This window comes from Oryza brachyantha, chromosome 1, assembly GCF_000231095.2.
Source record: "Oryza brachyantha chromosome 1, ObraRS2, whole genome shotgun sequence".
In the NCBI taxonomy this organism is placed as follows: Eukaryota; Viridiplantae; Streptophyta; class Magnoliopsida; order Poales; family Poaceae; genus Oryza; species Oryza brachyantha.
The window spans coordinates 23,801,011-24,080,690 of NC_023163.2; the positions used below are offsets into that span (position 1 = coordinate 23,801,011).

General features: G+C 41.9%; 33 protein-coding genes, 3 non-coding genes and 1 pseudogene across 57 annotated transcripts; 15 read left to right on the forward strand and 22 right to left on the reverse strand.

Annotated features, from left to right (window-relative positions):
• Positions 1–5,421: 5,421 nt before the first annotated feature.
• Positions 5,422–6,387, forward strand: LOC107303753 (transcription repressor OFP1-like). Its single transcript, XM_040521165.1, has one exon. It carries the CDS (start codon positions 5,422–5,424, stop codon positions 6,385–6,387), a length of 966 nt encoding a protein of 321 aa, XP_040377099.1.
• Positions 6,388–7,855: 1,468 nt separating this feature from the next.
• On the forward strand, positions 7,856–12,997 carry LOC102716172 (probable sugar phosphate/phosphate translocator At1g06470). Its single transcript, XM_006644645.3, has 12 exons — positions 7,856–8,567; positions 8,681–8,853; positions 9,621–9,706; positions 9,800–9,849; positions 10,283–10,350; positions 10,593–10,693; positions 10,869–10,881; positions 11,244–11,428; positions 11,639–11,725; positions 11,830–11,924; positions 12,222–12,361; positions 12,448–12,997. Exons 1-11 carry the CDS (start codon positions 8,140–8,142, stop codon positions 12,346–12,348), a joined length of 1,413 nt encoding a protein of 470 aa, XP_006644708.2. The 5' UTR covers positions 7,856–8,139; the 3' UTR covers positions 12,349–12,361; positions 12,448–12,997.
• Positions 12,998–17,357: 4,360 nt separating this feature from the next.
• Positions 17,358–20,747, forward strand: LOC102716456 (ras-related protein RIC2-like). The gene is made up of 2 exons (XM_006644646.2): positions 17,358–17,722; positions 20,110–20,747. Exons 1-2 carry the CDS (start codon positions 17,487–17,489, stop codon positions 20,537–20,539), a joined length of 666 nt encoding a protein of 221 aa, XP_006644709.1. The 5' UTR covers positions 17,358–17,486; the 3' UTR covers positions 20,540–20,747.
• Positions 20,748–23,288: 2,541 nt separating this feature from the next.
• On the reverse strand, positions 23,289–25,236 carry LOC102716734 (probable WRKY transcription factor 65). Its single transcript, XM_015832621.2, has 3 exons — positions 24,407–25,236; positions 24,155–24,304; positions 23,289–24,029 (listed from the first exon to the last, which is right to left on the reverse strand). Exons 1-3 carry the CDS (start codon positions 24,604–24,606, stop codon positions 23,459–23,461), a joined length of 921 nt encoding a protein of 306 aa, XP_015688107.2. The 5' UTR covers positions 24,607–25,236; the 3' UTR covers positions 23,289–23,458.
• An 8,897-nt stretch (positions 25,237–34,133) lies between these two features.
• On the forward strand, positions 34,134–39,982 carry LOC102712494 (cellulose synthase A catalytic subunit 4 [UDP-forming]). Of its 2 annotated transcripts, none has more exons than XM_006646261.3 (13): positions 34,134–34,435; positions 34,532–34,644; positions 34,730–34,808; positions 34,896–35,043; positions 35,705–35,971; positions 36,072–36,414; positions 36,503–36,640; positions 37,473–37,598; positions 37,706–37,918; positions 37,998–38,244; positions 38,327–38,526; positions 38,622–38,975; positions 39,068–39,982. In XM_006646261.3, the coding sequence occupies exons 1-13, from the start codon at positions 34,270–34,272 to the stop codon at positions 39,650–39,652; spliced, it is 2,979 nt and encodes a 992-aa protein (XP_006646324.2). In that variant the 5' UTR covers positions 34,134–34,269; the 3' UTR covers positions 39,653–39,982. The 2 variants fall into 2 exon arrangements, with proteins under 2 accessions (XP_006646324.2, XP_015697864.1); XM_015842378.2 differs by having other exon boundaries at positions 34,736–34,808.
• Positions 39,983–45,535: 5,553 nt separating this feature from the next.
• Positions 45,536–45,674, reverse strand: LOC121053340. Its single transcript, XR_005811023.1, has one exon. It is a non-coding gene; the product is annotated as a small nucleolar RNA Z247 (small nucleolar RNA).
• Positions 45,675–49,441: 3,767 nt separating this feature from the next.
• Positions 49,442–50,707, reverse strand: LOC102713041 (receptor-like protein 51). The gene has a single exon (XM_015841807.2). The coding sequence runs from the start codon at positions 50,705–50,707 to the stop codon at positions 49,442–49,444; it is 1,266 nt and encodes a 421-aa protein (XP_015697293.2).
• A 4,268-nt stretch (positions 50,708–54,975) lies between these two features.
• LOC102717016 (coiled-coil domain-containing protein 25-like) lies at positions 54,976–59,896 on the reverse strand. Its single transcript, XM_006644647.2, has 5 exons — positions 59,553–59,896; positions 58,682–58,809; positions 57,381–57,484; positions 55,515–55,602; positions 54,976–55,405 (listed from the first exon to the last, which is right to left on the reverse strand). Exons 1-5 carry the CDS (start codon positions 59,663–59,665, stop codon positions 55,191–55,193), a joined length of 648 nt encoding a protein of 215 aa, XP_006644710.1. The 5' UTR covers positions 59,666–59,896; the 3' UTR covers positions 54,976–55,190.
• Positions 59,897–65,796: 5,900 nt separating this feature from the next.
• On the reverse strand, positions 65,797–81,726 carry LOC102713322 (proline-rich receptor-like protein kinase PERK15). Its single transcript, XM_040527857.1, has 11 exons — positions 81,571–81,726; positions 81,424–81,467; positions 80,107–80,294; positions 72,333–72,647; positions 67,643–68,104; positions 67,452–67,538; positions 67,266–67,336; positions 67,092–67,168; positions 66,834–66,981; positions 66,577–66,738; positions 65,797–66,444 (listed from the first exon to the last, which is right to left on the reverse strand). Exons 1-11 carry the CDS (start codon positions 81,724–81,726, stop codon positions 66,067–66,069), a joined length of 2,088 nt encoding a protein of 695 aa, XP_040383791.1. The 3' UTR covers positions 65,797–66,066.
• A 6,565-nt stretch (positions 81,727–88,291) lies between these two features.
• Positions 88,292–95,924, forward strand: LOC102713593 (tobamovirus multiplication protein 1). Its single transcript, XM_006646264.3, has 13 exons — positions 88,292–88,692; positions 89,146–89,196; positions 90,001–90,034; positions 90,716–90,802; positions 90,932–90,983; positions 91,504–91,672; positions 92,099–92,194; positions 92,878–92,938; positions 93,218–93,282; positions 94,214–94,288; positions 94,375–94,450; positions 95,238–95,401; positions 95,482–95,924. The coding sequence occupies exons 1-13, from the start codon at positions 88,561–88,563 to the stop codon at positions 95,503–95,505; spliced, it is 1,086 nt and encodes a 361-aa protein (XP_006646327.2). The 5' UTR covers positions 88,292–88,560; the 3' UTR covers positions 95,506–95,924.
• A 1,315-nt stretch (positions 95,925–97,239) lies between these two features.
• LOC121053268 lies at positions 97,240–98,232 on the forward strand. Its single transcript, XM_040519940.1, has one exon. It carries the CDS (start codon positions 97,389–97,391, stop codon positions 97,785–97,787), a length of 399 nt encoding a protein of 132 aa, XP_040375874.1. The 5' UTR covers positions 97,240–97,388; the 3' UTR covers positions 97,788–98,232.
• Positions 98,233–100,284: 2,052 nt separating this feature from the next.
• On the forward strand, positions 100,285–100,357 carry TRNAR-ACG. Its single transcript has one exon. It is a non-coding gene; the product is annotated as a tRNA-Arg (tRNA).
• Positions 100,358–101,654: 1,297 nt separating this feature from the next.
• On the reverse strand, positions 101,655–104,651 carry LOC102717294 (GDSL esterase/lipase At4g10955-like). The gene is made up of 2 exons (XM_006644648.2): positions 104,289–104,651; positions 101,655–102,802 (listed from the first exon to the last, which is right to left on the reverse strand). Exons 1-2 carry the CDS (start codon positions 104,522–104,524, stop codon positions 101,803–101,805), a joined length of 1,236 nt encoding a protein of 411 aa, XP_006644711.1. The 5' UTR covers positions 104,525–104,651; the 3' UTR covers positions 101,655–101,802.
• Positions 104,652–107,640: 2,989 nt separating this feature from the next.
• Positions 107,641–110,024, forward strand: LOC102717566 (FBD-associated F-box protein At4g10400-like). Its single transcript, XM_006644649.3, has 3 exons — positions 107,641–108,601; positions 109,226–109,384; positions 109,496–110,024. Exons 1-3 carry the CDS (start codon positions 107,735–107,737, stop codon positions 109,814–109,816), a joined length of 1,347 nt encoding a protein of 448 aa, XP_006644712.1. The 5' UTR covers positions 107,641–107,734; the 3' UTR covers positions 109,817–110,024.
• A 30-nt stretch (positions 110,025–110,054) lies between these two features.
• Positions 110,055–114,306, reverse strand: LOC102713870 (3-hydroxyisobutyryl-CoA hydrolase-like protein 5). Its single transcript, XM_006646265.3, has 15 exons — positions 114,163–114,306; positions 113,979–114,062; positions 113,813–113,881; positions 113,329–113,389; positions 113,139–113,212; positions 112,963–113,046; positions 112,384–112,468; positions 112,073–112,158; positions 111,792–111,913; positions 111,629–111,689; positions 111,054–111,152; positions 110,693–110,794; positions 110,555–110,596; positions 110,362–110,468; positions 110,055–110,256 (listed from the first exon to the last, which is right to left on the reverse strand). The coding sequence occupies exons 1-15, from the start codon at positions 114,190–114,192 to the stop codon at positions 110,208–110,210; spliced, it is 1,155 nt and encodes a 384-aa protein (XP_006646328.1). The 5' UTR covers positions 114,193–114,306; the 3' UTR covers positions 110,055–110,207.
• A 3,240-nt stretch (positions 114,307–117,546) lies between these two features.
• Positions 117,547–119,099, reverse strand: LOC102717845 (60S ribosomal protein L18a). Its single transcript, XM_006644650.2, has 4 exons — positions 118,959–119,099; positions 118,738–118,853; positions 118,575–118,638; positions 117,547–118,093 (listed from the first exon to the last, which is right to left on the reverse strand). The coding sequence occupies exons 1-4, from the start codon at positions 118,971–118,973 to the stop codon at positions 117,752–117,754; spliced, it is 537 nt and encodes a 178-aa protein (XP_006644713.1). The 5' UTR covers positions 118,974–119,099; the 3' UTR covers positions 117,547–117,751.
• Positions 119,100–121,184: 2,085 nt separating this feature from the next.
• Positions 121,185–126,056, reverse strand: LOC102718123 (glucosidase 2 subunit beta). 2 transcript variants are annotated; one of them, XM_040520214.1, is made up of 8 exons: positions 125,855–126,056; positions 124,455–124,522; positions 124,034–124,178; positions 123,843–123,956; positions 122,973–123,068; positions 122,583–122,801; positions 122,382–122,489; positions 121,185–121,631 (listed from the first exon to the last, which is right to left on the reverse strand). In XM_040520214.1, the coding sequence occupies exons 3-8, from the start codon at positions 124,155–124,157 to the stop codon at positions 121,627–121,629; spliced, it is 666 nt and encodes a 221-aa protein (XP_040376148.1). In that variant the 5' UTR covers positions 124,158–124,178; positions 124,455–124,522; positions 125,855–126,056; the 3' UTR covers positions 121,185–121,626. The 2 variants fall into 2 exon arrangements, with proteins under 2 accessions (XP_040376148.1, XP_040376149.1); XM_040520215.1 differs by lacking the exon at positions 124,455–124,522.
• A 3,904-nt stretch (positions 126,057–129,960) lies between these two features.
• LOC121055766 (pathogenesis-related genes transcriptional activator PTI5-like) lies at positions 129,961–130,942 on the forward strand. Its single transcript, XM_040528915.1, has one exon. The coding sequence runs from the start codon at positions 130,259–130,261 to the stop codon at positions 130,868–130,870; it is 612 nt and encodes a 203-aa protein (XP_040384849.1). The 5' UTR covers positions 129,961–130,258; the 3' UTR covers positions 130,871–130,942.
• A 1,041-nt stretch (positions 130,943–131,983) lies between these two features.
• Positions 131,984–137,788, reverse strand: LOC102714147 (probable lipid-A-disaccharide synthase, mitochondrial). The gene is made up of 8 exons (XM_040519810.1): positions 137,496–137,788; positions 135,487–135,586; positions 135,276–135,381; positions 134,964–135,181; positions 134,215–134,293; positions 133,858–134,096; positions 132,891–133,117; positions 131,984–132,672 (listed from the first exon to the last, which is right to left on the reverse strand). The coding sequence occupies exons 1-8, from the start codon at positions 137,735–137,737 to the stop codon at positions 132,456–132,458; spliced, it is 1,428 nt and encodes a 475-aa protein (XP_040375744.1). The 5' UTR covers positions 137,738–137,788; the 3' UTR covers positions 131,984–132,455.
• A 141-nt stretch (positions 137,789–137,929) lies between these two features.
• Positions 137,930–147,295, forward strand: LOC102714428 (50S ribosomal subunit assembly factor BipA). The gene is made up of 19 exons (XM_006646267.3): positions 137,930–138,375; positions 139,129–139,203; positions 139,309–139,459; positions 140,022–140,090; positions 140,174–140,346; positions 140,784–140,921; positions 141,023–141,148; positions 141,231–141,329; positions 142,701–142,824; positions 142,993–143,056; positions 143,295–143,349; positions 143,446–143,570; positions 143,725–143,798; positions 144,390–144,439; positions 144,631–144,717; positions 144,806–144,856; positions 144,933–145,016; positions 145,956–146,006; positions 146,766–147,295. Exons 1-19 carry the CDS (start codon positions 138,031–138,033, stop codon positions 146,847–146,849), a joined length of 2,025 nt encoding a protein of 674 aa, XP_006646330.2. The 5' UTR covers positions 137,930–138,030; the 3' UTR covers positions 146,850–147,295.
• Positions 147,296–149,518: 2,223 nt separating this feature from the next.
• LOC102718405 (28 kDa heat- and acid-stable phosphoprotein) lies at positions 149,519–152,851 on the reverse strand. The gene is made up of 8 exons (XM_006644652.2): positions 152,616–152,851; positions 151,839–151,876; positions 151,356–151,442; positions 151,189–151,272; positions 150,999–151,033; positions 150,840–150,925; positions 150,020–150,085; positions 149,519–149,812 (listed from the first exon to the last, which is right to left on the reverse strand). Exons 1-8 carry the CDS (start codon positions 152,680–152,682, stop codon positions 149,778–149,780), a joined length of 498 nt encoding a protein of 165 aa, XP_006644715.1. The 5' UTR covers positions 152,683–152,851; the 3' UTR covers positions 149,519–149,777.
• Positions 152,852–155,615: 2,764 nt separating this feature from the next.
• LOC102718690 (transcription factor VOZ1) lies at positions 155,616–160,395 on the reverse strand. The gene is made up of 4 exons (XM_040523886.1): positions 159,945–160,395; positions 159,550–159,846; positions 156,711–157,236; positions 155,616–156,629 (listed from the first exon to the last, which is right to left on the reverse strand). Exons 1-4 carry the CDS (start codon positions 160,176–160,178, stop codon positions 156,010–156,012), a joined length of 1,677 nt encoding a protein of 558 aa, XP_040379820.1. The 5' UTR covers positions 160,179–160,395; the 3' UTR covers positions 155,616–156,009.
• Positions 160,396–163,262: 2,867 nt separating this feature from the next.
• LOC102718967 (reticulon-4-interacting protein 1, mitochondrial) lies at positions 163,263–167,860 on the forward strand. Of its 2 annotated transcripts, none has more exons than XR_001549430.2 (7): positions 163,263–163,622; positions 164,129–164,356; positions 164,828–164,879; positions 165,436–165,595; positions 166,412–166,531; positions 166,616–166,724; positions 167,472–167,860. XR_001549430.2 is itself a non-coding variant. In XM_006644654.2 (7 exons), the coding sequence occupies exons 1-7, from the start codon at positions 163,401–163,403 to the stop codon at positions 167,651–167,653; spliced, it is 1,095 nt and encodes a 364-aa protein (XP_006644717.1). In that variant the 5' UTR covers positions 163,265–163,400; the 3' UTR covers positions 167,654–167,860. The 2 variants fall into 2 exon arrangements, 1 of the variants encoding a protein (XP_006644717.1); XM_006644654.2 differs by having other exon boundaries at positions 163,265–163,622; positions 164,828–164,901.
• Positions 167,861–177,182: 9,322 nt separating this feature from the next.
• On the reverse strand, positions 177,183–180,458 carry LOC102719248 (OPA3-like protein). The gene is made up of 4 exons (XM_015840946.1): positions 180,330–180,458; positions 178,397–178,531; positions 178,090–178,176; positions 177,183–177,981 (listed from the first exon to the last, which is right to left on the reverse strand). The coding sequence occupies exons 1-4, from the start codon at positions 180,456–180,458 to the stop codon at positions 177,814–177,816; spliced, it is 519 nt and encodes a 172-aa protein (XP_015696432.1). The 3' UTR covers positions 177,183–177,813.
• A 2,460-nt stretch (positions 180,459–182,918) lies between these two features.
• LOC102719532 (F-box protein SKIP8-like) lies at positions 182,919–184,620 on the reverse strand. Of its 2 annotated transcripts, none has more exons than XM_006644655.3 (2): positions 184,421–184,620; positions 182,919–183,959 (listed from the first exon to the last, which is right to left on the reverse strand). In XM_006644655.3, exons 1-2 carry the CDS (start codon positions 184,558–184,560, stop codon positions 183,380–183,382), a joined length of 720 nt encoding a protein of 239 aa, XP_006644718.2. In that variant the 5' UTR covers positions 184,561–184,620; the 3' UTR covers positions 182,919–183,379. The 2 variants fall into 2 exon arrangements, with proteins under 2 accessions (XP_006644718.2, XP_015694355.1); XM_015838869.2 differs by having other exon boundaries at positions 182,920–183,954; positions 184,437–184,620.
• A 1,806-nt stretch (positions 184,621–186,426) lies between these two features.
• LOC102719813 lies at positions 186,427–187,618 on the forward strand (annotated as a pseudogene).
• Positions 187,619–187,723: 105 nt separating this feature from the next.
• LOC102714978 (auxin response factor 3) lies at positions 187,724–194,632 on the reverse strand. Of its 2 annotated transcripts, XM_040530013.1 has the most exons (12): positions 194,042–194,632; positions 193,875–193,931; positions 193,275–193,457; positions 193,089–193,173; positions 192,382–192,472; positions 192,133–192,297; positions 191,881–191,994; positions 191,735–191,810; positions 189,381–189,543; positions 189,175–189,300; positions 188,443–189,036; positions 187,724–188,073 (listed from the first exon to the last, which is right to left on the reverse strand). In XM_040530013.1, the coding sequence occupies exons 1-11, from the start codon at positions 194,447–194,449 to the stop codon at positions 188,459–188,461; spliced, it is 2,046 nt and encodes a 681-aa protein (XP_040385947.1). In that variant the 5' UTR covers positions 194,450–194,632; the 3' UTR covers positions 187,724–188,073; positions 188,443–188,458. The 2 variants fall into 2 exon arrangements, with proteins under 2 accessions (XP_040385947.1, XP_006646331.3); XM_006646268.3 differs by having other exon boundaries at positions 188,443–189,300; positions 194,042–194,631.
• A 7,845-nt stretch (positions 194,633–202,477) lies between these two features.
• Positions 202,478–204,072, forward strand: LOC102720092 (RNA-binding motif protein, X-linked-like-3). Its single transcript, XM_006644657.3, has one exon. The coding sequence runs from the start codon at positions 202,618–202,620 to the stop codon at positions 203,731–203,733; it is 1,116 nt and encodes a 371-aa protein (XP_006644720.3). The 5' UTR covers positions 202,478–202,617; the 3' UTR covers positions 203,734–204,072.
• Positions 204,073–207,529: 3,457 nt separating this feature from the next.
• On the forward strand, positions 207,530–210,018 carry LOC102720374 (protein NUCLEAR FUSION DEFECTIVE 6, mitochondrial-like). Of its 9 annotated transcripts, none has more exons than XM_015837240.2 (4): positions 207,530–207,784; positions 207,891–208,018; positions 209,751–209,773; positions 209,936–210,018. In XM_015837240.2, the coding sequence occupies exons 1-3, from the start codon at positions 207,639–207,641 to the stop codon at positions 209,756–209,758; spliced, it is 282 nt and encodes a 93-aa protein (XP_015692726.1). In that variant the 5' UTR covers positions 207,530–207,638; the 3' UTR covers positions 209,759–209,773; positions 209,936–210,018. The 9 variants fall into 9 exon arrangements, 8 of the variants coding, with proteins under 8 accessions (XP_015692726.1, XP_015692720.1, XP_015692717.1 ...); XR_001550209.2 differs by lacking the exon at positions 209,751–209,773 and adding an exon at positions 209,354–209,426 and having other exon boundaries at positions 207,532–207,784; XM_015837231.2 differs by lacking the exon at positions 209,936–210,018 and adding an exon at positions 208,858–208,890 and having other exon boundaries at positions 207,532–207,784; positions 209,751–209,929.
• Positions 210,019–210,859: 841 nt separating this feature from the next.
• LOC102720648 (uncharacterized protein At4g28440-like) lies at positions 210,860–212,855 on the reverse strand. The gene is made up of 2 exons (XM_006644659.3): positions 212,427–212,855; positions 210,860–211,339 (listed from the first exon to the last, which is right to left on the reverse strand). The coding sequence occupies exons 1-2, from the start codon at positions 212,659–212,661 to the stop codon at positions 211,152–211,154; spliced, it is 423 nt and encodes a 140-aa protein (XP_006644722.1). The 5' UTR covers positions 212,662–212,855; the 3' UTR covers positions 210,860–211,151.
• Positions 212,856–214,954: 2,099 nt separating this feature from the next.
• On the reverse strand, positions 214,955–225,542 carry LOC102720924 (callose synthase 11-like). Of its 4 annotated transcripts, XM_040522884.1 has the most exons (4): positions 225,351–225,542; positions 225,143–225,246; positions 217,158–222,579; positions 214,955–215,235 (listed from the first exon to the last, which is right to left on the reverse strand). In XM_040522884.1, exon 3 carries the CDS (start codon positions 222,535–222,537, stop codon positions 217,159–217,161), a length of 5,379 nt encoding a protein of 1,792 aa, XP_040378818.1. In that variant the 5' UTR covers positions 222,538–222,579; positions 225,143–225,246; positions 225,351–225,542; the 3' UTR covers positions 214,955–215,235; position 217,158. The 4 variants fall into 4 exon arrangements, with proteins under 4 accessions (XP_040378818.1, XP_040379264.1, XP_040379013.1 ...); XM_040523330.1 differs by having other exon boundaries at positions 225,143–225,542; XM_040523079.1 differs by lacking the exons at positions 225,143–225,246; positions 225,351–225,542 and adding an exon at positions 222,704–222,798.
• LOC121053333 lies at positions 219,453–219,533 on the reverse strand. Its single transcript, XR_005811016.1, has one exon. It is a non-coding gene; the product is annotated as a small nucleolar RNA J33 (small nucleolar RNA).
• Positions 225,543–226,435: 893 nt separating the features above from the next.
• On the reverse strand, positions 226,436–232,032 carry LOC102721211 (basic salivary proline-rich protein 1). 2 transcript variants are annotated; one of them, XM_006644661.2, is made up of 3 exons: positions 231,729–232,032; positions 230,039–230,311; positions 226,436–228,051 (listed from the first exon to the last, which is right to left on the reverse strand). In XM_006644661.2, the coding sequence occupies exons 1-3, from the start codon at positions 231,855–231,857 to the stop codon at positions 226,690–226,692; spliced, it is 1,764 nt and encodes a 587-aa protein (XP_006644724.1). In that variant the 5' UTR covers positions 231,858–232,032; the 3' UTR covers positions 226,436–226,689. The 2 variants fall into 2 exon arrangements, with proteins under 2 accessions (XP_006644724.1, XP_006644725.1); XM_006644662.3 differs by having other exon boundaries at positions 230,039–230,308; positions 231,729–231,988.
• Positions 232,033–240,781: 8,749 nt separating this feature from the next.
• LOC121053209 (pentatricopeptide repeat-containing protein At3g58590-like) lies at positions 240,782–244,179 on the reverse strand. 2 transcript variants are annotated; one of them, XR_005812445.1, is made up of 3 exons: positions 243,275–244,179; positions 241,771–243,099; positions 240,782–241,331 (listed from the first exon to the last, which is right to left on the reverse strand). XR_005812445.1 is itself a non-coding variant. In XM_015839705.2 (2 exons), the coding sequence occupies exon 2, from the start codon at positions 242,979–242,981 to the stop codon at positions 241,986–241,988; it is 996 nt and encodes a 331-aa protein (XP_015695191.2). In that variant the 5' UTR covers positions 242,982–243,099; positions 243,275–244,179; the 3' UTR covers positions 241,350–241,985. The 2 variants fall into 2 exon arrangements, 1 of the variants encoding a protein (XP_015695191.2); XM_015839705.2 differs by lacking the exon at positions 240,782–241,331 and having other exon boundaries at positions 241,350–243,099.
• Positions 243,035–243,866, reverse strand: LOC102715263 (pentatricopeptide repeat-containing protein At3g24000, mitochondrial-like). Its single transcript, XM_040527894.1, has 2 exons — positions 243,275–243,866; positions 243,035–243,099 (listed from the first exon to the last, which is right to left on the reverse strand). Exons 1-2 carry the CDS (start codon positions 243,864–243,866, stop codon positions 243,035–243,037), a joined length of 657 nt encoding a protein of 218 aa, XP_040383828.1.
• A 9,504-nt stretch (positions 244,180–253,683) lies between the features above and the next one.
• On the reverse strand, positions 253,684–265,161 carry LOC102721687 (uncharacterized protein At4g18490). 4 transcript variants are annotated; one of them, XM_040524643.1, is made up of 16 exons: positions 264,996–265,161; positions 264,005–264,080; positions 263,624–263,744; positions 263,342–263,527; positions 263,027–263,239; positions 262,422–262,943; positions 261,777–261,959; positions 261,556–261,687; positions 260,226–260,405; positions 259,964–260,135; positions 259,635–259,699; positions 259,503–259,542; positions 259,032–259,190; positions 258,143–258,253; positions 257,980–258,057; positions 253,684–254,032 (listed from the first exon to the last, which is right to left on the reverse strand). In XM_040524643.1, the coding sequence occupies exons 2-16, from the start codon at positions 264,060–264,062 to the stop codon at positions 254,027–254,029; spliced, it is 2,226 nt and encodes a 741-aa protein (XP_040380577.1). In that variant the 5' UTR covers positions 264,063–264,080; positions 264,996–265,161; the 3' UTR covers positions 253,684–254,026. The 4 variants fall into 4 exon arrangements, with proteins under 4 accessions (XP_040380577.1, XP_040380571.1, XP_040380573.1 ...); XM_040524637.1 differs by lacking the exon at positions 253,684–254,032 and adding an exon at positions 254,041–254,489; XM_040524639.1 differs by lacking the exon at positions 253,684–254,032 and adding an exon at positions 256,936–257,737 and having other exon boundaries at positions 261,777–261,896.
• A 12,514-nt stretch (positions 265,162–277,675) lies between these two features.
• Positions 277,676–279,272, forward strand: LOC102715537 (transcription factor PCF7-like). Its single transcript, XM_040528219.1, has one exon. It carries the CDS (start codon positions 278,157–278,159, stop codon positions 278,967–278,969), a length of 813 nt encoding a protein of 270 aa, XP_040384153.1. The 5' UTR covers positions 277,676–278,156; the 3' UTR covers positions 278,970–279,272.
• The last annotated feature ends 408 nt before the right edge of the window (positions 279,273–279,680 follow it).

Genomic DNA, 279,680 nt, shown 5'->3' on the forward strand with positions numbered 1-279,680 from the left:
CCAAGCGAGCCTCGTGCGAGACAGGAGAAGCCGACGCCACACACACCAAACCGGTAAAAATCACGTGAGATCCGAACACGATCCCGGGCAGATCGGAGTTGGACGCGGACGCGTCCTCCGCGCCGTGCACCCCGTGTCCCCGAACTCCTGCCTGATCCGCCGGTATTCGCTCGCTCCAAAACAAACACTGACACCCTGCGGCGCGCGCGGCCGCACACCATCGAAACGATCTGTGGCGCCTGGCTGCGTGTGTATGGCGGATACGGCTAAGAGATTGCGATTCCGGCAGGCCGGCGTACGCTAGTCCAAGCCTGCGGTCGCCGCCGTCGGCGTCAGCGGAAAGCAGCGGATGTCGCGGCGCGAGCGAGTAGCCGAGTAGGGGGAGGCTCCGCCCCCCGCACGACGGCTTTGGCGCCGGCCGGGGATGGGGATTCATTCGCTTGGGCCGGCCTCGCGGTAAGACAGCGACACGCACATCTGAGGTGCGGATTTGCTGATAGGAGCCGCTGCTCGACGGGTCGGATTCTTAATGAGTAGTGGTGCTGGAGTACACCTGATGATTTCGTTCATGCAACTTGCTATTGTTATGCTAGCTCTTGCTGGTATCTTTTTTCCTAGCGAAAAACAATATTATTGAGGAACAAATCGGTAGTGGGACCTTGTCGAGGATTTTCTCGTGTCGGGATATAAGTCAAAGATGCGCATAAGTCCTTCTCGTGGAGCTCATTTTTTATGAGGGTTCTTCAAAAATTCCAAAGCAAATCAGTCTGAATTCTGATGCAAGATAGTACTAGTGCAACCTTTGCCAATAAACGGGATACAATAGGCACGGCGTGTCGCGCTGGAGATAAGTGCGAAAAACGTGATGGCATGGTCGCACGCCATGTCTTCCCCGGGTGAGATCGCCTGCAGATCTTGACGACTGCATGCACGTTCATGGCTCCATCTCCATGCATATCCCGGCGGAAACTTCAAAGATACGCGTGCTTTGAAAAGTAAATCTCCGGTCAAGGGCTTCGGCAAGACCGGATTATTTTGTCGGTGAGGCTGTATTATTGGGGGGCAAACCCTGTTTTTTTAAAATATCTTGATTTGTCGGGTTGGCTTAAAGTTATCACTCCCTAGACATGTGGGCAACATGTGTACTAGGAGCACCAATTAACCGGGAAACGTATTCTACTAACCTTGGCTGTAGCAATGCAGATGGGCAGCACCAGTGAAGTAAAATCTAGCCCATTTGGCCAACTGGGCCTTGCAGCTCGTTTGTTCATCGACCCAATTTGTTTGCCTTTTTCTTAGACGTGAAATCCACGTGCCCTTGATCTCTTCCGGAATCTGCACCCTCAACTTCTGATAAGAACAAGGTAGCCACTCTAGAGGCGAGGCTGGTACACCCTAACTCTGTCAGAGACTCAGAGGTACCAACCTACTTGCCATTTCATGCATGTGAATTTTGAACTTCGCATGCTACTGTGCTCTCAACATGTACTGGTATTCCTACTAGCAACCAAACAGGAGTAGCCGGCCATTTTCTTCGTCAGACACGCTGCATGGATAAAAGTGAGCCTACAGCTTGCTACGCCAGAAAAAGGAGGGGAAAAAGCAACGATGTTTTTGAACTGAATGACTAAACAGGGTAGTTACATGTATTGATGCAGTCTCTCTCCTCAAATTATCACGCTAATCAGAGGGAAATAAAAAAATAAAAGACAAACGAACCAGGAAGGAACGTCAAACGGACAATGATTAAGTAGAGAGCGGATGAAATAGGCAGACAATAACGATAGATGTAGCATCCTCTTTTGTTTTTTTTTTCATATGCTTATCAGCTAAAAATAAAATTTTAAACATAAATTTAGAGTTGACTTTAGGACTTTTATCATGCATTATATTTTAGTCTTCACTTTTATATCGCTAAATACACATATATAAAAATTTTATTAATAAATTGTTTTTTACAATATATCGTTTAGATTTTTCCTAAAAGTGCATATATACGTGTCCAAAATGGGATCATGTTCTTCACCCGTACATGTCTGTCTATAACTAGTTAACTAGCTAATATATGTATACGGTAGGTCACATTGAAATTTAGGAGTATTTAACCAGATGATAGACATCGTCAGATGGTGATTGCAAGCACGGTAACTAATATCATGCACTGATGTATATTCGTCGGACTTCTAATTAGGTACGGAGAAATATAAATTATTTCCTCCCGTGCCATTGGTGCCACAAGTGCCTCACTATTTTCCATCTAGAACCACCTCGGTGTATGCTAACTCCCCCAAATGAAGCTTTGAGTTGAGATGTTCAAGGAGACACGACATCCATGTGAAGGAGGAACGTCAACAACGGAACAACCGATACTAATGAGGTGTTCTATAGTAGTGACTAGTGAGTGGTTGTGGCGGGTTGAAAGGCAGTCGATTTTATAGTGCTAGTAAGTGGTTTGTCATGTGGAGTAAAATATTGTGGTGTTAGCTACTACTAAGAGAACAATGAATAGCACGACTGGGCAAAACACGACAGTGATAGCAAGTTGTGTGGAGCGCATGGGTTCAATTATCGATTTCCTTTGAAATGGTGGGCCCGCGGAGAAACGATTATTACCGACAATCGTGATAATCGTGGAGAAACCATGCGAATTTGAATACAATTATTTTAAAAACATTATTATGGTTTATGTGGTCAAACTACACGATATTGAGCGATAATCACGTGATATTAGGTGATTATTGTGGCGGTTTTCACGGTAACAATAATCGTGACATCTATGATAATAATCACGGTAATTCTCGGAATATCGATAATAGCGGTTTTGGTGTATAAACTGCGAGATATGCCACGATATCATTCTGGATGTTACGATTATCATTACTACCAAAACCGCCACAATAATCGCCTAATATTAGCTCAATATAACACGGTTTCACCATATAAAATCCTTTTTTCAAAAAATTAAATTCAAATTTGTGTGATTTCTCTGCAATTAGGTGATAATTATTTTTCCATCGGCCCATGTTTCAGAGAGGAACAATAAGTGAAACCCTGGGGACGGCTACAACCTGCACATTCCTCGTGCAGATGCAGCACATCGGTTCGAACCTCGCTGTCCATGCACTGTACTATCTTTACTGGTCCGGGCAACGGTTTGTACAGAATTATTCATGTCTAGGATGTCTTCATGCGAGAAAGGAGCACAGCAAAATCGTAAAAAAAATATATACTGCACTTCCTCAGAATTACTGGAGCGAACTCGCCAAGGGTGCACCAAAAGATCAAACGTCGATACAAAAAGAAGACCATATAAGATGGCGGGAGCCCGTTCAAACAAGGAGGCACAGCGCTAGCTGCTGCTGCTCAATTGCTGATCAGCGAGGCAGCAAAGGAACAAGTTAACAGTAGGCGTGCAGCGAAGAAAAAGGCGAAAAGTTGGCCACGATTGTAGAAGGGCCCCCAACCAAACCAACCAACCAACCACAGCGCCATCGCGGCCTTCTCTTTCGCTCTCTCCCGTTCGCTCGTAGCTTTGCTTTTCGCCAACCGGCGACTTTTTCACCCTGCCGAAAGCCTCTGTTCTAAATTCGTCGCTGTGACGCTGTCCCAATTCCCCGACCAGCCCCCCACTACATCTGCACTGCACTGCACTGCGCGAGCCTGCCGTTCCCGCCTGCTGCTTCGTGAACGAGGAAACGCAGCGCGCCTGTTGCTGGGCACGGCTCACGCACGGAAAGACGGCACGTCGTGTGAGTTTGCGCGCGTCCTGGGCCGCATGGGAAAAATGCACCCTGCGGCCCTGCACACGTATAAGAGCAAAGGCTAATAATATAGTTAATAAGGTGGCTATAAGAAGTTTTATAGTTAGCTCTTAGTTTATTTATATACTAGTTAGTTCTTCATTATTAACGTAGGACCCACATATTACTTTCACAGAGTTTTTTGGTTCTTGTGTCTGAGCTGGCTATATAAGCTTGTAGTCCGCTTACACTCTCCCTCGTCCCCTTTCTTCTTCACATAAACATTTAATCAATTTATAACATGCTATTATACTTGCTCTAAAAGCCGGAGCACATTCACGCCTGCCTAGCTCCTCCCCTCTCGGATCATCCCGGCCGGAGTTTTACGAACTCCGTCGCGTTCTGGATATTGTATTTTCTGCTGGAAATCTACAGTGCACAACTGACAACTTGGGTGTGTGTGTGTTTAAAAAACTGACAGCTTGGTGTTGAAGGACATCCAGTGAGGCAGTGATCCAGTCTCGTAGTAGATCTGACGAGCTATAAAGACTAGCAGTACCAGGAGTCCAGGCTCTATAGAAACATAAAGGTCTCAGAACATTGCAACAAGGACACGTACTGGTATACTACTATTATACTCCTATTCCCAGTACGTACAAGTAGTACCATGAAAGTGAAGGTTGTATTTATACGTATATTCATAATTATTTTTATTATTTTTGCTATAATTTGTACAAGTTAAATTTAAACTTGTATGTTTGTGAAGTGACATAACTCATATTAATTTATCTTGTTAATTTTTTTATATTTTTATAACTATTTAGATATACACCCGTTACTTGCATGTTATCTAAATAGTCATAAAAATATAAAAAAATTAACAAGATAGATTAATATGAGTTATGTCACTCCACAAACATGCAAGTTTAAATTTAACTTCTACAAGTTGTAGCAAAAAAAATAAACAAAACTGAAACTAAATATACGTATATTCATAATTGTTTTTATTATTTTTGCTACAATTCGTAGAAGTTGAATTTAAACTTGCATGTTGGTGGAGTGATATAACTCATATTAAACTATCTTATCAATTTTTTTATATTTTTTTATGACTATTTAGATCACATGTAAGCAACGGGTGTATATACACCCGTGTGCTAAAAAATTGTTTCGCACTGCCGAACTGCTTTTTAATCTGTGATGACCAATTAAGAAAAGGGAGACATCAATTAAACGTTGCGAACAGGCAATACTGCACGGCGTGAGCTCAAAAATCAGCACCAATCACGGAAATCAATCAGCCCGAGCCCACACACAGGCAGAAAAACAGATAAACCAGAAAGAAGTGCCATGAAAAGTGCAACCACTGTCTTCAGTTTTTTTTTCAATCGGGAGTTTTCAATCAGCTAGCTGTGGTATGCCTCTATGGCCTCCAGCTGCAAAGTTCAAATTCCAAGTCCCAATAGCAGCACAAGGGAAAGAAAAAAAAAAGCTTGCATGCACATATACTGCACCACAGAACAACCTCACATACCATTCCACAGTCCATCGCTTAGCCGCCAAAAACCTCCACTTTAAAAGCGTTGCAACTCCCTCGTCTCCCCTCACAGAGTCACACACTCACACTGCAAGGACACACACACGTAAACACAGTGAGCAACTGGTCAGTAGTTAGCCAGCCATGAAGTGGGGGCTTAGAAGTAGACACCACCAAGGAGAAAAGCAGCAGCAAACACAAGAGGAAGAGCACGAGCAACAAGCCAGCAACGTCAAGAGCAAGAGCAAGGCGGCCTTCCTGTCCTTCTCACCGCTCGCGTGGCTCACGAAGCTCACGGCCAAGAACAATGCCGCTGCCGCTAAGTCGAAGCCTACCGCGTCCGCTAACAAGAGCAGCGTCGCCGCCGGCACCGGCGGTTTCCCTTCTTGCTTCCACAAGGGTGCGATCACGAGCACGAGCACAAGCGTGAGCTCGAGCGCGGCGTCGCAGAGCAGCCTGGCGGATTCCTCGCCCGCTGGCGCTGAGGCGCCGCGCCGCCTCTCAGTCGGCAACGACGACACCACCGAGGCTGCCACCGCGCGGCAGCTGTACCACCGTCGTCGCCATTACTCGGTCGGCGGCGATCGAGATCTCCAGACACTCCGCAACCTCATCCCGTTCTCCCGGACCGCTTCTCTGCTCCCGACGCCTGCGCCGTTCCCTTCGCTGAAGACAATGCCGCCGCCGCCGCCGCCGTCCGACACGGACGAGGAGAAGCGACCGCGGAGAAGCCGGCGCCGGCACCGGCACCGCAGCGGTGGGCGGCGGTCGTTCTCCGGGAGGACTCCGGGCGCGCGCGTGGCTGCCGCCGTAGTACGCGTGCGGTCCCCGCGGCGAGTGGCGTCGGCCGCGGCGGCGGTGTCGGAGCTGGAGAGGTTCGCGGTGGTGCGCCGGACGAGCGACCCTCAGCGGGAGTTCCGCGCGTCGATGGTGGAGATGATCGCGAGCAAGCGCATCGGGCGGCCGGAGGAGCTGGAGACACTCCTGGCGTGCTACCTGTCGCTCAACGCCGACGAGCACCACGACTGCATCGTCAAGGTGTTCCGGCAGGTCTGGTTCGAGCTCAACCCTGCCCGCGGCGCCGCCTCCGCCCCGGCGCCACGCAGCTGATCAGTTCTTCTTGTCGGCATCGTGGAGCACTGGAGCTTGCCAAATCGACGTGGATGCTGCTGATTCCAATCAGTTGCTCCGTTCTCAAAGAGTTCGTCCCTACGTGGATCTTTGCACGCGTGGCTGCTAAAAGCTGTGTCACGCAGACACGCAGTAGAGAGTGCGCACGCTTTGAGGTGTTTCTTTTATTTGCGCGCGTCGGCTGCTGGCGTGTAAAGCTCCTCGAGTTTCTTATACTCGGTACTATTTTGTAATGGTGATTTCTTAATTATAAGCTAAGCTACCGAGAGAGAGAAATGCATGGAGTAGTAAGGCTAAGCTCTCCACAAGGCTCCAGCAGAATAATTTGGCTGTTTATACGGCGAAAGATTCCAAATTTCCCAGTTTCCAGAATTCAAATGGCTGCAGGGTGCAGGACTGTATGGTTGTCTGACTATTTATTCAGAGAAATGTTTTTTTGTGAGGCGTTTTGTCGCGTGCTCTCTGACATGAAAGGTTTAGCTGCTTTTGATTTTGGCGTGTGGATTGCTTCTATGGAAGGGAACGGAAGGTTAAAGACGAGATAGTTTTTGGATCTGACTGTTTCTATATTCGGCTCCGAAATTCACCGTGTCGTTCTGTGTATATGGCCTATTTGATTTGGAGGAAAAAAAAGGGAAGGGTTGGATTTTGAATGATTAATTTTTATGAAAGCCATTCAGTAGTACGAATGAGTATGGATAAATCAAAGAAAATCTTTTTTATTACTACAAGTTGTATAGAAAAAATATAAACATTTTCATTTACTCAAACCGCTTAAAAATTTTCTATGTATTGATGTAGCTATGCGTTCCTATAACTTCAACTTTTCTATTTATATGGATTGAAATTCTTCGAACCGAAGATACCCTAAACATGCTGCAGCCAAATTTATCATTGCATTTCAAAATTCATAAGAGGACACTTTAGCTGTACTAAGCCACAGCTATGTTGGTTCATCAGTCTTAACTGATCAGCTGATAGTTAGGCGAGATTTGACCATCTACGTGTAAGCTTTTGTTTTGCCAAATACAAAATTACTGAATACATACATTGTGCATAAAGATCGTCCATCATGATAATAATAATAATAATAATAATAATAATAATAATAATAATAATAATAATAATAATAATAATAATAATAATAATAATAATAATAACAACAACAACAACAACAACAATAACACCAACAACAACTTTTTTTTTGAGAACAACAACAACTTTTCAGAGAGGATGATGATGAGTTTCTAAGATGATGATGATGAGTATCAAGTCTAAACTAGTCGCAAACGTGGACTCTGCGTAGAAGACCAGCAGGAAAGGTCGTACCAAATTGCCAGCCTATTTGGACCGACAACGACGAACGGGCCGGTGCAATCTCCTGGGCCGCGCAACTGCACAAATCTGCACAAATTTATCCTCAACTACGGTTGGGGAAAAAAAAACAGCGTCCTCCTCTCCCGCAGGGAAAACTACCAGTGCCAAGCTACCAGCCGGGAAGCTGCAAGCTAACCGCTCGGGAAGTCGTCGTGACGAGGTGCTCCGATTTTGACTTGCTACCGGAATCCAGCAGGCTCGCTGCAAGCAAACCACCCCCTCTTCCTCTTCTCGTCGGCCGCCGCCGCCGCCGCCCGCGTGGCCTGTTGCTGCTGTCGCCGATGAGATCCGTCCACGCATCTCTTAGATCCGAATTGCTGTAGAGGTGGGCTCCCCGTAGCGGCGTCAGCTTTTATGGGGGACTGCGTCGTCGAGAATGGCCACCCCGCCCCGAAGGAGGAGGACGCGCCGGCGGTAGCCGTGGAGCTCCCGGAGGGCGCCGGGAAGCCGCAGGAGGAGGGGGGTAGAGGGCAGAGGAAACAGGGTGGGATCCGCAGGGAGCCGTCGTTCTCGCGGTGGTGCAAGGACCCCTCCGCGATGCCCAATGCCCCCCTTGGGGGCGCCTCCCCTGCGCCAGCGGCCAGCGACGATGACTCTGAGGAGTTCGAGCTTCCGCTCCTGCCCTCCGATGGTGGTGATGGCGGCGGCAGCAGCCACTTGCCGATGGATATTGAGGCGGGAGAAGCAGCGAGATCTGACGATCTCCCGATTTCACCGTGGTTGATCGCGAAGGTTATTGCGCTGATAGCGAGTTGGTACACGCTGAGCACCTGCTTGACGCTGTGAGTAACACGTTTTTTTCCTTCTTTTCTTGGGGTGTTTATGCTTATGGGAGCTGTGCTTGGGCAAATATTTGATGCTAGCGTTCTATTTGTGCTTGTGAGCGTGTGTTTAGGTATAACAAGGAGATGCTGGGGAAGCACATGTGGAAGTTCCCAGCGCCATTCCTGATGAACACAGTGCATTTCACAATGCAGGCTGTGGCATCGAAGGCCATAGTTTGGTTCCAGCACCGGGGCCTGGAGGGAGGGACTAGTGCAATGACATGGAGAGATTACTTTCTGCGAGGTGACTGAAGTGTTGTTTGCAGGGTTATGTTGCTCGATGCTTCTATACTTTTAATCAGACAAATGAGACGGGAATTGTGTAGCCTCGCTTTAAATTAGTAAAATCAGATTTTGGGTCTTTCCCACAATTAGCAAAATCAGATTAGGGTATTCTGGGAAATAGATAAATAGAATGCTAGTTTTGGACTGCTATTTTTGCTAACTCTAGTATAATTGACATGCTAAATTTACTTGTCAAAGAAGTATAGAAGCATGCTCTCTGACATGCTAAATCAGATTAGGGTCTTTCCCACAAAGAAGAGTATCCTAAAGAGTTAGGCTGTCATGAGATCAGGTGTAAGATCGTTCTGCATGCACAATATTGGCTTTTGCAGCTGGAAACAGCTGATGGCTATTATGACAGAGCAAGTGAACAATTGACATGCTAAATTTACTTGTCATATTATACCGCCTATTCAAATGAAATTTGACCTAGTGTCTCAAATGAATAAAAAAGGCTAGTGCTCCATACAGGCTCACAATATGGAGTCTACCTGTAATGCTTAGTAATGTTGGGCAACATAACATTTGTTACCTGATATGTGCACTAATCAATGCTCGAATAGAACAGAACGAGTTAATTAACAAGGATTACGATAAACCAGAGTTTTATACTAATTACAAATATATCAGAATACTGTTATTTGGTTTTTATATTTTGAAGTCCATAATTGTTTGAATAACGTTGCTTAAATATGATATATTGTATAATTTATATATTTTTTGCAGTTGTTCCAACAGCTTTGGCTACTGCACTTGACATAAATTTGAGCAACATTTCACTTGTTTTCATCACTGTGACATTTGCTACAATGGTATACTTCACTCTACATGAATCATTGTGTCCTATGTTTGTTTCTTCGTATTGAGATGGAATTCTAATTCACTTTTTTCTAATTATTGTGCAGTGTAAATCTGCTGCTCCAATTTTCATTCTTCTGTTTGCTTTTCTGTTTAGGTAAGCTATGTTGTTGATTTCCTTTCAACAGTTTATTCCCATGTAACCTTAAATTGAACCTCTTTCTCTGATTTCTCTTCCTTGAGAATTCTCGAGTGTTTAAAATATTTGAAAGTTCTATATATATAATTAGATAATGCGTTTTTTTAGAAATATTCTCCTTTTTTTCTTCTTTTTGCTAACCTTGAGCAGTATCTTGCTTGAAGCTGCAAGTACTGGTTCTGTTGTGGCCCATAAGTTCTTATGGATGTATTCTTTATCATTTCATTCACTTCCACACAAGTAATTTTTTTCTTGTTACTTTGTCTTTTTGACAAGTGGCAGCATTGCACACATTTTTCTTGGATATATAGTGTTATGTGCTTGTCAGTTTCTGTTATGCGTTAAATCATTTTCATGTTATAGAACTAAACTTTTCATCTTCCTTTGGAAGGCTAGAGAAGCCCAGCTTTAACCTTCTTGGGATCATGTTGATCGTTTCCTTTGGAGTTCTACTAACAGGTACTGAGTTCATCAAGAAATTATTTCGTTTCATTTGAAGCAATTCAATTGTGTGGTTTCCTAGAGAGCAGTAACAAAATGACCTTTCAAATAGTACATTGCTTTATTAAATGGTTTGTGGTGTAAATTTTTCATTTTTGCACTTGATGTTGTATTGTGACTAGATACTGCTGTGTACTGACATGGCTATTACAACTTATCTTACGGTCCATGTGCTAACTATGGCAATTTTTTTTGGACAGTTGCTAAAGAGACCGAATTCAGTCTTTGGGGATTTATATTTATTATGCTTGCCGCTGTTATGTCTGGTTTCCGCTGGTGCATGACACAGATTCTCCTCCAGGTTTATTACTTTGTACTCCCATAGATTTCTTACTACTTTTATGATTCAAGGTTGACAGTTGGGCATGGTTCTCTGCCCTCGTGATTTCGTACAAGCATGTTTTATTTTAATTTGGATTGATGTACTGACTGAACTTTTTTGCTTTTCCCTTACGTGTCTATGAAATCTTCTGAAGAAAGAGGAATATGGTATGCATTTTATCATAGCCTTTTGCCCATTGAGAGGAGTTCTATTAATCCTATTTGTTTTGTGTTAGCATCTCATGCCTGAAAAAGCAACCACATGCTTCATAGATGGTCAGATACATATAAGTATACAATATATCTGAATCTAGATACATGGAAATTTTTTATTGCATCAAACTTCAACAGTTGCATGAATTACAATCCTTAAAAAGGTTATATGAACTATAAGGTGGCTATAGTATTATATATTTATATTCATAAAATATACACATGGATATACTTTTTTGGCAAAGAAAATATATGCATGGAGATACATGGTTTTTAGACTATGAGCCACTGTATAACAGCTTTTTTTGGTTTCACAGGATTAAGAAATCCCTTCACTTTAATGAGTTATGTTACCCCGGTTATGGCAATAACAACTGCAATTCTTTCTATTGTGATGGATCCATGGCACGACGTCAGGGCAAGTAACTTTTTTGACAATTCAACTCACATAATAAAGAGCAGCTTATTGATGCTTCTTGGTGGTGCTTTGGCCTTTTTCATGGTATGGATCATGTACCCACTTGTCAGTATTAGTTTGCTAACAATAGATTTTCCCATGCATCGATATCAACTGCGATGACTCTTTTCTTTCTTCAGTCAGGCAATACACTGACAATTTTTATTAGACATTCTTGCTGATTGTTATTTTTGTGAGTTGTCATATTTTGTGATATGTCAGTAAAAGTAGATGATGGGACCTTTTCACTTGCAGGTTTTGACTGAATATGTTCTGATTTCTGTAACAAGTGCTGTAACAGTGACCGTAGCTGGGATTGTGAAGGAAGCTGTTACTATTTTGGTATAACTAAAACCTGATTTCACCTTATGTATTTATTTATATAAATTCATTTATGTTCATGCATATGAGTGTGAGTTGTAACTTGTAACAAATAATTCTGACAGGTTGCTGTGCTTTTCTTCAACGATCCATTTACCTGGTTAAAGGGGCTTGGGCTGGCAATAATAATATTTGGTGTCAGTCTATTCAACTTATACAAGTAAGTTGAAGTTCTCTAATCATTAAATTAACTCCACCTTTACCACATTTTAATAACGTTTGGTGGTTTTCTTTTTCCACTTTATCTATTTGAACCTTTATTACAATCTATTGCATTATTTCACAATGTTTGTTTTGGCATAACAGCTCTTTGTCTTCGAGGCCAAGAGAATATAATGAACTCATTAGAAAGTATTAGGCATATTCATTTCTGCGTAACTAGAAAAATAATTTGATTTTCTTTTGTTCTCTGTTGAGTGGACAATATTTTCTTACTCTTCTCCCATGATATATGAAGGTACCATAGGTTCAAGAAAGGCCCTCGTAGTAAGAATTGTGATAACAATTCCCAAACTTATAGCGGTGCTTCAAAATATGTCATACTCGATGAAGATGATATGGAAAACCTAGGCAATTCAGGCTGATATTACCAGGCTGGTAACAAAATATGATGAACTGTCTGTCCATTCTCTCAATATTTCTTATCGTCGGCAATTGGCTTGACACCATACAATTTTCCCCAGAGAGCGGACCATTGACGAATTCTCATGTTCTGGAAAGTACTTATCTATACCTCTGCACAGGTGACTAGTTACTACCACTGCCTCGGTATCACATGACACTGTTTTTCTGACCATTTGTGTGCTTCCACGGCTCTGGGAGGTTATGTTATTCATGAGCATGACACGAAGCATATCATTGATTAAGAAGACACATTTACACAAGCAGCAGGCAATCTCCTAGCAAAAAAAAAAAAACAAGAAGAGGAGAAAAAAGTCCAAATAGCTGCATCTGCATCAAAACTGTGCAGAAATAGTTTTGTTATACTGGATAATACTTTACCTCCTATTACGAATTCTCTAATGCCTTCTTTTATTGAAGAGTAGAGAGCTCAATTTTGGTCAGCATTGGCTCGTGCGCGGAAGAATAGCACTGGGACCAACAGCCTTTTTTGGTAGAAAAATACATTGTTTATATGTACCATTGTTGTAATTTATCATTCCCCTTGCCTTTGTAGCTAATTAACTACATGGCAATGTGTAAATATTACATGATATAGTTACTCTCCCATTATCTTGACTTTTTTATATGCTGAGATGAGACCTTTTAACCTCTGCTATCTTCGTCATAAGATGTCGAAAATTGACCCATAAAACTAAATTTTAGGAATTATGTTAGAAAACATATCTTCAACAGATTCTTAAGTCTATTCCTAACATTCACATATACCTAAAATCTGCTCTATCATATCCTACATTTAGAGTAGAAATATATATTCTCAATACAATTTTGGGTTTTTTGTATTTGGGTTTCTCCACTTGGAGGATAGTGTAATTTGTATGTCTAATATTTTTTTTATGATGGAACTAGTATAAAGGTCTAAAAATTAAAGTATTAGTATTTTCTTAGAGATATCACGGGCAGGTCTACTACATGCACGCGCAGCGCTGGTGCGTGATCGGTTTACATATACGTGTGTGTATATATTCTTTAGGCATATAAACTCTCTATATTAAAATCTAAATAGATACAAATATTACATATACACAAAACAACATTATAGATATAAATTTGATAGTATATAGAAATCTTTATACATATATATTTATATATACAAAATTTATACACATAACATAAAAAATAGAAAAATACATGGCAAGAGTTATGAAAATCTAAATAGATACAAATATTATATATACACACAAAATTATAAATATAAATTTAATATATAGAAATCTGTATACATATAAATTTATATGTATAAACTTTATACACATAAAACAAAAAAATAAAAAATACCTGACAAGAGTACCGGGCGCACACGTATTATCCTTTTCAGCTTGGAACTGCTACAAATAAAAGAAGGGTTAATTTGATCCATGCCACTACAAATTTGTGATATTAAAAAAATACCATTACTATTCGTGATATCGGCTATATGCCACTGCAATTTTATAAAATTAAATCCATGCCATTGCCGTCAGTTTTTCCATCCTACTCTCCTTTTCCGTTCTTTTTTTTCTTCTCCTCTACTTCTTCTCCGGCGGCATCACTCGCCATGTATATTTGTTCGTCCGCAGCCGCATCCATGGCAAGCAGCCGATGGACGTCGATCATTTCCTTGCCGATCAATGCAACACTTGAACGCATTGAGCAGCTCAGTGAGGAGCATGTCTACCTCCTTGCGCTTGCCACAACGAAGGTGAAGAACCCCACCGAGTTGCAGCTGGTCGTCCTCGCCGTGCTAGAGCTCGAGCGAGACGGAGCGTCGATGGTGCCCTCCCAGCGGTGGAGCGCCTCGAGCCTGCGGGAGGTGCGCACGTCGAGAAAGCGACTCTTCGCGCGGAGCATCTCGGAGCGCGCCGCGAGTTGGCGCTCCAGCGAGCCGAAGTGCTCCGTGGGCTGCTGGTACAGCCGCGTGCACGTCACCGGCAGCAGCTGCTGCTACCGCTCCAGCTCCGTGAACCCATCCCTTACCGTCGGGGCGCTCGCCCGCCGACTCTACCTCCACTGCTGCCTCCGCCACGACCATCGCGCACCCCCAAAACCCTAGCCGGTTCCTTCGATTCGAGAAACCAGCAAAGAGGGGAGAGGGGACGGAGGAAGAAGATGGAACTGACATGTGAGTCCCACGTTTAGGGGTATTTTGGTCTATAGGAAGATGGATAAACTGATGGTGATGGCATAGATATAATTTTATGAAATTACATTGGCATATAACCGATATCCCGAATAGTAATGATATTTTTCTAATACAACAAATTTGTAGTGGTATAGATCAAATTAACCCATAAAAGAACCCGTCAGGCCAACAGAAGTTACAGAACCATACATGCCAACAGCCCAACACGTACCGCTGGGTACTGTAGTACTAGGGTGTTGATGACCAGCTCTATGTTTTAAAGGGCCTTTGGCAAACTTGATATTGTAGGCCCTACGACTATTCTTTTACTTATAATATATTATAGCTATATAAGCATCTAATAAGTGCAAATCAGTAATTGAACATCAAATAGTCAACAGGGAAAAAGTTCTTGTGTCGGTCATCTGACAAAGCACGACAGCACGACAACTCGTTATCGTCGTCCTTCACCGTGGGACACTTGCACAGTCGCAAGTTGCAGACTCTCATTCTCATGGTTGCACCTGAATCGATGTTGTGGTGCACCAAGCGACCGGTTACATATTCGCGATGATGGTCGTATGACACCTAAAACGATGCGATACAAAACGAATATAATGAGGCGTCTCCGTACCTCACCTGAATCGTGATTCACAAATACAATAGGGGTACTTATTGACTGATGGTGTTGAACTAATGTTTTTCAAGAGATGGGATATTGGCCCCCTTTTGGCATGGGCCCTAGGCTATCGCCCCCGTCGCCCATAGGGTAGAGACGGTCTTGCTGATGGCATTATGATAGCGGTAGGTGCGTCCAGCCACCCAACACATCTAACCGGCAATGGCGGATCACCCGTCTCCATGCTTCGTGTTGAAAATACAAGTATATGTAAATTAAGTTTATTATGTAAATAATAAATGATGGTGTATAAGTGAGCTAACAAAACTATCTTATATGATACGATGTAAATATACCTAAGAAAACATTGCCCATGAATACATCGAAACTACGAAATATGATTGAAATGTACCAACAGTATTGATCAGGGTGGTCGTAGCAACGGCCTCGCGAGCGTTACACAACGGCACATGTTGATGAGGCACACCATAGCCATAGAAGTAAAACACATCATGATGGACGGATAATAAATAGTCATGTGTAGCGCTTCCTAAAACCTTATGTGTCCTCTCCTAGTGCAAAGCGTAGATGTCATTGTTTTTTCATGTTTATTATGTGGAGATGACAACTTGTAACTATAGAGAAATCAGGATGAACATGAGAAATCTATTTTGGTAGAGCATTCACGCATATGTCCAAAGCCGTCGACCGAGCATGTATGTGTTTCTCTAGTTCTCTTGCATTTTTGCTCAAATGGTTAGAAAAATATTATTTTCTTAAAGAGTTAATTCTCTTTTAAAATAATTAAGATCGGACTAAAGTTTAAATGCATATATTTTATAAGTTAGACTCTTAATATTTTATTATTTCCAAATTCCAATACTTTGCGCTATGGGCTCAGACATGCTACATGAATGCACATTATGTGCTGCAACGCAAACGACCATCAAACCTGACGACTCTGAGCGGGATGTCGTTCACTACCCTTCGCTTCGCTTCTCAAGCTTTCAGTCGTCCGAATATCAACAAACGCTCTTCACGCCGCAAAACTCACAGGGTTTTGGCCTCAAGGCATGTCACGAAATGAACTGATGATGAAGTGAACATCCTCGCACGTGCCTCAGACGACACATGCTTTACCGTGCCAGCACCTTGGACCTCACGAGCTCACTAGCCCATCAGACTAGAGGGACAAGCGACTCAAATCTGCTAAAAACGAGCAAAAGGGCACTTTCCGATTTGCTTTTGTGTTGCCGTAACAAGTACCACAGTCCACAGCCACCACAAGGCAAAAGGAGAAGAGTTTCGCTATCTTCGTGCTTTTGGTTACGTTTATAAGATAAAATTTTAAATTTAAATTTAAAGTTGATTTTAAAGTTTTTTAGGTAGTTTATTTTCCATCTTTGGTTGTTAGATGACTGTGTACATGCATATAAAAGTTTTATTCGTAAATTATTTTTTATTTGTAAATATATTATTTGCCTTTTAAAAAAAGACGATTTATCGTAAATTATTTTTTGTTTATAAATATGTCATTTGCCTTTAAGAAAAAACAAAAGACGACCCGTTTGCTTACTGGGAGTAGTAGTAGTACGAAGAGCAACAAACCATGCTACTGCCAAGGCTATGTTGTTTAGAAAGACGGAAATCAAAGATGAATTTTTTTTATAGTTATTCAACATTCAATAGTATAAATGATAGAGCTGAGTGTTACCAAGTTAAAATTTTATTTTAAAAATATGAGATGATAGAATTATGTATATATATATTTTTAAAAAATTATATTATTTAACTATTTGAAAAACGTGTGCGTAAAAAAGTTAATGAAAATTTAACAAAAGAACGTACCCGAGGTAATTCATCCATTCTAAAATATAATTATTTTTAAGATTTGAATCTTCTACCAAAATATAAATATTTATAGTCTTATCCACAATAGAACTTATCCTATTAATACCTTCTCATTTAATTTTTATTTTATCCTTATCTATCTTTTCATCCATCTATTTCTCATTTTTCATCCATCTATTTCTCATTTATTAAGAGGTACTATAACATTTTTATAACTACTAAATAACTTTAAAATATTTATATTTTTGTACGATGTATTAATTCATGTGAGTTGAGACAATCAGACTGCAATAAAACCCCACCGCGCAATGAGCGAGCCCAGCTCGGCTGTCAGCCTGTCACATGTCCGTGCCCACAACTGCTCCGTCCTCCCAAGTTCCAGCCCCCCAAAGCCCGCGAGATCCAAAGCCGAACGCCACTAGTTAGCTTGGAAGAGAAGGGCGGCCAGCAGAGGGGCTAGGGGGGTGAGAATGGCGGCGGGCGGAGGCGGCGGCTACAGGGCGGAGGACGACTACGACTACCTGTTCAAGACGGTGCTCATTGGCGACTCCGGCGTGGGCAAGTCCAACCTGCTCTCGCGGTTCACCAAGAACGAGTTCTGCCTCGAGTCCAAGTCCACCATCGGGGTCGAGTTCGCCACCCGCAGCATCCAGGTCGACGGCAAGGTCGTCAAGGCCCAGATTTGGGACACCGCCGGCCAAGAGAGGTACGCCCACCCCCCTTTCCTCTTCTACTCTACTCTAACCGCTTCTGGCGGGTTAGTATGTCGAGTGTGTTCTGTAGATTTGCTCACCTGATTGTTCTCTTGGAAGTTAGAGTGCGAACTTTGGTTGTCGATTTTTCTTGATTAAACTAGTTCGATGAATGAGGATGATGATATTAGAGCATTACTGTTGCAAATTTTTGACCTTGTTAGTTGCTGGACGAATTTGGCATGGGGAACTGACAGTTTGTGAATGGCAATTCACATCTGGCTGGTTTACTTGGTTGTTCTCCTGGAGGATAGATTGCGAGCTCACATGCGGTTTGGCTGTTCAAACGTCCGTGTCTGTTTCATTCGAGATTAATTGTTCGAGAGTGAAACCACGCCAAAAATCATTTTTGCGTTCTAGCGAAAGCGGTTGTTGTGCCCTCTTTCATTTGAAGCTCATAGAGAAAGCAGAGGAAATACCATGTGTCAAAAAAGGAGTGGCGCTAGTTTAGCTGCAGTGATAATTGGGCGGCAGGTGTTTCACAGGTGTTAGGAGACATTAATTAGTGCGATCCAGTGGGCAAAATGGCTGTTGAGCAGTTGATGGCTTCTCTTTATATGGATCTCAAGAGTAAAGTGCCATTGTGGTCACTACATTTCATCGTCATGTAGAGTGCACGAATACTTTTTGACAGCTTATGTAGTGTATACTAATGTCCTGTAACAAGCTAGCTGCTTTGCAAATTGCAATGCCAGACAGTTTCATTGATATTGCTTTGGAGGGCAACTCTCAGGTATATTTTACCGGCAGTATTATACTACTAGTAGAACTAATCTTAGTTATTGATTAAAAGTGTATTTTTGTACTTTGTTAATTAATTGATTAGCAGTATTTTGTAATTTTGTTTATTGGCAATAAAGATCACAATAAAAAGAACGATATTACCCCTTTAAATTTCTACTACACCTAATATTGTTGGTACTATAATTTAATCATAGTCATCCGATAAAAGTAAATCAACGGTGTGGATTAAATTCTACTGTCAGTAAAATGCATTGGAGTCGGCCCCTGCTTTGAAGCTTTGGAGGGGTAGTATAAATGGAGATGAAATAATCCTAACCGAACAGTGTTTGCAGCTTTGCTGTTCGTACTATATATAAGTTTTTGATTCATTGTAGGTCTCACTGAATCATGGATAAGAGTTCTTTCAGAAATAAGCCCATATGATTTTATATTTAGAGAACACCTCGCCCGCTATTATAAATTGACATCTAAAAAACTAAATCTATGTATGGCCTATTGGAGACCATCATACCATTCAAAACTACGCAGACTTAGGTGAGGTGAACTAGAATTGCTCGGTAATTTTAAAAACAACGTTATAAAGCTTTCACCGAAAATGGGCCTACTTTCTATTTCTTATGTGTAACTTGTGCTTTACCAATGCCTTCTTTTTTTGATATAGTTTCTATTTGAACCATTAGTATAAATTGAATATTCTTATTATAATATACAAAAGCAACCTTGCTTACTAGGACCTTGATCTGAGACGTTGACTGTGAGCTCTGTTACCCACTCCTGTGATTGGTGTGTTGTACAGTTACACCATGTTGATGTGATTAAACTGGAGCTTAAAGGCATGATTGGATAGGAACTAACAATGTCATACATTCTTGACTAGGTGACTAACTTTTGTCTTGCCACACTTTTTTTGGCAAATAAAATAACAAACTAAGCTTAAGTAAAGTTAGACAAGAAAATGGAGTGAATGACGTGTAGACCAGGTGGCTAAGAGTTATGGAAGTCAGAGTTGTGGCAGGTTCCAAATACTATCCATCAAAGAGCATTTTTTAAGTCCTTGAGTATATACCGAGAAGTACTAAAATTTTAGTGTAAAATTTGGCACCTCTTGGTACCTTTAGTGTAAATTTTGGTACCTCTTGGTGCCTTAGATACTACGAGCTACCAAATTTTACACTAAAATTTCGGTATCTCTCGATATCTTCTTAAGGATTGTAAAATTACTCTCCATCAAAATTATGGCTTGCCTAAGGTTAGGTGTGGCAAAGTTAGTTGTCAACTAAACAGGCCCTAAATCCTAGATCTGGTCTTGGCAGAGAGAAACAGAAAAGATGGCCTGCCCTTTTTATGACCTTATAGCTTGACCTTTTCTTTGTTGTCAATCACAGCTCCCTGGCATACAATGTATTTTACCAGGGAATAACAAATAAGGCATCGTGATGTTCCTTTCTAATATCAAATATTCATGCCAATTCTTTAGTTCTGCTGTTTACATATCATGTTCAGCTTGTTTGCTATTGAAATCAAAAGCTGCACCTTCTTTATGATATTTTTTTGTGCATAAGTATATTATTGCCTAATATTTTCCTTCTGTTGCCAGATACCGTGCTATTACAAGTGCCTATTACAGAGGAGCAGTAGGTGCACTGCTTGTCTATGATGTAACTCGACGTGCTACATTCGATAATGTGGCACGCTGGCTAAAAGAGCTGAGAGATCACACTGACCATAGTATTGTTGTCATGCTAGTTGGCAACAAATCTGATCTCCGCCATCTGGTAGCTGTTTCAACTGAAGATGGAAAGGAATATGCGGAGGCTGAGTCATTGTACTTCATGGAGACATCTGCATTAGACGCCACAAATGTAGAGAATGCTTTTGCAGAAGTGTTGACTCAGATATACCAAACTGTCAGCAAGAAGACGGTCGAGGCATCAGATGATGGATCGAATGCTCCAATCAAAGGGGAGAAGATTAATGTGAAAGACGACGTATCTGCACTGAAGAGAATTGGCTGTTGCTCAAATTAGAGTATAGATGCATTTCTTGTTGATTTTTTCGACTAGGTGTGCGGCTGTATGTTGCTTCTATTGAAAGAGGTTCATTTGTTCCATTTTGTTGTGGTCATATTGAGAGTAAGATTGTTCCAACTTTCAGTTATATATCTCTTAAAAGTCTTAGCTCAAGACAGCTCCTTTCGTCAGATTGATTACAGCTTACTGTATTCGATATAATTCTACAATCCATTTGTTCACAATAGGAACTTAGCAATATTTTGGGGCATTCTTACACCTTTTCTGAACAATAGAGTTTGTGACATTATCGCTTGTTTTAAGTTGCTTTACTGCATCCATTAGACACATATATAATAGTAGAGGCCGACTCCGGTGCATATTACTTGTAGTATAATTTAATCCAGACCACTGATCTAATTTTATTGGACGGTTATGATTAAATTATACTACCAACAAATTTAGGTGTAGTAGAATTCTGAGAGGGCAATATCGTCTTTTTTACTGGGATAGTAAGTGGGTCTTGCTAGGCTTTTTTTATCCGTGTATAATGTGATAAAAAATAGTAAATATTAATCAAAGTATAAAAATACTCTTTTAAATCAATGGACGAGATTAGTTTTACTGACAGTATTATACTACAAGTAATATGCATCGAAGCGTTGTCCATAATAGTAATAGTAATGTAGGCCTCTTATTTTACAGATTGCATGTCCTTCCTGATTGGTTCTAAAATTTCCACGGGTGTCTTATGTTATGTAAACTCCATACAACTCCTCACCAAACAGGGCCTAGTCCAAGTAGCCATAACGAAGCCCAAAAAGCCAGGTTTGCCATGGATTCCACCCTTATGTCAGTGAGAACAACTCGTTTGTCTTTTCTTGCCGATTTGGTTGCTGCCATCTACTCTTATGTGGTCAGATTGTGAAATGTTCAAGTGTGGATAATGACTCCAACTAGGATAGTAAAGCCATATGTTCTATCTTTTGTTTGTAAAGTTGGCTGAGCATGCCTTTTTCTACGATTACTGGCTTTTAGTCCTAGCTTTTAAGTTTTTTAATTTTATTTTACGGGTAATTACATCGGAAAGCCCTGCAAGCTAGTTTTTCTTTTCTTCATTTGTCTTGCACTATAGCTTGTCTCTTAGCATCGAAGCTAACAAACTGATAAACAAGTGTTCTAATTGCTTAGACAAAATGTGATGAAACTTGTGTACCTACTACCAAGTCGATCATGACATGTGGTGGAATTCTTTTTTCTTTTCAGACTGGCAAAGTCGAAATATGAGTTTCAAGCACAACGTGAGAATCTCTCCTGACAAAAGTGTGTTCATGATCTAGAGCAGTTAAAGAGGTATCTAATATACATACGTAGTGCTTAACTGCCGCTGAGATAAGATGATTCTAAATTAATCACCAGTTGGAGAAGATGGCATCACGAATCTAGCATCGTCTCCTTGTACTTACCGCTGGAAACGTATTAAACAAATCTCCTCCCCGAACACCACTACACCACTCGAGGAATTCTGAGTTCGCTTCCCCTATCCGGCTACGTACTCACACATGCTTATATTTTTGCTTATTCTTATGTTTATGGGCTAAAATTTAAACTTTTAAACTTAAATTTAGGGTTAACTTTAGAGTTTTTATCATATTTTATTTTTTACTTTGTTTTAAATAATTAATAATACATATATAAAAGGTTATTCATAAATTATTTTTTATTTCTGAGTACTTTGTTTGATTTTTTTATCCCTCAAAAAGCTAAACGATATGACAACAGAACTCAATAGCTAGGTTGGATGAAGATCATATGCAGGTGTTATTATAACTACAACTTAAGTAATTATATATGCATCACGTAATCTAAGATGGAAGGCCAGAGTTGTAACAGAAACACCGTAGTGACAAGGTATCTTTTTGTCTTTACTGTAGCACTTATCTGGGGCCATTGGATCAGAAAAAGGACGGCAAGGATGCGACTACACTTGATCTCAGTTGCACTCAGATCGGCTCCACGCCTGGAATCCGGGTGGCGAGCCGGAACAAGCGAACGATCCGCTTGTCTCGTAGCAAAACTCCTCTATCTCTAGTAGGAAGGAGCACGTAACAGTGACGGCGTCGGGACAAGGCACGAACACGACGCAGCACGCCGCGATAGGGACCAATTCGGCGACGTTCCAAGCGGCAGCGCACGTACTACATACACGTCCCATGTAGCCGGCTAGTCGCGCGCGCGCGTCCGGTCCGGATAGCAGCAGAGCGGTTTTTGCTGCGCCGATGGTTTTTGCTCCGCCCGCCCAGCGAACAGGGCGGCAGCCAGCCGGCCGTGGCCGGCAAGCAAGGCGGGAAGGCGCCGCGCGCGGGGCACGCGTCCCCCCGGGGTGGATCCGTGGCAGTGGCACCTGCGCCTGCGGCATCCGCAGCCGAGCGCCATAGCAGCATGTGGCCTCGTGCGCGCGCGTCCTCTCCTCCCAACCACCACGCCGAAAACGCTTGCCCGGCTAATGCCATGCCGCATCGGACGAAGGCCCCCACTTGCAGTCGCAGGCACCCCCGGGACGTGCGTGCATGCGTGCGGAGCAACCAAACTCACTCACTCACTCGGCGGGATGGGGGCGCGATCGATGTGCGCGTCTATCCGTCACAGGAGGCGAGGAAAACGCCTGAAAATGCCCACCTTTTGCTGCTTTTTTTGTCGTTGGAATCACGTCGCCAACCACTTCGGAAACGGCACGACGGCCTTGGATGACGAACACGCGACGCGATTTGGAGGGTAGAATTATGAGGCTCTCTTGCACAGTTGAGCCACTCCCATTGATCATCCAAGCTATGTACTACCTCCAATCCAAATTACTCCATGGAGAGAACTAAAGGAAAGCAAAAAAAAAAAAAGAAACTGTAAAAAGGGGGAGAGAAAGAAATAGATAGGCGATCATCAGGAGCACGGCGCGGTGGCCGCCAGGCCGAGTTCGGGCCGTCGGCCGAACACGACGGCGCACTCCGGGAGCTCGCCGAGCCCCGCAAACAGCGCGTCGTCCCCTTGCAGCTCGCGCTCCCACTCCTCCGGCGGCATCAGCGGCGCGTACGACCGGTGCCACGTCGGATGGTACTGGTCGATCCATCCGAAGTCGAAGTTTTCCTCCTCCTCCTCGACTGGCGCCGGCGCCAACGTTGTGGCCGCCGCCGGCTCAAGCACAACCTTCTGCTCCTCCTCCTGCTTCACAACCGGCTCCGGCTCCTGCTCCGGCTCCGCCTCTGCTACCTCCAGCTCCGCCGAAGACTCGTGCTCCGCTGGCTCGGGCTGCTGACCTTCAGCCGCCGGCTCAGGCTTTGGCGCCGCCGGCCGAGGAGACGACTTGCTCGCGTGGCAGCTTGTCTTGGGCTGCGGCCAGGGGTGATTGTGTTCGAAGGAGTAGGTGACGAGCAGAACGGTGGGGTCGGCGCGGCTGCGCTCCACCTGCTTCCTCGCCGGGCAGCCCTTGGAGCTACTGCACCGGTAGTACCCCCTTGAGCAAAGCAAATTAATATCATGTCATTTCAACAATTTAAGTTATCTAATTACAGTGATTAATCGGCACATGAACTAATTAGTCTAAAGAATATTAACTAATCGCAAAATAGTAAAATTTACCTTGGGTAGGGAGAGCCCTTGATGGGCTTCTGGCCGTACTTGCGCCAGGCCCACGAGTCCGACGGCGGCGGCCCCTCCCCGGCGCCCTTCGGCCGGTCGCCGCACTCCGCGATCGGCACGGACACCACCCGCTTCTCCACTGACCTTCGGCTGTTCAAACAAACACCAATCAAAATCAATCCTCTAACTTTCTTTTCTAACTAGAGCTTCATCAATCGCAGACTGCGTCGCCATGGGCGTATATATCCGTACCTGCGCTTGGCGGGCGGCAGCGGGGACGACGGCGACGCCGACGGCGAGAGGAGCTCCCGCTTCTGCCCTCCCGGGGGCGACGACTCCTCGGTGCCCCCCTGCTCGTCGACGGACTCCGCCCGCGGCGAATCCGTCCCGGCGCTGCAGTACCCGTCCTCGGCCGACGTCGACCGATCCATCTCCTCCTCCTCTCCGGCCATCACCACTACCACCGCCACCACTCCCGCCGCACGCACCCAACTCCGGATAAAAAGCCCAAAGCGAGAAAAACTAACCCAACGCTTTCCCAAAGAATATATATATCTCTACGCCCCCCTTTGTGGCTTTGGTGATGATCACTCCCCCCACAAACTACCACCGAGCAGGCAACGCAGTATCGCGCACGGATGAGGAAAAGGAGGAGAGAAGAGAAGAGAAGGGGAGGAGGATCGATGTGCTAATTGGAGCTCATGATGGAGAGGATGGAAATGGTGGCGAACAAACGGATGGGTGCAGCTTTCAATGATCTCCCTTTCTTTCTCTCTCTCTCTCTCTTCCCTTGGCTACATGCGTGTTTGTATATGCGGCAGCTTATGCTGGCTCCTCCTAGTGGATGCCTTTCTTTAAGCTCATCGACGCTGTCACTGGGGGCAGCGTAGGAAGACTACTATATTATACTGCTACACGCACCGGCGCGGCACATGAATGTGTACGTATGGCGTTGTTTTGTTTGACGTTCTAGATCGGCATCCGGTAGCAACCAAGCGCTGCTCAAGTGCGCCATGCCATGCCATGCCACTCGTTGCGCAAACCGGATTGGATCTCTCTCTCTCTCTCTCTCTCCCTCTCTCCCACTCTCGTTGTTGCGTCTGCGAGGAGGAGATGGTGAGCCGGGGACGGAGAGTGACGTTCTGGGGGGCAGGCCAAGCGGGCGATTAATCTAGTGCAGGCGGCGATGGCGACCTCCTCCCTAACCCAATCTGGCCAATCATCGCCGCGCTCTGCTGCTTCCTCGTGGAAACACGACGCACACCAGATCGTACATGCGAGGATACTATACGGATACCTGTACTTTACCGGGGTTTAATTTACAGAGACGAACCAGAACCAGTACCGCTCGTGATCATACATACTGTGCGTCTTATCTCAACAATAAATAGAAGAAGATTGTATTGTTGGTTAGAAACAAATCTGGTGCGTTGGATCTTGATCTAACGTTGGACGGTACGAGACGAGCAATTTTATCGTTCTCTGATAGATACCAAATTTACGTAGAAAATAATATCCGGATATATTTTTAACAGAGACCGTAAAATTGCTCACGTGAGATAGCCGTGTCACTTGCTCGCTTTGATCGATGATACTACTCCTAACAAGTCACTCGTATCTCACATGGGATTCACGTACTAGTTCGATCTAACTACGGCAGTTAAATTTGTCCATGTGGAGCTCCTGGGATAGGGTACAGCCGGTGCAAGTTGGATCGAAGTGCTCCTTATTTTTCCCTCCTTGCAAGCTAGGCGTTCAGCCATGAATGGTCCATGTGCCTCACTTGAAAATAGAAAACATAGACGATGGCTTTGTTTGGGTACTTAGTTAATTAGTAGTTTCGATCTTATACTAGTATAAATGCTGTCAGTGGCTCATGCACGGTATCTCCCTTAATTTACACAGCTCTAATTTTTTGATATCTCTGCCTGACACAAATGGTGCTGCACATTACTTTCGCCATGGATATTATTGTAATGCTAGCTGCCAGTATGATTAACTGAGTACAGCAAGCACGAAAGATGCGGGCATCGATCGATCCATACTAGTACTAGATTTTTTTTGGCCCGGCTACTGAGAAGTGGTCCCCGTGTTTGTGTGAGAGCTGGAGCTTTTCTTCTTGTTTATTCTCGCGAATAGAAATACGTTCCCACGTGCAGAAATCTCCGCATCACTGATTTGAGATGTTGATTATGATGTGCTCCAAGACCTGTTTCCTTTTGTCCAAACGGGAGGAGGAAATTAAAAAGGTATCTAGAACGCTATTTTGGCCTCCTTTTCAGGGGGCTCACTAACTCCTGGACCAATAATACAATTTTGGCGCAGCAAGCTTCTTCGATATGAAACTGTGTTTTAGCTGGAAACACTATCCTCAAGATTATTTATTGGCTTTTATGCTCATACTTTATGAACAGTTGAAAATATATTTTTCAAAAATATATGTAGAAATTATGTTGTATATTTCATTAAATAACTATAAAAATAATATTTAATCTGATAAAGAAAACAAAGCTTTTTTTTAGAACAAAAGAAAACAAAGCTATAGTGAATTGTGTGTTCAGATTAAGTGACGCTTCGGCCTTTTTAGCAGTACTACTAACAGCAGTACACGTTCACTGCTAGATGACGATCTCACATTTTCATATTTGTTTATGCTTAGAAAGCTAAATTTGAATATTTAATCTTAAATTAAGAGTTAATTTTGAGATTTTTTATTATAGTTTATTTTTAACTTTGGGTTTTAGATAGGTAAGGTTTTAGATAGGTAAGAACACATATTTTTGTTTAAAAAATATCGTTTGACTTTTTCGTTCAAAAAGCCAAACAATAATCCTCGAGAATGGATATATGCTTTTCAGATGTTCAAGCTCATGAATCTGGATTCTGGTAGCAGCAGTAGTGCATCTAGCTAAAACTTGTTTTTTTTAAAAAAAAGAAGGATTAAGCAGCCTATCCGTGAGCGGGACACGATGTAACCAAACCTTTAATCACCAATCAAACGCCAAAGCATTTAATTAGTCGCTCGAGGTAGCCGGGACCTACTTCACCTTATCTTCTTCGATCCGTCACGCGGGGCCTACTGAAGTACTGGTCTGTCGTTTCACAAAACTATTACTAGTAGTAGTTTCCGTAGTATCAAAGTTTATACGGTACCCGTTCTAAAATTTAGAACGAAGAAAATATTTCTTTTAGAAAGCAAGGCTCCCCCTCGCCTTGATATCGGCCAGCACTAACGTGCCCAGGCTCGTGATTCGTGTTATTAACTGTTAACTTAATCATATTATACAGTGTTAAGACATTGCCAGTGCTGGCTAGATTAACGATGTCATGTGCGTGGCAGGAGCAATTCTACTATCAGAAAACGCAACGGCTAATGCAAGCAAGCTAGCAAGCCGGTGCGAATACACGAGATGTACTCGTACTACATATATGCACAGACCGTTTCTTGCTCCGGATTTCGCGATGGGATTGGAGAGAAAAAACGACGACAAATCGGAGAAGAGCAGCCGCGCGCGTCGGTATTCGATCGACCGGCCGATCCATCGATCTCAATCATTCGCGATAAAATAATTGTTTCGGGAGGCTGTCATGGATCGGGCCCGGGCGGTTTAATTCGCGTCACGGCCCTCGAATTATTAGCGCTAGTTTACGATTGATGACACGTTCTTCTCCTCCTCGTCGATCAGGAGGGAGACGTCTAAATAATAATATCTCCCGCGCGCTGAACTACGCATTCAGTTTTGACAAACGGCCTGTGGCGTTGAAACGATGCATCTGTAGATCTGAATAAGCTACAGCCTACTACACACATGTACGTGAAAGAGGTTGACGTGACAGTGATCAAGAGGGAAGAGCCACCGATCCATCCCATCCCCCTCGTAGTCAGCGGCCTAGCGTTGCCATTGCCAGGACAAATCCGGGGAACTCCAATGATTTGCCGTTCCCCGAAGGCTGCAAAGTCGCCGGTACGACGCAAGTTGATGACAAAACTCGCACCGCCCGCAAAGGTGACACGAGGCGCCGGCGCGAGCCCCGCCACTGTAGCTTTGCAGCGCGTGCGCGTGCAGGGACCGAAGCAGTGAAGCTTCGGCTGCAGTCGCAGACAAAATAGTCCCAGGATTTCACATCGCCGCGCTGCGTTCCAGGACGAGAGAGAGAGAGAGAGAGAGAGAGAGAGAGAGAGAGAGAGAGAGAGAGAGAGAGAGAGAGAGAGAGAGGGAGAGGGAGAGGGAGAGATCGATACCGAGACGGACGACGCGAGGCCGCACGCAACTTGCGAGAGAGGTGTGGTGGATCCGTCCGTGTATGAGGAGGAAGCTTCGCGCACGCGTGCGTGCGTGCATCGTTCCGTACGCGCGGGGGCGCGTCACCCGGCCGTCACCGTCGCGGCCGCCGGGCCGGGGCCGGTTTGTTTCGTAGCGGGCTGATTTTTTTGTTTGCCCAGCTTTTCTCCGGCTGCAACGAGGGAATTATGCGGCATGGGGTGCTTTTAGAAAGCGAGGAGCCGAGGAAATTTTATCAGGTGGTGTTGCTTGCTAGCTTCGGTTACCTGAGATTGTTTTGTGGACGAACTGTCGAAGGGAAGGAAGGCCGGAACGCCCGCTTGCCTGCCTGCCGAAACTGAGAGTGACGTGCATGATGCATGCACGATATTGCCCGCTCCTGTTTTTTTTCTCTTTGACGTTGCCTGGATGGCGTCGTATTATGAAATGATGAAGAACAGAAGAAGTCATCTTATCCGGCTCGTCGCTGTCCCTATTAGTGGCGCTATAATTGACTTCTTATTGGCGCCGCAAGAATAATATAGGCATGTTGAAGGCTTCAAGCTCGAAGAAATTCGTTCCTTAATTATTTGAGAGAAAAACATTGTGTCTGAATGTGTGCGTGCTTGATGTGGAGTAGTGCACAAAGCGGAGACCGAAACAGCCCACGGTTGTCTGCCTGAATGGCTGACTGCGTATGTGTATTGCACATGAAAATGAGATAGAGAAGAAATATATATTGTGCAGATCCCGACATGATTCCTTTAACCTTTCAGGGGGTCCAATTGGTTTCCCATTATATAAACTCTCGATGATGTGGATCAGCGGATCACGCATCTTTTGTGACGGTAACCATGCAGTACAACATACTTGATCAAACCATTCATTTCAATGATGGAAGCACTACAAGCGGAAGCAGCAACCAGCAGTTAGGGAAAAGTCTATCTTCCCCTTGCCAAGCAGGCCATGCATTAAAGCATTCCTCACGGTTGTTTTCTAGAAAGCAACACAGAATGATAACTTTTGGGCTCTTGGGCCGTTTTATAGAAAAGAAGCTTTTGGTTTTCTTTAAATAAGTTCACCAGTGGTCCCTTAACGTCGAATCTATATGAGATTTCTTTACTCTGGACCAGAAATGTGTGCCCTATCTTTAAACCAGAAATATGTACCCTAAACTCATATAACCGTTAAAAAAAGGTCCATCGATAGTATTGACTTAATTTTTACACGGTTTTACTATGTAGTATGCGGTGGGTCTCACATGTCACGTTTTTCTTTTTTTATCTCTTTCCTTCTTTTCTTCCTCGTCTCTTCTCTCCCGGGCTAGGACGTAGGCAGCATCAGACTAGAGAGTGAAGCGTGGGCAATGGTGGGTGCAGGCACAGGCAGAGCCGTGCGGGGATCGAGGTGGCGGTGGCCGAGGCAGCTAGACGGGGAGGGGGAGGCGACGGTAGGGCTGGTGGCTGAGGCAGCTGGACGACGGGCCGAGTGAGGGGCGACGACGGCCTGTCTCGCAGCCAGACACGCTGCATTAGCGTGCTCCACCTCTCAGCACGCGCTGCACCCTCTCCTTCCACCGCGTCTGGTGCCACCACGCCCGCGTCGATAGCAGCACCATGAAGGTGAGCAGGGACGGAGCTAGAACAAAACAGAAAAGGATGTCCACTCACGTATTTTTCCATGCTTTGAACCAAGTTTAGATTGTAACAGATGCCTAAGTTTCGATTAGAGAGACGTATATATATGGTTAAAATATATGAACTCTAGGAAAAAAAATTCGGAACCGAGTGCCTGGGAACTTCTCACCATCAACATGGCTCCGTCCCTGAACGTGAGCAACATGCTCATATCCTATGCGAATGATGTCATCTTGCAGGCCGCGTTCAGGACGGTAGCTACAGGTTCGACAATGATGAGGGGGTGGGAAGCCGAGGGAGCTATTCACTGATTTCAAGGGGCTTGTCGGGACGGCAACGGTGGGGAGTTCATGCCGTGGCTGGCGGTGTGTAGGTCGGTGGCAATGGACGGCTTGCTGGGGCGTGTCATCGCTGACCATTACGATTTGCCAGGCAGGAAGGAAAAGAAGAAAAAAGAAGAAACCCTTGACATGTGGGATCCATCGTATGCCACGTCACTAAAATCAGGTAAAACTTGAATCAATACTACCGAGTGATCTTTTTTAAATGGTTTATGTGAATTTAAGAGTACACATTTCTAATTCTATGGTTAAAGAAAACTAACTCAACAGGAAGTTGACTGACCTTCGTGAATCTATTCCTGCTTAAACTAGTAAGACTTTTGCACCCATGGGTGACGATGGCCGAAGCGAAAGACATGAGTTTTGGGCTTTGAGCTCTCCTAGAGCCACTGTGCGTACGGGGGCCATTTGGGCCCTGCGCTCTTCATGTGCCCCACCATATTATTGTAGTGTGGGCTATGACTCTTGTCGCGGGCGGGAGTGTTGTTGCGCCACTGCTGAAAGAAGAGGCCCGACGTGCCAGATAGGCCACATTGGATCCACCCACCCGTTTTAGCCTTTTAGGTGTGCTATATGAATTCCGTAGCCCAACAAAACAACACACTTAGGGCTTTTTTTTATCATCATTAAAAAATATCTCAAGGTATCAAGAATTGTAGCACAAATTTTTGGTATCTCAAGGTACAATGTATCTCAAGTATCATACATTTTACATTAAAAATGATGGTATCTCGAGATATTTTTTTTAAGAATGATAAAAAAGCTCACACACTTACGTAAAGAGAAAAATCCCTATCTGAAAGCTCTTGTTCTCTCTATACGGCATTTGATGGTACGTTTGTTTGATGCAAGAGGAGTGCACGGTGCACCTGCCCCGTAAGTACTCGGGGCTTCATTCTAGCGTAGGCCAGTACGGTTATACGCAATGTTCACCGTCATCGTAGGCTTTGCCAGTACTGTACGTTTATACGCAATGTCACCTAAACACGATTCGTAAAAAACCCGGAGCAAGAAATCAAGTACTACCCTCCACTCTAAACGGTCCACACTATGCAAATACGGGTGCTTAGGCCACGGTTAGTCAGTTAACACTTTGTAGGTAGTAAAGTTCAACCCTCACGGGAGATTACCAGGGGTAGTTTGACTTACTGAGAAAAAAAATCAAACACCATATTTATAAATTAAAAAAAAAATTTTAAAAAAACTTTTATATACGATGTTTTTAAAGTAATCTAAAAGACAAAACTATAAAATAAGCTATGAGATGATTGTTTGACATATTTACAAACGAAAAATAATTTTTGGATACAAATTTTATATTCGTATTCTTAGTGACCTAAAAGCCAAAACTGAAAAAATAATTTTTGGTGAAAAACTCAAAATCAACTCCAAATTTAAAGCTGAAAATTTAAATTTTGGTTTATAAGTAAAAGCACAAGTGAAAAAAGAGGGTGTACACTAAAAAATCCTAACATATATTCAAAATTTAATGATAAGAGTTTAAATTTTAATTTATAAGCATAAGCCAGAAGATATGGCTGCAAAAGCTGGAAAGCACAATGCCCTTCACTCTCGACGCACAGACTTCTCATAACGACTACGACTAAGGCCACGTTCCGCAGCCCTCTGTTAGTTAACTTATCCTCTCGTTTTTCACGCGCACACCTCCCGAACTGCTAAACGGTATATTTTGTGCAAGAAATTTCTATAGAAAAGTTGTTTTAAAAAAGAGAGGGACTAGAGCACGGTATCCCGTGCGCACAGGATACTTTAGTGAACCTCAGAACGCACACCCCCAGCCCTGCGCTGAATCTCCTGACGGCATGCCCCCACACGCCGCATGCCCCCTGCCGCCGTCAAGACCGCGGCGCACTCCCCCGCGCCGACGCACTCCACCGGGTCGCCGCACTCTCCCCGTGTCGCCGTTGATACCTCGCCGCACCGCCACCGATACCTCGCCGCGGCGCTGCTGGGTTGCCGCACTACCCGCGCCGGCGGCGATACCTCGCCATGGCGTCGGTTGTCTACCAGTTGGCGGCAGACGCGGCGATAGCGATGGGATACCAGTTGGTATCGTTTGGTATCATAGCGTCGCGTGACAATGGAAGCTCAAAAAGATGTAGGTATCACATGATACCATGTGGTACCAAGCGGTAACATATGGTTCTAAGTGGTATCATATGATGTCAGCATGATACCATTGGATGATACCATATGGAACAAGTGTTGATACCACTTGGTATCGTCAAGTATCATATGATACTAGATGATACCATCACAGTATAAAATTTGGTATCAGCAGTTACTTTGTGGTATCGCATCATACCACAAGGTATCACCTAATTCCAGCATGCATACACATGTTATAATTTTTACATGGATGATACCGTATTAATACTTATTGATACTTTATAAATTACTAACTCTGTTTCATAGTATAAGATGTTTTGACTTTTTTGGTTGCAATTTTTGATCATTCATCTTATTCAAAAATTTAGTATAAATATAAAAAATAACAAGTCATGCTTAAAACTCTTTTGATATAAAGTAAGTCACAAGCAAAATATCTCCATAATTTTTAGATAAGACAACTGGTCAAACATTACGAGCAAAAAAAAGTCAAACATCTTATACTATCAAACGAAGGGAGTAGATGAGTATGGAGAACACGGGTGGAGATCAGCACCAATAAACGGGTAGCACGGAGGAGAGACCGCGAGCAGCGTGACGCGGGTACGCTTGGAAAAAGTTGAATTAGTCATTAATCATCCCGTCAGTATGGGATTCCGTACCATAGCTTTTCCGTTTAAAAAATCATATTAATCTATTTTATTTTTTATAATTAATAATTAATCAATCAATCATGTATTAATCTATTACTATATTTGTCGTGACATAAATTAACTTATACCCCAGCATCGAACGCGGCCTAAAGTGTACTCCCTTTGTCCCAAAAAAACCAATTCTTTTGTTTTCGTGTCTAGTGTTTGACCATCCGTCTTATTTAAAAATTTTTCAAAAAATTTAAAAAAAGTTAGTCACACTTAAAATACTATTCATAATTTATCATTTAGTGAAAACATAAATATTAATCATAAATTTTTTTAAATAAGACGAATAATCAAATATTATAGATAAAAAGTGAAAAATTGATTTATTTTGGAACGGAGAGAGGACGGGCGAAGTAGCTTTTGCCGTGCCCGTATGTTGAACACGAATTGTGCGAGGGCCGAGGGGGGCGTCCGACCCGTTACCTCGCGTCGGCCCGTCGCCATCCGTGAGTTAAGCAGCAGACTGTCAAAAACGACGCCGCAGCGCGAGCGATCTGTAGCATAGTGTAGCTAGCCCTCCCCGATCCGGCGGACCCACCCGTACCCCGCGCCACCAACCGCCCGTTCGCTAGTCCGATCTCTCGCCTCTCCGCCTTGCAGGTTACGCGCCTCGCCGCGGCGGCACAGCCAAACCAAAACCCCCGTCACCTTCGCTTCGAAACCCCGCAAAACCTCATAGAAGAAACACCGAACACCTGCCGCGCGCACGCCTCCGCCTCGCCTCTCTTCTCCTCTCCTCTCCCCGCTCCCATGTCCGCCCAACCTTGCTTCCATTCTTTCCATCCACCCGCCGATGGACGCGATGCCGACGCCCCAACCCCACCCACCGCCTGCCAGTGCCACCTCACCTCACGTCGCCTGCGCGGCTATGGCTATATCACCATGCATCCAACCTCCGGCACGCTTAGCCTCTCCCTCTCTCTCCCCCTCTCCCACTCTGCGCGTTGCTCTCCTGCGCGGTCGCGTGCTGCTGCTCGCGACACCCCGGAGCAGTGCCTTTGGGGGAGGAGGAGGTGAGTAGAGCGCGTCAGGTGAGGGGGAGCCATGATGGAGTCGGCGGTCCAGCCCTGCGCCGCGTGCGGGGACGACGCGCATGCCGCCTGCCGCGCCTGCAGCTATGCGCTCTGCAAGGCATGCCTCGACGAGGACGCCGCCGAGGGTCGCACCACCTGCGCGCGCTGCGGCGGGGAGTACGGTGGGCCTGACCCAGGTGCGCCGCGCGTTACGAGTTACTGTTGTGCTGTATGTGGGATTTGATCGATGCGGGATGAAGTAGCAGTGCTGACGCGGTCTATCTCTGTTACAGCGCATGGCCAGGGGGCGGTTGCCGTGGAGGAGGAAGAGGAGGACAACCACGCGCCGGCGGCGAGCGGTCTGCGCGAGCGGGTCACCATCGCCAGCCAACTCAGTGATCACCAGGTGAATAGCCCTAGATTTGTGCAATTCTGGGTAGAACAGCGTGTGCGCTCCGCCATCGTTGACAATGTTGTATGGGATTTTGTAGGAACAGGATGAAGGAGGCCATGCCAGGACTATGAGCACCCATGCCAGGACAATTAGCAGTATGTCTGGAGTTGGGAGTGGTGAGCGACTCGTCCTGTTGTCTCTCATAAATTTTCCTTGGCATTATTCCACCTGAATACTGAAATTTCCTCACCTATAATGGTTAGAATTGAATGATGAATCTGGGAAGCCCATCTGGAAGAACAGGGTGGAGAGCTGGAAGGAGAAAAAGAAAGAGAAAAAAGCCTCAGCGAAAAAAGCTGCAGCAAAAGCACAAGCCCCGCCTGTGGAAGAACAGATTATGGATGAAAAAGAGTAAGGACCAAGGAACAATTTCATAGATCGATGTGATCCATCAAGATCTTCACTTTTCTAGATTCATTCGTTATTTGAAGTTACAAATGAAAATTCTTGTGCGTATTGATATATATCAGATTAGAACAGAAGGCTAAGAGTGCTCTTAGGTGATCAACAAACCTACATGGTTTGGCTAAATTTAGAATCTTGCCATATGTTACCTTTTTAGATGTTGCTAGATGCATATCATGTGCATTTAGAACTGAACGTGATGTCTTATGCAGACATTATTTGTTCAGAATTAAACTCAATCCCTTATGCAGATATTATCCCATGTTTAAAACATAAAACGTCCTATTGGATTAATACAGCAAAACCCTTTGGCTATTGGGAGAGCTGCATATGTAGTCAATCCACATTATATTTCATGCCTCATTAATCAGGTTTCGTACAGATGCAAGCACGCAACACATATTTTTCTGGTATAACACTAGGCCTTATTTAGATGTGAATCCTACATGTCGTCTTGTTCCTCCAATATACGTGACCTCTTAAGTTCTTTATCACTTTGTGATAACATGACAATTTTCTGAACCTCTTGTTACTTCATGTTTTAAACACTGGTTATTGACATAATGCTGTAGTGGTGAATTTATTGTAACACCAAGCAATTTTGCAGCTTGACAGATGCATATCAGCCGCTTTCGCATATCATTCCTATATCGAAGAACAAGCTCACACCTTACAGGGCTGTAATCATTATGCGTCTGGTAGTTCTGGGGCTCTTCTTTCACTACCGTATCACCAACCCTGTTTACAGTGCCTTTGGTCTCTGGATGACATCAGTCATATGTGAGATCTGGTTTGGTTTCTCCTGGATCTTGGATCAGTTCCCCAAGTGGTGTCCTATCAATCGCGAAACTTATGTTGATAGGCTAATTGCACGGTGTGTTCGCTAAAGCCTAATTTATATGTGAAAACTGTATACATAACTATATCAGTAAGAATTTGCATCTCATAAACTGCATTGCTCATGTTTGGTTCAGATATGGAGATGGAGAAGATTCTGGGTTGGCACCTGTAGATTTCTTTGTCAGTACAGTGGATCCATTGAAAGAGCCTCCTCTAATCACTGCAAATACTGTTTTATCCATTCTTGCTGTGGACTATCCAGTTGAAAAGGTTTCGTGTTATGTGTCGGACGATGGTTCGGCTATGCTTACATTCGAATCACTTGCGGAAACAGCAGAATTTGCAAGGAAATGGGTTCCATTTTGCAAGAAGTACTCCATTGAGCCACGTGCCCCTGAGTTCTACTTCTCACAGAAGATTGACTATTTGAAGGACAAGATACACCCATCTTTCGTCAAGGAGCGTCGGGCTATGAAGGTAGGTATTGATGTTTGTACAGTTTGGCGCTGCTCTTTTATATTACTGTACTTTTGGTTACATTAAATCGACTGTTGCTTTCGTGTAGAGGGACTATGAAGAATACAAGGTGAGGATAAATGCTTTGGTTGCTAAGGCTCAGAAGACACCTGAGGAAGGCTGGATTATGCAAGATGGGACACCATGGCCTGGGAACAACCCCCGCGACCACCCTGGAATGATCCAGGTAATTCAGTTTTCGTTATCGAAACATCAAACTTGGATGTTTCTACTCATGTTCAAAGAAGAAAACCACTTACAACTTTGCATCTGAAAATGGGTTGTTTCTAGTGTATGAAAGACTGAGTTAAGAATAAGTTTGTGTCACCGCTTGGAATAGAGGTTCAATACATTCCTGCTTTGAAACGAACTATGACAGGTGTTAACTAATTCCTGTATATGGAAAAACAGGAGAAAGAACAGTCTAATCCTGTGCAGTTCCACTTTAAGCTTTTCACAGATAACAGTGTGTTATGCCGTTAGTTCAATGGAGTATCCATATGTCATTCTTGTTGTGCAGGACATTGTGCCTAAATGTCATCCTAGGCCGCGTTCGTTGTAAGGCATAGGTAAGTTAACTTACCTGGCATGAAAAACGTAGTAATAGATTAGTACATGATTAATTAATTATTAATTATTAAAAAAATATAAAATAGATTAATATGATTTTTTAAAACAACTTTCCTATAGAGATTTTTTTTTGCAAAAAATACACCGTTTAGCAGTTCGGGAAGCGTGCGCGCGGAAAACGAGGGGGTAAGTTAACTTAACTTGGACAAACGAATGCGGCCCTACTCTACAGGATGCAGTGAATTCATATTATGTCATTAAGAGTAAACTCAAGGTTTTACAGATTCATTAGTAAAATGGTTCAAATGACTTGTGTTGTAGAAACTCTCTCTATATAATATGATGTTTTTTTTATTATTGCATTGCGTCAAAGGCAAGACATTGATACTGTGCAGACAACATTCTGTTCTTCAAACTTACACCGCCATACTACTGGCTTTTGGTAACAGGTTTTCCTTGGTGAGACTGGTGCTCGGGACTTCGATGGAAATGAGCTTCCTCGGCTAGTCTATGTTTCTAGAGAGAAAAGACCAGGGTACCAACACCACAAGAAAGCAGGGGCTATGAACGCTCTGGTAAAAACAACTCTTAGACAAAATTACCACATATATGTACTAGTTTAAAGTATGGCAAACTTGTTGGCATCACAATTGAAAGTTTGGACACCATTCTAATTTTGCAGGTTCGAGTATCAGCTGTTCTGACAAATGCTCCCTACATTCTTAATCTTGACTGTGATCACTATGTTAACAACAGCAAAGCTGTTCGTGAAGCTATGTGTTTCATGATGGACCCTTCTGTCGGTAGAGATGTCTGCTATGTCCAGTTCCCACAGAGGTTTGATGGCATTGACCGCAGTGATCGTTATGCCAATAGGAATGTTGTGTTCTTTGATGTAAGTACTAAGACAGTGACTATGTATTACATGTCAGTTATCTTTACCCAATTTATGTATTCATATTTGTCATGTGTAGGTTAACATGAAAGGGCTTGATGGCATCCAAGGGCCGGTTTATGTGGGTACTGGTTGCTGTTTCTATAGGCAAGCCCTCTATGGTTATGGACCACCATCACTTCCTGCCCTTCCAAAGTCGTCAGTCTGTTCATGGTGCTGCTGCTGCTGTCCTAAGAAAAAGGCTGAAAAAAGTGAGAAGGAAATGCATAGAGACTCTCGACGGGAAGACCTTGAGTCTGCCATTTTCAATCTTCGGGAAATTGACAGTAAGTGCATAAACATGGATGGATAAAAGTTGTTCGAAATCTGAAGAATCTTCTGTTCATACTAACGTGGCTTGTTTTGCAGACTATGATGAGTATGAGCGCTCCATGCTTATCTCCCAGATGAGCTTTGAGAAGTCGTTTGGGCTGTCGTCAGTGTTTATAGAATCAACTCTTATGGAGAATGGAGGTGTTCCTGAGTCCGCAAACCCATCTACATTAATCAAGGAGGCCATTCATGTTATTAGCTGTGGATATGAAGAGAAAACTGAATGGGGAAAGGAGGTGTGAATTCTCCTCTTATCTCTCTGCCTATGTTGAAGTTCATTTCCTCTTAAAATCTCAACGAAGCATGACTTCTTGATTCTGTCCTGTCTCAGATTGGGTGGATCTACGGTTCAGTCACAGAGGATATTCTGACTGGGTTTAAGATGCACTGCCGTGGCTGGCGATCCATCTACTGCATGCCGATAAGACCCGCATTCAAGGGATCAGCGCCAATTAATCTGTCTGATCGTCTCCACCAGGTTCTCCGGTGGGCTCTTGGTTCCGTCGAGATCTTCCTCAGTCGTCACTGCCCGCTCTGGTATGGCTACGGTGGCGGTCGTCTGAAATGGCTCCAGAGGCTGTCCTACATCAACACCATCGTCTACCCGTTCACCTCTCTTCCTCTCGTTGCATACTGTTGCCTGCCCGCCATTTGCCTGCTCACAGGCAAATTCATTATTCCCACGGTAAGATGCCTGCCCCAATACATGTTTTTGGTTCGAGTTCTAATGTTTAGCATTGCTTAGTTACATTATTCATTTGCAATTTTCAATTTCAGCTCTCGAACGCTGCAACCATATGGTTTCTTGGCCTCTTCATCTCCATCATCGTGACGAGCGTCTTGGAGCTGCGGTGGAGTGGCATCGGCATCGAGGACTGGTGGCGTAACGAGCAGTTCTGGGTCATCGGCGGCGTATCCGCGCACCTCTTCGCCGTGTTCCAGGGTATCCTCAAGATGATTGCCGGGCTGGACACCAACTTCACCGTCACGGCCAAGGCGACGGACGACACGGAGTTCGGCGAGCTCTACGTGTTCAAGTGGACGACCGTGCTGATCCCGCCGACCTCCATCCTGGTGCTCAACCTCGTCGGCGTGGTGGCCGGGTTCTCCGACGCGCTCAACAGCGGCTACGAGTCCTGGGGCCCACTCTTCGGCAAGGTGTTCTTCGCCATGTGGGTGATCATGCACCTGTACCCCTTCCTCAAGGGTCTCATGGGTCGCCAGAACCGGACGCCCACCATCGTCGTGCTCTGGTCCGTCCTGCTCGCCTCCGTCTTCTCCCTCCTCTGGGTCAAGATCGACCCGTTCATCGGCAGCTCCGAGACCGTCACCACCAACACCTGCGCCAACTTCGATTGCTGAGCACCACCTGTGCTCCAGGAGCATCCCGTTTGGCGGTGTTTTGCTGGGATTGCAAATGTGTGTATCTGATGTGAAGAAGACGAACGGTGGTTTTCTCGCTCAGGGCTTTGTCCACGACCTGAGAGGTGATGTAGGTTTAGTATTTCGCATCGAAGTGCTCGTTGTCATTGTCTGTGTTATAAAGAAGTTTTGATGTTGAAGACGCTGAAACTATGGGAGGGCACTATTGAATTCGTTTGAATCATACTGGTAGAAAAAGGAGGGGATAAGAAAACATGGGGATTTCTTCAGTTTAAACGTGAAATTGGACTGGCGACCAGTTTGTAATTTTATACCATGACCATGCTACCGAATCTTATGCACGGCCTTCTGCAGAAGAGAAGAATATGCACCATTTCCTTGCGAAAAATACTATAGTAAGGCCGTAAAATACTATAGTAAGGCCCTGTCTAGTTCCCAATTTTTTTAAAAAAACATCACATCGAATTTTTGGACATCTAAATGAAACATTAAATATAGATGAATCAAAAAACTAATTGTACAGTAATATGAGAATTTTTTTGAGACTAATTAGTCTATGATTAGCCATAAGTGCTACAGTAACCAATATGTGTTAATGACGACATAATTAGGCTCAAAAGATTCATCTCGCGGTTTATAGACGAGCTGCGAAATTAGTTTTTTTATTTGTGACCGAAAACTCCTTCCGATATCCGATCAAACGTTCGATGTGATATTTTTATAAAAAAAAATTCCCATCTAAACAGCAAGACTGCGGTGAGCCTATAAAATCCTCAGGATTTGCCGCAAGCAAGCTGCCATAATCTTAGCACCAACTTTTGACTAGTACTGCGTCCTTTCATGATAAACAGCACTAATGACCGCTAATTCGAGCACGCTTCCTTGCCTTTGCATCTTGACAACAATCAATACTAGTAGTAAATTAGTAATTTTCATGAACTACTATCTCTAGCCAACAAAAAAAAGGTTTTTTTAAGATGGTGTTTGGATCAGAGATTTTTGTAAGTACCTTGTCACATCGACACATCGAATGTTTGGACGTTAATTAGTAGTATTAAATATAGACTGATAATAAAACTAATTGCATAAATAAAGACTATTTCATTAGACAATTTTTTAAGCCTAATTAAGTCACGATTAGCAAATGTTATTGTAGCATCACATTCGCTAATCATGGACTAATTAGGCTCAATAGATTCGTCTCGCGAAATAGTCCAGAGTATGAAGTGGATTTTATTAATAGTCTATATTTAATACTTTTAATTAGTGTCTAAACATTCGATATAATAGAGACTTAAAAAAAAGTCATATATCATTCAAACAGGATCTAAGTCTACCTAAACAATATCAGAAACTCTAGATGACGGACTCCAGTCCGTACGGGAGTTGACTCTACACCACGTCATCTGCTCGCTCGCCGGTGCCACACGATGCTCGTCCGCATCGTTTCTTCTGCGTCCCTGCATCTCCACGCTTCATGTTGCTTCGTACTCCGGCGTCAATCTCCGCCACACTGATATTGCTATCATCTAGAAATATATAATATCAATTAATATTATCTAGTTTATAATTTATCTTATCCCACGACTCAATCCTTCCATCGAAATATTACATATATCAATATAAGACTAAAAAACTAGAGTATCATTTATATTTTTAAACTATGATGCAAGTGTTCTTTATTTTTTTTCAATCATCTAGATGTTTAGCCCCACATTATCTAATTTTAATTTAATAATTGTTTAATGAAATAAAGTTTTACGGTACAAACAAGGGTGGCTATGGGACTAAGGAAGTGGTACAGCTTATCGAAAACCATAGATAGATTATTCTACCTGTCAACAATATGGTGCATGCTGTGACTAGATGATGACCATGTCAAATATGCATCTGTTCGTTACGCGGGCAGGCTTTTCAATATTTTGCTGTCTCGACGTGGCTTACTTGAGTTGGAACCCATGGTGGCTCAGGTAGAAATACCAAAGCGTTCTCACCTCTCTCGAGGCCGCATAGCTCTGTTAATATAGCCGGCAAAGCACAGCAGATGATTACATGAGTTTGTTACAAGATCGGGAATGTTATCAAGATATTATCAGGATATAACTAACCACTTCTTATCTGTATGTTTCTATCTCTAAGTATCACTATCGTATCTATCCAACATCCTCCCTCAATCATGACTTACATAAGTTAAGATTGTATTTAAACATTTCTAATTTTTGGCTACACAGGGGCTTTGTAAAATCGGCAACTTGATCATTAGTAGAGATGAATCTGACCTCCAAAAGCTTTTGCGCAACTCGTTCACGTACAAAATGGGAGTCAACTTCAATATGTTTGGTTCTAGCATGAAACACCGGATTTACAGATAAATAAGTTGCTCCAAGGTTATCACACCAGATTTGAGCCGTAGGGGGCGAAGCAACCTTTAATTCTTGTAACAAGGTTTGGACCCAAATTATTTCTGCAGTGGCATTTGCTAGCGATTTGTACTCAGCTTCAGTACTTGATCTAGAAACGGTGGCTTGTTTGCGAGCACTCCAAGACACCAAATTGCTTCCGAGGAATACTGCAAATACACTGGTTGATCGTCGATCATCGACGTTACCTGCCCAATCAGCGTCTGAAAAGGCACTCACCAAGGTAGAAGATTCCTTCCTAATTTTCAGACTAGTACTGAGTGTTTATTGCAGATATCTAAGAATCCGTTTTACTGTTGTCCAATGTGCGGTGGTGGGCGCTTGCAGGAATTGGCAGACTTTGTTTACAGGAAAGGAGATGTCTGGTCTTGTGAGTGTTAGATACTGCAATGCGCCGACCACACTTATGTATCGTGTTGAGTCCTCTGGTCCAAGCTGCTCTCCTTGCTGCAAAGATAGTTTGTCTGACGTGCATAGTGGTGTAACAGATGGTTTACGATGCGACATGTTTACTTTCTTGAGCAAATCTGAAGTATACTTATTCTGGGACAGCAGAATACCATCTGTAGTTTTAGTTACCTCAATTCCAAGGAAGTAGTGTAGATCACCAAGATCTTTTAAAGCAAACTCAGTTGCTAAGTCCTTGAGTAAAGCTGTTACTGCTTTTTCAGATGAACTAGCCACTATTATATCATCTACATATACTAGTAGAAACATAGTGACTGAACCTTTATTATAGAAGAATAGAGATGTGTCTGCTTTTGAAGAAATGAATCCAAGTTGTTGTACCTTCTGGCTTAGCCTTTCAAACCAGGCTCTTGGTGCTTGTTTAAGCCCATAAAGTGCCTTGTCTAATTTTAGCACATGATGCGGTTTTGATTTGTCTTCATATCCTAGTGGCTGCTTCATATATACTTCCTCCTCAAGAATGCCATGAAGAAACCCATTCTGCACATCAAGCTATCTGAGGCACCATCCTCGGCTGACGGCAACTGACAGAACTACTCGAATGGTCGCTGCTTTGACTACAGGACTAAATGTGTCCTCATAATCAATTCCGTATCTTTTCTTAAACCCTTTAGCCACCAATCGAGCCTTGTACCTATCGAGTGACCCATCAGCTTTCCTTTTGATCTTGTACACCCACTTGCAATCGATTATGTTTCTTCCTTCTGCCGCAGGTACAGGATGCCAGGTTTTGTTTCTGATCAAAGCCTGATATTCATTGTCCATGGCTTCTCTCCATCTATCATCGGCCAAGGCTTCATTAATATTCTGTGGTTCCCCTGAAACAGTCAAAAAATTGTACCGAATATGGCCGTCAGTATATACTTTTGGTTTAATTACACCACACTGGGATCTGGTATGCGGGCGAGCTATTTCAGGAGCCGCGGGAGATCCTGATTGTCCTGCCTCAGTGAATGTGCGTCGCTCCTGATTGGTTGAGCTGAGTTCCTGGGTGGAGGCATCAGTGCATTCATTGTCCTGAACGAAGTGCTCGGTTGCATGGGGAGAGATGGGCGCTGACTCCGAGTGCTGTGGTGGTGATCCCGGAGGCGATGCACCTGTGTTGTCAGGAAGCTCATCCTCGTGTTCTGCGCCACTTTGCATGGTTATTTCATGTGTGTTTTGCTCCAAATCTGTCTCAAAATCTGCCAAATTTTCATGAGGAGTATTAGTAATAACAGGAGGGTTAGTATTCACACTAGTTTCCTGATCATTTGGCATATCACCCCCGTGATCAGAACTGGGAAGTAAGTGTGGAAACAACAGGATTTCGAAGCGAAGAAGGGCACCGGCATTGGGGTGGAGTTTGGCGAACGGGAATATGCTTTTGTCGAAAACAACATCCCTGGAGATGTAAACACGCCCTGTCGGAATATGTAAGCATTTATATCCTTTGTGCATGGGGCTATAGCCAAGAAACGCACATAGTTGAGACCGAAATTCTAGCTTTCGAGCATTATATGGGTGCAGGTTCGGCCAGCAGGCACAACCAAACGTGCGCAGGGTGGTGTAGTTGGGTTTCTGATGAAAAAGTTTCTCAAGAGGTGTGACAAACTTGAGAAGTTTAGAAGGGGTGCGATTGATTAGATGTTCGACGGTGATGAAAGCTTCATTCCAGAACTTGAGGGGCATACTAGCCCGAGCAAGGAGACATAGTCCGACTTCAACGATATGGCGGTGTTTTCGTTCGGCAGAGCCGTTTTGTTGATGGGAATGGGGACAAGAAACATGATGAGTAATGTCAATCTTAGAGAAATAAGAGTTTAATTTCTCATATTGGCCACCCCAATCACTTTGCAAAGTGATGATTTTCCTGTTAAAGAGACGTTCAACAAGAGCTTGGAACTCGAGGAACTTTTGCAACACATCAGATTTATGCTTTATCAAATAAACCTAAGTAAACTTACTATAATCATCAATAAAGCTTACATAAAACTTCTTTCTGTCCACAGAATCTGGAGCAGGACCCCAAACATCAGAAAAAATAAGTTCTAAAGGAGCACCAGATAAGCATGTTGACACAGGAAAGGGGAGTTGATGGCTTTTAGCCTGTTGATAGGCATCACGCACCGACTCTTTATTGGAATCACTAGAATATAAAAGATTGTTTTTAGAAAGGACTTGCCGAACAATATTATGAGATGGGTGACCTAGTCTATCATGCCACCTAGCCCAAGAAGGTTTTGTAGCACTGAAGGCTTGTTTCGTTGAGGTATTTGAGACTGAAGGTGGAAGGATGTAGAGGCCGTCCTCACGTTTGCCTTGAAGCAGAGTTTTCCGAGTAGTTAGATCCTTGATCAAAAAGAATTTAGAGTGAATTTCAAAGTAAGCATTGTTGTCGGCAGCAAAACGACAAACTGAAAGTAAGTTCTTTCTAGCATCAGGAGAATAGAGAATATTTCTGAGATTGAATTTTCGATGTGAGGTGTGAATTTGCGCATGACCAGTTAACTAATGCACATACCTGAGCCATTGGCGGTGTGGATTTGATCACCCCCGTGATACTTTTCTCGCACATTCAGCTTCTCTAATTCTCTAGTGACATGGTCTGTTGCTCCTGTGTCAACATACCAGTTCGTATTCTACCCGTAGGAATGATATGCAGTGTTAGCAAATTTTTCATGCGGGACGAAATCATGATCAAATCGGTGCCAACAGACACCAACAGTATGTCCCATCTTGCCACAGAGTTGGCAAATTGGTCTGTCAGCTCCACGTCCTCCACCTTGACCTTGGTAACCTTGACCTTGATGCTGTTGCCCATTGCCTTGTCCATTGCCACCTTGAGACTACTGTCCATTACCACGGCCACGACCGAAGTTATTTGCTGGAGGATAACCTCGACCACGACCACGGCCACGCTGATTTGCTCCTCATCCAGAAGAAGCAGAATTTGCTGAGACTTGGTACGATCCTTGGCGCAGATCGTTTCTTCCTTCGAAACCCAGTAATTGCCCGTAGTGCTCAGCTACGGTGACTGGTTCTTTTTGTGCCGCAAGTGCTAATACGACCGGCTCAAAATCAGAATCTAAGCCGGCGATCATGTAAGCGACAAGCTCTTCTTCATTTATTTGCTTTCCTCCTACTGCCATCTCATCACCCAAAGATTTCATCTTAGTAATATACTCATTAACTGACAAGTTACCTTTCTTCATTGTGGACAACACAATTCTGGTGTTGAGTGATTGAGCACGGGTCTTGGAGGAGAAGATTTCTTCAAGTTTCTTCCACAGTTGTTCAGCTGTTGTAGCCAATACAACTTGCGTCAAGACGTCACGCGTTAGGGTGGTCATCAGGTAGCCAAGAACTTGCTGATCTTCAGTTACCCATCGAGTGAATGCAGAATTCACCATCTTGATGATCTTTTCTCCTTCTTGTACGTCGATCTCCTTTTCAGGGACCGGAGTAGTGCCATCGAGATAGCCAAACATCTGGGCTCCTCTGATAGCCGGAAGGACCTAAGCCTTCCATAGAAGATAGTTACCTTTTCCCAGCTTCTCTGTCACCGGCACGCCGAAGGGCGACGCGCTGGCCGGAGTGGAAGAAGATGATGCCATTGCTAGATTAGATTTTTGAGGAGAAGGCTCTGATACCATGTAGAAATAGCAAAGCGTTCTCACCTCTCTCGAGGCCGCATAGCTCTGTTAATATAGCTAGCAAAGCGTAGCAGATGATTACATGAGTTTATTACAAGATCGGGGATGTTATCAAGATATTATCAGGATATAACTAACCACTTCTTATCTGCATGTTTCTATCTCTAAGTATCACTATCGTATCTATCCAACAGCTCATGTTGTCTTCCAAAGACGTAGGGACACGGGAATCAACAACTTCGATATGATGCTGTTGCAATCATGGATGCTCATTAGGGCGGCGATCATCCCATCGGCAAAGTTGTCATCGCAAAGCTTGGTGAACTGTACATGTGTATGCATCAACACAGTGAACTTCATTTTTCCGAGGTATATCAATACACTCAGTACGTTACAGTACTCGATTGCACGCACCTCTACTAGAATCAAAATGCAGCATCGTCGTCCACTGCTCCGTCACTGCGTTGTGACTTGCTCCAAGTCGTAACATTTGAGTATACTACAAGCGTAGCGTCGCAAAGCAGTGAAGTCTGACTTCAGGTCTTCATGATATCACACCACTGGTTTCGAGTGGCAGGCAAGTGTTCAACAACCTACTCCTCCGTCCCAAAACAAACCTTTTATTTTTATCTATAATATTTAACTATTCGTTTTATTTAAAAAAGAATTACGACTAAAATTTTTGTTTTTTATTAGATGATAAATTATAAATAATATTTAACGTGTGACTAATTTTTTTTAATTTTTTAAAATTTCAAATAAAACGATGGTCAAACGTTATATATGAAAATCGAAGAGTTAGTTTATCGGGAGTACGTGCGAGATCACTGCCCATGCCCAAACTGGCAGTGCAACTCAACAGCTGCCAATGCCGTAGGCCGTAGCTGTTCGGTCTTTTTGGATGGTTGTGCTGAGGCGGGACCGACGGACCCGCCGTGCGTCCTCACAAATCCGAATTGCGCGCCGTTGGCAACGTGACCTTGAAGGCTTGGAAAATTGCAGTGCGGCTGGAAAGGTCCAGGGAAAATGGACTTTCCTCTTCACATGACAGCATTTCCACCTCACGCAATGAACGCGGCCGGTACCCAACAATGCACGCTCCTCTCATCTGTGTGCCACAATCGATCGAATGCCATGAAGGAAATACTCTCGATCCACAAAAAAAAACAAAGAAACTAGTATTGATATATTTAGATTAGTTGGATTACTTCGGTTCAAATTCGTTGAACTGAAATATATTATATCTAGTACTAGATTAATTTTCGATGAGATGGAAAGAATAAGAGCATCATCCCTATACATAAGAAGTCAGCAATTGGTGCTTTATAGGCCCCGCTTAGTTTTCAAAAATTTTCATCAAAAAACATCACATTAAATCTTTGGACACCTAAATAGAGTATTAAACATAGATAAATTAAAAAACTAATTGCACAGTTATGTGAAAAATCGTGAGACGAATCTTTTGAGCCTAATTAGTATATGATTAGCCATAAGTGCTACAATAACCCACATACGCTAATAACGGGTTAATTAAAAAGATTCATCTCGCAGTTTCCATGCCAGCCATGAAATTCGTTTTTTCATTCTTGTCCAAGAACCCCTTCCGACATCCGATCAAACGTCTGATGTGACACGCAAAAATTTTCATTTCACAAACTAAGGTGTTGTTTAGATGGGGCTAAACTTTTTAGCCCCATGTCACATCGGATGTTTGGACACTAATTTAAAGTATTAAACATAGACTATTAATAAAACCCATCCATAATCTTGGACTAATTTGCGAAACGAATCTAATGAGCCTAATTAATCCATGATTAGCCTATGTGATGCTACAGTAAACATTTACTAATTATGGATTAATTAGGCTTAAAAAAATCGTCTCGTGGATTAGCTCTCATATGTGAAATTAGTTTTTTTATTAGTCTATGTTTAATACTTCAAATTAGTGTCCAAATATCCGATGTCACTAGGGACTAAAAATAAGTCCCTAGAAACAAACACCCCATAATTTCCTCTTGCCAAAAGGACTATCTGTTCTTTTGTACCAATTTTTTTCATAACTTTTGCGCATGTACTTTTCAGATAAATAGTGTGTGCTTTGTTATAGAACTTTATCATCTAATATTTTTAAAACATACTTTTTAACTTTATAATAGTTAATTCTATCGTTACATGTTACATCAGTAAATAGCTATCAAAGAATTATTTTTTATCTAAAAAAAGAACAACGCATAGTAACATCACTCCGTAGTTTCAGTAGCAAATCCTAGATTCCCGTACATTGGTTAGAACAGCACACTCGATTTTCCCAACTCAAGATGAGTTTACGTTCACATGAATGTCAACACAGCCCATACATTTTTAAGATGAACAGTAGTACACGGGCCATTACTGTTTTCTTAGTGATCAATAGTGCGATTAATAGTGTAACAGTAGGTATTTACATAACATGTGAACATAAGTTGGCAGTTTTTAGCACCTAAATAGTCATCACTATATCCGAAAGAAAATAACAAAATAGATTAATATAAAATATTATATATATAAGATAAAATTCAACTGTATAAATTATTAAAAAAATCATACTAGACTGAAACTATTATACATAAATTCACGATCGTATTTATTATTTTTATAATTTATAAAAGCTGAATTTAAACTTATACGTGTGTCAAACCATGTCCTATGTTAATTTTTCTCGATTTTTTTAAAAAATTTTATGACTAAAACGGCTGGAATCGACCAATATGGTATAATACTTTCCCATTAACATATTTGCCAAAACATCACCGGCTGTTGCTCAAACAGGGGTGATTAAGCTTAAAAACAAAACAATATATTGACAAATTAAAAATAACTTTAAATAATTAATATATATACGTTCTTAGCGATATGAGAACCAAGATCAATATCTACTCTAAATTTAACGTTAAAAATGTAAATGTAAATTTATAAGCATCAGATTGATTGGGAAGCTGTAGTTCGTATATGGCTGTGCTTCGCTCGAAAACCAAGGTCTTGAACCCGATCAAGAGCAAAGACGCAACAAGAATTACACGGAAAGAATATCAATCGATCGTGAGCTACCTAAGAATATTGCCATTTCACCCGGTGCCACACGAGGCACCAGGTCTCTAGGCATGGCGCGAGTCCGATCACAATTAGCCAACTCAACGACAGAACCAAAAAAAAATCCACGAGACGGGACTGTAAAATTTCGCGGAGCTCGCAGCGCGCGCCCCTCCTCACCGGCACACCTTGCAGAGGCAGGCGAGCAGGATGACCGCGAACGCCAGGCAGGACAGCCCGATGGCCACTGCGAGCACCGCTGCGCTGGGCCCGCCCCGCGCGTCGGCCCCGTCGTCCGCGTCCCCGTCCTTGGCGCCGTCGTCGTAGTCCGCGCTACGCTCCGACCGCGCCGTTGCCGGCGGCGCCGTCACCGGGAACCCATACTTGTCGCACGGCGTCACCCCGATGGCGACCTCGGAGGACAGCACCGACCGGTTGTAGCACAGCTTGGGGTTTCCGGCCGCCCTGAACACCCGGAGCCTCGTGACGAATTTGGTGGTGAATGGCACCATGCCATCGAAGTCGTTGCCCTCGAGGTTGAGCTCCTTCAGCCCCCTCATCTCGGCCAGGAACTGAGGAATGCTGCCGTTGAGCCGGTTCGAGCCCAGGTTGAGCACCTCGAGCTCGGGGAGCGTGGAGATGGTTTCCGGGATGCCGCCGGAGATGGAGTTGTTGGACAGGTCAATGGTGGTGAGGGAAATGAGGTCGCCAATGGAGGTGGGAATGTTCCCGTTGAGGTCGTTGGAGCTGAGGTTGAGGTGGGTGATGGCGCTGAGAAGGGTCAGGGTGTCGGGGATGGCGCCGGTGATGCGGTTTCCGGAGAGGTCGAGATGGGTGAGGTTGGGGCAATGCCAGTGGTGCGGGAGGAAGCCGGAAAGGTTGGCATTGGAGAGGGTGAGGCTGGTGAGGTGGTCCATGTGGGAGACAACAACGGCGAGCTCTGAAGGGGAGCCGGTGGCGAGGGGAGTGTCCGCAATGGTGAGCTCGGTCAGGTTCTCCAGGTGCGAGAGCCACACGGCGGAGAGGCGGTGTAGCGAGGCGACGCAGGAGAAGGCCCTTAAGCCTGCGGCGAGCTGCTCCGGCGGTAGAAGCCGCGGCGGCGCGGCGGGACAGTCGGAGAAGGCGAGCGCCCGGAGGGACGGCGCCAGCGCCTCGAGCGCCCCGGCCGAGACGGAGGTGGTACCAGAGCAGTTGGCCAGCACGAGGGACGTGACGCGCCGGAACGGCACCCCCGCGTCGCAGGACGCGGTGACGACCGCGCCCACGGCGCCGGCCGCGTCGCAGGGGTCGGCACGGTGCGGGCGAAGGCCGAGCGCCCGCAGCGCCAGGAGCTGCTGCGGGTCGAGCGGCGCTGCTCCGGCAAAGGAAATGGCGACGGCCAAGCCGACGAGTAGTAGTAGCAGGGCGCCGCGAGTGGCGACGACGACGGTGGTGGCGGCCATGCCCTTGGACGCAGAGGCGCAGAGCAGGCACGGGCTCACGCTGCCTGGGAGCACGAGACAAAGAGCGAGAGCGCGCGAGTGCGCGCGGTTTCCGAGGTTTTGTCCTGCGAACGCGCGTTCCGTGCTGCGAAGCCTGCGATCCTGCCCGTTGGATGGGGCGCAGACGGGACGGATGGAAGCGCAAACCGGGGCGGAATGGCGTGGTCGCTTTCGGGAGAACTGTGCGCGACGGGAGAGCCTGTGGCTGTGACCGCTGCGGCCTGCTGCGGCAGCTCGTGCCTGCCTGGGTATCCGTGCAAGTGAGCTCTCCCTCCCTCTCCATGGACCTCTGCGAAGCAATGTCTTGTCAGAGTTGTGTCGCCACCGGTAGAGCAGGTATAAGTCGGCTGTAAGCCTATTTTAATAAGATACAGAGAAGAGAGAAATATAGCGGGCTACTAATTTATAGCCAGCTGTAACACGGACTCTAAGACTTATATATGTATGATAGATAGGATCGGATATTAGTTGTATAATCTATGCTATTGTATGAATTAGTTATTAAGTTAGCTATAGATAAGTTAGAGTAATTTCGTGTTGGTCCAGTGAACGGACTGCGTGCCTCCTGCCACTCCATGTGATCGAGCGGCCGCTAAAAACTTTGTGTGATACGGCCGTCGTCGTGCTCGAGCTTTTCAGCAAGCGAGCGGCGTATACGCGTACCCGTGAGGGGCGAAGAACAGGTCTCCTGCCATACTACGGTTTGTTGCGCCTCTCGCCCTCTCGGTTTGGCCGCTCTCGACCTCGAACAATCATGGTTATAGATTGTTTCGGGGTGATTGTTTCCGGATAGGCATCGATTGCAAGATACAGCATCTATTACCAAGTGAAGCCCTACATCTCTACTACTACTGCTAAACATAGCAGTCTGTCCGTTCTCTCTACAACCTCAATATTTTTTTTCTTAAAAAAATCATCACAGGGTCCGCCCTTTATAGAACTAAATAAATCCAACATTTTCTCTCCTCGATCTTTCGCTTATACTTATAATTATAAACAAAAATCTAAAATTTTTTAACTTTAAATTATAGTTGATTTTGGAATTTTTCATTGAATTTTATTTTTCTGTTTTGGCTTTTTAAATCATTAAAAATAAGTATATAAAAATTGTATTAACATATTATTTTTGTTTGTAAATATGTCATTTGACTTTTTACGTGAAAACCCAAATAATCACCTCCATGTTTTCTAATCAATCTATATTAGGTATACTTTTATGGGCAATAAAATAGTTAATAACATATTATTACTTAATATTTTATTGCTAAGCAAATATCATGCCAGTTCGGCAGTAACATGGGTGTCCTAATTTTATGCCCAATTCTCCATTGGAAATTATGTTCTGTGGACACTACAGCTAAGGTAGCACCGGCTACTTGTAGTAGTATTCATCTGTCATCACAGGCCCCAGGGCCCATGGTGGTTCGCTTGTTCTTATCGCAGCACTCCTGTCCCTACCTTTTGGCCCATGCAGATAAAGCGGCCTGCTATCCTCCAGGATAATAAAGTGGTTATTTAGTCTTATGACAAGAGGCCTAAAGGCCTAAATCAATTACGGGACTACGACGGTATGACCTACATTTTCCTATCACCCCAAATATTCAACTTGGTTTTGGTTCTACGGTTTTCACCATAATTTATTTTCTGGCTTTGACTTTTATATCGATAAGAATACGTATACAATTGTTTTATTTATAATTATTTTTATTTACAATTACATCATTTTCTCCATGAAAAAGTCAATAATCACCCACTGTCTTAAGACATCCGTTTTCCCTGTCAGAAAAAGACATAATCAACTCTATGTCACCAGATTTATCTCAATTAATAATTTAATATTGATATTGATAATTTTATAACATTGAGTTTACCAGTTGTTATACGATATAACATTGGACATAGAACATTATAAAATATACTCGAAATGCCCTTATGTATTAAAGATTGATTTGTACCGCTAGAAGTTTCATGTGTACCCTTTTTATATGACGATGCAAGCTTGTGATTTTTGTATTTTTTAAACATGGTTTATTCATTATGTGCAACATAGCACGTACTCTTTTGAAAAAATACCGAAGTATATAAAGAAACTTCCATATCGTGTAAGAAACCTATGTAAATAATAATAATTCATAATTTTAAGTTCTAAGGTATACATCAATCGTTAGCCTTGTATACAAGGGTAATTTAGGCATTTTTCAAAAAAAAATCATCAGATAATTGAAATATTGTGTAACAATTGACAAATTCATTGGTATACTAAAGAAAGTGATAATGTCAATTGTAAGTTATTAAACTATGACAAACTCAATGACATGGAGTTGATTCTCTCAAGAATTATGTGCCGCATGTTTTCTCCGGATCAAATTACCCGTTCTTCCTTCATGATAACTAGCATGTTAGGTTGCGCATTCGCATGACTTAATAAAAAGAAGAAATCAGTACAAATGACTTCTCGTCTGTATTTTTTGGATGTAAGATAAGCGCTTATTTGTATCAAGTCTTATTGTATAACCGACAAAAATAGCAACATGCACAAACCCAACACAAAGTTTCGATGCGAGACAAGTCCTTAGTTGTGCTGGGTCTTATATATAACCGGCACAAATAGATACTTACAATACAACTGTCACAGTTAACGTCCCACCTATTTTTCGGATGCGAGACAAACCATTATTTGTGTTAGGTCTTGTTTAGAACTGATATGCAGAAAAAAAACATGTGCTGGGTTCTCGAGGTAGGAGCTTTCGGTGCTATATATTTTCGGGGAACCAACACAGATAGCCCGGTCTTTCGTGCTATCTTGGTAATTTGAGTTCCTAAGGAAAAGGTGGTCATTGGGTAGGATTACATCGCAGAAAGTTTGTGTTACAAGAGTTAGTGACCTATTGGTCTTGTTTCTTAAAGGCTCCTTCGAAACACACGAACCCAAAAATACAAGGGAAACTCTTCTAAGCCCTCGAGAGGATATCCCCATTCCTTTCATGTAATTAAATGTTTAAAAATAGAAAAACAAAGATAGATTAATGTGTGATATAACACTGCACAAACATGCGAGATCAAATTTAATTTATACCAGTTATAAAAAACAAATATTGCTTTGAATACGCATATAGTAATTAGAGTCCAATTTGTTCATTTTGTTACTATTATAGATAATGATTTTAGATGTGCACGTATGTGGAGTGATATATTATATGTTAATTTTTCTTGTTGTTTTTTTAATTTTTTTATAACTATTTAGACGATATAAAAACAAGGGGACACATTGAGTTATTAGAATTTATTTCCAAACATAATGTCCCTTTTTCTCTTATCCTTTTCCAAAATTTGATTAAAACATAAATTTAGAGTTGATTTTGTGACTTTTTATTAGTCCTCTGTAGCCTTTGCATTTTAATCACTAACAAGATATGTATAAAAATTTTATTTATAAGTTATTTTTTTACTGTTAATAAGTTGTTTCTCCTATGCTTACATAAATCTAAAATATGAAGATGAGAATGACGTATCAACCAGGGTGGCATGTCTAATAAGTGTTAATGCTATCTCATACACAATTCAATTCAGCTTTTATCCCAATGAGCCCTACAATTACTGAATACATCAAGTGTTGAATGGTTGATCATCTAAATTGTTAGGGGTATTTACAGTGCGAGGACGTGGTGAGTGGTGTCACCACGCCCTGTCCACTGTCGTCCGTCGTGAAGGAGTGAGAGGGTGGAGACGAGTGCACCTTTATCAGATGCGGTGCAGGGACATGGCGGAGGTCCACATTAGGGAGGTTACACCTCCATGGCGCCATCAAGCTCAATTCTATGTCGCCGCTGAGCACATCTCTCTGCCATCGCCTGGATCTAGAAGGGTGCCAAACTCATCTCCCTGCCAGCGCTGAGCCCATCTCTCTGCCATCGCGTGGATATGGAAGACCACCGAGCTCATATCTCTGCCGTCCACCTGGATTCATAATCATTGGAGATTCAATTCACGTCGTCCGAACAAGGAAAGTAGAGGACGATCTAGGAGGAGAGGATGATCTAGGCAGGGGCGGATAGCCCCGCTGCTACACCCGTTAAAGTTATTGGAGCTCCCACGAAGACCTCTCTAAAATTTTATGATAAAGGCCAATAGAAGGGAGGCTAAAACTCTATTCAGATCTGCAGGAGTATGCATTGACGCCGTCATGCGGCCCATCCAACTGCTAAATACGACACGTCGAAAGATCGAAATACTGAAATTCGCGTTGCCAGCTTCTTTCTCATCTGTGCCCATGCCAGGGACCATGTATATGTACAGAGATGTGCTACTACTATACCGGAATCGTTCCAGTGATCACGCACTCATATATGTATGATGTACATAGAATACGTGGCACCAGCCACACACGCACGCACGCAATACACGGGAAGCTAACATCTCCTGCTAGCATCCCGATGGATGAGGATCACACGAACTCGTCCTCCATCTCCTGCATCGACTTGCCGGCGGAGGCGATCTGGCGGTTGGACGTCATCTTCTCGGCGACCATCAGGCCCTTGTAGCTCCGTATCTCCGCCCGCCTCTCCTTCTCCAGCCTCTCCATCTCCTCCCGCCGCTTCTTGTCCTTCAGCTGCATCTTCCTCTCCGCCTTCTCCACCGCGTTCGACGCGTCCTTCTCGGCTGCGTGCGTTTGTGCACATGAATACATGTCCAAAGCACGAGTCAGGCGATGCAACAAGTTCAGAAGGCTGTGCCGCGCGTACGTAAATGCGGTCGATGCGTACCGTACCTTTCAGGTCAGGGCGGCGTTCTACCCTGGTCTTGTTCAGCCTGTTGATGATCTCGTTGACGCGCTTCTCTACTATCACCACACGAACCTGACATGTCATGCACAAGCGATCATCAGTTTAGTGGCGTGATATCCTAATCATCCTATTAGTGCAGAAATGCAGGCCCGGTGGATCGATCAGTTGCCACATGAAAGGATCAGCTGGCATATGTGTGATGACCCGCGGTAGCTACAACTTGCGGTGGCTGGGCTAACGAGCGATGCAAGCGGCACCCGCAAGATATATCGCAAGTTGCAAGGAATGGATACTCTGTTTGTCCGTGTTCCCGTGCAGATTATGCAACGCTACCAAAATGCATGTGTGGAAATGACACCCCAACCCCCGACGAATCCGCTGGCGGCCATTTCCATTGATTCCTGGAAACAAGAGGCGCTAGCTTCTTTTTTTTTTCCTTTTCCCCAAAAAATAAAGCCTAGGATAATGTAAGATATCTAACAACTGTTCGTTCCAGAATGTATTTCCATCAAAATATAATGCAAAAGCAAATTGAACGTAATAACGCAGATTTAAGCTATTTGGCCCTAATAGTATTCTGCTGTTTCCTTGTCGTTCCCTTTCGAGAAAAATAATATTTTCGGTACCCTGAGTACTTTGTGCATATATACATAATACAGATGCACATTGTAGGCGATATTTTGTCATTTTTTTTTTCTGAAACAGTGGGCTATGTTGGCCCAATACAATTTATGCCATAATATGTACACTGTAACATGCCAGGGACATTATGTGAAAAAATATTAAATAAATTCTAAAAACTACAGAGAAAAATATCACTAAACTATGCATTTAGCGATGCATTTGTCGTATAACTAGATATTTTAGATGATAGTAGATCCCTGTCATCGATGTCATCATGACAATTATTAGTTGACCCTCTCCATTGCTATATAAATAAATATAATAACATGGAAGAAATGTTAGTTTTGCCACCCCTAGAAAATGAGGCTAAATTTAGTAGATTTTCATATAGATAGTATAATTTACTTTTATAAGGAAACCATGTAATTTTGTGACAGACGCTGTCTTAAGAATGTGAGTTTGTTATAATTTTGTTACGTCAAAATATATATAATTCCCTGAAATTGTCTCCCTGACTAGCTATTAACGACCAGCTTGATTGACATGTATTCTTGGACGAACCTCAATTGGTTGAACTAATGTTATATTATCCTTGCTTTCCATCATATAAAAAGAATAAAAATGCATTTGATAGAAAATTATTAGTTTTGTTCCACACCGTAAGATGTTTTGACACTAAATGCTAACAAATTTAAATACATATATAAAACAATGAATATGTTCTATGGATGTATCTAGGTGAGGTCAAAAAAAAATCTTACGTATATATATAATGCATACCTGTATACGGAGGACTAGTAGTTAATCGAGAGTGTACCGAAAAAGATGTGTCCCAATCTTATTTTAACTAAATGTGTCGAACATATATAATGCATACATGTATATGAAATTATGAATAGGTAGGTGGAAATAGTTATCTTAACACTAAAAATATTGATCTAACTTGCTGAGACACCACTTCCTCCAGTTATATTTATTTGACGTACTGGTGACCTCAACATCAAACAAACTTGACCGGAGGGAGTTTTGCGCGCACGCGTGTCCTTATGCAACGTGGGATACTAACGTTTTCATTACCTATACCGCCATCTTAGAAATCATGTATCCGCCATTGGTATATACTGCTGTAAATTCTTGATGACAGATTGACAGAGAACAGTGGATCTTAACCCCCTAAATATAATGAATAGAGGAAGCAAACGAGTGCTCGTTAATTAGCAGCTTACCATCCTGGGATTATGGAAACCAACTTGGCCGACATCCATGGATGGAGACTTCTTGAGATTGGACCAGGGCGTGTAGACCACCTCAACATTGTTCATCTTGTTTCCTGCACGACAAGCACATGCAAGCTGCATATTAATTATCATCCAGTGATCCAAGACATACTTGTCACGTTCCAATTATCACAATCACTCGCATAGGCCAAATCAATTCAAGCGGATAATTGATCCAAGGGTCCCATGGAGCTAGTGCCAATAATACAAGAAGCAAAAAAGTTGCCGAAAAGAAAAAGGGTGAAAAAAGCAAAACAAAATTAAGATTCCTGTCTGTAACCAGCAACATAATGTGATGCTGCAGCTTTGTAGAATTGTAGGCCACGCGAATATCCGACAGGTCACACCACACCCTATTTCTTCTATCCGTGGATAACATGATTGGAGGCGCAAATGCTTATTATTTGCAAGTAAACCTTTCAGCCTCATATGAAAGAAAGGATTTGCGGATGGGTTTTATTATATTCCAATCCTATGCAAAACTTTCATATTTGACCTTTTGAAATAAATTATTTGAGTTTTTCAAATCCTATGAAATACACTAGATTTTAGAGGAAAGATATAAAAAACTCGTTCTCTTGAGTTTTTGTTTTTTTTTCAGTCTATCTCTTGCAAAAAAAATTCATGTTTTTCTAGGACAATTTTATCATCATTAATAAAATATATTGTGATAACATATTTTCTAGTGTAAAACTTGTTATCTTAGTAGTTAGTACCGGTCGATAACTAAATTTTACACTAAAAATTTAGTATATCGAGGTATCTTTTTAAGGACCGTAAAATTTTCCATTTTCTATTGCCTATCCAAATGATCATTTTTGTGTTTCTTTAATTTTGTGTATGGATGCTTACAAAAATTCAATATTTTCCTATGGATAATTTTAGTATCCTTGATAAGATACCTCAAGATACAATATTGTAAACTTTGATACCTCTAGTTTCTACGGGCCTTAGAGTTAATAGAATTTTACACTAAAAAATTGATAACTTGAGATACTTTTTCAAGAATAATAAAATCTCTTTTTCTATTAATGTGTTTTACCATTACTGTGTTTGGAAGAAGGACGCTCATTTTAACTGTAGAGACTTATGAAGTTATGATGTACATGGCTGTGTAATCTACTAGTACTAGGTTAACGTTAGAAACAAAAATAAACCGTAGCTACAAGCTAGCCCACAAAGTAGATGATGGAAAAGAAAGCTTATGCTCTACTCAATAATGTCTGCAATGAAACAATGAATGTGTGTACCTTGTATGGAATGAGCTTTTACGAGCTGCGCACAGTCCTCCAACAGAGCCTCGCAGATGCTATCTATCGACTCGCCTTTCTTGAGCCTCAAATAGACGTGCGCCGAGGATACCTTGTCCACATGGAACCTGACGGGACAAAAGCAATTTTCCTTGTTTAAATTAGAAGAGAAGAATCCACTTTAAACCGACTTTAATTTTTTCCATTAAAACAGGCACTCCAAATTACATCTCTGTCACCACTTCTAAGTAATTCCTACATCCCTATATAGTTCATCTGAACAAGATTTTGTAGAAAAAGAATATAGTTTAGTAGTACCACAGGATAGGAATAAATATCTACCACATGACGCAATTTGACAAATTAAGAAGACAAGTACTTTTAGCATTGGAAACCCAAGGCGATCGAGGTGAGGTCCCCGGATGGAGGAAGCAAACAAAAGGCTGTGGCAGTGTGGCCACAGTAGCAGCAGTACTAGCGCGGATGGCACGCGATGGCTTGGCTACAGACAGAGATGCAACTTGTTGCTGAGCAGTTATGGTTGTGTGCGTACTAGTTCGATCTGGTAGGCATCTTTTTAGAGTTTGGTCGTTGGGGGCGTTGGAATGTCCCCACCATGCCTCGTCAAGGCCTCAATCCTTCCGGCTAGCTCCTCCTGCCGCCGGCGAGCTCTCCTCTCTCCTGTCTCCGCCGCGAGCCTACGCGCGCGCGCGTGCGACTACTAGCCGACCGATCGTACGTATGCGCCGCCGCGCAAGCGCAGATTAAAATGAGCAATGCCGCTTTGAGAGATCGACGACGGTCGAGCTCCTAAATGCTACGGTGCGTGTGCGGAGAAGGCGAATGCACAAGCACGTACGCGCGTACATACCAGACGTCCTCGGGGAGGCCGTACTTGATGAGCTCCTCGTTCTCGTTCTTGTCGGCGCCCATGTAGATGGTGTAGTCGCCGGCGTCCGGCCTCGCCTTGTAGTAGAACACCATTAGCGACGGCCTTAGCTATCTCCCTCCTCCTCCTCCTTTCGTTCTTTCTTTCTTTTTCTAACGAGGGCGGGATATGATGGCCAACTAACTTCTCTCTCTCAAACAGGTTCAGCTCAGGTGATGATGAGCTATTCAGGTGTGGTTTTGTCGGCAGGAGAGGGCGCGGATGAAGCAGATGGAGAGCGGGGGAATGGAACGGAGGCGCGCGGCAGCAGCGACGAAGCCACGAGCGGGTGGGGGTATATAAGAAGGCGGAGGAGGCGAGCTGCGACGACCTGTGAACTGCAGCCCGTTCGTCCGTTCGCGATCGCGTGGTTAAAAACGGGGGTCTGCTCTCCAGAGGGGTTGGGTCGCCACGTGGAAACACGATGGATTCGACTAAACAAATGCGGTTGGGAGGCCTGTGGAGGGGGCCTTATCCTCACCGGCTCGATTTTGCTTCCCCACTCGCTCTTTACTTTAGCCTAATCTATGATTGTTTATTAGCCTATCGACAACAACGACGATGAAAGGGACGGGAATCCCCTGTTGCTTAGCGCGGATCATAGAGCCCCTGGTAATTCGACCACTCCCCACTTGCCGATCTGTATTGCTGGTGCCGTAAAAGCCCCGTGCTTTTGCCAAAACGACGTCCGGTTCGACTCGCACTCCGGCGCGTGTCGCTCGGTGAATTTTTTGTCGCGGTTAGTGAATCGACGGTTCGCGCAGGACGGAGGAGGACATGGGCCACGGGAATTTTTGGGCTGTGCGCTCGCGCGGCCGAAAGACGCGGGCGGAAAGGCGGGGGCCCGGCCCGCGCAACGAAGCGGAAAAAAACGACCGGACAGGAAGAGACGATGACGGTGAGGAGGGGGCGATCTATCTGAATCTGACTCACCACGCTGCGAGCGGCACGCAAGGACACCGGCCGGCCGTGCGTCCAAAGCGGCGCCCCATGCGGTGCCGGCACCGGCCGTCTTTATACGATACGAGCGGCTGATATTCCCTAGGTCCGTGTGTCAACTGCTTTATCCACTGCTTGACGGCTAGGCTTAGCCTCGTCGACAGAAAAAAGTTCTTTCTCATGGCGTGGGGAAATCAGGGTAGCGGGAAAGAGAATAGAATCGTGCCTCGTGTGCATGGACAGCATGGTTTATGATAGCAAGTTCAACAGTATAGTCAATTAGTAGCTCTAATTTATCTATAGTCAATCTAATAATTAATCATACAATAGTTGTCTACAAAACATTAATATATGGTCCCGCGTATCATACACACATGACGTCTTGGAGCCAGTGTTGTACCTAGCTACAAATTAGTAGCACACTCTCTTCTCTCTTTATTTTTTAAAATATATGTATAACTGGTTTATAGCAGCACACTCTCTTCTCTCTTTATTTTTTAAAATATATTTATAACTGGTTTATAGCGTGTACCTACTCTGAGCCAGTACCTCAGAGGATGGACTGCCAATTGCGTGATCCACGTTCAACGGGAGAAAATCAGAAAAAAAAGAGGGGAAGCAATCGGACAAAGGGAGTCAAAAGCTAATCCATTATGGATTCAATCATCCATTGGTGCAGCGGATCCTGTGCAATCAGCTACAACTAGGGCTGAAAACAGAGTGGATAGCTTCCGTTCGCTCCGAAAAAAAAACGGATACGGAGGTAGCTCAGAGCAGATATTTTTCGAATAATTCGAATACAGATACGAATATGGATAATTTTCTTCAGATAAAAATACAAATACATTATGTTAGTTTCTGACGGATACGGATATTCCGATGAATATCTGAAGATTCTAATGAGCGAATATCCGCGAACACCTGAAATCAGTTCAGCCCGCTTGATTCCAAGTCTGGCCCATCAACCAATTTACTACAAATTATTTTTGTGTTATTAGACTATCAGTATTTGTTAAACTCATTATGTGCTATGTGGTGGACTTATGTCACTTCTCTGTTACCCGTGAAATTAAATATAACGTGTTTAATCTATGATGAGGCCTAAAATAACAAGTATCTTGATTAAGTTAGCTATATATATATATGGTGCTATTTGTTTTGACGAAAGGTTTTAGTGGTTTATATGTTTAGAGAAATATTTATTTTCGTATTCGTGTTCGGCTACATCCAATCCGTGTTCGACTACATCCGATTCTTATTCGTATTCGAGATAATCCGTATTTGTTTCCGTATCCGAGATACTCGTATCCGTTTCCGTATCCGCCTAAAAACATCGAAACAAATATGGTACGTGTGTTATTTGTCCATATTCGCTCCCTTTTCAGCCCTAGCTGCAACGACCGTGGCATAGAGTGGAGGTGCCTTGGCGTCGCAGGATCGCATCTTAATCCATTTTAGGTGATTACACAGTATCTCTTGATAAAATACGTGCAATATTTATTTATTTTTTGCGTGTTCTCGGAAAAGCTCTGTAGAAATATTATCTTTTGCGTGCAATGGACAATAGGTCATGGACACTCGTGCTAGTTCAGGTAATTTTGTCAATATGATCCTAAATATGCGAGGAAAACTTTGGACAATTGGACACAAATGATACTCTTGAATATTGATAATTCGCGCAAACTGTGATTCCGTATCGACGACCTAGACCTAACACACATGTATGATCGATACATGATCTAGACGGGGCTTCGTGCTGGGTCAACCTATTCCGATCACCCTCGCTGTCATCAATAAGTTACGAGTCTTTATCATTTAAACTTATATGAAATTTTCAAACAGGAAGTTTAACTCAATTTAAAAAAATCCAAGTACATATATTTAGAAAATCAACTCAAAATTTGAAACTTATGATTCAAATATGGAAGATTTGAACTCAGATTTTGCAACATTTAACTTAATTATAAAAAGTTTCAACTTAAAATTAAAAATTCAACTCCAAATTTAAAATTTTCAGCTCCAAATTTCAAACTTTCAACTCAAATTTGACTTTTTTTCATCTCAACTATTTTTATTATTTTATTTGCTGATCATGGCCTCATATTTGTTTAATAAATTATTTCATGGACTTGCCTATAAATGAGTTGGACTTTTAACTCAATCAAATGAAAAACCAAAATATTGTTGAACAAACGACAACTCACAAATGATGCATCTGACAATACGTGGACATCTGGGACGACACACCTTGCTGGGCTGAATTCTCTCTACATGACATCCACTCATCCACTCTCAGCCCATTGTAGCATGAAAGTCTAATCCATGTGAGCCGTTGATTTGGTTCTTGACCAATGGTCGAGATGTATCACCTTTAGTGGTGAGAAAAGAACCTACCTACCCAGCTACCCTCCCTTTGGGAGAGGAGCAAGAGAGTCCAACGGCGTTGAGAAGAACACACAATCAATAAAACACAAGAGAGGAAGATGAGTAATTCGTCCAGCTTAGTGGACTCTTATCTAGATTGGAGGCTAAACGTGATCGGATTGGCACCAAACTTGAATGAATTCGCTCTACACCTGGAGCACTTCGATTTGATCAATTGGTTTGAGGATTGGTTGACAAGAGCGCTAGATCATATTGGAACTTTGAAATTTTATTTTTTATAGATACCATTGTATGTAAAAGTATATTTGGATTTCATATGCAGTTCTTAGCTTATGTATATATAAGGTTTGGGTTGTATATACAATTCTAAGATTATATTTCGATGGGTTTGGATTTGTATAGAATTCTTAACTTCTATTTTTATAGATATAGTTGTATTTTGTATATAGCTATATCGATTAATATATCTTGTTATAATCTGAACCTAGCGTGATCTAAGGGTTAAGATTGTATTTGGATTTTATATACAACACTTGGCTATGGTTTTGATTATATATATAAATCTTACTAGAAGAAAGCTCGTGTGTGAAAACGGGAAAAAAACTACCTGAGCCCTTCAAGATGATCATACGTCTTTATTATTATTTTTGTAAAATTGGATGCTCTCTATGTTGGATTCCTACTAAAGTACATTTTAGCTTACAGTTGATGTGTACAAAATATAGAAAGGAATGTATACAACTCTAAGATTCTATTTATATGGGTTTGGATTTTATATACAACACTTAGCTTACATTTCTATATGATTTTGATTTGATATACAACTCAGATTATATTTCTATATGATTTTGATTTCATATACAACTCTTGCCAGAAGAAAGCTCGTGCGTGTAAACCAGAAAAAAAAAAAACTACCTGAGCCCTTCAAGATGATCGTATGTCTTTATTATTATTTTTGTAAAATTGGATGCTCCCTATGTTGAATTCCAACTGCTAGTACCTTTTAGCTTACAGTTGATCTGCACAAAATATAGAAAGGAGCGCTTAGGATTAAAGAATAACATCATGACACTCCAATGTTAAAAGATACCATAGTTGATAATAATATGCAATACCATTGACTAAATTACCAAAGGAGTTCATGGATATCTATGTGACGAAGCTGTTCAACGAGCAAGTTGAGTTGCTTTCATGCAATCTCAAGCAAACTTCAAACATGACAATGGGCAGTCCATCTCCGACTGTGAGCATATGGAACGCTATGCTTCTTTCCTTTTTTTTTTTTTAATACATGGACACGTGCGCGCGCACACACATCACTACACACGCATACACCAGTGAATTTGCTCCTAACACATGCACAAAAGATAGACAAACCAACTACACCACTCGTGTTTCTTCTTCTCAATGTTAGTCATACAGCCTTCTCAATTTTAGTCGTACAATCTGTGAAATGATGTACACTTCTATAAGGTCTTGCAACAATAGTTCTCTCACGAGAGTTAGGATTATGCTATGATTTCTTTAAAAAAAAATGAAAATAGGGCATGATAAAAAGAAGCCAAAATTGTGTTTTCAAATAATAAAAGTAACTAATTTGCTTAACCTCATGTTAAACGCATGCCTCTCATCAAAACAACTGAAGATTTCAACATAACTAAAATTACTTGGTGCATGTCAATCTAATACACGGTGTATAGAAGAAATAGTTGTGGTTGCTTCTAATTTGCTACATGATGGTTTTCCATGATAGCATTTTTCACATTCTTAAGAAGATACCATGAGATAGCACTATTTTCTATATAAAATTTTTTACATAAAAAATAATGATATCTCATGATAGCTGAGAAAAATGATATTTCTATGGACAAAGGACCAGAACCAGCATTGGAGAGAACAAAAGCTCGCCATAACAGACAGCCACGAGCCACGAGCAAAGTTGTAGCTCAAACGGCCTTGCCAGCAGTCTCTGCAGTCATCAGAGCGCATCCACATCGATTGACAGACCGTGAGACAAACGACCTCGCCTGCAGTCATCAATGCATCCGCTTCTCCGTCGCTAAAGTTTCACTTATCATTTTCCCCTCCGAAACCACGGGCCGGCGGTACCACGATAACCGACGATAATCACAGAGAAACTACACCAATTTAAATTCATAATTTTGAAATTGATCGTCACAGTTTAAGTAGTCAAACCACACGATATTGGATATTTGATGATTATTATAACAATTTTAGCAGTAAATATAATCGTGGCTTGAGCAACGATTATTGTGCTATATCGAAGTCTTATCGTGAGCGATAATCGTTTCAATTTTCCAATATCAATAATAATAGTTTTGGCATAAAAATTATGCTATATGTTACGATTATCCCGACATATGTTATGATTATCGTGATATATCACCATGATTTTTTTTCAGATTTTGTCCAATTATTTTAAAAAAATTGTCCAATTACTTTGCCGCAGCTAATTTTGCTGAAAGGATCTACAGACAACCAACCTTCCGTACATAATACACGTACGTAATATTTTTTATCGACAAAAAATATCTAAATTATAAAATACTAATAATCAATTAATTAACAAATTACTAAATTATCCTTTTCAGTGAATGACTCAGATTAATTTTACAGTAGAATGCACACGATGAAGAGTTGAAAACGATCGGTTTCTTGTACTCACCACCTCGGTCCATCGAATGCGTCATACAACTTATTCCGGCATTCAACCATGTAGCTTCATGTTACGCATCGTTTTGTGTAAACTGAAACTTCTGTATAGCATGTCAGAATCCTCAGTACGGATTCAAAAGAAAAAAAAAAGAATTGTATGTACCAATGATATGAATATCATTCCGGCTTTTAAACAAATCTCATCCTGATGTTTATTCACCTTGGTGGTTAGTGAATGTAGATACAATTTACAAACTTCCACCCCAACAAAAATTGCATGAATTCGAAAAATCAAAGAAACAACCGCAAGGATTTGAAACGTAATCTAATTCACAGTGACAGTATATCGCTTGTATATACACGAACAAAATGATTCAATTTCAATCGATCGATCGCAACCTTGACGATCAGGTACGTCATCACCGGGCTCGCCGGCCGGGGCACCGAAATTCCGATATCACACCCGGCCGCCGCGTCCTGCCTGCCTGCTCGCGGTGGTACGCCTGCTCAGCCTCTCCGTGCCGGTCACCTCGCCGCTGGCGCCGCCGGCGGTCCTCTGCACATCCACCGTCACCTCGCCCGTGTCGCCGCCGGCTGCGCTGCTGGTATACTCGGTGGACGGGTTCAGCCCGTACTCGCTCGTCGGCTCGCTGAACTCGCTGCTCGTGTACTCGCTGACGGTGCCCGTCCCGGTGACCGAGCCGAACGCCATCTTCTTCAGCCGCCTCATCTGGTCCGTGGTGCCTCCCCCGGTCCGCTGCATCGCGCTTTGCCCCGGCGTCACGCCGGCGTTCAGGTCCTCCGCCGCCAGCTCGCCCTCAAGGTAACGCACGATCTGATCATTTCGAGTAGAGCATCACCATTTAGGATTCAAGGTACGTTATTGTTGAAACCACAGGTCGTGCGGTGCGTTGCGTGTTTGATTCATGTCGGTAAAGGTGTGAGGAGTTTGAGTTTTGGCGGGAACCTGGCTCATCCGCGGGCGAGACCGCGCGGTATGGCGCACGGCGGCGGCCGCGCAGGCGATCAGCCGCTCCATGTCGTACGAGTCGAAGTTGTTCTCCAGCCTCGGATCGACCAGCTCATCAAAGATCCCCTCGTCCACAGCTCTCCCTAGTAGGGGCTTCGCCTGTTGGACACAGAAGAGATGGCATCTTTCATCATTCGTCACAAAATGGAAATCTACGTGTTCGGTTCAAGGCTTCGGAGGAGAAGCCCACTCACCCAAGCAACCAGTGTGTCAGGTTGGTCACCATGAGACATCATGATAGGCTTCTTCCCGGTGATCAGCTCCAGGAGCATCACGCCGAATGAGAAGACGTCGGAGCGGTCATTCACTTTGCCAGTGGCAGCATATTCTGGAGCCAAATATCTGGAGAGAGAGGTTTTTGACAGCGCAAAATTTAGTCGGCGTGGTGCGTGCACTGAGGCACTTATGATGTACGAGCACAATTGATTGTTGGGTTGTCGTGATGTGTTTACCCAAAAGTTCCCATTACGCGCGTAGAAACAGCCGTCTGTTCAGCTGCTTGGTATTTGGCCAACCCAAAATCTGCAACCTGTACAGACAAGAGTCCACCTTTGCGATCAATACGCGCGTTTAACGTCAATGGTTTTTGCAGGTGTCATTTTCATTTTTTTTTTTTGGCGATTTACCTTTGGCTCGAAGGTGTAGTCCAGCAGGATGTTGGCCGCCTTGATGTCACGATGGATAATCTTAGGATGACCTGACAACAGCAAAGCAGAACATCTCGTCAGAAAACTTCACGAATTTCGCACATATTCGGGGTGACGAAATCTCGAAACAAAAAAACATCATATCAAGAACACATGTGGACTCACAATCCTCGTGCAGATACGCGAGGCCCTTTGCCGACCCGACCGCGATCTTCCACCGCCTCGGCCAGTCCAGCGCCGGCCGGCCGCTCCCTGCAGAAGCCGACCAATTTACCAATGCGACCACTCGTGTCAACCTCAGCTCCGCATTTTTGATGCAGTAATGGTGTAGTCAAACGGGCAGCGCGAGTACTTACCGTGCAAGTGGAACTCGAGCGTCTTGTTGGGGACGTACTCGTAGACGAGAAGGCGCTGCTCGCCATAGATGCAGTAGCCGACGAGGGAGACGAGGTTCTTGTGGTGCACGCGGCTGATGATCTCCACCTCGGCGCGGAACTCGCGCTCCCCCTGCCCGCTGCCGGAGCGCAGCTTCTTGATAGCCACCTCCTGCCCTCGCACCGTGCCCTTGTACACTTGCCCGAACCCGCCCTGCCCAAGCAGGTTCGACTCCGAAAACCCGTCCGCTGCCGCGGACAGCTCGTCGTACCCGAACGCGCCGCCGGTCACCACGATGCCCGGCAGCGCCGACGCCGACTCGGACGCCCCGCTGCTGCTCACAAACGAGTGCGGCTGCAGCAGCGGCGGCGTCGACGATGGGCTCGGCGACAGCGCGTGGGACTGCAGATGCGACGGCGGCCGGTGCGGGTCGTAGGGTTCGACTGGTGGCACAGCAACAAACAAACATAGAAACAGTCAGTTCAGCTCAACGCCGCGCACACGCACGGATGCAACAGAGAAACTATTCCTCGACGCCTCGACCCAATTTCACGAGCATTCCCTAGTATTCCCAACTCCCAATTAGACAAAAACAGTTAAAACTAACAGGTGTTCAGAATGGCGGGAACGTGCCATTGTAACCGCGCGGTGCACGCCGCGAGACACGGGACACCAATCGGACGCGATGGTATACGACGTCGCACGTTACGCGATGCCGCCGTGTCGCTATCCACCACCATCGGTCACTCGCGACGACTAATGGAGGGCGTGGATGGGGCCCGCATCAGGTGGGGTCCGCGACACGCACTGTCGCGTCGACGTGGTCGCCACGTAGCATGATCTCGCGCGCGCGCGCGCGCGCCAACTGCCGATTTCGTGGGGCATACGCGTTAACGTACCTGGGAAGGGTGGGAACCCCGGGTGGTGCGGCGGCGGCGGCTGGTGGCGGCGACGGCGCCTCTTGCCAACGAAGAAGTAGATCAGCCCGGCCGCGAGGCCGAGCACGACCACCGCCGCGACGGCCACGCCGACGCCCAACAGGGTCCCGCTGTTGGACTTGGAGCCGGAGGAGGCCGACTGCGGCGACGACGGCGGTGGCGGTGGAGACAAAGATATTCGCGCGGGCGGCGGAGGCGCCGCTGGTGAAGCTGGGACGTTACTGGGCGGCGGTGGCGGTGACGGATTAGTCGGTGGCGGAGCGGTTGGGACGTTGGGCGGCGGCGGGCTTGGGACTGGTGGAGGGGGCGATGGCACGCTTACCGGCGGAGGTGGCGACGGCGTCACCGGTGTTGGGGTCGGCGTCGGCGGAGGAGGTGAACGCGTCACTGGTGGAGGAGCCACCGGTGGAGGAGGAGTCACCGGAGGGGGACTCACGGGGGGAGGTGTAACCGGTGGGGGACTCACCGGAGGAGGTGTAACCGGTGGGGGACTCACCGGAGGAGGTGTCACAGGTGGGGGGGTCCCCGGCGGCGGCGGCGTAACCGGAGGGGGTGACACCGGTGGGGGAGTAGTTACCGGAGGAGGAGGCGTCACGGGCGGCGTCTGCGGCGATGGAGCAACCGGTGTGACCGGCGCCGCCGGCGCTGGAGAGGACATGGTGGCACGCGGCGCAGTTGCAACGTTAGGCTCTCGATGTGACGATTCGTCGATCACGACCAAGACCAATGGGCAAGAGAAGAGGGAAGACTAGGTGCAGATATCTATGAGCTGGACGCACTTCACCACGAGGTGGTTTCCACTTTGGCCGTGTACAATTCTTGGTTTGCTTGCTTGCCTGGTTCAAGCGAAAGCAATATGAGCTGCACAAGCGAGACTTGGGAATTGGGATCTCTTTTAAAAAAAACTCAAATCTCTTCTGTCTTGTGTATGATGGTAGTTAGCTAGTAGGGTTGTTAGATAAGATTGACCGTGCTGAAGTCAGAGTTCGGTTAGATGGATGGACTGTGCATCGTTGTGTTAGGATTAGTAATGGCGCTAAACTGCTAATCATGAACTTAATCATGTGTCTTGATGCAAGTGTGCGCATGTGACAGGTATACCTGGTCAGATACAGGCAGACAGCGCGACACCAGCAGCTAATAGCCTCACCAACTTCGGTTACAAGGGAGCAGCGTGAGCCAATGACAAAGGCTAGACGGCTCATTGCGTGAAGTAGCAAACACAAATTAACCACTTGCCGACCTGTACGTTTGTACTACTTCTGAGCAGTGGCTGCGGTTTATGTTATCTCAGGAGACAACAGACAAGCACGGCCGCCGATCAGCCTTCGATACTGCTATGAAACGATCGATTTTACTCTGCCCATGATAAGAGTTTGCCAGTGTCTCGATCCATCGAGTGGAGATTATTCTTCTTCTTTGCAACTTGCTGAAAAGTGGTCTTGGTTAAGAAAAGCCGTCGCCTATAGGCTATAGCACACGCAAAACCAGCAATTTTCCTTGACTGTTTCTTGAGGTGGAAAGGGTTGCCAAAGAGATTGGTTACGTCACGGCGTCACGATCGGTTCTATACTATAATCTATGCATATTAGCAGGTTGAATGCATGTTATTGCTGTTCTAACCGGAGTGACCAGCACGTACGTTTTCGATGCCCAGCAGTATCCCAAAATCATCGCGCAAAAACTTTCAGCAATAAACAGCACAGAATCGATTTAGTATTTGCTATGATTTATAATTTACTAATTTTAACAAATTAGTACCTACTTGTACTCTGGTTGAAGACGCTGTTTTATCCCTTTCGTGATTAATTCTGAAATTCGTCTCCTCCCACCGAGCATCGCATGTGCTCACATTGTGTATAACCATAGTGGAATCGAATGTTTTATCCGTAATCTATCCTGCTAGCCCTATGACCTTAGCTGTTGTGACGTACGTGCACATTGCCTCTATAATTTAATAGAGCAATTTTAGTGTAAAATTTGGTATCCTCTACTATCTAAGATATCAAATATCAAGAGGTAACAAAATTTATATAGAAAAAAATAATATCTTCTTGTACATTCTCAACGACCGTAAAATCACTTAATTTAATATTTATAATATTACCGAGTATCAAACTATATTCAATTTGGTCTTGCAATTATATTCTTTTATGAGTTAACGGTTCCAAAATTCATAATCTAATCAAATATGAAATTGAGGTCGATTTGAAATATCAACTATATCATTTTTATGATTTAATAATTCTAAAACTCGTAATTAATAAATATTAAATTGTACTCAGCTTGGAGTCACGAGCATAGTTTTTCATGATTCAATAATTCTAAAACTTAGAATTAATAAGTAGTGAACTGTACTTGTTTTGGGGTCTCGTTTTCATATGGAAGTAACATTATTTCGATGGCATGTTTTTTTTATCACATAGATTAGACGGGCTTTAAAAGTGGCCCACGACATTCTGGTGTAACACATTGCATGGGCTTTACAAGTGGCCCACACAATGTTAAATACCAATTGGATTTCACGATTGATGGTTATGATAATACGATTGACATAATGGCCTAACATTTTCAGTCAACATTAACGTGAGAACTCATTCAGAATACCTAACCGATATGTTATTTTATAAATATGCTTCAAAATAAGCTACCGCATTAGTAAGAAAAGAATTTAAATTGTTAGATCATGGTATGTCAAGATTATAATAGTGTAATTTGATATATGGAAATAGAGTTTAAATAGAAGATAGTTATATATATAACCCAAATCTATAGAAATAGAAGCTAAGAACTGTATATGAAATCCAAGTTTATTTTTGTAGAGATTACATATAGATATAGAAATAGTATTTAAGAGTTTGCTTTCATAATCTAAGTCTACCTCTAAAGCTCCGTGCAAAACTGTGCGAGATAATCTTATAGTTAGTACGAGTATAGTTTTATTCCGTGGTAAAATGACTAATTGTAACCAATTGTAACGTGAGTTAGGTAAATTGGCTAAGTGATCGTCCCTAAGTTTTTGCCATGCTCACAATACACCTTTTGGTCCAATATGGCACATGCGTAAGGTATTAAAAAATGTAAACTTAACTATGGAGCCATTGCATTTTTCACAATTTGATTCTCTTTGTGTGGACGTCAAATAGTGTGCTGGTTAACCAACACCGTAATCTATGTTTTTATAGTATTGTAAGGTTTGCTTACAACTACTGTATTTGAAACGGATGCAAGAAAAGACGGCACATGCGTGACGATTTAAAAACTGTTCCATTGTGTTAGTCCTAACGTGCGCCCAGAATGGCGCGAAACATGCCCCGTTTGAACCGCGCGCCGCCAGACGAACACAAGACAAAGACAGTATCCACATCGAACGCTCGCGCTGGTGCACGCCGCACGCTACGCTACGCTGCCGTGTGCCCGTGTCGCTATCGATCACAGCCACCACGGCACCACCATCGATCGCCCGCGAGGCCGCGACGCCTCGTCAGGGCGACGCCGCGAAAACTGGAGCTCTCGCGCGCCGTCGCCCTGGCGACGCACGTACGTCGCAACATCGACATGCCCGCGGTGTAGCACTGTCTCGTGCAATGGCCGCGTCGCGTGCCAAATTGTCAGTACGCGAGTAAGGCGATATCTATGCGCGTAACTTACTTGGAAACGACGCCGGGTACGGCGACGGCTGATGGCGGCGGCGGGGGCGCCGCCGCCCCTTGGCGACGAAGCAGAAGATCACCCCAGCCACGAGGCCTAGCAGGACCACCGCGCCGACCACGCTCGCGGCTACCACGGTCCCGCTGTTGGACGGCGGGGATGAAGTTATAGTCGACGGCGCCGGAGGCGCTGGTGGTGAAGATGGGACGTCGACGGGAGGCGCCAGCGGAGACGGGATGCTGCTGCTGCTCGGCGGCGGAGAGGTTGGGGACGCCCCAGGCGCCGGCGGGCTTACGACAGGCGGAGGAGGAGATGGCACATTCACCGGCTGGGCTGGCGGCGGCGTCCTGGGTGTTGGTGTCGGGGTTGGTGGAGGTGGCGACGGCGGGGGAGGACTCTGAGGGACAGGAGGTTTCGGCAACGGGCTGGGACTAGGCGGTATAACAGGAGGAGGAGGTGGCGGCGGAGGAGGCGGCGGCGGCGGCGACGGCGACGGCACAGGAGTAACCGGCGACGGCACAGGAGCAATCGGCGACGGCACAGGATTCGGCTGGGGAGCGGACATGATTGCGGCCGGGGTGAGTGCAACGTGCTGCTCTCGGTACGAGCCGTAGACCATACAGAGTATCTATATATGTAGCCTGTAGGCGCGGGCTGCATTTGGTAGTATCTGTGGCCGTCTGAAAACACCTTGCCGTGGTGAGTCAATCTAGTAGTACTAATCATCATCATGAAACTTAATCATGGTCGCTTTCTAACCGATGCCAGTGTGGCAGGAATTGGTCAAGATACAATAGCACCAGGTCAGCATCGGCTGGGGTTACTTATATAGCATGCTTGCTTATGTTTTTAATTCGATACCTTTGATTTTTTAAATGATCATTAGTCTTATTTGATTCTTTTATAAATATACGTTGATAAAACAAATCATAGCAAAATTAATCGTTATGTATTTTTTAAATAAATCGAATAGATTCAAACGTCAGTAAATTAAAATAAAAAACGAAGGCATAACTACAGTGTCGTTACAGCTATCGACTTGTGAGCATAAGAATTCACCCGTTAGTCCCTATAAAGGCATAGTAGAGGATGTGCGAGTCCACTAGCAGTAGCAGGTACTATCCAGTAACCTTAACAGCTTCGGCTGCAAGGAGTGAAAATGTGCCGGTGATAAAGGCTTGAAGTTGAAGTATCATAGCTACTCTGGTGACTAGCGAAGGGGTTAATAGGAGAAGTCAAACGGTACATTTATAAATAAAAAATAATTTATGAATGAAACTTTTATATACATATTTTTAGTGATTTAAGATTAGAAAATAAACTTTGATGAAAGACCCAAAATTAACTTTAAATTTAAGATTAAAAATTTAAATTTTAGCTTAAAAACGAAAACGACAAGACAAGTATGACCACAAATGAACCTAGCTGTTGCATGCGGGACTTTCAGCTGTTTGTTGGCTCTCAGAACACAAATAATGCCACCAATCAGTATGTAGGATTCTTCAGCAACTTGCCAAACAGGGTTTGGGCTTAACTGAATCCACCTCCTATTGCAAACGCAAGCCAACAGTTTTTCCTTGGCTGTTTCATGAGGGGCGGGGGGGTTAGTTGCATGCTATTGCCGTGTAAGAGTACATATATATTCATCAACCACGTTCTCAGATGCGAAAACAACCTAGGAGGACAGATAAACAGGTTCTGGTTGGTGATGCACAATACATTTTGAGATAACGATGATGGGTGATGAACAATACTTATATAAAACAACCTAAATAATATTCTAGTAAATTGGACCGATGGAACTATAGATTGCAAAGTAGGTACAGGTCGCTCACTCGCTCATATTACAGATTACTCAAAGTCTCAAACTACTCACAGAGTTTGTGAATCAAAGTCCAAGCTCACATTAGGCGGATTAGGAAGGGGAAGTTTTATCGCCGGCACGGCGTAGGAACGCCGTCCGAAATTTATTAAGCGGATTAGGCCAGGTTGAGCGATATAGGTTAAGCAAGCAAGTTGTCTTGGCTATTATTTTTTATTTTTTTACTAAATTTGCAACCCCCTCCCACTACCACCACCCCCAACAAAAGATAATGAAGTTAAAAAATAACTAACAGATACGAGCGTTGAGTTAAAAAAATAACTTATATATGTGTGGGGTGTTTATTACGATAATTATGAAGTTAAAATTTAACTGATGACAACACAAAAGGAATATATGCGTTTACTGGTTAAGGAGTTAAAAATTAACTTTCATCACACATTCAACCCCACTACTAGTGTGTTAGTTAAAAATTAACTCATATGCCTAGCATGTGTTGTATTGTTCGATAAGTTAAATTTTAATTACATAGTATAATAGCATGCTTGGTGGTGGGTGTGTCAGTTAAAAAATAATCAATATGTGTACAACGTGTTCTTGAGCTAAAAATTAACTCGCGCTCACTGGCTTGTATTCGTGTTCAGTAAGTTAAAATTTGACCGAAAGAAGTCAAAACTTAACTCACTTTATTCGGGGGCACCCCGCAAGTAATTTAAAAAGTTAAAATTTAACTGCAGCGTGCAAAGGTGGAGTGGTTGCTCTGTTGGTGTGTGATGTGTCACGCGCTGTTTATTTCTTAGCGCTCAAAGAATATATATATATATATATATATATATATATATATATATATATATATATATATATATATATATTGTTTGAACAAGTATTGCGAGATGATTGGTAACTTATACTCGCTTTTTAAAGTTGTGGTATCATGCTACTCTACTTACCAAGAAAGAAGGCGGCTGTAAGTTTTAACTCATCAATGAGTACAAAAATTTAGTGTTTTGCAAGCTGGACAGACTTCTACTACCGGAGGTGCAGCTCAAAATGATCATCTTCATCAAATATTTGTATTTGGCTCTCTATCTTATGGATACTGGCAAGTTCTTAACATATTTAATTATATGTTTAATTAACATGAGAGTGCATGTGGCACCTATAGTGTTATAGTCAATTCGTCATATTCCATACGTCATATTGAATCAGTCCGAGGTCTAAATGCTTCAACCTGCATGAATGCTCGATGTGAATCATATCATACCCTTATGGTTGCAATTAAACTTTTTAAGGATTGTAATTCCTTATGGCGAGTCGTTGAAGTCTATTTGTTGAAAGGTAAAGAAGCATATATTTACTCATATAAACATTCTCAAAGATGGTGGCGGATGACAGTAAATCTGTCATCCACCCCCACCAACTCCTTGATTTTTAAAAGAAATAAAATAAGTATAGAACTACATGTCAACCATATCCACTAACTTTCTATTTTTTTTCGTGAAAAGAAAAAAATTGCCTTCACCTCCACCATGAGTCTTTTAACTTTGCAAAATCACATAGATTACGGTGAATGGTTAATCTGCCTTCACTACCACCATTTGAGTCTTTTAAATTTATATATATACTATTATTCTTTGGTGAATGTGAGAAACTTGGTATATAGAAAACACAATGTGAACTAACATTTTTTTTAATTCTCAATCCTATCAAGTCAAATGTAAATATGTGTTACATGCCTAGCAAGTTTATATTTAGGATAAGGTGTAGATGTGCATTTGATATGATAATGTCGTCTTCTTTTTCAAAAAAAAAAAGAAGCAAAGGACACATTAGCATAATGTTTTCAATACAATTAAAATATACTACAACTGTCTTTAAATATAACATTTAAAGGATTCTAGGGATGAACCTATATTCCAGACTCATCCCTAAAATCTCTTGCATTAACAGAGGGTATCATTCAATCAACCGCAGATGTTAAATTTCCAATTAACAAGATAATTTTATATTATCTACTTTCTATATTAACAAAAGCTCATGGTAAGATAAAGAAGAGATAAGAGTCACAGAAAAGGTTAAATTTCCCATCTGCCACAGAAAACCGATGCTAATCCCTCAGTAAAATATTGTGGAAAATAAGGGACTACAAAAACAAAATAAAAGACATTTTGAAACGAGGGATCACACAAAATTTTAAGCACAAGTAAGGAATTCCCCTTATATAGAAGTACCAACAGATATGCAACATAGCAAGCGGCCCTGCGCTCTCCCCATTACTCCATAATATGCGAATAATCCGTATAGACACCACTCATTGCATAATTATTTGTTTCTTAGTGTGTAGGACTAAGCTAGAGTTGGACTTTTGAATCCGTACGAGTGACGTGCATGACAATATTCGATGTATTATTCAAACTTTGGCAACCATTAGGTTGCTGTGAGAAACATTTGCCTTTTAAGTTGCAGAAAGGATTTGTTCCATTGTACAATAACACCGGTAACCCAATAATATTGTTAGCACTAGCAAGTCTTCAAAATGGCGTGAACGTACCCGTTTGAAGCCCACGACCATGACCAAATTAACCATTATCACTTGCCACGACTGCGGATATAAGGAAAATAGTACATGCAATCGCGCTAACACCACAAGTTTACGATATATGATATCGTTGATTTTTTATATGTTTAACAATGTCTTATTAATTAAATTTTTTTTATAAATATATAAAAAATTTAAGTTATAATTAACATAAAGTTGTAATGAATCCAATCATTAATTACATAGAATAAAACAAATACTAAAATATATATAAAAAGTCAATTGCATTACCTATTAAAATATGAGCGGAGTAGTACGCAACAGCCGCAAGAGCCTAATTAATTGTATCAGCTGCAATGACACTGATCTACAGTACACCATGCCGTTTCAGCAATCTTAACCGTTTGATGGAGGCGGTCAAGCAAAAGTAGCAAACAATGAGCTTCAGTGCTACACTCCCACACACACATTATGATATATTTAAGCCATCCATTTTAGCAAAACCGTTTAGACGAAGTTCAAATGGCTTGTTTGCGTTCATAATACAAAGGCAAAGGGATAGGAAGGTGATGCGCGCGTTGTGTACCTGGCAACGATGAGGGCGGCTGCTGTTGGCGACGTCGCCTCTTGCCAATGAAGAAGTAGATCAGTCCAGCTGCGAGACCGATCACGACCACTGCGGCGATGGCCACTCCCACGCCTACTGCAGTCCCGGGTTTGGATGATGGGGGCGAGGGTGATGTTGTTGGTGCTTCGGCAGATTGTGGCGATGGAGGTGGAGGCGACGACAAAGATGTGCTTAAGGGTGGAGGCGCCGGTGAAGATGGGACGTTTTCAGGGGGTGGCGGTGAAGGTGGAGGGCTTCGAGTCTCAGGCGGCGGAGGGTTTACGATAGGAGGAGGAGGAGGAGATGTCACCGGTACAACCGGCGGAGGCGGGGATGACGTCACAGGAGTTGGGCTCGGCGTTGGCCTTGGTGGAGGTGGTGGTGGAGGATTCACTGGAGGTGGTGGTGGAGGAGGAGGAGGAGGCAGTGGGGGAATCCTTGGAGGAGGGGCAGGACCGGGAGAAATCTCCGGAGGAGGTACAGGAGGAATGACCGGACGCATAGGGGGTTCGATCGGGGGAATCACGGGAGACACAGGGGGTTTAACCGGAGAAACCACCGGAGGAACAAGGGGTTTAACCGGGGGAACCACTGGAGGCATTACCGGAGGAATAGGGGGTTTAACCGGGGGAACCACTGGAGGCATCACCGGAGGAACAGGGGGAATGACAGGAGGAGGAACCGGGGGTACCTTTGGAGGAAGCGCTGGAGGTGGTGACAGGTTCTCCGGAGGAGGTGGTAAAGGTCTTGCTGGAGGAGATGGCGAAGGTGTTGCCGGTGCCGATTGAGGCGGGTTTGCTGGAGGAGGCTGTGGAGGCCGATCAGGGGGAGATGGAGGGGCCTGCGAAGGGCTGGCCATGATCGCGCACCGTGCAAGTGCAGAGTACGTGCAGCTCCCAGTGTGATCACTGAACGACCAATAGGTCCGACACTGATAGGCAAGAATAGAACATCACGAGCTTATATATATACCTACGAGTTGGGCGCAGTTCGCCACGAGGTGTTTTTCGGCTTTTCGCTTTGGCCGTGCAGGTCCTCGCGTTGCTTGTTGCTTCACCTTTCAAGCGACAGCAGCAACAGATGCACAGGCGAAACTTGCTATCCCTGAAAGGACTGGGTTAATCCTTTCATTTATTTTGCCTGGTAGCTATCAGTATTAGATAAGAACCGTATAAAGTCAGAACTTGATTGGATTGTGCTAGCATTAGAAATGGCACGAAACTGCTAACCATGAACTTAGTCATGGGTTTTTATACAAATGTAGCATTAACCAATTATCTAAAAAAAAGTGTAGCATTAACCAGGTAGACCTGGTCAGATACCGGCAGAGCACGTGAGAGCCAATGACATAGGTTGACAGCTTAATACGTGCAGCAGACCACACAAATGAGACTGTGCCCTTTTCCCCTAGAGGCCCTGAGTAGTGGCGTCAGACACTTGTAGCATTCATCAGTAGACAAGTGCGGCTAGCAATCAAGCTGTAAGATTCAGAAACAATGTGTTTGCCCTTGTTTTTGTGCTCGGAATTTCGTCACTATGATGACACGTCAACTTAGACTGATATGTCGAACACGAGGCTAGTCTTCTCGCTTATGTTTATATAAACTAAAATTCAAATTTTTTATTTGGAGTTGATTTTACATTTTTTCATCGCGGTTTATTTTTCAGTCTTTCCTTTTTAGATCATTAAAAACACGTATATAAAATTTTATTAACATTATAAAAAATATCTTATTTGGGAAAAAGCCAATAGATGAGGGCAAAAATCTATGCAATCTGTGATTGTTTGGTAGTTCCGCTGTATTATATTATGTCACTTCAAGTTTATCATAAATCAAACCTCTTCAAATTTGACTAAGTTTATATAAAAATATAGTAACATCTACAGCACCAAATTAGTTTAATCAAATCCATCGTTCAATATGTTTTTATAATACATTTATTTTGTGTTAAAAATATTGCTATAATTTTTTATGAACTTGGTAAAATTTGATGAAGTTTAACTTAGGACAAAGCCAAAGCGACTTATAATATAAAACAGAGGGAGTATTACTAAATATAAGAACACATGTAGAATCAGAAGGAAAGAACAAGCCCCGCTACATCAGTTTTCCTAATTCCACTTAGAAGCTCAGAAAGCTATCTTAAGAACTTCGAAGAGACAACTAAAGATCAAGCCAAAAACTGCCCTAGAATCGGTCACTGTGAGGTTATCCTCAACTGGTAAATTGAAATAGCAATTTGGTCACCCATAGACTTTTTGAGTTCACACTTCATGATACACACCAGCAGAAAGAAAACACATCTTGGAAGCAACTAACTAAAAAAGAACTAGCAAATTTCATGCAATGCCAGTAGCTATTAGAGTGGATGAGACTGTGACAGTTCAATTATATAAAAGAAATTAAGGATATCAAATGTTCAAGTTGAGATGGTTACATAAGTTTTTCTAATATCTGGTGCATGGGGTGACATCCATAAACACGATATGTTAAACAATACTATAACCTTATTAAGTCTAATCTAACATATATACCCAGTAGTTTGAAGGAGGCTGCAGGTACATATGATATGATAATGGTGCGTCAGTAAATCGACTTGTGCAGTCAAAGACAAAAAAAAATATTGTTGAAAAAGAAACAAAGATTTTTAAAGTTGTTAGCATGCCATATAGAAAAGTCCAGAATAGTTTATTGCTCCTAGTGCAACTAAAACATGCCCTTTCAACCAACCAGACTAAATTAACATTTCCAACAAAAGAATATCACAAAATATACCTTGCTTACTAACAGTAAAAGAAGCTCAGTGAAACACTGCAGTAGAAAACAGAACTCAGTAACAAAAGTGTATTGACAGGTTACAGGTATGCAACATAACACAATTAGTACCAGGCCTGTGGTCACAATTCCATTTATAACTTTCCTGAAAATGTTCAGTGGATAACTGAGACAAGAGCTCATAGTATGCAAGATGTTCCAAATAAGACAGTGGCTCATAGTATGCAAGATGAAAGTCAACTATGGTTCCATCAACATGGAGCAGGGCATGCTCTGCTGTAGCAGTGAACGAATGCTGACTGTACAAAACATACTATCAGAAAATAGTTAATACTCTTACCTATTGTTTCCATCAACATGAATCAGAAAAGTAACTTCAATACTGTTCTTTCTCCAGATCTATTCAAATACCCTTACCTATTGTTTCAGTAGTCCATGAGTTACTGCTAATTGGATCTAATACATAACATTGTGAATATTGAAGTTTTTATAAATGAAGAAAATACTTGAGTAATAAAAGGGCATAGAGGTATGGAAGAAAAAATTACATATATGGTAGTATGTCAAGTTAATGTGAATAACCTGTGAACCTAGAACAGAGTTGCCCAACAATTGCCAGGCAACTGAGACTACTCAAGCAGTTAGGCTGTCCACAGACAAGGTGAACGTATCGGTATATTCAACATATAAAGGAACTTAATGTTTTTATAGGCAACCCAAACTGAAAAGGTCCTGGTCACCTACCCATGTATATTGTATAGGAAATACACTGGGCATAGTGGCTAATGAACAAGTATAATAGAAGAGTATTGGAGTGAAAAATTTTGACTACAAATCAAATATCATCGAAGCCGCATAGGAACAATTATATCGCCTTATCAGTACTTCAATGCAACTTCCAATCCATACCATTTTATTTAGAGTTTATATTGGGAAGCTATGAAACGGCCCATATAACATCAACACACTCAAAGCCAGAATTAATCGTAAGAAAGTTCTTGGTCAATCATCTTGCCTCATGGGTATCACTGCTATCATTTTTTTCTGTATCTCGTTAGCTAATCCAATAGCCCGTACTAAGTGTTGGCCACAGACTAGAGAAATCACATGCTAAAATCATTCATTCTAATTCGTTTCAGAATATCAAAAGGCTAAAGTATGCTTGTAATTAGTACCTAAAGAATCAAATCACAAACAGCATCGCATAACACTGTTATTCAGCCGAATTTAATTCCCCAGATTTCAGCAATTGAAAAAGGACAACAAGTCATTACAGCTTATTCAACAGATCCAAAGCAACAGTCTGAGCATTCCAAAATACTCGATCCAATTAAAACAGTATGGAGAACAAACCGAAGGGGTAGTCCTTCACCCGATCACAGCCAACCAGACCAACGGCTCGAAGCATCCACCGGAGGGTGAACTCACAGGAACTTCCTGTACGGCCGGCCGGCGTCCTCGTCCTGCATATGCTGCAACCAACCAGACAAGCACACGCAGATTCTCCGTTAGGACCTGGATAAGCCAAGGAGACATGGGCAGGGAAGAGGAGGAGACTCGGAGAAGGGGGATTACAAAATCGCGGACGATGCCCTTGTAGACGAGGATGGGGACGGCGAGCCCGAAGAGGCCGACGACGGCGAGGCTGCGGCGGGTCCAGCGGAAGTTGAACTCGAGGTTCTCGCGGCCGGCGTTCCACTCCTCGATCCACTTGTTCTTGTGCACCTCCATGCCGCCACCCATCTTCTCTCCTCTCCTCGATCTGCCGCCGCTCCGGCTGCGAGGGTGCACTGTGGTGGCTCGAGAAAGGGGAAAAGGCTCGATGGCGATCTGGTTTGGGGTTGGGTTGGGGAGGGAGACGGCCGCAAGGTTGCTACTGCCCTCGCCCCTCTGGCGTTTGGGGATTACAAAAAGGCACAACCGGTGGACGGAAACGTACTCTGTCAATAACATAAACGAAGAACGGAAGCGCACTAACTTACTCCCGAATGTGTTATATTAGTTTGTTTTTCTTTTGCCGGTACTATAACCGAATTAAGCAAAATTAATTTGATTAATCCTAACTCAAAAGTGACAAAGAAGTTCGGTTTCGGTCTTTTCCTCGCGCAACCGCACTACCAAAAATATTGGTTCTGTGTACTGCAGCTGCAGTTGTGCTGCAGATCCAGCCGTTGCCAGCCCCCAGACACACCCTCAAACGCTATGTGTGATATAGCTTAATTGAGAAAACCTCAAAACCCTCTTTAGAAAAAAAAATGCGATAACTTCATATAACCAATAGATGTCACCTTGCCACTTAATGCAAAAGCATTGTTATTCTGAAATTCGTAATAGTTACGAATCATTTGTCACTGTGACAAATTTTGCTATAGTGCATCTAAATTTGCTAAGAGACATAAAACTATGTCATGGATTGTTTCATTATTTTATCCAAATTAAACAGAGAAATTTTATTATTCAAAAAGACAAGAATATCCCTTGGGCCATAAGCTTCTAACTTAGTGTTATAGTAAATATTTACTACGTCCATTCAGAATTATAAGTATTTCTAGGTTATTTAGCATAAGTTAAGAAGATGTTAAAGAATTCCCGTGCAGCTATTTTAGTGGTCAATTTTTAATTTTTATATTAATTAGATGTCTTTTTTAAATATCTGATTGGTTCTGGAATTATTGGAATAACTAAAATCATAAGAAAAAGTGCATAAATATTTATATTATGGTATAAAAAATGATTCATGCAAAAAACTTATATTTTAGGACGGATGGAGTATATAATAACGTACTCAGGCTGTATTTTTATTAGATAAAACAAAAGATATAATATTATCTAACTTTTTGATAACTATATCATGTATAGATGTTAAAATTAGTTACTAGAAAGCTAAAAAAAATATTTTATAAATGTGAGATGATCAACTTATATTAAAAAAAACATTTTGTAAAAGTACAACAATTAATCATTCAGAAAACATGCACATAAAAGTTGAATAATAATTTGCACCTAGACGGCCAAAAGAAAGCAGCTTTAGGATGATTATAGATTAAGAGTTACATAATACGTAATTCTAAAATCCATTTTATTGAAAATTTTAAAATTCTGAAAAGATTTTTTAAAATTAAATTATTTTCTGAAATTTTGGTTAAGTTGGAATAAGTACTCGTGGCCACCATTTAGTGTTCGACCAAACCAACTCAAATAACATGTCCAATTATGCTGGAATAAATGATGGCTTTAGTGTCACATAGATAATACCCCTTTTATATAGCATATTTTGGGTGCCCTATAAACAATATCCGTCAATAAATTACACTAATTTTGGGTGCCCTATAAACAAAGTTACCTGCTACCTCCGTCCTAAAGTTTATTTTTTAGTTTTTAAATACACGGTTTTAACTCTTTATCTTATTTAATTTTTTATGTTTAAAATTTTGATCATTGTTAGATGATAAAACATAAATAATATTTTATATGTGACTAATTTTTTAAAGTTTTAATAATTTTTTAAATAAAACAAATAGTCAAACGTCAGATACAGAAATCGAAAAATAAAGTTATTATGAGATAGAGATAGAGGTAGTACTATTTAAACATATCACAACAAACCCCAAAACTATATGTAATGCCCCAAACCTCAGATATCTTCTCCATTCGAAACACAAATTTATGTCTTCAGAAAACAAAACAAACAATCCAATAGGTTTCACCGCTCGAGAACCAATTTCCCTTTCCTTTACCGATCGCACAGATTGTTTTAAAACTTCGTCACGAAGCACTAAACACATAGGTCCGATGATAGCGGCTCGAGGATCACTATACTAACCTTACACTACTTGGAATCGTGAAAGCGGCTTCGGCAGTAGGAAAATAATCTAAACAAACGGAAAAACGTGGGCCTAAATGCCCTAATTATGCAATCAACTCTACAAAAACCCTTCACTCCCATCGCACCTCCTGCTGCCCATCTTCCACTTCCAAGATTTCAAACCCAAAAAAATCTCCATCCGGGGCCGGGGACCAGCTGGGCAATTGACGCATCCGCCATCTTCTTCCCGTCGAATCAAGACTCGGCAGCGCATCCACTGCAGAGAAGAGGGAGGGAGCCATCCCCGTCCACCTCCACCGCTCGCGGGATCCAGAATCCAGATTGGGGTTTCCGGTCGCGTCGGAGGCATGGTGAGTTTGCAGGGGGCGGCGCGAGGGGGCAGCTACGGGTGGAGGTGGGGGGAGAAGGCCGGCCTGGTCGTCTCCCTCCTCGACGACGCGCTCTTCCACGTCCTCTACGCCGCCGAGGCCGTCGTCCTCTCCGCGGCGCTCTGCAGCTTCTTCCTCTGCTGCGGCTGCAACATCTGACGGCCTGATGGATACCTGAATAACCTGATCTGTGGACCCCCTCTGCTCTGCTTCGATGCGGCGGGCGGCCGGCGACCGCCGACGTGAAGCCTGACGAAGGCTTCCCCATCTCCGCGCGCGGCGCCTGTATCGTCTCCTCGCCCGCTTCACATGTAAAGTTTTGGCCGTCGCGTTGCTTGTTCAGTTCCGTTTGGCTTGTTCTCTGTGAGCATGCACGCTGCACCATACCAGAGTGCTTGCTGCTGCTGCCGCCCTTTTTTTGCTCCTGGAGCAAAATTTTTGTATCGCGCTGTCCCCGTTCTGAATTTCCAATGTAGCAATTTCAGTTCTGAATAAATTCTAGATTTTCGGTCCTGCAATAAGCAATTTCTGCGCGATTCTGGTTTTAATTAATGAATGTTCTCCCTCGTTCGTATCGAAATTGAACATCCCTCACAAAGGAAAGAAACGGAGTTCAGAATTTCTGTGCAATTGTGTGCAAATTTCCATAGTTCCCCAGTCGGGTACAGTACTGAGGTCCATGACTCATTCTTGCACCATTCGCGGGGTGCACTCCCCGTCAGTTTTCATCCATGGCCGGCGGCGCAACCCGCGGAAATGGCAGTTGAGCACATGATGCTGCTGCCCAGAAGTAAATGGAAGCATGGAGCGGCAAGGTCCAGCACATATGCACATGGATGCCTTGCTCGGTCTGCATGAGGCGGAGGGGCAGCGGCAGCGGCGGCGGCGGTGAAGAAGCGTGAGGCCCGCGGGAGTGACGTGGTGTATCTTGGCCACGACTCCACCAGAGAGTTCAGAGAGAGAGAGGCGTAGGTGTTTGCTGGATGTGTTGCTGGATGAGTCGATTGCTGACTGCTGACCGTCTGTCTTGTTCTTGTTTACCACGCCGGACACACATGAATGTCATGTGAGGTCATGAATTTCGTGTGAGGGTCGGTCTGGTCGGGGAGAGAGCACGTAGCTTTAGCATTTAGGGGTCTTTTTAATTTTAACAAATATCAACTAATCTCAATTTGGAAATTGATTTGCATTTTTTTACTATGATGTGAATTTTGCAATAGTTAGAATTCTGCACAATATTGCGATAGGCAACATAATTTTGAGTCAAAAAGGCAAAAACTACCGAGAGCCCGTGGGAGTACATTTACTTAGGCTGCCGCGTTTGATTGGGTTGAATATAAGCAAGACCTCCCAGAGAAGGCTATCTCCTATAAGCAAATCAGGAATATAAGCAAGAGAGTAGAAGAAGCAATCTAAATATATTGCAAATATAGATGATTCTTACAAATTAGGGTTTTGTAAATTGAACTAGCGACAAAACTATGATGACAAAGTAATCTAAGCAAAATCTGACTCTAAACAATGATATCTACTGAATTTATATGACTAGAGACATCCTAGGGTTAGCCATGGGAGCTCACAACACTTGAGTTTATCCCATGACGCATTTACCATACTCATTTTGGCAATTCCAAAACAGCTTATGAAGAATTTTGACGTGGAACCAAAACAATCTGAGAATAAAATCTGAGACAATTTTAATAGTACTCATGGGTCCGATATTCCTTCTATATTTGTTGCTAGGTCTGTTTAAAACTGATATTGACAAGAGACTCAAATCCGAATTAAAAACATGAAAAAATTTATCTCTTGCCTTTTATGGCCCAATAGTGACGCAGTGTCATGGAAGATGACTTAGGGAATGCCATGGTTTGATCTCCAATCAACTTCATTGGTCATCCATGTATTCCATGGACACAATCCCCGCTCCTTCACTCATGCAAGCATTTTTACAAATAATAACAATACAAACAACTCATGGTGTTACATCATTTGGTCGAATATATAATAAGTAAAATTTACATATATAAAGAACGTACCTCTGGTTAATAGTTGTACGAGTCATATCAAGCTAACTATGTTCACATCACTCACATTCTACCACCGAACAACAAATAAGATTGAGGACATGTGTTGTTTATTGTCAAAATAAACCTTGCCATCTGTTGGCATAGCTAAAATTTGACGATTCAAAATGTTAGTAAGGTCAAGATGTTTGACACGATTTCAATATTTGGTATATTCTTGTGAGTAAAGTTGAATTATCAAATGTTGATAAGGATTGACAAGATTATGATAGCAGACTTCTGTTTACTTTGTCACCAACCAAGTTTTGGGATTGCTAAATTTGGTGTGGTTGATTTTGGCTATAGACTGAACAAGTCATGGATTTGGACAGTGTAGCCGTCGGGACATTTAACTTTTTGCCACTCTTAAAAATATTGATAACATATTTACCACCCATTATCTATGACACGTGGGCTCTCATGAATCAATGACATATGGGTCCAGTGATAAAATCTGTTATGACCAAATGTAAAAGTGACAAAAAATTAACTATTCCGTAGCCGTCAAGCTCCGAAAAGTATGCAACAAATATAGCTAACGAATGCATCTATTTTACTATGAATATTTAAGATAGGCAAATAAAATGAGAGAATCACCGTCTTAGTTCTGATGGGATGCACGCCGAAGCTCAAAGACGAGCTCTAATTTATCTTAACAATAATATAGTACTCCCTCCTAATCTTTTTTAAAACGTTGGCTAGTTCATTTTTAACTAACCAACGTCTTATGTTTGTGTATGAAGGGAGTACTATATAATACTAGCATGGATAACTGTAAGGGTTTGCTCGCTTTAGACAGATTTTAACCCATATTAAATAGAAAAAGTAGTAGAATATAAATGCATACATAAACTCATATAAGTTTTTTTAAAAATTTTGTGTGGATATAATTTTCTTATGTTCTCTATAACTCACTGGAAAGAAAAAGTTCATTTCGTTTTCATATACTTCATTTTTACACACCTAATAGATTCATAAGAATTAATTCTTAGAAATGCAAATCCTTATTTTTTATTTTAAAACAAACATGCCTTAAGAAAAATAGATTAATGGGAATTGACCATACTATATAGAATTTGAGGTACAAATAAGTATAACAAAATACGCCCTCCGTAGTAAAATGTAAGTATTTCTATAAATTTGAATATTGTATCAAAATATAAGCATTTGCATTACTTATCTCATTATTATGTTTTATTCAAAACTCTTTTCGTTTTATCTCTATTTACCCTTCCACTCAACTCCATTTCCCAATTACTAATAAGCACCATGATTTTTTTCTTAACCATAATCCTTGGTAAACAATATAGAAATACTTATATTTTAATATGAAGACGGTAGTTGAGAACATAACTCCATATCTGAATCAAAACTAGACAAGTTTTGGTTGCGTTCTTTACTCTAGATTTTTCTTAGATTTTTTCTAGGCTTTTGCGCGTATGCTTTCTGAACTACTGGACGATATATTTTTTGCAAAATGTTTTTATATGTAAATTCATTATATTATATTTTGAAAATAGATTATTTAAGTTTTTAATAGCTTCATCGTTCACACTATTAAATAATCATCGCAAAAATAAATAGTCTTTTATCTAAACGTTGAAAAAGAACACAAGGGATGATTGTTTGAACAACATGTTTACAAACAAAAAATAATTTGTGAATATAACTTTTATATGCATATTCTTACTGAAATGTCAACAATGCAAATAGATTTCGGTGAAAAAAATCCACAGATTAACTTTAAATTTAAATTTAAGATTAAAAATTTAATTTTGACTTGATATGCTACTGCTACATTGTACTCCACCCTTTGCAAACGTTAACCTGCTGATTGTACACTTGTACCGACGGTGAACGTGAACGCAGACGTCCTTATTATTACGGATTTACGGTCCTCGGTGGTCGCATATTCACGGTTCACGCCCCCATCCTCACGTGGGGATCCCCGGCGAATCCCATGGACCACAGTTGAGTACGCACGCGCTACGCCCGGCCTAAAAACCGAGGTCTCGCTCTCGCCGCCTCGTCCGCTTTCCAATCCAACAGGCGCTGCCTCCTCCAGTCAATTCCTCCTGACCTTCCTCCGCCTCCGGGCTCCCCCCGTCCTCCCTCCCTCCTCCGCTCGAGCCCGCCCGCCGCTCCGGCTCAGGGCCTCCGCGCCAAACCCTAGCCCTGGGCCCTCTCCTGCCCGCCGCGAGATGCGCCGCCCGCGAGCCCCCTGATCCTCCCCCCCCCCCCCCTCCTCCTCCTCCTCCTCCTCCCCGTCCTCCGCCGCGGTTGCTCGTCGTTCCCTTCCCCAGGCATGGGCCGCTACGGTTTGTTCAGCGCCATCGCCGCCGGAGATGGCGGTGGCTGCCTGCCGATGCCTGTCATCGCCGCGGAGGCTGCGCTCGCTGCCATCGACGCTTCCATCTCCGTCGCCGCCTTCGTGCAGGTGTGTGCCGTGTGGCAACTTCGATCTGGTATCCTCGTGGGGCTGCTCTGTTTGTGACTTGTGGCGGGGCAGGGAGTAGGGCGGTGGGCATGTCTTGTGCGTTGGGCGTCGTGTGGTAGCGGGAGGGGGAATGGGGGAGCATCAGATTTTAAAATGATAAGTTTGCTATTTACTAGAATTGGATATCAGTCAGCTACATAAATTGTTATGTGCTATTCACCTTGGGATTCTTGCAAGACTATTTCACTCTGTTGTAGCTGTAGTGTTACTATCTGGTGATGCTTGCTCATAGTGGAATGATGTGTAGCCTAGTTCTGTAATGCACACACTTTACTCGGTGAATTAAGTAGTGTGTCAGCACTAATCAGTTGCTACTGCAATTTCACTTATATCCTTTACTTAATCTGACTCTTAAATCCGTTTACTGAGGATTAAGTACTTGCAATTTTGCAGCTAGCTAGAATTCACAGGCATGATCAGCAACATGGATGGACTCGGCAAAAGGTATGCACAATTTTTATCTGTGCTGTTTTTCATGCTGTCCAATTATCTGATATGTTGTTTTCCAATGAATTTATATGCTCGCACTTAATAATATTTCTATGTTATCATGGAACTTAATTGGCTGATGCTCTGCCTAGATGGTTAGGGCTGTAAGTTTTTTTATCCCTAGTTCGAAGCATTTGCTTAGCTTTACATCTAGTGACTAGTCACTTACGTGGACAGTTGGAGGCTCGAAAATAACCAAGCGCGTAACCTCATTATCAGATATCTCAAGCTTCGTACTAGGCTTCCCCCATTTACTCCATGGCACTTTGTTATAGTTAATATGGGAGTAGCTTATCTTCAGTTATCTCTCTACACTTTTAGCTTTCTTTTAGTAATTTAATATTACTATCTATGGTACTATTTGTGGCATTTCACTTTATATCATGTTCACTATGCATTACTTAGTTTGTCTGATTCTAAAGTACGAATGAATTGCAATATTGTTTATGTTTACAAATGCTAGCCCCCAAAATGGTTCCATTTATGCGTACTTTTGGTGATGTGTAAGCATGTTCTTATGTATGAAACATAATTATAGACAGTCAAAACAACAATGTGTTTTGTAGTCTATCGATTTGACAGAAGCAGCAAGGTTCCTTGGTATGTGACATTTACTTCAATACATGGGCTATAGTCTTTTTGAGTGAGAGATCAAGGGTAGGATATTAAATAATGCTAATTAGTGCATCGCTTTTCTTTTTGTTTGAGCCATAAGATCAGCTGGCAGATTGTTAATGTCATATGCCTACGTTCTTGCAGATATTCCATTTTATGATTGGCCTATGCAACTTAGGTGAGATTTGTATTGCTACGATAATACCTTTTTTCCTTTATTTTTACTTGAGGCTTATTTATTGTTTTTCTGCACTTGAAATTTCTGCACAATGTAGTTCATAGTTAATGGCTTTGTCTTAAGTGTTTTGAATGGTTCCTGCTATCCATTTTTTAAACTGTTTACTAAAAACAATTTTGCTAGAGAGGAAAATGCTACTATTCAATTTTTTGAATGGACTTCCTCTTTTATGAGATGTAATGTGCTACTGTAACATTCAGGGAGCATTGCACAAGGAATAGTTAAACTATTTATATTCTAGTTTTGAAACTTTGATACAGAAATAGAAGCTAGATCTCAATTCTTTTTTTGCATTTTTTCTATTGCATGCTATTTCTCTCCTTAAACAGGTCTAATTTTCACCAAATGACATGACTGCTGATCGCTCATCTTAATTAGTGCACAATTAATGAATTAAACATAACTGATGTTTTAACATTTTAAGAAGAAACATGTTATTACATCACTAACTGCTTCTGAGTTTGACTAGTTTCTAAATAAAGTATATGAATTAGCTCTGCTAGTGAATCAGGGTAATCATGTGTACTTTCTTTCCCGGTTCTTTTGACAGTCTTCCTTGCATATTTTATGATTACTAAGATTACTACTAACTTAATTTTTATTTCTCCAATCCTTTGGCAGTATTCCTTGTGTATTTTGTGTCTACTGTCATCGCTACTTGTGAGAGATGGCTTTGTTGGGTCCATGGATGTGGATTTGTACTGATGGGTATATCTTACTGGATATAACTTTGCTATTGTCATTTCATTTTTCATTTCCTGCTTTTCTACAAGACCTTTTATCGCATGTTAATTTTCTGATCAGACGTAATAGTTGTGTATTCTCAATATTTTGCAGCTAGTCCACAGATATTGCTTCTTGCTTCTTTTCTACTTCTGTTGTCATTCTGGTGAGTTAGGTATTGTCTTTCAGTGCATTTCTCATGTAGTTTTGCTGATAGATTTAAGAGTACTAAAGATTTGTTTTGGCATTCCCGGCCTAAAGATTTGTTGTGGCATTCCCGGCCTTGTTTATCATGTCTTGGTTTCATATATCTAGTTGAAAGAATTGTCACTTGGTGAACATAGACATTTTTCTTCATTGGATTACACCAATCCTGCTTTCTTAGTTATGTAATCTAGACCTAGTAAATATTATCTACAACTGTATCTTAGGCCTATGTTATGCATAATGACCAGTCAAACCATTTGAGCAAGTTAGCATAAAGGAAAATGACATTCCTCATTGATGCTTGAGGAGAGAAGTGCTGGATCTTCTCAGTACTTTTAAATCATTTTATTAGGGTAACCCTGTTAAAATTGGCCTCTTATAATGAGAGAAGTTGCCCAATGGTCACTATTACTCATTAGCATATGATCTCTGATAGTTTCTTTTTTCACTTATGTTTCTCTAAAGTAATGGTCTTACAGGGTTGACCTGTGTCATCAGACAAACGATGAAGATGAAGAGGATACGAGGACTCACCATGAAGCTTTACTGGATAGAACAAAAATTAAACCCGGTATCCGTGCTGTTGATGTTCGCCGGAGGTGTTGCCCAGGAGTACAGCTTGGAAGTCGGCAAAAATTTGTGATTTTGGTATGTTTTTTAGTTCAATAACTAATACAACTTTTATAACTTGCCAGCCCCTCAACTTTTGGCTTATGCTTATAAGCCAAATTTTGAATTTTAAAACTTAAATTTGGAGTTGATTTTAGAGTTTTTTCATTGCAGTTTATTTTCCAACCTTTGCTTTTAGATTGTTAAGAACACGTAGATAAAAGTTTTATCCACATTATTTTTTAATCGTTAATAAGAAAAGGATGGGGCTGTGAATAATTCAATATGGCATATTCCTTGCTCATGCACATTTATACATTCCTTTATAGCACTTTATTTTATTCAGACTGTACTGCTTTGTGAATAATTTGTTTGATTAACTTTAATTATGTAGCGGACCTACCATCATATAGTATTTTTAAAAGTAGAACTAACAGCTCACCTAACAATTTTTTTTTCATGTAGGTGCTTCTACTGTCATTTGTTGTTACAATTGCCTTTGCCATCCTCATCTGGATTGGTCGAGGGGAAAATCCTATTGATTCATCACTATTGAAAAGGGTATGATGGATTATCATTCTTTATGTTTTTTCTGTGCTGCATTTCCTTGATATGTGAACCTAATTAATCTATATAATATCATTGATGTGTTGTAAGTGCTCGAAGACAGCCTAGGAAATGTATTATTATTAACCCAATTACCCAAACCAACAACTATGGCGAAGGAATAGAATGAAGAAATACTAGCATGTTTATCACACATGGAATCTGATACTTGTTTTCCAAGTTGTAACACTGCAGTGTGGTTTGGTTTGCACAAACATGCCATTATTGTGGATCAAGTTTCCTAGGTATCAGGAGGCATTTTGTTAAAATTAAAAAAGCACAAAGTACACAATCCTGTTCAGGCCAATGCGTTCTACACTTATGCACAACATGTTAGAGTTAGACACAACAATGCGAAATTCTTCAGATCAAACATGAAATTTTATTAAAGATGGGCCAGTAATAAAATCCTAAGTGTTTTACTTGTGATATGCCACATGCTATAAGTAAAAGTGTCCATTACAGGTTGTCTATCAGTTTTTATGACATATTGACTTATATCTTATGTTCATGCACTTTTTATCCATATCTCTCACTAGTTTACTTGATAAATTTACAAGTTGACATCTTTCATCGATAATTATTTAATCACATATTGTGTTGTAACTTGACTGATTAGCCAAATAATTGTTTTGTAGGTTTACTTGGATGTATTTTCAGTAGTTGTTCTTGTACTTGGTGTTGCGCTGGCGTGTTATGGTAAGAATGTAATGCTGCCTATATATATATACTCAATTTTACCATACCATAATTAATTCATGATATTAGGTGTATTATTTTCTAGTCAATTGTTTTGTTTATAAATCCTTTGCAGTAGATTGGTAGATATTGAACAAGTCTCATAGCCCTAGTTCACTTTATAGTTTCATATCTGGCTTGCTAAATAATTTAACCTCCATCTGCCGCCAGTAGTACATGCTCTCATTCGCTAAAGTCTTGGCCTGCCCTTTTCTTTTCTTTTTCTATGATCATTTAAAGGTGCAATACTATTCTCGAAGATGAGCAAAGTGCGTTCTGAAACTGGATCATCTGAGAAGCGGAAGGTATATATCATTATATTTGTGGATTGCATCTCTCTACTGCTTTATCATTTGCTGCACGTTTTGATTTGTGTAAAACAATGTGAAAACAAACTAATAACTATCATATAAAATTTTATATTCATTGAATAGATGGTCATATATTCAAAAGTTAGAACTTTTAGTTTTGAGTTCTGGTATAGAAACATCATTCTGTACTTTGAGATGTTATTTCAATATGTTCATAGTGGTCATAAAACCAGATGTCAAAAAGCAGGATTCCCTTTTATGCGTACTCGTTCCAAAATCTGCATGAGCCCAGCTCTTCCGATTACTGAGCCCATGTACATAGAGCACTCCACTTACACTTTCATCCCCTTTTGTGTAAAAGGGTCAATCCGGAAGTGTTATAGTTGGAGCGTTTGGGTTTATATGGCCCCATCTTATCTAAACTCTCCATGTTGGACTAGTCACACTAACACCACACTATGAGCCATACGGGGCCCAACTATTGGGCTGGAGTATTACATATGCATGCAGTAGCATAAATTATGAAAAGCAGTATGTGTTTTACAAGGATTATTCATTCTATCTGTATTTCTTCGATCTTTAAGGATCATATAATTTCAAATCTCTAATTCTCTATAACACTGCTAAAAATAGACTATTAAACTTACTCTTACAAAACATCTATACTGATCCTTGGTAATTTAATTATGGGTAATTTTACCATCCTTGTGAAAGTACTTCAGGTACCAAAATTTACATTCAAAATCTTGGTACCTCGAGGTAAAAAGTACCTGAAGCCTAAAGGTATCAAATTTTACACTTGAAAATTTTAGTACCTCTCGGTATCTCCTTAACGATGGTAAAATTGCTCTTTAATTATACATTGGATAACATCTTTGAGAAACATGCTCATCCATGTAAAATGTCAATGCTTGCTTCTCTGCAGGTTGCAAGTTTAGCTGCTGTGTCAATGATTTGTTTCTCATCTTCTGCTATACTAGCACTTGTTACTAATGTTCCGGTAAGTCTGATTATACAATAATAGCTCACATATCCACTAGTTGGTTCTTAAGTCAAATTATCAATTTGCTAGCCTTCTTGTTGCAGGTGCTTGTGTGTTGGTACTCAACAGATGAATACATCGTCAACAATGCTATCATATTGTTTATGTACTACTTCATAGGTATGGCTCTGCCATTGATGGCTAGAAATAACCCTTAAATTGAATGGTATCATTTTATTAAATGTATTTCGTGTTGCATTGGGAAAATGTGGTAGGACGTGGTGTTAAACTCATGCAATTTGCCATCAGGCTTATGTGCATAAGCTTTGAAGTCTGATGGTGAATAACATGCTCCAACATGGAACAATATGTGGGAGTTAGTACGATAAGTTACTGAAATGAGTAAGTTTGGTGGTAGGTGTAGATAAATTTCCAATCCAACATTTATTTCATACCCCCATGTTGAAGCTACTCTTGATCTAATGATTCTACATAAGTACCAGATTGAAATACTCAAACTCTGACAATAGATTTAGTGCAATCATGCCACGTTTCTTTTGTTCTTATATGTACGATATTTAGTCTGTGGGATGATTCTTATGTTCAGTTCTCCTTACATCAACGTAGTGAATGTTGTGGAACTCAACTGTAGGAGCAACGCTTTCAAACTTGTGCACTAATGTGTGATTTTTTAGGAAATTAATTAGTTGCATGGTGTATTTACAGCACATTAAACTGCAATGGTATTAAAATCACAAAAATGAACTGTTTACTAGGCAATGGTATTAAAATCAGAATGTATGGTGTATAATAGTTTTTTTGTTGATATTTTTCTTGTTCTTTGCTATGTTGACGTGCTTATTGCAAACAAGATATTCTGTTGGCACGAAAGCATTTTGCAGAGCCTTTTTTAGAGAGAGGGTTGGCCCAGCCGCTTGTTAATTTTACTTGTGTACACTCTTTACAGGATCGTCCATACCATCAGGATTTGTTCTATGGGTCATGAAAGATATTCCTCACCGGCAGACAGTAGAAAGACCCACACAATCAAGAGTAGTTACTTTGTTCAGGGATAGACCATCCACCACACAGGATCCGCAATGGAGGACTGCTGTTACATCCTCTAACAAGGTACTCGCAGTGTCACGTTATTCAGTTAAAATTATCATAGATTGTACCTCTACATGCTTCTAAAACACTGACGTTCCTAGGCCCTCAAGTCAAGCCCGATTTAACCAGAAGACTATGCTGTTGATGCGGAAACCTTCCAGTCTGCCTAATGTGCTAGAATGTTACCAATGCACTGGCATCTAGTAGCTTTCTGACGGTGGGTACATGGATGGCTATGTAATTCCTGTTGCAAGGAAACTTTAGTGATCAAAAAAGAAGGGAATTACCTGTGAATGTAGCATGCTTCTCAAACGAGTGCACAATATGCGTTTATACATTAGAATTAACTCTGGGTAAGGTTTTAAGGATTAACAAGTGTAAATAGCCATAGAAATGAGCGTTTTTCATGGTTTGGCTGTTCTTTCAGATTTTCCCCGCCCTCACATTAGCTTCGTAAACTCACTTTAGTTCATAAAAGTGGCAAAGTAATGTTTCAACTAGTCTATGAGAAAGGCCTTTTGCCTTATGAAGATCTCTTGTTAATTCTGTCTCGTTCTTATCATGGATAAAATGCTTCGAAGACGTTCTGATCCTAACAGCTGGCATGGCGGGCAAAGCAGACTTCTACTTGTCAGCTTTTGTTAAGATTTTCTAGTCTGAATGCTAACTAATCTAGACATATATATAAATTATAAATTTAGGCAAAGCTATAAACTTTTACAATATAAAACAGAGTTATTAACGAACAAAAGTCCATCAGTTTTTAGTTATTCGGTTACTCCTACTTGAGATCAAGCTGCCGCTAGTATCGGAAAGCCCTGCCCGACTAAATAATCCTTGGTTGCTCGTATTATCGCGGTTTTATACGAAGTTTAAAGCGCCATTTTAGAGGGGGCATCGCGATTCGCGCCTTTGTGGCGACGCACCCTGCAAATCGCGGTGGGTAAACGCAGCCAAAATGCCAAATCCATCGGGAGAAGCCTACGATCGAGGACTTCGAGGGCTTTTTGTAGCGGCGCGGATCGACATGAGCTTTGGACAGTGTGCTGATTGGTAGAGTCGGTGAACCCAACCCACATGAGTAGCGAGCAGAACCTGATCCCCGCACGGCACTTGCACTGTTTTGATCTTGGAGTTTGATCCAAAATGGATTAGAGAAGGGCATTCCAGGGTAGTCTAATCAAAGAACTAGAGTAGTCTAACTGTTATCCTATCATATTATCTTGCAGATCGCTCAAAAGATTAGTATGCACGCCTTCAGAACACAGAGTTTCCGGATGATATTTTGTGATGTGGATACAACCAACCACCATGCCGTTTAGGAATAGAGGACCACTACACGATCTTTGTAAACAAATCTAAATGAACAATTGTATTTTTATATGCAATGTGTGGGGTAAATTAGATGACAGTCCTAATGGAGACATACATATAAATTCTGTTGGAGAATTTTTCTTCTGATTAGCAAGAAGTTACTAATCTATATCCTTTAAAATCCAATATTACTTAGGTTCCTGTCTAGAAAATATTCATATATTACAGTGGCATAAAAGAGTGAATAAATTTATGATATGCACATTGAAAATCACGACCATCCATCAACTATATTTTCTTTCTAATATCTCTGCACACACATTACATATAAGAAAATGCTACAACAATAATACAATCCTAACCCACTAACTAGGTACTCATTCCAGGGCTTCACAAGAATCACCCCTTCGGTCCTTCCTCCTTTCCTCCCTGGCTCTCTTGTCTAAAGATAGCACAAGCTCTCATGCATGCCTATTCCCTCTCCCAAAGTAACCACCAGAAAACCCATGAACTCATCTCACTCTACCACTTGTCTACTCCACAACACAATAAACACCCATTGTTTTCTCATCTCGGCATGCTGCCACCTTCTCATATAAAACCGGTATAACAACCGCCAAGAAAGAGCCCTCTCCCACTTCCTGCCTCTCTCTCTCTCTCTCTCTCTCTCTCTCACTGCACACGAAGCGAAGCCATGGGGGCGGGCACTACGGAGCTGAGCGCGGCGCCGCGCCACCACCCCGCCAACGTCTCCGGCGGCGCGGGCTGCCTGCCCTCCTCGTGTCCAACCGGCAGGCGCCGCGGATCCGCCGTGGTCCGGAGCCTGCAGCTCGTGGTGCGCGACGTCAGCCCGGCCGCGGGCTGGTGCGGCCACCGCGCGTGGCGGAGGCTGCTCCGGCGTCTGGCGCAGGAGACCAGGTGCATCTGCAGCTCGTCCCCGCCGGGCGCCTCCTCCAGGCCCATCACGTTCGGCTACGACGCCGCCAGCTACGCCAAGAATTTCGACGACGGGCGCCGCCCCGCCGCACACTACGGCGCCGCCCGCCCGGCCTCCGCCGTCGCCAATGCCGCCGATGAGTCGGCCAGCCGCTGACTCGATCGCCTTCCTCTGCATGCTCCCCCTCTCGCCCTGATGCCCGTTTGATCTCGATCGGTCGTGTGGTTCTTGAATGCTTAGCAATGTGCATTCCTTTTTTCTTCACCTTCTTTCTTTTTCGCTTTTGTTTCTCTCTCTTATTTTGCACTCAGTTGTCGCTTACATGGGCTTTGCAGGTTCAACAACGCACGGTACGTAATTTTGTAATTTGTACATAGCCTGGAGATAATATAAGCAGAGTTTTGTCGAATTTACATGTGTTTTATTTGAATGGCTCCAATGCGATTCTTTCTCATCTCTTTTTTTTTGAAAGATTTTCTCATCTTTTATAGGATCCGATCTGATCGAGCTTAAACAAGCACTTGTACTCCCACCCCATTGTGATTAGAATTGAATTGTTAAATATGAAAACCATGACTTGGCCTGTTTTTAGTTCATGGCTGAAAAATGGAACGGTGGTTCGATCAGTATGCATATTATGATTGACAGCCACAGCTACAGATTTCATTTACAAGAATTATATGTCATGTTATTCTGATCTAAGGCGTTAAGTATCAGCATTTGCCATGCAAATAAAGGCACATAGAAAAAGGGAAAGAGGTCAGCTTTACTCAAGAAAAGGGATGATGCAATGATGTATTTGAGGAACAAAATGAGAGGCAAAAGAGGAAGGACACTGACCATTAGTGAGGAGCAGCTTGATCAGTAGTCATGATCCTGCCAGGCCATAATCTTTTACTCCTGTGAAGAGGGTGTTATTGTCCCTTATAAAAATCTATTGCCAAAGAATGCATTTTGGATCATTTAGTTCGTGTAGTTAATGACCAGCAGCCTGCATTAGCTTTGCCCCGTGAGACAGAAACATTGCTTCCTGCAAGAGCAAGGCCATTTGGTACACAGGTACCAAAGACTGGGCTCCATACCAAAAGCAAAGCAAAGTCTTCTATGCTATGCACAAGGCCCCGTTGCCAGAAAGGCAGGAGCTTCCCTTGGGTGCTAACTGCAGCACTGCAGGTTTCTGCTGCGCATGCGGAGCTCAGTGAATTTTGTCACCCCTTAATTACCATCTGCAGCTTCAGTTCAGAATCATCTTCGGAGTTTATGACAAAAAAAAGCCGCTACAAGGGGCATTTAACTTTTTGCCACTCTTATGAATGATGATAATAGGTTTATCACTGAACTCGTACATTATAAACTTATGATGACCCACATACAGCGAGTGATAAATCTGTTTTGATCACTCGTAAGAGTGGCAAAAAGTAAATTCCGGCGTTCGAGGATGAGATTTATTAGCACTGAGCATAGATGAAAATTGATCTCGCGATAGACCATTTCTATTATCCAGCTGTAGCCACCAGCCCACCACTGTAAAAGTTATTACTGGCATACTACTACGTACTGCATACTTGCTGACAGAGAGTGCATACGGGAGAGCATTCCGTCGCATTTGTCAGTCTGTCATGTGTTTTCTGCAGTCTGCGGGGACACATGGATCATTAATGGGAAGCAAACAACATGCTTCCATATAATTGAGCTCGCTCAAGGCAGGCTGCGTGCTCAGCATGCGTTGTCAAGGAGGAGGCTGTAAATTTTGTGGTCCAAAGTGGCACCCCTTCACTGTCACCTCAATAAAAGAGTTTGGTCGCAGTCAAGAGGATGCATCCCTCAGCCTGAATGGGATGATGACCGACGCCTGCACGGCTGGACCGTTACCAAAATGTGCATCAGTGCGTGTAGTGCTATACTGATTACACAATCTAGCGACTAACGCCAAGAGACGACGGTACAACAAATTGACCATGGACAGCTAGCTTACCAGAGCTCTTTAGAGTAATTTTATAGTCCTTAAGAAGGTACCACGAGTACTAAAATTTTAGTGTAAAATTTGGTATCTCACAGTACCTAGATACCAAAAGATACTAAAATTTTACATTAAAAATTTGGTACCTCATGGTACCTTCTCAAATACTGTAAAATTATCTGACTTTTATTAATGAAGGAAATTTTCATTACCCGGCTTCGAAAGAACAGAAAAAACGAAGCAAACACCAACTGACCAAACGGCTCAGCTGACGAAAAACAAAGCAAGAACACAATCCACCGCTGACAAAAGATAAGGCTGAAACATTTAGCACCAGCACATCATAATCTACACTTCCACAGGGAACCAGAAACTGAAAACAAAATTCACAGGCTATCAGGGACAAGGAGAACATTTCGCGGCTTGAGCTGTCCCAGTTTCTCCATAAGCAACTCATCTATGTTGTACATACACCCACGATCTTCTGCCTTTAGCAAACTTTTCCATCTCTGCATGGAAGATAGAGCCTAAACCACCTGCAACTATAGATCATGCGTTTATGTCACGGGAGAGTAATGGGCCATGTCGTCAAACGGGGTCCATTTGTTGCGATCTAGGAGGCAATCTTCTTCGGCGCCCCGCGGCTTCGATGGGGGTGTTTCTCTTTTTGTGTTTCTATTTGGACTCAACAAGGACTCCGTGGCCCAATGGATAAGGCGCTGGTCTACGGAACCAGAGATTCTGGGTTCGATCCCCAGCGGAGTCGTTTATTTTTTTATTGTGCATTTTTCATTCAACAAGTTGTGTGTTGCTTCTTCCGGGAGTCCCAAAAGGAAATTGCACATTTTTGTTATGTTTTACTGCCTGGAGCAAGTCCAGAAAAGTCTTCACACGGGTAGGTTTTTTTGTTAACTGAGGGTGTGTTTAGTTGGGTGATGAAAAATTTTGGCTGTCATGGATCTCGGAAGAGATTTTTGGACGAATAGAAAAATAAATTTTATAGCTCGTCTAGAAACCGCGAGATATATTTTGAGTCTAGCTAATCCGTCATTATCATATATGGGTTAGTGCAGTACTTATGGCTAATCATGAACTAATTAAGCTAAAAAATGCAATTAGTTTTTTCCATCTATGTTTAGTGATGTCCAAAATTCGATACGATGTTTTTTTGAAAAAAAAATTGAGAAATAAACGGGCTCTAAAGCTTCAAATTCAGTACTGCCAGAATCACACAAGTATAGGCTTGTGCATTCTAGTATTTGACATGAAAAAAATGGGTTCGATCCTCAACGGAGTCGTTTTTTCTTTTTGGTACATTTTTCATTCAACAAGTTGTTTGTTACTCCTTCCCCAGGAGTCCCAAAAAGAAATTGCACGTTTTTCCTTCGAGTTACGTTTTACTGCTTCGAGCAAGTCCAAAAAAGTCTTGCACACGGGTAGGTTTCTTTTGCTAACTAAAGCTTCAAATTCAGTACTAATACTGGGTGGTAACTAGGGGTGAAATCGGTCTTAAGCCATATTTTCTTTTGAATTCGAAATCAGGTACGGATAGTGCCAGATAATATATCACCCGTTCCGTATCCTAACCTATATTTTTCTCAGAATCGGATTCAAAAACGTGTATTTTTTATCTCTAATCTATATGTATATATAATAAATCTAGAAATGTAATTAGAATTTAAAAATAATACTTTAAGAAAAAATATACAATACTACTTGTGAGCTTATAAAATAATAATTAACTTAATTTTTATCATGTTTATATGTGAACTCATAATATATTTTATTATATATTTAATAATATGGGACATTTAGACGGATATAGTTCTTCCTATATCCTAACCCATATTTTTTGACGGATTCGGGTTCGAACTCGGATAATATCGGGTATCTTTTTTTTTTCCATATTATTCCCATAAGCCTTGGGTTGGGCGGCAGGTGGGAAATACCCGTCCCATTTCCATCCTTAGTGGGAACAGCTTGGAGTCGTGAGAGCCTCTGCCAGAATCACACAAGTATAAGCTTATACATTGTAGTATTTGACAAGAAAAAATGCTGAGATATTTATTAGCACATATCCTTTTATTATATTTTTACCATATAATAGGTCACAACCATAATGGAACATATCAAGTTAATAGACGCAGAAACCGATTAGAAAGAGTATTTCTAACGCCAGCTGAAACTTGAAACAACGACTTTCAGCAGCCTCTACGACTTTGCAGGGGTTGACGGTGCTGTTGCTGTGTATAGGGACTTCAACTGCCTGTGTATAAGCTTGCTGTCATACACAGCTAGCTGCAGCTCCATGCCATCCGACCACCATTGTTGCAGTCCATGCGCTTCGAGAAACTTTTGTGGTCCTTTTGATGTCACGAAAAGCTTCGCTACCACGTCGCCAGCGATCTCACTTGCTTTGCGTTGCTGCAGCTGCTCATCTGGAACACCCTCAGTGGCGGTGGTGGAGCAAGAAGGGGCATTGTAGTGACAGCAGATGTAGTCGCTGTTGTTAACATATAAATGTGGCACCCATTTCTTGTCAGCACGCAATTTCTTCTTTGCATTTCCCTCCTCTTTGGTATTGTCAGGCAATGCTTCTTCCGTCAGTGGCAGGCTGGCCTTAACTTTTTTCCACAGATAGCTGGCTTTCTCGCTCATGCTCCTTACACCCATGGCAAGTGAAACAGAAGGTGGATTGAACAGATGGCATTCCACGAAGACTCCTTGCTTAGCGAGTTCTTTGCAAACCTGAAGAGCAAATCCAGCTCCCAAGGAGTGCCCAGCAACACTGACATTAGCGCTACCAAACCTCTCAACTGCTGTCTTCAGTGCTTCTGAAGCTCCAATAAATCTTACTGAACCTTTTAAGCTCTCCCACACCAGGAAACGAAGATCGTCTTGCAGGTCTCTCTTGATGGTGGGCTTCTGAAGCAGTGTTCCTCGGAGAGCTAACACTGCCCTTGGTGCACCACTTGGTCTTATGAGGATAAGGTCAGACAAAGCAGAAGAGCGATCCCACTCGAGGACAGCGCCATAGATGGAACCATCCCTCTCATCTACCAATGTCTGTGTGACCTTGTACTTGAAGGGCTTCCACCATTTTGGAGCAAGGCCGTCATCTTCTCCTTTCTGATCTTGCCTGTCCAGTTCAAGCAGGTACACTGCTTGAATGAAGCAGGCCATGACCATCCTTTTGTAATTTGGATCTTTCCTGCAATAATTTGAACCGACAATGATGACATTAGAATTTTAGAATAAAGGTTGCAGATATAATTGTGGCACATTGAAATAAACTTGGTTAAGCACACAAAGCATATTCTACATTACCGGAAGTTCCTGTATGTATGAGGTCGAAACAAAATATAAATCAAGTTGTAAAGTCCATTCAATTTTTTTGATGCAATAACTAACTAAAAAAGTTTGATAAAAGAAAGCAGCCATTGCATATTCTTTTTGTATGTTAATGCACCTCTTGTTTCCTGAGAATCTTCAGGTTCGTTCTTTTCCTTTCTTTTTGCACCCAAGTCATGAAAAGCTTTCAGTGGCTTATGAAATGAGGCTATTGACACTAATAGTGGTGTATGCTTATTACAGTTTGGAATGACTAAGACCAGGCATCCTGACCCCTGATAATCTTCAGAATATAGGAACATGCAATTCTGCGACCATTCCTTGTTTGGAAGACCAATTCTGTGATCATTTCTAGGTATGATCTAGTGGACTACATCCAAGTACTATAGCACTGAGCAAGGTAACTGTGGTGAAAACTCTTGTTCAAGTGTTCAGCCAGTAGAGTTTGTACCGTCCAATTGAATCATAATATCCAACAAACATGAGTAATAGCGTGTAGATTTGATTATTATATTAAGTAAAGTTCAGAAAACCAAAAGGGGAGATGCACCAAATTCAACAAAAGTAAGTCCACACATACCCGATAGGAAAGCGCCACGAACTAGCCAAACCGTGTTAGTTTCAATAATCGATTAGTGCTTCTCTGTTATTTCACTTTCTTGTTTAAGAAGAATACCCAATCCCTAATTAAAGGTAGGTCCATTTCTATGCCCATGCCTCACGAAACAGTGCATGGAAGGAAGAGCAAAACTCCGGTGTATGGTAGTATGTGGTATGTAACCTGACTTGTAGGGTATTACTTGACTACTTGTAGCTTTGTAGGTGCACGGCAGTAACCAATATAAACACAAAGCAGACACGACAGCAACCAATAAGCACAAAGCAGACGCGCCGAATCACAGGAACATCACAAACACATTGAAAAAGATGATATTTTGTACAACCGCTTGTGAGGTGCGCGATTGAAGATTTTTGATCTCTCGAAATGTGTATATTGTACCACGCGGTAGTGCAAATTGCAACAAAATCCTGGAAATAGAAGAATTAATGAATTCGGTTCCATGCTTACAATCCAATAAACGCCATCTCCTTTCATCCAACATAATCCCCTCCCCTTCCAACTGGAGAGCCGGGTGCAAACCGGACGGCGTTCCTCTTCCTAAATAAAACCCAGCCCTTTCCTATCAGGATTAAGCGCGAGGCGGCTACGAACCAATGTGCCGCGGCGTCCACGATCCCCGCACAGAGAAACACTCCCCCCGATGACCACCACCATAACGCAACACGCATATCAAACTAGCTAAGATTTCGCAAGGAAAACAGAGGGAGAGAGAATCGTTACCAACCAGCTCGATCTGATGATCTCCCTCCAGTTGGGCGGCGGCAGGTTCCGCGGCCCGGACACGTGGAAGTCGTAGGGGTGCCCCTCCACCTCCGCGTCCGCCGCGGCCACCACCACGGCGTCCCCGCCGCACGCCCCGCCCTCCTCCGCCTCCGCCTCCGCCTCCTCTTTCTTCCCTTCAACCGTCGCCACCACGACCTCCTCACCCAGCGGCGGCGGCGGCGCCAAGTCGATCGCCATGGCCCGCTCGGGAAGGGGAGCGCGTGCGCGAAGCGGGCGAGTCAGCAACGGTCGAGAATGCTGTACGGGAGGAGGAGGGGGAGGAGTTGGCAGCACGCGAACGCCGCGACGATTCGTGGGGGCGGCGCGGGGGGGAGCGGTATATCTTCTGACGGTGGGATCCTGAAGGGGACAGCGCCCAACGGTCATGTTTGGCAAAAGGGGCAGGAACTGAGGGGAGGTTTATTATGATGGGGGGGATGTGTTGGCTGGCTTGGGCAAGTGGGCTAATGAGTATGCTTTCCTTCCTGGGTTTCTTCCTCCTCCCAACTCCAGCTGCCTTTTGGGCGTTTTTGATTTGGGGCTCCATCAGTTTCGGTTTGCCGGTAGCCCTTGGGTTTGTGTCATCCAAGGGTGGGTGTTTTGTTCTTGCCTTCTTGGTACAAGAGGGTATTTGCACGTGAGGTTTCCAGATGGTGACAGTGTTGGATGCATGACTAATAGCATTCTAAGCAGATATTATATATCTCTTCGTCCATTTTGAAAATATAGTATTTGTAAGAAAGAATGGTTGGAAACTTTATCTCATCGTTTAAAATAGAGCATCATCCACAATTCCACATTAAAAAGAGAAATTTCAGATATGAATGTTCTTTCTCCTTCCTCCATATCTCAATATCCTATCATAAGATAAGAGAGCACAACAATATTTGATGAGTTGATTAATATATATATATATATATATATATATATATATATATATATATATATATATATATATATATATATATATAATGACAATATGGATAATCAAATTTAGATGAGTTGTTGTCTAAGCCTCTAAGGTCATATTTCACGGTTAAAGGGAGCCGGCGTGAAAAATATAACAGCAAATTAAGTATTAGCTATAAAAAACTTAAAATGAATTGATATGATTTTTAAAATAACTTACTTAATATTTTTTTATAAGAGATATGTGTCAATTAGCAGTCTAGAAAGCGTGCTCGGAAAATGAGGTAAAGAACGTGACCTAAATATTTCTGTGTTTCAATGTTTGTGCTTCGCAAATGTTATAAGATTATAGGGGAAGAAATATGAGGTCTGTATCTTTTAAACTCCATAGTTCCAAAGTATATACAAGCTAATCATAAAAAATGTATGTTATTGTACATATGTTAATATAACTATGTGATTAACATAGCTTGGTAGATACTCTGTAGGGTTTGAATTTCATCTTCGGATATAGGGTATTTTGCCATGTTATTTAATTTGTCACGTCAATCATCTCCTTCCTATCCATTTTACTCCCACTTAACCTCTATATTAATAAGGAGTATTATAGTCTTATTACTTCATCTTTATTTTTTTCAAAACAACATAGAATGCATTATATTTAAGAAAAAATAAAATATTATAGAATACGAGAAAGGAACTGTGACAAGTTTTCTACCTCACTTCAATGCATATTACATGATGATGAGATATTGCGGGTGTGTTCTCCAAGAGGAGACAAACTCTAGAAGACTGAAAGTATTTGTGCATGCAGAACATGAGGCTTAGACCTGTCTGAACTAGCTTACAATTAAGAAAAAAAACGACCGGTGAGAAGGCAAATGGTGATAAACTGTTAAAGATATATTTCTTAGCTTCTAAAGTCTAGCTCATTTTCTAAACTTACAATAGCAGATTTTTAGAGTCTTGGTATTATTTAGGTACTTTTAGACACATGTAGATTCCGTAAAGAAATTACATCCTCAAACAGAACGTTAGATTAAGTTTGTTTGTGTCATCAATAAATTCCTTAACTTACTTAAGGCCTATATTTTGTATGGCCCTCCCTTGAAACAATGATCAAAGAAAGCCCAATGGGCCTTGTGCCCTTGTCCATCACGAGACAGCAGGCCTCGACTCACCAGTGGAGTGGACTCTGTGGTCGCCCGTGTGGCTGTGTCAAGTCAAATCTGACCTGTGCAGTGTGTCGTGTGCGGTGTGCGTGCCAGTATAGAGACCTACCAGGTATGTGACACTCTTTCTAAGTAAGAGAGAGCTCGTTCTAGCTTTGTCAATCGTGGAATGAGCAGCTCCATCCTTACTGTCCTGGTGAATTAATTGGCTAATTAATGAGCACACTGACTCACAAAGTCTATAGCTAGTCTCTACGAATATCTCGATGCAAGCATTACCAATAGTTGGAGGTAACTTCGTACTTGAATGTATTAGTGGGAGAGTGGAAGTGGCTGACAATGGCGCTTTGCCGCCCGCACCGTCTAGAATGGAACATCTCTAGGCGTTGACTGAATCTTCTATTGATAGTGAGGCATAACCTTAGAAGGAAGCAAAATGCCCTTTCTATGAAGCAATGGTACCAATATGCAAATCCACTTTTTTAAGGAACTAGAGCTGGAGGGTCGACCTCTTTTGGATAAGATAGTATAGGGCATGCCCCGCCCACTCTTAAGACTAGGTACCCGTAGACTAGTTTTTACTACTCAAAGAACTTCCATATGCAATGTTGCTTTCTAGTTCTTATCTGCACCTACATTTAGAATTAACCCTAGAGAGGAGAAACCGGAAACCATCGCACGTGTCGCAACTCGCACGGTACCATAGTAAACGGAGCGATTCGTTAGAATGCCAGGCTTTCGCCCAAATATCATCTAAATGATTATACGATTTGTTATTTTAACATTTTATCTGCCAACTCCATTTTAGTATTTTTTTTTCTAATTTACCTATCATAACTCATTTTCTCCATATGTGTCACACATATACTATTTTCTTCTAATTTTTTGTATCGTACAAGAGGCACGTAAAGCTGACGCTCTTCATTTTTTCTCATCGCACATGATGGTATATTTTTTTTATTTGTCAAAAATGAGTAAATAAAAAAATACTATGAGAATGGAGAATACGCATGCGACAAATAAAAAATAAAATATACCGTCATGTGCGATAAGAAAAAATAGAGAACATCAACTTTGCGTACCTGATACGAAACAAATAGCGCATATATAGAGAAAATGAGTTGGGAGGGGTAAATTAGGAAAAAAAATCACTAAAATAGAGTTAACAGCCAAAATGTTAAAATATCAAACCGCACAACCATTAGATGATATTGAGACGAAACCCATCAAATCCTTCGTTTGCCACGGTAGATATGCAATTTTCTCCTCCCGACCCGGATCCATCGACGACAAGCCCTCACCTCCGATTCCGCGCGGCACCGCTCCGATGGGACGAGCCCCACGCAAGCGCCGCAGCCGCCGCCGACCGGCCGGCGGGGGAGCAGGGGGCCCCGACTACCTCTCGGGCCTCCCCGACGACGTCCTCCTCGCCATCTTCTCCCGCCTCTCGACCCGCTACGCCGTCACGCTCTCCGTCCTCTCCCGCCGCTTCCGCATCCTCGTCCGGGCCAAGTTCGGCCGCGTGGACTCGGCGTCCGTCGTCGACCCGACCCTGCCGCTCCCGTCGCTCGCCGCGCGGCCGTCCCTCCTCCGCCGCCTCTCCTTCAAGCCGCCCCGCGGGGTCTCCGCCGCCGCCTTCCACCGCCTCCTCGACGCTGCCGCCGACCGCGGCGTCTCCGAGCTCACCGTCCGCCTGCGTCGCAGCGGGTTCCTCCCCAAGAATATCCTCTCCATCCGCACCCTCACCGTGATCTCCCTCGACACCTGCGCGCTGCCGCGTTGGTGCCCAGCCGCGTGCCCCCATCTCCGCACGCTCAAGCTCATCCGCGTTGCCATCCCCCAGCGGATGATCAACGTCGTCCTCGAAGCAGCGCCCGTGCTCCAGACGCTGGAGATGGTGTACTGCGTGGGATTCGCCGGGAGCTGCATTATGGAGTCGTCCGCTGTAAGGAACCTCCTGTTCAAGCCAGCTCTGGAGCAGCGCGGGGTTAGGATGAAGATGGTGGGGCTGAGGACGGTCGCGCTGTACACGCGACCCAAGGTGCAGGTGGTGCGGTTGGATCCTGCACCGGAGATCAGGAAGGCATACCTGCACATCGCCAGGCCGCGTAACAGACTGCAACTCAGGATCCGGCCGTTCTTAGATGCTGGCACAGGGTTGACATGCCTCACGCTCAGAGGCATTGCCATTAAGGTGAAGTCTCTTGCATAATTTGCATCCCATGATTCGTTAGCTGCTGCAATGTGTTTCACACAATGTCGGTATATTTGGCAAACAGGCACTGCTTATGATGCGTTAATTAAGTTGTGAATTGTGATTAATGGAATCATATAATGATATAAACAGGTTTTAGATGACATCAATACAATGATTTGATATAGGAATCATCTAGGCTACATGTTCCTTGTCAATTTCTCATGAATACTGAATCTAATCAGGAAATGTGTTGTTCGGACGTATATTATGAGAGGATAATTGGTATGTCAAACTTTGTTATGTGATATAGAGGTATGGACTTCTTAAGTAGAGCAATTTTCCATCCTTGAGGAGGTACCACTGTTTTCTATTTAAAATTTGGTACCTTAAGTTACCAGATTTTACATAGAAAACAGTGATATCTCTGATATCTCTTGGTACCTCCTTAAGGATAGGAAAAAAGCTCCTTTAAGTATCTTATGTAGTAGTATGGATAACTGGAGTGTACATCACACAGAACTAAAGAAAGGAATGCTAATGTGGTCTAATAAGAACATGTTTAACCCTTGATCTTCCGTATGTTGATCTATCTCAATCTGCTGAATTTGTCTTATTTTGTAGTTGTTGTCATCTGAATATAAAGAAACTCCAAAGTTGGCAGTTACATTTGAAGACTTGAGAATACTGTCGGTGAGCTTGGATTTCTCAAATGAATCAGAACTTATTTTCCTTCTGAAGCTGCTTGAGAGTTCTCCCAATCTGCAACAGTTGACTCTCTCGGTATAAAAGATCATCCATTCACTTTTGCATTCATATTCAACCCATAGCATCTTACTATATTGAGTTCCATCAATAGATTTACCACTAATTAATCCACCTACCTCATGCTAGGCTGCTGATGCAAAAGAGGACGCTGCATCGCCAAATTTTGCTGATCATGAGGAGAGGCTTGCAGAGATATCATGCCTAACCGAGAGCCTGGAACAACTCAGGTTTCTTGGATTCAAGCCTCAACGGTACCAGAAGGAACTCCTTATCTTTCTGCTAACCCAAGTAACGAACCTGAAGAAGATGGGGTTGGAGTTTCCAAAAGACCAAGAAGCTGCTGTGAGGAGAATTTTGAAAGTAAGGAGAGCCCCCGCAAAGAAGATAACTACCAAGTACAAGAACTACTTGGAGTTAGAGTATCCTTTGGAGCCCAACAACGCATAGGGCTTCCAGGACACTACGTGATTCGTACCTACATTCTCTCCCTAGACTTTACGCTCATAGGTTGCAATTCTTCTACAGAATTCACACGATGGAAAAGTTTCATTCATTGGCTTCAGCGTGTAGCAAAACATTAGAGATGCGTTATTGCTTTGTGCGTCATGTAGTATTCGATTGTCTGGTTGCAATGTAATACAGGGAACTATGAGAAATTGAGAATACATGGTGGCACGGGTATGCGTTATGTAATATTCGAATGTTTGGTTGCAATGTTATAAAGGGAACTACGAGAAATTGAGAATACATGGGGCACGGGTATCCAAACATGCTGTCACACTGAAACTGTGAAACCTCTTATGTCGGGTTGAGAATGAACATCGATTTTTGCTGCCAATTACTGTGAAGCTCTGGTATGGACTGTGTTCTCAAATTTGCCGCTCCATCTGCGCATTGTTCATGTCGAAATTGGAAATAACGCAGCTGATTAGGACACAGTGCTGTTTGTGTGAATGGTAGAGAAATATTTGGACTTCCGAGTTATCGTTCACCTGTTGGAATCGTCAGATGGGACTTGGAGCTCCTTTTCTGAACTGAATGGTTCGAAAAGACGGTCGATGTCCTCGTTCTTGACCTCCTCAAGTGTGGCAGGACTCCACTGTGTTGCAACAAGCATTAAGAAACAATATTGTGTAGAAAAATCTAAATTTCAATATAGATGTTTGAGAGAGCGTGTGTGAGAACCTTAGGGGCATTGTCTTTGTCGATGCTAAGAGCTCTAATGCCCTGCCATGTTTTAAGTGCAATTATTAGGATGACATCTTAGTCTTGCCCTTATCAAGGGCCATCGTCATTTATTCCCATGGTAGCAAATCACAATACCTCATAAACATCACCAGTAACTACAGATCGGAGAGTGTTCATTGTAAGTCGGAATTCCTTCTTCAGACATTCCGGCAGACTCTGCTTCCGACCTTCTCTGATCTGAAGAGTTAAGAACAATCATTAGTATTTTGCGCGAATATATTATTGCATTGTGCAAAGAGAAGAGCTGTCAATGCACCACGATACATCACAATTGTCAAAAACTAGTACACCGCACAAGATAAACTAAGCCGATACATAACAAATGCCAAAATTAGTACACCGCACAAGATAAAAATCACCGTTGACAAGAAGCACAGAAATATTATGAAGACAAGACAAAATATTCAACATTAGGAAACGATGTCAGAGTTTGTACCGATCGCAGAGTCATCTTCAGTGAAGTAGGAGATGATCTCCGCATACCCTTCAGTACCGGAGCTATCCATTGGTTCCCATCAATACTCCCTTCTGATTCCTTTAACAACGGAAAAAAAAGACGCCACTTAGAGCAGGGACAATAGCAGGCTATAATCCAGCTATAAGCATATTTTAAAGAGATGAGAGAGAAGAGAAGTGGGCTACTAATTTGTATGACATGTGGGACCATGTATTGATGTTTTGTATGTAACTATTGTATGAATTGACTATTAGATTGACTATAGATGAATTGGAGCTAGTAATTGGCTGTACTATTGAACTTGCTCTTATGATGTGCAGGAAATAGTGGATTGCCTTGTTATAGCCTTATAGGGCAGTGAAGACTGGTAGTGACTGGTGCACGTATCATGTGTTTTTATACAAGTTATTGGTTGACAGTATTTTTGGGCATAAGATGAATGATGTCTGCTTATTATTGTTGTTTAGCATCTTTTATAGCATGAAATCAAAATGAATATGCTATAGTCGGATGAACTCAGCACATATCAAACAAGTAATTGAAAGAATCCTTACTAAGGATTTTATGATGTCTTCGACAGTCTCAGCGGAGAAACATTTGTTGATAGTCGGGAGCCTATCGAAGTAAGATTGTCATTCCGGTGTCAAATTATTGCAATAAAAGAATAGGAATGCATGTGCAATGAGCTCCATTTGGAAATAGTCATCTGTTCTTAACTTGTTTAAAATACTGTCTTCATCAGGTTGAACATCTGTTGAGAAATCTTCAATGGCAGCTTGTATTGCAGACTCATCTCCTGTGTCTAGATTCAGCAAACATTTTTCAAGATCTTCCATTTTCTGCCATCACAATCATTTTGGTTAGTCCAACCACAGAAGCACGATATAACAACAAGAACAAACATTTTGATTTGGCGAGCCACATGTTGAACAATCAAGGAGAAAATAATGCACAGGGACTGTCCTAAGGATATGAACGATTAATGCTGAATGCCTTACCTCGGATGGAACAAAATGAGTAGCAAAACCAGCAGAAATCATCTCCTTTGCATTCAACCTAGCACCGGTCAAAGCCAGGTACTCCCCTAAGAAATATTCCAGAAGAGAATAAGTAGATCAGCACAAAGATCTATGTCAAGCAATACATTACGGAACCATATTGTCCTAATATATGTTATGTTTGTCACACATGTCACGGCCAGATTTCTCATTACATCTCAAGAGTACAATGCGCCTATAGTTAGGCCATGCGACTTACCATCTGGTTTGACGGTTTGACCTCTGAATGAAAAATGCAATCCAGTACTTACCTAAATATCCGGGAAGTCTAGAATGGATATAAGAAAAGCTGCAGTCTGTGTGTAATCCAACACTCGCCTCAGGGGTTGCAAAGACCTACACACAAAGAAAAGGATCATGACTGTGAAACTCCAAAACACAGTAATCAAGATAACAAATGGGCCCATTTCAAGAATAGGAGAGTGCTGTGTGATAGATTCAACATATACTGACATCTAGATGTGTGTGATATAAATATTGATACAGCACACCGATAAACAAGCATATAAGTCCTCGCTCCAATCAAAAATATTTATCGTTTAAGACAAGATTTCATCAAACTTCTAAAATTCTGATCATCGATAATTTCTTAAATGCTTAGTTTAAATACAAAACAAATAATGCATATAGATTCTCCTTGAAAAGTATTATCATTATATCATAAACTTATTAGATTTTATAAATTTATTTCAACACAAATTTTCTTGTCGGGATTTTAGAAATTTGACCAAAATCTTAACTTTAACGGAAAAATATTTTTGACCGGAGTGAGTATATAAAACAATAGGGCATGCAAAAAAGCCAAGAAGAGCTGGAGTAGTGTTGCTTACTGTTTTCTCGGTGACAACTGCAAACTTCAGAGGAGCAACCATGGCTGCACCTCCACCCATGACAAGTCCATTAACAAGAGCCACCTGCATGAATTGAAATATTCCGTAGAATTTGAGTACCGAATTCACCTCACAAGATAGAAATCGTCCTCCGACAAAAATGAAAAGGGCATCACCGCGGGTCTCTTATACGTGTGGATGTGGTAGCAAAGCCAATACATCCTGTACACAACCTCGAGGCAGGAGTCATCTGCAAAGGAGTTCTGTTAATAGGCTCCAATGCGTTCAAGTGTATGCAAACGTGAATCAGAGGATGGAAATCAAATTATACAGTAAGGTGTTACATTGAAAGTCTTATAATAATACCTGATTTTCCTTCGTAGAACATCTTTAGGTCCCCACCAGCGGAAAATGCACGTCCAGCCCCCTATTCATCATCAGGCTTTATATTCATATACTGAATAGTAGAATACCATAAAGAGCGGAAACAGAAATGTTCGTTTGTGACAAGATGGACACCTCATTTGAATTCTACCTTATCGCCAGACTTTCTGAACAAAAGGTTAGCACTGACTACTGAGTAAAGTTCAAATGTTGGTTAGGCACCATTTGTATTGCATTGATTCCTTTATAAGCAAAAAGTTTCATGGTTTGTACAGGCCAAGTGCTAATGCATTGCAAGGACTTTATCCCTCCTTCCTCTGGAGTAATAAATCAAATGATGTGCTTGAGAAGCTTCCCTGGAATCAAATCATGCATGACAGCACTAGGCTAAACCCTGTGTCTAAATTCTGATCAGTACTGCCGTAGAGCTTTATCAGTGCAGAGTGCTAGAGGGCAGTGCACGCACCTTGAAGATGACCAACTTGGCATTATCATCGTTCTCCCAGTTCTCCAAGAACTGGGCAAGGAGATACACCTGCAAGCAGAAAACCGAGAACAGCCGAGTTAATCACAAATTCCAGGTGCTTCCCCGGCTAAGAGATCGGAACGGACGAAACGAAAGAAAATCGTACCACTCTATCGGAGATGACGTTCAGCTGGCGCGGCCGGTTGAGCGTCGCCACCCTCGCGCCGCCGATCTCCTGCCCGAGCACCACCTGCACCGGGGGAAAGGAACACCGTGATTTTCTCCTCCTTGAACCCCGGCCGAGACAAAGAGAAGGAAAATGGCTTCGTTCGCGCGGCGTTGGTGGGCACCTCGTCGGAGTTCGCCTGCTGCTGCGCCATCAGGGGCCTGAACTAAATTCCGGGAGACGGGAGCTCGAGTTAGGTGAGCCTACTTCAGGTAGAATGGGTTGGGTGGAGGCATGAAAGTTGGTGAGGGGAGCCGGGGCAGAGGAAGGGGATGGTGTAAGTAGCGGAGCGGTAGGGTAGGAGTAGGATTGGGGGTTGGTGCGGTGCGGGAAGAGAACGAGTGCGAATGCAAGAACACGATGCACGGTGGGTGGATTGATGCAGGTTTGACTTCAGAGAGTAGTATTGCTTTGACAAGTCACACCTCTTGTCGGAATTCATCAGTTGACTGATGCGTATGTAGAAATGGAATATCACACACAACGAACCAGATGTCTATTCCAGTATTCCATTGTTTCGTCAAGTTAAACTATATTTCCTCTATATTTTTTTATATGACGCCGTTGATTTTATTTTTTTATATAACGCAGTTGATTTTTAGATCCACTTTTAACCATTCATCTTATTAAAAAATATATATAATTATTAATTATTTTATTATAATATGATTTATTATTATAGGAACTTTAAGTATGTATTATAATTTTACATATTTGGACTATAAATTTTAAATAAAACGAATGGTCAACCGTAATCCTAAAAGTACAAAACAGTTTTATTATAAAGGATGCTTACAATTTTCGATTGTTGCAAATATATTTTTAAGCTTCTAGTTTTATATAAAAATTTTCTAAAAGCTACTTATATGAAACTTTCATAGTGTAAAAAGGACACAATTATTTGAGGCGTTTGTATTTATACGCACTTCAGTTGAGATTTTTTTTTAATTAAGGACCATTCTCGGTATCCACCTACACTTTAAAATTTTCATGTGTGTGTGTGTGTATATATATAATAGAAGAAAAAACATTTATTAGCATATATAAAATGTATTTTTGATCAATTTTATATTTCTATTATATCACATGTTATATTTGTGATAATTAAGAAAGTTATATACGAGCATCTCAAGAGTTTCCAATTCCTGCTCCCAATCCCTGTTTCTTTTAGTAAATTGAAAAAAAATCACCCTCCAACAATTTGCTATATTACTTTTCTAAATTCAAAATTTAGCAATTTATCATCTCATTTGCGCCTATATCCAAGTTTTGATAGCGAGCCTGGACCACGTCGCATGCACCCACCGCGCGGGCCAGACACGGATCGGCATGGATGGGGTCTAAATTTCGTTTTGCTATTCAAGATTTAGTACAATTTTCTTTTTCTTTGACATATTATTTAGAGACTTGTCAAAACATCATATTTAGGAAACAAAAGTTACCTAGCTCTTAGATATGCTAAGTTTATAGCTAGATACAACGCTAACATCTATTCTCTAAATGTTGTTTTGCTTCAAATGCTCGCGAAGTCGAAACAAAACAACATTTCACAAGGAAAAGCCAACTTATTATTATAATACCGAATCACACATCTCGTACCATGCTTGCATTTTGCATATATTGAATCCACAATATCATAGTTGGACTGGCACTCAAACAGAGCAGGAAAGTATCCTCTACCTAGCCGACCTTGTAGATAAGACAGGATGATGTTTGGGACAAATTACTTATTGTTAGTCCCATTAAATGTTTAAACGTTTATTATAGACAGTAAACATAGACTATTAATAAAATATATCTATAATCTTCCATAATCTTGAACTAATTTGCGAGACGAATCTATTAAACCTAATTAATCTATAATTATCCTATATGATGCTACAGTAAACATGCTCTAATTATAGATTAATTAAGCTTAAAATATTCGTCTGGCGGATTACCGCTCATTTATGAAATGGGTTTTTTTATTAGTCCGGACATCCGATGTGATGTAGGGCTAAAAAACTTAACAAACCCCGAGTGTACGCATCCTTCATTTTATTCATGACCTCACTAGGCATTGCAAACCAACAAAAGAAAATACAAAAACTGTTGTGTATTAAAGAGATATTATGAGTTGTGTACACATCCACAGTCCGCTCAACAAACATGTATAATCGCCATGACGATAAGGTGATCAACTATTCTGTAACTGGAACATAAAACGAGCAGGTGATGGTTTGGACAACATATTTACAAACAAAAAATAATTTACAAATAAAATTTTATATACCACATTCTTAGCGTTCTAAAGCCAAGGATGGAAAATAAACTTCGGTGAAAAAACCCCAAAACCAATTTCAAAATTATGATTGAAAATTCAAATTTTAGCTTATAAGCATAAGCGAAAAAGATGGTGGAGGTGATACCCCTCTTGCTGATCTCAGTCCACAAACCAGACCACCCTGGGCTAAAATTAGTTAAAACCAATCACTTTGACAACGGTAAATTAAGCCTGATGAGTATAAAAGGTAATGTTAGCTTGGATGCATACCAAATAACCAAATAGGTTAGTGGAGTTCAAGCAACCAAGCAACTAATGATATAGGCAACAGGGAAAAAAAGGAAACCAAATTATGGCTTGGTGACCTCGGCAAAGTTGCCTAATGAAACTTCTCACAAATAGCTAATGCAAATAGTAAAGTGTGAACAAAAACAGCATGAGTAAATTTTAATAGCAGTAAGAACTGCCAAATAACATAAAGCTGTAATTAGTAATACATGCAAAAAGTGCTAAAACCAGCATACTATAGGAACAGAAATATTAAGTCCAAAATGAGAACAGTACAGATTTTTGGTGGCACAAAACAGTGAACTAGAATGCAAAAGAAACGAAAAGGCTACAATAAGAAAATTGAACTACAATGTTAGTATTGCAGATGATGTTAGCTAGGATGCTTATCCATAAAACCACAAGGTTTACAGAAAAGAAGTACCCAGCAGCTCTCTGATATTGGCAACAGGGAAAAAAAGGAAACCAAATTAACTGTTGGTAACCTTGGCAAAGTTGCCCGTCTTACTACTTAAAAGTATGTTTGTAATGCTACATGATCATGTTTATGGCCAATTGAAATCACTACCGAGTGCTGCACCAATATTCCAACCAACAGTATTAAAAGAATCACATACATATAACAGAAACAGGACAGTAATTCATACTTCCAAAATAGACTGTCCAAAAAAGAATTTAATTTTAGCCATGCACCTTGGACAAGTATTGTCTTTTGGCACAGGGGTGGTAATTCTTAGCTTTGCGCCAAACAAACAACCAATGTAATGCACAAACATGGAAAATACAACAATCATGAAGAATTAGCATATATGTGTTTAATTTTAGGGGAAGTAACAAGCACATAAAACAGAAACAATGCAAATAACTAAGATTTGCACATATAGCAGAAAATTTGAAAGACAAATCAATTAGAAATTGATCCTACATATCTTCAATTGGGCTACCATGAGCAGTGTGTGAGCAAACAACCTTTTAGATATTTCAGTAAATTAATATCAGCAGAACAGGCAATTATCAGTATAGGGCATCAGATGATCACAAAGCAACAGAAAAGGATAACTTTTAAAACAATACGCCTCATATGGATAAGATATTAAGATTCATCTGAACTAGTACTACACCATACTGGCAGATCTTACAGAACATGGCAGGGCAACTTTGATCACATAAACAAGTTTGGCCTTGATGCTTTGAAGGTTGTCTTCAGCTTCCTGGTTGGGGGCCTGACCTTCCTGTACACCAGTGGGAACTTGATATCTGACTTGTGGAACTGTTTAGTGTTGTCACGCTTGCAGAGTTTAAAGTGGACAGTGGCAGTCTTGATAATCTGAATGCAAGGGAATCTGACACGGTGGCGAGAAGCCATCTCAGTGTACATCTGCTCAACGGCACCATTGAGGGTGGTATCACGGTACTCCTTGTACATGTTGTGGTAACCAGTCCTGCTCTGGTAACGCAGCCAGATGCCATAGTTCTTGATAGTGGTTGGGTTCTTCTCAAAAATCTGCAGATAAAACCAAAAGATAGTATATCAGACAAGCTAATGAAAAAGAAAATGATTTCAGTAAAAACTAAAGTAAATAATAATTCAAACCACTATGCATCCACAATCATGATCTGAATAAAGTCACCAGGAGTGAAATGCACAAGAATCAGAACAATTCCTGACACAGCTACACAAGAATACATAGTTCTACTTCAGAAAAAAACAATACTAAGTACTAGTAGATACCACTAGACAAGCTTGGAAGAAAGACATAGTGAAATAGGATAGCATTGTATAACGACAATGTACGACACATCGAATGATTGCTACATTGCAGCAATTAAACTAGCAACAGCATAGCAACCATCAATTAGAAGTTAAGGTATCACCCTTCAGTCAGAAGTTACAAAGGTATGAGTCCTCTAAGCAATGATATACTCCAACTCCAGCACTGAGATGCACAAATGCGATTAAGGTGAAAGATGGAAAAAGAATTCACCTCATTGATGGCAAGGATCTGCCCGTTGCTCTTCTTCACCTTCTTCAGCTTGCGGAGAAAGTACCTGCACGCAGTCAAAGTAAATCCAACTTCACTGGACAACATCCAAGCACCTAAACAAGCGCGCAGCAATGGCGCATTCGCGAGGGGGTCAAATCCTTACCAGAACTTGGACTTGGCGCGGACCTCGTTCGTGGCCCAGAGCTTCATGCGGTAGATCTTGGGGTGCTCGTCGGTCGGCGTCGGCAGGCCCCTCCCCACTACCTGGTACTGGTGGAACTGCGCGGCGGCGCAAACCAGAATGAAGCAAACGTCAGGTCAGATCTCGCGAGATCGAACACATCCTCAAGGTAGAGGGAAGGAGGCGAGAGAGATGTCGCTCACCCTGAAGGCACCCATCTTCGCCGGAGCTGCCGAGGTCGCTGGTCGGGGGGGCCGACCGGGGGGCGGCGTGCTACTATGCTCCGAGATGGCGGCGGCGCGGAAGGTTTTGTGGCATCCAGATCTTTATAGGGGGGAGAGTGTGAAGTGGAGCACGGGGAGGTGGTGTAAAACCCTAATGGGCCGGAATGCTAGATTATGGGCTGGATTTACCATCATGCGGCCTAACGCCTAAGACAAGTATGTTAGACGGCTGAGGCATACAATATCCATTAGGAAAAGTTCACTTTAGGTCCGGGATGACAATTTTTCCCGTCAGACCGGATGGGGCAAAAATTTCCTGAACAGGGCTCCAAAATGTTATAGCTCACTACAAATTCAGACCAGTAGGCCTAATTACTATAGCACATATAAACTCTAGCTCTAGTTTCTCCAATTATCTCTCCTCCTCTTCTCTCACACCACCACAACTGTTGCCAATTCGCAACCTCCATCTCAACATCAGCGTCCTCTCGACCTCTCCACAAGTCCACATACCTCTCCTCTCTGCTGTTGACCATGCCTCCATCAATTTCGTGCCCGTCTCCGCGCCAACAACCAACTATGCACCCTGTCCCTGCACTTGTCGTCGTCGGCCACTACCTCCACGCCCGTCGTCGCATCGTGTTCTTGTCATCCACCATAGGACACCGATCAAGGTCGGGATCCCAATGGGGTCAGGATTGTTCATCTCCAATTTGGCTCCGATCCGCTCTATCGCCAACCCACAAGATTGGTTACAACGCATCTCTTATATCTCAAAACTAGTGCAATCAAGCTCCCAAGGCAATTTTATGAGGCATGTTTTGGCTAACGTGGCACCCATGTAGGTAGTTTGACTTAGCCCTCATCCCAAATGTTGTTGATGTGACACTGAAAAGCAAAATTTAAAAAATGAACAAGATATGTAGGGCTCCCATGTTAGTTAGATAAAAAGATTTTAAAAAATAGGATCCACGTGTCAATTAAACAAAAGGATTTTAAAAAGTATGATCCACATGCTAGCATGTCACTCTTCCTCCACCTCACCCTCTCTCCTCTCTATCTCTTCCACATATGTAGTTGGTGAGTGGCCTCCCTCTCTTCTCCCCTCTATCGCTACAGTCGACGCAAGCCACCATTCTCATGTTTGTCATTCCATCAGAGCACCATCGCTTTCTCTCGATCACCTCACTCTCAATAGGGAAAGAGTATTGGAAGACGAGGTACCCGAGGTGGTGATGAACTCCTTGTCAAGTTGTGTGTCCTCCACGACATGTTGAAGTCGCAACTGTCGTCACCGCGAGAAGGGCATCGAGCAAGGCCACCGTCACCAGCTCATGTCAAGGGGGAACACGTTCGCAATATCTTGTGGAGGGGTTCAAGACGGATGCGAATGGGTTCTCAATTTTGCTGTTGCCGACGTGGGAGATCGTGGCACTGGCCCCTTCTTGTTTCTTATGTGTTGACATTCTTGTGCGAGGCATATCAGGCCAACAACGGTGACAACGAGTGGGTAGATGAGCACGACTGGCCGACATTGATGAAGGCGGAGGTCAGTTGCATCAACGCTTGGTATGCTAGTTGGAGGAGCACAACAGATATAAAGAGGGCCACATGATGGCTGGGCTCCCACAATTGGAGATGGAAAGCCAACATGAAGCTACAAAGGTTTGCGACAATCACATCAATGGGTTGTGGTCACCGCCTCTAGAGGATGGAAGCACGAGGTCGTCCTAGTCAAGCAACTTGAAAGAGGAGCTCGAGGTAGCTTCTTCTTCGCGAAATTAGAATACAAGAGGAAATGTTAGCTTCTCCAGCTGCCAACACCATCTCACCGAGGTCCGCCATCACTAGCGAGGAATGATGGGGAGAGACGAACTCCATTTGCTCCTTACCTATCAATCTGACATATAACTTGGGTCTCTCTTTTTTTTTTTCTTATAACTGGCATGTGGATTCTATTTGGATTATTATGTCTCATTTTTATCGGTTTTGGGAAATGGAGGATGAGTTACATCCAGTTTTAGGGTTTAAGCATGTTCATGGAACTCGATGGTAAGATGAGGGTTCTAAAGTGGACTTCTCCTTTCCATCCCTTTTTTCTTTAAACGGCCCAAATGCAAACGAACTGATGCGATGTTAAAGAGTGCATTAAAAAAAACACTGTTAGCAATGTATTATCTCACGGCAAGAATGAGACTTTTGAGGTTCTATAAAAGCTCTTTTTGCAGCAAACAACAGTTTAGTATATGCATTTGCAGCCTTGCAGACACTCTCGCTTCATGCTCCGGAACTTCACAGTTTAAAAAGTTTCAGGCAAGCGTTGTAATGTATCGCCAGCTGAGGCCACATTCACGAAACTTCTGTACATCGCTACATGGACTTCGATAATCTCCTGGCCCTCACTAGCAACCCTGCTGTTAAAACTTAAGATATGAGCAATAACAATACATACTTATACTCATACAACGTGATGCCTTTTTCCGCTAAACCATTCTTCCTGGACCGACAATGCAGATGCTCCAGACGTCTCGATGAGCAACCGTATATCCCTTCCTCTATCCCTGTTCACCGGCATCCTTGGAATACTGGAGGCTTAGAGGATTGGAAATTAGTATCAATTCTTCCGACGTCCTGAGAGACAGATCACCTAACCTGAAAAAAGAGGCACATATTCTCTGGTGAGTTTATTCTGTTTCCGATAATACTCCATCAAAATGCACTGAAAAATAAACTGGGTCATGTGTTCACAACAGCTTCCAACAAGCTGATAAACAAAAAATGCAACTAACGATCATAGATGCTTAACTTGTAAAAGTGCAATTTTACTTTTGCGGCAAAAAAAAAAACTGGCCAAAGTAGGAATATTACACAAGGACAGTATCAATAAATTCCTCACTATTTATCTTTATTTTCGAGAAAAAGAGGTAAACCCTCTCCCATTACTGTTATTGGAAACGGACGGTAGTCTCACTGTGCTAAACGCCAAGGAAATACTCAAATACAGATGCCAATCAATTTTCAAAATCATACGATCGTTCATCGTTGGCAAGTAAAATAAGATCTGTAGCCGTATACATCCCTGGGATGTAGAGGGTGGGTTTATGATATCAATCCATTACAAAAAGAAGTAAAATAAGATCTTATGATTTATAGAGCAAGTAGTTAGGTTATAACTCATGATACTCACAAAATGGGGTTATCAAGCCAGTGTAATCATAGTTATGCCACTGGCCTAAGTGGTCTGGTCCTGTTCTAACCGGCATTATTTTGCAACTATTGTACTCATATCCTTCCCTTATTGGCAGGGGTTCTGCCCTTTACTTAAAAGAATGCTCGTATATTTACAAAATTCCTACTCGACAATACACAGTGGTTGAATATGTAGAGCTGATATTTTCTTACGTTTCAAAATATAATGTCTCCTCCGTGTTCTTGAGCGCCGCCGAGCAAAGCAGACAGCAAATATACATATAGCAAGCCCTAGCTCAATGACCACAGCCATTCTCAATCCTGCAAGCGGGACAATTAAAATCATGTTTCAAATATGCATATCGCATTCCAATACAGCAACATCTACAACGGCATGCAGAACATGGATAATACCTCTTAGCTTCTGGATAAGATCTTCTATATCAAGTGCATGTTTCCTACTACGATCATCATACTTTGTAACATCCTTTATGTTCCTAGCAACACCCTCGTCCTTCATAATGTCCTTTCTATTCACACCGACACCATCGTCCTTTCTAACATCATTTATGTTCTTACATGTGTTCGGACAACGGATGCCACTTTCATACTCATCACTACCATCACAGCAATCTAGAAGAGTATGCAAAAGTAGTGTCAGTTATTTTCCATGGATGTAAATGAAGCATATACAGATTAATTACACATATCAAAAGGGAAAACCGGAGAACTTGAACATAAGGATAAACAAGACTGTACTTCTTTTCTGATTAACTTTGTTATTTAAAAAAATCAATAGCATACCACATATTTCATCATTCACAACAGACGAGAACAAGAAACGGGGGGTGTCTCCAACATTTCCACAGTAAAACCTGCCCTCTGGACAAGCCGAAGTACCTGGATGACACAGATAATGTGAAGGGCAACATTATGTTAGTGAACATGTTTTGCATCAGTGTTATTATCCACTACTTTATTAAGCAACAGAAAAGCACATAGTTCAGCAGAATTGTTCTATGTTAGTATTTAGAGTTTCAGGAATGGATACCGGGGCTTGCCACTGCAGCTGTCTACACACAATGACACAAGTATGAGGTACACCACAATACAGAGACTATCAACAAACCTGTTTTGACGTAGCATGCAGCTAAATGTGTTTATCTATGTTTTGCAGCGGCACAGTTAGCGTTATGGTTGTGTTCTTTTAGTTGATGAAAGATGAAAGATTATCTGATTCTTTATAGTTATTTAATATATACGATGAAATTAACTACTATGAAATTAAAAATCTACTTTACAAAAGTGATTTGATGAACTTCTGTATTTAAAAAAAAGTACACTGTCTAGCAATTTGGGAGGTACACGTGCAAAAGCCTGAGAAATATTCTGGCCCAAAAGTCGAGTAATAGCTTATTCTAGTTAAACCACTGCAAACAATCCTCAGAAGCATTGTAAAAATCGCACATTTCTCCCCTTGGTGAATTGGAAAATAGATCTGCTAGGGCGAGTGGATCGTAACAAGAGAAACATTCCCATCACACTAATCATAGCATCCATCCGAATAATCCCATCAGATCTCGTCACACATGAGAAATCGACTGGATCCCCACTGTTCGCATTTAGCAGCTAAGCTCGGCCTAATCGGAAAAAGAGATCAAGGTAGTGGGAGACCTGGCTCATCCGTTCCATCGGAGCAGTCGCAGTACCCATCATTGAGGCGGCTCTTCGGGAAGGATCCCAAGCCGTCCCTGCAGGCGATGATATCCGGCGTGAAGTACGCCTCGTCTGCAGAAGCGATTCGGTAAGTGAAGTGACGAAATGAGATGAAGAGTAGACACCTAAGCATGCGGCTATGTGGCCACCTTGGGGAGCAACGCCAAGGAGCGGTGGTGCGGCAACGGCAGCGCTGGCGACGAGGAGGAGGAAGGAGAGAGTGGCGGGAGCGGAGGAGACTCGACGATGACTTGTTGGTTGAGTCATCATCATCCTCCTAGTATGCTCGGTGTGCTGATCTCAAGGAGTTCGGGTTCGAGCCAACGAGCCAAACAACGCATGCATCAGGTCAATGGCCAGTGGCGGAGGATGAACAAAAAATGAGGTATGGCACATGACTAAGTACAATACTAAGTATAATTCATTTCTCTGACTAAGTACAATACTAAGTATAATTCATTGCTCTGTCAACGACATGATAATATAGGATAGTAATTAGACCTAGAAACCAACATTTAACATAAGAAACATAATCCATTTGTAAACATAGAAGCGAGCATTGAAAAATACCTTAGCAACATAAAGATTCAACACTAGTCATTAGAGCTTCATGAGAGGAGCATTCATGTATGAATAATCTACCATGGTCAAACAAAGAGGAACGATGTATTATATTTCTACATTTCAGATAGATTAATATAAGAATTGCAAAATAATATAAAGACATGCCAATAATAAATTTTTAATTATGCATTGGCACTTGGGTTTGTACCCTATAAACCCTGTTCCAGTAGCTACAAATATACACATAACAAAAACATAAGTCACACAACAGCGTTGTTAAGCAAAAAAAACTTAATAGTCAATCATTCAATTTGCTGCTAAATAGACCTAACAAAATTCCCATATCTACCTCTTTATAGCGTTGGTGTCTTTATCTTCCCCTTCCCTTTTTCATAAATCTTCTTAAATCCAAAAATCACATAATTAAAAAAAATCCAGGAATTAAGTGTTACCCATTACCAATGGAATCAAGCAGGGGCAGAAGCTCCTGCCCCCTGCAACCGCCCCTGCCCCTGACGGCCCTGCGCATGTGCTGCGCTGCCCCCTGCCTGCATGTGGCAGCGCCCCTTGGCCCCTGCCCGGCTGGCGGCGAAGGCTCCGCGTTGCGGCCCCTGCCTTGCTGGCGAGTGGCAATGGCACCGCTGTGGCTGCCCCTGCCCCCCGGCTCCCACGTCCACTGCATGCGCCTGAGTGCCTTCCTCTCACGGTCTCACCCTCTGCTTTCTCTGCTCAACAACCTAGAGGCTGGAGGGCGTCGGCTGCCTGCTTGCCTCAGCCTGCCTAGGGTTCAAGGGTGTTGATTCGGAGAAATTTAACTATACGCCACTCCATATGCCACCCTCTAGTATGCTCTTATAAAAATGTCACCCCTCATCTAACTTTCTTAACAAAATGCCACTCTCATGTATTTGAAGCTGTATTTGCTTTTTTTTTTGCATCCAAATCGATTTGTGAAAGGACTAAAATGCCCCTGCTCAATTTAAAAGCATGGCAGCCTGTCCAAACACCTCTAGGCCGACAGAACGCCCAGCAAAAAAACCGAACAGCACCCAGGCGGACAGAGCATCCATTCAGCTTATTTGCAAACATTAAAATGCATCCATTCAGCTGATTTGCAAACATTAAAATTAATTCCCAGGCATTCATCATCATATAATAAATCATATTATACATGAATTTGTGTCATCAACGTTAAATTCAGTATAATAAGCGGTAACTAAAGTCATTTCTTACTCCAAAAAATAATTTCTAGGTTCTACCATGCAAATCGGTTATGCTGTCCACTCCGTAAAATCATCTCAACACACTAACTAAACACTAAATTCAGGGAAATGCACTAACTAAAATCGTAGCAGTATACTAACTAATCAAAAAATTTAGAGCACTAAAATTGAAATAGGGTTTACCGTGGGAGGAGAGCTGGCATCACGACGGCCGGGTACTGCCGCTGCCGGGGGGAGGAGAACTGCCGGCGCCGCCCCGAAGCGGCGAGCTGACCACGGTGGCCGGGGATGGCGCGGCTGGATGGCCGCGGTGACCTGCCGCCGGGCCTGAGGACGCAGCCTGGCCGCGGCTCTGCAGGGGGAGGCGGCGACGGCCGGGGGGGCGCGGACGGAGGAGGGGGCGGCGGCCGGGAGGCAGGTGGGCCGCGGAGTCCCGAGGGGGGAGGCGCCACGGGTCCGGCGGCGGCCGAGGAAGCCGGCGGCGACCGTGCAGATCGGCGGGGAGCTGGGGGAGGGCGGCGTCGGGGGTGGCTGCCTGAAGCCTGAAGGCAGATCTGTCCAGCCAGTTCACATGTAGTGAGAATAGAAGAGGGCATTCTCAACATTGTTTATTTTTTGATTGAAAAAAAATGAGAATACTTCAAATACAGTGAGGTGGTATTTTGTTAAGAATGTTAGACGAAGGATGATATTTTTTATAAGAGTATGTTAGAGGCTGATATTTTGTTAAAACCTATATTAGAGGATGATATTTTGTAAAGCCTAGGACAGAGAGCGTTGGGCTCTGAAATGAGCTATCCGGTCATAGGAGTACGATTACTCGGCGTATCATGGTGGCAACAACGCGCAACTTATATCAGCAGTCATGCCCTGTCGACGGAGGGGGAGAAATCACCGGCGTCGGGGATGGAGGGCTCGCATCGTGAAGTGAGCGTCATACCTTACCACACTAAGCCCTTGGCAATGGTCCATTCCAACCATCATGTATTTTTCTTGAACCAGTCCATTAAAATTAATCCGTCCGATTTTAATATTGACACTATTCACATTATACACTATAATCATGCTTTGCAAAAGGATATTAAGTTATAATATACTATTAATTATTTTGTAGACACATTGAGAATGGTCTTATAGATAGATACTCCGTAGAACATGAATATAACTCATTTATTTGGTTCAATTTTCCCGTGACCATGATTATCCTTGTTTTTTTTATACTTATACTTATAAACCAAAAATTAATTTAGAATTTTTCCTTATGCTTATACATTGATTTGGAGTTTTTTATCATAGTTTATTTTTTATCCGTGACTTCTAAATAGTTAAGAACATGTATATAAAAGTGCTATTTATAAGTTATTTTTATTTATAAATATACTGTTTAGTTTATTCATTGAAAAAGTCAAAAGATGGGCACCGATACGTTGCGCGTGGGGTTGTGATTGTTTTTTTTTTTTTACAGCTTCCTTAGGGTAGGGCAGTCTTTGATTTTTTTCGGATCTCTCGGGGAAGAAGCGCGGGATGGGATATGAGGATGGATGACTGTATTTTTTAAGTAGTACTAGTCGGATGTAGGATTTTCTAATCTTATTTAGATTCATATTTTTTTAATTAGAACATAGTAAAGACTCTAAGAACGTACGTATGTAAACCTTCGTATGAGCACATCCGAAGACTGGTCGGCAAATTCTAGAGATACATATTGATGACAATGAATCTAAATATATATAAATTATATACATTCATTAATTGATGAATTTAGGTAAGACTAAATTTTTACTATATGAAACGGAGGTAGTAATAGATATAGAGATATGTTTAATTGTTCTTCTTGTTTAGATTTTTATGTAGGTATGCAAAAATAAAAGTTGTATTTAAGTTCAGAAAAAACAAATCACAATAAATTAAATAATAACTATGTAGTCTTTTATATAATGAATAGCCAAACATATATTCAAAATTCAACGTCCTTAAACGTAAAAAAACAAATTGAGTAACTACTAATGGATGTCAATAATTAACTCTTTTATACTAACATGATCAAAATGCCTTGGGATAATTGTTGACATGTACTTCCTCTATCCAAATATATAAGAATTTTTTATATTTAGAAAGATTGAAGCTATGAAGAAATGACTAGTATGCCCTTAGATGTATGATGAAAAGAAAATTGAACGAGAAGTGATAGATGTGATAACTAATACTATATAATATCTTATATTTAAGAAGAATGTGAAAAATAAAAATCTCTGGTGTACTTGGACGGAAGGAGGATGCAGATGAGAGAGGAAAAGACTAGTAACGAATGCCGATAATCGATTTCTGGAACCAATTGTTAGATAATTTTACGCTGGCATGATTAAATGGTTCACCATAGTTGATTACTTTCATGCATGAGTTTCTTTTGGTTATAATTGGGTCACATCTTTTTTTTTTCTTCTATTCCTCGTAAGTATTACTCGACACATTATAAACATACATATTTAGATCTAAATTTTACTACACTAAGATACCGTTACGGTGCTAAATTAGTTTCTTTTGCATTATGAGACGTGATACTTTTTACTAAGTGCATATCCTCAGTTTTCTATAAAATACAAATACACAATGTTTTGTTACTAATGTTAGTGGTTTCATAAGAGTGACAATGCGCTAAGTGGCATTTTATCAGTGTTTTAAGTAACATTTTATCAAGTACATTAGGAAAAAAAAGGAACGTTTCATGGAAAAACACTAACAAATCGCATTCATTAGTCGTCTCTACCCCTTTCATGATTTCATCCAACCTTGCTTTATCTCAAGTAGTAGACGCTCACTTGACCCTCGAGGCCTGGACGCCTCGACCGATATCGTCGAGGGAGCAAACGGCTAAAGTCCATCCGGAAGTATAGCCATTAAAAAACGCTCTTGGCCCTTCGAATCGAGAACAACACGACTTGTCGACATTGACGACCTCGCAAGTCGACCTCTCCGCGCCTTTGGAAGGTTCCATGGGCCCAACGCCCCAATCGCTGCCCCCAAATCCTCTCCTCGCTGCTGCTCCGGCCAATCTCGTTTACATTTGCGCGCGACGGTGATGGCTTCCGTCACAGAAGATCCAGAATGATTAACCGATCTGGAAGAGGACGTGCCAAATCACACCACGGCTCTGTATTCTGCAAATCTTTTGGCCTTTTTTTGTGTATACTAGTAAGCTGTGATGCCTTCCTGCTAAAGAATTTCAGGCGTGTGTGGTGTGTGCACCATATGGCGCGCTAAAGGCGTCCAAGCAGTCTCAACACCCCGTCAATACCCTCGCGATAAAGTTAAGCACTAACAAGGCAGCTTTGAATCGACTCGAAAAAATCCCGGAACTGCAGCAGGTAACGCGTAACGAAACCCGTTCCGTCTGCTCCTATATGCATTAACAGAGTATTGTCTCTCCTCTCTGGTCAGAATCAGAACACGGATATTTTACACATCAAAAGCTTTCAGCCTTCTTCGGTTGTGTCTCACTGCCATCCTTATATTTAGGCTTCTGTTTATACTTATAAACTAAAATTTAAATTTAAATCTAGAGTTAATTTAGAGTTTTTATTTTATTTTTTAATCTTAGTATTTATATCGTTAAAAACGTGTATGTGAAAGTTTTATTGGCTTGTAAATATGCCGCCAAAAGACACCCTGTCCGTACAAAGATTAATATCTGCTAGATACTAGCTGCTCTAGCGGTGGATATATATCTTGGTACTACCATTACCATGATCTCATCAGCAAAAATCACATTAAATTTGTCCATTTGGATAATATATGTGGTGAACAACCTAGCGGTATAGCAGTTCTGATTTTTACTGTATTTTTTATTAACTGGCACAAGTGTATAATGACCCGAATACCCTAAGAATGTGATGCCTGTTTATCCAACTGGCGCCGATACGAGATATATGTGAATAATTTTGTTTTTTTTTGATAGACAGTCTGATTATTCCAATCACAAGCTGTCTATAATTATCCCAAAGCGACCCTGAGAGTCGTGTTACTTGCTTTATAATTTATAGTTTCTACTTCACAGTATTATAGTTGGTTGATATTATTCGGGAGGCATCAAAATAACTACTGTTGTATTTAAATATATGGTCTTACAGCCTACAATAATACACATGTTTATTATGTTTTGAATTTAGAACATGTTATGTTATCTATTTATTGACCGACTATGGGGGTTAATTGATTGGCTAAGCATATGCATGAACCGAAACCATATATAGCTCATTGCTTTGCACACACAGAGGTTGCGAAATCACATTTTGCATGCCGTGCAGTCACATGTTGGCCCCTTAATTAAAAATGATTAATTAGCACTTCCGCGCCCCAGAGCTTCCGCTCATCCAGTGCTCGCTCTTCGCCTCTTCCACGGGGTTCAAATAGCGCGGCAGCATCACGCATCGCCTTAGCTAGCTAAGCCCCTGAGACCACACTTGAAAGCGCAAAACCATTCTCTCTCTCCACCTCTCGTCTCTCATGAGCTAGCGCGCGCTCGCGCGTCGTACGGGGGTGTAATCACGTTGCACACACGTACGCGCGGCGCAAGCATAGCCAGGCCGCATGTCTCTCTCCTTGGGGCGAAGCGCCGGCGCCGATCGCCTCGCCGCGGCGCCCGCGCTTCAGGCCGCCGGTGCTCTGCCGCCACGCGTGGACGTGGACGTGTCTCTGTCGCTGGCGCGCGCCGCTGCCGCCGCCGCCACCGCCCCCCACGGGCAGTCGTACCTCCCGCTCAACGAGGACGACTCGCTGGACATGGTCCTCTTCGACGTCCTCCGCGAGGCCTCCGCCGCGGTGCCGTCGTCGTCGGCGCCGGAGCTGGGCGCGCGGACGACGGCGCCGATCATCGCCGACCATCCCGCCGTGCACAAAGGCGGCGGCACGAAGGCGAGGGGCGGCGCGGGCGGGCGGCACTACCGCGGGGTGAGGCGGCGGCCGTGGGGGAAGTACGCCGCGGAGATCCGGGACCCGACGCGGCACGGCGCGCGGCTGTGGCTCGGGACCTTCGGCACCGCCGAGGAGGCCGCCGTGGCGTACGACCGCGCCGCGTTCCGCATGCGGGGCTCCAAGGCGCTGCTCAACTTCCCGCCGGCTCTAGCCGGGGACGGCGGCCGTCGCGGCGGGGGCGCCCCCGCGAAGCAGGTCAGCGTGGGCGACGGTGAATGCGTGATATGAGCAGTGGGGATGTACAGCACGCTTTATTTTTGTCTTTTTTTATTTATTGCTGGCTGGAGGTTTAGACATGATCAAAACAAAGGTTAATTTTCAGTAGGTATTCAGCCTGGCCTGATTGTTAGTGTGGAGCAATATTATATCTTTATTGCTGGTACAAGCATATCATGTAGCTTGTCACTGTGCTTAGCGCTATCTTTTTTTTTTATACTTTCTCTGTTTGTTTACGATATAAGATTTTTTAAGTTATTTTTAGATTCATCTATTAACCAATTAACCAGTGTATATTGTTTATATATGTTTAAAATTATCTAAAGAACGCTAAAAAGTAATATATTATAAAACGGAAGTAGTAGCTTCTATGGTGTGATATCGATTTCGCAACTAAAAACTTTCATTGCACTGAAGGTGCTCCTAGGATCTTCCGGTCACAAAAAATATCTTTGTAATTGGTGATTTGTCCAAGGTTATCATCAACGTGTAGCGTTCTAGATTGATGACGGTTTGGCTCTATCTAGAGCCGAGTTCAACACAAAACCATGAAAGTAACAGAATCAGAGTGATCGACTCCAAGGCTAATTCGATGTGAAAATGTTACTACTGTTTCTTACCGAGATGCCAGGGAAACGAATCCGTCTGTGGCCACACGACCTTAAAACGTACAGTATTACTAGTAAAAGTTTCCATTCGACTAGTCACCATTCTAGACCAACGATCTCCTAAAAGTTCACGGATGGTACGGCGAGATATTACACAATGGTTGAAAGACTCTCCACACCCACCTTGAACTTGTCAGGTAAAATCGTTATGATAAGCGTAAGATACTACCAAGTGGAAACACTAGCTATGCCAGCAACTTGTAAACCAAACTGCGAAAGCAACAATTTTTCGAAATTATCCCAGGGGAGATTCGCCATCTCGTGCGGCCCACGACCTAGCTGAGCTCAGCCGTGACGTGATCGCCGGCTACGTGGGAATATATGCTTTCTCACTGACCGAGGATCCTCTATGGCCAATCCAATTGGCCATAGTACGCATCAAATAAGCACAGACCTCATCACCTCATGACGTCACTGTGCACCTGTTCATCTCGTAATTTCAGTGACCATCGAAACCTTCCAAAAAGAAACGGAAGCTAGATTTACAGCTTCAAGAAAACTGTATAATACTCGTCCAGTTATTCTCACTTCTCCAGTGCCAACAATTATCTCCAGACACTATAATAACCTGCCTCCCAGTTCAATCCAAGAAATTCTAACCATGGAATAATCTGCGCCAAACGCATCACGGCAGATAAGATGACTAGGACCCGCACTAAACCCAGCAGAACACGTGTTCCCAACTTCCATAATGATAATATGATGCTGACCTGACTTCCTGCGGCACTTCAGAAACCTGAACTGAAAGACCATTTTTTTTTAACCTAAATACTCGCTTTGCTTCTCCAATTGTGGGCCAAGGCAGAGCCAATACAATTTGCAGAAAAGTACTCTTCAATCAGAAGAGCAGATGGAGAAGATGAGAATGCACGCAATAGCGACCACCACGGCAGACTGAATATTTGTTTGCTAGTACTGAGGACATCCACTCAATTCTGGTGCACTGTCTGTTGATGCTTATCCGTATAAAGCACTGTCAATGCGGCAATCGTGCTGGGGGAGTAGAAGTTTGACAGCAAGCTTGAGTTATGCAGCTCCTCTTGAAATAAGCAACCCCGCTGCTTGATAGGTTCATAGAGCATCTCCAGTAACTGGTCAGCTGATTCAACTTGCAACTGACGGGCTTCATCATTAAAAATGACCTCGCTAGTCCAACAAAAATGAGATGAACTATGATCAGGTCGATGAATGCATACAGAATATTACTAAAAAAGCAATGGAAGCAAGTAATTATGTAACTAACAGGCAAGACAAGGCATATGAGACAAATATATCAGATATTTATACCTATCCACATATGGATGACATCATGGGAGATAACTATATTCATATCTAGGAGTTTGTTTTTTCTGTGGGGATATTACCTTAGTTTTGCAGCTAGATTTTCTGCCGTGCAAGCCCGAAAAAGGATCTCAGGCACAATTGGAGAATTTAAAAGAATGTTGGGTAGAGAAATAAAATCTATCTTTTTCCTCAGATTAATCAAACATTCTGTGATGAAATGAGCTCGGTAAGCTACTACACAGGGTAGCTTTGCTAACATCAGCTCCATGACAGCTGTTCCTGAAGTGCATAATGCTGCTCTACTAGCCTGCAAAAGGAAACAACACTTCGTAGTTTACTCACATGGATTCTGGAAAGTGGAATGAAATCGACTGCAGACCTGCAGCATCTAGCACACAAGTACATTACAAATGAAGTTTCATGATGAGTGCTAGCACAAGAAGCACACTTGGGGTTGCTAACTATCAATTGCAGTACACCACATAAATTTCATATTTCTCTTTTGCTAATAATAACTTCTAAAAGATATAGATGGCTTGAGATGTAGGAGATGCGTCTTGACAATAGTATGGTACCTAGCAAGAAATTAACATAATTTTCTTCTAGAAAACAAAGAATTAACAATTATGCGATCTTCCATATGTGTATAACTAATCTAGTCATTCATAATACCGCTGAACCTTACTGTGGTTAGGGATTTCTCATAAGCTGCATGAGAAAAAGGAGAAAGTATGGTAAAAACAGCATGCACGGGACAATATATGAGCTACAGTGATAAATAGTGTTCTAGATTAGATAACTTTTTTAGCTGCATATTGCAATGAGCAAATATACTTCAGACACAAAACTTAGCAATTCAGAGAACTTTGTCAATTAACACCATTATAGGGCAAGCACAGGGTCCAGGTGCAGCATGATACAAAGTCTTCCATTAAAAAAGAGAGAAAAAAAAGAAACCAATGATATAAGAATTAGGGAACTAATGACAACATAATAGTATCCAAAAATTGAATTTGGCACTCGAGAACTAAAGTTGTGTGAACTTACATTGAATGCATCATATCTTTCTTTTAGTGTTCCCCCAGGTATCAGTACCACTGGAAATGGCCCTGATCGAACAGCATTTTCAACATATGCCCTCACATCCCGATGAGGAGCAACTGGGATGACTAGTGAGAGTTCATTAAATGTATGTCTTAGGTGCTGCACAGTTTGCAAGAAGATGGGAAGCATACGGGCCACCTCCTGCACCCTGCTTCCAGGCAGTATGGTTATGATTGTGGAATCTAGCAAAGATGCATTTTCTCATTAGAAACTAAGCAAATATCAATAACAGAGTAAAAAAAAAAGCAACCTATGAAATTACATTAAGTGAATGCCCAAATAATTACAGGTACAATCTACCTGGGGACATTGCATGCTCCTGTCGAAAAACTTCATCACTTCGTTGATGCATGGAATTGACAGAAGATATTTCCTTCACCTATATTGTTTAGCAGGCATAATGAATATGCAAGTCAAGTTGGTGCCTTTCGATGACTAATACTAGCAATTTATTGACATAACATGAGAACCTCCAAATTACATATCAAAATGCTCAGTTTATAAATGAACATGTGAAATATTATAATCACCTACTACAATACAAGACAACCACTACTAGTTATTCCATCCATGCTGACATTTCCCCTAACAGAGTAGAAATGCAATAGTACATCCTTAACACAATCAACTTAGTGTCATTCCCATGAAGACATAAGATGCTTGTGCATATATGTTAACAACTGTACTAGAGCAGTAGCTAATAACTGTTACAAATTAATGAGATGACCACTTCATAAATGAATAAATGATGAAATCATACCTTCACGTTTCTGCTATGCATCGGTAGTAGAAGTTTATTAGCTATAAGTTATATATAGAAAGATATTATGGTACTTTATGATGTGCTTCTATGTAGCAGATGTAACATTGACTGTAAGAAAGTATTTATGCAAAGAAATCTTAACGTGATAAATGGATAGAGAAGACACTTAGATCAATACAGGAAATGTGAATGAGAGAATTGGACAGAAATGTCTTAAAATTCAGCAGAACATTATTTAGGCTACTGGCACTGATGTTGAAACAAAGCACACAAGTCCATACCATACCGTGTTCAAGCCAATAGCATCGTCCAATAATGGATGGCCCACATATGTAGCAGGCAACCCATTTAATTTGCAAATTTCTTCCTCAAATGGAAGGATACACAGCAAATGGTCCACAAAATTATGCAACTTTGCTAGCCTTCTTTCACCGTCTTTCCAGGCCCAGAATGATGGTGCAACATAGTGGACATGTACAGGATGCGCAACTTGATTGTATCTACCTAGACAACAGAAAATGCTTTACCATATTTGCTCATGAGAAATTAGGAAAAACCTGGTATTGTAAAAAAAAAAATCTTCTGTTGAGAGACTTGCATTTCAATTGCCTCAGAAGGCGAAAAGAGAACCCCTTTGAATCAACAGTAACTACAGCATGAGGCAGGAATAATACAGCAGCATCTGCAGTATCCTTGATCTTCCTCTGCAAAACTAAAAATGGCATAATTAATAAAGGCCCCAAAAATATGAATAGATCCAAAAAATGTGGATGGAAAGCAAAGCATGAGCATGAGGCAGAACAAAGCACCTTGATATTATATATGTGTGGCAGCAGTTCCCACAATCCCATTATGGAAATTTCCTCCATGGGAAAAAGTGATTGCAATCCTTCCTTGCACATTAGTTCCCTACATCGAAGAAATGAGTCCATGGCTCCATTTAAGAGGTAAGAAACTCAAGGATCAGATTTGCAGTAAAACCATGGAATCCAACTTGAAATTGCGTTTGGAATCTTTGGATCGACTCACATAGATGGAGAAGTGAAATGATGCAATGATGCTAAATTAATTGTTGGATGGAATGCTGACCACACAAAAAAGACAACTCTCTTCACAATGAAAAAGATGGATACAAGGATCAACATGCTAATATTTGATTAGAAAATATAAAATTATAAATCCAATGAGAAACACCACTACTAAAGGGCGGCCACAACTGAAGACTGTGCAGCTATGGAATCGTCTGGGAAAATCATAGTAGCAATCCACACACACTGTTATGGTTTCAGTTTCATTGGGGAAAAACACTTCCGGAAGGATAGCTAGGGTGGCGTTGGCTGCTAGGGAGAGTTGATAAACTAGGGGAGAGATTATAGATTGATCCTAATTGCTTAGGGGTGATCATTTGGCTTTTTTTAGGGAAAAAGACAAACAACATATTTGCAAACGAAAAATAATTTTGTGAACAATACTTTTATATACTTTTAGAGGCCAAGGCTGAAAAATAAACTACGATGAAGAAACCCCCAAATCAACTCTAAATTTAAGGTTGAACCGTTGAAAATTCAAATCTTGGGTTATAAGCTTAAGCAGAAGTGAAACGACGAGGCTGTTAGTTGCAAGAGAATCGCCAAATATTCTTAATCCTTATATAGGCTGGCACCTGACAATCCAATCTAATCTAATATAAACCCCTAACTATGGAATCCTCTCATACATCGCACCCCTCGCACACATGACACATCCACTGACTTGGATGCACCTCCCCCTTGGGCCTGGTCATGAGCCTTGGGCTCCTTCCCCAAAGCAGATGACACACACACACAATCTGTGATGGTCGGGAATCAGCCAGAGAGAGAGAGAGAGAGAGAGAGCTCTGCATTGTTGCTCTATACTGCTACTGTTGGCAGTACAAGAGAAGTATTCCCTTTATCTCAAGTGAGATACCGAACAAGAAAAACATTTGCTCCCAACTTTTTTCTTTTATTTCCATCTTTTCCAATCTTACTCCCTCCAGTTTGATAATTCCTGTCATTTTGGATAAGGTTGAAATCAAACTTTTAAAACTTTGACTATTAATAACTTCAAAAAATTTTAGTTTAAAGACACCTAGAACAACATGTATAGATAAACCTTAAATATTGTTTAATAAAAGTACAAAATATTTATGTATTGTGTATATTATAATAGAAAATCATAGCCAAAGATAGGTTTTGGAGACCGCGTCGTTGTCTAAAATGACAGGAATTATCAAACTAGAGGGAGTATACTGTAAGTAAGCATGGAGGATTGCCTAGAATAAAAGAACTATTGTCTCTTAATGTGCTATAATTGCACTGTTGTACAAGGATCAAAATGAAAAAAAAAAATCTCTGCCTCTTCACTAAATGCTAGACACCTTGCGCAAGTCTCAAGATAGACTGAAACTCTGAAAGTCTTCTTGCACTCCATACGAACAATTTTGAATATTTCAAGTATGTATAGATGAATCTAACTCTATGTACAGCAAAATTGGAACCTAAACCTCCAACATTCAAAAAGGCATAAATAAGCAGTTCCAAAATAAGGCTTCCTTTGACTGTGTGAGTGTGAGCATGTCGTGAATAGCAACACTGGTAGCTTTCTTAAAGTTCATGTGAAACGGAACAATACGTAAGCATGCGATGCACCTATGAACATTGATATGAAAAATCAAATCAGACCATAAGTTAGCGAACCGCCGGTCCGATTTAAGATCAAGCATAAATTTATAATGCTATAAGCATCGGTTCCACAGAATTACTGAATCAAACACGTAGGAAGGGGAGGGATACCAGACCCGCCAACGCCCGCAAAACGGACGGGGACTGGGGAGAGCGCCCTGAGGGACGCCATGAGGCGCGAAGCAAGCGAGTCGCCGGAGACCTCACCAGCGACTACGAACACTCGGAGTTCGCCGTCCCGGGCCGCGGCGTCCACCACCCTCCCGTAGGAGAAGGCCCGCGTGCGCGCCCTGGTTGCTGTGCCGCCGGCCAGCAGCCCGAGCAGGCGCGAGGCGGCTGCGACGCTTAGCGATAGCATCGGCCGCCACAAACTACGGTGCTGGATCGGAGAGGCGATGCGACGCCGGCCGCCGGCGCCCGGCGGGGAGTGGAAGGAAGTGGACTCGGCAAAAAAGGAGAAGGAAGTGGAAGAGCGTGGGCCCGAAAGAAGCCCAGAATAAATACGAAGGCCCACTTCATCAGATGGGCTTTACGTAGCGACACGCCCGAACAAAACCCTTGGCTGCAGCCGCGAAACTCCCTGCACCTGACCGCGCGAGATATCACGCCGCCGCCGCCGCCGCCGCCGTCGACGCCGTCGCCGCCTACGCTATGGCGGCCGCGGCACTGCTGCTCCGCGGCCTCCGATCGGGGGCGCGCTGGGTGCATCCCGCCTTCGTACCCTCCGCTTCGCCCCGAACCCCCTACGTGTCGCCTCTCCTCCGCCGCCTCTACTCGTCCGCCGCCGCGTCGGCAGCTGCCTCGCCGTCCTTGGGCCCCGGAGGCGCCCTGGACCCGTCCCGCATCCGGAACGTGGCGGTTATAGCCCACGTCGACCATGGGAAGACGACGCTGATGGACCGGCTCCTGCGGCAGTGCGGCGCCGACATCCCACATGAGCGCGCCATGGACTCCATCAGCCTCGAGCGCGAGCGCGGCATCACCATTGCCTCCAAGGTAAGTATCTAGCATCCGTCCCGCGCGCTTGGTTAGTGAGGGCACACCCATTTCGTTGAACAAATTGCGTGCGTCATATAAGCGTTAGATTGTTCGAACTTCGAATGTAGGCATGGAGAAGGAAGTGAGATCTGGTTCAAAATCTATTCTCAAACTCGCTTTTCTGTTTTCCATTTGATCAGTCATACGCTGTTATACATCAAATTTCGATGTGAGAGAGAATTTCTGGAGGATTTACGTCACTTATTCATCCACTCTGCTTATTCTGTAGTACTAGCATATTACGCGCGACGGGATCTTATTAAAAAATATTATTAGCATTCTATTAAAATAGAATTAATAAAAGTGGTTTGATATATATGTCTCAATTTTTTTTATTTTAAAAAATAGGAGTAAGTTGGTGGTGGGGTAGGTGGCAAATTCACCACCACCCACCACCACCACTACTCCCTTTTATAGGAGTAGTAGATTCAGTAAACCCTGCACATCTATCGTTTGCTCATATCATCAATAGAGTGGGTGCATATAGTTCACTAAATCGCTTCCAAAATCCGATTCTTATGATCTACTCAGATTATAATAAACTTATTGTTCTGCTTGCTGTTGAAACTCCGTCATTGATGGTCCTAATGAAGCACTCGTTATTTAATTTTAATTTAGAGGGCAAATACCAATATGCTTTCTGTCCTATAGCATGCAGTATGGTAACCTTTAATATCATGTTTTACTTTTTCGGCTTGGCTATTTGTGTAGGTCACTTCTGTCTCTTGGAAGGAAAATGAACTCAATATGGTTGATACCCCTGGTCACGCTGATTTTGGTGGTGAAGTACGCACTCAACACCCTTGTATAATTTCATACAGTTAAGACCAAGAATAAACGATGATTTTTCTATGGTATCTGACATAATAATCCTTACCAATCATGTGATAGGTCGAGAGAGTTGTTGGAATGGTTGAAGGGGCTGTCTTGGTTGTTGATGCTGGGGAGGGACCTTTAGCACAGACAAAGTTTGTGCTTTCAAAGGCTTTGAAGTATGGCTTGCGCCCAATTCTCCTTCTCAATAAGGTCGATAGGCCTTCAGGTTTGCTTATTCTCAGATACTCTGTTCACCATGGCAGTATTTTGTGAGCAAGGGATGACACGTACAAAATAAAGTGATCCAGTTTTCTTAGATTTGAATTGACATCACGACCTTAAGCTGTGCAAGTAAAAAGTTATGAAGTGCAATTTAATTTAACACAGACAAACCAAAACAGGTGGATACACTAAGATTTTATTATCCAAAAGGACACAATATTCCATTTGTTATCGAAAAACGAGGTTTTTTATTAATGTTAAAAAAATCTGTTCTTTTGTATGTTTCCAGTAGACAGAAATATCAGTTAGAAGGCCTTTCCTTTTGAAAAGTCCATGATTGAATCTGCTAGCACTGTATGTTTTATTCGGTTAGCAATAATTTTGTTTGGAAAATGTGCTGCTGCAATATATGCAGTCCCCATAAGGTAACAAAAGACCAATTGCAGTGGGATACACCAGCTTAAAAGAATAGATGAAGCAAAAATATTCAATATTTTTGGCATATATAAATTCCTGGTATATTATATTTTCTGTAACTCGTTAACACTATAATTCTACTCCAACAGTTTCGGAAGAGACCTGCGATGAAGTAGAGAGCTTGGTGTTTGATCTTTTTGCAAATCTTGGTGCTACTGGTGCGTTTCTAGTTCTTCAATTTGGTTTGCCTTGAAGTTTATTCAGTAAATTTCTGTGACACTGTTTTCTTTGGTTTTTACAGAAGAGCAGTTAGACTTTCCAGTTCTTTATGCATCAGCTAAAGAAGGCTGGGCTTCTCCAACATTCACCAAGAGCCCTCCTGATAATGCAAAAAATATGTCTGCATTGCTTGATTCCATTTTACAGCATGTGCCTTCCCCAAAAGCTGACCTTGAGGCTCCATTCCAAATGTTGGTTAGTATACTGCACAGCATCTGAACTGGGTATTTGTTTGAGATGAGGGCAAACTTGCTACCGTCCATCTCTGGTGACAGTTTATTAGAATAATCGAACGACTAGCTATTATGGCGATTTATTTATTTATAATAGAGTTCCATTTGATTTAGTAAACAAAATAAAATGACTTCTTAATTTTTGGGCAAGTTCCTCCACTCCCTCATAGCTATTTGTAATACTCCACCTCCTTTTCATCAGAATTTAAGATATCACCGTCCTCCTTTTGCATGTTCCAAAATGTGAGTTATTTTACTTTTATAGGCAATTTCCTTTATCTCCTTACTAAAGGTGTTTACTCTAATGCTCCACCCTAGAATTTGTCTCCTTTGAAGATATTTACATAAAGTTGTACTGGTAATTCTTAAGTGGAGCCAGTAATACATGGTCTTCTGCAGGTTTCCATGATGGAACGTGATTTTTATCTAGGACGAATACTGACTGGACGAGTAAGATCTGGAGTTGTCCGTGTAGGTGACAAAGTGCATGGTCTTCGCAGCACTGATGATGGTGTGCAGAAGATTGAAGATGGAAAGGTTTAACTGGATCTCCTGCATTACTTGGCAATGTGTAATCACTGAAATTGTGTTTGTTAAGTGCCTTTAAGTAACTTTGCAATTTACTGAAACAAATTTAGGTTGTCAAACTCATGAAAAAGAAAGGAACAAGCATGGTAACAGTAGACGCTGCAGGAGCTGGTGATATAATTTCAATGGCTGGATTAGCCGCTCCAGCAATTGGGCATACTGTGGCAAATTCAGATGTAAGTTGCTAATTCTTGCTGTTCAGCATATTCTTTCCTATTGTCAGATATTCCTTGTACGAATCATTGTTGTAAAATATAGATCTTGACTGCCCTTCCTACAATTGAGCTGGACCCTCCCACGATATCTATGACTTTTGGTGTGAATGATTCACCACTGGCTGGTCGCGATGGCACTCATGTAAGTACCAAATAATTAGCCTAGACATGTTTCTATTTATCTCCCCCTATTATTTTCATGCTTTCTTTTCTCTGTACAAGAGTATGTGAATACCATATTTGATCAAAAGCAAGAATACACGATGGGTGATGCTATGAAATTAGGCTAGTAATTTCATATAGACTTCAGATTCCTGTGGGAACCAATGACCCATGATAGTCAGACTGTTATATACTGCCACAACATTATGTTGCTCTGGATTCAGAAATATCATATGCCGAATTCTGAAATAAAAATCTAGTTGCTCCCTCTTTCCAAAATTCTTCTTCGTATTTGACATGGGCACCAAGACCAAGGCTTGGTGATAATGCAGCCTAATGCAATTAATCCGCTTTGGTTTGGCTGCTTCGTAGCCACGGGTTGGTCGCGTCTCACGCTGCATGCCTGCATGCTAACTAGAATGTGTGGGCCAATTCACTACAAGCACAGGTAGCTGCGGCTGGGTTGCATGCATGCATGGTCGGTTTGCATGATGTTTACTGTCCGTGCATACATATGCTCGGTTTGGCAGAAATACATTGATCAATTCTGGAAGAATGAAAAAAGTAATACATGCATCTTTACTGGAGAGAGGGAGTAATTGATAATTTTGTTGCAGAGTAAAATGTATTAATTCCTTTTCACTTTTGAAAAATAGAATATAACATTTGGTCCACTATAATATAAGTTGTGTCTGCTAGAAAGTAGAAACTGGAACTTGTTCATAGTCATTATCTGAACCACAAAAAAGGGGTAGATATCAAATGTTGAGTTGCTGAGCATGATAGGTTATAATTTTCTTGTCAAAATTATCAGAGGCAAACATGTATTACATTTTTAATCATCTGAATTCAGCTACAAGCTCATTGATTTTCCTAAATCTATCCGTGGAGCTAGTCCTCTAAATGAACTTTTAAATTGGTAGGTGAGATTAAGGACTAAAAAGCTAACACCATTAGTCTTGGAGGGCTAAATCCAAGGTATGGTACTGGCCTCGTAGGTGTTATTACAATGCTACCCAAGCTAGTTTTTGGTCAGTTTGTTCATACTTTATTTAATGTGAAGTTCTATGCCATTTGTTTCTGAGGAATGGTATAATCAGATCAAATGTAAATTAGGACATAACGATGCAAAGTAAAACACCAGTATCTGCTCTCATTTAGTTGAATGACAACCAGAGCTATCACAGATCAACTTTGTAGGTTGCCTGTTCTGACTATGCATGGTCCGGAAAGCTTAATTTATCAATTTGTTTGGTGCTATAGTAATACAAACTAAGCATATAAATTTGTGTTAGTTAATTTAAGCATAGCGACTGCTCTCTTTGTCTGATCTCCATCTGAAATTATGCAGCTAACTGGAGCAAAAATAGGCACCCGTCTAATGGCAGAAGCGGAAACGAACCTGGCAATTAATGTTCTTCCTGGACCATTATCAGAATCTTATGAAGTTCAAGGAAGGGGAGAACTTCAGTTAGGTAAATATATCATATATGTACCGTAATGAAATCCGTCCTGTTCTTTTCAGATATGTTATTTAAATAATTTTTTCATCAATCTTTTGAAAGTGCCCTATGTGTCAACCTTGTGTGTAATGTAATGAAAAGTTTCCTCACTTTCCATCTGATGATCTGCATAACTTCCAGGAATCTTAATTGAGAATATGCGGCGTGAAGGATTTGAACTTTCAGTTTCACCCCCAAGAGTGATGTGAGTTCCATTATTCCACACATCATGCTCTTTCTATGCTTATATGTTTCACGTCAGTCTGACGTTCTTCAGTTCTATTGTCCTTACAACAGTATTACAGAATCTAACTGTCTCTTGCTAGATATTTTTTTCTATGGCATATTATTTTTATTGACAGTTGTATTGATGAAATTGATGTCTAAGCAATTCAGCAGCACTGTTCCCACTGTTAACTTATTTAGGTGTTTCATTGAAATAGGTATAAAACAGACCGTGGAGAAAGGTTAGAGCCTATTGAAGAAGTAACTGTCGAGGTAGAAATATGGCTTGTTTGAACTTTGTTTTAGTTGTTTTATTTTTGTTGTAAAATTGTAATCATGAACTGTTAATGTTTGAATGAGATATTGTAGGTAGACGAAGAGCATGTTGGATTTGTCATGGAAACCCTGACACACAGGAAGGGTGAAGTAATGGACATGGGCCCTGTACCAGGGACAACTGGAAGAACTCGAATCTTTTTGACCTGCCCATCTAGGTAATAAGTTTATATTTTGTGGTAATTACCAGCCACATCATGTGTCACCTTGTAAAACATATTATACTTAATGCCGTTTTTTAAACTCAACTAGTTTGTTTGCCCTGTATTTCAATCTTGGCTCTCAATTTCTTATGATGTATTATGGATGCAGGGGTTTGGTGGGATTTAAAGGAATCTTCAGCAGCTTTACACGTGGAACTGGATTTATGCACCGCGCTTTCCAGTGTATGTTGTTTATAATTAAGTCCTAGATGTTTTTGAAGTCCTTAAGATCTTAACTCATCTATGCATTTTTGTTTCAATGTGAATAGTAGTGTAGGCTACACGTAGAAATACAACATTGCTTTGTAGATTTTTAATGCACTGATGACATATAATTGTGAAACTCGACCTTTTGTCTCACAAACATTGAAGGTTTCTCACTTCACTCATGTGTAGCTTTAAATTTTATATCTCCACAATTAACAGAGATGTTCCTTCATAATCAGTATTAACTCAGATGTTTAATGGTACTAGCTTGGTGTCCAAGAGTTGCAGTGAAATTCTAACAAATGTACCATACTATAACTTATATAAAAAACAGTATCATTGACTCTGATATCGCTTACATAATTCACATGAGATTAAAAGGCCACATGCATATACACACAAGTGGAGAATGACCTGATGCGATCATTTACAAAAGACAATACAAATAACACAAAGATGTCTACATAGATTCACCCACAAAAGATCTGAGGTGATGAAATCTGTCGTCATTGCCACCAGATAAACTTCATTTTGAGTATTTGACCTTGGCTTATCTCATGATTGCAGCATATGCTAAATACAGAGGTCAGCTAGGCAATGTTAGAAAAGGAGTTCTGGTAATGCCAATTCCCTCAGCTTCGTTTCTTCTGTTTACTCTATCTGTCTCTTACCAAACATGTTTTACATTGTTTTGCAACAATAAACAATAATGTTTTTTAATCAATAATCAAGAAAATGGAGTAGAGAAAGTTATATGTTATTATATGTAAGTAGGACTTGATGAACTGTGTCTGATGTGTATATGTAGGTATCTGTTGGCAAGGGACTTATCACTTCGCATGCGCTTATGAGTTTAGAAGCTCGTGGGATTTTGTTTGTCTCTCCTGGGATGGAGGTATCGACATTGATTCATTATGTTACCATGATCTTATCATTGTACTGTAGAAGACTACTTATTCCTCTTTCTTTCTCCTTTCTTTAAGGCATACGAAGGCATGATAGTTGGCGAGCACTCACGTGACAGTGATCTTGATGTAAGTTGATCATATGCTTATCAATAAATTAGGTCTCTTCATCTAGTACACAAACTGAATCTCTTCTGTTGTGCAGATCAATCCTGTGAGAACTAAAGAGCTCACAAATATTCGAGCTCCAGGGAAGGATGAAAATGTCAGGCTTTCTCCTCCACGATTGGTATGTTGATGTTCTCTTCTGAACTTTTACCAAGAGACCAGCATTCAGGAGAAATCCCTTTATCGCCCTTTTCTCTTATAGAATAAATGTTTCTGCTCTAGACACTACTTAACAATTTAAGTTTCCATGCCAACAGAAGCCTTGCAAAATGTATATTAGGGATGTAAATAGGCAAACCATTTTCACATCCATTTTATTTCTCAGAAACAAAATTGGAAATGGTATGCCGGGAATGAAAATGGTATCGGTATATCGAAAGTGGAATTATTCGAACCGAAACATATCGGTAACAGTCAGAGGACTTCAAACCGGTAATTCATTTTGGAAAATGAACTACATTCATATTAGACTGATAATAAGTTCGAGATTTCAAAGATATTTAAGCGATAGGTAGGTTCATAAACCACGATAAAATGAGATATACAAATAGAAAAGTATGCAACATAAGGAAGTACATAAGATACACTAGACAATCTAGTCGTTGCACTTGTCACCTTGTGGAAGAAGAATCGCAGTTGAGCAGTTGGGTTTTGGCGTTTGGTATGGGCTTTGCAAAAAAAAAGGGGTATTTTTCCGTATTCATAATCGGTAACTACCAGAATAATACCGTTTACCGACAAAACGGTCGGTAATAGCAAAACCATTTCCATATTATTTACCATTTTCGTTTAACATTTCTGCCATACCATTTCCATTTCCTTCGGTCGGTAATTTTCGTAAATGATAGTAGATCGGGAATTTCTGCGACCGCTTTCACCCCTAATAGTGCCACTCTCCCTTGGGTCTTGGGAACACAAGATGCAGGAAATCTAGATTAAATGCATTCCTCCCCCCCCCCCCCCCCCCCCCCCCCCCCCCCCAAAATGTAGCATTTGCTTCCTTTGGTTTCCTTAGAAATAGTCGTTACATAATCTTAACTGAAGTCACTGAATCATGCAGATGAGTTTGGAAGAGGCAATTGGATATGTTGCTGCAGATGAGCTTATTGAGGCAAGTTTTCTGTATTTGTCTATTGATGATTTCCTTATGTGATGTCTAAGTGGCATAAACAGTGCATAGAGATGAGCGTTTTATTCTTCCATGACCCCTGATTATTATTCTGGTTACTTTTGCATAGCCTTATTTAGCTCTAGAAATAAACATTGATTTGTCTGGTCATTTTGGATTTTGAAATGACTTGATGAGGACTATTGCCAATACAAAAATCGATCACATTTTAGATGAAAACCTCGGCCAGATGGAGATCCTGCAGGGTAATGAAAGGGTGTATTGTTATTTGTGCAAAAAGTATATTAAGAACTAAACAAATAAAGCAATCGATAAGCATCCACCTGTAGTTTCTTGCTGAGAAACAAATAAAATAATCAAATGTTGTAGCATATTGGCATCTTCTGGCGTTTTGTTAGTAGCATTTGTAAATGATTGTCTAAACTCTAATTTCGAAAAGTGTTCTCTGTGCATGGGTTGAATGTAGCAATGAAAATATTTTGCATGTTTCATTATATGCAAGGTGGCCCACATTCAAATCAAAATTTAGGTTACCTGTACGTGCTGCTACAGCCTGCTAGCTTTTGCGATTAATTAATTAGAGGTGCAGATTATTGAAAAAGGGATATCTTATTTTGTGAAACTTTACTGCCAATCTTTTATGAAAAGAAAGCAATCTGCTTGCTAGATTTATGCCTAACTGTTCCAAATCATATTCCAGTTTGCTCCTGGAGCTTCATATTGACATTTGTTTTTCATCAGGTTACTCCGAAGGTCATACGGCTTCGGAAGAAATATCTGGATGCCACGAAACGGAAGATGATGAAAAACAAACCAATGGATTGAAGCTCCAGTGAGAGTCTATAATCCAAAAGGTGCAAAAGCATCCTATTTATGTATAGGTTGGCGAACAATATTTTGGAGTGCTGGCATCATTGCTCACCATGGCCCAGCATGCATATTTCGTTCAGCAGTGGATAATGATTCATGGTATACGAAGAACGAATAAGCCCGTGATTGGGGCTACTGCCAGAACAGAACAGTGTGGTGGGTTGGTAACATGGATTACCTCTTGAAGGCGATTATACCCTTCCATAGCATTTTTGCAGTGAACGTTGAAACGGCCATAGATGTTTGCCCTTGAAGGTCATAGTATTATTTTGTAGTAGTTGGGTGCTAAAAAAGGACAGGTATAGCCTCTTTTTAGCTGGTTGCTTTTTGTTCACATTTGTACGAGCATGTGTTACTGACAAATGACAGCAAATAATTTAAAACGCTAAGATATTGCATGATGCAGAAGGTCGTCATCAGCATAAACAATATTGCATTGTAATACCGTGTATTTAAACATTTCGCTTTCAGATGAAATCATGAATACGTGTTGTTGCGTCGCATGTTTCTCTTGAGAAACAAAAATTAATCATGACAAACCCCGCAGTTTATAGTGCTTCCTAGTTTATATGGTTAATCAGATCAAGCCAATATAAAAATAATTACAAAAGCTGAAACATACTTGGTATTTATCGATGAGTCTAGATTTGTGGACCTCAGTGAGCAGTACCAAAGAAATAATACCATTTGTGGATCTCATCTCATATGTTCACCAAATGAAATTCATGACATCTTCTTTCAGTAATTTTTGCACAATTTTTTGAGCACTTTAGCATCCAGAAAAATTCCCCAGACAACAACCTTTTCTCCAAAAATAAAAAATCCACATCCCATCATCCCTTCTTTTGTCTCGGAAAAGTGGTGTCAAGAGAACTATGACCCAGCCTAGCCCTACCTATAGGCCAAACACGCACAAGTTGGTTATTCATTTCTTATAATCACTAAAATGAACTTTGTTTTATAATAATTAGCTCTTGACTTGAGGGCATGGAGAACTTAAGAAAAATATTCCCAACCATGATTTATTAAAGGAAATATTTTCCTTTTTCACTTCAGTTGTTATTTTATTAGATATTAACAAAAATTATAGAAATTACAATTTAATAATTTTAAATCCCTAAGAAAAAAGGGTGTGACAGATAGAGTAATTTGGCTATTTTGACCGTAAATTTAACCGTGTCTACCAGAGTACGAGTAATGGCGATGATATTTCTGAGACTACTTGGTTTGTATGATGGCATTTTACTAAAGTTGTGTTTATCGATGAATTTATTTTGCAATAGGTCACTTTGTTAATGGTATTTCTTGTACTTTCTCATAATTTAAATAAGAGGTGATTGATTATATTGCTTTAAATGCTTGTATTTATGAGCAATGTGAGTACACATTTCATTCTAATTTAATATCATAGGATGGTAGTACTTTAGCCTTCACATACACAATGTATGCTCCGAGCAACCCTCTTATTATGAATTTATGACCTACTCTCTCTATCCCCGACAAACAACTCCTTGAAATAACTCCTAACATCTCAAGCAAATGTTAAGGTAAAGAACAAAAGAAAATACTCATCATTGATAAAAAAAATAGTATTAATAGATGAATTTGTAGGTAACAAATATTCTCCATCTCAAAATAAGTGAACCCATAAAATAGTACTATAGTGAAATAGTCACCACAATCCTATTTATTACTCACTTGGAAAGAATAGCCAACGTTACCCTAAAGAGGTGTTTCAATTTGTATGCATGGGAATAAGTAAATCTGCCCATACAACATTTAATACATCAAACCAAATCTTGAATAACATATGCATATGCATATTAGAGCAATCCTAATGCAAGAAACTAGCCATGATTTTTGTGTCTTCTATGTCACAAAGAAACTAGCATTATACACCACTCATACAATGCAAAGATAACTAATTCACATATGAATTTAATGTTACTTATTTCTGTCATATCTTAAGTGTTGCGTAGAAACCATTTTTCAGGCAATACAACGTTTGTTTCCTTTTCTTTATTTATTCACTTACCACAACATCTTTTATTCTATATAATAACTTATTCAATTCTATGGACATTATGTTAGTCATTGCATTGTGGATCTTTTATTCTATATAATAACTTATTCAATTCTATAGACATTATGTTAGTCATTGCATTGTGGATGCCCTCACACCTTATCAATTTTAAACAGAATAGTTGCATTAAAGGTAGGCGATGATTTTGCATTAAAGGTAGATGAGAATTTTGCATTAAAGATGAGGTGAGGATTTGCATGGTTTATTTCCTTCTGTCGTAAAGTTTCACTTATTTTAGAATAATTCTTTTACCTAAAATTACCTAAAGTTTTCAGTTATTTTAGAACAGAGGAGTCATGAAGAGGCAAAAATTCTCAATTTGTGGACCGATTTTAAGGCAGGAGTTAAGTATTTCTAGAAGATCAAAGAACATGTGTATGGATGCTAGCTTACTTCTTGCAGTATTACTTAGAAATTTCAGGTTTCATTTACGGCTGTCGGCTTACTTTTTCACGTATAGAAGATAGCTACCTTATCTTAATGATAGGCTTGGCAATGTAAGATAGGCAGTTAAGCTCGGAGCATCATGACCATGGCTTACCTCCAATATTCACAACGTTCTTGCTTTATATATCAACGTAAGTAAAACGCAAATTTTGCATAAACTGATCATACTACTACATATGCACCCTGCCAAGCTCAAGTTGACATCAAACCACGTCGACAAGACTACAGTTAGTCAATGCATATTTTTATGGAAATATTGAAATCGAGACCGAGTTTAAAAGATACTAGGTGCATATAAGAAATAAATATCCAGCCAACACAGCTCACGCCTTCATGATCCCTGGTTGCCGCATTTACTTGCGCGATTCAGCCTTCCTCTGCTCTTTGGCTGCCATGAACAAAATTAACATCACTATACTATTGCAATCCGAGAAAAATATGTTGCTGACTGAATGGGTAACATGAGCATCATCTTACTAATCCATGATGCTATGATCGAACAATATGTTTTAAAAAATGATACGTCTGCAACCAATTCTGAATTTGCACACAAGAAAACCATGAAGCAATAGTATAAATAACAAGGGAGATGTACCAGCTTTCTCCTCTTCACGTTTCTTGGCAGCATCGGCTCTTTGTTGTCTTATTAAAGCAAGACGTTCTGCATGTGCAAGATTATAAGGGTCATAGCTGCTTGCAATTCACAGATAATTCTTCAATATTGAAGACGGCAGAAAAATATAGGATGTCAAAACGCTGCATTCTGAAGAAAATAATAGTATTAAATGGGCAATTCTGACATTAAATGATAGGTGTGCATCTCACAATATAAAATGAGTGTCTTCCTTGTTCTAGAAAGACATTTTTCTTAAGAGTAAAAGTAAAATTCTGCACCATTGAGGGACACCCCAGAGGATTGCATTAGATTTTCAGGTGGATGTTCAGCATTAATACAACAATTTTTTTGGTTAAAAAAACATTAAACAAGAAGCAGAAACTTCATCCCTAACCTGATATTCTTAAACCAGTGAAGTCTGCTGCAGAATATGAAAGAACTGTAGGATTTGTTTCACACACAGTATAACTTGATTTTTTTGTACAATGCTAGTATCGGTACTACTCAGTGTCCAGTAAGATTTCAGATCTAAACCCACTGATGTTTGGATATGATAAAAATATCAAATGGGCTAGTCATTTATTTTATTGTTGCTGATCCTAAATTTTGTATATCATCCTAACAACATAGACTATTTCCCTTTGTTACGGAGTCTGTTTCGGCATTTCTATATGTACACTGACACAGATTTAATGGACGCTCATAGGTCACATGTGATAAAAGTACAAATGTAACCACAACCAACAAGGAACACCAAAAGAAAGGAAGAGGTGAACATAATATTGATAAGAATTCTCACCCAAATCTTTCCTAGCCTGTTCTGTTTTTCCTTGCTCCTGAAGCTTCATATAACGCTCATGAGCTTTCTGTTTTTCAATCTCCTCTCTATAAAACAAACATAGTTAAAGTATTGTACCTTAACATTACAGAATGCATGGACTGAAATAAGAAAGGTTACCTTTCACGCCTTGAGAGCTCAGTTGTCTTTCCAAGCTGTAAAATGCATAGTAGTTAGTTGGACATATGCATGAAAAGATACTAATAGGTACATATGAACAAAAGGATTCTGATAATTATTAAACAAGTATAAAGATCAGGGAAAAAACAGAAAACGTAGTTTCAAATGTTATCAGTAGTCACCAACTTACATCAACCTCCTTTGCCTTTATATTCTTTGCCTTCACTAAGTTCGGGTTTTCAATCTGAATAAGACCTTCAGTTCCTTTATGTTTCTGGAATTGTCGCATAACATGTCAGATTCATAGAAAAGGAACTAACATCTGAACATATAACTGCAGGAAGTAAGATTTCGTACAGCCTTCCCTTCAGACTCATCTTCAGATTCTTCCTCTTCAGATTCTTCTATTTCTTCTTCTTCCTCCTTTTCCTCTTCAGCTAAATTCTATTTGATACTTGGAATCATTCATTAGAACGAATATGACAAGGTAGTGTCAAAACCAAGGTTTACTAAGCTGGTGCAAATAATTGAATAAACATTTGCATTTGCATGTTCTTAATTTCAGCACTACAGATTAACAAATACTCAACCATGTGGATACTGGAAACCCCCAGAATTTCAAAAAAAAAAACACAAGCATTAGATGCATTATTTTTCGCATTCACACAGATCCTTTGACCACAAACAGAACTAACCCATGAAAAGATGCGTATCCATTCCAGATAAGGATTATTCATAGAGAAATACAAAATGCCAGAAGAAAATTAGTTTAGACTAGTATTATCCCAAAACATTTATTTGTTCATCTAGGAGTACCACATGATAGAACTGTGGGCAAACCTTCTTAAATGTGCGTGGACGACCTGAAGTACCAGCAGCTGCATTTATTTGAATGGAAAATAATTATCAGATGCAAGTCAAAAATATTTCTGCACTTAATAGGATATTGAAAATGAAATCCAAATCCAGAAGCACAAATAATAAAAGAAATGGTCTTCAATTGTACATCTAGAACTAAAATATAGTATTTCACTCCTGCACACAGTCTCAAAAGAACTCCTTTGTCTGAGACTAGATAAAGACAGGATGCAATTGATTTCTCACTGCGTTTAAACTCCACACAAACACTTAATCCGTGAAGATCTGAAACAGTGAAATGGAAATTGTAATAAATCAACAGAAAAAAACAGAAGCAAGCTGCACTACTGCATCATGGGGTAGAGCGAAGCATCTAAAGGTGCAGATATGTGCCTGACTGCCTGAGAATCAAAAGCAGGCGACATAAGCGCTAAAGCTACCACCCATGTTAGATCAGCGAAACACTCTCCCCACGACCCAGGATCACCAAACACCATCCAACTGTATGCTAACCAGTAGATAGTATCAACTATCAAAAATGCCATGCGTGGCATTCAAGTCAATAACTCACGGCCGCTCTTATTCTACTACTAGCACATCCCAGCCTAGAGAAACCCGAACCCCGCCGCAGCATCAGATCGAGCACCGGCCCACGACGGCGGCGGTAGACAGAGTTTCGGACACTGACACCAGATTTTGCACTGAAACGAAACATGGCCGAATCGGAAAGGGTTAGTAGGAAAGGGCCCGCGTCGTTACCGATCTCCTCTGGGGTGGAGAAGTTGCGGCGGCCGGTCGGCTTGCCCTTGAACTTCCCCCTGCCCATGGTTGCGACGGCGGCGGCGGCGGGGAGGGGCGAGGCGGGGCGTGTGGAAGGGAGAGGAGGGAAGGAGGAGGGTTCGCCTAAGCTGCCCGCGGGGTGGGAATCCGAAACCCTACTGCCGCCGCGGCCGCTTTTTGCAGGGGGGGTGGGCTGAGAAAGGAGAAAATCTCGGGGAAGCGAACGTCTGAGACCGGTGGGGGTGGAGGCGAGAATCGGGTGCGACCGACCGGGCTAGCGTTAGCGTGCGGCGCCGTACGGCGGTTCCACACTTCCACGCAGGAGTGGCCGCCAAAGCCCTAGATGCCCAGGAAGCAGCTGATTTTGGGTTGATTTGGTGCTAATCTTTTCGCTAATTCTTATCCGTATAATTAAAATTAAAATTTTTAACTTTAAATTTAGACTCGATGTTAAGTTTCAGCCTATCCTTTTATATCGCTTGAAATACATATATAAAAGTTTTATTTATAAATTATTTTTTATTTGTAGATATATTATTTTATTTTTCCATCGAAAGACAAAGGATGACCACCTTATGGTGGTAATAAATTGTATTAACCCTTTACCATTTTTGTTTTCTTTGGCATGGTTAATCTTCCATAAAAGATTGATATAACATAACTAAATTACATGCCAAAAAAACCCTAAAAATACATAAAATTTACACTACTTTTTTATAATTTAGTGCATATTTGGTTTGAATGGTTTAACCATTTCAGGTATGAATCATGTAAAATTCTTGCATTACAAAGAAACTCTTGATTCATTTTTTCCAAATTTTATGAGACTTTTTTCTAAGAAAGTTTTTTTTTAAAAAAAAGAATCTAAGAATACAAATCCCATATAAACTTTTTCTACATAGTTGTTTGGTTTTTGAAGTGTTGAGCTAGCATATTTGGACAAAAGGCATATTGGGCTAGCAAAATTTCCTTTGGAATCATTCCTTTCCTCCACTTTTTGGGTGGATCGAACATTATGTATTCGATTTCCCTTGAGAAGTGCACTATCACTTTTCATCTCTTCTGTAATGCTACTTTATCTGTTCCAAAATATAAATATCTCTGAGATTTAAATTTTATACCATAATATACATATTCATGCACTGGTTTTGATGATTAACATCATTATAATTCTAAAACCAATCAAATTTCAAATTTCAAATTTTTTTACCAATTCAAAATTTAAAAATTGATAACGAAAGTGACTAAAATGAAATTAGTGATTAAAAGAATATCTTTGAAATTTAAAAGTATCAAAATTTTTTACCAATTCAAAATTCAAAAATTTATATTCTTTTAATTCTAAAACCAATCACCTATATCGAAATTGATTATAATTCTTTTCAAGCATCATTATAAATATCTTTGAAAAGAATTTTTTACCAATTCAAAATTCAAAAATTGATAACGAAAGTGACTAAAAGAAAATCTTTTGGTCTCAATTTAGTCTTTGCTAAAAATGTGTATATTTTGGAACGAACATGGTAGGTGAGGAAATGTTTATTGCTCAACTAATCGATATAGGTGAGACGAGATCATGAGCATTGGTCATTGGCTATTTCATTTCCCACAACAGTTAAGCTTTACAATGGGCTGTAGGATGGATCCCATTAGATATCTCATAATAATAGAGAAAGGGAGAGCGAGAAGAAAAGAGAAATTATTATATTTCTTATGGGCTATCCACGTATATATAGTTTTTTTTATTAAATGCACCTTTTTTACATTAATTTTAAATAATCCTGGAACTTATTTTCAACATCTGCACAATTTGATCATGTCAGCCCCCTTGATGCGGCAGCATTCTCTTGCTAGATAGTGTACATTTGTAAATAAGTTTTAGGGGAGTTTACTTAAAAAAAATAAATATTAAAAATGTGCATTTGATTAAAAAAATAATATATGGGTAATTTAAAGCTATGCAACAGTTACAATGTATAACAGTATAAAAAGGCCACAAGGACTTATGACCTACTTCTATTACCAACGTGAATGCCCTAATGGTATTTTTAGCTCCACTATTATATCTAATTTCTCGGTTTTTTTTCACATTTCTCGATTCCTGCATTTTGCATTTTACCCGAAAGAGCCTCAGAGGTTTGAAAGTTTTCCTATCGTCCATTAGGACATGTACAAAGATATTTATTAGCTGACTCTATTGATTGCCACGTAAGTAAATTTATTGACGTGGAGAAAAAAGAGGGAAGGAGAGAGAAAAACCGTTAGTCATGCATGATAACAGCTTAGAGTCGACTCTTAACATTTATTAAAGGAAACCCTTGTTGCATGAGAGTGGATAAAAAGAAAAGTAGTACAATAAATAATATTTTATTGTATTAATTAAGAAACTACGCCTGACTATACAACCATTATAATATATGTTCTGTTGCTGACGTAGATTAGATAATAGTCAATAGTGGACTCTACTTTTGAACATGACATTACATGGCCGAAGATTAGGAAATTAAGTGTGATGTGTATGCTAGATTAATTATTTGGCGAAATAATGACTCTCTGTGTCTCCATTCATCAGAAAAAGGACCCTGATGTACCAATATATCAGCATATATTTGCCATTTTAACGAAAAGATAAAGCATCGGTTAACTTTCCATTTCACTGTTTCACGATAAACGAGCCCCAACGGAATCTCGGAGTTTTGTCAGGAGCTGGACAGCAAAGGAATAACATCTCTTTCAGAGCTATACAGGCTTGGGACCATATATACATCCAGAACGAACTTTTGATGGCTCCGTGCCACTTCGATCGAAGACAAATTTCATCAGTTTAGGCATCGGCTGCTCTATCAACTTCTGATGTAAAGTCTTCGTTGCTGTGGCAAAAATGGTAGCCTTCGACAGTACAGCAGAACAGATCATGGAACAGCTAAATATTGCTCCAAGATGCTTTCATTTCAAGCATGTGATTGGGGTTCAATAATAGACATCAGGAATCCGCAAATTTATCAAAAGGGTAGTGCCTTCAAAGGCCACCAACGTTGCTCCCAGATTCAGACAGCCTCATGCATATACAGGGTCACAAATAGACGGATCCATCAAATAGCTGATAGACCCGCATAAAGGTTACAAGTCTAGCAAATCAGGTAATTTCTGTTACATATGCTCTGCACCAAGGGAGATGCTATTGTCAAGATACTAGGCTATATTACATTCTCGAAGTTATTGCGCATTTTCAAAGAGGTTTCATGTAGATGCAATGCAACCATAACAATTAGAATGATGGGGCCACACCAATAGAGTAGGCTCCATAAGTATCGCTGAAGCTGTTAGAACTTGAAGGCGGAATATGCCGTAGATAAAATATGGTTACCCTTCTTCAAGCTCCATCATTTGAGCTCCAATAAAAGTCACTTCTTTCAGTTGAGTAACCGTATGGGAGATGAGGCCCATAAACAACATTACCATTCAAATATGTCATCTGGTCCACTTGTGACACTGCCTGATAAGCATTTGGTATACCGCCTTGAGCTGTAGTGTTCTGAACTGAGTAGATGTTGCTATTGATATCATTTGGGTTAGCCTTTGTCCTGCTGCGGGCAGACCGTTTGTTTTCCACAGGGCTATCTGCACTCAGTCTAACCATTTGCTGCTGGATTTCATTCAGTGGGTTACAAGCTAATTTTGATTTAGCAGTCTTCTTTGCATCAGAAGACTTGAATTCAAGCCGGTATAAGGCAAAAGCATCACAATCATTGATCTCATATTCATAGAGGTGCCATTCGTAGCTGCTGGACGGTTGTGGATCCATGTAATAGGACCTCTTCAGACCCCCAAAGTCTTTCATCACTTGCTTCCTTGATTCGTGCCAACCACGGCCAGTGTAATCTGGCAATGACCTTTGCTTTCGGTTTCCACTCTCAAATGCTCGTCTTGGTTTGTCAAAGAACAGCCATTCTCTAATAGATTCACCCTCAAAAATGTACAGATCAAAAAGTTCTGCATGATAGAAATGAACCAGCGATTAATTCAAACACTTGTCCATGCCAATACAATGGGAATTATGCAGCAATAACTTACCAGGTGCATTCCATGGGGACTTTGCAGTTGCAGCCCCTTCACAGACAGGAATACCAACATGTTTGCCTTGGATTTTTGCACTAAGGGCAGCAAACAGGGGGCCATCTTTTAAATCAATACCCCTAGGACGGATCACAGGCATTGTGCCTGGTGGACCCTCTTCCTTCACGGCCAAATCAGCATGATACATACTGCAATAATCTTGCCACCTTTCTGATCCTTGAGCAGGCCGAGGGCAGTCCCAGAGAGCGCATTTGGGCCTTAAGAATGCAGCAGGTGCTGGAGACATTGTAGTGAGCAAGTCTGACATGTGGAGGAAAACATCTCCAGCACTTTGTCCACAGTTACTCATATCAAGATATGTGTTAGGGGGTAACTCTTGTGGCAAATTGAACTGTGGATATTCCAGCTGACCAGTACCTTCTAGGTTACTGAGAACATCTGGATTGGATCCAGGAAGGTACATCTTGTAATTATCATCATAAAGAAAGTCCTCAACAGTAAGTTCCTGGTTCACATAATACATCTGAAAGGACAAAGTAAAATCTTATTAAAATTAGCCCTCCTCTGCAAACTTTAAAGTCAAGAAACTTATATGGCAGAAAAGTAAAACCGCAGGCAACATGATTATCTATGTTCTTGCCTATTTTATGCACATGGAATACATGAAGGCAATCCATTGCAGCAAAAGAAAAAAACATTAGGAGTATCATATGACCATTACAATGTCAAGGAGGTTTATATGAACTCAGAAATAGGTAAAAGAAAATCAGCCAGGTAATGTCTTAACCTAAAATGCAATACTGATAAAAGAACTGTCTATCATCAGGAAGTGCAGATACATAAGTCTTTTGTTTTCTTCTCGAAATACACTAGGAAGAAGATTTACTGACCACATATCAAATCTCCAGAAATTACATTAGCAAAGCAAACGATTCAGATCACAAGTTCACAACTAAAGAAGCAATCACAGATAATTTCTTAGCTCAACTCCAATACAAAAACAATCCTTGTACCAAACAAGAGGAAGAGAAACATAAGCTTTTGTTCTTCTCCAAGTGTCCCAAACAATCAAATACAATATAGCTTAGCTTAGCTTAATTAACTCAATATGCAGATCCCAGTTACAATAAGTATAACGGAACATCAGGTTTATTAAATACACAATCCAAGTTCACCGTCGTAAGATAACTTTAGGAGATCTAAATCATCACTTATAATAGCATCCAATGAGCAGCAAAGGTTTAGTTTGAAGTTTGAGCCATCAAAATAAGCATCAAAGTTTCAGCCATTTGGTGGTTGTAAATGGAATGCGCTGGAAACCAATCTTTAACACAATGATCCATAGCTAAGTGCATCACTGGCTCACATTCTTCAAATTCACGCTTAACAAGTTCTCATCTACAGTTTTCCTTCAAGGGCCTGACATGCATGTTGACTAATACTCTGGGCCAGCCACAAAAACCTGTTTGGTCCTGGACACAACCATGACAATTCCCATGCTCATGTTCTTGCCCAATCTCACAAACCTCCAGGAACTCCCTCCACCGATACAAGTCCTTCACCCAATACGCATTAGCAGAAATCATCAGCATCCAGATGATGAAGCATGCATTGCTTAAAATTGTCCAAACCAAGTTATCATGCCAAGGCTATAGAATGTGCATTTCTATGACCAGGCACATTGAGCTTCTGGGCCTTGCCTTCCTCATTGACCCCTTATTCTAGCACAAATTCAGTCTTGCAGGCTTGATTAATGCTTTGGCAGTTTTGCATTACATCTTTTGTTAGCACTAAATTTATGCAGCCGGTGCTTTATCCCTCACAAAATACCTTTATTCTAGCAAATCAATATGCAAGCCTCAATTCAGAACACAATCATCCCAAAATTAGCATACACATAAGTGTAGAGATAAAATCACCCACCACAAGTGTGGCAAAGTTCCAGGGGAATAAATACCTTGATACATGAAAGGTGGGACACAGTTGTTCAACAATTGCAGCAGCAAACGTAACAGGAGGGAAAGAAGTAACCAAAACATTAACAACTTGGGAATGGCAAATCGCAGCAATGTCTAAACACCCCTGCCATACGTACCCCATAGCCCAAAGGGCAGAAGAATGTTAACAATAATGCTCTGGACACACTAGCCGTGCATCTATCTGTTTCTATACTAGAGCATAATAGCCTACCAATAGCTATAAACACCATGCCAATGAGCTATAGGAGCGAAAAGGGAAAAAGAGACACTGGCTGAAAGACAGCCATAAGTAGTCTGTGCCTTGACAAAGTGAATTGAATGGTACAGGCACATATATAATGTTCACATTGCAGTTTCTGTATGTCACACATATAAGCTTAATTTTATCTACAAATAGTGAATACACCTAGATAAAAGTGTAGTCCATTTGAAATCCCCATTAGGCTATTACAATGCAAAACCACAGCTATCCTGTTGTGGTTACAGTGAGGCCTATCACATTATTGACAGAAGGCAAGCACAGGTGCACATGAAGTTTGTCTACACAAGAAAAGCATAAACTCCTACCAAATGATTTAACGGAAATGTTTTTGCAGATCACACTTATATCCAACTAAACGCACAGAACAAAGACTTCATATAAGAATTGTGCAAACTACAGAGTAGAGAAATATAACTGATAACTAGAAGAGTACACCACAGACAAAAAATTACACCGAACCAAAAAGTCATTGTACCACATATCGCTGGAAAAAAAAACATCCACGTTTCCAAGGAATCACATCCACCATGCTAATAGCCTAGCCATTGTACCACACAGTTCGCATAAAGATCAGACTACCAATAAAAACTTATACCTGATCATGGAACACAGCGGCAGCAGCAGGAGCCAGCATCCCTCCACCACTCGCGATAACTCCCTGACTTGGCGACTGCGGCACCGTCAGATCAGCCGGGGAAGCAACCGCTTCCTCCCGTGGCTCCGGCTTCATGTCCTGGCCGCCCTGCACGTGGCCGTGGGCCTGGTTAGTCGATTGCGGGTGCTGCTGCTCGACGAGCTTGCTTGTGGCGTCGTCCTCCTCCTCGGCAGCCGCCAGCTGCAGCAGCCGCAGCGTCTCGGAGGGCGGATCCGACAGCTCCCGGTTGTTCCCCTGCTGCTAACCACAGCCACCCAATGAAAGCGTGAGCCGAGAAGCCCAGAAATGGTCAACGGGGGAGGCGAAGCGGGGAAAAAGTTGAGGGGGGCTCTTGCCTGGAGGGACGAGGCCGGGGACGGGACGCTGAGCTCGGCGCGCCACTCGCGGAGCATCTGGTGGAGCTGCGCCTCAAGGACGGCGGCGTCGGTGGAGCGGGACTCCTTGCGCGCGGACTGGAGGCCGGAGAACATCTCCTGCAGGTCGTCGACCCGGGTCTTGGCGCGCGCCCGGAACTGCTGGTGCCGCGCCGTCCCCGACGACGGCCGCGCCGCGGCCGGGCCCCTCCCCATCGCCCCCTCCCGCTCCTCCGCGCGCCGTCCCTCCCTCGCGCCCTCCCGATCGGCGCGGCGGATGGCCGGACCAGGGTTTCGCGACGCGAGACGGCGAGAGAAGAGAGATGCTCTTTTGCTCTCCTCTCTCCTCTCCTCTTCGACGGGACGGGGGGAGTCCGGGAGAGGCGAGGGCGAGGGCGAGGCGCGTCTTGTTGCTGGTTCTGCTTCCGCTTTTGGTCCGCGGCCGCTGCCCACTTTGTTGGGTGGTGGTGGGCTCTCTCTGCTGGGGCCGCCTCGCCCCGCGACGCCCAAAAGCGACGGCCGCGGCAAAAAGGAAGGCGCGCGCGCGGCGGATGGGGATGGGCCTCGGGCGCGCCGCGCGGATGGATTAGGCTAGCCACGACAGAGAGCAGTGGAGGGGGGAAATCCATCAGCCGTCAAAGCCGAAAGAGTCGTACCGGTAACAGGGTATGAAGCAGAATCCCACAACAACTCCTCGTTCGGTGGACGGCATGGTCGTCTTCGTCAACTCAACTTTGTTTGTGCCTATCCAGTCTACGGCATCTCCTCGTTCCTTAGGCCATGTTTAGGGGGTTTTTGGATCCTCTAAATTTTTTTAAGTCCTTATTATCGAACATTTGGATACTAATTAAAAGTATTAAATATAGACTATTAATAAAACTCATCCCATATTATGGACTATTTTGTGAGACGAATCTATTGAGTCTAATTAGTCCATGATTAGCGAATGTGATGCTACAGTAAACATTTACTAATTGTAGATTAATTAGACTTAAAAAAATTGTCTAATGAAATAGTCTTTATTTATACAATCAGTTCTTTTATCGGTCTATATTTAATACTCTTAGTTAACGTTCAAACATCCGATGTGATAAGAGACTTAAAAAAAGTCATAGGATCCAAACAGCCGCTTAGTTTCTAAATTCTTTTTCCAAAAATATCACATCGAATCTTTAGACACTTAAATAAAGTATTAAATATATATGAACATTAAAACTAATTACACAGTTATGGGGGAAACCGTGAGACGAATCTTTTGAGCATAATTAGGACATGATTAGCCATAAGTACTACAATGCTAATGATGGATTAATTAGACTCAAAAGATTCGTCTCACGGTTTTCAGGCGGAATCTGAAATTTGTTTTGTAATTAGACTGCGTTTAATACTTCAAAATACGATGTTTTTTTAAAAAAATTACAAACTAAACAAGGCCTTAGTTCTGAATCCTTTAAACAGTGGTAGATCTATTATGGGTGGGAGCTTGAGCTCTCGCTGTCCCATTAAAACCACGGGAGTTTTCACTAAGTGTTGCTAAAATTTTATCTTAAAGATCAGTAAAAATGAGGTTCGAAGTTCTATCTAGTTTATTCAGACATCCTAATATTGTTTGCTACTTTGTTAGATCCGTCACTGGTTCCAAAACTTTATAATATTATGAACTCAATATGTGTATTCAAAATTTAAATGAAGCACGACAAATATAAAATAATATCTCATCACATCATAAAACCACTAAAACGTCTAAAGTTTTAAAAGAATATAAGGTAAAATATGTAATATTATATAGGATGTTCTTCATGGCAAAAATGGGGAGTGGTCCAGGGACCACCCCTGGAACCGCCACTGATGGCATCCACCACCGTCTTCGTATGTACTCCTATAATTCTTAGGTCGTCAAGTACACTGCATATTATAAAGGTTTGAGAAAAAAATATAATATATTCTGTTAAATATTATATGGCTAGTACCGAGTGGATAGTTAAGGATAATGGAAAGAAATTTAAATGAGAGGTGACTAATGTAACAGATAGTACTTATGATATACTTATGATAATAAAGGTTTTAGAATAAATTTAAAGTTCTATATATATTTTAGGATAGAGTCAGTACTTTACGGGTAGTTGCGTCAACGCTCTGCCCTCGAAATCTCAAAAGTTCACATCGAATTTTGGACTTCATTTTTCTAAAGATAATCTTATAGTCTTCATTTTAATCTACGAGTATATAGTTGCTGCTATTATAAGATGTCTTTGATCACTGGCCGTTGTTAGGAATTAGATAACTCGGCATAAAACATATAACGTGACCGTAAAAAATTGGTCATTAAATTACCGTGACCATGTTAACGATTAACACGATGACTTGTACGACGTAGAATACAGATAAAATATATAATCATTATGATTCGAAGAATGTAATTACATATCGCTCTAGTCAATTCAGCCTCAGGTATTAGACATACTTATACCATATATGTGTGTTTCTAATCCTTGAGTCATAATGTTCTAGTTCTACCGCTAATTAAGTACTGGTAGTTTATATAGTCAATATTTGGCAAATAGAGCTCCTAACTTTAGGCTTGGATCAGCTTGCGCTTCTCATATATAATATAGGAATCGTGTTAAATCCCATAACCGTGAAGTTACTATTATAACTACAACTTAAACAATCAAATGACATTATATGACCTGAAATGAAACTTAAGCAATCAAATGACATTATATGACCTAAAATAAGGACGAAGATGTAATAGGCATTATAGCAAAAATATTGTAGCAACAACGTACTGTGCAGGATGGTAAAGATCATCCCGAGCCATTGAATCATAAAATTGTATAGTCCGTTATTATTTTTTATTTTTTTCTCAGCTTTATATAGGCTTATCGATCTATAGCTCCTTATTATTCTACTTGCTCTTAGGATACCAACCGATCACGAATGAAAGCACGTCTACAGGAACCCTTCTAATGATCCACACAAGGGATTGATACCAAGTGCCAACACGTAAGCAAAGTATACGTGTAGCAGAATCAGTTCTAACGCCTCACGCCAGAAAGCCCAGATCCGTAGGAATTCCGATGGACGGCCCGGATCTCTCCTCCGTCCTCCTGGCTGGGAAGCCGGACACATCGCTCCCACCTCGCCCGCTCGTCGCTCGCTCGCCTCCCCGATTCTCCCTCCCACCCCTCCTCGAGCCACGTCTGCTCACTCCAGGACACGTTGAGCCCCCACTCGATCTGTCCCCACATGTCATAGGGGCAGCCGTCGATGTACTTAGCTCCCCCCACTCGTCCCGTCTCGTTTCTCCGGTCGGTTTCCCAAACCCGAGAGGGTGACGCCGCCGTTGTCGCCTGCCTCCTCCGCTCGCGCGGGACGCGGCCGCCGCCAGCCATTAGGGTGTAGGGGGTCTAGGAGGCTTCGTGTCCTCACCCGGCGATGTGGTGGAGGGCCGCGAGGGCTCGCCGGCGGATCGCCGGGGCGCGAGCGGCGTCCACGGCGGAGGGGGCGGAGAGGAAGAGCTGCCGCGCCGTGGTTGTGCCTCGGTTCGGCGGGCCGGAGGTGCTGGAGGTGAGGCAGGGGGTGCCGGTGCCTGGTCTGAAGCCAAGGGAGGTGCTCGTGCGCGCGCGCGCCGTCTCCATCAACCCCCTGGACCTGCGAGTGAGCGTTCCATTCAGACTCCCCCCTTGTGAACCGGTTGATAAAATGGCCATATTTTCGTCATGCTGGGAATAGAATAGGCTCGGGGTGCACGTTTTGCATCTACCATTGTGCTGTAGGTAGTAGCAACTGATCAGCTGACGATACCCGTCAACGCAACAAAATGGTGAATTCTTATGTAATGCTATATGAACTAGGAAGGGAAGGCGTACACTCAACAGAAGTTTTATAATTTGTGATCCCAAAATGAAAATTGGCGAATCCTCATTTTTTTTAACCAAAAGGCCATGTGACCCGTCCCAATTTCCATAAAAATTGAATTCGACTAGGTATACGGCAGTTTTGAGTTTTATCTGAAGTTATACTCTGTTAGAAGCCCAAGATTAAGCAAAATGCAGATGGCTTGAACAATTGAATATAGTTGTTCTTGTACTGTCCGATTTATGAATTTAAATATATTGTTCTTTTGTGAAATTTTATTTCTCATAAAAAATGTTTGCCCTCAGATGCGGTCTGGTTATGGGCGTTCAATATTTGAGCCAGTCCTACCTCTGATCATTGGCCGGGATATAAGTGGTGAAGTTGCAGCTACAGGGACTTCTGTGTCATCATTTACTATTGGGCAAGAAGTGTTTGGTGCTTTGCATCCAACAGCCATAAGAGGGACATACACCGATTATGCAATTCTTTCACAAGATGAGCTTACTTCGAAACCATCTACACTCACTCATGTGGTACGAATTTATCAGATAACTCTCCTCTTCATAACATTAATCTTTCAAAATATCATTTCAGGAGTACTTCAATTTCCTAAACTATATGATTCAGTAGCCCCAAGATAATAATCTGAGCATAGTATGGACTGGACAGAGCTACTCCTTTCCCCTGGATGTATGCGATATGTTTTATTCCATTTCAGGAATGTACATCAGTGCATCACATTTAGTATTTAACAGGCATTGCGGCTAATGTATGATGATAGAAGCACCTTTGTATACCTTTTAACAAAATATCACCCTTTGAAAGCTTTTTAATGAAAGTTATAAAATATTTTAGTTCATGTTTATTGGTTATTCATGGTGAGACCGAGAACAATTTCTGTCTTCTTAATTATGTGACCCAGGACTTGATTTTTTTTATGTTACTTGTATGTGAAAAACATACCATACTGCAAGCTAATAGAATTGAGTTTTGTTATATTGCAGGAGGCTAGCGCTATCCCATTTGCTGCTCTGACTGCATGGCGTGCTTTACATGGTACGGCTCGAATTTCTGAAGGGTATGTCTGGTTATACATCACTGTTTGTTAAACAGAAGACAACTTCTGCTGTTGCCATTCTTGTTGTTTCCTGTGACTTGCACCTACCTTAAATTTTAATTTGTTGGATAGATTGCATGGTACATAACTATGGAACTGGTGAGTTCTAAATGGCTTTGGTACTAACTAGTGATTTCTAAGTGGCTTTGGTACTAAGTATGCTTCTAATAGTTTGCTTGTGTGGCAGTCTGGCAGACAGCTAGAAGCATACCACTACCAAAAGTTACTTAATCTCCTTTCGTAAAGCTGCATGATTTTATACAGAAACTCTACACTCCGCTTTCTTTGGGTTCTATTGTATAACCAGCAGGAAAATTGTAATATCTTTCTCTTGTAGTCAACCGAAAAACCAATCTATTTATTAATTAGGCCCAATGCACATACACAAGCTTTTCATTATCAGTAAAATGTTATTTTATATCTGGTTGAGTGGTAACATATTGAAGTTATGTTTGTCCTTCCGTTTGAACTGAATGCAATTAATTTCTATTTTAGACAAAGAGCACTTGTAATTGGTGGAGGTGGGGCTGTTGGGCTAGCTGCTGTTCAGCTTGCAGTAGCTGCAGGGTGTAGTGTTTCTGCAACATGTGGAACCAAAAGTATTGAACAAGTTTTGGCCGCTGGTGCTGAAAAAGCCATTGATTACACTACTGAGGTAAATGCCTTCAGTAGTCCAAACTCTTGTGTGTACACATTCTTTACGATGAGTTGATGATGGTGTAGTGAATTCTCTTGCCGTTGCATTATCTTGATCTCAACACAGGCAGGCCATAATATCCTTGATATGTCTAGCTATCTATCTTTACTTGTCTTTGCTACGATAGGATTGTTAGACAGCAGAAATGGATATATAATGGCATGGTGCCTAAGATGCTGGTTAGCCATTGTGGTTCGTAGTTCTGTTACCACATTATCTGAACTCATGCTTACATGGAGAAATGTGAACTGAGTTCCATAATTTCCATCCATTTCGCGCTGTGAAGGTGCACAGAACTGCTACCATCTATCAGTTTTCCATTTTCTTAGGTGTGGAATCTCTCATTTCTCCTACAAGGCTGCACATATGCAATGTTACACTTGACTATAAAATATGAACCTTACTATTAGAGCATGCTATTACTGCCTAATGCACAGTGTTGTTGTTTGAACTGGTTTTAAAGTATCATTCAAGACTTGCGACTCATTGCCTCTTTTGGCTGGTGGTGTCAGGTAAACAACTGCAGTAGTATTATATATTGGCTCTGAGCTATTGTGTAATTCTTTGTGTCTACATGGTAAATATAAGAGAGGATAGTGAAGTCTTTCATTATTCTCCATGAGCGAGAAAACATTAGAGGACTCTTTGTCAGGGACATGGAGTACCTCACTGGCTGTCTTATCGATTTTGCTCCCTCCCCTCTCTCTTTAAGATTTTTCCCTAGATGAGTGTCACCTTCTCCATTATGTTCATATTTTATAGTCTACTTTACAGGATACCGAATCAGCAGTTAAAGGAAAGTTCGATGCAGTGTTGGATACCATAGGAGTACCTGAAACTGAGAGAATTGGCATTAATGTTCTGCGTAGAGGTGGACACTATATGACCCTTCAGGTTGTCAACCTTCCCTTTTGATTTTTTCTGTGTTTCTGCTGTGATTGTAAATGTTCATTATAGTATCGTCCTTCTATGTGATAGGGAGAAGCGGCTGCCCTAGCAGATAGATATGGATTGGCTGTGGGACTTCCTGCTGCTACTGGTGTTTTACTAAAGAAACAAATGCAGTACCGTTATTCTCATGGGATAGGTTTGTATCTATTCATATAATTTCTTTTTGGGGGGAAATTTACTGTGTCTGAGGGGATGTATCGTGCTTATTTAACTACCAGGGTAGCTGGCCATAGACTCACATACCATCTAGGCTTGCACTTCAAAACATTAGGTAGACTTGCACCAACTACAAGTTGGTCATTACCTGACTAAATGGCAAAGAAAAGGCTACTTCAGCCAACATCCAACGAGCATGCTGCCTGGTCTGCCAGATAGCTTTTTAGATCAATACGCAAATCTATCCAACCTTACTCGGTTTCACTAACATCCCAACCATTTTCCGTAATAAAACTTACTATCAGTAGCGTTTGAAAATAACCTTATGAGACAAATTAGACATGTAGAGTGAACTAAAATATTTTCATTTTATTATCGATGCATTGAATTCCTGAATGGATAATAGGCTGCATTGACATGCGCATAAACATGCAAGTTGATAGTTGAGCACTCGGGCGGTTAATAATGACTAAGTTGGTCACTGGTGGCGTCCATTACTTGTGAACTGCTTAAACAATGACTTAAGTTGGTCACATAAACACTGATGTCAGCGACTGGCTAATGACTTAATTCTACCTTAACAATGGTTCTACATAATTTCCTTTTTTCTTATGATATGCATCTCTATTCACCTTTATATTTAATCTAGGAATGAAATACTTTACAGAAGTTACCTATTCCATTGTTTATACTAGACATCTCATGTTTCGTACAAATTTAATGTCAGATTATTGGTGGACATACATGAGAGCTGACTCCGAAGGACTTCATGAGATACACAGGCTGTCTGGAGCTGGGAAATTGCAGATACCAGTGGAGAAGACTTTTCCCATCAGCCAAGTAAGAGAAGCTCACGAGGCCAAGGAGAAAAGGCTAGTGTCCGGCAAGGTGGTTCTAGAATTTGACTAGTGTTAGTGAGATTTTTCTCTGATAGGCACAGAAGAACCGCACCTATCTGTAAATCGTAAGATGCTTTTCCTTTTCGTCACTTTTGAGAATCCGTATCGGTTTGATCCCTGAAGAAATTTGGTCGTCCTCTAGATACATGTTATCATACATGCAAATGCAGTAAACAATAATGTGAGGCCCGAAAGAATTTCTAGATCCTTTTGTACAGTGTACACAGCGCACATATCTACTGTGGTTCTTTTCCTTGTAAATGGAAGGCAAAATGCATGCATCAACTGCAGTAACCGTAGTGATAATTCAGTCATAATTAGTGAGTTAGATTCATTAACCAAATCACGCGCTTCACTTATAGTTGAACACCTGAACTCGTCACTCGTGCCATCTAGGATTTATTTCCTAGTGTTAAAACTAATGTTAAAACTAATAGTCTGAGAAAGAACTCTAAAGTCCTCGGTGCATACGAAAGAGGATGCAAACGACAGTGAAATACACCCCCGTATTTTTCATTTCTGATTATGCTTATAAACCAAAATTTATATTTTTAAATTCAGAGTTAATTTTTATGGAGCTTTGATATGGCATGCATTATCGAAGCGAGGAGCCTCAGAAAAAAAATAGTGTCACGTAAGATAAGGCCATACATAAAATACAACTTTTCCAGTGTGTCTTTAGGTAGGACCCACGTAAACTTTTTTATTTTCTTCTCTCTCCATCTTCCCTCCGTCTCCCTCTCTCTCTTCGAGTCCTAGCGACAGCTGCGATGGCGAGTCCCGGCAAAGGCGACGGCGGCGACAGCGAGTCCTGACGGGAGTCTATCGGGCGGGCGGCGGCGTGTCCCGGCCGTCCCGGCAGCGGATCGAGTGAGCGACGACGAGTCCTGCGGAGGCGGCGGCGGATCGGGCGGGCGATGGCGAGTCCCGACGGCGGCAGCTCATCGGCGACGTCCCTCTCTCTCCTCAGTACCCGTGCACTATCAAAAGCTGATTGAAAAGTTGTGTTTTCTAGGGAGGGACCTGTGCCCTACAGAAGACGAGGAGCTCTGCAGGGGCACGGGGTGAGCTGAGTTGGCTAAGAATCTTTGAACTGGCCAGATGAAGGTCCGCACCAACTCACCGCACTGTGCAAGCCCTAAGAGGAACTTTGTAGGCCATGTAAGGCCTGCAGACTGCAGTGGCGCGGTGAATATTTCCTTCCAAGCATTCGCTATGTGCCTGTCCTCATTCTTTAGCCTGTGAGCCCAGAGATTTGACTCCTCAATTCCTCGTTGTAGAGCTCGAGTGAGGGATGGCTGTAGGCTGCGGAAGACAACCTCATGTCGATGGTTCAAGAGGATCCAAAAGCAAAGGATTAGTAGTGTTGTCCTGGCAGTCTCGGCTGATGTTTGGGTGTGTGTTGATGGATGTCCAGAAGGCTAAAGCAAAGCTGCAGTGAATGGTTAAGTGCGATCTCGTTTCTTTAGGGTGGCTGTAGAGCTAACATTCAGGCCGCCCCAACCCCCCCCCAAAAAAAAAAAAGCTACGGAGTAACATTCAGTCGAGGAGACTATGTTCTTGAGCCGTAGATTATGCCTCGTTGGAAGTTTTTCTTGACAGAGCAGCCAGGCGAAGAATTGTGCCCTTAGAGGTGCTTTGTTTCGCCAGACGAAGTCGGGATTTGGGCGACTGTTCTGAGTTTGCATTCCAGCGGTGTAGATGAATTTGGTCGACAGCTCCTGTTCCTTGTCATTTGTCGCCGGGCCCAGCAGGGTGTCCTTTCGTCGTACTGTATATCTGAAGTGACCGATAACCTGAGCGCATTTGTTTGGAGCGGGATGCATTGAAGCTGAGATTGTGCCAGCGCTGACGATCTCGTTTCCATTGATTGCTCAATGCCCAATTGCAGGATCCGGGATACATCAGCTGCCTTGTGTTTGCAGTGAAAGTACAGGGCAGCGTACTGCTATTTGAGAGGTGTAGAGCCCAGCCTCTCCTCTTCGTTCTGGGCATGAAGATCCTTAATTCCGAGCCCTCCGCGTCCCTTTGGTCTGCAGACCTTGTCCCATGCTACCAGGCATTTTGCGCCGGAGCAACTGTCTTCCCCCGTCCAGAGGAAGGCCTGCGCTTTTCATCAATCGCCTGAATCACACCTGCGGGGATTCTCTCTGAGTAGTAGGACAGTAGACGGGCTTCCCAGCCGCTGAGATACTTGTCGACCTTCGCTATCGTTGGAGCGAAGTGGCAGAGTTTTAACTTGTTTTTTTGACAGAGGTAGGCCTAGGTAGGAAAAGGGGAAAGCTTCTCTTTTGCAATTCAGGATTTGCGCAATGTTTCTGCTCTGCATCTTGCTGAACCCACATAGTTACTATAGTGGAAGCAGTTTTTTAACATACGGATGGATGTCCACACGTTGCTTACATGTCATCTAAATAGTCATAAAAAATATAAAAAGATTGATAAGATAGATAAATATGAGTTATATCACTCACAAATATGCAAATTTTGAAGGATAATTGAAATTTCATAGAGGTCCCGAGTGCACCGCCGACGGCCGCTCCGGCCCCGGCGTCCACCCAAGCCACCGCCGGCGGTCACTCCGGCACCGGCGTCCACCATCCTCCGTCCAATGGCGACCTGGCGGGACATCGTGACGGGTCCGGCGCGTTCGCAAGCGAGAGGGGAGGCCGACCAGGATGGCTGGACCGAGGTCAGAAGCAAGAAAAGCAGCAGACAGCATTCATGGCGGGCGGAGCGGCCAACCGCCGCCGCCGAGCCTGGGGGCGCATTCAAGGCTGGGCGGCAGGTCCCTCGCTGGTTGCTGGGACGATGCTTTAAATGCCTAGGCATTGGCCACAGGAAGCAAGTTTGTAGCTCCACAACCCGGTGCTATAACTGCTGGTTCGAGGGGCACGTTGAGAAGGATTGCCCGGGCAAAACTCGCAAGCCAGCATCCACTCGCCCCACACAAGCAAGCACCGCGCTGCCATAGACCCCGCCTCACCCCAACGCCCGGCCGCCGAAGCCCCACCAAGCAGCTCACCCTACGGGCGGGATGGTGGTGTGCGGCGATCCGACGTCGCGTCCCTCTGGTGTTCACCGCTGTTTCATTCCTTGGACAGGTGGATTGCAAGACCGGGAGGCCCATCTCTCCTCACATGCTCTGTTGGCTTCGATCCGAGGGAACCGGCGCTCGATCTCCCCGGAGATGTTCGTGGCGGCGCTCGAACAGAGTTGTGCGATCCGCCGACATGAAGTGCGGGCCGAGGTCTGTGCTCCGCATGACTTGTTGGTCACGTTTGCTAACCCGGATGACTGCAACAGAGTGGTCTCCAGCAACATGTGGATTCGGGGGTGCCGGGTGAATTTCTGCCGGTGGAGTCGGCGGGTGGCGGGCAGTTGCGACATGGTGTACCTCGTCAAGCTAGGTCTAGAAGGCCTTCCGGCACACGCCTGGGAGGAGGGGACAGTGCGCATCTTGCTGGCGAACTGGCGGTGTCACTTGATTGAGCTGGTGAGGTCGGAGGATGCAAGGACGCTGGAGGTGGTCGCCTGGTCGGCCACACCCAATGCGATCCCCAAGGAGGTCCTGCTTCAGATTCCGGACTCACCCCCGCTCAGGGTGGCGGCGCCGGACGACTACCTGGCAATTGAGATGGAGAACGCTGCTTCCCCGACCCAACCTCCGTCGCCACCCAAGAAGAAGAACTGCCTGGACTACAACATGCTCATTCACGTGCTTGAGGTTCTCGACCCATCACCGACGGCGTACTTTGACCTCATTCGCCGCGGCGACGACGATAGCGATGAAGAAAGGAGGGCTCGCTAACCACGTCGGAACACCTTCCAGTGTTTCGCAGGTCGAGTAGACGGCACGGGACCCCCGAGGACGTCCATGGGCGGAAGCCAGCCATTTGGGGGTCGGCCCAGCGGGACGACCGGTGGGCTGAGGCGACAGACCGCCCCGCGAGCCAGGGCGGTTACTACGGTGCCTGGCCCCTCACCTCACCCGGCACCTCGCCCGGTCAGTCCCGACGACGGCAAGACAAACAACAAGACTATCAGTGACGCAGTCCTTCAGCAAGCATCCTGCCCGATCAACCTCGGCGACGACAAAACAGCGGCTGATGCTCTCATTCAGTACACCAGCCATGGCCCCCCTCATCGCCGGTCCGGTCACTGGCAGAGGTGGTTACCCTGAGCTTCGAAGGAGAGGCGAGCGCCGGTGAGTTAGCCGTGACCGGCGATGGCGGCGAAGGCGGCGGTGACAACGCCGGGGGCAGCGTTGGCGAGCTGGTTGTGGACGGCGATGGCGTCGGTGACAACGCCGTGGCCGGTGATGGCGTTGGTGACAACGTCGTGGTCGGCAATGGCGAAGGCGGTGGTGACATCGCCATGGCCGGTGACGGCGAGCTGGTCCCGGCGCCTAGCATAGGGCTACCCATGGTAGGTGATGACGTGGCGCCGAAGGCGGTGGGGACACATCCATCGGCGGCAGTGGCTGAGATCACCGCTTTTCACCCTGCCACCGCTCCGGCAGCACTCCAGCAGGTTTCTGTGCAGAGAAAACTTGGGGAGGTGGTGCGAAAGCTCTCCTTCAGTGCTACTCCGCTCAGACAGCAAGACCCAACCGGGCAGAGCGAGGGCGGCAGGCCATTAATGCCGCCTGCGCAATGGGAGATTGCGCGTGGAGGCGAGATCTTGCCCTCGGGCGGGGAGCTAGGCGGGAAGGCAGGAAGCAGCAGCTTTCAAGTGCTTCCACCTCAGCTAGCTGGGCTGGCCCGGATCACGGGTGAACAGGAGGCTAATGGGCTAGATGGGCTCATTGTTTTCAGTAGAAGAAGAGGGCTCCAAAGAGAGCGCCCGACCGGGCCACTTCTCCTGTCAACTGTGAATGAAGGAGGCAGTAACGGGCCGGTGCAGACTGAAGAAGGTGGTCTGGGTGGGCCGCTGCAGAATGAAGAAGGCCACGCTCAAGACCCAACCAATCGCTCTAGTCAGCTGGCCCAGGACCTTCAAAACTTACCGCCACAAATTGCCGCCCAGATCACCTCATTCATCACTGCCTGTGCCGCTGGACCAGAGCACTCCCTACTTGGGGCCCCCACCCGTGTCCAAGCGGTGAGCGCAAGGATGCAAACCTCACTTGAATCCTTCAAACCACGCCGCAGTCCAAGGCTCTTGCTCAAAAGGGGTGGCGCCAGACAGCACACCGTAACCAAAGCACAGACGGTCTTGTTGAAGAACAATGAACACCCTTCTCAGGCAACAGTGGAACGATTCACTGATTTGTTCAAGGAGCCCCTATCGGAGTCCCACACGAAGGCGCTTGCAGAGCTTCTAGGAGTGGAGTTGGGGCACCCTGCATCCCCAGGCCTGCTGTTTCAGAACAGCGAGCCGCCTCAGCTATCGTCATCGGCTTGAATATGATCTGTGTGTGGTTGCTCTGATGTGTTGTTTTTACCTATGTCGTCCTTTAATGTGTTAGTTTGGAATGTTCGTGGTCTTAACAATGTTGCCAAGAGGGCAGTAGTCAGGGAGATGGTTGTTAGTGTTGGGGCTGCATGTGTGTGTTTGCAAGAAACCAAGTTATCCTCAGTAGACTTGTCTGTTGTGCAACAGTTGTGTGGAAGTGCTTTTTGCAATTTTGTGTTTCTGCCAGCTGATGGCACCAAGGGGGGATCCTGGTCGCATGGAAGGGGGATATATTTTCTGGAACACTTGTTCATTCGGGCAATTGGTCCATCTCGGTCCAGCTGAAGGAGTTACAGATGGACAGGGCATGGCACCTGACGTCAGTTTATGGGCCACAAGATGAAGGGGACAAGTTTCTTTTTTTGGAAGAGCTGGAGACAGTTGGCGGTACCTGCTTCCCAAACTGGGTGTTAGCGGGTGACTTCAATTTGATCACCTCGGTGGCAGACAAGAGCAGTGGCCGAGTGAACCGACGATTGATGAATGCTTTCACGGCTGTGTTAAATCGCCTGGAGTTAAAAGAAATTTACTTGTTTGGGAGAAGGTACACATGGAGTAATGAGCAACAACAACCGGTCATGGTCAAATTGGATAGGGTTTTTGCCACAACAGGGTGGGAGGATGCCTTCCCGGAGACCAGCTTGCAGGCTTTGAGCTCTTCGGCCTCAGACCATTGCCCCATACTGCTAACATGTGGTCAGCTGAACAAAAGGCCAAGAAGGTTCAGATTTGAGAATTTCTGGGTAACACTTGAAGGATTCCAGCAAATAGTGCAGGAAGTGTGGTCGGAAGGGGTATCCAGTGAAGATCCATTTGTAGCTCTTTATGTCAAGTTGGCAAGGCTTGCAAAGAGATTGAGGGAATGGGGACAACGCCGAGTTAGTCAAATTAGGCTGCAGCTGCAGATGGCACATGAGATTATTCTCAGACTGGATGTGGCACAGGAATCCAGACTATTGCAGCAACATGAGCGTTGCCTGCGGGCAAATCTGAAAGGCAAATGTTTGGCTTTGGCGGCGCTGGAAAGAATCAGAGCAAGACAATGAGCCAAAATTAATGCGCTCAGAGATGGCGAGGCCAGTGCGGCATTCTTCAAAATTAAAGCAAAAGCCCGTCAGAGAAAGCTAACAATTCACCACCTTGAGCATGGAGGGATTCGTGCATCTACCAACGAAGGAATGCTGAACATGGCCAGGCAATTCTTTGAAGAAGCATTATCACCAACTGTGTCCAACGCAACAAGCTTAAACTTTCAGGGGCTGGGGTTACAGAGGATGCAACTCACTGAATTGGAAGACCCCTTTACGGAAGATGAATGCTGGAAATCGATCAAAGGAATGCCGTCGGACAAGGCGCCGGGGCCAGATGGCTACACAGGATTGTTTTACAAATCTTGCTGGGAAGTGATCAAGGGGGATGTGATGAGGGCAGTGGAAAAATTCTCAACAGGAAGCTCACAGAATCTGGACAAGTTGAATACAGCGATGATCGTGCTGCTACCGAAAAAGGAGTCCCCAGCTCTGCTCAAGGACTACCGGCCGATTAGCCTAATACACAGCTTCTCAAAGTTGGTAACAAGACTCATGGCGGCACGGCTTTCAAAAAGGCTGGCAGATTTGATACCTTGCAATCAGTCGGCGTTTATCAGAGGCCGATCACTGCATGAGAATTTCATTTTTGTCAAGGGGATTGCAACTCATTGTCACCAAAGGAAAAAGCCAATAATCCTGCTAAAACTCGATATCTCTAGAGCGTTTGACTCAGTTTCCTGGCCGTTTTTGTTGAAGCTAATGAAATACAGAGGGTTCGGGGTAAAATGGTGTTCCTGGGTCTGTGCTTTGCTTTGACCTCATCTATGGCGGTGATGATAAACGGCTTTGAAAGTGACCAGATCAGGCCGGCTAGGGGATTGCGGCAGGGAGACCCTTTATCACCAATGTTGTTTGTGTTAGTCATGGACATTCTGCACAGACTAGTGGCTAAGGCAACAGATGATGGCATACTCTCAGCGCTGGATAGAAATCGGCGATCGCCAACCATTTCCCTTTATGCAGATGATGCTGCCATCTTCTTCCGACCAACTGTGCAGGAAGCTCATGGGGTGAAAGCCATTCTACGTTTGTTTGGAGAGTCCACAGGATTATCGGCAAACTTCACCAAGAGCGCTATCACAGGAATTCAATGCTCCCAGCAGGAGATTGAACTAGTGGAAGACATCCTGCAATGCAGGATAGAGGAGCTCCCCATAACATACCTGGGACTACCACTATCCTTGAGAAGACTCACGAGAAGGGAGGTGCAACCTCTGCTTGATCGGTTTGGAAAGAAATTTGCAGGATGGAAGCCAAAATTCTTGTCTACAGGAGATCGGCTAATCCTGATCAAATCTGTGTTGTTTGCTCTGCCCCTACATTTGTTAGCAGTTCTCGAGCTCCCACAATGGGCGATAAATGAAATAAATAGAAAATGTCGGGGGTTCCTTTGGAAGGGACAGGAGGAGGTCAGCGGAGGCCACCGTCTGGTTTCTTGGAGGTCACTATGCAGACCAGTCAAGAATGGGGGCTTGGGCATCAAGAACCTACAATTGTTTGGGAAAGCACTCAGACTCAAGTGGTTGATCATGAACCAGGTGCAAGGAGATAGGCCTTGGGCAAGATTCTTAGCCAAACCCCCCAATGATCTGACCGAAATTTTCTTTTCAGCAGCCAAGCATTGTGTTGGGAATGGGGTGAACACAAGCTTCTGGCTGGCTGATTGGCTCCCGGGGGGTAGCATCAGGAATACAAGGCAATGTTTGTTCAGTTTTGTCGAGCGGCCTAAGTTGACAGTGGCCGAAGGTCTCATGAATCATCGTTGGGTCCGTGACATTAAGGGGGCGCCTACCAACACGGCCATCGCAGAATTTTTTGCGGTTTGGAATGAGATTCAGCAGTTCCAGCTACGACCAGGGGAAGAGGATGCAATCGTCTGGAAGACTGCAAGCAAAGGGTTGTTTACAGTGGCTGAAGCCTATCGGATGTTCTTCATCGCCAACACAATCGAACCATGTGCGAGGCTGATCTGGAAAGCAAAAACACCAACGAAAATCAAGTTCTTTATGTGGCTTGCAGAAAAAGGGCGATGTCTAACAGAGGACAATTTGGCGCAGCGTGGTTGGCCACACCAACCGGGATGTAAGCTCTGTTCAGCACAGCAGGAGACATGTTTACATTTGCTGACCGCATGTCTCTACACAACCAGGGTGTGGACACTGATCAGAGCATGGTCTGGTATGAACTTTGTACTGCCAAAAGACTGAGACGGCCTGGGTGAGTGGTGGCTGGAAGCACGACAGTGTTGTCGGAAGAGCTACAGAAAAAATTTTGATGCCTTAGTTCAGCTGGTGTGCTGGACGGTGTGGAAGGAAAGAAATGAAAGGGCGTTTAATCAGAAGTTTAGAACAGAGCAACAAGTGGTCCAGGACATCAAAGATGAAATTCAAATATGGAAGCTCGCGGGAGTGCTTGTTCCACCGAGTAAGTAGTTGTTTAGTGAGATATAGCCTAATGTTTTTGTTCCTATAGCGTTTTGCAACCCGGTCTGTCTACTTGACTTACTGGGATGCCATCGATAGCTTCTTGTCGATGATACACATGTAAACTGTAATTTCTTCTTGCTTAAGGAAAATCTGGCCGCCCTGGCTTGGGGTCGGCCCAGCAAAAAAAATAATATATGCAAGTTTAAATTCAACTTCTACAAGTTGTAGCAATTTGCTGAAGTTGATATCCAAACCTGTTGCCGCGGAGAACTGGTCCAAAGCTGCTGTAGCGTGGTCTCCACAGACAATGATCAAGGTGTCGTCAGTATATTGGTGTTGTCAGTATATTGTAAGCGGGTTGACTCCGGTGTATTCTACTGGTAGCAAAATTTAATCCACCCCGTTAATCTATTTTTATCGGACGACTATGACGAAATTATACTATCAACAATATTAGGCGTAGTAGAAATTTGAAGGATAATATCGTTCTTTTTATTGTGATCTTTATTGCCAAAAAATAAAATTACAAAACACTACTAATTAATTAATTAACAAAGTACTAAAATATTCTTTTAAATCAACGGATAAGATTAATTCTACTGGCAGTATAATACTATCAGTTAAATGGACCCATTGTAAGGTAGCACAGGGCTGCTGGTTCTGTCTTATAGGATTACCTGACGGCACCCGGCTTATTAACAGTCTCTGGAGCACGTCAGCCACAAGGATGAAAAGGTAAGGCCACAAGGGGTCTCCCTGCCGTAACCCTCTCTTACAATTGATCCAATTTCGTGGGATACCATTCAGCAAGATTGCAGACTTTGAGGTTTTCAACAGCAAGCTGATCCAATTGTTCCAAGTGTCTGGTAGATTCCTTGCACTGAGTATCTTACGGAGGCTGTCCCAAATGACAGAGTCAAAGGCTTTTGCGAAGTCAAGCTTGAGACCTCTCGCATGCTATTCACAGGTCAGTAGTCAAAACTCAGAACAAGCGCAACAACAAAGAACTCCAGCCATTCGACGAGAATACCGCAGTCGAATTCGACGCGATCGAGCTAAGCGATGCGAGGAAAACAGGGGGCAATCTGCACTAGTCCTTCGGAAATGCAGGACAGGAGAGCCAGCCAGCCTATGGACAGCACCAGGGGAGAAGGAGAAGCTAAGCAGCAGCAGCCGTGGGTTGCCGATGTTTCGTGCTACGCTGTGCTGCCGGCTGCCGCCGCCTGCTGCGCTTGGGCGGAAGCGGTGAAGCCGCGGAAGCTCGGACCGCCCCGTCGCTCGCACTGCCGCTGCTCGATCTCGCTGACCCTCTGCTTCATCATCTGCACTTCATTGGCTAGCTCCTCTATCCTTTTCTTTCTCGCCTGCCATTTCAACAGGAGCAGTTATATCATATCTGCAGAACACTTGCGTATTGCGAAGATTATAGCACACATGATATCAGTTGTTGTGTGTATTCCATATCATCTTACCTCGATTTCCTGTCTGCGGATCTCTTCTTTTCTGGCTTCTACCCTAGCACTTCTCTGCACCTCATAGATAATTGCAGCACCAGCTACCTGAAAAGGAAATATCATGCAAGAATTCATGTCAGCTGAAATCATTTGACGTAATCAAGTAGTTCTAAGAATATGGTAAGTTAAAGAAAAGGAATTTTGGAATAACCAGTTTTCAAGATCTTTCATTATAGCATATGAGAACACAGTGTCCACAATTTTCTAGTATTAACAGACAAAAGCTCATTTAGAATAAATGAGATCAAGGACTCAAGGTACTTGCCGAGAAAACAAATAGTTCACCAAGAAGATCTGCGGCATTTTGAATAGCCTTCTCCTCATTCAGGGGCCGAATGTGCATGTCAGTTGCACGGCCATAAAGCCGCCTCTGCATGTTTGTAGTAAAACGATGGTTTGCCTGAACACAGTACAGTAATCACATAATCTTCAGTCCAAACTAAAAGAAAGTCTAGCATGAGTTAGGATAACCAGAATGCATCCAATCTACTGTACTCAAAAGATTAATAGACCAATACTGTCGGTCTAAAATTCTTTGACATCATACAACAAGGATGGAGTTGCAGGGCCTGTAGCATTATGTATCCACCGGTTCAAGTCAATTTTATTTGAAAGAGACGCATCATCAGTACAAGACATTCTCAAGGTTAGATTTGTGAAGTAATGTGAAATATTGGTGGTGCTGTTCTGAATCTGAACTGGTAAGGATCATGGTTAATTTTCACTCAGTATGGCAGAATATAAGAGACATGTATTACCTAATACAGCTGTAAGAAATCATTATAATCCGGCTCTATGCTTCAACCTAAATTGTCCTTGTTTTTATGAAGACTAACTGTCGTTGCTTAGATATCATTCCTCTTGATATGAACATCAAAACCCTGAACTTATAGCATGTGATTTTGACATTTATCTACATCAAACAATTAGACCTCAGTTAAATGTGGCAGCTTATTCCACTTCATATGAACACCAAAATCCTGAACCACTAGCATGTGATTCTGATATTTAGCTACATCAGAAAATTATACCTCAGATAAATGTTGCATATTATTCCACTTGATATGAACACCAAATTCCTGAATTACTGGCATGTACTTCTGACATTTATCCACATCAAACTATTGACCTCTGACAAACGCTGCAGAAACGACGAGGTCAATGTACATTTGCAGGGGACCAATCAGAATTGTGAGCTATGCAAAACTCTAGGACTTAACACTCCAGGGGAAAAAAGCCATTCCAGAATTCCCTACAGGACAGAGAGATCCATTCCACGGGGGGTGTCTAGATGGAGCTAAAACTTTTTAGTCCACGTCACATCGGATGTTTGGACATTTATTATAAATATTAAACGTAGACTACTTATAAACTAATTACATAAATAAGAGTTAATTCGTATGACAATTTTTTTAAGCCTAATTAATCCATAATTAGCGCATGCTTACTGTAGCATCACATAGGTAAATCATGGATTAATTAGGCTCAATAGATTCGTCTCGTGATTTAGTCGAAGATTATGGATGAGTTTTATTAATAGTCTACGTTTAATATTTATACTAAGTGTCTAAACATCCGATGTGACAGGGGCTAAACAATTTTAGCCTTTTCCAAACACCACCACAGTATCACTTTTGGTCAGAAAGCTCCACGACAGAATATTGCGATTGAACCAGCAATTCAATATACACACAAGCGTGCAATTCATAAATTTAACCCTACAAATTTAACAAAAATGAACATAACTAGTCAACTACCTCCTCGTGCTTTCCTATTTGCATTTCGTTCGCTACTTCCCAACTAAAAAAAAATCAAGAAATTATGGATAAACATCCTCTCTATCCTCGAAACTGCTTTGACGAAAAACAATGTTATTTGCATTTCGTTCGTTACTCCCACCTAAGAAGTCCAAGAAATTCTGGACGAACATCCTCTCTATCCTCTAAACCGCACTGACGAAAAACAATCCTATTTGCATTTCGTTCGATACTCCCCAACTAAAGAAGTCCCGGAGGAACATCCTCTCTATCCTTGAAACCGCACTGACGGAGAACGATAGAGCAGTTGGACACGTGCGCGGACGCGGCAGTCATCCATGAACTGATGAACCCAAGCATCAACAAGGCGGCGCCGCGCAAAAAAAAAAAAAAAAAAAAAAAAAAGAGGAAGATCAGAGACGAGGATGCCGGCGGCGTCACCTGGGCGAGGCCGATGATGAAGCCGCGGAACTTGGGGTGGATGCCGGCGTTGTGCTTGAGGCGGGCCGCGATGGGCTTGCTCAGCGTCCGGAACGCGAGCGACCCGAGCTTCACCAATGGCAGCACCATCGCGTGACTTCCCGCGGCAGCGCCTCCCCTTCTCTGCTTGCTTCTTCTTCGTGCGCGCTGACGCGCTCACGTTGCGGTGAGGAAGAGGAGGAGGAGACGCGACGGCGGGGTTCGTATGATCGCGGGATGGCGGCGTGGCGCAGGTGCGCCGTGCGCGTGGGTGGGAGTTTTGTTGCGGGCGGCTCGCCTAGGTGCCTTTTTTTTTCTTGGAGAGGAAGGAGAGAAGAGTGAAGAGGGCAGGAAGGGGTCGTTCAGTTTCAGGCTTATTGTCCAAGTTGGTCGCAAATTGTTCCTATATTAGGATAATCTCGTCCAAACAAAAAAAAACGGGGAGGGGGGACACGAAAAGAGAGACGAGAAGGTCAAGACAAACCAGGGTTAACCGCGCGGTACGGTATGTTACACGGTTTTGAGTTTAAGTTTGAGAAGGATTTAAATTTTTTGAGGAAATTTAATGGAAAAGATATATGTTGTATAAGTTGATATATATAGCATAGTTCTGTCGAACAAATTCATGAAAAAGTGTATTTTTGGCGTAACTAAAAATTATATCCGAGAATTCCGGGGAAAAAATAAAAAATATTCTATTGCAAATAATATTTCGTAGGAAGATGGTTAAGAATATTTTGTAGTTGAGTCATTATTAATTTACACTAAACACATATTGTACATAATGTTAAAATACAAATATACAACGATGGATATAGAAAAAATATGTATGGAGGAAAATTATATGTGCATGTTAGGAATTTTTTTAAAAATATTATTATTTTAATAGAAAATCGTAAAATTAGAGGCCCTCCGCAGAAAATCATAAATTTAGCTCTATGTCGAACTGCCGTAGTTCGACAGATCCCCTATCGAACTTCCCCTGTTCGACATGCCCTGGATAGGTGCCTGTCGAACTGCTGGTTGATCGACAGAGGCGGTGGGAGAGCTCAATCGGCCTGCAGCAGTTCGACAGGGACGGTAGGAGGACCCTATTGGCCGGTAGTGGGCCCAGTCGAACATTGTTTGTTCGATAGGAGCCTTGTCTAACCGCAACAATTTGATAGGGCTCAATTGACTACCCACTGTTCAACAGGACGTTAAATTTGCAATTTTTTCATGAACAACCTCTAATTTTACGATTTTCCATTAAATTAATAATATTTCTTAAAAAAGTTTTGCATGTTAGTACATACATAATAGTGTTGTTTGTAATAATGGGTAGTATGATAATTGTGACGCAACAGTCAGAATAAAGTTATTGTTACTTGTTATTGATGTGAATTATTCAATGAAGAACGATATGATAGTGTATGTTATGTTTGTATGTTATAATGTTAAGAATTTAGAAAAGATAATGTAAAAAAAAATTTTGTTTTCGCTATAACATGTCCTAAGTGTCACAATATAGACACAAAATATTTTTCCTGTATTTTTTTAGATTTTTTTAAAGTTATTTTTGCATTTGACATCTAACATATTTTTTTGTTTTTAAATCTTCTTCTCCTCACGGTTTTCTCACGGTAACCATGATTTCAGCCACAAAAACTGCACGGAAAATCACAGTCATGTGTTGTTCCAGCAAACACTAGGCGTGGTTACCATGCCAAACCACATGGTAACCGCAAAAACCGTGCAGTAACCGCCATTATCGCAAAGATTTGATTTCAAATTTTTGATTTTACAAATTTATCATGGTTTTTACAACGTCCGCGGTTACCGTGCAGTACCCACACTAACGGTTATCGCGGTAGGAGCGAGAAGTGGAACCCCGGATCAAACAACTTTGCATGAAATTGTGAAGGATAAATCATGAATTCTACATCCTTCGTTTTTTTTATTTGACGCAGTTAACTTTTATATATACATTTAATCATTCGTCTTATTTAAAAATACACATATTATTAATTATTGTTATTATAATTTAATTTATTACTAAATTCTCTTTAGGCAAGATCTTTTTTATATATTTGTAAAAAATAATTAAATAAGACAAACGGTCAAACCTAAAATAAAAAAGTAATCCGGTGAAAAAAACGGAGGGAGTATTTGTTTAACTTTTTCAATGGCTTGGACGGATGGGATCACGGTCCAAGTTGAACCAAAATACTGCTGAATTAGTGCAATGGTAAGTTGCCAATTCCAGGCTTCCAGCACCCTGAATCTATTTTGTGAATCTGATTACTCTATTTCACAATGCAAGATTTTCTAGCATTGAATACATTCATATAGATAATAATGAATCAAAAAATATATACAAATTACACACATTTGTCAGTCGTTGAATCTAAACAAGATTAAAAAGTCTTACGGTATGAATTTGTCACGTACGTAAAACGATGTAAAATCAGACCCTGCAGTTCAGCATGACTGCATGAAAAATCAGATACAGGGAAGACAAACATAGTATTTGCAACCAAAAAATAACTTGTGAACGAAACTTTGATATACGTGTTTTTAACAATCTAGCAGAGTTCGACAAATAAACCACAATAAAAAATCCAAAATCAACTCTAAATATAAGGTCGTAAATTTAAATTTTGGTTCATAAGTATAAACAAAAATGAAACAATGAGGCTATTTATTTTAGTGAAGTATTAAATGTAAGGGACTCATCCCCAGACTTACATTTAAGGATGAAGGTAGTAGTCCACTAGCTTGGACTGAGTTACTCGCAGATCAAGTAGCCGCCAGTCATACAAAATCTCCAGTGACATACTCCAATATGCCAACCACTATGGAATCTCAAACTAAACCACAAAATTCAGTTTGAGGACTAACCATTGATACTATACTCGAGAAAAAAACATAGACTGGTGATGTAGCTGCATCACATTCGCATAAATCTGCAGGAGCTAATATAGAAATCTCGATATCATGTATTGCTTGTCTAGCTTTCCTGCAAAATTTCCATGCCAAATCACCTAGGGTTTTCATTCTTCTATGTGTGATGCATGGTGAACACACATGTACCATGTGCCATCAACCTTCTCGAAGACGTTTGTGGCAACTTGCTTTCCCCATGCTCTTCCTTTGTTCTTAACTACTTCCAAGCATGTGACATAACCAAGGTCACCATGCACATGAACCTCTACATTTTTCAGATCAATGTTAAGTGGAAACTCATAATCTGCATTGCATACCATCTCCCAGCTTTGCATGACCACGTCGTAACCTGATATCCGACCAGCAGCAGGATGAATAACATACACATGGTCACCTTTAGCCCATATAGAGTACATTGCTGCAAGATCCCCATTCTTGAAAGCGCTGTAAAACCGCATGTTTGCTGCAAGGAGGGAAGCTTTAGTATCTTCATGGAGGATGCGCAGATCATCCCTAATCTTTGCAGCCCGGAAATAATCTTCTTCCTGGATGGCTGTCTGTAAATTACGCTGCAGAGTTTCCTCATCAACTAACAGATCCTCAGTTGCTGGGTACCCATCAGCATCTCTTTTAACATGAGCACTCCTGCATCTGCCCAAATTGGGTGATGCAACTTGAAGTCCTGCACTGAAGTTGGCATATGTCAGATATTCTGAAAAGGCTCATGGTTTCCTGTTACTAGTGATGCTCCAAATGTTATCCATGAGACCATGACCTTCTCTGCTAGTATCTTTGCATTTCAGCAAGCAAGATCAAAATCTGAACTGACGTTTTCTAAGCTACAAAGCACAACTCTACAGGCTTCCCAAGATGATCCCACCAACGATCATCTGGATCTTTGCCATCTACCTAAACGCATATTTGACCAGTAATTATCTACACAGTTCAATTTTTCCTATACGATTTTCTCCCATACAGCCAACAAATTACTCTCAAAACTGATGAAACTTGAAAGGGGCATCTAAGAATCGCCAGATCCCCCCAAGAAAATAGAAATTGTGGAGTTATCACTAGTGAATCCGTGCGCGTCTCAGGGAAAAAAAAAAAGGAAAAACCCTGAGATTTAAAAAACAAGGAGGGGGCCTCACGAAGTTCTATGCGCACCGGTCCGGCCGATGTAGAGACGCGTAGATGCGGGGTTCGCGCAGCCGGTGAAGGACTCCATCTGGTGGAGCAGCGCGGTCGCTGATGGCCGCCAGCCGGCGGTCGCAGCCGGCGCCGCAGACATCGCAGGCTTCCCCTCGAACAACTTCCCTTCCCTCCCGGTGCTTATCTTTCACACTTTTGACTAACGACTCCCCCTCCTTGACTACGGTAGCGCTCCTCCGTCCCAAAATAAATAATTTTCTAGTTCTTACATACAATATATAATTCTTCATCTTATTCAAGAAATTTTTAGGATTAATAATTTTATTTTTATTAGATAATAAAATATAAATAGTAATTTATGTGTGACTAATTTTTTAAAAATTTCTTTGAAATTTTTTCAGGCAAATTTTGCTACAGGCACTCGAAAAAACACGTAATTAGCCGGTGGACACCCTAAAATCACGAATTTGCTATGGTACACCACAAAAATATGGTAATTAGCTACCGGGCACTCCGGCCTATTTTTTATTATTTTTGAAGTCAAAAATTTTAAAAATGACGAGATTGCCATCGGTGCCCAACCCGTTATGCACCCTCGTCGCCGCCATCGCCGTCTGCTCACGCGCCCTGTAGGCTAAGGTTCGGGTGTGGTGCGGCGTCGAGGCCAGCTGGGTCTAAGTTGATTGGATTTAGTCGACATAACGGGTTGGCCACCGAGGGCAATCTTGTCATTTTTAGAATTTTTGACTCTAAAAATAATAAAAAATTGGCTAGAGTGCCATATAGCTAATTACCATAATTTTGTGGTGCCCTGCAGCAAATTTGTGATCTTATGGTGTCCACCGACTAATTACGCATTTTTTTAATCCCTTGTAGCAAATTTTATCTTTTTTTAAATAAGACGGATGATAAGAGCTCGACAAAAACGAAAGGTTTGGTTTTTTTTAACGGAGGGAGCAGTAGACTGGTAGTACCGTACAATCTGGTCATTTTTGGATCTTTCCAATTAGGCCATGTTTACAATTAGGCCCTGTTTAGTTTTTTTTCCAAAAACATTTATCAAATCTTTAAACATCTAAATAAAACATTAAATATAGATGAAATAAAAACTAATTAGATAGTTATGAGACAAATCTTTTTAGTCTAATTAGTCCATGATTAGCCATAAGTGCTATAGTAATCCGTGTGTGCTAATGACGGATTAATTAGGCTCAAGATTCGTCTCGCGGTTTCCAAACGAGCTTTGAAATTCGTTTTTTATTTGTGTCCAAAACCCCTTTCAACATCCGGTCAAACGTTCGACGTGATCCTTTTACCTAAATATTTTGGCAACTAAACAAGACCTTAATTTTTCCCCGAAGGTTACTGCTAGATTCTTGTCTAAAGCCCGATTTATATTCAAAAACTTTTACCAAAAACATCACATCCAATATTTAAACACATAAATAAAGTATTAAATATACATGAATATTAAAACTAGTTACACAATTAGAGCAGATTCAATAGTATAGCCAATTACTTGCTCTAATTCATCTATAGTCAATCTAATAGTCAATTCACATAATAGTTATCGATAAAACATCAATACATGATCCCATATGTCATACATATATGTTGTCTTAGAGCCCATATGTAGCTGGCTATAAATTAGTAGTCTATCTTTCTTCTCTCTCCCCTCTTTAAAATATGCTTATAGCTGGCTTACAGACTGCTATTATACCTGCTCTTATAGGGAAAATTGTGAGACGAATCTTTTGAGTCTAATTAGTACATAATTAATTATAAGTGCTACAATAACTAACATGTGCTAATGATGGATTAATTAGACTTAAAAACAATCGTTTTGACGGTTTTCAGAGTAAATCTGAAATTTATTTTATAATTGTAAATCTGAAATTTATTTTATAATTAGACTAACTCTCCTCTCACAGTCTCACATGTTGACTTCGGAACGGAACCAAAAGCAAATTAAGCTCTCGCGACCAAACGCTAAGCACCTTGAGTCATGGAGACCACCCGCGACTCCGGCCTTGCCGCCGACGAGCTCCTCCATGCTCAAGCGGAGCTGTGGAGCCATGTATTCGCGTACACCAAGTCCATGTCCCTCCGTTGCGCCATCGAGCTCGGCATCCCTGATTCCCTGACGCCTTCCACCGCCGAGGCGGCGCCGTTACAGTTGCCGAGCTCGTCGCGGATCTCGCGCTGCCGAGCTCCAGGGAGCCCTTCCTGCGCCGCCTCATGCGACTGCTCAGGCACGCCGGCATCTTCCGCGCGGCCGTTGGACGGAGGACGCCTACGAGCTCACCGCGATCTCGCGTCTCCTCGTCGACGCGCCTGGGCCGGGGCAGGGGCTCTCGCCGTTCGCGCGTGCCATGCTACAGCTACACCCCATCATCGTGTCGCCGTCCATGTCGCTGCCCTCGTGGTTCCGCGCCGCCGACGACGGGGCGGACGCGCCGTGCGTGCCGTTCGCCGCCGTCCACGGCGGCCGCGAGCTCTGGGCGGTGGCTAAGGACGACCCGGAGTTCGGCGCCGCGTTCAACGACGCCATGGCGTGCGACGGGCGCTTCGTGATGGACGTGCTCCTGCGCGGCCACGGCGGCGCGCTGTTCCGGGAGATCACCTCGTTGATGGACCTCGGCGGCGCCGCCAAGGCCATCGCGGCCGCATTCCCGCACGTCAGGTGCAGCGTCCTGGAGCTGCCGCACGTCGTCGCGAGCGTCCCGCCTGGCGACGGGGGCGTCGAGTTCGTCGCCGGGGACATGTTCGAGCACGTCCCCAAGGCCGACGCCGTCCTCCTCAAGGTCACAGGCGCTGCCTCTGCTCCTCCCGCTCCCAGGCTTTCCCGAGCCGGCGACGCAACGTGCGCTGCACCCTGACCATGACGTCGCGGTTGCTGTTTCCGCAGTGGATCCTGCATGGATGGCGCGACGAGGAGTGCGTGAGGATACTGCGGCGGTGCAAGGAGGCGGTGCCGGCGAGGGAGGACGGCGGCAGGGTGATCGTGATGGACCTGGTGGTGGGATCGCCGTCGAGCCCGGGGAACGCGAGGGCCACGGAGACGCAGCTGCTGTGTGGAGCCCCGAGCGCGACGAGCGGGAGTAGCGCAAGATATTCCACGACGCGGGCTTCAGCGGCTACAAGACAAGATCGTGCCGGTCCTGGGCATCCGGTCAGTCATCGAGGTTTACCCTTGATTTCTTCTCCACTCTGGAACCTGTGCTTAATGATCATACCAAAACTACAGTACTACTACTACCACATCAACAATGGTTACTAGAAACTACACAATACAAACGGAGCACATCTGATGTAAAAGCACACAAGAGGTCCATAATAAACATACCATTGGGAATTTGTACCAATACAGAAACAAATGTTCATGACAGAGATCGGAAGCAAACCGTACATAGCACTTCTGAAATAGGTTCATAACTAGGCCCACATAAATAGGGTGTAATGGTACATAAACATCATAGCCCTTCCGACTCGAGAGCTACAGCTGCAAACAAACATACAATCGGCTCACTTTATTCTCTTAACGGCATGTCTGTTTCCAGGCGTGAGCCAGCAATGCCAATATGCAAAGCATCACACAAATGCCGTTGAGATATGGGATGAGGCGCGGAGTGGCTGCACCTACGTATACCTCCTGTGTAAACGACCAATTAGCTTTTGCATACTGATAGGGCACGAGCAACAGGTCCAAAGGTACTGGAGAAGTGAATTTTCTTATAAGTTACTCCTCTTTCATATTATAAGGTGTTTTGACTTCTTAAAGTCAAACTTCTTTCAGATTTGACCAAAAATAAAGAAAAATATAACGACATTTTCAACACAAAACAAATATACCCACAATATGTTCAATGTTCTATTTAATGAAACTAATTTAGTGTTGTAGATGTTGCTATATTTTTCTACAAATTTAGTTAAACTTTTACAAGTTAATTTTGAGAAAAAACGGTGAATCATCTTATAATATGAAACAGAGGGAGTAGTAGTACGAAAAACTAGAACTTACCAGTTATTAAGTAGCATCATATTCCTAAAGGAGCAGCACAAAGAGCATGAAGAGCGCCGGACGTAGTGCAATTGTATCCAAACAAGTCTAGCATCCGGGGATTTTGGCAATCAGCTTCATAATTCCCTTCCTTTTCACCACCTTTGTCTGTCGGAACAATCTTCTCAGTCAAGGAAAAACCAAAAAGACGGCAACTCGTCCTGCCAACCTCCCTTCCACCATGACCTGATTTAGCAGCATTTCCAGGTGTTGAAGCATTTCCAATTTCAAGCTGTTCCCAGCAAGTTTCACCAGGCAACTTATGCAGTGGCAAGGCTGGCTGGCTCCCATTTCCACTTTTGTCCTTGTTCTTGCTTGCCAATTCAAGTTGTGGAACACCTGTTTGGTATAACACGAGACTGGAAGGTGGAGAAGGTGGCCCAGTAGATAATAGGGAGAGACAATATCCTTGATTTGCAGCTGATAAACCACTCATGGCAGCTGGGGTGTACATATGATTCTTTAATTCATGTCTGCTTTTCGCTGAATATGCATCAGGCATCATTCCTTGGAGGGGAGGAACTCCCTGAGAACTTTCTTGACCTTGCAAGACCTCTGGGAATCCAATAGATTCACTGAAGCCTACAGATTGTTGGGTAAAACCAGAGCATGACACTGGAAGTCTGCTTGTTGAACTGCCCAACATGCAGCTTCGAGTGTCAGTAAGGAATCTCCAAGCATCAAAAGACTTACTTTTTGTAATGTCAATTGGCTGAGGAGAACAAGTAACACGATGGGTCCTAGAACCCATCAATTCTTGACCTTGCAAGACCCTGGGGAACTTTTCAGTTTCCACCGAGTCTGGACGACCATTTCCATCTACAAAAGCCAATAAGCATAGAGTTAAGAATTTATAAATCCAGGTATCAGGCCATCAGCCTCATGCTGTCGGAACTTACACAGAGATGGTGTGTCCAAATTGCCCTGAGGGCATAACTTGGTTCTTTTAGAACTGGATGCGGACACAGATTGAGCAACAGAGACTGAACCACCTACTATCTCAATATCCCATGGAGATACCCTATTTTGGCTGTTGCAGTCAGTAGCACCCTCCCATCTAACCTGCATGAACAGACAGCAATTTAAATTGCTAAAATTAGCAAACTTGGATAGTAAGACAATAGATTGACTATAACGGACCTTTTGCTAAATGGTAGACAGATTTTATGCTTTTCTATGGACGAATCAATATCAATAAAATTCCAAGCTCTTAATAATATGGCCTTTGTCCAACCCAATCAAGAATATTCAAACCTATTTAGACTCACCGATAAGGACTTGGATGCCTTCATGAAACTTGTATGGATTTAGTAAATCCTCTAAGTAATAGATTTTGATGATTATTTTTAGCTGGTCAAAATCATACATGAAGAAGTGAAACAAGTTCTGGCCCATATTAAGTCAGCAATAACAGTGTGCCTCTAGTATTCTCTTGACTGTTTTGTTTCTCCTGTGCGCTCAATATAAGCTTCATTTGGCACCATAGGGTGGCAAATAGAATTTTTTTTATTTTTTAAACCTTTTTAATAAATGATTTTATTACTAAACCTCCGGATAAAATATTTCCACCCTATGAACCTTTTGGCCACGCCACCAACATTGGCGTGGCGAAACGGCTTGCCACGCCATTGTCGGTGGCATGGCAGCATTGTCTTATCATGCCGATCAGGCGGCGTGGCATCGTTGTCTTGTCACGCCACCCACACTGGCGTGGCCAAAAGGTTTAGTTTTGAAAAAATTTTACCCAATAGTTTAGTAATAAAATTACTTGCTAAAAAGATTTATTTAATAAAAAATTTTCTGGCAAATATTGGCCAATGGCAAAAGTCCAATCAAACTCCTCATTAAAAGAGTTCCTTAGCTGTCAACCAGATGTATAAACAGCATGGAATTACTCCCTCCGTCCAAAATTATAGGCGCATGTTATGTGGAGAAGTCTTTAAGACAAGACTTTGACCATTGACTGCGCAAAAAATATATTCATAAGTTGGAATTTTTTATGGTGCTCCATCTTTGTTTTAGACCATCCATATTTTATCCTTGGGTTCAAACCAACTCGTTTTAAGCATCATATGTATTACAAACTAAACAGGAATTTTTAAAATTATGATCAAATCCGGTAGATTTCAAGGCATAGAATGAAAATTTTCCAATGTTCCAAAATTTTCATCTGTATTTGTTTTCATTTCATTTAACCAGATTTGGTGTTTTCAGATGGCAGTTATATATTTTATAAAAAAACATAAATTTGTTGTGATGAATTTCAACATATTAATTCATACATTTACCTTCATTTCTAAGGAACTTTCAAACAAAATAATATCGGAGTCATCCAAGGACATATGTGTAGGTCCATTCTAAATAATCAGTAAAAAGTTGAGTTTGACTGCACCCATAATTTCTAAGAGGATAATTTTATGCATTAATTCTTCCTTTTTTATCAGAAATTTCCTAATTACGAGTTAAAGAATATATTATCATTATATAAAACTAATAAAAAAATTCAAAGGCTAGGATTCATCCTTAGTTCTTACCACCCTATAGGTAAGAAGGAGCATTCTATAATATCCATGGAACCAATGTTTTATGAAAGCTCTTTGAAAGATAAATCTGTTGGTATAACTTTTATGCACTAATTATACTTATAAATTCTAAGTTTTGCCAATGACAAACGTCAATTCTAAGAAATGCCATTGTACAAGCGATTTTATCCCCTTCATGATATCCATAGAAGTTCCATTTAGATGAGGTTGATAATTTATTGTTGATATGTCATTCCAATTGACTAATGCAGTTTGCCCCAACCATTAGCATCAGCTAACCAAGAGACCGCAAGATGTAAGAATCAAATTGATTCAAATCATCTTAGAAATATAACACACCATTTTTATCAAATATTGGATTTACCCCTATATCTTCTCAGTTCTCACTCAAGCACTTAATGTTTGCACATATTTACTCATAAACAAGAGATCACGGAACTTCCTAAGTAAGCTATCTACATGATCAGACTTAAACCAATAGTTTTGAGCTAGACAAGAAGGATTTTGCCCCCATATTCAAGAGTTCTGTTAACTTGATATAATTTGTTTTAATGTCTGAAGTAACATCAGATTCAGAGTCAGATAGAGACAATAAGTAATTAAAAGTGACTACATATGGTGCCCAGATATGCTTCCAAACACTTAAGTAAGTACCCAAAAATAATGGTTCATAGTCGACAAGCTTAATAAAAATCAGCTCCAATGCATACCAGCAGGCTTTGCCACTTTGAGCCAGGCCATCTGATGGGGTCTACTTCACTAACACCGGCAATCATTCCAGCATGCCTACAACACAGAAAGTAAGACCCAAGAAAGTATTATGCAAACAGTAAAGTGAGTTTAAAAAAGTACAGACCTCTCATTAACATCTTCACTCTCAAACTGAAACTTGAACCTCATTCCAATACAAACTGGATGATTGAAGCTTTTCATGAACTTCCAGTATGGAACAATGAATTCAGAAGCAGACCTACATAGTCCAATGATTCACAATCAACTACGTAAAAGGATATATGATATACTGTATAGTCCAACTGCCCCAGAGAAAATGACATTGTATTGAGTTGGACCACACGAAAAGGAACACTATATGCTTTACTCAGCAAACCTTGGGTTGTAACAAATGTGAAAAACGCTTCCATGTTTCAAGGATTCAGCCACAGACAACAGTGTCCGCATCTTTGAACTGTCACTACTAAACGCTTTGAAGAGCGCCTCATTTTTAAGCTGAGTGGCCCTCCGAACACCCAATCTTAGCTCACCATCATCACCCCTACAAAGCCAAAAAAAATGCTTCGTTAGAAAATATAGATAAGAAGACACAGGTTTGTGGTTAACACATGGATCGTGTGGTTACCGGAGAAATAGGACCGCATCCCCTGAGACCAGTTTCTTTTTATTGACAAAGGAACTCCATCCTGTTGTTAAAAGATGCCTACGAGGTTGACCTGGAATGAAAAGAGAGTTAAAAAAACATAAACGCCGTAAGAGATATCCTGCACCATCATATGCTATAGCCACAAATAACTTGTGGCATTTTTGTTAGAATCAGAATGGAGACATTGGCTTGAACATCATTAAGATCAGACAGCATCCTATCCACTCTTTTGAGGACACTACTGTCTGAGCAAAATACTACATTTAACAACAGAAATAATTTTCACTGCAAACATAATACAAGAACTTAAATAAAAAATGGTGGAAGTTACAAGCAGATAACAGAAGCTGTATTAGAAGATTAACTAGAAATGAAACAAATTGCACCCTAAGAAGAACAATTGAGTGCACAGTTCAGACAGGGAAAACTACTGATCACTTGGAATGTCCTACACCTACCATATATCTCATAGAATTGACTAAATTATTCCCTGGCCTATGTCAGAGCAAAAACAGTCACACGACATTTAACGATACTCCGATCATAAAACACAACATAAGTATGAGTGTATAACATATAAGTTTCCCATACAGAAGTGTTAAATCAAATCCAACATTTTCTACCAGTTAAATAAATATAACTTGTATAAAGGGCACTGCATATCCCTTCAAGTACTCTGTTGTCACCTCTATAAATATGGCGGAACCTCCACTTTGTTCCATGCAGATCCTTGGCAACAAGCTCTTGAGAAGGCCTTAGCTGTTTGTGGTCCTATTGAGGCACAACAAAAACAAATTTTGTTAGTTGCATCACAAGATAAGCAATCACTTGAAGAGCCAGATGGAAACAAAACAAACTTCTAATCTTATCACCAGAGGCGGGAAGCAATCCTCAGCAGCTCGGCGAGGAACAGAGAACCCTCCATGTGTGCTTGTATCAGAGGCCGTTAGCGTTTTGCAAAACATGTGCAGCATCCCAGACTTCCTTTCCTCATCACCATCCTCCATGTCATCTTCCCTTTGGCTTCCACCACCATGTGAGTTCCTCTCAAACACCTGAACCAACCAAACGCACCATTGATAAATCAAAATATCAGATACGTCTATAGAATTTGCATGCCAAAATGATTCATCGTATTAGTACAATAAGCAAAATTAGTGGCATACTACTAGGTGTGTTAAACGAAGCTACATTGCACAAAGAAAACAACACTCGTACCACACACGCCAAGTAGATCTATCAGGTCCCAAATGATGTGGCTTGATAAAATTAGAATGAACTAAAAATGCATATCTTAGACATTCAAAAAAAATCAAAGTACATTCAACACCCATCACATTACAGACAGCTTATGCCACGCAGAAAGCTGGGAACAGAATGCAGGCAATCTCATTTGACGCCCCAAAATATCTCATCCAATCTCCAATCCGGGAGCACATGAATCACATAAGATAATTGAAGCAGCGTTGTACCTCGCCCTCCGCCACCAGCGCCAGGCGCGCGTACACCTCGTCCGTCGCTGCATCCGCCTGCACAAAGTCCAGCATGTAAATGCAGCCCAGCATGCGCGGCCTCACAGTCACAGCGGAAACCCTCCCCGTGACAAAAGTCACAAAAGCGAGCGCAAACGTTCACTCACGCATAGCTCAACGTCCACGACGCGGCACGCCACGTGGGGAGGGAGGGCGACCGCTACCTCCCCGCGTATCCCGCCGCCGGCGCCGGCCGCCGCGAGGTGCCCCTGAGGCAGGTACACGACCGCGCTGCCCCGGCGCGGCAGCGACACCACCGGCCCAGCGCACGCGTGCCACAGCTCCCGGCACACGGGGGCCGGCGGCGCGTCCTCCTCGGCGCCGCTCACCGTATCGTTGAGGTCGATGCCCATGGTGGCACGCGCCCGGCCGCCTCCCGCTGGGGATCCGGCCCAACAGTCTGCCGCGCGCTGCTCACCGCCCCTCTCGGACGGCCAAGGGGGCCGGTAAAAAGAGGGGAGAACCATCAGCGGCGGCCGCGAGGATGGGGAGGAGGAGGAGGATGCGGACGCCATTAATGCCTCCGAGGGCGTCGCTCTCCAGCCATTTCCTGCGCAGCGCTCAGCCGCAGCCCATGCCCCGCCCTGCTCCCTGCGGCGACCGCGCGCTCCCCCCTCCCCTCCCTCCTCAGCTGCCGCTATCGATGCGGTCGCTGTTGCTGCTGCTGCTGCCGCTGCTGCTGCTGCTGCCCCGTCGCTGTGGCTAGCCTGCGACAATGCCCATGCCTTTATGACGCGGGCGTCGTGGTGGTGTCGTCTGTTCCGTCGCTGGCTGCTGCTGGCTGGAGCGAGTCAGCCAGCGTCTCAGCGAGCGAGGGCAACGGTGCGGTGCGGTGCGGTGCGGTGCGGTTAAAGAGGCGACGGGGTTGGGTCGTGGTATTGGTATCCCTTTTTTTCTCTTCGTTTTTTTGCCCTTGGCACGGTGCTGGCGTGCTGCAGCAGCTGCAGCGCGTTTACTGGCTACTGTGCGCGGCCGTAGTGCTGGCTGCTGCCACTCTGGGGGTCACTGTTCCCCCACCAGGATGCCACCGCCAGCGCCTCGTGGAAAGAAAAGGAGCCACAGTGCCGTCATCCATTCTGAGCACAGTTCTGCTTTGGATGGATTCAGAACGGTGTGATTCTGATCCTTTTCATCAACAGACGAACAACACCGTTGAGTGCTTGCTTGCACAGGGCTAGCGCGCGCGCTCTCTCTCTTTCTCTCACCAAAAATGGCATGCATGAGTTTAACCATAATCTTTTGTGTTGTCAGTGTTGTCGTCGCGAAATTTACTATTCTATCATAATTAAAGATAAGTTTCGTCTGTTTTGTCATTTTGTATATGGGTTTTGCTACAATGTCATTATCAAACGAGGTCACTCCACTGATCCGTCATTTTCTCCATTTCTCACAATTTGAAAATATTTTTGTCTATTTTTATGCGTTGTATGACTGTCTTCGAGGTGCTTGCCGGCAGTGATTACGAGTTACGACGATGCCAAGGCTGACCTCTAATCCTGTGGCGTCATCTTCTGTATTTTGTATTTTGTAATCGAGATGTTGTGTTTTCGGAAAATGTTGTCCATTCCATGCCTTATCACTGGCGCCGGTGGACACGCTCATCAATGCCGGCGATGACAATGACGAACCGTCCGAAGTAATGAACGTCTTCCACCTGATCTTGTTGTCCGAGGGCTTTGACCTATGACCGATGTTTGAGTAGGGCCCTGCCGCGTTGCTAGAGTGAGCCACGACGCCGACCCCGTCGAAACAGTCATCGGCGAACTCCTCGGAGCAAAATAGTCATACAGAAAAGGAACAAACATTTTCAAAATACGAGAAATGAAGAAAATGGCAAACCAACGGAGTGGTCTCGTTTGATAATAGCATTTTGGCTAATCCCAAATCCGAAATGGCAAAACAGACAAAACACATCTTTGATAATTGCATGATAGCAAAATTCTTGTTGATGTTAGGCGCTTTCAAACACCTTTTGCATTGGGCTAATCAACGCATTTAAAACATAAAAAGTCATTAGTCTATATGATTAATTAAGTATTACCTATTTTAAACTCAAAAATGAATTAATCAAATTTTTAAACCAACTTTTACATATTTTTTTCACATAGTCTCGTAATGAGGTAATTAAATTAGTTAACTACTACCGCCTCCATTCTTGAAAGATTTTATTTTTCACTATCTCACGCTTATCAAATAAAAAACTATAAAAAACCAAATTACCCTTCACATTCTAAAACTTCAACAACCTCTCTCCACTATCCAAACTCCAATGAACTTGTTTACTATTTCCTCGGACTCCAATAAATATCCTTAACTATTGTCTTTGTGGGATAGATAAATTAGATGATGTCATTTTGAACACATGAAGTACAAACTTCTTTAAATGATAAGGGCATGTACAATGGTTCATACTACAGCTATCTATTTGATACATATATCTATTTGATACATACCGACAACAACACAAATAAGTTATATAACAGTTTAGACAATTGTTATCTGTTTGGTTGTCTACAGGTTTTTTAATGCATACATGCATACATAATCAAACACGTATGGATCTTTGTATGGCATTTTGTTACTTTGTTAATATAAGTGGTTATCAAGTAAAAAATGACAAAATAAACACTACACACATATATAATCAATTTTCATGGTTTATAATATGTCTTCTTGTAAATAAGACACGTAAAGCTGTAAATCATCAATGAGATAAGGAAAATGCATTCTAAAGTAATTTGTCATCTGGAAGAGAAATATACAATATTTAAATTCTTCTAAAATAAGTAAAATAGAATACATGCAGTGAGGGATATTGTCAATAGTACTTAGTTTTCTGCATGTACCATGACTTAACGCACAATCAAATGGAGTCAAACCGGAGGAACAAAGGTGAATGCTCTGCTACCGCGCAACCGATCCAGATATCGACGATGCCCTGCAGCTCGTCTCGCAGCAAGGTTAATAATATAGCTAATAAATTGGTTATAAAATTTTTTGTAGTCTTTTTTAGCTCTTCATCTTTCATGTAGGACCTATATATCTACCTCACATGCTGTCTTAGTTCTTGTGTTTAAGCTGGCTATAAGCTTCTTTTCTCTTTTCCACATCAGTATTTAGCTAGCTTATAGTCTGCTATTATACTTATTATACTTGCTCTCATGCAACGCCCGTCGAATGCCGACTGCATGCGTCGGAGCATGAGCCATCGCCGTCGATGAACGAGACGACGATCGCAATCTCTTTCTTCATTAAATTGTGTCCACGTAAGCCAAATTTGCCTCTGTGGCAACATAACGACGGCCGTCGTCTCGGTGGGTACGTGTCCTAAGTAGTTGCATATTTCCTCCGTCTCAAAACAAATTAACTTTTCAGTTTTAGATATAATGTTTACTTTCCCGTCTTATAAAAAAAATTTACGATTAATAATTTTATTTTTATTAGATGATAAAACATAAATAGTACTTTATGTGTGTCTAATTTTTTTAAAAAATTCTTAAAAAATTATCAAATAAGATGGATGGTCAAATGCTCGACACAAAATCAAAAAGTTGCTTTTTTTGAGACGGAGGAAGTAGGATGTTATTTATAATATAAACACGAGTGTGGCATGTTTATCGTTGTGCTTTGTTGTTTCGAGGTTAATTATATGATAATAATTTTGTTTACAACATTATCTAGTTTTTAGGGAATACTTAGATCGTTACCGTTTCTGACTTTATCGTTTAATTTGAATCCTCTTTATAGAAATAAGAGTAATTTCTCATATTTATAGATATTTTGATTGAGCTATCACAAAATAACTATAGATTTAGAACCAAATTTTCCACAAAAATTACAAATTTAATATATTTTACCATAAAACTGTATATTTAATATCTATGTGACTAAAAATCTACATCTTTATAACTTAAAAAACAATTGTGATATGGACCCAAACTCTAAAATCTGTAATTTTTTAACGTCATCCTTAAATATGTAGTTTTTTTGGTATGTTACATTAAATTTGTCCTTTTGTGATAATTTAATGCTATACATATGTAATTTTGTTATAAATTTAATGCTAAATATGTAGTTTTGTGACATCTATAGTTTTGTGACAGCTCGACAGAAACATTTGTATTTCTACAAAATTTAACTAAAAATAAACACGGTAATGATAAACAGTTTGAGTTTCTTTTTTTTTATTATCATTTTCGACTATTTTTATGCTCTTAGTGACAGTATATTGTTTGCTGGCGTCTCACTTGAACTACTCTACTTCTGGTAAGTGTTTACTGGACGTCCTACCGAAGGACATGAATAATGGACAGTGTTTCTTGCTTGAGGCTGTTGTACACGTATTAATGCCCTGGCTAGCATAGTACTCCTACAATGTTTCCGCGATGCCCTTCAATGCGACTCAGCCGACGGATCTGACCGGCTCTGTCACGATGCGATCCCTTTTAACAGCATCCTTCTTTTTAGGCCTTTAGGCTTTGTTTAGTTTTCAAAAAAAAAATTCCAAAAATATTATATCAAATCTTTGGACACCTAAATAAACCATTAAATATAGATGAAATAAAATCTAATTACACAGTTACGGAAAAAATCTTGAGATGAATCTTTTGAGCCTAATAGACCATAATTAGCTATAAGTGTTATCGTAACCAACATGTGCTAATGACGGATTAATTAGGCTCAAAAGATTCGTCTCGCGGTTTCTAGGCTAGCCGTAAAATTCATTTTTTCATTTGTATCAAAACCCCTTCTAACATCTGATCAAACATACGATACGACACTTCTCCAAAAAAAATTTTCGATCTAAAGTGCTGGCCTTAGAGGGTCGTTATCTTCACGAATGCTCTGGTCGTTTCCACGCGAGTGTCTGGCTGTTGCTTGAGGAAAATCCACAAGACACAAAGACACTGTCCAGTCCATAAATGCACGTCATCGTGGCCCATACGTCGGCCTAAACCACAAAAGGGCGAACGCTTCAAGCTTATTGCATCTTGGGCCCTTATCCGTCCTGCTTCCTGACTCCTGAGAGGTCGAGGCCTCAAAATGAGAGTGGTTAAGTCGAGCTGGAGACATGGGCCGTAGCTCAACCCCAATCATTAGGTCCATTGCAAGTTTGCAACATCCGGAGTTCCGGACTTGTGCCTTGCAGATGGAAAATGGAAAGTATTACCAGTTTTATCGTTTTGCTTATAATAAGCATAAACAAGACGGTATATTAGTAATTAGAAAATAATATATACATAAAATATTAGATATGTGTTCTTATTGTTCTAAAAATAAATGATATAAAATAATCTACGATAAAATGTTAAAATCAACTTCAAAGTTAAACTCTAAATTCAAATTTTGGTATATGTTTATATGATGTTATCAAAACGAAGAGGCGCTAGATTGTTATCGCCATATGCTGATGCTGGACATTCTTGCAAAATTTGCCAACCACGCTAGATTGTTAAAGCCACCTGGTCCATAAGAGTATGCGACTATAGATGGACCCCCATAGACAGAAGGACTGAGGTCCATCCGACCTTATTGCTCGGTTATGCTATACTTGTGGCGACAGTTTTTTTTTAATGTTAATCAAATTGTTATACTCTCTCTGTTTTTCTTTGACACCGTTGACTTTTTATTTACGTTTGACCATTCGTCTTATTTAAAAATTAATAATAAATCAAATCATAATAAAGTAGTCAATAATTATATAAACTTTTTAAATAAGACGAAGGGTCAAACGTAGATAAAAAGTCAATGGCGTTAAAAAAAAGCTAAGCGAGTACCATTTTATATGTTTTAAGATTAGTGCGCGTTTATGTGTTAGCTGGTCATAGTTTACATACGCCTGCATATCACATATGTAGTTTACACGAGTTTTTATATAAGTTAGGTTTCACCGTATATTTTCCGTGGCAGTGATGGACTATAATAACCGCATGGCTGGCCTATTTACCTTACGGTCCATCCGCATTTCATATGGTATGTTAGTACCATCAATTAGTGCATTAGGTGAGTATTTATGATACTTAAATTGAAAGTTCCAAATTAATGGTGTATGCATGTGGAATTTACATTTAAAACCAATGCATCTTACAGCGTAATTTGTTAAACTTACAATACAATACAATTTTGAGTAATTTCAGATAACTATAAGTACTTTAACCAAACTATCAAAAAATACATATTTTAAGGTACCATATTATAAAACTACATGTTTAATATCACATTTATAAAAAAAACTATAATAAATAAAGTATTGTAAAACTACAAATTTAATATTACAATTGATGGGGGACTATGTTCCTAGTAGGGCGTCATCGTCCCACCAAGAGCCAGACTTGACCTTTAGGCCTTGTTCGGTTAGAGGGGGATTGTGCGTGCAGTGATTAGGCCCTAACCCTCGTGGATTTCTTCTCCCGGAATAAATCTCAGCCCACAAAAAAATCAGTGTTCGGTTAAGCCTAGTCGGGGTTCTAGCCAGGCCCATCCCGAGATTTTTCCATTGTCTTGACCGAGGAATTAATCCTCTCCATCAATGGTGTGGAAAAAAATCCCGAGCATCTTGTGGGATAATGTGTAAAATCCCAACCTGCTATTTTTTTTTTATAAATCCCTGCCAAAATAAACGGATATTTTTATGGAAGGGATTATAGAAAAGTTAGGGATTCAAACCTCACAGGGATTGGGTGACATGAGAGGGGTTCACCCAATCCCTCCCGGGATAGATCCCTCCTAGGGATTAATTCCCTGCTAACCGAACATGGTCTCAGAGAGTCAAGCTCAAAAGTAGTGGCCTAGGAGCCACTCTCGTGGCACAAACCTTGGAACCCAACATTACCGCCTCCCTCCCCTACCCGGAGAAGATAAGGCTTCAGATAGGGGTTAAGCGGCTAGACCACCACTTAACCTACAATCTACTCTCGTCGAATAATCGGACTAGGGGTTGCAGTCGAGTATAGGGGCGTGCAATGAAGAACAAGAAGATGGTGGGGTGGCATCAACAACATTGGCGGTGTGCGGGCTAAAGAGAGCGTCCATCCTGCTTTGCACCATCCCGTACCTGATGCTCCACCCTTCTTTCAAATGATGCAGATCTGATGCTCTTTGCCAGAATTCAATGTGGCTCGAGTTAAGGCCTCCTTTGTTATTGTCAGAGGTTTCTTCAGCGCCGAAGCTGTGAATATTGCATTTGTAGATGTTGCTACGACAAAAGCCTAATCTCCCTCTTCCTGCACATATGGAAGGCGCAAGGGACAATGGGTGCGATGGTAGGGGGCGGTAGTAGGTGGTGGCGCTAGGGGACGATCGATGGCCGACTTAGAGGGGATTAGGGTTTCCTCTTCCTTTTCATAATATGCTTGTTGTTATGGGTTTTTGCTCATTTTTCATAAATCCTCCCTCTAGCCCAACTCATTAAACTCGTGAGCAGCTCGCTGGATTACGAGCTGGCTGGTTATGCCTACCGAGCTGAAAAGATGTCTTGGCTCATTAGACAATCGAAACGAGTTGAGCTAAGCCGAGCCAAGCTAGGCACGAGCCGAGAAAGCTAACAAGTTACGAGTTTTTCGTCCAGCTCCGGTCGTGGCCTGATTTGACTAGGTAGATGGGTCAAATCATGCCACTCTATCTATGATTATAATGTAAGGGAAGCGTCTCATCGCCCATAAAGAGAGATGCGCCGGTATAACTCGTCCCATTGTTATTACTGTCCTTAGCAGGAACAACAAGCCCCCAAGCGGCTTCATGTTGACTTCACCGATAGAGGTATGACTAGGGTGAGAGCTCGGAGACCTCCCCTCTCTAGCCAATAATGTCGAGCTTATCCGTGCGAATTGGAGTCCCGAGCTTGCTAGTACGGTGGTTAGCGCCGTTCCTTTTGGTCGGCATCCCAGTTCGATCGGAGAGGTTTGCTTTTCTGGCCTCGAGGCGTGGGACTGTGTTTATGTGATAGGGACGAAAGGGGTAATAACAGCAGCTCCCCCTCTTCCGTTCTGAATTTAAACCTCATCGAAATTCAGAACGGAAGATAACTTCGTTATCTTTGGTACCAGTACGTACATACCGTATGTGCCGATTAAAATTGGACGGAGTGACTAAATCGTTTTGCTCTCGACCTTTCCATGCATAATCGGTACCGGAGTACCCAGTGGGAACAAGGTGACAGTAGCATAAACACTCTCCCCCGTCGCGTGATTGTAACTCACGGCTGAAAAGCACGAGAGGCATTTAAAAGCTCACGCAGCCAAAAACGCAGTGGCCCAGTGCCGAACTTATCACCACTTTCCCGTCCTTGCTCGTAGCTCATGACTTCCATCACTGCGACTGCGAGGCCTACGCTGAACCGCTTACGATGCCTCATAGATCTCGCATGCAGGCAGCGGCTAGCTAGCGTGTCCCAAATTCCACTATGCCCAGTGGCGCCATGCACGCACGAACACACGCACGCTCTCCCCCCTCCCCCCACAATCCCCGCCTCATCGCGCGCCGGCGCTTTCGATCTAACCCTGTCCGTGTTTGCCTTTCTGTTCCCATTTCCTTTCCGTGCTCAGTCTCACCGAGTGAGTCACTGCTGCTAAACCAGTGCTCTCCTCACTGAATTGTCCCACACCGCTAGCGATCACAGATCGGCCCGGCTCTATATATGAGTGCGCACGGAAACAAGAGACAGTAGTACGAGCTGCAGCGCTGTATGCTCGGTACCAGCCAAACCACCGACGCTTCCATGGCTTCCTCCTCCTCCCCTGCTCGCCACATCTTCCTTTTCGCCCTCGCGTTCCTCGCCGCCGCTGGCGCCGCCGACGCGTGGCCGTCGTGGGGTGGTGGTGGCCGCGTGTTCTTCAGCAAGACCACGCGCCCCGAAGCTGTTGAGCTTGACAAGGTGGCAGTAGCGACGACGGCGGCGGCGGCAGCGGACTCTACCAATTCTAACAGCGCGTCGGATGAATTTTCTCGGCCGTCCAGTGGGGGCGACAGCAGCCGCGGGTACGGCCTCTACGGCCGGCCGGAGGAGAGCTACCCGGAGGCCTACTTCCGCCGCGGCGTGCACCACGACGCCGAGAAGCTGACGACCACCGACGCGGCGGCGGCCACGGCCGAGCAGGAGAAAGAGAAGGAAGAGGCGCCAGCAGGCGTGGCCGGCGACGGCGCCTGGGCCGGGTACCCCGAGGACGGCAGCGGCAGGGGGCGGCCGCTGTCGTACTCGTACGCGCGCATGCATGGGCAGCAGACGACCACCAGTGCAGCGACGGCCGCGGCCGAGCAAGAGAAAGAGGAGGAAGCGGCGCCGGCAGGAGTGTCCGGCTACGGTGCCGGGCGTGAGTACACCGAAGACGGCAGCGGCAGGGGGCGGCCGATGTCGTACGCGGGCATGCGCGGCGGACAGCAGCAGCAACCATACGACTACGGGATGAGCGACACGAGGCTGTACCAGAACGGCCGGTACTACTACGACGTGAACAGCGACAAGTACGGCTACGGCCGCGAGTCCAACCCGGTGCGGGGGCGCCCCGAGGAGTTCAACGGCGGGAGGAGGTACGGCGGCGGCGATGCGGCCGCGCAAGAATACCCAAACGGCAATGACCATCAGGAGGAGTTCGGCGTCGGGTACCGCGCCGGAGTGCAGGTGGGGGGGAGGAGGTACGGCGGTGGCAACGCGGCCGGGCACGAGTACGCAGGCGGCAATGATCAGGAGGAGTTCGGCACCGGGTACCGCGCCGGAGTTCAGGCGGGGAAGAGGCATGACAATGCGGCGGCAGGGTACGACGCGAATGGGCTAGAGAACCCGAAGGAGCGGTACATTCCATGAAGACAAGATTTTTCACCCAGGCACACGTTGCGGCGAAGAGTTGTAGTAGACTGCTAGTATTTGCGTGTGCTGTAAGCCTGTAAGTACGTACTACTCCGAAAGTTACTGTTTTGGTAAATCGAGCTGGCATGGCTGCCGATCTGCGCGCGCGCTCGCTCGTACGTGCGCTTGTTTGGTGATTGAAGGATGGATCAGTTTGTCGGATAACTAATGGTGTACTGTACTCGTCTCACTGTACAACAAAATAATGCATGCTATATGGCACTGCAACTTTTCTTCATTGCTGTTCATGTTTGTTGGTTGCAAGCTCTTCTGTTCATTTTGTTGGTTGCAAGAGACGTCTATCTGCTATGGGAAAGGTTAAAAATTAGAGCATTCTTAAACAATTCATCTATTTCATCCTTTATTTTAAAAATAGAGGATGAAAGATAAAGATTGATCTTCAGCAAAACATCCATCTCATCCTCTATTTTTAGATGTCATCTATATTTGGATGTTCTCTTCATCCTCTAAAGAATTATGGAGGGTGTCATATATGCATGATCTGCCGGAGTAAAAAAAATATAGAGGATAAAACTGTTTTAGATGATCATCCAAATAAAGATATGAATGACCAAATTTAGATGATCTGTTGGGATGCTCCAAGGCCCCAGCATATAAAGGCCTAATTGATTGAATTAGGAGCATCTTGTGTGTCTGCTTTTGATGGGTTAAACAGTGGCATCCCTATTTTGTAGCACGTGATTGTTCTCTCAGTACTAGGCAATGCATTTCTGCAGGTAAGATTTCTGCAGTAAAGTGTGAATTACTACTCCCTCCGTCAATTGATTTAATTTCTGTATCATCTAACATGCACTAAGACAAGAGTTAAAAAGATTAGATTAACAACATTCGTTTAAGTAAACTTGTATTTATTTTCTACCGTTAATACTATAACACATGTGTTCCCTGTTTTAGCAAACTCCAGTATATTTGTTTTTCACTTTCATAACTAGAATGCATTAATTGTTTGAAATGTACGAAAACTTTTGCAGTATAAAGCAAGAGGGGGAGAATATACAGTTTCCGTGGACGGATGGAGTAGTACATAAGTACCATCATTTTAAAATGTAAGGTATTTTGGTTTTGTATTAGTCTGTTCAGCTCCATAACTCATGTTGTTTTATATAATAGTGTGGTCAAATTTTTAAAACTTTAAATATTAATACCTTCTAAATATTTAAATATTTAGTTTAAAAATATTAGGGCAACATATACACATGTCTTTAAAATATTTTAGTAAAAGTAAATATTGTTTATTTTAGTAGGAAACTACAGTCAAACATATATTTTAAAGACTACATCGTTGTCTAAAATTACATTAATAGTCAAACTAGATGGAGTAAGTCTATTTCTTTAGATTTGCCAACGTTATTGTAAAACATAGCAACATTTACAACACCAACCATGGTATTTTAGGGCATAGAGTTTAGTTGGTACCATGGTATGCACGAGAGTAGATACGCAAGAAATGAGACATGTATTTTTATAATAGCCCTAATCTATTCTGGCAAAGACTATTTTGCTCTTTGTACCATATCGGCGAGATATATGTATAGGTATACAAGATAGATGCTCATCTCTTAACTAGACCATCATAACCTATATGTTGACAAAGTTGACATGGTTGTGCAAGCTTGATCTCGACACAGTCGCTCCTCTATCTTGAGTTTACGTGGCTTGTGTATCTTCTGTCCCTTGTCCCCTCCTCATCTAGGGTCGTGTTCGGCGTGAAGAATATAGGGGTAAGTTATCCGGCACAAAAAATATAGTAATATATTAGTACATGATTAATTTATTATTAATTATTAATTTTAAAAAATAAAAATATATTAATATAATATTTTAAAACAACTTTTCTATAGAAATTTTTCGAAAAAAACACATTGTTTAGTAGTTTAGAAAGCGTAGGCGCAAAGAATGAGGAAATTTGGATAAATTGGTGGGTATGCCGAACTCGGCCTAGGAGGTTTTTATATTTATTCTACATAAATTCTTCTTTCTTGCAGTAGGACTCGGGCATTATCCTACCAAATACACTCTTGGAAGTATACCATGAATTCGGAACGGACTAAGAAAAGACTTGTCCCAATAACACCCTTCCCTGCTTATCCATGTCTGATTAAGAGTGATACATGTCCCCATATAGAGACTTAGGTACATGATATTTTCGTATATACGAGAACACAATATTATAAGATAGATTTGCACCTGTTAAGGTTTTTTTTCGGTGAATACCTTTAAAAATATCAAGCACCTCCCTAGCCAACGACCTGACCTTCTAGTGGCTCGAAGCTGCAACCAGAGAGAGTTATAGGGTATCGATACTCTTCTGAATATCTTAGCGTGTATTTTTCTATAAATTTTATCAAAGAAGTTTAACTTGGTAAAAACCAAAACACGATTTATTCCATAACAAAAGCTCCGTTCCGTTCAAACGGGACCGTACAATGCCATTTTGTAAGAACATTACTGGAGTCAATGTTCTGTTGTGGAGTGCCGCTGGGTAGTGCACAATAATTTGGCCCTTTTGACGAACTACTCTACTGCGCTAGGCCATGATTCGTTCTCTCCAACCCAGGCGCATGCATGATGAAAGTCACCGAAGAATTAGCCACTTGGGTTGGATGATTTGGATCCTGCTGGTTGCAACAAACAACGAACCGAAGCCATGCACGTACCTACCGGAGCATTGCAAACGCTGTGTACGATACAACCAAACCGGTCGGCCCATCAATTAATGAACGTAGCAGCCACATATATTTCCAGGTCCGGCTGTAAAATTGCTTCGGATACCGAGCAAACTCTAGCCGCGCTGGTGCTGAGAGCACGGGCAGCGGGCCGGCGCAGTGTACCGGCGGCATCTCGTCTCTCGTACTACATGCATACAGAGCAATGAAACAGCAAAGCATGTAGCCATTTAGTTACTACTTTTTTACTATTAACCTGACCGTGCGGTTTCTGTAGGGGAAAAGTCAAAAGTCGTCTACCTCTTTTGTTCCGGCGTCCGCTAGCATTAACGCCTCCGCCCTTTTGTTAGGACGCTGATTTGGCGTTTTGATGGACCGCAGGGTAGGTGGTTTGGTGCCGTGCCGCGCGCTTCTCCTCCTTCCCACGCTTATCCATCCACTTGCGCTGCCGCCGCGCGTCTCGCCCAGATTATTGCTGGTGTTGCTGCCCCGGCTCGCTCGCACAACGCGGATCACTACGTACGCGAGGTAGGCGAAAGTCTGTTTAGCTAACTTTTATGTTGAAGGTTTTCGCACGAACGTCCGTTATTTACTTTTTTATATATAACTTGTTTATCTTTTTAAAGAAAGTTTGTACGTGTAAAATTTACAATATCATATTTATACATACAAAGCTTATATATTTGACTCCAATTCAAGTTAGGATTTAATTTCTAATTTTAAATCCATGTATTTATGTATATATGTATATGTATTAAAAATATACGTCTAAAGTTTACCCATTTAAAGTTTATACATGTAAAATTTATACGTCTGAAATTTTATATATCCAAAGTTTATATATGTTAGTTAAATGAGTTTTTTATTATTCTTAAAAAATATTTTGAGGTATCAAAAATTATTATAGTGTAAATGTCTGGTATCTTAGTATACTAAATTTTTACACGCGAGGAAGCTATCCGCGCGAACGTTCATGGATAGATTCACACGGGCCGTGTCGACGCTAAGCCCAAGCTGATCGCGAACTGGGCCGCAGGTTAAGAAAAAAAACGACTTTCACGTCTCCAACTGCTGCGTCGTGCCGCTGTGCAGCCCGTAGGGTTTTGGCCTCCTCTCCACCTCCTCCCCCAATCCCTCCTGCCGCGCGCCACCGCACCGAGCAGCCGCCCCACCGCAATGGCCGCCGTCGCCAGATCCTTCCTCCGATCTGGAGCCGCCTCCTCCTCGTCCATCCGAGGCGCGGCCGCGAGAGCCGCCTCCCGCGCTGGGACGGCTCCGCTCCCGAGGAGGCTGCCCGCCTCTGCTCCCCGCTTCCTCGTAAGGTACGCGCGAGATCTTCTGGTTCGCTAGGAATTCTCGTGTCCTCCCCTTGGTTTGGATGGCAGGGATGGGAAGTTTAGTGCCTGCGTTTTTTCTTGGCTTCTGCAGGTCGCCGGTGGAGATGAGCAGCGTCTGCCTGGACACGTTGATGCCCATGCACAGCGCTACGGCGTCGGCGCTCATGACGTCGCTCCTCGCTGCCCCCGCGTGCCGGAGTTTTGGATGGCTATCCGAAGGTGATAATTCCACTGATCTCAATCTCATTTTACCTTCTTTTCCAATTGTGGCACATGACTTTGAGTTATGGAGAGTATTTGCTTGTTGCTTGACCGTATGAAGAGTAGAGTGGGCGTTGGTTTCGACAGTTTGCAAACACACCGAGCACCAAATATTAGGTTGACTATTAAGTTGGTATAGGGATGTGGTGTTTGTTAGTGGTAGCTGTAGTACCAAGAGCTGCATTATTGTTCAATCAACAACTACGCACAATAAGTTGAGATTATTGTTTGCCAGACAATCATACACTGTTCCTCTTTGTTTGTAGGTCATGAAGACTCTAATTAGAGTCCTGCACAAAAAATAAACTGATTCAACCAAAAATGTGAATTCGTGTTCCTTTGTCTAGCAAATGGAATGTCCCATGTTCTTTATTTCAGATTATTGTCATCGTATTCAATATTTTGATTATGGTTTCAATCTATGTTTTTTTTAGACTTCTAGTCTTTTCTAGAGATTTAACTGGAAAACAAACCTGGCCAGCCAAGCTTTTGATATCTCCCTGGTCATTTTGGACAGTTTTTAGTTAGATGAACAGTTCCAAACATATCAGATCCAATTTACTATGCTATACGGACAAAAACAGGCTAATAGAATATGATACATTCATTAGGTTTTTAGCATAATATTCATTAAATGTATTAAGTGCCGAAAACTAATAGCTGCATCATATGATAACATCAAGTGATGACAAACCTTATGTAAACTGCATTGCACTCTCCTAGATCAAAGTTCAGATATAATCATGAAGTGTGTCATGTTGAAACAATCTTACATTTTCGCATGGCCCTTATTGTAGGTCAAGACGAAACTAGATGAACAAGCCCCAAAGGTGAATACACCTTAAGGATTCACTTACTAATAACTGTTGATGGATAATTTCTATCACTAATTTATGGTTCTGAAGGATTTACGGAGAGAGGATACCATTCATTTAAAGGAATGCATTGTATGCTCCATCGTTAATAAGTAAACATGTAACAGGACATGAAAAACTATGTTTCTTCATGGTATTCAAGAGTCCAGATAATCTATTTTGTTTTCACCTTTTATTGTTTCTTTTGTTGCACCCATACCAACCTTTTGTTTTGCCAGAGCAAAATTCCACAGAGAAACATTTCAAATAGTTGACTGTTATAATTTTCGATCATTTATCCCCTTAGATAATTTTGAAACTTTCTTTAATTTGTAAGTTTGATTTTTAAGTAGAGTTCCAATTTTTAATAATATGCACATCATCATTATGAATTACAAACTTGAGCAAAAGGGTCACTGATTCTTTTGTATTGGCCCAGCTTGCAATGATGACGTGTGACAAATTCTAGGTGGAATGTAGCAGATTATAGTCCCATCAACTCAAATCTACAGGTTGGCAAGGTTTTAAGGAGCATCCATGTTAGCATGTATTCATAGTCATGTTCTATCAACTTTCCCTCCATTGTTGTATCAAAAATGAAATATGAAGATGCACATAAATCTCTGCCAGGATACTTGTTTATCCTTTTAATTAATTAGAAACCGTAAAATATCTGTTCTTTGTGATCATGTTAGTTAATGTCTTGGACCTTAGCTAATGATGAATGCAGTTTGTCTGTATCCTGCTATCATGCTATATCATTATTAACTACAATAAAATCATGACCTGTTTTTATTTCGTGTCTGTCTGTTTGACCCCGTTATATATCTCTATAGGTCTGTGATTTTTGACAATGGAGGTATCTGAGATGAAGCCGTATTATTTATTGCCATTTCTGTTATTTCATGTTTTATCTATAAACTGTAATTCATGGAATTAAAAAAAATTACTTTCTATGGATGTAAACTTTTATTGTGTCAGTTAAAAATTGGAGCTTAGACTCTTGCATTTGTACTTGTAGATGGATGATTTTTTGTCATCGGAGCCTGATGCGATGATAGCTGCTACAATACCACTTATTCAATTTAAAAGTACTTTTTGGTCGGCGTCTTCTCAGCGACATGTTCAGTATTCTGGGATTTTGGTCCGTGCAAGTGTCAAACAGGGTTGTACCTGTGGTTGATCCCAACCGATTTTATCGATGGCGTACCGATCAACTCCGGCGGAGAAAATAATGCTGAGTTAAAATTAGGGTTGTATCTGTGGTTGATCCCAACTGATTTTACTATCGATGGCGTACTGATCAACTCCGGCGGAGAAAATAATGCTCAGTTAAAATTTTCTAACTCTTGAACTCGTCATTTTGCTTTTGTTTATACTTATAAGCTAAAATTTGAACTTTTAACCTTAAATTTGATGTTGATTTTGAAGTTTTTTAATCGTAGTTTATGTTTCAGTATTGGCTTCTAGATCGCTAAAACCACACATATAAATATTTTATTCAGAAATTATTTTTTGTTTGTAAACATCCGTAAAAAAGTGAAAAAGCTAAACTATCACCCTTTGCTTCTATTCGCGCAGTCACTGTCATTTTGCGACGTGAGACTGAGAGTAGTACAGCATCGTTTCTCGGTGTATTGAACTGCTTAATTCTGACGACAGTAGGTATCTATATCTCCCTGCCTTCATGGTGACCGCCGTGTCCGAACTGTTTCAGCGTTGCGATTCCAGGCGACGGCTAATTTTATACGAAATAGTTCCAGGCGACGGCTAATCTATACAAAATACTGTCGGTATCTTCATTTCCATGTCTCCAAGGTGACCGCCGACGGCTAATTTATACGGAAGTGTTGCAATGGAGATACAATGGTAGCACAAGAAACATTTTTCTGGAGAAAAGATCAATGATAAACAGCCAGACAGTTTGAATCAGACGCTACTTGGAGGAGACAATCTAGAAATGCATGTTCTTTTGGAGGCTCAAAATGCAGCAGCGAATTGACTAATCATCAGCACATCACATTTGTTCTTACAACCACAACCGCTGCAGCACCTAATACACATCAGTACACGGAAATGCTCGATAAAGGACATGAAGCAGTTCAGGGCTTCAGGCCAACCACTACAATATAACCTCAGATGCTACTTCATCTTTCACTTTCTTGACAACTCAAGAGTAGAATTTGACCAATAGGCTTGGAACACAACTTTTGAATAACATCGAAATCAACATGAGCTCACTCTTCAACATTGACAAGTTCATACTCCACAAGTGAGAGATTGTTGTCCTCCTTTACATTAAAGCTTGCCGGTTCAGTGACTTCAATGCGGCCCCATTTGTCCACAGCAAGCCTCATTGATCCTTTGAACATATCAATTTTCGCATTGCGGATAATAACAGTGCTGTCAGGCTTCATCAGGTCAACTGTAAATAGGACAATTGTTAGATATCACCCCAATTGAAAACGTATTCACCAAATAACCTGAGGTATTCTTGCATCCACCTTGAGAATAACTACATTTGAACTGTAATATGCATAAGGTAAGGGACATGGCATGCTATGAATCTACTTGTCCATGCATGTGAATAATCATGCATACGACATGCACTTATCATTTTGGATCATCATTTATGAATTACGCTTACAATAATAAGCAACATAAAATTAGATATATGCATGATACGGGCAAAGCATGATAAAGTCTTTCACCAATAAAAATATGACAATCTTCCAACCAGCTTAAGAGATGATGTGCTCGAAAGCCTCTACTATTATGCAGCACCATAGGAATTAATTCCATACACTCATCAGCACAGGAGCCTAGGTGAACTTGGGCAACTCAAGGGTTATTGCTTATTACTCTATCAAAGCATTGCAAATTCATACACCCAGATTTTTCCAAGCAAATATTTCTACAATGATATAAAAACTACAACAAAGGCAATCAATTAGAACATGCACAGTCTCGCAAGTACTTAGATAAACTTGCATGGATAAATATAGAAAGTGACACCTGCACCATTTGGGAAGGTTAAGTTATTTTTACAGCACACAAACAACCTCAGAGTTCAAGTGTTCAACGTTATCAACTGGATATGTCAGCCGCGAACCCCCAATCTTTCACATTCCTTAAACCCAATATACCCAATATCATGGACAATCCTACCATTCAACCTTGCATAAACCATGGGTAGCAGTGTTGAAATACCAGCTCGTGACTACAGCAATATGCGACATCAATATCTCACTACATCTAAAACCAAGCAACTAGCCCCACCTTGGTTGTGCCAAAAACCGACATGCTGCATTACATGGAACACAGCAGTATACTCTCAACTGATATCAGATATACAAGTATATGCGAATTTACGGATCAATCTAGAACGAGCATGCGACTTCAAAACTGGCCTCCTTAGTCAAAAGATTACCCACAACAAAAGCAAACAGGTAACCCACCAACGGGAGAGATTGATTACTACTCCAGTACACAGGATGGGGACAGATTCGTACCCTGCTCGTTGCGGGCGGTGAACAGGATGCAGCCGGTCTCGTCGCCGATGAGGCACTCCGCGATCCTCGTGGGACGCGCCACCGGGCCCGGGGCCGCGCCGGCGCGGCCCTTCTGGACGACTGTCTTGGAGCTGAGCACCTTGGCGACGAGCGTGTGGCCGGCCGTCCCGGGCTTCAGCTGGTCTACCTTGACGAACACCGGCTTCCTCTTCCCCGCCGCCGCCGCCGCCGCCATGGAAACGGGAAAAAGAAAAAAGAAAACACCGTAGAGATTTTGGATAGAGATAGGAACAGGATTACGCGGAGGCCCAAACCCTAGATTGAGGCTTTAATAGGCGATCGAGGAGGCCACTAACGACGCGGCGGCCTCCGAGAGAGTCCGTGTTTGTTGAAAACCAGACGCCATCATTACTGGGTCCAGTGGGATGGATCAAAGGAGTACTATCCGCTTCTCCTTTGCAAAAAAGTTATGAGAAAAAAAAAAGTTCAGGTCAGTGGGGAATATAGCTGTGGTACCATCTACGTAAAAAAAATAAAATTTCATGGTTAGTTACCTAACAGTTTTTTTATCTCATCATCTATCCTAAAAATAGAGGATGAATGGTAAAAATAGTGTTCCAACAGAACATCTATTTCATTCTTTATTTTTAGATGTCCTCTGTATCAGGAGAAAGAACACAGTCTAAAACTCAATTGTCCATACTTTAGCCACTATAAAACATAAAACAAATGCATGGTACCTACATGTATCAATAAAATATAATAGACTAGAATATAGATGCTCTAATATAATATAGATGCTCTAATATGGATGATCTGTTGGAGCACACAAATATACAGAGGATAAAACTGTTTTAGATGATCATCCAAACTAAGATATAGAGGACCAAATTTAGATGGGCTGTTGGGATACTTTTATCCCACTAAAACTTTATTATATAAATAATTATTGTATCGAATTTTGGTAAAGTAAATGATACATGGATTATGATATAAAAAATAGAGGGTAAATACACTAAGGTTTGAAAAAGTAAAGAATACTTTAGTTGTAATGTTGGATAGATATATTATAAATAAATGGTTTTTTGGGACGAAAGACGTGCAAGAAATACTCGTTATATTTCAGAATAACCAGAGTACCTGATTATTTGATTCGAGATGGATATGATATGACAAGGCTTTCGAATATAGTTTTCGAGCAGTAAAGCTAAAAGCATCCATCGCATAAACATCTCTTCGAAACCATCATTAGCTCTCGTTAGCATCTTCGCGTGCAAGGAAAGGGCAATCAACCTAAAACCCGTACAATCTTGCCTGACCAAGCTTCACCAAAGGTCCAAAACTATGTTGGCTCTTCTTTTCCTTGCGACCGTTGCACGGAATTTTATTAAATAATATCATTAACATATTATTAAAATAAAGTTAATAAGAGTGGTTTGATATATATAGATCTTATTTATTTTTTTCTAAGAAAATAGTAGAAGATGGTGGTGGGGTATGTGGTAAATTCAGCACCCACCACCACAAATACTTTATAGGAGTATAGATAAACGTAAGTAAAACTATTTATTAATGATTAAAAATAATTTATATGTAAAACGTATATATATATATATACTACAACATAATCCATGATGAAAAACTTCTAAAATCAACTTAAAAAATTTAAGCTTAAAATTTTAACTTAAGTAAAAAGATGACCAACAATATTTTGGAGCTTATGCTTTACACATGTAAAGAAGTAGATAATAGCCGATCTTATATAGGAAGAGTGAATGTCTAATTGTTTCGGTAAAATTATGTAAGCGTCACGGCTTATTAACGTTTAAAAATAATTTATGGTAAAACATTTATATGTATGCTATCAGTGATTAAAAAAAAAGATCTAAAAAATAACTATGATAATAAACCCTAAAACCAATTTGAAATTTAAGTTTTTTTTAAAAAAAAATTTAGCTTACAAGTGTAAGCATTAGCGAAAAGATAATATGCTAAATATTGCAGGTTATAAAGTTAACAAGTTCATAAAGTTAGCTAAGAAAAACTAATGAAATTTTCCTTTCGAGGAAATCGTATTTTGGATGTACGGCATGAATAATCCAATGTCTACAAAAGCTCCGAACGGGTCTGACTAATGGCATTGACCAAAGGAGGTAATTATGCGGCTTATTCAGAGAAAAAGTCAATCAATATATTTACACATAAAAATAATTTATAAGTAGAATTTTTATATACATGTTATTAACGTTATAACAACTAAGGCTAGAAAATAAAATACGATGAAAAATCTCAAAATCTACTCCAACTGTAAAATAAAAATTTAAATTTTGAATTATAGACATATAAAGAAGAAAAAAAGATGGCGTCGGTAACGAGGCAAATCAGACAGGCATTATTGGCATGCCAGCAGCGTCATTTGATCTTCCCAGAAAATGAGAAAAAGGAGAGGATTTCAATCGAACCAGAGTACCAGACAAGGTGAACCTTTAAGAGGAGAACAATTATACTTAATTTTCCAGGAGCAAAAAAATGGAACATCCACCCAGGTCAACAAACAAGCCATTATAGCTCAGGGGTGCTACTGCAATAGAATCATCTACATACAACTAGCTCTATGAAAATGCAAAACGGGAGAGGCCTACCCAGTACAAATCTGAACATCTAGAATAGAGATAGCTGAAGCTAAACAGCTATCAAAAAGTTCAATATGGATCTAAGCTATATCAGTAAACAGAAATCCTTCCACATTGAATAAGAAGCTGTACAGAGGTGATGGAGGACGGCCTAACTGTAGCAACCTTGTTAGAACCTGGCAAAAGAAAACCATCGGTCAGGATCATCAGAACTCAGAAGTATGTCGCTGCAAATGCATGATTTGATCTTTTCAATTGCAAGGAATATGACTGAGTTAAGCTCCTGCTATCGTTATCTTTTGTTAAGCAACAGATGACTAATACATTGCCATAAAACAGAGGTTCAAGTTCTACACAGTTTTCATAAAAACTAAATTTCATCTTTGATCGGCACACCAGAGTACTAATTTAATGGTTTTGCGTGGTCTGCCACTGGTGGTAATGTTAAGCAGGCACCATCTGTCAATCTGATTAACAATAACAGATCGAGTTACAAGGGCCAGTTGATTTCATTAGAAGCATCAGAAGGTTTCGTACCAAAGAACATAAACACGCAGGTAGAGGATAAACATCAGACTTTTATACCCATGTTCTCATGGGCACTGGCCTGAGGTTTCTGGAGCCTACTCCTGGTGGGCGAACAGTACCTCGGGCACTATAGCAACAGGTTTGGAGAAAAGACAAAATTAAGATCGGGTTAGTTAGGGTTAGTTAACGGCTGTCTGGATCCAACGACTTTTTTTAGTCTCTTGCCACATCGGATGTTTGGACGTTAATTAGAAGTATTAAATATAGAGTAATAAAAAAACTAATTGCATAAATAAAGGCTATTTCATTAGATAAATTTTTAAGCCTAATTAATCCACGATTAGCAAATGTTTATCGTAGCATCACATTCGCTAATCATGGACTAATTAGACTCAATAGATTCGTCTCGCAAAATAGTCAGAGTATGGGATGAGTTTTATTAATAGTCTATATTTAATACTTCTAATTAGTGTCCAAACATTCGATGCGACATAGACTTAAAAAAAATAGGAAGAAAATAGACACCCCCTTAGTTACCATCTACAGCCTCCGTCCCACGATGACTTTGCTTTTCACCCCCTTCCTTTATAACACAAAAACTTTATCTTCAAAGCAATTAATGTGTTGTAGTTTGCAAAAACAGAGGGCAAGTGCACTGGAATTTGAAAAAAAAAACAGATTAGCACCCCCCTTATCTTTTCACTATTACTTATGCTTATAAGCCAAAATTTAAATTTTCAACTTAAAATTTATAGTTGATTTGAGGTTTTTCCACCATAGTTTATTTCCCAACCTTAGCTTTTAGATCGCTAAGAATACGTATATAAAAGTTTTATTCACAAATTACTTTTTGTTTGTAAATATGCCGATCACCCCTAGGACATATGCATTGGGGTTTGAAAAAGTACTGTGCAAGCTAGTCTTCTTAACTTGTATTGGTGGTACATGTGGATAGGCTAACAATGAAGTCTTTCTGAGACAGGAAGTATATAAGAATGGATTGTCTATGTTCCGGTAAGCAATGTTCAAGAATTAATCTAATCAGTCCCCAATCTAAGTCTACATCCCATCCCTAGGCACTGCTCGGCTATCCTCTCGAGTCCTAGCAGTGGTTATCCCACCATGGCTTCGGGTCGTGACAAATGTAATTGCAGGTTTTTGTTAATGGAAATAGGTAAAATCTCATCAAAGTCACTGCACTTCCACTGAGGCTTGCATATATCTTTTGATATTAAAGCTTTGACCAGATCTCAGCTTACTTAGGTTCCTATTTGTTACTCAAAATAACTGAATGGAGAATTAGTTAAGAGGCTAAAAGCTATTTACTGAAAGACTTTTTTCGGAATACGCTTTGGTGCTATTTACTGAGCTCTTATTGGATAATAAGCTCTTTTCTCAGACTGTAAGACCCCCATGGCCCCACCCTCACGAAGTTTCCATAGCAAAATGCGAGCAATTTAAAATATAAAGATATCTCCATTAATACAATCTATTGCTAAAGAAAATGTAAATGAGCTTCATCACAAAAAAAATGCCAGATAAGTGTCATCAAAGGCTTAGTGTGCTGTACCTCAAACTGCAATTGTTTTCTTGCCAGCAAGAATGCGGGATATCTGGAGACCTCTGCTGAAAGCTTCATTGAAAAGTACCCTTGTCTGCATTTCCTGAAATCCAGGCAACCAGGAAAAGAATGCAACTGGCGCCATAACAAATGCCCCTAGCAGTATCTCATACAAACGTGCGACAGAAACAACACTGGCCCAGACAACAGTAGATTCGATGAATGGCCTAATCACTTGAGCAATGCAAATCAAGCCCCAACCAGTTGGAATAAATGCCAAAAGGCTAGTGAAGATGTCAATGATTTGGAACGTAGTAAATTCCAGAAATAATATCAGCACTACCACTGCAAGAATGATGACACCAGTTTGGATGATCCGGTAGTAAAGGTGCTGTTTTGCAGCATACTTGTCTCGAGCATACGACATTAGGACAAAAATGCCAAAAATCACAGCCACACATATCCAGGAAAGAAGATAAACAGCAATACTTCTGCTCCCATTTGCAATCTTCAGCTGGTATACAACCCCATACTGAAAAAAGAAATATCTGAGATCTAACAATATCTCCAAAATTTTTCCCCAAAGACCAGTTGTTCGTAGATGATCCTGCTCCTCATACCACCAAACTTCCCAGCTGTGTTCAGCCTTAGAAAAGATACTACCAGGGTACCAGATCCAGTTCATGAAATCATCAAAGTCATACACTGTTTTCAACCAATCAAAGCCAGATGGATTAAAAGCAAATGGAGCCATGATCCATGATACCACTAGAAACCAGCTAGATATCATCATGATTATGTAAACAAGTGTATCCCTTGCAATCACACTGTGAGCTGCATACACAGTCAATACTATACCAAGTTCTATTGCCTTTATGAAGTGGCTCCTTGCGTACAGCCTGTAATTTTCAGCAAAACTCTTATGCTGCACAACAAAACCACGGCCAGTAGCACGATACTTAGCACCGCCATGAAGAATTGTCCGGCCGTAGTAATGGCTTTTCGTTCCCATGGAAAATGTGTAGAACATGGACGAAAACATCATTTGCATGGTGAAAAAATCCCAGACAGCAGGCAGAAAACCCTGTTCAAGAGAGTTCTCTATAATCATTGGCAAAGCAGTGAAGAGGCCAAGCTGTATGACAAATTGCTGGTTCAGAACTGCACCCAAGGCTTTATTGTTGGTTGCATTAGCACTGCCCTGAATTCCAGCCTCAAGACCACTAAGAGCTAGATACAGGCGTCCCCAAACAAAAGTGTAAACTGTCAAGACCACCAGCATTGTGTTGAAGTAGAATCCTACTGTAGTATAGAAGACAGAAAGACTCCTAAAAAAATCCAGTCTATGACCAAGTCTGTAGATATCCCTACTTAGGGTCTGCTCACCGTTGCCACTAGAAACCTTTGCTTCAAACATTGATATCTGATTGAGCCCAACATCACGTCCCTTACCAACCTGTATATACTCATGGTGGCTAACATTGCCACCACGTAGGGTACAGTTGAAACCTGCAAATATGTCCTCGCTGATATTGATTACCCTGGATGCTTTGCTTATACCACCTCGAGTTAAAAACCAAAGGCGATCAAATACATCAGGATGTCCATAGTGCATCCGAACCTTCAATGGATTAGCAAGAACCCGTTGCCCAAGGGTAACAAAGCTTGTTTCTTGTGCAGACATGAACCAAGCAAGTGAAGACACAGATCCAGTGAAGACATGTTCCCGGACTCCCAACAGCGTTGGTTTCTGGCTCCCATGATAATAATCGTACTGTTCTAGCAGATTACGCATCTTGAGGGCCTCCTCAAAATAATTATCCTGGTTCATGTCAATCGTTTGCACAGCATCACCTCGCGTGAATATGATGGCATGGTTTTGGTTTTCCGGTTTCCCCTCCCCAAGTTTCAGTGGACCAGGCAACCTAACCCGGTATATTTCAACCTCTCTCTGCAAGACAGTATCAAATTTAATGAGGACAGAATAGTATTGCATACCACCCATCCCAGAACTGACCTCATCAACATAAGCAACACGGAGGGCCTCATTTTTCTTCATAAGAGTTAGGATGTCTTCAGCACGTTGATCTTTCGCCTTTTTCTGTTGTCCATATATCTGGCAAGCAACCACATAGGTGTACTTCATGAGAGCATCACCATCTTCCTGGCCTTTAAACAGTTGACTTACAGTACTGGTTCCTCTGTCTAACCTCCTTCGAGGTCGTTGTTGTAAACCACCATTCATGGGATATACATCATTCTCATGCCTAACTGAACCATAGGAAGCCAGCCGTTTTGTTCCTTCTGTAATTTCTACCTCAGAGGCAGTATCGAGAAAAGCAAGCATCTTGAGAGCCCTGTAGTAGTACATCATTCCCCTTACAGTTCGTGCTAAAGTCTGCCCCCTGTACGAAGCCCAAAGTCGGAGATCCTGGAATTTTCCAGCCCAAATATCATCATCATTGACCATTCCTTCCCTCTGCATGCGTTGTAAAAAGTTTCTCCAATCATCTTCATAAATCTTTTGGAGATAAAACAAGATTGAGATGCCATCTTCATTCTCACGACGAAGCTGGTCCTTGTTGTACAGCACATCTTCATTATAGTACGGGGTCAAAACACTGAATGCCATCATCTTCTGAACAGTGGGAGCACGAGGCATGTTCATGAACAGGGAGTTGCTGAAGAAGGTTATGCGCCGTTGAGCCTCAGGATTCTTGGGAACACTGTTCATAGAATCCCTGGATGTGAGAATCGTATGGAGCCTTCTCACCTGCTTGTAGAAGCTAACATCATGATTATCTGGACATTTTATGGCATCCTGAAAAAGCAGCTGAGATTCAGTTGTTCCTGATGGTGCTAGCCCTTCTAGCCTCAGCTGTGCAAAGTCCTTCTTCTTCTTTGGTAAATCATGGACTGCAAGATCATAGAGATCCTGCAAGGTACGAACAATCTTGATCTGATCCTTGTTTTCCTTCAATAGAAGATCCAATAAGGAGATTATAGATTTATGAATTCGAGGCAATAAAGTTAACTTATAGTCTTCAGTGAACTTTCCATGTTCTATCGCACTATCAAATGCAAAGAACAGCTGATTGACAATAATGTGTTCATCAGTTCTCTCCTTGATTATTTCCAGCAGCAAGTGACGTATGCTGTCATAAGCTTCAATTACTGCACATCTCCTGTACTCATTGTTACATATCTTGAACCAATGTGTTCTGTCATCAGCTACCAGCTCTTCTGCTTGACTAAGAGCAAGAAGAAGTTCATTTTTAAGTAGCAAACATGGCCACCGTACCACACGAATTCTCCACACAACTGGTGGCAACTCAAGAACTTCAACCTCCTCATCGCTAATAATGTCCTCTTCCCTAAATGTCTGAATGATCTCATTCCAAATCAGTGCAAATCTCTTAGCTTCCACCTCGTTTGCTTCAATCTTCCTATACGGACGGCCAAACCCATACCTGAGCTTCAGCCGATGGATTGCATCATAGAACTTGCTGCGGATGCTACCATGAACAGTGTCCAGGTGCTCCTCTGGCATTAAATTGAACTGCATTGCACTTGCAAAGAACTGAAACCTCAAGCGCAGCTGCTCAATGCTGCGAATCTCCCCCAGATGTGAGAAAAGGCCAATAAGTGCCCCTGTTAGTGATGAGAAGACTGCATACCATATCTGGAGATCCATGAGGTAAATGATGATAACTGGAACCCACAGGATGATTACTGCAATGCGCTCTGTATGAGGCATGAACTCAAACCAGTTACGCTTGATGTCATGCAGTTTGAAGATTACCTTTGTTGGCCCCACCATTGGCTTAATCTGGAGAAAGTAGCTGAAGCCAAACTTAGAAACAAGGAGACACACCCAGAATATTGAGTACTTGATGTTATCAATGAGACCTTCCCTCAGACCACGACCAACAAATGTACGTGTCTGGAACCACCAGGTGAGAACATATAGAATTCTCCAATTAGTTTTCTCCAGGAAATTGCGAATCCAGGGGATGATGAAGAGCAAAATCGCAAGCACTTGCGGGATGACGAACACAGCAGCTGCCTCAAGGTAATTCAACACTCTGGTATTGGCAGCGAAGGACCACCTGCGATCTCGCCACCGTTGATCCCACATTCTTTTATAGAGTACACTAAATGTAATTGTCCACCCTGCAGCAACAAGCACCTTGAGCACCATCCGAACAGCCAGTGTTGTTGTTTCCCTCGACACAAGACTGTACTGAGTACCCGCATCAAGCATTGCCTGAACAAAGCGCAGTCCACCCCAGGTGATGAACACAGACAGCACTCGGACTTGGATGTCCCGGTGGCTGAGGCTATCCCATGGACGGGTACTAGTACTACCATCCCATGCAACAATCATTGCAGCTTGAAAGAAAAGAATAAGCATCACCCATATCCTATCAAAACTGCGGTAGACATTCCAGAATGAACGCTGCTCAACAAAACCAGTCTTGCCAATACGCCCGGTCTTACCCGGCTCTGCAAAGAAGTTCCTCGATGTATCCAGTGGCCACCGGAGACGTTTGAAAACTCGTCGACTCCAGAAGTACTCATTGACATCATCGTAATTTCTCCATGCCGAGTGCGGCTTGGTCCCGTTCCGGCTGGCATCCACCTCGTTCTTGAGGACGTTGTAAATCGGCCTCACTACGTGGATCAGGAAGGCATCCTCGCCGCGTACTGCAGGCATTGCAGGCTGCCCTGTCTCGATATCAATGGACTGTTCGAGGACATGGTGGAGGTCGAGGGCCATGTAGTGGAAGATGTAACAGAGGCATTCCGGCATGAACCTCAAATTGGCAGCCTCCCCCCAGATGAGCAGGTACAGCGCCGTGTACAGGAGGTCCATGCGGATGTCACGGCCGGCCCCCGGAGCGGCGCCGGTGCGGCGGCCGAAGTGCCGCTTCTGGCCGAGGTAGGCGCACCAGGAGGTGTAATTCTTGAGGAGCTTCCTGCGGATGCCACGGGCGACGGAGTGGTGGAGGACGTCGGCGGGGTGGTCCTTGGGGAAGGTGGCCGCCGGCGCGCGCAGCTGCGCGTTGGCAAGGAGGAGCACGAGGTGCTCCCGCTGGTTGCGGACGTTGTCCGCCTGGAACCCGAAGGTGGCGCCGAGCCAGTCGAAGAGGTCGGCGCGGAACGGGTCCCACACGCGGGCTAGCGGCGGCGCCGGGAAGTCGGAGGCGTGCGCCAGCGCCTCCAGCGCCGCCCGCACCTCGGGGACCTGCAGCGACGGGTGGTCCCCGTGCATCGCCACGTCCTGGATCGGGATGATGTTGTACGCCGCGCGCACCACCGGCACCTCCCCCGAACCCGCCGCCGCCGCCGCCGCAGCCGCGGCGCGGCGGTTGCGCAGCAGGCTCATCTCGCCCCGGCCCCCGCCCTCGCCGCCTTCTCACGCAGCCAGCTGCAAAAATCACTGGAGGAGTTAGCGTAGCGCTCGATAGACTGACGCGAGGAGTGGTGGAGTACACGGGATGATGGGAGGGAGGGAGCCGGCGAGGAGAGGAGGAGGTGGAGGTGGGAATCACATGCTGCGCAGCTGGTTTATTCGGGGGCAGCCGCTTTTGTTCGCTTGTTTGATTTGCTTGTCTCCTTCGGATTAGCGTGATCGCTTCAGCAGTTTGCATCACAATAGTACTCCTGCTAGTAGTGTGGGTCTTGGTTGCCTTTGCTTCTGGGGTTTCTAACCATGCCGCTGCTAGTGTTTCTGTGCGCTGGAATTCGCAGCTGGGGGCAAATGGGCAAATGAAGTAATGATGATGGCGATGAGAAGACGTGACTCCTTTTGTAGAGGAGCGATTTGGAACGGATATGATCTACCCCGCTACAAGGGGAAAAAAGGAGGTCAGCAAGTGAATCTGGGTGTGGAGTTTCACCATCCACTCTAGTGCAGGGTTTGTTCAATTGTGCCGTATGAGGTATGACATCTGCAAAGAGTGCTCGAGCTAGAGGGAGCTGTTGCTTTGAGGTGAAATTTGTGAAGAGGAGTGTTTTTTTGTGAACTGTGGTCGAGCCTTACCATCAATCCCATTTTCAGCGGATGAAACAAAAAGTGATTTCACCCATGAAAAACTTTTGAATTAATGCCGAGAAAAAGCATAACTACTTTTAGAATTGGTGGTCATATGGCATATGGGTCTCCACCTTTTTTACATCTTATCTACGTTCGGAAACTTTTTTTAGATAAAAAAACAATGGGATACTATTACCTACATGCTATTCACGTGCGGTGTCCCCCTTAAAAACTGAAAGTTCTTGGCTTCAGATCTAGATATTTGTTTAGCACAAACCAAGAAGATATTAAAATATTTATTTTCGGTCAATTTTTGAATCTTGAAATGGTTAAATTCATTTTTTAAATATCTGATTGTCTCTGTAATTATTGAAGTGAATGAAATCTTACATTTTGCAAAGTTTCCGGTAAAAGCCGGTGTGAATTCGTGTATCACTTGCACCCTGGGGACTAAACTGAATATATATATATTTTTTAAGATGGTGACTTTCTTCTTTTTTTTTTTTTTGCGAGGATTCAAATTTTATGATGTCACGTGTGTCATTGATAGCAATTGTTAGCTTCCTTTAGTGCTCGTCGTTGTGACCAAGGGACACTTGTTCAAGGGGATACTTGGTGCTAAATCCTTCTGTGTTACGCTTTTTATTGAGCTTGCACTGCCAGCGTTCGCCGCACTAGAGTAGCCACTAATCACAAAGCGCAACTTTACCACCTTCTGGCAATTGAAAATGACATGGAGAAAGGACATGCATAATCTAGAGTACTTCGTGTGTTCCAAAATAAACTTATTTTCACTTTCTAATATGATTCTAATATAATGTTTGACTCTTCGTCTTATTTAAAAATATTTAGCATTAATATTTTTATTGTTACTGGATGATAAAACATGAATAATAATTTACGTGTGAATATTTGTTTAAAGAATATAAATTAAATAAGATAAATGATCAAACGTTAAACATTAGACTCGTAAACCCAAAAATTAATTTTTTTTTGTTACGAAGGGAGTAATCCAACTACAATACTAGACGTCACGGCCTCGTTGTACCGCTGGATGTAAACGGAAAACATATACGGAGTTGTCGAAGGTGGACGAGAACCAGAAGTGAAAAAAAAGAGAGTATAAAATCAGCATTCAACTGTCAAAAACAACTACCACTGGGTGTTCTATTGTTGTTCCCAGGCTTCTCCTACTATTTAAATTTTGAACCCTAATGAACCATTAGCATGCGTTGCTTCCAAGTGCCAACTTGTTTAATCAACCGCACGCTATCGATCGCATTATCTAATGGCCTGACGCCAGAAGCAAAAGGGTTCAAGGCTTCAAGCAAAAGCATGCAGAAGATCCACATTCCAATGCACTCACTATTAACTCTGTCAAGTTTATTTTTCACTTTTTAATAGAATATTTTGACTGTTCGTTTTATTTAATTTTTTACGATTAATATTTTATTATTATTAGATGATAAAACATAAATAATACTTTATACATGACTAATTTTTTAAATATTTATACAAATTTTTAAATAAAACAAATAGTTAAACGTTAAACACAAAAATTTAAAAAATAAAATTATTATGTAAGGCAGTAATAAAGAACGGGACACTTGGACAAAGCTGCGGGTAGCCGCACGGCCCGCACGGCTCGAGGGATCCGCCACTGGAAGGTGGGCCCGGGCAGCCTCCCTGCGAGACCAGGCGATTTGACCCCGCGGGACTGAATCGTGGACCCACCTGTCAGTGTTCAGCCGCGGGAGAGTGGCGGCATATTCGGGGAGGAGGAGGAAGGAACACGTCAATCGCCACGACGGCGGAGGTGGGGGTGGGGAGGCAGTTACGGAGTCGAATCGTCGGTTGCGGCGACCATGGGAGAACCCCCAAACCGGAGAAGAAGCTCGAGCTAACGATCTACGGCAGGAGCAACGGTGAATGGAAGGGGGAGAAAGGGTCTCACCGGATGGATCCGCCGCCGCCGCCGCCGCTGCGAAATGCTTGCAAAGTGGCCTCGCGTCGCCTCGTCTCAGTCGGCTCAACCTCTGCCCGATCCCTTCTTGAAATCTGGCCGGGATTGTAGAGGGGAAAATTTGAGAATTGAGATAGTGAGGAACAGGAAGAAATGTTCCACATGCAGTGATAGTGATAGAGATAAGTAAAGAGATTACCCCTTCTTGGGTCTATCAGTTGCCTCCCTGCAACTCGCTTCCCGCTGCTTCCGTTTTCACCTCCGTGACTCCGTCGATATCACTGCTACTTCCGCGGCCTCCCAGCTGTTTAGCTCAATTGAGAGACGGTTTCGCCTAGCGCAGATGCTTCGTTCTCCCTCTTCTCTGGGGGCCAGGCCTGTTTATTTTATTACTGAGCTCTAGTTCCAACCTACACATGCGTCAATCCAAATTCCAGCCCATGTAGTGCAATGCAATGCATCCGCACGCTTGCTGACGTGTGGAAAATGCTGTCATGACTCGTGAAAAACCATCCATACCCAGACGTTCTCATATTTTTTTTCCTTTCCTTTTTTCATCGTTTAGATAAGCACACGACTTTGTGTGTGGTCTTCAAAATTTTGATTGTTAATGAAAACAAAATATTATTAAAAATTTTGATTGTTATTTAATAATATAAACAATTAAATCAATTCCTTTAGAAATATAAGGCAATAAGCTTTTATATAGAATTTTTCAATAGCGGAGGAAACACACGCAGAAATCGAAGGAAAACTATGAAAAAGCTAAAGAAAAACACAACCCTCGTTGAGCAAGTAAGAAGATCAAGGTGGCACAGTTTACATGCAACGGTGTAAACACAGGAGGCAAATTATAGCCAACGTCAAATAAATGAAATGGAGGGAGTACTTAGGTCTCGTCTAGTTCCCAAATTTTTTTTAAAAAAACTTCACATCGAATTTTTAGACACCTAAATAAATCATTAAATATAGATGAACTAAAAAACTAATTACACAGTTATAGAAAAAATCTTGAGACGAATATTTTGAGCCTAATTAGTCCATGATCAGTCATAAGTGCTATAGTAACCAACATATGCTAATGATGGATTAATTAGGCTCAAAAGATTCGTCTCGCGGTTTCTAGGCTAGCCGTGAAATTCGTTTTTTCATTCGTGTCCGAAAACCCCTTTCGACATTCGATCAAACATTTAATGTAATACTTCTTCTAAAAATTTTCTCAATCTAAACACCACCTTAGAAAGCATCCCCTGGCAGTGCACACTGCAAAATGACAAATCCACCTGGCAATAATTTGCCTTAGCATAGATCTGATGAATAGCCCAGTTGCAAAGATGTTGATGATACACGTGCAGGAAGTACATGAAAATTAACATCAATGTTTAATACTAGTAGTAATATGTACATCGTACAGGTAAGCAACAGTCAAACAGATTGCATCACTTCAAATCTTATTTATTCAACTACGATACCATTCTTTGCACACGTATGAGCGCCGTGCCCACTGCCCCGAGGGAGAGGCCCAACCCTGGACGAAATCACCACGCACGAGGGTGTGCCCCGGACCCTGCTTCGTTCAGCCTATCCAGCAATGTGTTGAAATCCATAGGCTGGCCACTCTCAGTCATCCTCTGAATGACATTCAGAACCTGCTCCCTTGGATATCCCATGGTGATTGCCTTCTCAATCATTTCCCCATATGGATGACCGCGCATCATCTGGTGAGGACCTGGAGCTGGAGGCATCTGAGGCGCCTGGCCTGCTGAAGGACCACTTGGGGGGTAGCCATATGCGTTGTTGTAACCTTGTGAGCTACCATGCAGCGGATATTGTGGCGGACCGGCGTAGCCCCCCTTACTTGGAGGGGGTCCGAAGGAGCCTTGATTTGGAGGAGGTAGCTGCTGCCTTTGCATGTTGTGCTGAGGTGGTGGAATGCCTGCGTATGAATATGGCACTTCAGAACGGCTCCCCCCTGATGGAGCAACCGTGTTGTATGGTCCTTGCATAGCCATGCTGCCGGGGAGAGTTTCAGGTGCAGGGTTTAAGGGCTGGTGAGGTGGATAATGAGGATAATTTGGTGGAGTTTGAGGCCTCATTTGATTTTGTTGTTGTGGTTGCATTGCCTGAGGAGGAAGCTGAGGGCTAGGTTGAGGTGGTTGCACTTGCGGCGGAGGAAACTGTTGAGCATTAGATAACTGGGGCTGCTGCACTGACTGTGGAGTAAACTGCTGAGAGCTGGATTGCTGGGGCTGCTGCATTTGTTGTGGAGGAAACTGCTGAGTGTTAGATAAATGGGGCTGCTGTACAGGTGGAGGAAATGGCTGTGAGAAAGTCTGCTGTGGTTGGGCCACTGGTGCGGGAGCTGACTGGGACGATTGCTGGGGCCACTGCTGCTGGTAAGGAGGGAAAGACTGAGGCTGGGTTTGATTCGCTGCCTGAGACTGTTGAGATGAAGCATGGACAGGAACATCTTGCGTTGCTGAAGGCCTTACTGGCAAGTACTGCACCTCTGGTTGTACTTGCTGCCCCTGCGTGTCCTGAATACCTGGAGCTTGACGCTGTGGGTAGTAAACGATGGCTTGGCTAAGAACATAACGGTCCTGCTGTGGTACAGAAGAGCTAGGGGCTGGCTGCTGCACTGTCTGATCCTTGTACTGTTGGACTGGTTCAGAAGCTCTAGGTGCAAGTGATGACGAGTTCACCTGATGAGGCAAAACAATCGCCAGCTGCTGACCAGATGCATCAGCCTTTTCTTCAAGTGTCTTTTGCTCAGGGAAAGATTGTGTTGGCACGTCTTCCTTCTTTTTAGACGTGTCATGTCTGAGTTGAAATTTGGCTAATTCCTTCTGAGTTTCAGCTAACTCTTGCTTGTCCCTAAGGATTTGAATAGATCTGTGCACCTGCACCATTTGAAAATTTGATTTGAGTTATAACTTGAGAACTTCTCAACAGAAAGTTCATGCTCAAGACAAAAAAAAAATACGGTACATAAACAGCAATGCATGCAGGTAAAGAGATTAAGCAGTTAGAGATTGAATGGTTGGATGAAAATAAATCATCACATCTTCTGAACTTGGATACATATTACCCAGCAACAGTCCTATGATAGCCAAAATGTTTTGCAACATATGTGATTTTAGACTGCAACTTGGATACAGATTGCCCTGCAACAGTCCTCTGATAGACCAAATGTTCTGTAACGTATATGTGATTTTATACCGCAGAAAAAACTTAGTGAAATACCAAGAATGGACTGTATTTAAATTAGTCTGTTTGCTGGAAATACTCGAAGTTTATAGTTGGGCCTAAATTTCCAAATCTAAGGCTCTAAATGGCCATTACAGATCAACAGATGCAGGCCAGGTGGCATGGAACGTATGAGACGATGTGGCCCTTTTAGCATTTGTTTTGCACTCTAAACTTATAAGATGTTAGAATAGATCCATCACAGTGGTCACTTAGGTTGTGTTTGACAGGGTCATTGGATGGCTTTTTCATGAAAAAAACGAAACGACATATTTGTGAATAAAACTTTCATATACGTGTTTTTAGCCATCTAAAAGCAAGGCTGAAAAATAAGCTACGATGCAACCCCAAAGTCAACTTCAAATTTAAGGTTGAAAATTCAAATTTTGGCTGGTAAGTATAAGCAGAAGCAAAACAACGAGGCCTGAGATAGCTGGAAGATGGAGGATTTTTTTATTCTGAAAAAAGTCCATTTTACTCCCCACCCCCCCAAAAAAAATTCATTAGAGCACTTAATTCCATAAACTATTTTTGGCAACACAGAAAAATATTATTAAGTAGTGAAGGGAACTATTTTCAATAGTTTAGGGGGTAAAATGAGTCAAAAAAACAGTTTAAGGGGTTAAGTGGTCCAATATTAGTTTAGGGGAGTAAATGAACTTTTTCCTCTTTTTTTGCAATAGCTATTTAATGGTATGAATAATGAAATTAACTACTACAAAGTTGAAAATCTACTTTAGAAAGGCGACATGATGAACTTCTACATAGATTTTTTTTTGTAAAAGAACACCATTTAGTAGTTCGAGAAGTGTGTGCGCAAAAGACAGGGAAAGAACTGAAGAAAATCTGGGAGGAGAACACACCCTTACTGTATGCATCAACCACGGCTGCCAATTTGAATACAGAGGACCTTTGGCAATCATGGTTGAGTCACAGGGCATACGTTAGACATACTAACTATAATCAAAAGTGGATTCAAGCACGCAACAGGCAACAAGACTAGTTTATCAGAAGAAAGTACAAAAGAAGGATATTTATATGCATTAAACTCTGAGCAGGTCAGGAGCATTTTTTGAGACTAGGAAAATACATCTCTCCCTCCTTCTGAACTGGAGCGTGTTATAGCACCATAGCATTTCTTTTGAGTGTGTAAATAGTGTGGTTTTTGTTTGAAGGAAAAAACAACAACCACAGACAAAGATACTAAAGGATTGTAGTCCACAAAAACCACAGCAAGATAGGAGGTTATGGCCTCTAGGCTAAACATACCAAAAGCCTAATATTTCCCTATGTTGACACCTTTCCCTGGTATGGACTAGCATTCACTATGGAGTAGATGATGTTTTAAACGCATATAAGAATTGGAGCAAGCATTTATAACCAAACAAGCAAAATCACATACATGGCACATAAAAAGAGGGTTCTGACATGACAAGTACCCTGAAGATGGTCTCATCAAGGCAAGTTGTCACAACAAATAATGAAAACACATACATGACAATCAACACAAAAGGTATATGGATGAGTATATGACAAGGTCATAATTACAATGGATGTAGAAGAACTGTCTCCCTTCAGTGCAAAAACTGAAAGGAAGGATATAGCCTCAAAATATATTTCTTAACACAGTAATTTACTTACTTCATGAAGATGTTTCTCAAGAGACTTCAATCTCTGATCAGTCTCATCACGGAGCACATCACTTCGAAGTTCACCCATGGATCTCTCAAGCTTATAGCAATAGATCTCCAGTTGTGAAAGCCTACTAGTGATTCCCTCAAGTGATCGCAGCAAATTATCAGCATATTTCTTCATGCATTTCTCAACAGCAAAAAGTACATCCTCCTTGCCATAACTCTCTTGTTCATAAGCTTTCCCAAGTGGTCTCCCCAATCTACTATCATGAAAGTCCTGCTGCACATACGAGAATTAGGGACGGATATAGCACAAGGATTTCTACTACTAAAATTCTAAAGTTAATTTGCCTGTAAAAATGTGTATCTTTCATGAAACATTATCTTTTAAGAAATAAATGCATCATATTTTCGTAATGCTCTCTCCAACTACATCACTAATAGCTTCATTTGATTGTTTTATATTTCATCAGTTAGAACATAGAATATTGATTATTTATATTTCATCAGTTAGAACATAGAATACCATCCTCCAGCAACACCAGGGGTGTAGTCAGAAATTTCCAGCGTGGTACAATGGGCTTTCGACATTCACCCATAAAGATCTCACATCTAGAGTAGAAAGACGGTAATTTCTAAACGGACTGAACAAATAGATAAACAAGACATTAAATGGACTGAACACATAGGTAAACTTATCAAGTACAAAATCCACATTTTTTCTAAGCACTAGAATTTTTCCTTAGCTAGAGTATCGATGCCCAGGACACATGTGCTGTCGTTAACATATATCTAACAGAGAAAAGTACTAGTAAGAGAAAAGTACTAATCAAATCTTATTCAACAAAATGCCAGAAAATATTATTTGAAAACTATAGGCATCTTTCAAGTGCGTCAGGCCTCACACAAATACCCACACAATAGTTCAGTTCATAGCTTAAAGTGAATTTCTTTTTTTTTTAAAGGGTACAACACGGGACGCACACGAACACACACCACGACACACGCACACACACGCGTGCGCGTCCCTACCACACGCTTAGGATTTTGGGGGTACGCACGCGTGTGAGGGGAAAATCCCCGGGCGAGAGACGCGAGTTCCGATCCCCAGGGATTGAACTCGCGCCGGCAGCTCACGCGCCCACGCGGCTGACCACCCGAGCACCGCTCGGTCCTCAAGTGAATTTCTTATTGACTATCTCCAGCCTATGTTGTCCACCAAAACAAACATACACTGCCATATCAGGAATTTACGTTATGGGTTTGATCAACAAGACCGAAATCCAAAGTATAGCAGGTAGTCAGGTGCCTATAATACCTTCCTGAACAAAATATAATAAATCCATGATGTTCTCTAGATTACAATATAGAGCCGTTCACACAGCATAAACATAGCTAGAACTAGAACAACATCCCCGTCATGAAGAAAAATGAAAGAGCAAGCGATGGCTGCATAGTACCAACAAGCCTATAACCTGTTCCATGTGAGCGTTATAATTTGGTGAAGAAAACCGAAACTATTCACTATTAAGTGCTCCTCAACCAATTTTCATCGGTCCGTCTCCACGATATCCCAGTCGAACAAAGAGATTCACGGAGTACGACACCGCTGAAGCGAAATCGTGCAGCACGCGTCGATCACTACTCCTCGCATAAGGATCAAAGGGGGTGCCGCCGATAGGGGGGAGTAGTAGTACCTTGTCGGCCGGATCGGGCCGCTTGGGCTCAGAGGGGGCGGCGAAGTCGTCGTAGGAGCAGAGCACGTCGTCGGCGCCGAAGTCGAAGCTGCGGGAGCCGCGGCCGGAGGGGACGCCGGAGCCGGACATCGCTGCCGGCTAGGGTTTAGGCGAGAAGATGGGGTTCCTTGGAGGAGAAGGCAGGTGAGGAGAGGCGGAGGGGGAAGGCACGGGATGGTTGATTTGGCACTGGTAGGAAGGGGAGGAGGAGGGAGGAGGATGACGACTTGTCGGTTTGGTCTGCGCCCGCTGGTGTGTTAACTAAGCAAAGGCGTCGCCGTCCCGGTTACTCTAAGGCCCGTTTAGTTTCAAAAAGAAAAATTTTCTCATTCCTACTGGATGTTTAAACAGATGTTGGAAAAAAATTTGCATACAAATGAAAAAATAAATCTCATAGCTCGTCTGTAAATTATGAGACGAAACTTTTAAGCCTAATTAATCCTTCATGTGTAGCACATGTGGGCACTGTAGCACTTATAAATAAGAGCACGGCATCCCGTTGGACGGGATAATTAAAAAACGGATATACAGCAGTACTGCGTCGGTGCATGATGCAAAGTCATTTAACAATCCCGTCCGAACGGAATGCCGTTCTTTAGTCTTTCTGTATAAATAATCACGGACTAAATAGGCTTAAAAGATTCGTCTCATGATTTTCTCTTTAATTGTACAATTATTTTTTTCATTCATGTTTAATGCTTTATTTATTTGTTCAAAGATTTGATTTGATGTTTTTAGGAAAAAAATCAAGAACTAAACGGGCCCTCCAGGTGGACGCCCTCAATATTAAGATGGGGACCTGTAGCTGTGTTACCTGTGTAGCGTTTCTTTTAAATCGGTGTATGAGCATTCATGCTAAGAATGTGATCAAAGTTCATGTAAATCAATACATGTAAATCAACTATATGCTATTTATAAAAAGAATTGATTGAAATCTACATGTATTTTACCCAAACTATTACAGAATTACAAATTATTAAAATATAGTAGATTTGAGAGCGAATATCATAAAATTATATATGTAATATTGAAATTGTCAAAATAATATTTGAGAATTTAGAGTTTAAATGGCACTGTCATGTTGGAGATGTAAACAATGAAATATTATGATTAAACTGACAATAAATAGGTAGTTTATGGTAATTTTGTTATTAAGTCTATAGTTTTATAATAATTTATTTTTTAATATGTAGTTCAATAATAAATTTGATTTTAACTATGTTGTTTTGGGATATAACATCGTATGTAGTTTTACTATGTTTAATTAAAGAATGTTGTTAAGATTTGAGAAATTACTCGATTTGATTTATACTATCTAGTGGTGAAGCCAACTGTCATATTGGTCGAGTGGCTATCACAGCTTCATCGTTACAGTATCACTAACATAGTGGCTAAATTCCATCCTTCTAATTTTGTTTTTGGAATCCTAAATAGAATTTAGCATGTGAAAAAGTTTAACCTTCCAATGGGTTGGCTAAAATTGACTCCCTAAATATAAAAAATTGACCCCACATTTATCGAGACAGCAACATTTTCTACGCGCGGGGTAATGATCAGCAACTTTTTTTTAACTCATACACTTTATTTAGTAGGAAAGAGTACACATGTCATGAGTAGTCCTCGACACCGAGGATGTGTCGAGGACTGAACTGCATATACCAGCAGTTTTGCAAAAAGTGCCCTCGCAGAAAGTCAGATTAACCTAAGCTCGGGACTTTTGCAACAAAGGATTTTAGAAGATCAAAAAAAGCAAACATGCCCTTCGTTGCTTCTACGCCTGGACGAAGACACCTATGGCGACGACGACGGTGATTTAAATACCACAAGTAGTTGTATTGAACGCCAGGAAGCAAACCCAAAAGGAGCCTCCGATGGAGGTTGAGGCTTTATTGACTGCAACGAGAAAGTTCAGCCACTCGCTGAAGATCCGTCTGCGTTGATGAAGAAGGTTGACGTTCTTGCGGATGGATTGCCGGAGATAAAGGTGAAGGCCGGCATAGCCCGCTAAAACACAAACCTACAGCACATCTAATTGAAGACGCCATGAAAAAACTCGGAACGGCCACCATAGAAGATCAACAACCATGGTTTTGCACCGAGACAAGAGGACGCGACATCGGCGGCCTCTTGAGCTGCACAGAGAAAGAAAAACACAAACAAAGCAAAAGGATTTACCAGATCTACCCGACTAACCTGGACCCCTCTCCCCGCTACCGACGACCGAAGTCACCGGAGTCGGAGGGGAGAGGGGCTGACGAAGTCTCGCGGCTGGCTGGAGGGGCGAGGGGGCGAGGAGAAGGGCGGCAGCGCCGGCGATCAGCAACTTGGAAGTGTTGCTCCCACCTCGGAGAGACCGACTTTACTAGGTAAGGGGACTCTAATTCTTGGATAATGGTTATAGCAAGTATAATAGAAGACTATAAGCTGGTTAAATACTTATGTGGAGGAGAGAGAGGAGGGGAAAGAGAAGTAGTGGGTTGTAATTTTATAGTCATCTTAGATACAAGAACCAAGATACTATATGAGAGAGACATGTGGGTTCTGTATTTAATGATAAAGAGCTAGCTATTATATGGATAGCCTAAGAAAAGACTACAAGAGCATTATAGCCAACTTGTATGCTATATTATTAGCATTGCTCTTAGAAGATTTGTTGGAGAGATACTTTTACCTAAAATTGCGTAGGAATGCTACGCATGCTCTAGTCATTATCAATCGTACAGTAAATTTATAGTAACATATAGTGTCACTCGCTCTAACATTAATACTAACCATGAGTTTAGTCCGTGAGACATCATTTTTTCCCCGTCTCTGGTGCTCTGTTTTAAAAGAAATTTCAAAATGGAAAAATTTGTGTGATTGTAATGTTTACATGCCACGTTATGCTTATAAACAAAGTTGCTAAGGTTGTTACTCTGGTTAACGATATAGCTTTAAATTTATCATTTATCATAAATTCATATAATAATAAACAAGTAGAAAACTTAATGAATACAAATAATTTGCATATAAATAAAAGACTAAGCACTATGTTAAAATCTATGTTGATATCTTATATTAGTAAGTTAAATGAGTATCCAACGAGCTAGCTTATTAAGCTCGTGAGTTAAAACCTGGCTCTATTTGATTTATTATAACTAAGAGTTCACGGGCCACAAGTGTTGAGTTTTTCTCTCACCTTTATTGTAGGGCTGCTAGGTTATGTTTGGGAGTTTAAGATTCTAATAGTGAGAAGCCAATCTAGAAAATTTGTGGTTTCAGCTTGTGGTTTCCAATTTTTTTTTATACTACTGCAAATTCTCGTTATCTAAGTTGGAATGTGGACTAGCTAGAATGACACATTTGGTAGAATCACCCTCAAATATGCCCCAAGTTCTAGTATAGTCTTGCCTTCGAAGCTCTTACAGGACTTGCTTGATAAACAATAAAAGTTCATTTTAAGTCCCTCAATTATGGATCAAATTCCAATCCCGTCCCTTAGTCACCAAACTGGATGTAGAGCATCCCTCAACAATCAAAACCAATATAAATTGGATACCTTAGTAGTTTAGATGACGGTTTTGTCCTATGTGTAACCATGTGGCGAGTTGATTTAGGCCCTGTTTCTTTCAGCTTAAGATTATTATAATCTAGATTATTAAGTCAGATTATTATAAGCTAGATTATTATAATCTGTAGTAGAATAAGTTGTGAGTTGTTTCTTTCCTAGATTATTAGAGCCTAGATTATTGGGTTTACAAGTCTAAAGAGAGAGTGGAGTGGCATGGTGGGTAATTTTTCACTCAATAAGCTAGAAAAAGCTCACTTAAATGAGCTTATCAGATTATAATAAGCTGAGCTCCAGATTATAATAAGCTACTTCAATAAGTTGTCTGTTTCTTTCAGCTTACTCCTAATAATTTAGATTATAACAATCCCAAGCTGAAAGAAACAGGGCCTTAGCTTTTTCAGTGACCTAAAGACCGTGTCATGCTTATGTGTCATTCTAGTTATAACAAATAAAATATATTGGACCCATGCATAAGTTCCTCATAGAAAAAGTAAATAAAGTGAACCCCACATGTAAGTCCTTAGAAAAAATATAGAATAGTGGGTCCACATGTAATTTTCTCTCATCACTCTTTCCTCTCCTTCTATCCTCTCTCCAAACACTTTGTGAAGCAGCGACGCCAACGAGCCTAGCAAGGGAGTCAACATGAATAGAGGCTACCACTGTTGTAGCTGGCAAGCTCAAGCTCGCGAGGGGCTCACCAATGCTCACAAAGGAATGCGACAAAGGCTAAGCCTAACGCAATGGAGTGAAGGGACACGACGGTCGGTGAGCCCTGCCTGAGCATGCGAAGGGAGACAATGACAATGATGGAGGCTGAGCTCGGTGTGTTTAGTGTATGCGTTGATCCCTCCACTGGCACAACTTGCCATCTCAGGCTTGACAACGAGATGAAACTGCTTGAAGTAGAACTGTCGCAGATGCCCACTGGGAGAGAAATGGGCATGCATTGGTTTTCGGAACCCTCTCCCTCTCTCTCCATAGCAGATTTTGCTATGTGATCCACCGCAATTGTTGTTTGGCTCCTTGTCCTCGTTTCTTCGGCTTTGTCGAGGTGGAGCTCCCTTGTTCCCATCCTCTTTCGCTCTAATGTTGTTTCCATTGGGGACTTGGGATTATAGTTAAGCTCCCCCATCTCAATCCGCCTCTGTTGCGTTACCATTATGGTTGAGGTCGATCTACGGTTATAGAGAGAGAGAGGAGGAAGGAACCAGGATTGAGAAAAGATAGATGGACAAGAGAAGGTCGAGGGGATGACAATTGGGACCCACTATGGTTGTTTTATTTTTCTCTTCAGAGTCACATGTAGGTTTCACCTTTTTGTGTTCTTTTTTTTATGCTGATTGTATTGCCCACTTAAAACGTCACGTGGTCTCCACATCGCAGGAAGACTAAGACAACACTTAAAAATGAAATTGCCTTCTAAAACATTGAGGTACCTAACTTGCAATTGTTTTGATAGTTGAAGGACACTCTACATGTGGTTTTGCGGGTAAGGGACAAGGTTGAAACTCGATCCATAGACGAGGCACATAAAGTTTTTCCTTAGGCCCCGTTTAGTTCCCAAAAATTTTTGGGAGATGGATCACATCGGACGTTTGACTGGATGTCAGAAAGAGTTTTCGGAGACGAATGAAAAAACGAATTTCACAGCTCGACTGAAAACCGCAAGACGAATTTTTTGAGCCTAATTAAGCCGTCATTAGCACATGTTGGTTACTGTAGCAATTATGGCTAACATGGACTAATTAGGCTCAAAAGATTCGTCTCAAGATTTCTCCCATAACTGTGTAATTAGTTTTTTTATTTTATAATGTTCTATTTAAATGTCCAAAAATTCAATACGATGTTTTTTATAAAAAATTTTGGAACAAAGCCTTAATATACAGACGCGAGAGCAGCCTGTCAACCCACGGGCTAGCATCCATCGTAGATTGGACCAAGCAAGGCCTCGAGTGGCAGCCCAAACTTTGGAACGACGTCGCTGAAAATCAAGACTGGATGGCCTCGTCACGGACGAGGCCCAGAAGCCAGAATTTCATTTTGACCGAACAAGCTATATATAGGCTATATAGCTAGTCGCTCGCTTCCCCTTCGTTTCCTCGCTATCCAGGCTCTCCACGCTGCCTCGGCTTTCTTCTGATCTTGACAAGATCCTTTTCCACTTAGCTTTTTTTCTAGTTTTCTCCTCCCTTTTTTGAGTCAGACGACGACGTACGTACGTGCTGGTCATCCATTTGTTGTTGCAACGTGGCCATCCTTTACGATCATGATTCATGGCATATGTAAAGCTGCGCATATTTTCCTTTCGAAAAAAAAATTATCTAAAGGAGCCTGTATATATGGCACACGGTCGGAGTCATATACTGCATTATATATATGGTCCGTACGGATGATTGTATTTGGACTGGCAAATCGTCAATGGTCTTGTAAATTCTTCTGTCCTAATGGAATTTGGTCGGCCCCTTCAGCCGACCCGGCTAAAAAAAATAGTCGATAGTAAAGTAGCAGGGACATCGAAAGCAGCTACGTACAAGCATCTGACATTCGTTCGATCGGTCATATCCATAAAATGTTGAAGCTAGCTTGTCGTGAAAATATTGTTGGTAACAGTACAATTCAAACGTACTACAGCGTACAAAACATATATGCTGCAACGGCTGGCGTACATGCCTGCATGCATGGCTACAACTCTTCTCTTGCATGCTACGATCCATGTACGCATTTAGCTAGCTAGATGCAGAAAACATTATTTGCGGCCAAAAGAATAGCCCGGCCGCGCGCGCTACATTGAGTCGCTTGCCGCCACCCTTACAAGGGTTCGCAAGCTTAGCTAGCACAACTCGATCATCATCTCTAGTAATGGTGCTGAGGGTCTGGGCCGCCGGGCACTTCCCGCTTCCCGCCCTGCAGGCTCCTCACGTTCCACCTCCCCGGCCGGCGACGTCCACGAATGCCGAAGTCGCCGGCGGTGTCCGGCGGTGGAGCGGCTAACTGATCTGCTACCAGGGCACGTGCCTCGGCCAGCGTGGCCGTGAGCCCGGCGCCGGCGACGACGACGGCGATCAGGACCAGGCAGAGCACAATGCACACGCGGGAAGCCATTGGTGATCGATCGATCGAGTTGTGAGGCAGGCAGCCCGGCCGTACCGTGCGTGCGTTGGTAGCTAGCTACTACACCAGTGAACTATATATTGATTTCTCGTGTACGTGCCAATGAGCTATAGCTAGCTATGTAAGAGGGGTTCGTGTGTCTTGTCATGGCCAGGTGCCGGCGCTGCTGGCTGCTTTATATAGGGGATAGTGAGTGAATTAGTGAGATGGGTGGAACGGCCGCGACGGTTACAAAAGAAACATAAACTTGTGGGGGGCCAAGGCGCCGGCCGGGGGCCGGCGGTTTTCTTGGATAAGTTGGGTGATCATTTAACTACCAGCGCATTGTACGTAGCCTTCTGGCACCGTCCGAGTGGCCACCGCCACCACCACCACCACTGGTGCTGCTATTATAGCTACTAATAGATCGGTAACATGATGCACACCATTGCCACTTTCTGCGACGAGGGGATGCAGGCGTACCGCGTACGTGGTCTCCGTCCGATCGATATATATGATTTTTTGCAGCTAGCGCCTTTTTGCATTAGGCATTACTTAGCATATCGTATATGTGTGATCACTAGTACTGTTTACAATGGCTATATATATGTAGGTTAATTACGTTGCTATGGGTTGAAACTGTCATCAGCTAGGCATCTGAGTGCTTCGGAAATTGAGCAAAGAAAGTGCGTCTGGCTGAATTAGAAACATAGACCCAATTTAGCTTGAGGGAGGATGACTAATAAATTTGATCCAACCTGAGTCAAGGAATGCATGCAACTGGCTATATGCAGGCTCGCAGGCTCGCAGCACAACGGCGCCAAAATGCATGGATAAATTCCTAACACCACGAGATAAAATCTAGACGAAATCGACCAGATTCAGAGTTGCAATACTGCATTCAGTACAAGTGTATAACTGGGTCCCCCTGGCTATCAACGTTTGCAATCTCAATCTGATACGAAGCTAGTGATATCCATACCTTTTAATGCCACCAGACATTACAATACGTAATACTAGGGAAGGCAGTTGTATAAAATATGAAAATTCAGAAGAATTTTTTGACCAAATCACTTTGTAGCATCAAAACAAATGTGCCTGATCACCAACCATTATTAGTCGCGCCTATGCAGCTATGTAGACAGTGCCTAGTGGAAAGGGAAACGAACAGCCAATAAAACCCTATGCTTGGATCCAATATATATGCCATATTGCTCTTCAATGTGCCTGCTTCGTCAAAAGGCTGTAGTACATCGAAAGGTTAGTTGATGTTTCTGTTGCAGATTTGCTCCTTATTCATCTTTGCAACCGATTTGCCACATCCTGCATGCAACGGCCTTCTTTGACCTCCTCATAATGCAAGAAGGCAACTTGCAGAATTTTATTATAAGAATAATGATGGAAATCAAACCCAGGAGATAACAAACGGGAACCACTTGTTTGTCAGACAGAGTCCACGTGTCGGATTCTAAGTGTCTGTTTAGCTGAGAAATAAAATGGCCATTTGACCATTGATTCGATCCTATGTGATCTGCTTGGTTTGAGAAACGAGATGGAGTAGTTACCTTGCCCCTCAAAAGTAAAAAAAAAAAAAACAAATACTTAGTGACAAAAATAAGTAATTTAGTCATGCCATCAAAATCATGGGATAGTCTAACGATGAATTACTAGCCAAGATGGTTTGATTCATCACACCAAAGAAGCCATAATAATTGACGGCGTCAGTGGTTGGTCACAATCAGCTAGATTCCAATCAAGCATGGTAATATAGAGAATAAGTTTTTAAAATCATTCCAGTCAATAACGGCTCCCACCGTTTCGCTTTTTAGAGGAATAAGCGAAAATACGTTTTTGCAAACGAAGAATAATTTACTGATGAAACTTTTATATGCGTGTCTATAGCGACTCAAAAGCGAAATGTGTAAAAGAAACCACGACGAAAAAACCACAAAATCAAATTCAAAATTAAGTTTTAAACTTTAAATTTTGACTTTTAAGCAGTTGCAACTGCGAAACGATTGAGCCTAACCTTTCTACGTACTGTTAAGTGACTAGGCACCATCTGTTATTTCAAGAACGACAATGCTACTCCTTTTACCACAACTTTTGCCACTCTCTGGATGAAAGTAACCCTTTTCATATAATAGTGGAATTATTGATCCATATAGAACTTTAGGGTGCGCTTGGTTAACTATCATAGGTTGATGAGATATGGCCATCCATGTTTTGTTGCACATGGTTGTCAAATTTTCTATTCGGTTTGTATGAATAGGATAAACAACAGTGGATCCCGCTTGTCATATATAATTTTTCATCAAAATATAACCATCCAAGATCTCGTATTAAAGATTTAATACAGTGGTGTAATCAAATCACACATTGGATAATTAATATAGACGGAAAAGTCATTTGAAGCTTGCTAACATAAAATTAAATCCATTGCATCCAATCAGCATAGGCCACATCACAAAAAGCAAAACATGGAAGACTCCATCCAACCAAATCAACCGGATCTATTCATCCAGCATACTCGCCTGATGGCTGCCCTATCCCTTACTCGCCCCAATGAACTGAACATCTCAGAAATTCAAGCAGCCATCTCCCATCCAGCCCCATCTATACAACCAAGCACAACCTTAAGCGATGGTGTCATTCTTCCCTTTTTTACATTAAACCCATTACCTGAATATAAGTGGCTGAACATTATCTTCAGATATTTCCAACTTTGTTACCATTTTCATTTTGCTTTCCAGACCTCACGGTGTGTATACCCCGCTGTATATTTCAAAAAGGATGAGAACCAGTTGAATCGACAAGAGACGCTTTGTCGAGGTCAGTTTCTTTTTAACGGCCACATTTCCCATGCAACCTTCTTCTCCTTATGGCGATGGTAACAACTTATAGATCTTCTATTGATATTGCTACACATATAAGGGATGGAGATAATTAAGAATGATATACGTGAAGTATACAGTAATTATTCTCCTCCCGAAACTTAACATAGATGATGACAGAAAAAAAGGACAAATCAATTTGCAGGAATAAAGATGCCACGGAATGCTCCAACAAACAAAAACTTCACAACGTGGATGCTACTCTCTATTCATTAACATGCTTAGCAGATATAGGGAGCAAAAGCAGCATGAACAGTGGGCATGTCTATTACTAGTAGTTGCCTACCAGGCTACAATATAGTACAAGATCATATAAACAACGAATTTGCATGACAAACTAAACTATTGTTGTGGACTTAGTATAACCATCCTGTACAGAACCCACCCAATCGAATTTGATATTCGCAATTATCCCAATATCAAAATGATATAGCAGATTCGCAAATCAATGTAAAAAATGACGCACCTTCACTATTTATCGAGTGCAACTTCACCTGATTGTTTATCAAGTGCAACTTCACCTGAAACATTTCTAGCTAAACACTTGTGTATCTTTCTGGCAACCTTGGAGAGTTGGAGGGATGTGCCGCATATGATAGGTCCTGGTTGAGACTTGGAAAGGTATGCCTTTAACAAAAGTCTCAGCTTCTTCAAATAGCCAAAGCTCATATGACAAATTTGCTAGCTAAATACTTGAGCATCTATCACACCATATGTCTGGCAACCTTGGAGGAATGTGCGCCATATGACAGCACTTGGTTGGAAAGGCATGTCTCTAATCACAACCTCGGCTTCCTTCAAATAACCACATTTGCATAGCATGTCCACCACACAAATGTAATGCTCCATCTCAGGCTCAAGCGAATAATCAGACTTCATATGTCTGAATATCTTCATTCCTTCATGTACCAGTCCACCATGTCTACATGATGAAAGGACCGCTGTAACTGCTACATTGTCAGGATTAAAGCCATCCTCTTCCATAGCTTTAAACCATGCCAAGGCCTTATGAGAAAAACCATTAAGTGCAAGGCCAGAAATTACAGCAGTCCAGGAGATAATGTTCCTACCTTCCATTTCCTTAAAGGCTTTCAGACAGTCTTCAATTCTACCACATTTAGCATACATATCTAGCAATATATTATGAACATAAGTATCTAAGCAACCAGAATTGGTCTTGATGATAAGCCCATGAAGTGAACTGCCAAGGACAAGGCTATTAGATTTTGTACAAATGCTTAGAAGGCTCACAGATGCATATCTATCAAAATGATGCCCACAAATTCTCATCCGTTTGAAAATTTTAAAAGCTTCAGCATAATCTCCATTTTTTGCACAAGCAGTGATAAGTATGCTCCATGAAACAGTGTCATTACTTCCCTGATGTAAAAGTAGTTTCTTCACTTCTTCATACATACGAACTCTGTTATATACCCCAGCTAAAACATTCATGGAGACAACACAGGAGTCAGGATCTAACAAACCTCCATAAGCCAAAGCATCAGAAACCATTTCATGTGAAGCATATGAAGATATAATGGCACTTGAGACATAGTCATAGCCGTCATAACCCAATCTTGTTACCAACGAGTGAATCTGCAGCAGATGGAACTGAAGTGGGTCCTTGAGCAAAGAAGAAAAACTAACCTCGTTTGGCATAACCCCAGATCGCAACATTTCTCTCAGAAAAACAAATGATGTTGGAACATCAGTATCTGAATAACCAGAAATCAGACAATTCCAACGTGTGGTGCTATCCTCAGGAGCTTCTTCAAGAACTTTGTAAGCATCCTTCCTACAACCACATTTTGAATAGAAATCAAAAAGTGAGGTATTGACAAAGGCTTTCACATTGAGATTGTGTTTGATAGCTTTTGCGTGAACAGACTTCCCATGCTCATGTCTATTTATACTGGTGCAAGCATAAAGTACACTGCTAAATGTTATTTCATTGGGAAAAACACTCTGACCTTCCATCATCCAGAAAAATTCAAGAGCTCTCTGAGACATGCTTCTCTTAGCAAAAGTAATGATCATTGTATTCCAAGAAACCACGTCTCTGAACATCAACTCATTAAACAGATTTTCTGCCACAAACGTGGAACAGTAAGTACAATATGAATTCAGCAAGGAGTTTGCAACTGTTGAGAAAGAATCCATTGCAATTTTCTTCACAAGCCCATGAACTTGCTCTGGTGTGCCAAAAGCAGGCAATACTGCCACGAGGGAGCCATCAGACACACCGTCACCACTTCGTATCAGCGCCCTGAACCAGATCGCAGCATCGCGATCGCGTCCATGCTGCACAAACGAAGAGATCAGGCAGTTCCAGGTGACGACGCTCCGCACAGGCATTTCGCCGAACAACCTGAGCGCATCATCAAACCGGCCGTTCCGCCCGAAGAACCCCACCAACGATGTCCCGGAGTACGGGTCGCTGTGGATCAGCCCGCTCTTGAGGATGTGAGGGTGAAGCTGCGCTGCGCAGCGGGCGCCGACTGAAGGCGAGGAGAGTATCGGCGCGAAGGTGAACGCCGTCGGCGCGACGCCCGCAGCGAGCATGCGCGCGAGGAGCGCGAAGGCCTCGGCGGCGCGGCCGGCGCGCGCGCGAGAAGCAACGAGGGAGTTGAAGAAGGAAGCAGAGGGACGCGCGCTCGGGCTTTGCATTCCGTCGCGTAGGTGGTGGACAGCGGCATGGGGGAGCGGCGGCCTGTGCAGGCGCGACGACGGAGGCGTGCTGTCCCTTTGAGAGGGAGAGGATCCACGGTAGCCACGCAGCAAAAGGGACACGAGCTGGTGGATTCTGTACACTCCGGCGTCGCCGCAGCGGCCGGCGGCGAGGCGGCGCGCGTGGCACAGCGAGCGGCGCGGCGGCGTGGGGGATGATGGGCTCGCGTCGCCGCGACGGGCGTGCGCTCGATTTTCCCAAAGGCCCATGAAAAAAACGTTTCGGTTCTTCCGTGAGGTGGGCTATTTGGGCCGCAAATACTGGCCGAAACTACAACCGCGCGCCGGGCCGGGTTCAGGCTGACCGTCACGATGGACCGGGCTAGTTTTCCATGTCAGATCGCAGGCTGTTTGAGACTGTCATCTCACTGAATCATTTTCACCGCGGCAGTAAAACATAAACAAATTTCCAACTTGTTTGCATTGCATATCTTTTTTCTCATATCAATCCCCATGTGGCTACACAAATTTAAATAACCTTCAGTATCTTCATCATATCGGTATGTTCGATCATACATTATGAAAATGCCGCCCTGAATATAGTAGCTAAGCTAGCTAGACGGAGCTAAAAGTGCAGAGGTCCCGGTACGCTACTTTATCCCGATCAATCCTCTTCACCAAACCTAGCTAAGATATATATCTATGGAGAGCCTCGTGAACATGCTGCATGGAGACGCTGGTGTGGCGGCCACCGTTCAATCATGTGGACCATTCAGAATCAGCTCACACCTAATCGACCCATCATGCCGCCATATCCTCTTAACTGAATATTCAGACATGCACGAAGATAGTTACTATAATATAGTTATATACTATCATGCATGTCAAAAAGAGACTGCAGCTTCTTCTTCAAATTAACCAGCATCTTGCCGATCTTTTGCATTGATAATTAATCTGATATACTATAGTGTTAGTTCTTTTAGCCGACATGGAAGGTACAGGCCGGCGGCCGGCCGTGGCAATGCTGGAATCGTCAGCGGTAGGTACTAGTAGTTGATAAGGCATTGGCGTTTCTCCTCATGCATATGATATGCTGCGTTGGACAGACGATGATCATGTCTAACTTGGATCATTAGCATTAGCTAACTAGATTGATGTTGATTAGTATTTCTTTCTGGCCGGCAGATCGAGGCCTGCGTATTGCCGGTTTGCCGGTGCATGCATTGCTTATCGTCTCGTCTTGACAGTATGGGACTCTGCCTGTGCGGCTGTGCCTGCACCGACCTTTTGCTCAAAGCAATACTATGGATGATTTGAGATGAAAATTTCCAGTCCGAGATCTTCTTTAATGAGGGTTTGCCCCCATTCAAAAGTTGCAAGTCTTTAAATGAAAGAGACTTCAAAAGGGTTCGCGAAATCGTTACTGAAACAGAAACCGCGCGCTCCTGACCAGTTTTGCCGATTTTCTCAAAAGCCTTGCAGAAACCTGTGAAAGATTGGTCAAATTTTATAAGAAAATAAAATTAATTTGATCTTTTAAGAAAAAAAAAATTGGCACAAGAGGCTTGTCAACTAGAGCCAGCTTGAAACCTCAAATTTTCGTGAAAATCGTGTAGTTTTCATCAGTTTTACTTTACGACTTCAATGATCTTGAGCTGAAAGTTAATATATCATAGTGAGCTTGTTTAACAAATAGTGACAAACATTAATATTTAATTGAATTCTTGATATGACAGCTGAAATGTGGAAGACTCCAGGGAGTGGAGACCGGCGATCTCTCTTCATTTTATATCATAAGACATTTTAGTTATGTATATGTATTGATCTATATATATTATTTCTATATATATTTAGATTCATCGTTATATATGAATTAAGTCCATGCTCGAAAGTTTTAGTTTAAAGGAAATTTCTAGTTATTCCTACCTAACGCATTGAATCTGAAAACTTGATCAGCAAAATGGAGAATCCGAATTGCGCACTCATCTCGATTATATGCGGTCCAACTACCAGATCGCAGTGAAAAAAATTAAAAGAGAAACAAAAAGGAGCAAGACCAAATTAAATCAGGTTAAGATACAGATACGCACCTGCAGCCAATTAGAAGGGAGATTAGGAAAAGAAAAAAAAAACAACAAACGCCAATCGCTTTGTCGATTTGCAGAATAGCTAGTGATCAGAGCTCTGGCGAGCAACACGTCATATAATATTCAGTCAACCTCTATCGATCTCTAGCAACATTACACTCTCTGAACCCTGCCTGTATTTTATTACACCATCCTAACCGGCCAAACCAACCGCCTGAAAATTCAAGACCCCAAAATTTGGTTTAACACCTGAGAAAATATTTAAACCCAAGTTATGTAAGAGTACATAAACACTTCTGAAGAAGACAACTAAAGTAAGACTACATAAATACTTTTGATGAAAGGCATATCTCATATCCAAAAGGTTCTTGGGTCTTTTATTTGCAAGCTTTTGATCTCTTTGATTACCCTATTCGTTAAGAACCTATAGTGTGTAAAGATCGTGACGAAGCACATGCACATCTTCAAGTGAGGACAGAAACGAAAAGTTCATCCTCGATCGACTGATAGGGAAATTAGAGCACACTAATTAATAGTCGTTAATGCTCTCTTCCTTAAAAGCAAAAACTAATGCTTGGCCTGCTGTCAGAGCTGTGTCAGTGTACACTTTGCAGAGTATATACACTCTGTTTTTTATTTTTTTTATACTTATAAACCAAAATTTAAATTTGTAACCTTAAATTTAAAGTTGATTTTAGTTTTTTTCACGAGATTTATGTTCCAGTATTTACTTTTAAATCCCTAAGAATCATATATATATATATAAGTTTTATTTATAAATTATTTTTTTTATAAATACATCGTTTAACTTTTTTATAAAATTGACAAATAATCACACTAGTGGTTTTCTCCGTTCTTCTTGGCATTAGTCGAGGTCATGATTCACTGATGATCTGTCGAGTCGTGCCAGGCCAAAACCATCGGGATAGGGAACCTTTTCCTTTCATTTTTTTTGGCGAGGGATCTACTTTTTTCGTGACTTATATAAATAATTTCACTGTTCACCGGTCCCCTCTAGTTAACTCATGCGCATATGAGTTTAGTTCTTTCTTCGGTCAAAAATACTTGGCCCTCGTCCTAATCATTCGTAATGGTAGTAGCTTCAAGCATTTTTTTTATCGAGGGTATAGTAATATATTTTAACCCTAACGACTACTGCTTCCTCAGTTTTAGGTATATAAAAGAACTTTAGAATTATTTATAGCAGTATACATATTAATTATATCAATTATTTCTTATTCAATCTTCTCTCATCTTATAATATATTCTTCCACCTTCTTTTATTTCATATCTATTGAGAAATAATATAGTCTTCTTTCTTAACCTTGATCTCCACTAAATAACCTAAAAATACTTATATTTTACAACTTACTCAGGCATACCGGACTATTGATCATACTCTATAGCGCATTAATGAATAAGGAGCCACTCACACACATATATCACTGTACATGCGTACCCCATTTACACATCCATGAGTATCAAGGTGTAAATCATGAATCTCACTAAAATTATTTCAACTCAATAAAAAGTACATTAAAAGCGAACCTGTTTTTGCATAATATTTATGGGAACCAAAATATGAATCCTAGTATGTAAATTCAATACACTCGTGACTTTATCAAAATCACCAATGATGATTTCGCAATATCCACTACTACTTTAGTTAGGTTTGTATTAATTAGTGGGATCACTTTAAGATGGACCATAGAAACTTAACCTCTCATCTTTCTGCTTAGGTTAATTATGCTTATAAGTTAATATTTAAATTTTAAAACTTTAATTTAAAGTTGATTTTGTTTTTTTAATCATAGACTATGTTTAGCCTTTTCTTTTAGCTCACTAGGAATATGTATATAAATTTTCACTAAAATTTATTTTTAGTTGTTAATAAGTAGTTTCTCTTATGCTTATTAAAAACGAAACGATCATGCTGTAATCTCATAATACCATTTCATGTTCATGCTTTTCTCATCGGATCGACAGTGAAGTTTAATTAATATAAAGGGAAAAAGGTATAAATCCAACACGTAAAAAAATTATATCAAAACTTTCAAGGAACTTGGTGTTTTTTATTAAGATACAAACACATAAATTTGCCGCCACATGGACTCGAACTTGAATGGTAGGCCTATCACTTACCAACTGATCAGCTACACAATTCCTATTTTAATTTTCATGTGTGTTCCTTTTGAAAAGTTCATTACACCAAAACATTCATTCACTTTTATAGTCAAGCATTCAGCAAATTAATGTTTGTATATATTATTGTGTAGTCTCATCATGGATCCCGGTTTCTATGCACATATGGCTTACAGCTATACAGCACATAACTAAAGTTGGCAGTAGGTGCATGCCATCGTACACATAACCAAAGTCCGAAGCTACGTCTTAATTGTTCCCATTCCTCGATTAATCTGCTTCTTAATAGCTTTCATGGGTCACGAAAAGATGTTTTAAGGGGTAGCTTGAATAATACTATTGTAAAAAGATAAATAAGTAAATTACAAAATAATATCGTTTGTGAGAATGATACGTGGAATCTAAACCCACATGTCACGAGACAATGACACATACATGTATGTTGACTATTTTGTCAACTTTATCATTTGGGGTTTTTGCAAATTTGCTGCCGTTCTTTTTATATTACAAAGATATCATTTAAATGATAATTCTAATGACAATTTTATAATTATCTAGAAACAGTTTTATAATAACCATTTAAACCGATGACATGCAATTGTCTCTTATCATTTTTTCGATGGCACAAGTCAATTTGGCCCAGTCCAAGTTAAGGTCCTTTTGATTCGAAAGAAAGCCATACAAATTTTGTAGGATTTTAATTCTATGGAACTTTTTTCAACATGCATTTTTGAAACCAAGGTTGGATCCTATTAAATCCTTTGAAATTTCTATAGAATATATTGTTTTATGCCAGTTTTGGAGGAAATTTATCTCTTCTTAATTTTTTGTGTTTTTCATGCGGTCTAATCAAATGGTCATTCATGTATTTCTCATGTGTTTTAGTATCATCTGTCTTACACTTTAAGAGTTCATTTGAAATATATGAATGAAAACTATGGGGATATAGAAGATGTAGAATTTTTATAGGAATGGATGTGTAAAATAAATGATTGATAAACACATAAAAAATATAGTAATGGTTGTTCAAATAGATCATAGAAAAAAAGAATTAGATAAGAGAGATAGACTCAGAAAACTTTCCGTGAGGTTGGCCCTTGTGCTAACTTTACTCCATAACTTATATGGAATGGACTTTCATAGGAATTTCATAAGATGTAATAGGATCCAATACTTTGTTTCAAAGGGTTGTATATGAAAAATCATATATGATTGAAATTCTACATAATGCCTATGTTTTCCTTCAAATTAAAGGTAGCATAGGTCCTATCAAAATAGTGTGTTTTTTCCATTCCTATATATATTTTCTCAATCATGTGATTCAAAGGATCCATAATATTGTCATTGATAGCTTAGGGAATACATATCGATGGAGAATTAATGATTTTAATTACCTGCTTATTTCCTTTGCAGCCTAACGTAAACTTTAGCACTGTCCTTTTGAGTTGGTTCCTAGAGGAATGTTTGTACGAATAACATGCCACACACACACTGCACGAGCCACTGATGATCTTATATATGGTACGTACAGATACAGATATGACCTGATCAATGTTACTAAAATTAAGCTTTTGCTTTGCCGAGTAGATTTGTACTAGAAACGAAAGTGCAATCACTTTATTCCCTTCCGGTGTTTTTCACTATCATGCATGCACACACGATAGCGGCCCATTTGTCACTGTCGATCTGACGACGTGTACGTACAGTAAAGAAGTTTAGTCGAACTACATGTGGTTGGTGCATCGTGGACAAGGACACAAGAGAGAACATGAACATGCCTGCCGCGTACAAAGCAAATTAAGAACATGAACTAATTAACGACGAAGAAAACAAAAGTTGGGTAGTAGTAGTAGTAGTAGTAAACAAAATTAACCGGAGGAACGCTTTAATTTGGAGCAGTAGTACTGGACGAAACAATGCTGGCCGGCGAGGGGACGACGACAACGACGACCACAAAAACCTCGTTGTGTATTCACAGCGTGCGTACTGCAACGCAGACGCGCGCCGGGGCACGCACCGGGCAATTCAATAGACGAGGCGATCGATCGGTCGAGCTCACCGGCCGGCCGCCCGGTGCTCCGTCACCACGAAGAACTGCAGTGATCGATCAATGGTGCTGGGGATCCGGCCCTCCGGGGCTCAGGCGCTTGGACTCGTGCGCCGCCGCGCCGACCGCCGCGCCTGCCGCGGCGGCCGGGACGACCTTCATGCCGGCCACGGCGGCGCCCCCGCGGCCGGCGACAGGCGCCGGCTCCTCCTCCGGCCGTCGTTCTCTCAAAGCCCGGGCCGAGGCGGCCGAGCGCACCACAGCGGAAAGCATCAAGATGACGCACAAAGCTAGCCCCAGGGTCGTACTACGTGCCGCCATATTATACTGTGTCGCTTGCTGATGATGGACGGACGATGGCTTCTGCAGAGACGAAACGGCGGCTCAAACACTTTGGGTTTGCGACAATGCTCTCTGCAGAATCTGCAATCACAGATAGGGCTAGCCTGCATCCTCGTCTTATATAGACCTAGATCCTTTATGGCGTCCACGTAAGATCGATATGTACTGTGTTATAACGAACATATCGATCTCTACAGTGTCGAGGGCTTTAATTTCATCAGCAAGAAGCTGACTAAGAAGCCATGCAAAGGCCAAAAAAAAAAAAAGCATGTTAGCTTTGCAATCTTCTATGCTCAACCACTAATTAACGAGACGACACAGAATGGGGGCCGGCGGGCAAATTAAAGGAGAGACTAGACGGCCGAATGAATTGTCTCCTCGTTCTATCAGGGTCAGGCCGGGGCGGCCAAAGTGTATTCCGACTATGCTCGCCGATACGCAGGGCATGCAAAAGCTAATGATGTAATTAATTAATGCAGTGTGTTACATATGCAATTAGCCAGGCGTGCCGCGGCCGGCTGTCATCTGCAGTGTGGCATCAGCTGACTGGATCGAAGAGGCGACTGAGGTTTGTCCTTTGTCTTTTCATCGATTCGATCGGCTCGCATGCTTTTAATTAGGCACTCACATACTCGATCCTATATGGATCGAGATAAGTATGATCGAGCAGAGCTGTCTCAAAACTGTTGAGTGGGTGAACACTCATGCCGACTATACATACCTACGTATATAGTCGTAGCAGCTCGGTAATAAAACAAAAGTCGCTTGATGCTTTTAAAAATCAAATAAGATTCGGATTATTCAAAATATGCACGCACTCGTACAAAAAAATAGTGGTGTCCAATAATCCCTAGCAGGGATGAGCCGGCATGGCTTGTCTTTTTTTTTTTTCTCTTAGCATTTTTACCGTCCTTGATATCTCACGGTGTGACCATCCGAGGGTCAGATTAGAAGGATCATAGTTGACGCTATCGTCGATCAAATTAACGTTGGACTACGAGCTAGGCAGGTTGCTAAGGCGTGGAAGCATCAGTATTCAGGAGTCGATGGGAGTTTTCCGTTGAGAAATGAGCACGGATATGAGATCAGATCATGCACTCGGCATCCGTTTTTGCAGGTTGCTTTCCATATTATAATTAAGCATAATACTCCTATAGGTTTAGAGTAAACCCAACCGCTCATGCATCGTATCATCTATATTAAAAATAGATGATATGAAAAAAAATAGACTCTAACATATCATACATCTCTACATGTAAAAGTAGATGTAAAAGTAGATGGTCATCCAAATTAGAGAGATCATTTAAATTTGGATATTCTCTCTCCTCCATGTATATGTCAACATCCAATCACAAGAGAAGAGAGTAATATCAACATAAGAGTAGATGGCTGTAAAATATTAATAAAATAAATATGGATGAGTATTATGGATGATCTCTTAAAGTGCAAGATGAAATGCATGAATGATCCTTTTTAGATGGTCATCCAAATGGCTATATAGATGATCACATATATATGAGCTGCTGGATTTGCTCTCAGTAAAGTTTGGCAGTGATATACTCTTTGTTAATATCATGCTAGGGTGTAACTGACTTTTTGCACCCATTTGATAATTCATCTTATCCAAAAATTTTACGTAAATATATAAAAAAGTAAGTTATAACTAAAATATAATTAGTAATAAATCCAACCGTAACAAAATAAATAATAACCGTGTGATTTCTAAATAAGGTAAATGTTTAAACATATGCTTAAAAAGTCAATAGTGTTATTTATTAAAATATGAAGAGAGTCTTTTAGTACTACTAATGTGTGTATAGTAGAGCAATAAAGTGTCTTCAACTTAATTTTTTCCCCTTGCTTTCACTCGAAGAACTTCATCTACTTTGGATCCTATCCTTTTTCTTTCCAAAACAAGATTGAAATTGGAAAAGAAATTACAGGGTTGTATTGTTCATTGCCAACCATTACCTATGGATGGCACATCTCATATTAGACAAGTTTGACTAGGTTAGCATCTTGTTTAGTTCATGCCACACTTATGATAAAATTCTCTCAATTGTTATAGCCCTACATATCATCAACTCAAAAATATACGACACAGCTAAACTGTGGCTCATTTTTTTGTTAACCATAACTTGGACAAATATGGCAGAAATGTATGGTAAATAGTGGCAACCTTAGTAGAGCATCCAAACAACCACTACATCCCTCTTCTAACAAAGAAATTAAGTCAATACAGAAAAGGCCTTTGCATTTTAAACGCCGCAACCCGCAAGAGATATAAACAGATGAGTGTAGCACATCACTGACCAAAAGTCACCCGTATATGAGCACAAGGGTGAAACTTCTTAATGGGCAGTGTTAGACAGTTAGGACCGAATCGTAGTTGAAGAAGCAAAGTCGGACCATATGCCACAATTAAGAAACTAAATGCTGACTATTTTATTTATTGTAAAAAGTAAAACACTAAATGCTTAAATTTATCAGCTCCCGGAACTAAATGACTAACATACTAAAAGGCAGAACCGCAAAAGCACCAAAGTTCAACGACTTTTAATTCCTGCAAATCAAGGCTTACGATGGAATGGGACGCTAGTCATCCAGCATCATTGTCTAAACTCACCATTACTGGTTTTTTTTTTTTTGCCCTGGCATAAAACCCAATGCCATAAAGCAATATCAAGTAGTCTACTAGTAGTCCAGAAGCTGAGTCCACAAGGTCAAAAGCTTTTGGGAATTCACGATATTACTTTGAGCATAAGCTGCTGGAATAATATCACACAATAACGAAACCAAGCATGCGCACATATGCCCCCCGAACTGTGGGGGTGTTATAGTTGGTGAAATGAAATTTTTCGCGTGTCACATCAGACGTTTGACTGAATGTTAGAAGGAGTTTTCGAACAAGAATGAAAAAACGAATTTCACTGTTGGCATGGAAACCGCGAGACGAATCTTTTGAGCCTAATTAATCCATCATTAACACATGTGGGTTACTGTAGCACTTATGACTAACCATGTACTAATTACGCTCAAAAGATTCGTCTCATGATTTCTCACATAACTATGCAATTAGTTTTTCAATTTATCTATGTTTAATATTCTATTTATGTATCCAAAGATTTGATGTGATGTTTTTAGGTGAAAATTTTTGAAATCTAAACGGGCCCTGTGTTTCGTTTTTGTATGCAGACCTACCTATTGCCTATTGGTCCAGTGGAATCATCCCAAAATTCCCAAGTACTAATTCTGCATACTTCCCAGGGAAAAAAACAGGTGAGTAGGAACTAGGAAGGACACTTCAGAACCCGCTAGACTAACTAAGCAAAATGCTTCCACAGGAGCAAACCATAGATCACATGTTCTTTCATTGCATTTAAAGTAAACGATGATTCTTCCTGGATGAAGCACAGCCATTCAATAGAAGTCTCACATTAATGCTGCAAAAAGATAAAAGAATTTGAGTTAGCTACGAAAGATGAGGGTAAAGAAAACTTCAGTCATGAAAATTACTGCTTAGATATAGAAATGTGTCGCTGACAGTCACGAAAATTACTGCTTAGATATAGTAATACAAGAATGCATTTCCCAAGCAGTGCATGCTTACAATTTATCAAAAAGTTGTGCATCCATTTGGAGCTACATAAAAAAAAGCATTGAATCAATGCAAAGTGTTGTGTGCAAAGAATATTTGGTAAAAAATAAATTGGCCTTCAGAACTGATCAGTCCTGATGATAACTCCATTTTGTACAACTAGGAAGGGCAGTGCTTCCATGGAAAGACAATACCAATCAGAGCGGATGTAACGACAGCTTCCTGTCGATCGCCTTTTGTTTTCTCTTTCCTGTAACTCTGTACATTCCCTTTCAAACCTTAATATATTTTGGTCGGCCCCGCTAAAAACAAAAGACAATACTGACGAGTGAACAACTAGAAGTAGTTAGAGCTAACAGAAACCATGCAGATGTCCAGGAACTCCAGGCAATCAATATTAACCTTTACCATCTTAAACAAGATAAAGTAATCTGATAAAGTGATAGAGGACGCATACAAGGAACATCCAATCCTGTCTAACATGGGAGTTAGAAAACAACACTTTGTATGCACTACCTCAAAATTCAATTGGAACCCACAGCTCTACTAAATAAAAAATACCTCTGGATGAAATCCTGAAATGCTACAATAAATGAACAAAGTCAGATAGAGAAGTATGTTGACTAGGATTGACACTGCAGAAACAATAGTGTGAACATATGCTAGGGTTGACAAAACTTCTATGAGGCTAATAGTTCACAAACTACACTTTCTGTTGCTTAATTACAAAAATGCACATACTAACTAAAAGCCCATTATGTGTTTCATCTTATTTTTTGTAGTCAGTGATGCTGTCTTGTCTTTTGAAAATAAAACAGCATGTCCCAGTCAATAAGAACTATGACAAGTTGGGTAGTACAAAGTTAGGTGGCACGAATATAACACTAAAAATATTCACTGTTAAATAATCAGAGATGATAAGAAACTAAAATGCAATGAATACATAAACGAGACATGGCTTTTAGTGGCCAATGGCACAATAAACAAAAGAGATTGTGACATAATCCTTATGGTAGTTGACCACGGTATAAGGTCTAGTACCTTCTATGACTATTAACACCAAAATTTGGTAAGATTCTTTAGTAGATTCAGTTAAGGAAAGTGTGCAATCAGCCGATGGAAAGCTTATCAAGAAGAGTCCGAGTTCAAGAAATCGTGAAGAGCATGGGATGATAGATTAATTGTGTCTATTTAGTATGCAAGATTTAGTAATTTTCCTTTATTTTTAGTAAGTTTTGTCTCATGTCCGATTAGAACTTTGTTTCCTTTTGTGTTTAGGAGATACAAGTTGAGTCAGGACCTTTATATCTCTAGGAAACATGTGTCGCATCCAATAGGGACTAGGTTTAGAGTTCAATCAGGATTTATATGTTTCCTTTTATCATTTAGAAAAAAAATGTGCGCCTTGTCCAACATGGACTAGTATTCACCCATGGGTATAAATATGTATACTCGGGTCCCTGCAAAATCATCTACATCTGCACAGATCAATACAATTAATTTCGACGCATCATCACCCTCTTCACCAAGGTTTCATCACGGGTGGAACTTTGCACCTAACGCGAGGTTGCATCGCTTTGATCTTCGGCGGAGGGGCAAATCCTACATCCCGCCAGCCTCGGTAATCATATTGGCTAGATCAGAACTGCCCCGATTCGGTCCAATCTTCTGATCTGGTTGTACAGTTGCTAGTTTCCGTATCACTTTCAACTTAAGATTGATCTGGTCAACCATTTTGGTTAATTTACGTTGATTTTATATTTGTTGTCTGACATCTTCATTCTAATACTGTCTTGGTTCGGTCTGATCTGTTAAATTGCATTTGTCAAATAGCTTATATCAGGTCAATGTATCTTACTGTTTTATCAGAGTACCAGCCGATAAGTTATCATTCATCGGCTCATCGGCTTAATAGCAATCTCGATCTGTTTAGTATCTTGCCTAATATTGCTAGGCGTAATCTTGAACTATCTCGATTTAGTCCGATCTTCTAAGATTATTCTCAGTAAGCCAGGCTAGATATTTTATAAATCTTGGTCGATCATCATTCGGGTATAGCCGATGATCCTTGCCAGTTTGCATGCTCATTGTACTTATAGAATAGCTGATTACCTTACTACATTAGTTCTACACCAATCGACTTTATTTAAGTAGCTATTAGGTGTTGCATAGGCTTATAAGGATTACATTCAAATTTGTTTTGATCGATCGTAGCAAAGAATTCATTGTTTATTTAACTATTCGAGACTATTTGTATCGGAAGCCTAGTCGATCCAAGTCTTCACCGGCCGATTGTTCATCCCATCGGCTAAATACTACTACATCAACATCCTATCGGCTAGATTCTATGTCTATCGGTTCGATGGCCGATCGACTTGTTTTATTCTTCATTTTGTTAGTTTGCAAGATCAAACTGACACTCATGCCTACACCCCTTTTAAGAATTTAGGTCCTGCACTGGAGCAACACAGAGACTCGGGCCTTCGCATGTATTCAGCATGCCAGATCGGACAGATTTGGTGTCAACAATGACATAAATAGATCTACTGAGACAAATTACAAGAATATTTGACTGAGGAAACCACAATGTTTCATGCTAATGTATCCACCTTTATTTTCAATTCTAAGGTTTTCTTTGAACTTACGGCTAAATTAAGTTCCAAATCATTTTACTAAAAGCATAGTAAATCAGCATTACAAGAGCAATATAAACAGCTCATTCATTTATCAGGTAATTACAAACATGAATAAAAGTTTTCCTGTATTGCTACTTTAATACAAACATGAATAGTAACCTGAATTTTATTGTAGAACATGAATCTGAGTGTAATATTTGTATGACTATCATTTGAGTGCTTATATCTTAAACCATCTAACCCACTAAGGCCTTGTTGGGATGGGCCAAAATTTAGATGGACGAAGACGTTAGTTTAAAGGCAGGGAATTTTGGCCGATCCGAACCAGGCTTAGCAGTACCCATAATAGTGCCATGCTGAGTGTGGTGGTGTGGCATGTAGATTCATATGCTAAAGCTTTGTGCTGTGGTGAGCAGTTCAAACTCATCTCTTAAACTTCATTCCAGTGAAATGTATTCAGATTTGACTGAATATGGATATTGTCCATAGTTTTCATGTTCAACATATTCAAATACGTATCAATCCAAAAGGCATAGATATTGTTTGGCCGGCATTAAATTATCTCCATCTTTTCATCTTCTACCAGTAAGAAGAGCAAGTGTGCCATCTACCCATAATACAAGAATTTCCACACTTATTCCTTGGAGGTGCTGGTGCAAGGTAGTGTTTAGTTGAATAGATTGGATGGAGGAATGAACGATGCTAAATGAGATGCTGAGAAGAGAGAATTTGAAGGCATCTAAGACAGTCATTCAATCGCTTGACTCAACACTCAGAATCAGAAATCACCATACTGAATGGCCTCATACAGGAATAATCTTCAAAGATGATTATTGCTGAAATTAAAGAGTATCTGTTATGGGTGTTGGTGTGATGCCCATAGCAATTCCACGCAGACAACAAAATGCAGGAATCTACACACCAAGATAGAGCATCACTTTCCATCACCTCATCTTATCTTTCTTCAAGTGATTGTAGTTTTTCAACTGCTGTTTGATTACCATTTCTATGCAGTAAAGAAGTAATGCAATCATAACAAATGATATGTTTTACTAATAGGATTTGACATGGTTAATTTAGCAATATCACTTCCTCTTTTATCTTCATGTGGGAATGATTATGCTGTCAGTCACAGAGATTGAGATTGATAACTTACAGCATCAATGGTGCTAATATCCTCAAATGAGAACTTCTTGGATCTCAGACTGTCAGCAAATTTCTGAAGAGCACAGATGTTACTTATGGTGAAGGAAATACAAGCTTAACATCCATAAATCTTAAAGTGTAATGATTTACTGAACAGATAAGCAGTAGGATATTTTCTCCTCAAACATTGGATGGTTTAACATCAGCATCATATTATTGTTGACAATAGCCCGCACTGCTAATTCTTTAGCTTCTTCATGTTTCCTTCTCAACGAAATGCATAACTGCAAAGTAAGACAAGCAAATGCAAAATATTTCTCAAGCCATCAGATAGTGACTTAATTTAGACTGCCTACGTGCTGATGTCCATATATCAGCATCATGGTAAAGAAAATGGCTCAGTTAAAGGGAAAAATAAAGATGGTTGCTCCAGACCAGGAAATTACATCTAAAGGATAAGGAATTCTGGCTACAACAGCAAAACATTACTACCTCTGTATTGTAATAGATGATGACGCCATTGACTATTTGGCACATGTTTTACTATTCGTCTTATTCAAAAAAAAAGTAATTATCATTTATTTTGTTATGATTTGACTCATTACCTTTGTATTATAACTTAACTTTTTTACATATTTGCACAAACTTTTCGAATAAGACAAATGGTGAAACGTATGACAAAAAGTCAACGGTATTATCTATTAAATATGGAGGAAATATTGCATAAGTTTCTGTGCAAACTTAAGTTATCCAAAATCCAAAATCGAATATCCGCATATATCATTTAGGTGGATACATTTATATAGAATCATGTTGACAATAATAAGACACAATATGGCCATATATATTGGCACTTGATTTAGATGGAATTTTTGACAAAACTATCAGGAACTATAAGAATTGAATTCAAGCTCACAGCATATGGATTCAGCAAGTCTAATATGAGCACCATGAGGTGCCACCTCCTTTTATTTATTTATTTATTGCAGAATAACTGTTGCATTATGATGACTGGTGAGAGCATTCAAGTAAGTATAATAAGCACTGGACAGATTTACTCACATCTTCAAGCTCCTTTCTACAAGCCTCTGCCTTTTCTACATTTACATCATTTTCTAATAGCGCAGGCAACTCTAGTTCAGAAACTCCCCCCATCTCACATGGTATTGCTGACACAATGGCATTATCCATGTGTGCTTTTGGAGTTCCACTTCCTGGAACCTAATAAGTGAAATCAAGAAAGTAAGGATATGAGAACAGCTCAATAGTCAATATAACCTGGTTTAAAACACAGTTTGTTTCATCAATCCATGATCCCAAGGAAAATCAAAACCATTGATTGAGGCAGTGATTTGTTGCTCAAAGTTATTTGTAAAGTGGTTCGGAAAACATTTAATGACATAAATTGGCACTGCTTTTGTTTCCAATCTAGACAACTTTAGAATCATTGACCAAACAGCACACCAGCCTTTAGAAATTTAGTTATGAGGAAACAAAATATATACAGTAATCAAATATATTCATAGCACTTACAGTTATATTTCCCAACTTTGAAACAATTTCTGGTGATTTTCTGCATGATAAATTAAAATAGATTACTTCCAATAGAAAGAACTATACTATTCAAGGTACATTTATTCATTAAAATTCTATCCACACAACAACCTCACAGCTGGAGATCTCATGACGCGTTTCAGCACAGCAGGAGCTTTTGGATCTGGAACCGGTTCCTAAGAAGGCAAGGTGAACTTTTATGCAATGAATGGACATAAAATTCCTCACAAACTTTGATATGAAATAAGGACATACAAACACCAAAAATGATATGAATTGACAAGTGATATTTTGAGTTTGGAAAATGTAAAACTAGAAAAATATTAGTCACAATCCTCAGATGAAGAAAGTGAAGGATAAACCACACAGAGGGAGTCAGGGATACAAGCTTTAGAAGAATGGAAATAATTTTGGAAACATAATGTTGCATGGTGAATAACCTTAGGAATCTTTTGCAACATGGACAGGCTAGGCAACACAGATTTTCCTTCACCATAAGACTTGTAGTTATTGGAAATTGTTATAGGGGAACCCTTCCTCCTGCTCACTTCCATCAATTCCTTCTCCAGAAGCAAGTCAGACTTTGAACTTATGGCGCCTCCTTTAGTAATTCTACATACAGATAGATGATTTCAGTCACCTCTTATGTAATATGTTTAGAGAAAAAAAATAGATAATAATCGGATAGCAGAGATACTATACTTTGCTCCTTTCAGTTGAGAAATTGGTCTGTTATCATTTTTAGGAGTGCCTTTTACTGCATCAGGAACATTGCTACTTCTTAGGGGTGACTGACTTGTAGCTGTGTTATGTCCATTGCTATGTGCTGGGCTGCTGGGAGCATTCAGTGAAGATACATTGCCTGTGCTAGGAGACTCAAGCCTGGTAAAAGGATGGATACATTAGCATGGCACAAACACTTAAACAACTTTTGAATATATCAGAACAATAATAAAGGTGGATTGCTTCATAAATGAATGTGATACACCACAAACTTGAAGACATGTACAAATTTATATAAGATGATCTGTTACAAACTTAAGGATCAATTGGGAACTGCAAAGTATGAATTTGATCTCAGAGCACAGCCATCAAATAATAGTAGACTTAAAAAACGATGGCATTTATGCTTATAAAGAAGTACTACCTCCGTCCCAAAATGTAAGCATTTCTAACTTGTTTAGTATGGATTAAGGTTAAGAAGAAAAGACTATATGTCTATTAATAAATGAGGAAAGGATGGATGTGGGAGGATAGGTGGGGATAAATGAGAAGTGATTGATAGCACAAGTAGTACTCTGAAGTAGTGCTAGAAATGTTTATAGTTTGGTATAAGATTCAAATTCCAAAAATGCTTACATTTTAAAATGGAGGAAGTAGATCCTAGTTATGCATGAGGCGATTAGAGTCATTATCCATACAAGGATCGTGTAATATAAATTCATGTCCCAGAAACTGACTTACAGATGCTACCTCATAAACCAGAGAATGGATTTCTATAGGACCACGTGTACAAAACATTATAAAGTACAGACTGTAAAAGCAGACCAATATCATAAATGAGAGCAAGTTAAAAAATATCAGCAGCATAAAACACACAAGGAAACTTATTATCCATCAATGAAGCGGAAAGCTCAAGGAGAAATATAGAGCATTCTGCCATAGTGGAAACATGAAGACAAGTAGAATGGATGAGGTATTGAGGTGTGCATCCATTCTATTCGATACAGCTATGTCATGTCCAAACACTTCCACCATGAAAGCATATTAAAAGTCTCTGAAGTAGTATTACCTTCCATGAACAAGGCTAACCGTTACAGTAAACCTTTATAACGGGTTTCTTGTGAATCAATTTTAAAGTTTATACCAAGGGACACGAAAATGATCAAGAAACATTTTCCACATTAAATATGTTAGATCAGAGCTGTAAAGAAAATATAGTAGCAATATGCATACTTTAAGCACCATCAGAATAACTTTTTAATCTGACACATTCATAATATTGCAGAATTAAAGGGTGGAAGTACCTTACCTAAGTTTGGAATTCCAATGATCTTTGACATTCATTGAGGTGGTCAACAGCGCATGTAATGCTGACTTGCAGAATGTTTTTGACGATGCAATTTTAGGCTTTCCGGGTCTTGCATCAGCTTGTGTGTGTTCCCTGAATTTTATAAAGCATATTATTGTGTGATACAGTATTAACATTTTATGAGTATACGCTAGCCTACCAATCTATCTACAGTCCACTACCTTTTCAACTCAGCAGAATGTGTATTCATCTTTTGTATCATCTTATTGTCACCACTTAATTGATTTAAGGCCATTTCTGGAGTTAGATGAGGGGGCATGCTGTCTTTCATAATTGCAGACCTGGGCACAAGAGAGAAACTCCCTGTTTCATTCAACAATGCAGGTTTGATATTTCTGATATCCCTGCATGATGTTTATCACAACATAGTGTCACATGATAACAAGTCACTGTGCAAAAAATGACATCTCAGCTCGCAGACAGGAAAATAACTCCATTGTGCAAGAAGAATTACGGCTGGCTATTCACTTAATCCTACATTGTTGGTGTCTGACCTGTTAATGAAATTAATTACTGGGTCAAAACTGAGCGGGAGGATAAAGCTCTTACGTTGTTAATAAAAAAACTAGGCCCTTTTCTTTTCAGATTATTCACCGGATTAATGAAATGGATTATTTGCTCCATGCTTATGAAATTAGGAATTCTCAAAAAGGAAAAAAAAACTTGCTTCTGTTGCATTGCTTAGACTACTTGTTTTAATCTAATTGTCAAGTTTATTTCTTAATATATTTAATTTATCCCTATAGTCAAGTAGATAATCCGCTCTATAATCTAAATCAAACAGGGGCCTTAGAGCAAAGACAAACCTCTGCATTGATGAAGAGAGATTCTTTGGACCTGAAGTCCCCTTATCAGCCTTCTGTGTTTCACATGTTGTTTTCCGTAGAAGCTTCATTGAAGTTCCTCTAGAACATTGCTTATCCTGACTTTCTTCATTAAGACATGCACTTTCCCTCACAATCTCATTCTGGTGATTTTGGTAATCTGATTCACCCATCAATTTTCTTGGGAGGGAGGGGCACATGTTGCTGGTGTTCATGGATTGTGAACTAACTGACTGCTTACTATCCTTATTCTCCATTGATATATGAACTTTACTAACTTCCACCAAATGAACTTCTCTACAGTTCTCAGGAGCTGCTGTTGCTGTTGCTGTTGATGTCACATCTGTAGGATCTTCACCAGGTGTAGAAGTAGAACTGCAAGGAGGATTCTGCGATGGCTCGTTAACAGCTGCTTTTGATGGGTGTGGCTCATTAGATTTCTCTTCATGTGTATCAGTCAAGAGCATATCTACTTTATTTTGGCCCATTCCCGCAGGGCTAAAGCTGAAAAATTCATGCAACCCGTCAAATGAGTCAGAAGAATAATAGTTGCAGCTGCACAGTTATCGTTCTTTACATTATCTTACCTTGTCAAATGACTAGGCCTCAGAGTGCAAGCATCCTTTTTTTGTTCTTGATCCTTACTAATGTTATCTCCCAGAATATCAGAGCCCTTGCCTGAAAGACCTCTTTGTGGATCCTTGTCACCCTCTGAAGAAACAAGACCGGCATTTTCCACAAATTTGCTCATAACATTCTCCGCAATTCCCAAATTGGAGTCAAGATTGAACTTGCCCAGACTTCAAGCAAACAAAACAAAGTACATTCATGAGATCTGTGTCATGAACATTCATCAGACTTTACCAGTGTAACTTATTAAAATTAATTCACTAAAAGCTTACTCATTAAAATCAAAGGAAAATGAGAAGTTGTCCTTTTCAGTTTCTTTCATCTCTTCAGAAAGATTGTTGCCATTTGAGCTATTGGGCTTCATCTTTTTCTTGAGAGGGCCAGAAAAATCTAGATCGGACATGCCCACTTTAAATGATGATAACTTTTCAAATGCTCCATCAAGCCCAAAATCATCTCTGATAAAAGAATAAGAGAAACAGGCTATTATTACCGAATAAATTACAGCTTGAAAGCATCATATGCTAAAGGAAACTTTCAAGACTGATACTCACAGGTTGTCAAAGGTAAACTTCTTGCTATTCTTCGGAACTGACTCAACATCAAAATCGATTGTGTCCTTTCCTGATTTTGGTAATTTCCAAGATGAAAGAAAATCATTGCCAAAGTCTTCATCTGCAGAAATAAAAATACACCATTTCAATTGTTATAATCAAAACGAAGTCTATGGCATAAAATTTTAAAAAAAGCATCATATACCACACATGTAATATCCTGTGGGCAGTCATATGCAATTACAATGAACTTGAGTACTTGACTCAAAAGCAGTTCCAAAGTAACAAGGAGATTCATCTTACAAGTATCAGATAAATTTGACTAAGGTGTGACATAAACAACACAACAAAGCACCCATATGACCATCTATCGTGTCATACCAAGGGATGAACTTTTTGCATCTGCAGTAGAGGCAAGTCTTTTTCGTGATTCATCCATGGTGCCAACAAGCTTGGGCTGCATGCAACAGGAAAAGGAAATGTGTAAGTAAACACTAAAAATACAGAACATGAGTGTAACTATTCAATATTAGTAAGTATATGATCATTAAATATATGTAAAGCATCCAAAAATTATGTGCACGTGTTGATGGAAATATATCCACCTACATGTCATATTAGAAAAATGTCAATTCAGAGTTGCCACCTCTGTAGCTCTACGTTTAAAGCTTGACAAAGCTCAGATGTACAGATCATCATATTTTCAGTAATACCTTCCTCTCTCTAGAATAATACTTATATTCAGATAACGCTATATAGCTCTGGAGAACAGAGGGGGTGTTAGTTGCCCGGCGAAACATCAGGGAAGGTGCTTCCATGGGACTCTGTAATAGGCAACTTTAGCAGAGAACCTTATGGCCACATTTGGTTCTGTTATATTGAATCACACTATCCGTAGCTAGAACTACTCACTAGTTCCGGTTACAAGTGTTCATCACAAACACATTTCATGTTTCTATTGGCAACCATTACATTCCATATGAGGTTTACATGTCTATTTATAGACTTGCACAACTGTCATATCAGCGACCTATAAAAAACTACAGCCCATTTCAAGCAAATTGATAGCTAGACTAACAAGTCAATTTGCTCTTGAGTCCTTTTTTGACAGCCATATGCAACTTCATGTTGCTTCCTTACAATTCACATCAAACTAAGCTCTAGTTCACCTACTGTACATGGGGTCCAGTTGAACCCCCAATTTTTTTGGGAACAAAAGGAACCTGTTATTAAGGCAAATTAAGCCAGATACAGAAGATAACCTATCTAGGGTTCATGATGCAGATTCCAGAAGAGAACCTATCTAGGGTTCATGATGCAGATTCCAGAAGAGAAAAAAGTAGGGCGCGTGGATGGATGGATGGATGCTCACCGAGGACGACAGCGCCCCTGCTCACGGGAGATCAGCGCAGGCGGTGGGAGGAGAACCCTGCCCTGGGCCGCCGCAAGGACGGGAGGAGCGCGAGCGGAGGGGGGAGCTCGCCGGCCGGCTGTCGCCGTCCCGTACGGGGAAGAGAGGGCGGGTGGAGCGCGGGAGGGCGGAGGGGCGGAGAGAAGAAAGAGCGGAGTAATACGAGACTGGTTACGTTTAATAGAAAACTCTCCTTACGAGTTATACAACTGGAAATTTTAATATTATAATAACTAATGCTATTATTTTATTTTTTATATATGTCAACTTGTGAAAGTGTTAACTAACATGATAAACTATATATTTGATTATTCATATTATTAAAAAATTTATGAATTATTATTTACTTTACTATAATTAAATTTATTATTAATTTATTTTAATTAAAACTAACATTTACTTCCTATATATATGCTAAAAATTCAATGACATCATTTATGAGTCATCCGATTCCGATGTAACGCCGTGCATGGTCTCATATGATGGTGCCCGCGCGCGTAACAATTTTCACGAGATTATCAACGAACCTTTGCCTTTGCCTGCAGCCCAAGTACACCAGCAACATAAAAGAGGATTTTCTCTCAGAAAAATAATAAAAAGGATCCACATGTAGGAACTCTGAAAATGGATCGATCCAAGCAAGAGAGAAAACACAAAATGATGTTGATTGAAGCCAACTAGAAATGTTGTATGTTATTATTTGTTACTCGTTCCATCCAATAATAAATGTACATTTCAAAATGTTCTAAATCAAATATTTTAAACTTTAACTATTAATCTATATTATTATTATAAAAATTAGAGATATCCGTGTCCAATTCCGTGTGACTCACATTCGTTCGTCAGGTCGCACCGCCGATCATGTACCAAATGCGATTGAAAACGAAAAGAAAAGGGTAGCATTACCGCCTACTGGGCCTAGCGAGTTGAGCTGTGCAATCCGTTCTGAGCAATGCTGGCCTGACCAACAGTGGTAATCAACCGACGATAGCACATTGATCATTGAGAATCCTAATTTGATCGATTGATGGTGGGACACATTAGTTTAATCTCTCTTTTGCAGCCACCTAATTTGATTGTTGCATGTAAGCTCTGGTCGAATGATGGCCATGTTTGTATAAATTCAAACTACTACATGGTTATAGCTAGGGGTTAGGTTTTAAATTTAAAGCAACTACAATAACAATGGCATGGGATGTCGATTCACTAGCAAATATATTCTACCTTTAACTTTACCTGCTGTAATATTAAAAAAAAATTGTAAAACTTTCAGTCACCGTACAATCATGTTTGTTTCTTTGTCATCTCTATCCAATGGCCATGATGCCTGTTAAACAAGCACTAGACTAATTTATCCTTCGTGGATCAGAGTGGTAAATGCCAACACGCAGAGCAACCCGGCTGTCTTTCCATGGCGTTGGCGTTTGCCTTTGCCTTTGCGTGCTGTTGTTAAGGGTTGTCTTCTCCGGAAGATGACGTCATAATCCTATTTTATTATCTTACCTAATATATACTCAATAGATATGGATGATCCCATTTGTCATCTCGTGTTGTCATCACCCAATTGAATGAGTCAACATAGAAGAATATGACCATTGCCTGCATCATGGACTGTGCATGCTGAGTCCAATCATTTCCAAAATCCAACTTTCCAACGAGACTCAAATAGGGATGGCAAATTTTAACCCGTGGGATCCTCACAGGCCCCGAATTATTAAAAAAATAAATAAATAAAAGAAAACACAATAGTATCTAATTATCTACTAATGGGCCTAGCCCATAGCCGAACAGTAAATCTGTAAAAGTAGTCAATCATAGAAAACACAACAAAACCATCACCAGCCGCCACCAGGACCTAGTCAGGCTCAGCCGTTGCCAGCCGGACTTAGCCGGTGGTGGTGGGACCCGTTGGGATGTATTTGGCTAGCCGGATGGCTTGACAAGTTGGTTGGAGAGATTGTTGGAGTGAGGTTTTTTTTACTCAAATTTAACTTGGAGATGCTAAAGCAGAGTCTATTAGATATGCCCTCATATGTAGGGCACATGCCAATTTACGCTAGGATTTTCCTTGGTCACCGCTGCAAACAAATTAAATCTTCATTGCATAGATGTGTTGCAGCTTTGATTCACATGATTATATCTGCCCAGCAACCAAAATCAGTAAAATTTTGTTACCTGCATAAACCACAAAACGGTATGAAACAACCGATAAATAACCTATAGATAAAAATCATATACTTGTGTAGTTTAAAAGCTAATAATTAAAATATATGATTAAAAAACTTCTAAAGTTAACTCTAAAATTAATCTTAAAATTTAAATTTCAACAGCGACTTATAAGTTGAAAGCAGAAAAAAAATAAGAGAGGCTTAAGTATTTATTAATGCTACCCGCTATTGTTACCTATGTTGATCAAATAGGCTAATCAATCGTTTGCACCGTTCTAAAATAGGTTCATATTTTAGTTTAAATTTGAACAGAAAGATAAACTTATTTAGATATAGAGAGAGTATTTTTTAGCACCTAAATACCCAATTCATATTCATTATCCCTAATGCTTCTTTTGGTTTCTAGTGACCATTTATCATTTTAAAAAAATTTATGTAAATATGTAGAAAATGTAGATCATGTCTAAAATAACTTAATGATAAATCAAATCATGACAATATAAATAATAACTACGTAATATTTTTAATGCTACGAATGGTCAAACTTAAGTTCACAACATTATCTATTAAAAAAGTCACTAGAAGTAGTTTAATTTCGTGACTTTAGCCATCGATGTTAATTGTTATACTAATGGTCCAATAACGCATGATACATGTCTTGACTCTTGAGAGCTCGGTCTTGTTGCCGTGCGTGCATATATGTGCAGCACACCAATGGATCCTTTGGGCCTCAAGGCCTCAACCAAACTGCATTTAGGAGTAGGGCCTACTGCTCCTGGGCTCCATGGTGTGGCGGCCGTCCCCATGGGGGCAAAAGGCCGAAAAGCCCAAGACCCATTCGTCCATTCCCCCCCGGGGGGCAAGGGCAGCAGCACAACCTTTTTATCCACGCCGCGCCGCGTGCCCGTTGCTATCCGCGTCTGCGGCGCGCCTGCCTGCATGCCACCAGCGAGGCGACGAGCGGCGGTGGCCGGGCGCGCATCCATCGCCATCAACCCCCATCTGCCCGCTCATGCGTCGCTACAGAGCTTCAGAGAGAGGGGAAAAAATAAAGGGGCGGGCCCAGCGCGGCAGATCCGGAAATCGGCGTGCGTATCCAAAACTTCCCAGCCAGGGCAGCGGCCCGGTCTGCGCAGGCATATGCAGACGCGGCCGTGACGCGTCGCACTCGGTGTCGGTATACGGTAATCGCATCGCATCCGGCCGGCCCTGTCACGCGCGGGGGCGCTCCTCCCTCCGGCCGCGGCTAGCTCCAGTCGATCCGGGGTCCGTCCGGGGGGCTTTCATCGCCTCGACGACGACGTACTCCCCCGCGAGCGCGATGCCGAGGGAGAGACGCCAAATCGCCAATACATCACTGGCCCGTGGCGTGGGAGTGGGACAGCCGCCGCGGGGGAGGCCTCGCCCCCGGCCCATCGGCGGCCACCTCTTCGTGCCGAATTGTCGCCGCCTACCCTCGTGCCCCTGCCCTGCCCGCGCTGTCCGGCGTGTCCGCGCGCGCGCCCCCCTCAAAGCCTCAATAATTGGACACATGCATGTGTCCTTTTTTCCTCGGCCGCGCGCGGCTGCGGCTGCGGCTGCATGCTGCAGCAGCAGCTGCATGCCTGACGATCGAGCGAGCGAACCAACAGCGTAGTACACAGCATGCAGGAGGGCGTGACGCGTCACATGAGGCGTGCGCGGTCGCTCGCGGAGCTAGAAAAGGTTCGTTGCATTGGGCGCTGGGGAGCAGCAGCAGCGGCGCGCAGCGGTACGCCCACATCACACGTACGAACGCAGTACGAGCTGGCGTGGCGCGTTGGTGCTGGTGACGCCCAGCGAGCGACGACGGGAGGCGGGCCGACCGGGCGAGCAGGAGCTCGCAGTGGCACGCATCTCGCTCGCTCGCTCGCTTGCTTTGCCAGCGGGACAGTTGGAGAGTAGGGGAAAAGGCTGAAAAGAAACGCGGCGCAGGAGGCCGGCCGGCCGGCCACCGAAGCCACGGATCAACACGGCGTCGCATCCGCTCTCTTCGGTTGAAATCTGCCCCTGGTCGTGCTGTGCATGCGCGCGGCTGGGCGCACTGTTCGGTTTTGAACCGAGTGCATACTACTGTGCGTGTGCAATTAAGCTTACTGATCATGCGATTAATTATGGCCACTCGTACGTACGTAGACAGGCACATCTAGCTACCTGTCAGGGGGGTTGGCTAGCATAACTGTACGCTGTTCACCCCCACAGAAAAGGTTGGCATCTACTTACCCGTGTTAACAGTGTATTAAATTCTGCAACCAAAGGCATCATCAGTGGCATTAAATTCTGAATTCTTGTCATTCCTTCTGTAGGTGTACAGCTTCAATGTATGTCTAGGTCGTCTCATGATTCACTCGGTATATGACGACGAAAGTGAGCCCCGTTTAGCTGAGAAAGTTTTATTTTTTTGAAAGAGATGTCATATCATACGTGTAAGATCATATATTTGAAGTATTTAAACGTAGTCTAATTACGAATAAATTTTAGATTCCGGCTAGAAACCGCGAGATGAATCTTTTCAGTCTAATTAATTCGTCATTAGCACATGATGGTTATTATAGCACTTATGGCTAATCAGGTTTAAAAGATCCGTCTCACAATTTTGTCCATAACTGTATAATTAGTTTTAATATTTATTTATATTTAATATTTTTTTATATATCCAAAAGTTCAACGTGATGTTTTTAGAAGTAAACAAGCACGAGCCATTTGCTTGCCCCGGGATTCATGTGATCGGCATTTACAGCTACGGCCACTATATATACAGACACTGGGATGCAGACAAGGGCGAAATCGGGATTACTGTGCGTACCATATAACTGAGAGGTGTAATTGCCGATCAGAAAAGAACAAAAATACATCTTTCACATATTATTTGTAAGTTTTTGTCCTCGCAAGAATTCTATATAGCATATCTCGAGGCTCTGCGATTTCTGCACGTGTGAAATCACATACTTTCTTGTAAATTAAAACTAGCAGGTGGCCCGCGCATTTGCGCGGCTAGATTTAGTGTATATTTAATTTTTGTTTACTTTTGTTATCTAAAGTCTAAAAACATATTAATATATATTGTTTACTTCACTTGATTGTTGGCCATTTTAACTATATTCAATATCTATATAATACAAAATTGGCATCCACAATCCGTACGGTAGATCTTGAGGTGCTTCTAGGGTCAGATCCGTTTATTGCAACTGTAGATCGACGGGCATGGACTGCGAGCAAGACGGTTTCGGAGCTGCTTTTGGTACCGAGTCTTAGGGTGGTTGATCACTCGATCTGATTAATTATTTTTTTATCTACATATATTATGATCTAACGGTTAATCTACACCGTTATAATCTGGATTTATCATGATTCAATAGTGCATATTTTTCTATTTCTATAGTAGATCTAGACCTTACGATCTAGATATACTATGATCTAACCGTGTAGAATTTTTATTTTTTAGCAGATCGAGATTAGATATATTATGATATAACGGTGTAGATTTTTCTTTTTACAGGACGAACTTGGAGCCTTCTTTTTTAGCTCTCATAGCATAATCGCATAATCGTATAGATATTCCTTACGTAAGAATAATGTTCAGAATTTTTACTAATATTTGAACGAATGACTTTTAGTAAAAAATCATCAAACGATGTGATATTTGTTTTGCCATGTGCCCGCTACTATGGCTGGTATGGCTGGTACTGTTGGTACTTTTTTTTATTATGTTGTCTCTTAAGTCTGACCTTGGTTAAGTCCGATTGATTAGCTCTATAACTTTAACATAAAATTTTCTATATATGTCTCCTTTTCGACCTTGGCCATTAGAAAATAGATCAACATAATCTAACGGCATAGTTTTTTTTTCTCTTTTCGTAATTTCTAGGCTCTAGAACTTTATTTATGCATGGTCTTTTTTATTTTTCTTTATTTTAATTCTAAAATTGTTTTCTAATCTTATTCTTTTTAACCAAAATTTCCAAATTATATTTATAGATGAACTCTTTCCTTGATATTAATTATTTTGAAAAATTTTAATCGAGATTTAAATTTTTCTAAACTGTATTTACACCTAGACTCTTTTTTATTGTTCTTTATTTTTTAATTTCTAAATTATATTTCTAATCTCGTTAGTTGTTTTTCAAATTACACGTAGGCAGTTCCTAAAAAGAAAAATTACACGTAGGCAGGCGGGGCATGGCGAGGAGCCCATCGTCCGTCCACGGATGGCTGGTTTTTTCTTTTTTTCTCTCTTCCTAGTTGTCTGATTCAACAAAATATTTTTTCTCCTGTTTTCCAATCTAATATTATAGATTTTTTCTTTTTCTCCGATTAATCTACACCGTTATAATCTAGACCCATCATGATCTAACGGTACGTATTTTTTCTTTTTCTCCAATTAATCTACACCGTTATAATCTAGTCCCACTATGATCTAACAAAATATTTTTTCTCCTGTTTTCCAATCTAATATTATAGATTTTTTTCTTTTTCTCGATTAATCTACACCGTTATAATCTGGACCCATCATGATCTAACGGTAAGTATTTTTTTCTTTTTCTCCGATATATTTTTTTCTCCAATTAATCTACACCGTTATAATCTGGTCCCACCATGATCTAACGGTACATATTTTTTATTTTTCTCCGATTAACGTGGTAATTTCTAGCCCCCAGAGCGAACATGGGGCCTCCTTTTCGGGCTGTCTTTATATTATAAATAATAATAATAATAATTAATAATTAATAGATAGAAGATAGATAGATAGATAGATAGATAGATACTAACTAAAGCCAGCCGCTATATCACGGGCCTACGCATGTGAGGCAGCTAGCTAGATTGGATTAACATTTTTTTCCGTTTCGCAAAACGAATAATTCGCATGTATATTCTTTCTCCACTGAAAAAATAACTACAGTATATTTTTATAGTAGAAAGATACAGTTATTTCAGAATAAAAGAAGTATATACTATATCCGAGTGATGGTATTAACTAGAGACTGGAGTGACATAAATCACCGGCCAGTACATGTGCGGTAGATCCTGGCAATTGTAATTCTTAATGAACAGAAAGATCAAGGCGACAAATATTTTTGACAAGCCCTTTATGTGGTCGGATAACTTACCCTTATTTAAGCAGTAGTGGACACGATGATATCGATCTGGCCTGAACCTACAAATGATGCAATTTAAGACCACAGTCATTTCCAAGATATTTCTTCCTCCTTTTTGAAGAGTACGTACAGTCGTTTGAAGATCTATCAACTCAACGCCGAGAAATTAATTAAATGTGTGACCTCCAAACAGCTACTTCATTTATCGCAAAATAAGTGATTGTTTTAGCCAAGTTCAAACATATTAGTATTAATTATCTCCGTATTATAAGATATTTAGACCCCTAGTTTTATATGGATGCTAATAAAATTAAAGTTATGGATAAATATATAAAATATATTCATTGATCTCATAATCTAGGTAGGACGAAAAACATGTTAAAACGTAGAGCGGAAGGAGTATTCAAGGAAAAATACCTTCATGTCCTTTTTTTATTTCCCTTTTGTGATGGAAATATGCGCATGCCCATTTTTTACTCTTGTTTCTTTTCCTCGAGGTTTTAAATAGTCATTTTTTGGGAACAAAAAAATTTAGCTAAAATAGTCATTTACTTTGGTACACGTACGTAGAGTATTGCTAAGTACCAGCACACTCAGTAAACCCTTCATTAATTTGTATCATGTGATGCAACTAATGAACTAAACATGCTTATCTGGTATCACCAGAACATTCACAATAAAATAACTAGTATGATATACGTAGCATTCCGAGTTATCACGTAGGGTAGAAGGTGATGAGACATAATTTCTACACAATATTTAAGGTATAATAAAAGATTTGTAATATTAAATTTAATTACGAATCGGTAATGTGTATGGTAAAAGTATTGTTTTGTCTAGTATTAGTTTCTTTATTATCGACGTGGATAATACAGAAATAATGATTAATGTCTTTTATTAGGATCGCTATCAGCATGCATGTACTCGAGCGGTCGAGCCTCCTACTTTCACTGATGCCGATCGAGACAGGACGGATCGGATGGCCAAGTGTTCGATCATCGTCAGAGGACGATGTCGATCTGATCATTGCAAATGGGAGGATAAGGGCGGAGGAAAAACTGATCAGGAACTTCATGGGACACGTTTTATATCTGGCAATGGGAGATTAGCCCAGTTTAGCAACGGGACATGCACTGAACCCTAAACCAACCCGGCCAACACAGAGGACACCCCCCCAATAAAACTAATTGTCTGGTCCAAATAATCGGTGCATATGCATTCAGTGCACGCGGGCGAGAGTTGATGGATCTAGCACACGTTGCAGCCTAGCTAGTTGTAGTAGTTATTGGAGAAAGAAAAAGACTGTGCCTGTGTGATTGCGATGTCGGGTTACCAACAAAGATGGCAGGTAGCTAGGAGTAGTATAAAGTAAACGTGAAGGAGTTTTAATATAATAATCACCTCTGCACAGTCACGATTAAGGGCATAAAAATTCTTAATCGATCGAGGGCGTCGTTTTCGACACTTTTCTATCTGTATATATATAAAATTTTTAATTTCTCTAAATTCTATTAGCCTTGTATTATAGTTGACGCTAAATAGTTACTTTGGTTTACGGTTGATTTCCGACCGAGCATTGTAGACATGCTATCAATTTTGATCATTTGTACCACTTAGATGCCACGTGAATGTCACGTAAACTAAGGACATGCTCTCCCTCCCACTGTGCTAAAGGCCTTAACAGTGGATTCAATTTTCCAGGTTAATCTCTTTTTCAGTCCTTTTTTATTTGCATTTAAACGCAAACTTTTTAGCTTAATACCCCCATCACCTAGAAAATAATAAAACATTGCATTGACCCCACCCTTTTCTTGAACACTCGAACAAGTTGTCCTGACCCTCTCACCTCTCCCCCTCTAGTCTCGTCCACTACCTCCCCCCTCCACTCTCCAGCGATGGCGGTGGCCGTGGCACAACCGACGAGTTGCCCATCAGCTCTTCCCTCGTTATTTTTCTAAGAGTTTTACTCGTATCCCGTTTGTATCTCTAAGTACCGGTACACCGTAGTACTAAATCGTTTCTGATTGTTAAATCCAACAGTACACATCCTACTTAGCTAGATCCAGATACCTCGAGGTACAAAAGAAAGGACGAGAGTAAAACTCTTTTTCTAATACATCTGGAAACAGTGGATCAGATCAGGTCAGCAGCAGGTGTGGTGGTGACAAGGAAGAGCGGTGTACGTCTAGCCGAACTTCCGGCTACAAAGATAACGAATGGATCGAGCGGCGTGGCTTCTATATATATTGTAGCGCCTCCCCATTGATGCTCTTAGCATGCTGGAGTGATCACACGTAATTTTTTTTTCCAGTGCACGCCTCGCTTAAGGCTAACATATATAGCTCATATAAAACTTTATTCTCTCTCCATGAATCCGATCCGTAAGTCTTGGATTCTTGAGAGTTGAGACCGTAGTTGGGATAGAACATTGTGCACGGTCCAAGGATGATCTCCCATGCATGGTCAGAGCGAGAAGTGTACTTTAGCTTTTGTATAGTATACTATGTGCATATGCAAAAAGCTAGCCGAGTGTAAATATTGTTGGTAGGAGCTGTTTAGTTTTCACGTCAATAGTCAAAACATTGAACTAATTAATTAGCTTTGGAAAATTTAGTCTCATTTATAATACCGTTGAGTCATATTAAAACAATAAATATGGCAAAAATTAATTATTTCTGCTTCTTCCCTCGAAATTGTCTTGCGTCCCGGGGTCTTGATTAGCTACCCTTTACCGGCCGAATGATATGCCACTACCAGTCCATACCACTGTACAGCGCTATATATATCATAACCCTAGTTAGCAACAGAGCCAGCCAACCTCTGAAATTACTGAATAAAAATTTAAACGTATCACAATACAAATTAAGCTACCGAATAAAATGCCATGCAAGTTTATTTGACAATTGAATATTAATTTGCTTCTCAAGCTAGCCTGCATTTGGCAAATATATATGTATCTATCAGTTACTTAAGGCGCAACCAAACGTAATAAACGAAAAACCATAGGCAAACAAAAATTAATACCACTGTATATAAACATAGGCCTGGCTCCTTTGGAACGTTGGTGTTTTTCCCATTTTTATTTGAATTGTCTCCTAAAATTTATATGGAAAAACCCAATGATCGATAGGGCCTCCTCAATTCGGAAATAATGTTTTGAAAACTAACTAAATTCCATGAAATTCCTACGTCTCAAACACGTAAATTCTAGACGAAAATAAATAGACTAACATGGATTTAAGAACACATGTGCTAAATGAATGCATCTATACATGAGAATCTTTTATGGATCTACACCCCACCACATTCATCGGCCTACTGCTGCTCTGGTCATTCTTGTAAACACCCCCTCTCTGATCCCCACAATAATCTTGAAACCTAACCACTAAGAGAGTCGTCGGAATTCGCTAGAACTGGAGAAGAAGGCTCTCATTGTTTCACAGCTTCAACTATTTATAGCCAAATTTTGCATTTGGACTTCATTTGTGGTTTTTTATTACAATTTCTTTTATATCTTTTCCATTCCGAGTCGCTATGGATAAGGATATAAAAGTTTTACCCGTAACTTAGTTTTCATTTGCAAAAACACGGTTTTGCCTTTTCTTAAAAAAACAAAATGTGGGTGCCGAAAACCATGAAGCATGAATTATTCCATAGGTTTAAATGTTAGAAATTCATATGAGCCCCTCCGTGCACACCCCCTAAAAAACTATGAAGCGATATATCATTAATGAGAAATTTTACGGTCCTTAAGAAAATGACTTGAGGTATCAGATTTTTAAAGTAAAATATTGGTACCTTAAGGTAACTAAGTAATTGTAGTTTCCATTTTTTTTTCACTAGAAATGTGATACCGCAAGGTATCATTTGAAGGATAGTAAAAAAAACTCATCATTTATATACTCAGGTTGTCTTCTTTATGTTGATGAAATATGAAATATTATTTGATTTTTTAACAGCTATTTTCTAGTATAAATGATAAAATTAACTACTATAAAATTAAAAACGTATTTGACAAAGGTGAGACGATAAACTTCTACATAGAAACTATTTTGCAAAAAAAATGTACTTTACAAATATGAAACTATTTTACAAATTAATCTAGTGCAAAGAACGAAGCATAAGTAAATCCATGCATTATGCCCTGTTCTCCTATCTAGAATTGACAATGTTTTTCTCGGGAATTTGGACATTAAAAATGAATCCCACGTATTTGAAGCTTTTCCTATATAGATCTGATACAAACTAATTAAAGGTGTGGTGTGTATCTACTGGATCCGAATATATGCTACCTAGCTTAACGAAGATGAAACCCACCCAAAAAAAGATGTGATGCATGACTATCACTATAGTTATTCTCCATCACAGTTGTGCTTGTGCAGCACAACTTTGCAACCGAATAGACACAACGAAACAGTACACAATCAGCGGGTGACTGATCAATCGATCGATACTATACTCTCCGCCCCCTACACATGCGTGGGCTTCTCTCATTGGTGCAGCACAGTCTTCTCGAGAAAGAGTGAGTGAGTGAGAGGAGGAATTTAATGTGGGCGTCTCCCAAGCAATTAAAGGCCGGGGAAATTGAAGCTACAGCCGATCGATCGATCGATTGAGAGGGTCGTGATCTCATCAGAGCTATAGCTTCTGTCCTGCTCTGCTTCTCCTGCACCCTGACTCCTGCTGCCCCTGTGAGTCTGTCTGCGGCGCGGCGCCCCCCCCCCCCCCCCCCCCCCCCACCCCTCTCGCTGCATCATCCTATCGATCTATACTTCCATAGCCCCACCCCACCAATCTCTCTAGCTTTCTCCACTTTACCAACACGAATTAGTGAAAAGAAAAGAAAAGGAGAAATAATTTGGAGAAGGAGATATGCTCGCATGAACACTGATAATTAAGCTGAAAAACACGCATGTCTTTCTAACGATTATCTCGCCTTTGGGGGGCTTTTTTATTCTTGATCTTCTTTTGCCGCACGCGATCTGTATGCCCAGCCAGTACTGCGAGCTGAGCTAGCAAGAGGGAGCTGCGCACAAAGCGCTAGATTGCCAAGATAAGATCTGCACTGCGCTGCGCTGCCCGCTGCCCTCTTTTCTTGTCACTTTCACAAAAGAGAGGCCGGCCGGGCGGCTGCACTGGCGCCGCTATAGCTATTAAGCTGCTGTGACTGTGTGTGTGTGTGTGCTTGCTCTGCCTGCTGCCCATGGAGTTGTGGGTTCCCATGGCCATTATATCCCTTTCTTTTTCGGTTTTTCCTCTCGGGATGGCGAGCTGAGCTGAGCTGAGCTTGGCAACTCCCATGCAAGAATAGAATTTAGCTTGTTTTTATTTTTGGTCTTCTCCTTTCCGGTTAATTGTGGGCGAGAGTGCAAGTGAGGGGGGAGCTCAAGCTGGAGGAAGACAAGAACCAGTTGTCCAAGGGCTTAGACCCTTGGACTGGCAACCCTACCGCCAGCGCCAGCACCTTGCACTACCTGCTCCAGGAGAAGGAGAGGGCGCAGCATGAGCAGCTCCAGATCTACCACCAGCAGCAGGGCTTCGGCAACTTCCTCCACCAGCACCACCGGAGGCAACAGGCGAGGGTGCCGCCGGGAGCCGGCTGCGGCGACGGCGGCGGCAGCAGCGGCGAGTCGACGCCCGTCGACGCGCTGGCCACAGCATTTGGGGCCGGCCGCATCGTGCGGTCCGCGGCCGGGCGGAAGGACCGGCACAGCAAGGTGTGCACGGCGCGCGGGCTGCGCGACCGCCGCGTCCGCCTCGCGGCGCACACCGCCATCCGGTTCTACGACGTGCAGGACCGCCTCGGCTACGACCGGCCCAGCAAGGCCGTCGACTGGCTCATGCGCAACGCCAAGGCCGCCATCGACGAGCTCCCCGACCGCGCCGAGGGCCCGCCGCCGCAGCCCGCCGCAACGACGGAGCAGCCCGAGGCCACCGAGCAGGTGACTTCGACGTCCTACGGCTTCGGTAACACCGGCGCCGGCGCCATGACCAGCGCGGCGTCTGCCGGCTCCTTCCTTCCACATTCGCTAGGCGCAGATCGAGTCTCCGACAACGTGAAGTCCTTGTTCCCCTCCTCGTCCACAGCCGCCAGCGGCGCCACCGCCGCCGGACACGACGAGTACAGGGAATCCCCGCCGGACCTCCTGTCACGCACGACAAGCAGCCAACCTCAGGAGCTATGCCTCACCCTACAGTCGAACCAGCACCAGATCTTCAGTCATGTATCCGCGAACCAGCACCACGGTATGATCTCAAGTGCAGGCGTTCCGGGTTGGCCGGACCACGTCCAGAGAATGCCGTCATGGCATGCCCCAGAGAACAGCACGGGAGACGGCCGCGGCGCCGGAGGCAATGGCGACAGCTACATGTTCGCCATGCCGGCGCGGCAAGGGCTGGACCAGGGCCAGCTCTTCGCCCATGGGGAACCCCTTCAGTCCAGTAGTAGCGGGTGGGCGTCAGCCCGCACTTGGCTAGACCCCCTCGCAGTCGCAGCTATCCACCACCAGTCGTCGACAATGGCTGCCGGACAGGTCGGCTTCGGCCATCTCGTTGGCGGCGGCGGCGGCGGGTTTATGGGGTTTCTCGCGCCGGCGGCGCAGCGGCTCCAGGGCGAGGAGGAGCACGGAGGCGAAGCGATGAGAAGAGATTAAAGAATCGATCGATGCATGGCGCGCGCATGCAGCAGGAGGTGTGTGCTTTCTATTAATTAACACACTTCACTGATCTTATGTCATTTCATGTAGGATTTTGGCTGATGAAATTTCTCGTTGTTAGCTGCTTATCTTCACGCATGTGTAACTAAGGCTTAATTAATTATTAAGAGCACGTTCCCTTGGAACTAGACAGTGTTGTTACTGTTGCATTAGTTGCTATTGCTGCTTTCCCCTTTATTCTCTCGGCATGGACAAGAGATGTGATAATGATGAGATGATATGGTCTATGATCTTGATGGCTTTCCCCTCTTTGGATCTTTTAATGTTTATTATCTGATTATTCTTAAGAAGATTCCGGCCTTTAGCCAATTCGAAGGTTGTCCTAGATCCTGATTCCATAAAGGCGGCATTTTTTTTTGTTTTTGCAATAGTATATAGGCAATATGGGGAGGGGCAGGACACGATGAAAGCAGCAAAAAGGGATTCACATAAAAAAAACTTTGGCTGAATTAAGAAAGAATTTAGACCACTATAACTGTTGCTTCTGCTGTTTCCATGCTGATAATGATAGGAGCTAGCAGGGGCAGGAAGAAGGGGTGCGTCGCTCTCTACTACTCCAGTATTACTCTATGCCCTCTATTATTGGAAGTGATCAGTAGTGGTATTCTTTATCTCTACATTTACTCTTTCTTTTATTTCTTTCACTGC

Bases quoted from the DNA above. Each gene is read 5' to 3' on its own strand.
- LOC102716734 (XM_015832621.2), bottom strand. From the start codon at position 24,606: ATGGCCGGAGAGGAGGAGGAGATGGATCGGTCGACGTCGGCCGAGGAC. The intron at 24,305-24,406 runs GTACGGATATAT...TTGTTTGAACAG, and splicing joins CTGCCGCCCGCCAAGCGCAG to CCGAAGGTCAGTGGAGAAGC. The intron at 24,030-24,154 runs GTAAATTTTACT...GCTTTGCTCAAG, and splicing joins AAGGGCTCTCCCTACCCAAG to GGGGTACTACCGGTGCAGTA.
- LOC102718967 (XM_006644654.2), top strand. From the start codon at position 163,401: ATGTGGTGGAGGGCCGCGAGGGCTCGCCGGCGGATCGCCGGGGCGCGA. The intron at 164,357-164,827 runs GTACGAATTTAT...GTTATATTGCAG, and splicing joins CATCTACACTCACTCATGTG to GAGGCTAGCGCTATCCCATT. The intron at 165,596-166,411 runs GTAAATGCCTTC...TCTACTTTACAG, and splicing joins CCATTGATTACACTACTGAG to GATACCGAATCAGCAGTTAA.
- LOC102718405 (XM_006644652.2), bottom strand. From the start codon at position 152,682: ATGGGCAGGGGGAAGTTCAAGGGCAAGCCGACCGGCCGCCGCAACTTC. The intron at 151,034-151,188 runs GTAAGTTGGTGA...TGCATTTTACAG, and splicing joins TAAAGGCAAAGGAGGTTGAT to CTTGGAAAGACAACTGAGCT. The intron at 150,086-150,839 runs GTGAGAATTCTT...TTGCACATGCAG, and splicing joins ACAGGCTAGGAAAGATTTGG to AACGTCTTGCTTTAATAAGA.
- LOC102720924 (XM_040522884.1), bottom strand. From the start codon at position 222,537: ATGAGCCTGCTGCGCAACCGCCGCGCCGCGGCTGCGGCGGCGGCGGCG.
- LOC102717566 (XM_006644649.3), top strand. From the start codon at position 107,735: ATGGGACGAGCCCCACGCAAGCGCCGCAGCCGCCGCCGACCGGCCGGC. The intron at 108,602-109,225 runs GTGAAGTCTCTT...CTTATTTTGTAG, and splicing joins TCAGAGGCATTGCCATTAAG to TTGTTGTCATCTGAATATAA. The intron at 109,385-109,495 runs GTATAAAAGATC...ACCTCATGCTAG, and splicing joins TGCAACAGTTGACTCTCTCG to GCTGCTGATGCAAAAGAGGA.
- LOC102720374 (XM_015837231.2), top strand. From the start codon at position 207,639: ATGGCCGCCGTCGCCAGATCCTTCCTCCGATCTGGAGCCGCCTCCTCC. The intron at 207,785-207,890 runs GTACGCGCGAGA...TGGCTTCTGCAG, and splicing joins GCTCCCCGCTTCCTCGTAAG to GTCGCCGGTGGAGATGAGCA. The intron at 208,019-208,857 runs GTGATAATTCCA...CCCTTATTGTAG, and splicing joins TTTTGGATGGCTATCCGAAG to GTCAAGACGAAACTAGATGA.
- LOC102717016 (XM_006644647.2), bottom strand. From the start codon at position 59,665: ATGGTGTTCTACTACAAGGCGAGGCCGGACGCCGGCGACTACACCATC. The intron at 57,485-58,681 runs GTACACACATTC...CTTGTCGTGCAG, and splicing joins AAAAGCTCATTCCATACAAG to GAAACAAGATGAACAATGTT. The intron at 55,603-57,380 runs GTAAGCTGCTAA...ATGACATGTCAG, and splicing joins GTTTCCATAATCCCAGGATG to GTTCGTGTGGTGATAGTAGA.
- LOC102714147 (XM_040519810.1), bottom strand. From the start codon at position 137,737: ATGCTATCGCTAAGCGTCGCAGCCGCCTCGCGCCTGCTCGGGCTGCTG. The intron at 135,587-137,495 runs GTCTGGTATCCC...TCTTCGATGTAG, and splicing joins CGTTTTGCGGGCGTTGGCGG to GGAACTAATGTGCAAGGAAG. The intron at 134,294-134,963 runs GTATGGTATGGA...TAAACAATATAG, and splicing joins ATGCTATTGGCTTGAACACG to GTGAAGGAAATATCTTCTGT.
- LOC102713870 (XM_006646265.3), bottom strand. From the start codon at position 114,192: ATGGCGCAGCAGCAGGCGAACTCCGACGAG. The intron at 112,159-112,383 runs GTAAGTACTGGA...AATATTTCTTAG, and splicing joins TAGACTTCCCGGATATTTAG to GGGAGTACCTGGCTTTGACC. The intron at 111,914-112,072 runs GTAAGGCATTCA...TTGTGATGGCAG, and splicing joins CTCATTTTGTTCCATCCGAG to AAAATGGAAGATCTTGAAAA.
- LOC102713041 (XM_015841807.2), bottom strand. From the start codon at position 50,707: ATGGCCGCCACCACCGTCGTCGTCGCCACTCGCGGCGCCCTGCTACTA.
- LOC102717294 (XM_006644648.2), bottom strand. From the start codon at position 104,524: ATGGCGATCGACTTGGCGCCGCCGCCGCCGCTGGGTGAGGAGGTCGTG. The intron at 102,803-104,288 runs GTTGGTAACGAT...AAATTATTGCAG, and splicing joins GAGATCATCAGATCGAGCTG to GAAAGATCCAAATTACAAAA.
- LOC102719532 (XM_006644655.3), bottom strand. From the start codon at position 184,560: ATGTCTGCGGCGCCGGCTGCGACCGCCGGCTGGCGGCCATCAGCGACC. The intron at 183,960-184,420 runs GTGAGGCCCCCT...TGCCAACTTCAG, and splicing joins ACCGGTGCGCATAGAACTTC to TGCAGGACTTCAAGTTGCAT.
- LOC102720092 (XM_006644657.3), top strand. From the start codon at position 202,618: ATGCTCGGTACCAGCCAAACCACCGACGCTTCCATGGCTTCCTCCTCC.
- LOC102716456 (XM_006644646.2), top strand. From the start codon at position 17,487: ATGGCGGCGGGCGGAGGCGGCGGCTACAGGGCGGAGGACGACTACGAC. The intron at 17,723-20,109 runs GTACGCCCACCC...TTCTGTTGCCAG, and splicing joins GACACCGCCGGCCAAGAGAG to ATACCGTGCTATTACAAGTG.
- LOC102713593 (XM_006646264.3), top strand. From the start codon at position 88,561: ATGGGCCGCTACGGTTTGTTCAGCGCCATCGCCGCCGGAGATGGCGGT. The intron at 90,803-90,931 runs GTATATCTTACT...AATATTTTGCAG, and splicing joins ATGTGGATTTGTACTGATGG to CTAGTCCACAGATATTGCTT. The intron at 92,939-93,217 runs GTAAGAATGTAA...GATCATTTAAAG, and splicing joins TGTTGCGCTGGCGTGTTATG to GTGCAATACTATTCTCGAAG.
- LOC102712494 (XM_006646261.3), top strand. From the start codon at position 34,270: ATGATGGAGTCGGCGGTCCAGCCCTGCGCCGCGTGCGGGGACGACGCG. The intron at 34,809-34,895 runs GTGAGCGACTCG...TATAATGGTTAG, and splicing joins TATGTCTGGAGTTGGGAGTG to AATTGAATGATGAATCTGGG. The intron at 35,972-36,071 runs GTGTGTTCGCTA...TGTTTGGTTCAG, and splicing joins GTTGATAGGCTAATTGCACG to ATATGGAGATGGAGAAGATT.
- LOC102718123 (XM_040520215.1), bottom strand. From the start codon at position 124,157: ATGATGATGACTCAACCAACAAGTCATCGTCGAGTCTCCTCCGCTCCC. The intron at 123,957-124,033 runs GTGGCCACATAG...TCGCTTCTGCAG, and splicing joins CCTTGGCGTTGCTCCCCAAG to ACGAGGCGTACTTCACGCCG. The intron at 123,069-123,842 runs GTCTCCCACTAC...TGTGTCATCCAG, and splicing joins CGATGGAACGGATGAGCCAG to GTACTTCGGCTTGTCCAGAG.
- LOC102715263 (XM_040527894.1), bottom strand. From the start codon at position 243,866: ATGCTCGCTGCGGGCGTCGCGCCGACGGCGTTCACCTTCGCGCCGATA. The intron at 243,100-243,274 runs GTCAGAGTGTTT...ATGTGGTTGTAG, and splicing joins ATTTTTCTGGATGATGGAAG to GAAGGATGCTTACAAAGTTC.
- LOC102719248 (XM_015840946.1), bottom strand. From the start codon at position 180,458: ATGGTGCTGCCATTGGTGAAGCTCGGGTCGCTCGCGTTCCGGACGCTG. The intron at 178,177-178,396 runs GCAAGTACCTTG...TTTCCTTTTCAG, and splicing joins GTGAACTATTTGTTTTCTCG to GTAGCTGGTGCTGCAATTAT. The intron at 177,982-178,089 runs GTAAGATGATAT...TTGAAATGGCAG, and splicing joins TCCGCAGACAGGAAATCGAG to GCGAGAAAGAAAAGGATAGA.
- LOC102713322 (XM_040527857.1), bottom strand. From the start codon at position 81,726: ATGGAGGTGCACAAGAACAAGTGGATCGAGGAGTGGAACGCCGGCCGC. The intron at 81,468-81,570 runs GTAATCCCCCTT...GGTTGGTTGCAG, and splicing joins AGGGCATCGTCCGCGATTTT to CATATGCAGGACGAGGACGC. The intron at 67,337-67,451 runs GTGAGTCCACAT...TGCTGTTGTCAG, and splicing joins CGCGTATCTGCACGAGGATT to GTCATCCTAAGATTATCCAT.
- LOC102721687 (XM_040524636.1), bottom strand. From the start codon at position 264,062: ATGGATGAATCACGAAAAAGACTTGCCTCTACTGCAGATGCAAAAAGT. The intron at 259,191-259,502 runs GTAAGTGCTATG...TTCACTTATTAG, and splicing joins CAAAGTTGGGAAATATAACT to GTTCCAGGAAGTGGAACTCC. The intron at 258,058-258,142 runs ATATCCTACTGC...ACCATAAGTAAC, and splicing joins ATCCAATGTTTGAGGAGAAA to ATCTGTGCTCTTCAGAAATT.
- LOC102714978 (XM_006646268.3), bottom strand. From the start codon at position 194,449: ATGGCGTCCGCATCCTCCTCCTCCTCCCCATCCTCGCGGCCGCCGCTG. The intron at 192,473-193,088 runs GTGACAACAGAG...TTTTCATTCCAG, and splicing joins GTTCCGCCATATTTATAGAG to GTCAACCTCGTAGGCATCTT. The intron at 189,301-189,380 runs GTAAGTTCCGAC...TGGCTTTTGTAG, and splicing joins TTTGGACACACCATCTCTGT to ATGGAAATGGTCGTCCAGAC.
- LOC121053268 (XM_040519940.1), top strand. From the start codon at position 97,389: ATGGGGGCGGGCACTACGGAGCTGAGCGCGGCGCCGCGCCACCACCCC.
- LOC102715537 (XM_040528219.1), top strand. From the start codon at position 278,157: ATGCGCAACGCCAAGGCCGCCATCGACGAGCTCCCCGACCGCGCCGAG.
- LOC121055766 (XM_040528915.1), top strand. From the start codon at position 130,259: ATGTCTCTCTCCTTGGGGCGAAGCGCCGGCGCCGATCGCCTCGCCGCG.
- LOC121053209 (XM_015839705.2), bottom strand. From the start codon at position 242,981: ATGTTGCGATCTGGGGTTATGCCAAACGAGGTTAGTTTTTCTTCTTTG.
- LOC102720648 (XM_006644659.3), bottom strand. From the start codon at position 212,661: ATGGCGGCGGCGGCGGCGGCGGGGAAGAGGAAGCCGGTGTTCGTCAAG. The intron at 211,340-212,426 runs GTACGAATCTGT...TCCTATTTACAG, and splicing joins CACCGCCCGCAACGAGCAGG to TTGACCTGATGAAGCCTGAC.
- LOC102721211 (XM_006644661.2), bottom strand. From the start codon at position 231,857: ATGTCCGGCTCCGGCGTCCCCTCCGGCCGCGGCTCCCGCAGCTTCGAC. The intron at 230,312-231,728 runs GTACTACTACTC...TCGTATGTGCAG, and splicing joins GGCCCGATCCGGCCGACAAG to CAGGACTTTCATGATAGTAG. The intron at 228,052-230,038 runs GTAAGTAAATTA...CAAATGGTGCAG, and splicing joins TTGAGAAACATCTTCATGAA to GTGCACAGATCTATTCAAAT.
- LOC102718690 (XM_040523886.1), bottom strand. From the start codon at position 160,178: ATGGGGAGGGGCCCGGCCGCGGCGCGGCCGTCGTCGGGGACGGCGCGG. The intron at 157,237-159,549 runs GTATAAGTTTTT...TTGTCCTTTCAG, and splicing joins CCGCTGTGTTCCATGATCAG to ATGTATTATGTGAACCAGGA. The intron at 156,630-156,710 runs GTAAGTTATTGC...TCTATCATGCAG, and splicing joins GTCCCCATGGAATGCACCTG to AACTTTTTGATCTGTACATT.
- LOC102716172 (XM_006644645.3), top strand. From the start codon at position 8,140: ATGGGGGACTGCGTCGTCGAGAATGGCCACCCCGCCCCGAAGGAGGAG. The intron at 11,429-11,638 runs GTATGGATCATG...TTTCACTTGCAG, and splicing joins GTGCTTTGGCCTTTTTCATG to GTTTTGACTGAATATGTTCT. The intron at 11,726-11,829 runs GTATAACTAAAA...TAATTCTGACAG, and splicing joins AGGAAGCTGTTACTATTTTG to GTTGCTGTGCTTTTCTTCAA.
- LOC102717845 (XM_006644650.2), bottom strand. The intron at 118,639-118,737 runs GTAAGGATTTGA...GACTGCGTGCAG, and splicing joins CGCGCCAAGTCCAAGTTCTG to GTACTTTCTCCGCAAGCTGA. The intron at 118,094-118,574 runs GTGAATTCTTTT...TTTTATCTGCAG, and splicing joins AGATCCTTGCCATCAATGAG to ATTTTTGAGAAGAACCCAAC.
- LOC102714428 (XM_006646267.3), top strand. From the start codon at position 138,031: ATGGCGGCCGCGGCACTGCTGCTCCGCGGCCTCCGATCGGGGGCGCGC. The intron at 140,922-141,022 runs GTTTAACTGGAT...AAACAAATTTAG, and splicing joins AGAAGATTGAAGATGGAAAG to GTTGTCAAACTCATGAAAAA. The intron at 146,007-146,765 runs GCAAGTTTTCTG...GTTTTTCATCAG, and splicing joins CTGCAGATGAGCTTATTGAG to GTTACTCCGAAGGTCATACG.
- LOC107303753 (XM_040521165.1), top strand. From the start codon at position 5,422: ATGAAGTGGGGGCTTAGAAGTAGACACCACCAAGGAGAAAAGCAGCAG.